Genomic DNA, 283,954 nt, shown 5'->3' with positions numbered 1-283,954 from the left:
TCTGGAGTTCACATCTTCATCCCATCCATGGCTCCGCTCACCACACAAACATTCCATGCAGTGCCATGCATCTTGCTTATACTCTCTGCATCTGTTTTCATTCTGGAGAAGCTGACTCACAACAGCAGGGAGAGGCCCCACACCGGGAGTGGACTGGCCCACGTTAGGCCCCTCACTCACTTTGAGAAGCGCGCCATCGTGCTGTCTAGTGAGGATGCGGACCGTGCCAGAGGTGATGGTGAAGTCGGCCGCGAACACCCAAGTGAGGATCCTGCACCACATCATTCCTCTCTCAATGCAACTGTCAGTGCTCTCTATCCAGCTTTTGAATCTTTTGTCATGCACTAATTATCTCTACTTTGGTTCACAGGGATCTCTACCAAGTGACCAACGCCCTCAGCCAGCCAGTCCCTCAGCTCCATCCATGTCCCCACCTCCAACCAAGAGGACACCTCCTCCATTGAAGAGCTGGAAATAAGCAGCCTGGAAGACCTGTCACAGCGCTTATCCACACCCCCACAAGCACAGAGACACACACTTTGATGAGGCCTAGATCTAGAGCAGGCTTAGGTTCACAATTGACACGCATCTGCAATAGATGGAGGCAGGTACAGTCGAGCTCTCCAACACTCGGAGGACTGCTGGAGAAAAGGCATCTGTGAGGTCCGAGTCAGATGACAAGCCTCTGGATTCGGCCTTCCAACTCATCGTGGAGAGTCAACAGAAGGCGGGGGAAACATCATGCAGAATTGTTGGAAGCCCTCAACAGAGTGGGCACGCAAGTCAGAGGAATGCGCCTGCATGCTCTCTGATGAAGTGGTGCCCATATAGGCGCATATAGAAGTCTCCATGGGAAGGATGGTGGACGCCATGGAGACAGTGGTGGAGATATGCACAGACCTGCACTCCATTACGGTAGCCGTGGGTGAGTTCCTGAAGTGGCAACGCGAGGTGAAACAGAGCACATTGACATCCCTCCAGGTGCTCCTTCAGCTCAAGGCATCAGGTTGGGGCCCTCGGGCACCCTGAAGGGAGGAGGAGCGGCAACTGGACACCCCTGTGTCATCCGCTCAGGAACCTCAGAGGCTGTACTCTACCTCCAAGTCCTCTTTGCCTGTGACCCCCTCAACGTTGTTCTCTGTCACCGCAGAGGGAGCTGCTGGCCCACAGGAGGGCAGATAAAGCAAGCTGGAGCCCCCATTGTTTTGGCTTTCCAGAGGATACATGCCAAAGTCATCAGAGGCAACAGGGCCAACCATTGCACAGGCGGTATCCACCCCTGCTGTGGATGTCAGGGCAGTACCTAGAAGATGTGGTAGACCTGGAAAAGATAAGAAATTCTGATCATAAGTGGCTGCATAGGTGAACACATTTTGTCACTTTATAATCTGAAAATATATTCACTTTCACTGAATAATGTGTAATGCTGTCTTTCAGCTTCATTGACAGGCTTTGCGATTCCTCCCCTGCACCCGCCCCCAGCTACCACTTGCAGCTTGCAGCTGGACCACGAGTGATTCTGGAGGGAGAAGTGTGTGTGTGGCAGGGATTTTCAGAGCCTCGTGCAAGCACTCTTCCACGCATGTGGATCCTTCATCCGTCACATTCATCTCACTGTCCCGAGCATTTTCAATGCTGCCTGCTAGTATTTTCTTTCAGTTGTCTGTTTGAGTTGACTTGCATCTCCACCCACCCACTGATCACACTCCCATGCAGCACCTGTGCTCATCGAACACAAGGCTCCGCTCACTTTCGATTTCGACAACCATGGTCGAAGTCAAATACATTGTCAGCTCCCTCATCCTTTCCCCTCCCCCAGTCACCCGTGTCTTTTCCCCCATCATTGTCGACTCTCCTGGCTTCAACTTTCACCTTCCCACCATCATCTACCAACCTGAACCCTTGCCTTTCCAGGACATCCAGGTGCATGTGCATGTTCCTGACCTTCCTGAACATCCTAACCCCATCCACATTGACCTCCCCGAACTCCTCCTTCCCACTCCCAGGGTCCGTGTCTGCCTCTGAGTCCCCACCAACCACCCTCGCCGCCCCTTCTACTATTACTGAAGCACCCTAGCCCTCCCACCCTACCGGCTTCCCCTGCCCCCTCTCACACTTGCCATTCCACCTACCATGCCCACCCGCAGTTCATTCCCCAGGAGGCAGTCATTGACTCTACAGACCCCTCCCTTGCACATTCACTGGACATTCTCCCCTTCTCCTTACTCCCTCTTCCACCCTTACTCCCCCCTCCCTCAGTACACCTTCCCCTCTCCAAACTCCCTCTGCACCCTGTGCACTATCATCCCTCCAAACTCCCTCCTCCCTCCGGACACTTTCCTCCCCTTGCACTCCCTCCTCCCCCATACTCCCTCCTCCCTCCAGACACTCTCCTTCCCCCTCCCAACTTCACCCCCTGCCCCCAGTATACCTTCCTCTCCCACTTACACCTAGACCTTCTTCTCCCTCTCTCCGCCCCCTCCTCCTGATCCACCTTCCTTTCCCGCTTGCACCTAGACCTTCCTCTCCCCCCCTTCGCTGATCACCTGTTGCGGCTCATGGCCAAGGCAGTGATGTTCCAAAGCAGGCCCGAAGCATCATTGGAGACCTCTCACCTTCCAAGAGCTGTTTCACGGAGCCATGAGCATGCAGAACCACCCATCATGTGATGCAGGTGTTCTTCCAGCGTCTGGTAGCAGTAGGGCTCCAACACTTCTTTCCCTTGAATGTCCACAATCTGACAGAGTAGATGTGGGTAGGATGTTTCCCCTATCTGATGAGTTTAGAACCAGGGGACACAGTCTCAGAATAAGGGGCAGGCCATTTAAGAATGAGACGAGGAGGAATTGCTTCACTGAGTAGGTGGTGAATCTTTGGAATTCTCTGTCCCAGAGGGCTGTGGAAACTCAATCACTGAGCATGATAGATAGAATTGATAGATTTCTGGATACTAATGACATCAAGGGGTATCAGTATGGTGGGGGAAAATGGCGTAGAGGTAGATGATCAGCCATGATCTGCTTGAATAGCAGAGCAGGCTCAATGGACCAAATGGCTTACTCCTGCTCCTTTGAGGCTATGTTCCATTAGACAGTGGAAGAACGGTGTTGAAGCAGGATGATGTAATTATTGTGTCAAAGGCTGCAAAAAGTAAAGAAGACAAGGAGAGATATAATCACACTGAATGTTGTTTGTCTCTTTGTTTAGGACTATTTCAATGTTGTGGAAGGGGTGACAAGTTGATTGGAGGGATTCAGATAAATGCAGAAAGGAGCAGACTTGGATCTTTTGGGTGACAAAATGTTTAAATACATTGTAAAAAATTGGAGGTTTGAGGTGAGGTGGAAGTTAGAAAGGAAAGAAGGATCAAGGATATTCTTTTTTGAGAAAGGGATGATAGTACTTTTGAAAGGGATGGGAACAGTGGCCTATAAGTGGGAACCATTTACAGGGTCAGCTAATATAGGGGCCCAGATATTGGATGCTGTATTGTTTGGGATCATAGGTTTCTGTGGAAGGATCAGCTAGATGGGTTGAATGGTCCACCTCATCTGAGCTTATCTTTGTAATAAACTTAGAACTTTGTTGGTCCCCTAGCTGGGGTTACTCACTGGATAAGTTCAGAATTATTCAGAGTCTTCCATTTCTCATTGATAAATAAACATGGTTTCGTATGTACATCTGCTATTTCATTTTAATTTTTCTCCTTCTTTCCTGTTAATTAAGCAGCTGAATCATGTTGGAGTACAGTTTCACAAGCACAAGCTAACAGTTGCTTCATTCATTCCGGTTAAGATAGGCTGGAATAGTGCAGTATGCCTATCCAATTGTTATGTCATTCGATACCTCCTTATAATAAACAGTGGGGCCAGGAGGCAAAATAGCTATTGACATCTACTACTAAACAGTGGTGCATCTGGTCAGAAGGTAATTAGGCCAAGGAGGGCCAGCCCCTTGGAGTTAGTTTCATAAAGCTTCAAAAATGCAAGTGTGCACTTTAGGATCACATGTACAAGCACCAGGGGTTTGATTAAGTTTATAATTATTGGGCATTGGAACATTCAGCCATGTTATGTGCTCTGGCCTCCAGGGTTCAGAGCTGATCAGGGCTAAAGTACCAAGTTCAGACAAAAGAATTGCAGAACCATATTAAAGAAAGAAATTGTATTTATTATATAGTATCTCATATTCTCAGGGCATCCCAAAATGCTTCACAGCCAATTTATTAAATTTGAAATTTAATCATCATTGTTTTGTAGGCATGTACAAAAACCAATCTGCACACAAGTTCCTGTAAACAGCAGAGAGAGGAGTGACCAGCTGATCTGCTTTGATGGTTTTGATTGAGGGATGAATGTTGGCCATTACGCTAGGAAAACTCCCTACTCTTTGCAAAAAAGAATCCCATGAGATTTTTACTTTGGCCTGAAAAGACAGAATTGGTTTAACATGTCATCCAACAGATTGCCTTTCCAACAGTGCAGCACTCCTCAGTGCTTGCATTGAACCATCACCTTACGTTATGTACTCAAATCAAGGATTGGGATTTGAACCCATCTGATTCAGACATAAGAAAGTGTTATTACCAGTGACCTAACTTGTAGGTTCAAGCCCCAGTACTGCCCCACCTTAAAGGGCACTGGTGATTTTAAACTTACTGTGTGTGTATAAAATATTTCTTCTTTGGGCTATTAATAATTTTGAGACAGATCTGATTGAAAAAGATCACTGAGTCAATTTAGGATTTTTTGACCATTTTTCCATGGGATTTGAGGGGAAAATGTTGCCTTCTAATTGTTAAAGCAAAGTGCATTTGCATAGGTTTACAAAGGAAGATTGCAAGCATTAATGTGTTACAGCCTTGAACAGATTCAATGACAGCTTCCACTGCTCTCTGAGGAAGAGAATTCCTCAGATGGACAACCCACGAAGGAAAAATATCCTCCTCATCTCAATCTTAAATTGGAGACCCCTTATTTTTAACTGTACACCCCCACTAGTGGAAATCATCAAAAAAAGATAGTTTTTGGTCAGTAGGATATAAAATATTTATATCATATGAAACCCACATCCAAGTTCCCTCAAACCTTCTATTTTAATGGAGGAGGAATGGGGACACGGGCAACCACCGACTCCCAGAAATTGGGTGGCTCATTTAAATATTTTAATAAGGCTGTGTGCCACAGACTTCATCTCTTGTAAGCTTAACTCTGGCCAGTAGGGAGGTGAGGACTGAAGTGTGGAAGAGGTAAATCTATTTCCAGCACTATTTTCCTCTCAGCTCCCCAAGCTAACCTGCTTCCCTCCCTATGATCAGATGTTATTACCAATCACCATCTTTGCCCTGATCAGTCTCCAGCTCCTCCCCCCCACCCCAATTACCCCTGACCACACAAACTATAATATAGCTTCATACCCCTCGCAATCTCTACCCCAGAAGCAGGATACCTATCTACCTTCTCCTAATCTGCAGCCTCTTCTGCAGCATTTCCTGACTGACAGGTAGCCAAGCCTGTCAATCAACAATATCAACAAATTGTATTTATATGCCTTCTTTAGTGTAATAAAACATGCCAAGGCACTTCACATGAACATTAAAAAACATAACACCGACCACATAAGGAGATATTAGGGCAGATGACCAATAGATTGGTCAAACAGGTAGGTTTTAAGCAGCGTCTTAAAGAAAATGAGGTGGAGAGGTTTAAGGATAGAATCCAGAGTATAAAGCTGAGACAGCTGAAGGTACGGCCACTAATGGTGGAGCGATTAAGGTCCAGGACACTCACAAAACCAGAATTAGAAGAAGCAAAAGTATCTTGGAGCTGGAGAAAATTACAGAGGTAGGGAGGGAGTGAGCCCAGGGGGGGATTTGAAAACAAATCTGAGAATTTTAAACTCAGCTTTACTGGGAGTCAGTGTAAATACGCGAGCACAGGGGTGATGGGTGAAGAGGAATTGGTGCGAGCTAGGATGGGCAGCAGACCTCAAATTTATGGAGGATAGAACATGGGAGGCCAGGAGTGCATTCGGATAATCAAAGCAAGGATGAGGATTTCATGAGCAGATAAGCTGAGGCAGAGGCGGACTCGGATGATGTTCCAAAGGTCAAAATAGGCAGTCCTAGTGATGTCACAGGCATATGGTCAGAAAGTCATCTCATGGTCAAATACAACACCAAGGTTTCCAACTGTCTGGTTCAACTTGAGATCATTGCCAGAGATAACAATAAAATCTAACATAAAAACAAAAAACTGCGGATGCTGGAAATCCAAAACAAAAACAAAAATACCTGGAAAAACTCAGCAGGTCTGGCAGCATCTGCAGAGAGAAGCACAGTTAATGTTTCAAGTCCGAATGACCCTTCAACAGAACTAAGTAAAAATAGAAGAGAGGTGAAATATAAGCTGGTTTAAGGGGAGGGTGGGACAAGTAGAGCTGGATAGAGGGTCAGTGATAGGTAGAGATAACCAAAAGATGTCGCAGGTAAAAGGACAAAGAGGTGTTGAAGGTGGTGATATTATCTAAAGAATGTGCTAATTGAGAGTAGAAAGCAGGACAAGCATGTACAGATAGCCCTAGTGGGGGTGGGGGGGTGAAGGAATCGAAAAAGGCTAAAAGGTAGAGATAAAACAATGGATGGAAATACATTTAAAAATAATGGAAATAGATGGGAAAAGAAAAATCTATATAAATTATTGGAGAAAAAAAAGGGGGGGATCAGAAAGGGGGTGGGTCTGGGTAGCGGTTCCTCTACATTGGAGAGATCAAACGCAGACTGGGTGACCACTTTGCAGAACACCTTCGGTCTGTCTGCAAGCATTACCCAGACCTCCTTGTCGCTGGCCATTTCAATACTCCACCCTGCTCTCTTGCCCACATGTCCGTCCTTGGCCTGCTGCATTGTTCCATTGAAGCTCAACGCAAACTGGAGGAACAGCACCTCATCTTCCAACTAGGCACTTTACAGCCTTCCGGACTGCATATTGAGTTCAACAATTTTAGATAATGAACGCTCTCCTCCATCTCCATCCCCTTTCTGATCCCCCCCCCCCTTTTTCCAATAATTTATATAGATTTTTCTTTTCCCACCTATTTCCATTATTTTTAAATGTATTTCCATCCATTGTTTTATCTCTACCTTTTGTTTTAGAACAATAAAGTCGGTGGCTAGGGAACAGAGTTTGTGCCTAGGACCAAAGGCAATAGCTTTGGCTTTCCCAATTTTTAACTGGAGGAAATTTCTGCTGATCCAGTCTTGAGTTTTGAATAAGCTGTCAGACAATTAAGAGACATTGGAGGGATCAAGCAAGGTGGTGTTGTGGCAGAGCTATAGAGCATACATATTGAAAACTGACATTGTGCTTTTGGATGACCAAAGGCCAACATCTAGGTGATAAATAAGAAAGGACCGAGAAAAGATCCTTGTATGACTCTAGAGGTAATGGTGTGGGAAGAGAAGCCATTGCAGTGGTGTGACTCTTATCACCAAAACACACCTTGGTCTGCACTCATTACTGCTTTGGCACTTTCTCCTCTTCTGAGCATCTTACCTTTTCCACCCACTCACCTGTCCTTTATAATCCTTGTTCTCTACTGTCCACCCAAGTACCATGACATTATGACCAAGGTAACTGCACTGCTCCTCCCTCTGCATCCTTGGTGACTTCATCTCAATCTCAAATCATTATCCTCTTATGAGTTCACTATCCACTTAACCTCCCTTAATCTTACCCTCCATATAAACTCCCCAAATTATATTCATACCACTCCCTTGACTTTGCTATCTCATGTGGTCTTACTACACCCATCATTGCAATCACAGTTAAGGCCATCTCTGATCCGTTCCATGATTCGATCACCAGTCACATTCCCCCATTCCCCTTCCAACTCTACTTCCTCTTGTGTCTGCCCCTGTAGAAAACTCATTCCCAATTCGCTTGCAACTGAACTTTCAAACTTCCAACTGCTTAGCCTTTGGCCCTTCATGAGTTCTGCAGCTAGGCTTTTTTTTTGAGTAGACGGGTGATGTTGGTAGATTTGAAGGAAAAGAGAACAGAAGCTGACAAGACAGAACAGTTAACAATATCAGCTAACATGGGAGCCGGGAAGGCAAGTTGGGTGGCCAGTAGTTGAGTGGGAATAGGCTCAAAAGAGCAGGTGGTGGGTCTCATGGACATTTAGCTCAGAGAGGGAATAAGGGGAGATAGGAGAGAAACTAGAGGAAGAAACAAGCTAAGGACAAGGAATCCTGAATGAAATTTAACTCGGTGGACTAGGGTAAGGAAAAAAAGTGGCAGAGGCAGTATAATGGATGGTCTCAATCTTGGCAACAAATATATGAGCTCCTTGCACTTGTTGCAGGTAAGTGTGGAGAAGATAGGGAAAGGAGCTTAAAAAGTAAAGGTAGTAGTTTAAACAGTAGAGAAAAGTAGAGGAGACAAATTCAGGCTAGCTTCCAGTAAAAACCCTGTTGAAAAAAAACATGTAAGCAGTGGCGTTAAAACTCCACAGTGCTTAGCTTGGAAATCCTGCCCGAGATCAAGGCCATTGCTTTAGGTCACTAACCATTCTTCAGAACAGGCAAAGTTAGAGATGCAACATGGTTAAAACAATTACTGAGTCAGGGAAGGGGGGCAGTGGAGAATATAGTGGAAGGCAGGAGTGATAATGCCTTCCAACCCAGCACAGATCTTTTCTTCTTTATTCCTCCCCTTCATTCCCTGCCTTTGCATACACTTAAAACCTGTTAAATCTTTAATTTTTGCCAGTTCTGACATGAGGCCAGTGAAATGAAATGTTAACTATGTTTCTTTCTCCACAGACGCTGCCTGACTTGCTGAGTATTTCCAGCATTTTCTGTTTTTATTTCAGATTTCCCACTTCTGTAAAATTTTGCTTTTGCTTTTGTGGTTGGTATTTAAGGATCTTTAAAGTCAGATTTTATTGTCAATTTAAAAACCCACTTTTTGGGTGATGTTTTTCAGTTTTTATTTTTCACATTAAAAAATGGGAGCAAGTGCTTCAAACATTAAAGCTTTAGGGAACAGGCAAACTAAATAGGCAGATCTGGATTGGCAACTTGCAGAAACAGCAGAGCCTCAGCACAAGTGGGTCATAGTGGAAGACCAGTGTAATCACCATATGTCATTGCCATAAATTTTTTTTTTCTTTTCACCTATAAGAAGTTCAAAGTGAGATAACTGGCATGTATAAAACTGGATATTCAAAGATAATTACTTGAGACATAGAGCCATAGAGTCATAATGGCACAGAAGGAGGCCATTCAACCCATCAAGTCCATGCCAGCTTTCTGTAGAGCAATCAAGTCAGTCCCAATCTCCCTTTCTATCCCCATAGCCCTGAAAATTTATTTCCCACAAATCCCCATCCAATTTTCTTTTGATGTTATTGATCGTCACCACATCCACCACCTTTGGAGTCAGAGAGCTCCAGGTCATTACCGCTCATTGTGTAAAAGGTTTTCCTCACATCCCCTCTACCTCTCTTGCCCAAATGCTTCATTCTATGTTCCCTAATCTATGTGTCATCAGCTCAGGGGAACAGCTCATCTTTGTCTATCTTATCTAAACCTGTCATTAACTTATATGCCTATCAAATGTCCCCTCACTCACCTTTACTCCAAAGACAATAACCCAAACTTCTTCAATGTAGCTAAAATCTCTCATCCCTGGAACTATTCTGGTAAATCTCTTCTATAGCATCTCAAGTTCCCTTGCATCCTTACTGAAGTATGGTGACCACAATATTCTAATTGTGGCTTAACCAGAAATTTATCAGGTTAATTTTTGGGTAAATTTCATTCCACTTATAGGGCAGAATTTAATGCCACCCCACCCAGGAGTGGTTGACAAGCAGCGTGGTGTATAATCAGATGGGAGGACACAGGGCTGAGAATCCATTGCCTTCCCAATTAAGTGAGGGGCAGGGAGGATTCAGGATGTTCTTCCTGCCCCTAGACCAATTGGGGCGTTTAAGTGGCCAATTAAGGGCTAGTTAAGGGCTCAGGGGTGGCAGGGCCATTTCACATGGGCAAGCTGCTGGCTATAACCTGTAGCCTGCCCAAGGGTCTGGGGTGGGAGACCCTCCTAATCAAGCACCCCATGGAGGGCCCAGACAGCAGAAAGGACCACCCCCACTGAAAGCCCACCCTCCTATCCTCCACACCCCCAACCCTTGCTGGGGCTTGCCTGACTAAAGTTGTTGAGCTTTCCACACTCACCTTTCTTCTAGGTTTCCATCAATGCTCCCAGTCGGGAGCCTGCTGCAATCCCAGCAGTGTCACAACTTTGTGTTATGCTGCTGGGACAGAAGAACTGCCAGTCCTCTGATTGGCTGTTGGGTCTTGGAGGCGGGATCCACACAGTGGGATGGGGCCACCCATGGCTTTTAAATTCAGCCCATTGTGTTTGATTCTCTAGCTTTTGTTAAATACTTACATGGGATGTGGACATTGCTGGCAAGGCCAGAATTTATTGTTGATCCATAATTGCCTTTGAGTAGGTGCTGCAGAGCACTTTGTAGATGTTACGTACTGTTGCCATGGTGGAAGGAGTGAATGTTTTAATGTGGTACATGGGGCACTAATTAAACTGCCTTGTTCTGGATGGTGTTGAGCTTCTGGTGTATCATTAGGACTGCACTCCAGACAAGTGGAAAGTATTCCGTCAAATTCCTGACTTGTGCCTTGTAGATGGTGGAAAGGCTTTCTGGAGTTACCCACTGCGGAATTCACAGGTTCTGACTTGCTCTTGTAGGTGCAGTATTTATTTGGCTGGTCCAATTAAGTCTCTGGTCAGTTGTGACTCAGAATGTTGACGGTGGGGATGAATGTTATTTGTCACTTGTCAGCCCAAGCATTAGTGCTGACCTGGTCTTCCTGCATGCAGGAATGCACAGGTTCATTCTCTGAGAACTTGCAAATGGTGCTGAACATTGTACAATCATTAGCGAGCATTCTCACTTCAGGCCTTATGATGGAGGGAAGATTATTGATGAAGCAGCTGAAGATGATAGAGCCTAGGACACTACCCTGAGGACCTCCTACAGTGATGTCCTGGCACTAAGATGATTGGCCTCCAACAACCAGAACCATCATCCTTTTGCTAGGTATGACTCCAACTCCAACTAGTGGAGAGTTTTCAACCGATTCCCATTGACTTCAGTTTTACTAGGGCTTCTATGTGCTACACTTGGTCAAATACCTCCTTGATGTCAAGAGCAGTCACTATCATCTCACCTCTGGAATTCAGTATTTTTGTCCATGTTTGGAATGAAGCCATAAGGAGGTCACGAGCCAAGTGCCCCTAGCAGACCCAAATTGAGTATCAATGAGCAGGTTATTGCTGAATAAGTGCTGCTGGTCAATGCCACCTTCCATTACTTTGCTGGTGATTGAGAATGGACTGATGCAACAGTAATTGGCCAGATTTGATTTCTTATGCTTTTTGTGGACACAATGTACCTGTTATTTGGAAAGGAAAATGCAGGTGATTTTTAGTTCCCCAATTTTTAGTCTTCGAATGGATGTGGTCATCACATGGCAAGATTAGTATTTGTTGGCCATCCTTGGACTGTGGCTTATTAGGCTATTTTAGAGGGCATTTAAGAGTCAACCACATTGCTGTGATTCTGGAATCACATATAGGCCAGACCAAGTAAGCAAAATTTCCTTCTCTAAAGGACATGAATGAACCAGATGGGTTTATACAACAATTGCCAATGCTTTCATAGTCACCAATACTGAGGCTAACTTTTTAATTCCAGATTATTAATTGAATTTGAATTCTACCAGCTGCCATGGTGGAATTTGAACCCTTGGGTGGGATCTTCGATTCTGAGTATACATTTGGTGGCAGGTGCGGAACTGAGAGTGATTTCCACTGGAGGTGGGATGGCTGACCACACCACAATAACCTTGTTCAGCTTATTACATACGCATCCGTGAGGAGCATGGTGAATCTCATGGTGGGGTAGGCAGGAAGTTGCTGTTTCCACCATTACCTTGTGAAGTTGAAGGTCCTGGCACCATATTTAAAGAGCACCCAGACAGTAATTCACTCACTGCAGGCCAGGAGCTCCAGATTTTGCATCAGCCAGAATATGACAGAGCAGACAATATGAGGCCCTAGGCATAGTGAAGCCTCCCTGCAGGTTCTCCTCCAAGCCATCCAGGAAAGGAGGGAGGTGCTGTTTCCCAGGGATGGCAGCTAGATGCCCTCCCATCTGACAATGGTGACCTGGGCGGAGGTGGCAGTGGAGGTTAGTGCCTTTGGATTTCACAGGACAGCAGCCTAGCAATGTAGGAAAAGGATGAATGATCTTCTGTGCCTTGCCAGTGTCTACTCACTGCAAACTGACACTCATAAGAGCATCAGACAGTGTAAGTGTGCGAGTGCACAGGGATGTCAGACAGGAGTTCAGGCTGCAGGACTGGGACATGTGTACTGAAGGTGTGGCCGCCACTTCATGCTCTCACTGTTCCATCAGTTGCAGAACATACTGCTTGTTAATCACTTACTGGGGATGGCTCAGGAGCTGACATAAGCATGCATGCTCCTTAACTGCTCATGCACCCATTGGGATGAAAATCAATCCTGCTGTCTGTCTGCAGGACAAGATCTCACAAAAAAGGAAGGAGTGGACCAAAACTGGTATTGGCATGTCAGATATTCGAATCCTCAACCCATTCAAGGAGGAGGCCACTGAATTAGTTGGGGATCAACAGGGCCATGCTGTGCTGAAGGTGAAACAGGACTTTCCCTGGAAGCCAGTGAGGATGCTTCCAGTCTGCAGTTGTCAGATGCACCCACAGAGTGAGACATTGTTTTAATAAGGGATCCTCCTTAGGCATCCACTAAATCTTTACTTTCTCTATTCCAGCTACCAGCAAGAAAATGGAGAAGCCAAGAAGGGAGCCACAGAACCAGCCCCAGCTCTGTAGTTTATACGGGGTTAATGTGGGACTGAGTACAGTACATATAAGAAGGCACATGACCCAGACCTAGATCAGGATTTTCCATTCATCGGGCAGGCTCGGCAGGACTGGGCAGGGGCAGTCATGGAACTGACTGCCGCCTGCGATCAGTTCCGCATCGCGATTTCACACGGGTGGGCCAATTAAGGCCCGCCCTGTGTGGATTGCGAGCGGTAGCACTCAGCATTACCTGTGCAGGTGGGGGGAGGAGGTAGAGTCGGGTGCAGCGAGAGTGCTTCAATCTCCCCGAAGCACGGAGCTGCTACCACCCCTACCTGTTCCTACCAAGCCCGCCCAACGAATGGAAAATCCTGGTCCATGTTTGGGTCATGTGCCTTCTTACATCTCTGTGGGCAGTACTGTACTCAGTTCCACATTAACCCCGTATATACTACAGAGCTGCATCAGGGAGAAGAAAGCGCTTGTTGAAAAAAAATTACACTAAAAATTTAATGAAACATGTCCCCTCATATGAGATGGGACATGTTTTTATTTTTCAAAGAAAGTTTTTATTTAATTTGTAAAAGCTTTAGGAAACCTCATCCTGCTCATGGATGAGGTTTCCTAAAAAACGTAAAGGCTGCTTGGCCTTTTTGTCTGCCTGCCAATCGTAAGGCCTTAGTAGGCCTAGCAATTATTGGCGGACACACAGCTGACTCTGGATATTTCTCTTTCATCCTACAGGAGGAATACATCAGGATCATGGAGCCTGGTGAACTAACTCTATGTCTTGTGGCATACAGAGAGTGAAGATGACGGAGAGAGCAGCTGAGGCGCCTGGCTGTGCAGAGGGAGAAGAAGCACCCTTAGGAAGAAGGGGAGGCTGGAGCTTCCACACACACCACCGAAGAGCCACAGCAAGCTGTCGCTGGTCGGCGCTTAGCAACAACCAGTTGCCGCTTTTCATTCCTGCTGATGACCGAGAACCAGTGTTGCTGAAGACTGCCTAAGGAACTGGTCGGTCACATCTGCCACCTGCTGCAGGATTTGATGACATGGGACATGGAAGACATCCACTGCCAATGGCTATGAAAGTGACAGCGGTGCTCAATTTCTATGCCAGTGAATTCTTTCAGGGCTCCACAGGCGACCTCTGTGGGATATCACATGCCTCCACCCACAAATGCATCCCTGAGGTAATAGATGCCATCTTCATGAGGGCACACAACTTTGCGCATTTTGCGCGGGCCCAGGGCAGCCACGATGCAAAAGTGATTGGATTTTCCCAGATCTTGGGTTTCTCACAGGTGCTGGGTGCCATCAACTGCACTCAAGTGGCGCTCAGATCTCCATCACAACATGCGGTCAACTACATCAACCACAAGGGCTTCTATTCACTGAATGTGCAGCTGGTGTACGACCACCACAAACGCATCCTGCAGGTCTGTGCACAGTTTCCAAGGAGTGTACATGACTCCTCCATTCTCATTGGTCACAGATCCCTGACATGCCCAAGCTGCAGGATGGCTCCTCAGGCACAAGGGTGCAGAGGATGTGACTAATGACACCTCTGTGGTGGCCTCAGCAGGATGAAGGTATAATGAGGCTGCAACTCGCAATTTAGTGAAGCAGACCATCAGGATGTTGAAAATCAGGTTCTGGTGGAGCCCTACAATATAGTCCACACCGAGTGTCACCCATCGTTGTTGCCTGCTGCACCCTTTACAACCTGGCACTGCAACAAGGAGAGGAGCTGGCTGTGGAGGAGCTGGAAGTTTCCAATGAGGAGGATGTCGATGAGGGTTAGGAGGCCCTCGAAGGCAGCAATGATGGAGGTGAGGCCCTTGCACTGGCCAGATAAGGCAGACATGCTCAGGAGGCCCTCGTAGCTGCTAGATTTGTGGAGGATGATGATAACATATAGTGAGGAGATACCATAGATCCTCATATTGCATCTGTGAATGTTTGATTCCAGTCTGGCTTATGGCAGGTGCATACCCTCTGTGATAATGCTCCTGTCATGGAGACACAGTAGAGGCCCTAATAGTCGCTCAGCTGCAGGAGGATGATGACGACGTGCAGTGAGGACACTCCATTGATCTTCACACAGCCTCTGAGAATGTCTGACTCTTGTTTGGCTGAGGGCAGCTCACTTATGCTCTGTGATCAGGGTCATACCATAGAGACACAGCCATGAATCTTTAAAAGCATCTGATCCTTTGTCTGCCTTCAGCACCTGAACCCTTCAGGAGCACAGTGTCACTGGTCATAGATGCTGAAGAGATGGGGACCAGCCCTGCCTTAAAGGTGCTGAGTGCGCTCAGAGAGAATGATGGAACTCTGTGAAGCCTGCCCATTACATTCTGGCAGCAATGACAAGAATTGTTGAGGTTTAGGCATTAGTAATGTGTCTAGGGGGTGTGAGGCCGGACCATCACTTTGGTCTGAGAGCTGCACAGAGCGCAGAGAAGAGGCCCTGGTCTGAGACACCTGTCTTTATCTTGTGCAGAAAGGTTTCACATCTGAATGACACAAACACTGCTCATCAGAACAAGGAACCATAGGCAAGGAAACATTCTTGTGAGTTTATTGACATTAGTAAACAGTATGTACAAGTGATTAACGCCCATCCCCAGGCTGTGCAACTACACCTTCTTAACTTTCCTAACCCTGCCGCTACATTTTGGGGCTCCCTGGACATCCACAGTGGAGTTGGAAGCAGCCTGCTGACTGCTACGCCCTGTTTGTGATGACCTTGGCAGCTGTCCTCTGGAGCGCCGAGACCTGCAGGGCCCTGGCCTGCTATTGAGGTCCTGCTGTGTGGCAGTAGCGCCCTCCTTGGCCTGTGGAACTGGAGCTGCTGAGGTCACAGGAAGAGGGGATTCAGATGGGCTGGACACTCCTGGCTTCACTTGGATGGATAGGCCCGGAGTGTGCACCTGCCGATCCCCCTCCCTATGGGTGACCAAGGGCCCCAGGTTGTCTTCTTGAGGAGAAGCGGTAGCTTGAGTGAGATCTGGCTGCCCTGTACCCTCTCACCTACAAACAATAGCATCAGCGATGGAGTTGAGCCTGCATAGCAGTGCAAGAGCGACATCCAGGACCAAGGTTTCCATCCTACCAGTGTTAATCTTGGTGAGTTGGCATGTCGGCGCTATCGCCTCAGCTTGAAGACAGACGCACTCCTCCATCATTGCTTGCAATCTGAGGAGTGCAGCGGAGATCTCTTCCTCATGTTCCTGAGCTTGTCTTTAAAGCTGCGGCAACTGTGACATGATCGAGCCTCCAGAGGCTCGTCATCTGACTTGGACTCACCAAATTTCTGGCCTCTAGCAGTCCTCTGAGTGCCGGATACTGGAAAGTCCCGGCAGCCACCTTCTGTGGATCAGACAGTGTGATGTGCTCACCAGATTGTCATCCCGAGGCTATGCTAAAGCTAGGTCTCACCAAGGTGTGTGTCTCTGCGCTGGTGGAGGGTATGGGTGAGCGCTGTGATGGGACTCCAAGGAGGGTGCCTTCAGATTTCTCTTCAGAGGTTTCTTCGGGGCTTGATTGGAGGCCCTGGGTCATGGACTCTGTCGGCTGTTTGGCAGATGTGCCTGCAGAAACAAGGAGGAATTAGTGCATGGCAGTGGCCTGTGAAACAGGACACATCACTCACAGAATGGTTGTTTGATGGATGTTGCACTGCTGGACCCTTACTTGGTAGAACACCGCCGAACTCACTGTCAGAACAGGACTGGTCCTGATCCTCGCTGGCCAGCTGAATGGCTCTGTTTTCAAAGTCCGTGAGGACCTTGATTTCAGGTATTCCTCCACCAGTCTGCAACCTCTCCTTATTGATGTGTGCCAGCTTGTCCTGCATGGATAAAGATGGAGAGAGTGTAAGCAGCATGTCTGCCAGGCCAGATGATAAGTATGCCTGGCATGTGTGGCGTTTTACCCGCCCGCTACCACACTTGGTGCAAGTCTGGGATGATTCTGCCCCAGGTCTCGGTAAGAAATCAGAAGTCCAGATTAATACTTTTTTATCTTTATTTGGTGAACTTGCTGATGACGTTACCCTAATGCAGTACGTTGATGAAGCCTCAACGAGCTTCAATGAAATATTAACAGCCTTTGATGAATGCTTTAATCTTCAATTGGAGGAGCGTGCAGAGCTTAAAAAGGGACTCAGAAAACCCGCAGCAAATGATGAAAAGGCAAAAGACAACACCTGAACAAACTACATGAGGGCACCAGAAAGGCATGCCACATCTGGAAGCCCCAGTAATATATCTTTATGGGAAGCCCGAGACAGAAGGCGCAAATTATTTCTTTTGAAGACCTAGACACATTTCCAGAACTGCACCAGCAGCTGATAGTGAACAACAAGGAAAAAGCCCTGTGGCAGGCAAATCAAGAAAAAGCAAATATATAATCAAAGAATGTTCAACTCAAAGCTGAGTTGGAAGAACTGAACCTGAAGTACAGCCAGGCATGACAGGCAGGCAAGAAAGGCGTTCCTGGAAGTCATTGTCTTTAAACACTTTTTGAAGAACCTATACATGCCCCTGGAAAAACACGAAGAGTTGGAAAAGATGTTGAATGATACTTCAGAAAAAGCTGAGTTGGAGCTCTCAGTAATGACAAAACTATATGCTGATATGCAGAGTGAGAACACAAGAGCTGAACAAGAAAATAAACTCTTGTAAGAACAGGCAATTTCCCTTCACGAACAGATTCAAAAACAATATATTACCCTTCAAAAACATGATGGAATAAAGAATATCTTGAACAGCAGAATGGCAGAACAGCAGATAAACTCAATGAAACCCTGGTAAATTACAAGAAAACTCAAGATGAAGTACTTGAGGTTTGCAACAGAAAAGAAAACCTGGTGAAGGACCATCACACACTACAAAGACCCCTCAGGTCTGAGTTTGTCCCTCGGGAACATTACAAAGTGAGTCAAAATGAAATTAATGCCAATCTGAAAGAACTGATGAACCAGTTTTCAGAGAAGATTCAGGAATGTTCACTATTCCGGGAGGAAGTAGAGAGGTGCAAGAAAGAGACTGCAGTGCTAAAGGAAACAGTTGCACATTTGGAAGGAACTTTGGAAAAACATCACATTCCAAAGAGGTACATAAAGAGATGAAAATCAAAAACATAAGATGGTAAGCAAAGGTAGAAATTTTTGCTACAGTGCGAGATCTTTCAAAAACAATTGAAAGAAGTGCAAGTCAAGAATATGAGCTTGAAAGGTAGCACAGAGGAACTATACAGTGCCAAGGAAAAAATAATCAGTGGAGAGAATACAACATGGGGCAGCAAAAAGATGTTTGAGCTGACGTACGTCATCCATAACCAGCCTTTTTCTCTCCTGAGCAGGGATGCCCGACTCACCCTGGATCTATTCCAGATGGCGGAGGATTTCAAGACATCAGCCAGCCAGAACAGCATGAATCTGAGTACTCAAACACTAAAGACTATTCAGACTTGGATTTCACCTTCAATCTCGCTTCTTTCTTTACTGAACAGGTTTGTGCATTATCATTCCAGGTCCCGGAAAGTCCCAGTGCTCATGCCAACCTACCACCCATGAAATTACCATCACACCTCCGATGGAAGTGGTGCCAGAGAATGGTCAGCAGTCTGAGAAGCCTCTACCTCTAATTATGACAATGGTACAGCTGGTCAACACAGCAACCACTGTGTACACATTGCAACTTCCAGTCAGCAAGTCACAACCACAAGAGATGCTGGAACTTGGTACCAGTCTCTCACCATTGACAACAAAACGCAGAGGTGAGCATACCACTAAACATTCTTCTTGCCACAGGAACTGTCATTCTCAGCCTCAGAGGGCTTTGCGATGTCCCACACAGAGAAAGGTGAAGAAAAAGCAGCGCCAAGGAGATGAATACCATTTTCGTTCATCCGCAAGAAACCATTGAGAGTAACAGCAACCATGGATCAAGCAACAGACAAACTGACCAGACTTGTGTCAACATAATGCAATGGAAGAAGAGAATAAATAGATACCCAAATGTCAGTCCAACCTCCAAGCCAACAACAAGAACCAGAACCAACAGAACCTGCCACTCTTCTGACAGAATGGCAAACAAGAAGTAAAAAGGCTATGGCCTCCAGGCTGCCTGAACCTCTAACTTCAAGGACTTGGAGGGGGGAAATTGGGTACTGAGAATGTTGGTAAAGCTAATACTGTAATAGCAATAATGTTGGAATACCATTAAGGTTGTAACAATAAGTTAAATGCATAAGACTTATAACAATGTAAGACTTGAAGTAAACTAATGTAACTCTATATCCATGGGAGAAAGACTTGTTGGGGGTTGGGGGGAAGGCGTAGTATAGGGGTCTGGTATATACAAGGTTAACGTGAGATTGAGTACAGTACCGCCCACACAGTGATATAGGAAGGCACATGACCCAGAGCTACAAATAGTTAATAAATATCTGCTGTTAACATGCTGAAGACTATTAAGATTTCCTTAACAGACACATTCTGTGACCAACACCTTTATAACAAGCTCCGCCTCTGAGGATAACGCTTCAGAGGATGCACTGTCATGACATTCACCTGCATCCGCCACCCGTGCAGATATATTCACATCAGTGGGTGCATGTTCTGGAATAGAATTGGGGTTACAATCTGTTAGGAACAACACACACACACACAAGGGTCCACAGCTGGCAGAGAAAGTGACAGCCGAGGTCTCTGACATTCAGAGGATTGCTGAAGACCAGACCCCTACTCAACCCCATGCTGATGATGAGCTTCTGGACTCAGCCATAAGAGACCTGATGGAGATGCAGAGACAGGGAGGGGGACATCAAGCAGAGATGCTAGAGGTCATGCGCAGATTGCACCAAAGGCTGGAGGAGTCCATCCACATTCAGTCTGCTTTCTTGGCTCCGTGTTGCGAGCACTTGGCTAGCTCCATGGAAAGGGCAGAGGCAGCCTTGGATCCCAGGTCCAGCAGAAAGCACAGTGGCTGCCAGATATGCACTCGGACCTGCACCTCATCACTCTAGCCATGAATGCACTGCAGCAGTGGCTAGGCGAGAGGGAGATGGGGCACCTCACCTCCCTCCAAGTTTCTGCTTAAGGAATCAGGGAGGTGCCTCCGGGCATCCACAGGGAGGCAGAGCACCAAGCAAGGAACCTGGGGGCTTCATCCCAGGATGCTCCAAGGGTGCCCTGTTGCTCAACGTCCCCATCATCTATGCCAATGAGGCCATCACCTCCAGCAGGTCAGGCTGAGGAGGGTGCACTTGCACCGGAGCAGGAGACCATTCGCAGGCCGGGGCCGTCAAGGCTTCGGGCCACCAGAGGATGCTCACCAAAGTCATCACAGTCAACAGGGCATAGCAGTCAGCAGGCTGCCTCCACCCTGCTGTGGATGTCAGTGCTGCATCTGGATGTAGTAATAGGAACAGAAAGATAAAGGAGTCTTGAAGGCACACAGATGGTAGTGGTGTACAACCTTTGGCACTTGTAAATACTTGCACTGTCTGGAAGTATCCTCAATTCTCATCTTGTTGCTAGTTGCTTCAATGGTTGCGGGCACTTAAGGGTCTGGAATTTAGTCGCCCATAGGTTCTGATAATGATCTCCCAAAGATTCACTTCTCTCACATTATCAATAAAGTGATTACTATATAATCCCATATGTGCATGCTTAAGCACTGCATTAGTTGTGAGTGTGCAGCCTGGACACGCATCATGCAATCTATTACGTGCAACTCACCATGTTCTGAGCTCTGAAAATGATGTCTGCACAGCATTCAGCAAGGTCACTGCATCTCTTGCTGTATTTGCCCTGATATGAGATGTGGATGGATACAGTTTCAGGGTTGAATCTGTGTTCTTAACAATAGAAAACCAGAGGCTTTCCTACATGTTAGGAGAATGCTGTGGTGGGCACGTCCAATCATTACTAAGCGTGCTTGATGATTCATAATTTTGAGCTAACATGCAGGTGAAGACTGCAAGTAAGAAGGCAACCAGCAAGTTAGCCTTGACGGCAAGAGGGGTTTAAATATAGGATTAAAGAGTTGTGTGTGCAGTTGACTGAAGCCTTTGTCAGAATTCACATGGAGATTTATTTTGCCTGCTTGTCTCCTTATCAAGGGTTGCAATAGACCTTGCATAAAGGGATTGCAAAGAGCACCGGACCTCAGAGAAGGGCTGGGATATTATTCTATAAGGTGAGAGAGAGAGAGTAGAATGAGCCTGTGTGCTGGACCATGCTAGGGACTGTGAGGATATCCATGTGAAGCATCAACAGCTCTTATACAGCCCTGCAGGGTCCATGCAGGAAAGATCTTTAACTTAGCTGAAGTGTCCAGAATGACGGATCACAGTCTCACAGTAATATTGAGGCCATCTAGGACTGAGACTTGTAGGAGTTTCTGTGATTGGAGGTCCAGAGTGATTGCTACTCAGCAACCCATAGTGCAGATGAAGCACTATCATTGAGTGGACTCCAAAGTAACTGCAAAACTTTTTGGGATGATAAAGATGTCAAGGGACATGAATTTACTGTGGGTGAGTGGCAGGAGTAGGAACACAATTTTCCCTGATCAATCTGCATGGTAGAGTGATCTTTAGGTGTTCTCATGCTGCTCTTCCCTGTACACCCATACATCAGGTTCCACCTGAAAGCTTTCAGCAAGGCCTGCCCCCCCACTGGCAGCAGGTGTGTGGGTGACTTGAGTGCATCCATCCCAAGGTAAAATTTCATGTTGCTTTCAAGGTGTCATGCATATGGATGTTGTGAGGGCATGAGAAATATCTCATTTCTACTTACAGGTGCCTGAAGTTGCGGGAGAACAGAATGCTGTGCAGTTTCTAATGTCTGCATTAGGCGCCAGGGCTCTTTATATTAGCAGAGTTTGGTGCACACAAGGAATCAAATTATCAGTAGGGCACATGTTAAGCAGTGCAATTTAATCCAGCTATCATAAATCAAAGTACATGAAAGCAAAATATAATGTCTGTTAACCAAAAAGGAGTTGCCATCTGCCAGCCAGCAGAGGATAAAAAACCAAATAGTAAAGGAAATGTATTGGCAGCTTACTCTACCTGAAATCTGTTAGCTATCAGATTGTCATGGGCCGTCTGCCATGCTGTACTCTCTGCATGTGCCTCTGTGACGTTCTGGCACTCATCAGCACCATCCCCTTCACCATCCTCATCATCAGAGGAGGTATCTTGCTCCTCCTATCTCAGCCAAGACATCCCCTTTAGTAGTGTGAAGTTGTGTAGGGCACTAGAGACAACGAAGATCTGGGGCACTATGGAGAGTATTGGGGTGTCCCGCATGAGTGGTCCAAACATCTGAACTTCATCTTTAGGAGGTCTATCATCTGCTCAATTGAGGCCCTTGTGGAGGCATGTGTGGCATTGTAGCTCTCCTGGTAGCTAATTGCAGACAAAGAAATGATGCCATCAGCTAGGTCTTCTGGGGGTATCCCTTGTCCACAGGGAGCCTGCCCTGCAATTGCCGAGGTCCTTCAAAAACTTTTGGCACCTGGGAGTGAATCAGAATGTAGGCATTGTGTGAACTCCCTGGGAACAGTGCACAAACATACAGGATTTGTCTTGTATGATCGCATATCAACTGCGTGTTTAAAGAGTGGAAACCTTTCCTGTTGAGGAATGTGACTGGGAGGGCTAAGGAGCTCTCAAGGCCACAAGTCAATAGCCCCTTGCACTTTTGGGAAACCAGCGATTGCTGCAAAACCCAATGCTCTGGCAACCTGACTTTTGGGATCCAGGCGGAATTTGACAAATTGGTGCACTCTCCTGAAGAGAGCATCTGTCACCCCCCCCGGATGCACTTGTGTGTCGCTGACTGGGAGATGGCATACAAGTCCCCACAGGAGGCATGGAAGGAGCTACTGGCAAAGAAATTTAGGGTGGTAGTGACATTTATTGCCAGCAGCATGGGATTGCCTCCAGGTTCTTATAGCTGCAGATTGTCATGAAGAAGTTGGCAGCTATGAGCAACCACATTCTGGGACATCCTAAGGTGCCTACGGCATTGCTTTTTGCTCATCTGTAGATAGCTGCCCACCTGCGGTATATCCATGGTTGGGCCAGTGCTCACCATCGTACTCGACTCTGGTCATCAGCATCCTGACCTTCTTGAGGCCCTGCTGCCTCTTGCTGCTCAGGCCATTGCTCCTCCTGGCCCTGGGTTAACATGTGGCAGTTCCTCTTTATTCAGACAAGAGCCAGGAGAAAGACAGGGTTGCCTGTAGGCTGCATCATCCAGGCCTCAGTGAATCTGTGAACGAGTTGCAGTAATCCATCCAGTGAGTATATGGCCTCCATCTCTGAGTCATAAAGCCAGTGCTAGGCCCTGTACCTGGCTTCTGTTTAGACATGGCACCTGACTCCACCCTTTCCAGGTGAAGCACATCCTTGAGGATCACATCCTTGAAATGAGTGTTACACCCATTCATACATGACCATGCATGGAGACATTGTGCATTGACCATGGTGATGTCAGCCATGTGTGAGAACCCTCCCTCAGACACTATTCAACTTGCCTCCATTACCCTCGAGACTCTATAGAGAGACCATTGCCTTGGCATCATAGAAAGACTTACCACATGAGCCCTTGTCAGACATGACCATTTACCGGGGAGGATGGAGGGTTAGAGTCTGGGGTTTGCTGCCATCCCTGTGCCCCAAGGAGGCATTCACCCCCTCCCTCCCTTCATCCCTGCCTTTGACACCAGCAGATGGGAAATCATACAGGATAAATGGCAGCTGGAACGTGACCCATCAGTTATGGAGCAATGCTGGTTTATTAGGCCATAGCAGAACTCAGCTGAGCCTGGTTTTCCATGGAGTGAGCTAATAGTTAATAGGGTGCCCCTTCACTCAGCCCAAAAAATGAAAGCATTAACTCCTCCCACCTGTTGTGAGACCCCTCCCATATTGAATGCTTGAGAGGTCATATGAACTGAGCCTTGAAAACTTCAGCATGGTCTGTGTAAAGTTTACCAACACATCAAGCACCTTCTCCCCTTCCCCGTTACCCACCAAGTTCCTGCATCCTCTTCTACAATCAACGTCCATCTCATTCCTCTCCCTCCTGTAACCATACAGGCTCCCCCGTTACCCTGAACCCAATTATCATTTATGTTGATATTCCTGCTCTCCCCCCGTGCCCATTCCCCTCCTGACCCTGACTCCTCCCATTCTTGAGGCCAGTTTTACCCTGACTTAATGCAACCCCACTCCCATGAGACCATCCCCCACCCACCCAAGTATCTAGCGCTTCCACCCTACCTGATTGAACATCTTCCTCGGACTCTGACTGTACCCTCTGCCTCCCTATACTGTCCTTCAAACCCCTAGATCAAATTCAAGAACTCATGGCCCACATCCATTAGACGCTCTTTATGACACTCAAGAAAGGCCATCCACTGTCCTACAATGAGACCAAGAGATGCTTGACATGCTTACTCTTCTAAGCACACCCTGGACAGTCTGGCTTCCTTCCCCGGGCACCCTTCTAATATGCCTGGGTCGAACTGTCTTCCTTCCCAGCACAGCCTCTCACCCTTCCCTGCTGGTCCTCCCTCACCTGTGAGCCTCCACTCTCTCTTCCCCCACTTAGCCTCCCTCTCCGTCCAGCCTCCACTACACCCTTCCCCACTTAGCCTCCCTCGCCTGTCCAGACTCCACTACACCCTTCCCCACTTAACCTCCGCCGCCTGTCCAGCCTGTACTACATCCTTCCCCCCTTAGCCTCCCTCACTTGTCCAGCCACGGCTCCACCCTTTCCCCTAGCCTGCCTCGCCTATCTAGCCTCCGCTTCACCCTTCCGCCCCTTAGTATCCCTCCCTGGCCAGCCTTCGCTCCACCCTTTCTATCTGGTCCTGCTTCCTGTGTCCAAAGTTCACGTAGTTTGGCCAATCAGCACCCGATCTCAATGAAGAGGTTGGTATTTCTGAGTGATCCCCAAGAAGGCCAAAGCAGCGGCTACTCACTTCAAAGACATGGAACATGTCAACTTTGCCGGGTGCAAGCCACTTATATAAAGTCATAGATATTAACGTTCTAATTTCTGACTGGCAGGGAATTTAATTGGGAGGGGGAACTTAATTCTGACGAGTTGTTCTTTTAATGAGCACGTATGACATGCTAATGCATGCAAAAGGGCTTCCCGACATTGCTTGTTGGGAAGCTTGATCCACCTTTAAAGTCCTGAGAACATAATTGCAAGAGTTCATCCTGCCGTCGGGAAACTAATTTTTGGACTCATGCCAAATTAAGTTCCCGCGCTCGCCAAGCTTCCAGGTGCAGCCGGGCCTGGAAGATTCCAGCCCCGTCCCCAGATCATTAGCCTGGGCCTCTGACATTATTACTAATCCACTGACGTTACCCACTATGCCACCACCTGCTGTCCTTCTAGGGGGTAGAAGTCAGAGATTTGGAAGGTGCTGTCGAAGGAGATTTGGCAAGTTGCTGCGGTGCACCTTATAAATGATACACATTGCTGCCCCTGTGTGCCGGTGGTGGATGGAGTCAATGTCTAAAGTAGTGGTTGGGGTTCTGATCTATCATCCTAGATGGTGTTGAACGTCTTCAGTGTTGTTGGAGCTACACTCTTCCAGGCAAGTGGGGAGTATTCCATCACACTCCTGTGCCTGTGAACAGGCTTTGTGGAGTCAGGTGGTGAGTTATCATCTCCAGAATTCCCAGCCTCTGATCTGCTTTTTTAGCCACAGTATTTATTTGGTTGGTCCAATTAAGTTTCTGGTCAATGGTAACCCCCCTGGAGGTTGATAGTGGGGAATTCAGTGATTATAATGCTTGAAAGTCAAGAGGAAATGGTTAGATCCTCTCTTATATAAAATAAAAACAGAAAATGCTGGAAAACTCAGCAGGTCTGGCAGCATCTGTAAAGAGAGGAACAGAGGGCAGGATTTTCCTGTTGGTGAGCAGGGGGGTGGGGCCCGCTCGCTGATGTATAGAATGACACGCGGTGATGTTTGGCGGAACCCCAGATGTCACTGCACCCAATTTACATTTTCAGGTAGGCGGAGGCACAGCAAAATCAGCTGTGCGCCCGCCGACCTGTCAAAGGCCAATTGAGGCCATTGACAGAGTCATTAAACTCTTGGCAGGCTTCAGCAAAACCATGAAACCTCATCCATGGGCAGGATGAGATTTCATGTAGGTTTTAAAAAAGTTAATTAAAGTTTTTAAAAAAGTTATGGACATGTCCCAACTCATGTGACAGTGTCACATGAGGGGTCATGTCGTTGAATTTTTTTCTTCTATTTTTAATATTTTTGACAGTAGAGCCCATCTCCCTGAGGCAGCACTTAGCCTCAGGGAGATGAGTGCGCTCTTTCGTGCGCATGCGCAAAAAAGTGCACTCTCGGGTTTAGGGATTCCTCCCCGCTCGCACAGGGAGCACATCGCGCTTCCGTGTGGATGTCATGCTGGCGGGCCTTAATTGGCCCACCCACATAAAATGGCGGTGATCAGAGGCGTGCATTCGCGCACCCGCACTTCAACTTCCCCCCGCAACGGGGTGGGGGGGCGTGGGGGGGAATCCTGCCCAGAGTTAACATTTCAAGTCCATATGCCTTCTTCAGAGCTAAAGAGAATTGGAGATCCTCTCTTGTTGGATATGGTCATTGCCTGGCACTTCAGGGATGTGAATGTTACTTGCCACTTATAAATCAAAGCCTGAATGTTGTCCAGTACTTGATGCATGTGGGTACTGCTTCAGTATCTGAGGTGTCACAAATCGTATTTAGCGACTGTGCTATCATCAGAGAACATCCCCACTATTGATTGAGGGAAGGCTATTGATGAAGCAGCTGAACCTTGTTGAGCCTAGGACACTACCCTGAGGAACTCCCGCAGCGATGTCCTGGGGCTGAGAAGATTGACCTCCAACAACCACAACCATCTTCCTTTGTGTTAGGTATGACTCCAATCAGCGGAGATTCTCCCCCTTGATTCCCTTTGAATCCAGTTTTGGCAGGGCTCCTTGATGCCACAATCGGTCAAATGCTGCCTTGATGTCAAGGGCAGTCAGTCTCACCTTACCTCTCTAATTCAGCTCTTTTGTCCAAATTTGGAACTGGGCTGCAATTAAGTCTGGACCTGAGAGTCCCTGGCGGAACCCAACTGAACATTGGTGAGCAGGTTATTGCTGAGTAAGTGCTGCTTGATAACAATTTCAATGACACCTTCCATCGCTTTGCTGATGATCAAGAGTAGACTGAAGGAGCATTATTTGGCCAGATGGGCAATTTTCCACATTATTCGGTGGATGCCAGTGTAATTGCACTGGAACAGCTTGGCTGCTGGTGTACTCAGTTTTGGAGAACAAGTCTTCAGCATTGCAGCTGGGATGTTATCGGGACTGTAGTCTTTGCTGTAGCCTTTGCAGTCTGATCAGCCGTTTTTTGATGTCACGTGGAGTGAATCAAATTGGCTGAAGGTTGACTTCTTTGATGCATGTGTCCTCCGGCAAAGGCTGAAATGAATCATCTACTCAGCCCTTCTGACTGACAATTATTTGAAATGTTTCAGCCTTGTCTTTTGCACTCACATCCTGGGCTTCTCGATTCATCGGGATGGGGATGTTTGTGGAGATTCCTCCTTCAGTTAGTTGTTTAATTAATTAATCCACCACCATTCAAGGCTGGATGTGGCAAGATTTCAGAGCTTTGATCTAATCCATTGGTTGTAGGAATGCTTTGTTCTGCCTATAGCATATGCTGCTTCATTTGTCTGGCACGAATGTAGTGGGAAAGGGAGGCTGCCCAGGAGTGCATTAGAATAGTCAAGTTTGGAGATAACAAAGGCATGGATGAGGGCTTCAACAGCAGAAGAGCTGAGGCTGTGGTGGATACAGATGTTTCGGAGGTGGAAAGTCAGTCATAGCTTTGGAGCAGATATGTTGAACACTCATCTCGGAGTGACATATGATACTGAGGTTGCAAACAGTCTGGTTCAGCTTCAGATAATTATAAGGACACATTGTATAGACTAGGTTTGTATTTGCTAGAGTATAGAAGATGAAGAAGTGATGTTATTTGAGGTGTTTAAGATGATTATGGGATATGATAAGGTAGATAGAAATAAATTATTTTTCCTGCTGGGACAGTTCAGAACAAGGGACATACCCTTAAGATTAGAGTTAGGCCATTCAGGGGTGATGTCAGGTCGCATATCTTCACAAAAAGGGAATGGAAAACTAGAACCCTTTCCTCCAAAAAGCTGTTGAGCTTAGGTCAATTGAAAAATTCAAAACTGAAACTGATAACTTTTAGTTAGGCAAGATTGTTAAGGTTATGGAGCCAAGGTGAATAAATGGCATTAAGATTCAGATCAGCCTTGATCTATTTGAATGGTGGAAGGTGGGGTTGAATGACCTACTCCTGTTCCTATGTTTCTGTCAGCCACAGGAATGTAAATAGTGGAAAGTTTGCCAAAATTAGCTCTGAGAGATCGGATGATAGCTGAATCCTACATAAATGTCATCACCAATTCATTTTGGTTGTTCAAAAGAAAGTCATCAAAGACCCTATCTGGCAGAGATTTTGCATGGCAATATAACCTCTAATACGGTGTCAATTTACTTGACTGCCAAACAAAGTATGCTATTCACTCCTATGTCTTGTTCATGAATGCAGGAGAAATTGATACAGATAATTATTTCGTATGTGCTTGCCAAAAGAGAAAATGCATTTGAGGAAATTCCTTCCTTTTCAAAACACAAGCCAAGTGTCACAGAATCATCCAGACAGCTGTTAGTCACACATGAGCTAAAATAAAAGGAATACAGATTATGCCGCTGCATGCAAATTCAGCATCAAGTTGTCTGGCAGTGATCTATCGTGTTTAGTAATATTTCACCTTTAGTGTCTTCAGCACACATTGAAGCCAGAATTTTATGCTCCCCAGAGGTGGGATGGCAGACGGGTGTGTTATGAAATTGAGCACCATACTATTGGCGCCATGCTCATCATCTGCCTGTCCACCCCGCGCCTGTCAGTATTTTACCCATGCTGGAAGAGACTTCGGGTAGCCCACTCGTCCATGGGCCAATTGAGGCCCTTAAGTAGCCAATTAATTCCCCTCTTGACCTATCGCACCCCCCGACCCCAACACCTGACACACACATACACACACACATCCGCCCCCCACCCCCCCCCGCCCCACATCACCCCAACCCCGCACACGAAGGGCTTGCTGATAAGCTCAACATCCAGTGTGGAATCCTGGGTCTGCTATAGGCACCATATCAAACTTCCGGAATGCTTCCATAAAAGATACCTGAGGTCCATCAGGAGAACTTGATCGGACAAAATTACAGGCAAAGAGGTCCTTCATTGTGCTGGACTCAAAAGCATGGAGACCACCCTGCAGAAAATTCAACTGAGAAGGGCAAGCCATATCATCCATATAGATGACTACAGGATCCCCAAGAAGATCTCCAATAGGAACTGACTCGGGATGAATGCCATCAAGTGGATCAGTACAACTAATACAAGGACACTTTAAAAAAGAGCCTTACAATCTTCTGCATTGTAGACCACCTCCCTTGGGAAAACACTACATTTGGCTGGTCCAGGTGGAGGCAAGCACTGAAATTTGGTTCAGCATGCTTTGAGCACCATTTACACCAAATTAGCGACATCCAACATGCCCAGAAACAGGCCAGAGCTACAGAACCTCCCCCAAGCACCAACAATGACAACGTGAACTGCCGGTTCTGTGGATGTCCATGACAATTTTGCATTGGGCTCCTCAGTCATGAGTGAACTCACAGAAGATGATGAAGTCACTTATAACTTGGACATACTCAAATAAAGAACAGTCTACCACCATCCTGAGGAACTCCTGAAGTGATGTCCTGGGGCTTAGATAATTGGCCTCCAACAACCACAACTATCTTTGTTTGTATTAGGATAATTCCAGCTGGTGGAGAATGTTCCCCTTATTTCCCACTGGATTCAATTTTGATAGCACACCTCGATGCCTACCCTCGGTCAAATTCTGCCTTGATGTCAAGGGCAACCACTCTCACTTCATGTCTGGAATTCAACTCTTTTGTCCATGTTTGGACCAATGCTGTAATTAGGTCTGGAGCTGAGTGCCCATGGCAGAACCCAACTGAGTAACTGTGAGCAGGTTATTGCTGAGTAGGTGCCTGATAGGGAGGTAGTTGGCTGGATTGGATTTGTTCTGCTTTTTGCGGACAGGATGTATGTGGGCAATTTTCTACTTTGATGAATAAATGCCAGTTTTTCGGCTGAACTGCAACAACTAGGCTAGGGGCGTGGCTAGTTTTGGAGCACGTCTTCAATAATACAGCTGGGATGTTGTCAGGGCCCACAGCCTTTGCTCTATCCAGTGCCTTCAGCCATTTTTTGATATCACGTGGAGTGATTCAAATTAAATGAAATGGAACATAGAACCAGTGTTGCACCTGACATAATCAATTTTATGGGTAGTATAGGATAAGATTGGCCCCTTTATGAATAAGGTGTCACACATTTTATAGAAGTAAAGTTGAGCTTTGCAGAATTTTATTTCTCACATAGTACAAACAACAATTTTCTTAACAGCATGGAGAGTCCAGATTGATATTCTGCTCTGGCTAAATTGTTCTGGTAGACAGAAACTTTGCTGTGTTTTTGTGTGTGCTGGTGCGGTTCTTTAGGAAAACAGCATGAGCTGCAACTTCAAACCTACCCAAGGGCCACTTTGGAGGTGTGCTTTTTAGAAATTATTTTTATGAAGTTCCTCCTGGCCACTGCCTGCCCATTTTAGTTCCCCACCATGAAACCATGAAAACCAGTGCTATTTGCCAATTAGGCCTGTGCAGAAGTTGGATGATTTTTATGAGCACCCATTTAACCCCTGTAGCTTATTTATAAAATTTAAATGAGGCCCAAACCTGAAAATGGTGCCTAATCCTGACCTTGCTCGGTGTGGCTGATAACACACCCATTTTGACCCTAAGTAACCAAGACCCTATCTTGCGGAGAAAAGCTGAAGATTTCCATTGTTATGGTACTTTATCATGACTCTTGGAAATTTCCCAAAGTGTTCCATACATCAAACATTATTTATGGATTGGCACAACTGTTGGTATGTGGGGAAGTATGGCAGCCAATGCATATCCAGCAGATCCCACAAATAAGAATTGAATGAATGATTTGAGGGTATTTTGGTGGTGATGTTGATTGGGTCAGAAATATTGGCCTGGGCACTTGGACAATCCACCTGCTCTTCTTTGAATTTGCCATGGGACCCTTACAACAGGAATCGTAGAAACAGAAAAACATCTCTATTAGTTATATCACTGCTTTTTTGTTCCACAATTGATTCTGCATACTTCATTCCCACTGAAATACCTCCAGGAGTGTACCCTCTGGTACTGTACTTTCAAATAGTTTCTGAACTTGCTTGCCCTCCATACCATTCTTTGAACTTGGGCATCATTGCTTCAAGATGATTCCATTTTAATGGTGCTAATTTTATCCACTACTAGACTTCTAACTTTAATTATGAACTCTCTCACATTGTCTTCTCTCTATTCCCTGTGTAACACCAGGACATAGCTTGCTATGTAACCACACCTATGTAGGTTGAGATTCCCCATGTATATTCACGTGCGCAATTTGACAGTGGGTCCTAAGCCCAGACTTCTGTTTCCTCTTCTTTCTTTCACTTATTTTATTTTCTCTTTACTCCATCTGGACCCCTCTCTTCAGTCATAATTTCTGCCTTCCTGGATGCTCTGCCCTCCCAGATTCTTACCCAAATCTCTCAACAATCTTTGACCTTCCTAACTCTCCTGCCTTCCTTCCAGGTTTAACACTGTCTTAAATAAGCCTGCTGCATCTCTCTTTGCCTGTTTGCATCCCCTAAAGGGACCATTGAGGAACTAATTTTCTGTCTCCTTAGTACAGAAACCCCAACTGCTCCATCCTACTCTCCTCTCCATGGCCTTCTCTTGTAGTATGCTCACTAGGGGCTAATGTTGCCAATCTCTTTTTCATTCCTGTCACCCCTTCCAGTAGTGATCTTATGGACAACCCAAGGTGGTTAAACAAACACCGCTCCTCCCTGCAGCTTCATCCAGAATGTCCATTCACTTGTGAACAAGGCCCACCCAGGAGTTTATTATGGAAGATTGCATCAACGTCATAGGCTTGGTGGAAACTGTGGCTCATCAGTCCAGTGCCCTGCTGGAGAGCAAGTGTATCTCCTGGATGTCACTCACAAACTTGAGTTGGGGACAAGATGTTATTATGAGCTCCATGGTTTGGTCAGTATTTCTGCAGTCAGGGCCAGGTGAGGTTTTGAGGCACCACTTGTACAACAGATGGCCCCATCGGCCATATCCAGTCTGCATTCCACTGATTGAAGTCTGGTGGTTGAGATGTTAGATAAGAGATAATTGCTGGAGTTCCTCCCTCCCACCAATAGTTCTGTGGTGCAGGAAGCTGAATGTCCCCCGCCAAATAGCAGGGCGGGCCATTATGCGCAATTGTGTGCTCCCCGCCTAATTAATTATGCATGTGCGCGGTTCGTGATGCATGCCGTGGCAGGCAGGCAGGAAGTCGCGCTCCCCACTATCATGGCTGGGTGCCATATTTAAAAGGCACCTGGACAGCCAGTGATTCAGTGTGCTAGAAATTCAGGACTCCGAGATGGCTTCAAGAATGCAGCAAGCACCGGCCCCACCATTCAACGATGCCTCCCTGGAGATCCAGGCCATGGAGAATAGGAGAGACATCCTCTTACCCGGGGATGGGTGCGGGAGGCCCACCTGACTCACCACATTGGCCTGGATGGAGGTTGCCAGGGTGGTCACTGCCAAAGGGGTACAGAGGAGGAGCAGGAGAACCCTGCAGTGCAGGAAACACATTAATGATTTAATCTGTGCTGCCAAGATGAGTGAATCTTCTATTCTCTAAACTCACCTCACCATTTTTCTGAATCTGGCGTGGGACATGGGCTTCAATGGCAAGGCCAGTGTCTGTGTTGCCCATCCCTAAATACCCTTGAGAAAGCACGGGTTTGCTGCCTCATTGCCGCACTAAAGTCCATGTGGTCTGCTGATAGGGAGGCAATTGTGGTTTGCTGACCCAGCCACACTGAAGGCACAGCCATTGTAGAGGGGGGTCTGGGGGGGTGGGGTGTGGTGAGGAGGTTGGTGCGGTTGTGGGGGTAGGGATTTTGGAGTAGAGGACAACTTGCAAATGTTTATGCCTCTGCTGCCCTTGTCTTTCTAGCTGCTTTAGCTTGTGGGTTGGGAGGGGGCTGCCGAAGTAGCCTTGGGATCTAGCTGTAGTGCATCTTTGACATAGCACACACAGCTGCCACTATGGGTCAGTGGTGGAAGGACTGAATGTTGAGGGTGCTGGATGGGGTGTCAATCAAGCAGCCTGCTCCGTCCTGGATGGTGTCCAGCTTCCTGAGTGCTGTTGGAGCTACACTTATTACAGCAAGTGAACAGCATTTGTTCAAAATCCTCACTTGTGCCTTGTGCCTGGTGGACAGGCTTTGGGAGGTCAGGAGGTCACTTATAAGCTACTGAATTAGCAGCATGCAACCTACTCCTGCATCAGAGGTGCTCACAATCCATCCTCTATCTTTATGTAGAAGACAGCATACAACAGGAGAGAGAGTGAGAAGATGGGAGGGGACATGCCCGCGATCCAGCCCCTCATACAATTTGAATAGCAGGCTTCCGAGCTAGCAGCAGAGGTTCGTGACTGTGTCTGTGCCGAGGGCAAGGTTGGGTTGCCCCAAGCATCTGGTGAGGAAGCATATTTAGGGCAGAATTTTACATCCCTCGGTCAAGTGCATGCCTAACCCAATCCGGCGTAAAATTGCATGAAAAGACATCAGTAAAGCGTCCCGATGTCATTGTGCACTCGGGTGATATTTCGCTCAGCAGGCACATGCAAAAGTCTGCAGCGCATCTGCTGATAATTAAGAGGACAATTAAGCCCATTAACGGCGCAATTGTCTCCAATTTTCCGTGGCCCGTTCAACCTTATGGTTGGCAGACGGGCCAATTGGCCAGGCGGCCTTTACGTTTTTCAGCAAACCTCAACCAAGGGCGGGATGCTATTTCCGGGATGCAATAAAATAAAAATCAATATCTGTGGGTTGCATTTTTATCAGTTATATTTTCAGGTGATTGATTATGATGCATGGACATTTTTTTCCGCTTTCAAAACCTTTAGTTTCGTTGTTCCAGGTCTCTAGCTCCCTGAGGCAGCTCTCTGCTTGCAGAGAGTTTTCTCACAGCTGTCACCTGTGCCCATGGAAACGTCATCATCCACCCTCTTCCCGCTCCCACCCCGGCAGCACTGAGCATTTCAACGCGTATTTCGTTTACCGACCGCTCCTGGGCCTGCTGATCTGGTGTGCCCACCAAAGGTTAAATTCAGGCCTTGGAGGCAGTTCACAGGAGGTTTACTAGATTGATACCTGGAATGAGTGAGTTGTCTTATGAGGAAAGGTTGGACAGATTGGGCTTGTTTCTACTGGAGTTTAGAAGAGTGAGGGGTGATTTGATTTTATAGATCCCAAACGGCCTTTACAAGGAAGACGTCGAAAGGATGTTTCCTCTTGTGGCTGAAACCAGAACTAGGAGCACTGTTTTAAAATTAGGGGTTGCCCTTTTAGGTCAGAGATGAGGAGAATTTTTTTCTCTCAGAGGGTTGTGCGACTTTGGAATTCTCTGCCTCAGAAGGTGGTGGAAGTTGGGTCATTGAATATTTTTAAGGCAGAGGTAGTTAGATTCTTGTTAGGCAAGGGAATCAAAGGTTATTGGGGTTAGATGGGAATGTGGAAATTGAAACACAAGAGGATCAGCCATGATCTCATTGAATGGCAGAGCAGGCTTGAGGGGCCGACAGGTCTATTCCTATTCCTATTTCTTATGTTCTTATATTCTTAATCTCTGAAGATCAGAACCTGAGGGTGATGCTGTGTTCAATGTAGGAGCCAGCATAGGCTGTCACTCATTCTCTATTCTCTCCATTCCAGATGCCAGTAGGAAGAGGGGGAGGCCAACACTCACTCCAGAAGTAAGCCCCAGCCCCCAGGACTCCTTCAATGATGACGAGCACTTCTTCACACCTGTAGAGCTGTCATAGTGTTCACCTGTGCCCTCCACCAGACCAGAGACACACACCTTGGTGAGTGATTGATCTAGGTTAAGATTGGGCTCACACTCGGGTGGTCGCTTCACTGACACATGTCTACAGCAGGCGGAGGCAGTGAGAGCCTCTGGCGTATGGAGGACTGCTGCAGAAGAGGCCCCTGCTAAGTCAGATGAAGAGCCTCTGGAAGTGGCTATGGAAAAAATGCTGGAGTATCAAATAGACACAGGGGTACATCAGGCAGAGGGGTTAGAGGCCCTCATGAGAGACGGAGGAAAGTGTCTGCTTGCTCTCTGATGTTGTGGCTCCAGCATGTGAGTGCATGGAGGTCTCCATGGGGAGGATAGCAGACACTTTGGAGACCCTGGTCCAGCAGAATGAGAGTTTCTGCCGGTTGTGTGCACAGACCTGCACACCATGGGTAAGCTTGTTAAGTGGGTAGACAAGAGGGGCTTGGGGCACCTTGACCTCTCTCCAGGTGCCTCTTCTCCTCAAAGGATCAGGGAAAGGCCTTCAGGCACCCAAAGAGAGGAGGAGCATCAGATGGACACCCCTGGGACTTCCACCCAGGACGCCGCAAGGGTATCTATGCGTTCCAAGTCCCACCTGGCTGTGACCCCATCAGTTCCAGCCTCTGAAAATGCTGAGGGTGGACCAGCCCCAGAGCAGGAGACTGAGAGAAGACTGAGGCCCTCCAGGCGCAGCCCTCCTGAGAACGCCCACCAAAATCATCACAGACAAGAGGGCATAGTAGTCAGCAGGCAGGCTGTCTCCATCTCTGCTGTGGATGGCAGGGAAGCATCTAGATGTACTAGTAGGGTAAGGAAAATTAAGAAGTATTAAGTTAACACAGGTGGCACGGGTGTGCAATCATTGTATATACTGATTACACCTTTGTAAATATATGAATCATTTTGCTTCATGGAGTCGCCTGGGTTTTTTTCCTGCTGCTTGTATTGTTGGTTGTACAGACTCCCCCACCCCTTTTCCCCACCCCCCAGTTCTGGGCGGGACCAAGGCCATGTCCCCTTGAATGATGCCTGCACACGGAGCCATCACTTTTTGCCAAGGATCATGCAAGCCATGTGCAAGAAGCCTCCCACTCACACCATCCCCTTCCCTTCACTGCCCTCTAGACCCTATAGGGAGATCTTTGCTTTCAGGATAGATTATCAGGATTCTCTTTCAGTTACAGTCACAGTCCCCTCCTACCACCAGTACCCTCGGTTTGCCCGCGAAGATTCCAGCATTGACAGCACTGATCCTTCCCTCTGAACAATTCCCCGTGCTACCCCCCATCATACCCTGCACACGCCCCTCACCCCTTCAATCCTTCCTGGTCACCATTGCTCCCCCCCCCACCCACCATGGCATGTACATGACAAGAGAGTTGAGCACTTAGCAGAAAAGACATGGCCTGGGTATCAGAGGACCTCACGACACCAGGTATGCTGTGTGCCGAGGAGATGATGGGGGGTGGGGACACGGTTGCAGGGTGCGTATTGGTGGGAGGGTGTTTTCTGTGCTAGTTTTCCTCCAGGTTTCATCAGTGTTGTGGAGTTGGAGATGTTCGAGTCTTGTCCAGAGGGGTTTCGTACAGCCATGTGGCAAGTTGGAGGGTCTTGAAGGTCTTCGTGTGTGGGGAGGTCTAAGTTGCTGGTGATATGAGTTATTTCTCTGTGTGTTACTGCGTCTTGTCAAAATGGACGAAGGGGTGATATCTGAGTAACCAATGAACTGGAGTTGATCTGAGTTCCAGGGATTATCCACATTACTGAGGACCTCTGTATCTCTTACAATCTTCTGAGATCTCTGTGCTACTCCAATATTGGTCTCTTGCACATGCTGACTTTAATATACCCTACCACTGGCAGCCATGCCTTCAGCTACCTAGACCCTATGCTCAGGAATTTGCTCCATAAACCCCTCTGCTTCCCACTTCCTTGATGACTCTTTAAAACCTACCTCTTTATCAAGCCTTTGGTCATCCGTCCAACTAGAGCTGGGTACCAAATTTTCTGTGATAACAATCCTGTGAGGCACCTTGGGATATTTCACTATGTAATAGGTACCATATAAATGCAAGCTGTTGTTGTTTTGTTGTATACTAAGACAGCTTTCCATGTTCTTCTCATCCCCGGCCCTCCCTTCCCTTCTCCCCATTCCACCCAACAAGTAGTTTGATTGAATAAAATCACAAGTTATGTTGCCTGGTTACCATCATAATTTTTGTATTTAATTTTACTAAAAAAATGTTTACTTTACATATCCTTAATTATGAGTTACTTTTATTATTAAAGAAAAACTTGCATTTACATAGTGCCTATTGTGACCACAAGACATCTCCAAAGCACTTTACAGCTAACAAAGTACTTTTGAAGTGCAGTCACTGTTGTAGTGTTGGAAATTCAATGTTGATTCATGGGATGTAGGCATCACTGTCAAGGCAAGTACTTATTACCCATCTCTAATTCCCCTTGAGAAAGTGGTGCTGAGCCACCTTCCTGAACGGCTGCAGTCCGTGCAGTACTCCCACTGTGCTCTTTGGGAGGGAGTTCCAGGGTTTTAATCCAGCAATGATTAAGGAACAGCAATATATTTCCTAGTCACTGTGGTGAGTAACTTGGAGGGGAACTTGCAGGGACACTGTTTCTGTGACCTGCTTTCCTTGACCTTTAAGGGAGTAGGGGTTGTGGGTTTGGGAGGTGTTGTCAAAGAAACCTATCTGGATTGCTGCAGTGCATCTTGTGGATGGTACACACAGTTGACACCGTGTATTGGTAGTAGAAGGATTAAATGTTTAAGATGGTGAATGAGATGCCAATCAAGTGGGTTGTGTTGTCCTGAATGTTGCTGAACTTCTTGAATGTTGTTGGAGTTGCACTCATTCAGGCAGGTGGGGAGTATTACAACATGCTATGGCTTGTGCCTCAGCAACTCAACCTCTAACCTGCTCTTGTAGCCACAGTATTTATGTGGCTGGTTCGGTTAAGTTTCTGGTTAATGGTGCCCCTAGGATGTTGATAATGGGGGGTCCAATGCAATTGAATGTCAAGGGAAGGTGGTTGAATTTTAAATAAATGGTCAGTGTCTGGTGTGGCATGAATGTTACTTGCCACTTATCTGGATGTCATCCAGGTCTTGCTGGGCATGGACTTCTTCATTATCTGAGGAGTCACAAACAGAATTGAACATTGTGCAATCATCAGCAAACATCCCTACTTCTGACCTTATGATGGAGAGAAGATCATTCATGAAGCAATTGAAGATGGTTGGGCCTCGTGCACTACCATGAGAAACTCCTGTGGTGATATCCTGGGACTGAGACGACTGGCCTCCAACAAGCATACTTTGTGTTAAGTATGATCCAAGCCATATATGCTCTTGCTACAATAATTTGATTCTTTTAATATACCCATATGTATTAAAATGCATATTCTGATATTTTAGCAGGTAAATTAAAATCTGGTTGATACATCTCAGGCACTTGGAGAGGTTTGAGTTAATTAAGGAGAGCTTGGATAAATTTATAACAGGTATATAGGCAGGAATTTTCCATCCCTGTTGGCATCATTTAGGGTATGAGCGGACAATATGGCGAGAAGGCCAAAAATCAGTTTTATGCCGTCATGAAACCAGTTTCTGATTGTCTACTCCCCCTGTCAATAGCGGGTCGCCATTCCCGCTGCCGCACACTGGGAACCTAATTTCAATACTTTAGCATCTTATTATAAGCCTTGCTCACCATAATCGTCCCCCCACGCTGGATCATCCGGGCACGCCGACATGTTTCACAACTCTACATAAGCAACATGCACCTGGCGAGCTGCACTTCACTCAGGATTTCGAGGTTTGTTACTTCAGGCATGACTTGTGGTCATTAGCACCAGGCTTCACAGGCAGCAACACATCACTATTAAGGGGGCTCACAGGCAGGTCTCTATCTAACAGATCAGCCGTAAGGCGGGGGTGGCTTTTCAATGACTGCAGGGTTAGGGCTTGCTTGGGGAAGGGAGAGAAGTGGCCTAAAGCAAAGAAAGACGCTGCAGGGCAAGGGCTGTACTTGGGAAGAGGAGTATCCCAGGGTGTGTGTAGGGCACATGTTAATCTGTGCAAGTGGCCTCAATATGGCGAGGGCTGAGGAGGCATTCTCCAGAGGAGATGAGGCCAGATGGTGATGATGAGGGCGTGTTTGAGAGAGTGAGTAGTGATGTCCCTTGAGCTGCAGTGAGTGAGATGCCAGTGAATGTATGATGGCCTTGTGAGTGTGTGAGTTTAGAGTGATGTGATGGTTGCCTTACCTTGGCAACACTGATGAGATCATTCATCTACTTTCTATGCTGGATGGCCGACCTCTTCCGTGCAGCATTGGCACTGACTACCTTTGCACTGCTTCCTAAGCTGGAGTGGTGAGACTGATGGGCCTCATGCAGCCAAAGTGGGGGTAAAGGACATCGCAGTGAGCCTTCACAGTGTCCAAAAGACGTCCCAGGGATGCATCACTGAACTGGAGGGCTGCACTTTACTTGGCTTTTGGGGCCAAGACTTCACTGGTGCCCTCCTGGGCTGCAACTATTGAGAAGTGTGCACACAGCTACAATTTAAATATGGTGCCCTGCATGAGGAAGCAGCAAGATAATGGCATGGTGGGAAAATCAGAAGCTGCCCGCCAGCGAGACGGCATGTTTCTTGTGGCTGCATAATTAATGAGGCGTGAATGGGATGATACGGTGTGAAAAGCCGCCATTGCTGCCAGTGGGTAAAAGATTCTTTATCCCGCCTGCTACCACACTTAGTGCAAATCTGGGACAATTCTGTCCATAGTGTTCGAGTAATCTTATTGAATTTTTTTGAAGTAACAGAAGATTGAAGGGAATACAGTGAATGTTGTCTATCTGGATTTTGAGGAAGTGCTTGACAAAGTACTACATCAAAGGCTGGTGAATAAATTGAGGCTCATGGAATGGGAGGGTCAATGTCAGCGTGGGAAATGGCTGTTTTTCAGACTGGATGAAGGTAGTGGTGTTAGCCATGGGTCAGTGCTAGGACCACTGCTTTTTTGATCCATATAATATTGGATATTGGAATAGAGAGTAAAATTTCAAAATTTGCCAAAGATACCAAACTTGGAGGTGTGGTAAACAGTGAGGATGATACGGATCGCCTGCAACAGGACATAGTTAGGCTAGCAGAATGGACAGATCAGTGGTAGATTGCATTTGATAGAGAGATTGTGAGGTGGTACATTTTCGCAGAAGGGATAGGGAGAGGCAATAGAGACTTAATGGCATAATTCTAAAGAGTATGCATGGACAGAAGGATCTGAAGGTCCATGTGCATTGATCTTTGAAGGTGGCAGGTCATGTTGAGAGAGTAGTCAGCAAAGCATATGTGATCTTGGGCTTAAATAGCAGTATTGAGTACAAAAGGAGGCAAGTTATGGCGAAACTTTATAAAGCTTTGGTTAGGCCACAACTAGAATATTGCATCCAGTTCTGGTCACCACACTTTAGGAAGGCTGTGAAGGTCCCTGAGCAGATGCAGAGGACTTTGGTTTCACAATGGTTGGGTTGAGGGAATTTAGCTACAAGGCTAGGTTGGAGAAGCTAGGTTGCAAGGAGACCTGGTTGCGCTGTACAAGATTATGACTGGCTTAGATTAGACAAAAAGAAACTGCTCCCATTAGCTGCTGGAACAAAGGCTAGAGGACACAGATTTAAGGTTTTGGGCAAGGGATACGGGGGAGGGGGGTTCATGAGGAATAACTATTTTTGCACAGCCAGTGGTAATGAACTGGAACTCACTGTCTATGAGAGTGGTGGAAGCAGAAATGGTTGATGATTTCAAAAGGAAATTGGATAGGCACTTGTAGGAAATAAACTTGCAGAGCTTTGGGGAATGAGCAGGGGAATGAGACTACTAGATTGTTCTACAAATGGCATAGACTCAATGGGCCTCAAGGTCTCCTTCTATTGCCGTAATGACTCTATGACTTAATGTAGAGGACATCCACTATTGTGCCATTGGCATGTTGAAGCAGAGCTTGCAGACTAGAACATCCACTATATCTCATATGAATCAATGATTTTTGACATTATTAGAATTAAGAAGTCAGGCATGAACATGGATTCAGCAAAATGTTTTTAAATAAAGAACTGTATTAACATTTCAGTAAAAGAGAATAATACTCTATAGATAACTGATTTAGTGTAATCAGACGTGAGATATAATTATTGCATGCTTATTTGCATATAGGCATATGATTCATTTTAATGTTTTTTTTATAAGCTGACTTGAAATAATGTAAAAAAGGACACATATTACATTCTTAAATAACAATTACATATTGTTAACTTCGTTTCAAACTATATAACTGTAGGAGTAAAATTATCAAACTGTTTACATTGCATTCCACCACCCACCACCTGAAAACTCCCCCCACCCCCACCTTGAGAATAATCACTGTCTAAAAGTTGCATAGAGCTTAGATATTCTCTTTGTTGTAGTGAAACTGAACGCCTTGGGGATCAGCAGATGAATAAATATTACACATTGTATGAAGAGCACTCGAAAGGTCCTTGGGTCCACAAAAGAAGACACCAATGTTGGCCCTGTAGAAAATGCAAAGTTAGTGACAATTTAGAATCATGTACTTGCCAGACTCTTGGCTAATTTTTATGTTCAAACCATTGAAGGTCGGCTGTTGAAACATTGGCACAAAATTGCAAAAAACAGCCAAGTAGATAATTGCACCCAGCTGCCATCAGAATGCAGTCATTTGTTTGATACAAAATTGCACCACTTATCATTCAGGTTTCTATAGTCGAGAAAATGAACATTATCTGTTTTTTTCTTTGCTACATTAAACCTGGGAACATAGTTCCTGCTGAGTGAAATTCAGTTGCACCACAGGAAACACACTGTGAATGAATGATGTGACTGAATGCATCACATTCTATTTATGTTTCTGATGACTCGTGTTAGCACTGCTGATGATACGTATCAGTTGCAGATGGAGTGTATGACTGTTAATAGTAGGTTATTGTTACCAGAGAAGAAAAAAAGCAAACTGTATCGTATTACATAAGCTACTTATTGTGCAATTAGCAATAAATTTGGATTTTTTTGGACAAAAGTTTGATGTAACAATCATTTCTTTTTTGCTATACCTGAATTGGCTGAGTTACAGCGAGTGTACAGCAGAGAAAACAGACTATTTGACCTGATGTATGGTGGTGTTATGCCCCACACAAGCCTCCTCCCACCCTACTTCATCCAACGCTATCAGCATAGCCTTCTATTCCTTTCACTCTCAAGTGCTTATCTAGCTTTCCCTTAAATGCATCTAAATGCCTCAACTACTCCATGTGGTAGCATAAAGTAGAATACTGTGGATTTTGGCAATTCAAAAGAAAATCAGAAATACTCAGCAGGCCAGGCAACATCTGTGGAGAGAGTTACAGAATTAATGTTTCAGGTCAATGACCTTTCATCAGAAACCATGTGGTAACATGTTCTACATTCTTAACACTTGTTTGGGTAAAGATGTTTCTCCTGAATATTGGATTTATTAGTGATTATCCCATAATTAAGACCTTTAGTTTTGAACTCCCTCAAAAGTGGAAACATCGTATCTTATCAATCCGATCAAACACTTTGACTATCTTAAAGTTTTGCCCACTGCTTAATACAAGCTAGCGTGTAGAAAAAGAAACACAATTTACAACAGATTAACAACTAGATACAAGTAATATAGGGGGAGATGATGGCGTAGTGGTAATGTCACTGGACTAGTAATCCAGAGACAAGGCCCAATGCTCTGGGAACATTAGGAATGGCGACCGTGAAACTATCAATGATTGTTATAAAAACCCTTCTGGTTTACTAATGTCCTTTAGGGAAGGAAATCTGTTGCCCTTACCCAGTCTGGCCCACTTGTGACTCCAGACCCACAGCAATGTGGTTGACTCTTAACTGTGCTCAGAAAGGGCAAGTAGGGATGGGCAATAAATGCTAGCTTGCCAGCGACACCCACATCCCATGAAAAAGAAAAAAAATATTAACAATTTACACTAATATTATAATAATATATAGCAGAGCAGGTTATGTTCTAGACTGCAGTATGTGGAATTTTATGAGATTTGTGAAATCAGCATTAGACGTCTCTGTCTTGAACATTACCAGCTCAAAGTCATTGAGCTGGAGTGTGAGTTGGAGACAGTCTAACAAGTTAAGGAGTGGGAATAATACCTGGACAGTTTATTCTATACGTCAGTCATATCTCATTGAGAGGTACAGGTTCCAAATGGGATTGGTGTGACCAATCGTGCACAGTTAGGAAAACCCAGGTGAGATATAGAATGAGGAACCACAGGAACTGATCTTATCCAACAGGTACTTGCCATCCATGGGGGTAAGGGGAAAGATTGTCAGAAGGACAAGCAGAATGCAGAGCATGGCATCTTGCAGCAGGAAACAGTCCAAAGGGAGGAGGCAGAGGAGGAAGGGAAGCTTAATGTGGTAGTTGTATGGGATTCAATCATTAGCGAGACTTTGTAAGCAGAATCAAGAGTCCTAGATGATTTGTTACTTATCCGGTGTCAGGGTGAGCGATATTTTAAACTGGCTTAGAAGGACATTGGAAAGGATGGTCAACCCATTGTGGTCCATAATGGAACCAGCTACAGGAAAGAGTAAACAAGAGCTCCTTTTGGAGATTAACAGGAACCACGAGCTAAAATAAAGAATAGAACCTCAAGGGTTATTATCTCTGCATTATTAACTGTGCCATGTGCAAATTTGTACAGGCATGACAGGAGGTGAACATGTGGCTGAAGGAGTGGTGTGGCAGACAGGAGTTCCATTCCATGGGACACCGGACCCAGGACTAGGACAGAAATGAATTGTGTGTAGCTCAAATAAGCTTTCATATACAAATGCACAAAGTAAAAATCACTTCAATGATGAGAAGCTTTAATAAGGGGTAAACAGGCAGTGAAGACTCTGAGCAGAATTAAAGAATAGAAAAGGAACTAAGACAGTAGTGTGAATTTTTTATAGGCTCCCTGGTAATGGCCTTGAAATGGTAGCTTGTATAAATTCTGAAATTAGACAAGCATGTAATGAAGGCAGGCTGGTTACTGGGCAAATCTGTTAATGGGTAAAATGATCGAAGACCTGCTGGAGTTATTCAAAAAATAATTTATCATGATACAGAGCCAATTTATACCCTTAAAGGCCAAGAATTCTACTTACCAAAAAAGACAGCCACAGACAACTAAAGGAATAAGAGACAACCCAAAACTAAAAGAAAAAGCATTTAAAAATGAGAAGAATAGCACGGATCCTGGCAAATTAGAAAATTACAAAGGGCAGCAAAGGATGACAAAACAGATTGTAAGAGCTACAAGAGCTAAAAGAGAGTAATGAAAAGAAAGTTGCAAGGGATATCAAAATCAACAACAAAAGTGTTTACAATTACAATAGGAAAAAGAAGGCAATCAGAAGCCCCTTGAAAATTGATAATAGTTATGTTGTCAATGAAAATAAGGAATGGGCGAACCTCTGAATAATTCTGTTGTGTCAGTATTTACAGAAGAAGAAGAGGTCAGTGTGCCAGACATCACAAGGAAACTATTATTGAATCAGGGACAAGGTTTCAACAAAACTACTGTAAGCAAGTTAATACTAATGGAGAAATTAATGGAACTGAAGTTACAAGTTCCCAAAACTAGATAGTTTCAATTGCAGGTGTTAAAACGAAGTGGATGAGAACATTGCAGATGCTCTAATTATAATCTCCCAAAGTTCTTTCGATTTGGGAACGATTCCTTTAGATTGGGAAAATATGCATGTCACTCCACAACAAGGGGATTAAAGACCAGTTAGCCAAACATCTGTTGTTAGGAAATTGCTACAGTTATAATTAAGGGTAGGGTACTGAACACTTTAAAAACTTTCAACTGATCAGACAGAGTCAGCAAGGATTTGTAAAGGGTGGATCATGCTTGATGAATCTGAACGTTTTGAAGAGGTGACTGATGTATGATTATCATTTATATGGACTTCCAGAGACATTTGATAAGGTTCCTCAGAAGAGCTAAAGTTGAAACTCATGGAATTGAAGGCAAATTCTAGACTTGTTTAGGAATTTGGATAACTGGGAGGAGACAGAGACTAGGGATAATGGACAGATAAATGAATTGGCAGAATGTGTCAAGTTGTTGGGGCCTCTACCTATCTCTTTTTCATTAGCAACATAGATAGTGAGATAGAAAGCCACATATCCAAATTTGCCGACACACATAGGGCTAAACGTGGGAGGGCGGAGCGGAAGCGGGCACGGGCCTGATCGCTGCTCGCGATTGGGTCTGCACCGCTATTTTACATGGGTGGGCCAATTAAAGCCTGCCCAGCGTACTTCACGACTCCCATGCATAGCAGGAATGGGTGGGCAGTGGAGGGCACGCTCAGCCTGCCGGGTCCAATGGTGACCCGCTGGCCTGTATAAAAGAAGGCCCTGGCAGCCTCGGAAAGACTGCTCACAATGGCTGAGCGAAGGACTATGCAGAGGGGCAATGAAATTCATGCAAGTCCAGAGGGTAGGCCATCGGGGCAGGCCAGGCCAGAGGGTAGCCCTTCGGGGCAGGCCAGGCTGGAGGGTAGGGTGGGGGGCCAGTGTGCCCCTCATTTTTTGGATGACTGCCTTGCTGCCCTCCTAGAGGAGGTGGCAGCATGGCGGGAGGTGCTGGTTCCCCAGGATGGGAGGAGGAGGCCCCCCCACATAACAAAACATGCCTGGGAGGAGGTGGTGAGCTCCCGTGACGTAGTGCGGCGCACCTGGATCCAGTGTCGCAAGTGCTTCAACAACTTGTTGCACTATGGCAGGGTGAATACCGTGTTGGCATTGGTCATTTAACCAGCAGGTCAGCTTACGCCCCTGCTGTCCACCCCCCTCCCAAGTCTGAGTGTAGTGACTGCATTGAATCATTGATGGCATGTGTCCTTTGCTGGGTGGGTCAGCAGATATTAACCAGTCAGAGGTCAGCCTGAGAGGGTGATGAAGAGATATGTTTTGCCTCTGCAGCATGTGTTACACTGAGTCCCACATGACTAGTTTAGGGCAACCTGGAGGAGCTACACCTAGGGGCTGTGCTTGAACTGCAGGACATGTCCAAGTCAGGGTGATGACACACTGGGAGGGGAGCTTCAAGATGGCGTGGCAACAAACCATCTGCTGCGCTCTGTGCTCCACATGCTTGTGCCTCCTTGCTATGGAGGAATATACCGTGTGGTGCCTAATGTGATGTAGGCAGCATGTGTCCAAGGGGGCAGGGTGGAGGAGTGGAGAACAGGCCTAGCATCTTTGTGTGAGTATTCGGCAGCACTGGGGTGAGGAGACACTGGAGCCCTGATATGTCCCACTCTGGGTGGGGTGGGCTGTGCGCAAAGCAAGTCCACGTGCAATTAACACTAATCAATGCTCGTCTCTCATTTTCAGAAGAATGCTCATAACGCGGCAGATCACCATTCTTAGCCAGTTCGAGTAGGAGGCCCTGGATTTGGAGAGGCTGGGGTGCCACAGGCAGGCATATATGCCCAGCAGTGAGGTCACCATTGTTCTCCCAACAGCCATGGCAGTGCTGAAAGTTCAGTGATTGAAATTTGCAACATGGCTTGACCGCTGCTTATGGAAGGATGAGCGCATAATGATCCGGGGGATAGGGATGCACATTGGCATTGTCTCCACATTAACTGATCCAATGTCCTTGTTCTTCCTTTCAGCATCAGTGGAGCAGGGCCGGGAGGAGGAGCAGCAGAAGACACCTCTCACACCTGAGGGCCCTGAAGTCTCACCAGCATCACATCATCCCTGCGAGGCAGGCACCAGCGCAGATACTAGCACCTAGAACATCGGCTAGTGTTCCAAGGCACAGTGGTGAGGGCACTTCACAGTCGCTGGAGGAGCTGGCAGAGACAGAGGGTGCCCATGGCTCCAGCAGTTGGAGGACTACAGGGGACCAGTCGGTGCCTGATGATGTGCCCCTGGAGTTGTCCGCAATGCAGCAGAGGCAAGAAATGCGGCTGGGTGTGCGGGAGCATCTGGGGGAGATACAAGAGGCTGTGCTTGGCTTAGTCTCCGTGGTGGAGGAGTCTATGCGGACGATCGCTGAAGCAATGAGCCACATGTCCGGGCGCCATGTGTCCTCCATGGACAGAGTGGTGACTCTCGTGGAGAGGCTCCTCCAGGAGACCCATCAGGGCTTCCTGAGGATGAGCTCTGACCAGCGAGCCCTCACATTGGCATTGACCTCAGCTGGTCATTGCTAGTGTGAGAGATGGTCTGGGAATCAAGTTTCCCAGCTTGGGGCCCATCCATCCACGGTGAGCAGTGAGGTCCAAAGCGACCTCACGTCGGCGCAGCAGCTGCCTGTCATCTCTGCGGGCACCTCTCAGGGCGCTCTGGATGAGGACGGCAGCTCCTCTGCCCGTGACCCAGTGACTGTAGCATCCGGTGATGCTGTGACAACTGGGGAGATGCCAGCTGTGGAACTGGCAGCTCCCTCCCAGGCGGGGGGCAGCACAGGCTCCACGGGCCAGAGGACAACCGTTAAGGTCACCAAGGCCAATAGGACAGCAGAGTCAGCAGGCTGTCTCAGATGCCACTCCGAGCGATGGGGCAGCACCAAGACGCAGCACCTGGAAACGAAAACATAAGGCATTTTAGGCACACAGCAGGTTTTTCACTGGTGCTTTTGTGTTGGCCTTATGATTTGTTCTGATTTGTAACACTATTGTCTTTTTTTTTGCATAAGTTTGTTTGCTTAACATATTAAATTCAGATATATCGCCATGGCTGAGGGTGCCTCTTTTCTTCTGCATTTGGATGGTTTGCAAAAATGTAAAGAGTGCTTATTTAGACGTTCAGCTTTATTATCATGGCCCTTAGTTACTATTCCTAACCTGGAAGATTTGGCACTTAGGTGTTGAGGATGGAACCCACAGCCCAGGCTTGTCCTGGAGGCCCATATGTGGTGTGTTAGCTGAAGGCTCGTTGGATTAAAGCCTCCCGGGTGTCCCTGCTTCCCTGCAGTATGACTGAATCAGTGTCTACCCCCTCAGCATTTTCCTGTGCATGCTCATCCTTGGACTCACTGCAGCTGCAGCCAATGCATCGTCGTCTTCATCGTCCACTGCATTCCCCCTTTCCAGCGCAAGATTGTGGAGAGCGCAACATGCAACCACTATCAGTGACACACGATCTGGGGGGTACTGGAGTGCGCCCCCTGAGCGGTCCAGGCATCGGAAGCGCATCTTGAGAAGACCGATGGCTCTCTCCACCACAGCCCTTGTGAAGGCGTGGCTCCTAATGTACCGCTGCTCAGCTTCTGTTCTTGGATGGCGGAGAGGCATCATGAGCCACCTTCTGAGGGGATACCCCTTGTCACCCAGTAGCCATCCATCCAGCCAGGCTGGAGCACTGAAGAGCCACGGCACCTGGGAGTGTCTGAGGATGTACGTGTTATGGGAGCTGCCTGGTTACCTTGCACAGACTTGTAGAATCAGCATCCTGTGATCACACACTATCTGCATGTTCATGGAGTGGAAGCCCTTCATGTTGACGAAGGCACCGGGCTCACCTGCTGGTGCCTTGATGGCCACATGTGTACAGTCTATTGCACCTTGGACGCTTGGAAGCCAGCAATGGCCGCGAAGCCTCTGACTTGCAGTGTCTGGCTTGCCTGGTCCCAATGGAAGTGGATGAAGGTCAATACACGGCTGAACAGAGCGTCTGTAACCTTGTTGACGCAAGTAAAGACAGCTGATTGGGAGACACCGCAAAGACCACCCACCGAGCCCTGGAAGGAGCCAGAGGCATAGAAGTTGAGGGCAGCTGTGACCTTCAGAGCCATTGGCATAGGGTGTCTACCCACACAGTTAGTGGAAATCTCAGGCCCAATCATCTGACAGATATAGTTGACTGTCTCCCTTGAGAGATGGGGTCTCCTTTGGCACTGCACCTCAGACATATTGAGGTAGCTGCTTCACTGCCTGTATACCTTGGCAACAGGATAGTGGTGTCTTCTGCGGCCCCTTCCGCCTTTGTCCACCTCTTGGCTCTGCACCCCTTGTGCCTGTGCCTGTTCTCCCAAAGGTGGCTCCCTTGGAGGCTGAATGAGCACACCTGGCCTCCTCCCCCTTCTAGCCCTACCTTCCTTCTCAGAGGAGCTGCCTCCAGTGGACAGTTCAGGTCCCATTCCCAGGGTAAGGGAAGGCTTCCTGAAACCTGCAGGCCTGAAGGTTGAGTCCAGACAAAGCAGCTGGTATGTGTTTTGAAGCACTGCAGATCACACAGGGAAGTTTCAATAACTTTGAAAAATAAATACTTGACAGTGCACACTCATGACCCCAGTGAGCCTTATTCCGCCCCTGCAAGAGGTTTATACAAATGTGTCCTACCCGCCTGCCCTTTGCGCCCATGCGCGGACACAAAGATTGCACGGGCACCAAAAAATTGGCATCGATTGGTGAGTCAAGGGGCTTAAGTGGCCCGTTAATTAATGGCAGGCACACATAGGACATCATCACACACTCACCCAACGAAATAACGCGATGACGCGCAGCGACGTCGGGACACTCGCCTGACGTCACCGCACAGACGTGTGGGGCCTGCTCCCGCACGACAATGGGAAAATTCTGCCCATAGATAGGCAGCATTGTAAACTGTGTAAAGGGAAGTGTAAAATTACAGAGATATTGATAAATTGAGTGAATGGGCAAAACTGTGGCAATAGATTTCAATGTGGCAAATGTGGACTCATCCCACTTTTAACATAAACAGGGTACTTTCTAAACTAAAATCAGTGGAGTTTGGGGGGTCCAGTTGCATTTTAAAATAATATGTATAGGTACGCAAAATAATCAAAAAGGCTGATAGAATGCTGACCTTTATATCTAGAGGACTAGAATACAGGGGAGTAGAAATCATGCTTCAGTTATACAAAGCCCCGTTCAGGCCACAACTGAAATATTGTGAGCAGTTCTGAGCACGACACCTTAGAAAGGATATATTGGCCTTGAAGGGAGTGCAACGTGGATTTATCAGAATGGACTCTATGTTTTCAATTACGAGGTTGAATTGCACGAAGTTGAGTTGTATTTGCTGCAATTTAGAAAGTTAAAAGGTGATTTGATCAAAGTTTTCAAGATATTAAAGGGAACAGATAGGGTTGATAGAGAGAAACTATTTTCACTGGTTGGGGAGACTTGGACATGGGGACGCAGTCTAAAAATTAGAGCCAAACCTTTCAGCAGTGAAAATAGGAAACATTTATACACAAAGGATGATGGAAGTTTGGAACTCTCTTCCACAAACAGCAATTGATGCTAGATCAATTGTTAATTTTAAATTTGAGATGGATAGATTTCTGTTAGCCAAAGGTATTAAAGGTATGGGGCAAAGGTGGATATATGGAGTTAGGTTGTAGATCAGCCATGTTCTTATTGAATGGTGTAAAACAGGTTCGAAGGGTTACATGGCCTACTCCTGTCTCTATTTTCCTATGTTCTGGTTTTCTGAAGAGAATATTTCACAGTTGTAAATATTGTTCAGCAGTAAACAGATGATTCACTCTGGGAAACAGATCGCATTCTATAACATGATTTTTCCCCTCCCACAATACTAAAACAATCTCTCTGGGCAACCCTGTGTCACGTGCCATGCCTTAATGAAGAGGGGAGATGGTTGAGCACATCTTGGAGTGACTCATCTCCCATTTACCCCACCAGGTTTCCTTGTTTGGCAATGAAACACACTATTCAGGGGCTCAAATTTGTGCTGAGTGAGCAGGCATGTGCCTGGCGGGCTCAAGCATAAAATGATGTGCAAATTTCAGTCGGCAGGTGTGCGCGGGAATTGGCAGCATGCCCACTGACAATTAACAGGCCCATAAAGGCCATTAAAGTATTAATTGAATGAAATTTTTCCCTGCCCATCCAATCTTACGGTTGGCGGACAGGCGAAAAGGCTGGCCCCAGCAGTGACTCTCTCTTTTCTCCACAGGCCCTGGCAGTGACTCTCTCTCCCCCACTGGCTTTGGCAGTGACTCTCTCCCCCATGGACCCCAACAATGACTCTCTCTCCCAAGGGCCCCAACAGCATCTTTCTCTCCCTACAGGCCCCAATAGAGACTCTTTTTTCCCAACCGGCCCCGGTAGTGACTTTCTCCCTCCACAGGCCCCCCAATCTCTGTGTCCCAGTCCCAGTCCCGCAGACTCTCTAAATCTCTCCCCCTTCTGAAATCCTCTCCTTTTCCCTCTACATACTCACAGGCACTGACGTTCGCTGCTCCTCCAATCACAGGCCATTCCTCTCCCGTGTTTGTTGCTGGCAAGTGAGCCTATCAGCAGCAAATGCAGAAAAGCAACAGCCTGTGATTGGAGGAGCCTCTTCTTGCAGGATCTTCAACTTCACTTACCTGTCTTACCGGCATTTTGTACAGTGACTCCGGGGGCCACATGGAATGGCTTTGGGGGCTACAATCCGGCCGCCAGTTGGGCAAGCCTGATCTACTCTATCCCAATGTCACGACTTAATCACCTAACTCAGAAAATCACCTTAATGCACGAGTACCCCAAAGACCCATGGTCTTTGTCACTGAGCTTATTAATTTATGGGGTTATCTTTTGCCAAATGACCTGCACCCATGAGGAACAGGTTTCAGAATGTTGTGCTAGTTTCTCAGGACCCTAATAATGAGTAGAGGGAAGATTATCAGCCCATCAATAAGCCCAGTGCACTGGCATTTTTTATCTGAAATCTGCTTGAGTACTTTTTGTAATTCAAAAATTAGTTGTTGCTTGAACTGAGAAATGGTGCATTTCAGTTGCAATCCCTTTGCGTGAGCTTTATTCCAACCCTTGATAAGGAGATAGGCAGGCCAAACAATTCTTCATGTGAGGTCTCACAAAGGTATCAGTAAACTGAACTCACAACTCTTTAATCCTACATTTAATCCCTCTTGCAGTCAAGGCTAACTTTCCAATTTCCTCCATACTTGCAGCCCTCACCTGCATTGTTAGCTCAAAATTGCACTGCACCAAGGATGACCAGTAATGATTGGACGTACCCACCACAATATTCTCCTAACATGTAGGGAAGCCTCTGATTTTCTATTGTTAAGAACACAGTGTAGACATTCACTCTTTCAACCCTGAAACTGCATCTACAGTGTTTCCTACCACTCACATCGCCTGTTTAACTCCCCTTGAGTACTCTGCATCCATCCACATCTCAGGCAACAGCAGCAGGAGATGCAATGACCTCGCTGCATGCTCTGTGTAGGTATAATTTTCAGAGCTCAGAACAAGGTGTGCTGCAAGTAATGGATTGTATGATGCGAGCCCAACCACACACTCACAAATGATGGCCAGTGCTTAGGCATGTACATGTGGGGTTACTGAGTAATCACTATGTTGATAGTGTGAGTGAAGTGACTCTATAGGTGGACATTATCAGATTCTGATGGGGGACCAAATCCCACACCCTTAAATGCTTGTGACCATTGAAGCAACTAGCAGCAAGATGAAAATCCAGGTCACTAACAAACAGTGCAAGTGAACATATATTTACAAATCCAAAGAGTATATACAATGGTTGCACATCCATGCCATCTGTATGCCTTCAGAACTTCCTTATCTTTTTCCTATATGTAGCCCCAACATCCACAGCTGAGGTGGAGGCAGCCTGCTGACTGCTATGCACTGTTAACTGTGATAACGTTGGCAGGTGTCATCTGGTGGCCTGATGCTTTGAGCACCATGATCTGTTAAGGGTCTCCTGTTCAGTTGCAGGTGCACCCTCCTTGGCCTGACCTTCTGGAGGTGATGGGGCCACTGGCAGATGGGAGGTTGAGCGGCAGGACACCACTGGATTGTACTGGGATGAGGCCCTTGGGGTACCTGGCTGGTGCTCCTCCTCCCTGTGGGTGCCCAATGGTACCTTCCTGACTCCTTAAGGCGAAGGGCTATCTGGAAGGATGTCGAGGTGCCCTGGCCTCTCTCACTTAGCCACTGTTGCCCTGCACCCATGGCTAGAGCAACGAAGTGCAGATTCAAGCACATATCCAGCAGCCACTGTGCTTTCTGCTGGACTTTGGTCTCCAAGGTGGCCACCACCCTTTCCATGGAGGTAGCCAAGTGCTCCCATGCCGGGGCCATGACAGCAGACAGAACATTGACAAATTACTCCAGCCTTTGGTGCAGTCGCACATGGGCTCTGCCATTTCTGCCTGCCTGTCCCTGCATCTCCATCAGGTCCTTTATGGCTGAGTCCAGAAGCTCATCATCAGCATGGGGCTGAGCAGGGGCCTGGTCTCCAGCAGTTCTCCGAATGTCAGAGACCTCTGCCAGCTGCGGACCCGTGTCTATGATGTGCTCACCAGATTGTGACACCAAACCTATTCTAGAACGTGCACCCATTGTGGTGTATGTCTCTGCACTGATGAAGGGTGCAGGTGAATACCATGACAGTGTATCATCTGAGGCTCCTGAGGCATCCTCCTCAGAGGTGAAGTTGGGGCTGGTTCTGTGGCTGGTCTCCCTTCTTTCCCTCGCCCTTTTCTGCTGGTACTGAAATGGAGAAAAGAAAGATTTAGTGGATGCCTAAGCAGGGTCCCTTTTTGAAACAATGTCTCAGTCAGTGGGCACATCTGACAACTGAAGACTGGAGGCATCCTCACTGACTTCCTGGGAAAGTCCTAACTCATCTTCTGTGCATGCACGGTCCTGTTCTTCCCTGGCTAGTCGGCGGCCTCCTCCTTGAAGCTGCTTAGCAGTCTAATATCAGGCATGCCGTCACTGGTCTTGGCCTGCTCCCTCTGGTTGTGCATGTTCTTGTCCTGCAGAAAGACAGAAGGATTGACTGTCATCCCAATGGGCGCAAGAGCAGTTTAGGAGCATGCATGCCTATGCCAGTTCTTGAGCCATCCCCAGGAAGTGATTAACAAGCAGGATATTCTGCAACTGATAGAACATTGAGAGCATGAAGTGGCTGCCACACCTTCAGTACACATGTCCCAGCCCTGCAACCCAAACTCCTATCTGACATCCCTGTGCACTCGCACGCTTACACTGTCTGATGCCCTGATGAGTGTCAGTTTGCAGTGAGTAGATGGTGTCACCTACCCTGGCAGAGCACAGCAGATCGTTCATTCTTTATATTCTCCCGTGGGCCCCATGGCCTTTAACCTCCGCTGCGACCTCTGCCCAGGCTGCTGTGGTCAGACAGGAGGGCCTCCTGCTGCCATCCCTGGGAAACAGCACCTCCTGCCTTCCCTGAACGGCCTGGAGGAGAACCTGCAGGGAGGCTTCGCTAAGCCACAGGGCCTCATATTGTCTGCTCTGTCACATTCTGGTTGATGCAGAATCTGGAGCTCCTGGCCTGCAGTGAGTGAATGGCTGCCCTTGTACACTTTAAATATGGCGCCAGGACTTTTGATAACCCTGAGGTAATGACGGAAATAGTGACTTACTGCCTGCCCTGCCACAAGTTTTGCTGTGCTCCTTGCGGATGCATATGTAATGAGCTGAACAGCGCGAGATTGGTGTGGCCAGCTGTCCCGCCCCACAGAGGTAATCTCTCTCACTTCCGCTCCTGCCACTAAACTTATACTCCAGAACGGAAGATTCTGCCGATGGCCAACCTGATCCCAGTCAACAACCAAGCCTACCTTCAGTTGCAGGGTGTTGCAGCATTATAGCTCAAACATGGTACACTTTCTATTTCATCCTTCGCCTTGTGGATATGCAGTCTCCACTTAGCACTGCTTCAGACAGTTTGGCTAACACTGGGATCTCACAGGAGTTAGCAGGGGTATATGTTTCTTATCACTCTACTAGTGACAGTGCAGATTAGTTTATAACTTACACCAATTTGTTTGAGACGCAAACTCTCTGAAATGTTGTTTGTTTATTATAAGGCGGATTGTGGACTGTGGTCCAAACCTTTTATAAAAATACATCAATGACTGATGACTCAATCACTAATTAAAGCATCAAAGGTCTTACCCAGGGTGATCAACAGCTATGTGTTTGAACTCCTTGTTCCAATTTGGCCTGCCATAGAAAGTCTTCTGTTTCAGTCCAGTGATAACATCTTTGTTTTCTTCATCATGCAAGGCAATGTGAGCAGCCTGCAGAAAAACAAGTGCCAGTCTATCATCAGAGCAATTGGTTACAGGTCTTTAGTGTTGCAAATTATGTTTAAAACTTTTTCTTAACTCTTTCATTGGCAAAAAACATCTGAGATAGCACAAAGCAATACAATCCACTGTTATGTAATAGGTAGTGAATTAATATACACTCAGTTTTGACAGTAGTATTTTTATATATTCGTTCCTGGGCTGCGAATGTTGCTGGCAAGGCTAGCATTTGCTGCCCACCCTAATTACTCTTGAGAAGGTGATGGGGAGCCACCTTCTTGAATTGCTGTGGTCCATCTGGTGTAGGTATCATCAGGGTGTTTGGAAGGAAGCTCCAATGTCAATCTTCTTGAGTGTTGTTGGAGCTGCACTCAACCAGGCAAGTGGAGAGTATTCCAGCACACTCCTGATTTGTGTCTTGTACATGGTGGATAGGCTTTGGGGAGTCAGAAGATAAGTTACTTGCTGCAGATTTCCCAGCCTCTGACTTTCTGATATAGCCATGGTATTTATATGGCTGGTGCAGTTCAGTTTCTGGTCAATGATAACCCCCAGGATGTTGATGGTGGGGGATCCAGTGATAGTAATGCCATTGAATGTTAAGGGCAAATGTTTAGATTCTCTCTTGTTGGAGATAGTCATTGCCTGGCACTTGTGTGGTGTGAATTTTACTTGCCAATTATCAGCCCAAGCCTGAATATTGTCCAGGACTTGCTCGATGATGGCCAGCCTCTCTATAGCTGAGGAATCACAAATTGTCATGAACACTATGCAATCATCAGTGAAAATCCCCATTTCTGACTTTATGGTTATTGATGAAGCAGCTGAAGATGTTTGGGCTAGGACACTGGGGCTGAAATTATTGGCTTTCAACAACCACAACCATCTTTCTTTGGGCTAGGTATGACTCCATTCAGAGGAGAGTTTTTGCCCTGATTCCATTTGACTCAATTTTTCCAGGGCTCCTTGATGCCACACTTGGTCCAATGTTGCCTTGTTGTAAAGGACTTTCGTTCTTACCTCACTTCTGGATTTCAGTTCTTTTGTCCATCTTTGGATCATAGCTGTAATGAGGTCAGGTGCTGGCAGAGTCCAACTGGCATCAATGAGCAAGCTGTTGCTGGGCAAATGATGCTTGATAGCACTGTTAATGACACCTTCTATCATTGAGAATAGACTGGATTAGCTGGATTGGATTTGTCCTGCTTTTTAAAATTTTGTTTGGCTAGACCAGTGATGCCCACACCCCTAACTTCCCTTGTTTAGAAGGCATTTAAGAATCAACCACATTGCTGTGGGTCTGGAGTCACATGTAAGCCTAAAGGACATTAGTGAACCAGATGGGTTTTTACAACAATCAGCAATGGTTTCATGGTCATTCCAGATTATTTAAATTGCTGGCAACCTGCCATGGTGGGATTTGAACCTAGGTCTCCAGAGCCTTACCCTGGAGTACTAGTCAGTGGCAATACACCATGCCACCTCCTCCTCAGAGCCAACTATTGCATAGGCTGTCTTCACTCCTGCTGCAGATGTCAGGGCAGCACCTAAAAGTGTTTGGTTTAGAAAAGTTAAGAAATTCTGATCACAAGTGGTTGCATGGATGAATCTTATAATCTGAAAATATATCCTCTTTCACTGAATAACGTGTAATGGTGTCTTTCAGCTTCATTGACAGGCTTCGCGAGTCCTCCTACTGCATCGCCCCCCGACTAGCAGTTCAGCCTCATGCAGCCGGCCCAGGAATGATTTTGGAGGGCGAAGTGTGTGTGTGGCAGGGCCTTTCAGAGCCTTGTGCACTCTCCCATGCACTCGGATGCTTCCTCCATCAAACTCACCTGGACATGTTCACCAGGACATCTCCGAAAGAAAAGGGTTGTGGCTGATAGGTGATGGTGGAGAGGTGGAAGGTGATGCCGGGGGTTGACAATGATGGGTGAAAGGACATGGGTGACTGGGAGAGGAGAAAAGATGGGGGGAGCTGAAGACAAATGTTGCACAAACCATGCTTCTAAAACCGCAAATGAAAGGTGACTCATGTTGGGCAGGAACAGGTGCTGCATGGGAGTTGACGGAGATGCAGGTCAGCTCAGATGGACAACTGAAAGAGAAGCCCAGCAGGCAGCATTGAAAATACACAGGACATTGAGATGAGTGTGATGGAGGAAGCATCCAAGTATGTGGGAGAGTGCTTGCACGAGGCTCCGAAAGGCCCTGCCACACACACACACTTCGCCCTTCAGAATCATTTGTAGGCCAGCTGCACGAGGCTGAACTGCTAGACGGGGGGGTGGGGGGGGGGGGGGGGGGGGGGGGGTGGGGTGGGGGGGGGGGGGGGGGGGTGGGGGTGGGGGTGATGCAGTAGGAGGACTCGCAAAGCTTGTCAATGAAGCTGAAAGACACCAGTACGCATTGTTCAATGAAAGAGAATACATTTTCAGATTATAAGATTCATCCATGCAACCACCTGTGATCAGAAGTTCTTAACTTTTCTAGGCTTAACACTTTTAGGCGCTGCCCTGACATCCGCAGCAGGGGTGAAGGCAGCCTGTGCAACGGTTGGCCCTGTTTTCTCTGATGACTTCGGTATGGGTCCTCTGGATAGCTAAGGCCTAGGGGGCCCCGGCTTGCTTTAGCTGTCCTCCTGTGGACCCTTTGTAGTGATAGAGGACAAAGTTGAAGGGCCACAGGTAAAGGGGACTTGAAGGGAGAGAACAGTTTCTGAGATTCCTCAGTGGGCGACCCAGTGGTGTCCAGCTGCTACTCCTCCTCCCTTCGGGTGCCCGAGGACCCCGGCCTGACTCCTTGAGGGGAAGAAGTATGTGGAGGGATGTCGAGGTGCCCCATTTTCCTTTCACGTTGCCACTGCAGGAGCTGACCATGGCTACCGCGTTGGAGTGCAGGTCTGCATGATCTCCACAGTCTACAGGCCCAGGGTTTCCATGGCATCCGCCATCCTTCCCATGGAGATTTTTATCCATGCACATGTGGGCACCAATTCATCAGAGAGCAGGTGGATGCACTCCTCGGACTCGCGTGTCACTCTGTTGAGGACTTCCAACAGCTCTGCGTGATATTTCCCCCACCTTCTGCTGACTCTCCAGGATGAGTTGAATGGCTGAATCCAGAGGCTCGTCATCTGGCTTGGATCTCACAGCTGCCTCTTCCCCAGCAGCCCACTGTGTGCCGGGGGTCTTGGCTGAGCCTGCCTCCTCCTTCTGCGGACACATGTTCATGTGGTGACTACCAGATTGTGAACCCAAGCCTTCTCTAGATCTAGGTCCCACCAAGGTGTGTGTCTCTGCGTTGGTGGAGGGTGTGGGTAAGTGCTGTGATGGATCTTCCAGGCTGCTTATTTCCAGCTCTTCAATGCAGGAGGTGTTCTCTTGGCTGGAGGTGAGGACCTGGGTGGAGCTGAGGGACTGGTTGGCTGAGGGTGTCAGTCACTTGGCAGAGCTCCCTGTGAACAAAAGTAGAGATAATTAGTGCATGGCAGCAGAGTCGAAAGCAGGAGAGACAGCACTCATATTTGCGTTGAGAGAGGGATGATGTGGTGCAGGATCCTCACGTGGGTATTTGTTGCTGACGTCACCATTGCCGCAGGCATGGTTCATGTCTTTACCAGTCAACGTGAAGATGAAATCTTGGGAGAAGATGATGGTGATGAAGCCAATGAAGAAACAGAAGTAACTCATCAAATTATAATGAAGAAATTAAGCAAGTTATGCAGTCTATCATTAACAATATGGATCCCATGGTAAATTGCAGCACCAATGTTTGCCATGACTTAGATAATTCCATTCAATGTTACAGAGTGATCTACAGGGAAAGCAGGGAGGGAGGTGGAAAGTTGAATATAACTAGATATTCTGACATCCTATGTAAAGGTAAAGGGAAATTATTGAAATTATTTGCATAACTATGGTCAGTTTAATTTTTAGCATAAGCAAACTTTAATCTTTAAAGCGGAACACAAGAGTCAAAGTGCAGCAATAAATTCTCACTCACCTGGTATTCATCCCAGCCAGTGAGGAAGATGTGATAGCTCAGAAAGTGGCTCTTTCCTCTCTCCATCAATTGTATTTCCAGGGAATGCAAGAGATTAGCAAACCACTCAAAATAATGGGTGTCCCGGCAGATCCAATAGAAATAAACCTTTATTTGCAAAAGAAAATGTGTTAGAAATTTCACCATATTCAGGAAAATCTAGAAAACGGAGAGAAATTAAAATGGGAATAGAACAAAATAAAGTAAGCCAATAATATCATATTTCTGGCAATTAAAAGAAACCAAAAAGCTCACATTAATTGTTTAGTACATGAGAAACAAATACCATTGTGATTTTTCAAACTTAATTTGTCTTCTGCATTTTGCCATTTTTTTCTTCCACAGGTTCACCACCCCCACCCCAAGCCATGCATCATCTCCTAATCAAAAGGTAGTGTAAATGCACTAAGTTTCCCTTTTTTGATTTATGCATCTAATCCCCTGGTCTAACACTGCAACATGTTTTACAACAGGTGAAGCCCACACAAAAACGCTCATGGTGCTTACAAAACATTCATTGTGTACTATGCTTACACAGGAATTAACCCATTTAGTTTTTAAGAAAAAAATTGTTCATGGGATGTGAGCATCTGTGGCAAAACCAGCATTTATTGCCCACCCCTGACTACTTTTGAGAAGGTGGTGCTGTAAGTACACCCACAGTGCTGTTAGTTAGAGAATTTCAGGATTTTGATCCTGCAATGATTAAGGAACAATTATACTTACAAGTCAGGAATGTGTGTGACTTGGAGGAGAAGCTGGAGGTGGTGATATTCCCATGTAACTACTCCCCTTGTCCTTCATGATGATTGAGGTTTCAGATATGGGAGGTACTGCTTTGGAAGAAGCGAGTTCCTGCAGTGCATCTTGTAGATAGTATACGCGGTAGCCATGGTGCACTGATGATGAAGGGAGTGAATGTTTAAGGTGGTGGTTGGGGTATGAAACAAATGGACTACTTTGTACTGGATGGAGCTGAGATTCTTGAGCGTTGTTGGATCTGCACTGACCCAGGCAAACGAAGAATACTCCATCACGTTCCTGACTTGTGCCTTGTGGATGACAGAAAGCTATTGGGGAGTCATGAGGTGAGTCACTTGCTACAGAAAACTCAACCTTTGACATGCTATTGTAGCCGCTGGTCCAGTTATGTTTCTGTAAATGGTGACCACCAGGATGTTGACAGTAGGAGAGTCATTGATGGTAATGCTATTGAATGCCAAGGGCAGGTGGTTAGATGGTTAATGCTTGCCAGTTCTATGGTACGACTGTTGCTTGTCACTTAACATACTGAGCCTGAATGTTGTCAAGGTCTTGTTACATGCAGGCAGGGACTAGTTCATTATCTGAAGAGCTACAGGCTTGCTGTGTAATCAACTTCGAGCATCCTCAATTCTGACCTTATGATGGTTGGAAGGTCATTGATGAAGCAGCTTGAGATAGTTGAGCTGAGGACAATGCCTTGAAGAACTCTTGCAGCAATGTCCTGTGCCTGAAGCGATTGGCTTCCAACAACCACAACCATCTTAGTTTGTGCTCAGTATGGCTCCAGAAAGTCAAAATATTTCCTCCTAATTCCCATTAACTTCAATCTTACTAGGGATCCTTTATGCCACACTCTGTCAAATGCTGCCTTTATGTCAAGAACCATCACATTCATTTCATCTCTGACATTCAGTTCTTTTGCCCATGATTGGACCAAGACTGTAATGAGGTCTGGAGCTGAGTGGTCTTAGCAGTATCCAGAGTGAGCATCAGTAGACAGAGTGAGTAAGTGTTACCTGATAGAATTGTTTGAAAACAACTTTCATTACCTTACTGATGATTGAGAGTGAACTGATATGATGGTAATAGGCCAGATTAAAAGGAGAGACTAGATGCTACCAGACAGAGTGGGGAAGCACAAAATTATTCAGAGAACAGGGTGCTTCAGGAACTGAGAGCTATGTTGGGATTTAAGTGAAAGTGGGATCTCTGGTAAGTATTCTCAAGCTGTAATTTAAATTAACAGTCAGGTTCTGACTTAGAATATTAAAACTGCATAAGAAACTGCAAGCTGCAAAGAAACTATCTCCTCTTGAGGTCCCCAGCATCACAGACGTATGATATCAAGAAATAGCTGAAGGTACTGGATACTACAATAGCCATGAGCCCTGACAACATTCCAGAAATAGTACTGAAGACATGCTCCAGAACCAGCTGTGCCACTAGCCAAGCTTCTCCAGTCCAGCTACATCATTGGCATTTACCCAGCTGTGTGGAAAATTGCCCAGGTATATCCAGTCCACAAGAAAAAGCAGAACAAATCCAACTCACCAATTACCATCCCATCAGTCTACTTTCAATCATCTGCAAAGTGATGGAAGGGGTCGTCGACAGTGTTATCAAACGGCACTTACTCAGCAATAAGCTGCTTACTGATGCTCAGTTTGGGTTCCATGAGGTCCACTCAGCTCCTGACTTCATTACAGCCTTGGTCCAAACATGGACAAAAGAGCTAAACTCCATAGGTGAGGTGAGAGTGACTGCCCTTGAATTTAAGGCAGCATTTCACTGAGTATGGCATCAAGGAGACCTGGAAAAACTGAAGTCAATGGGAATACATAGCACAAAGCAAGATGGTTGTGATAGTTGGAGGTCAATCATCCCAATCCCAGCTCACTGCTGCAGGAGTTCCTCAGGGTAGTGTCCTATGCCCAATCATTTTCAGTTGCTTCAGCAATGACCTTCCCTCCATTATAAAGCCAGAAGTGAGGATGTTCGGTGATGATTGCACAATGTTCAGCGTTGTCAAGACTCCTCAGATACTGAAGCAATCCATGCCCATATGCAGCAAAACCTGGACAACATTCAGGCTCAGGGTGATAAGTGGCAAGTAACATTCGCACCACACTATATCCAGGCAATGAACATTTACAACGAGAGATCCTTAGTATCTCCCTTTGAGATTCAATGGCATTACCATTGCTGAATGACCAACTATCAACATCCTGGGAATTACCATTGACCAGAAACTGAACTGGACTAGCCATGTAAATACTATTTGGAAGCAAGAATATAAAGCAATATACTATTTAAATGGAAAGAGATTGCAGATCCCAGTGGTACAGAGGGATCTGGGTGTCCTGGTTCATGAATTATTAAAAGTTGGTCTGCAGCTACAATAAGTGATTAGGAAAACAAATGGAATGTCGGTGTTTATCGTAAGGGGAATGAAATATAAAAGTAGGGAAGTTTTACTGCAGCTGTATAGGGCCTTGATGAGACCACATCTGGAGTACTGTGTAGAGTTTTGGTCTCCTTATTTAAAAAAGGATATAACTATGTTAGAAGCAGTACAGAGAAGATTTGCTTGACTTATTCCTGGAATGAAAGGTTTATCTTATGAAGAAAGTTGAAATGTATTTCAAAAAGATCGATAATATAGGAAACTAAGAAAAGGTAGTGGGGTAGCTCTGTTAATTAAGGATGTCATTAGTAGAGTAGTGAGATATGACCTAGCTCAAAAAAGCAAGATGCAGAATCAGTTTGGTTATAGCTAAGAAATAGGAAAGGTAAGAGGTCACTTGTGGGAGTAGTTTATAGGCCCCCTAACAGTAGTCATACTGTAGGACAGAGTATACAGGAGACATAAATGGGGCATGTAAGAAAGGTACTGCAATAATCATCGGTGACTTTAATATACATGTAGATTGGACGAGTCAGATTGGCAATAGTAGCATGGACCATGAGTTCATAGAATGTCTGCAAGACAATTTCTTGGAATATTATATTCTAGAGTCAACCAGGGAGCAGGCTATTCTAGATCTGGAAATGAACAATGAAACAGGATTAATCAGTAGCCTCATGGTAAAGGAGACTTTAGGTGACAGCGATCATTACATGATAGAATTTCATGTTCAGTTTGAAGGGGTGAAGTGTGAGTCTAAGACTAGTGTTTTAAACCTGAATAAAGGTAATTATAAGGGCATGAAAGCAGAGATAACTAAAGTGAACTGAGAAACTAGGTTAAAAGGTAGGATAGTAGAGATGCAGTGGCAGACTTTTAAAGCGATATTTAATAACTCTCAGCAAAGATTTATCCCAGTTAGAAAGAAAGATTCTTTGAGAAGGATGCATTATTCATGGCTAAATAAAGAAATTAAGCATTGTATCAAATTTAAACAAACATTATACAAATCTGTAAATATCTGTGGCAGGTCAGAAGATTGGTCAGATTTGAAGAACCAGCAAAGAATTACTAAAAAATAATGAAGAGGGAGAAAGTTGAGTTTGAGAGAAAACTAACTAGTCATATAAAAACAGGTAGTAAGAGTTTCTACAAGTATGTAAATAGGAAAAGAGTAACTAAACCTAATGTTGGCTTCTAGAGAATGAGTCTCATGAATTGATAATGGAAAACAAGGAAACAGCAGAGACGTCGATCAGCAATTTTGTGTCTGTCTTTACTGTAGAAGACTTGTAAAACTTCCCAAAACTACTTGAAAATCAAAAGGCGAACAGGAGGGAGGAACTTAAAACAATCACCATCACTAGAGAAAAGGCATTGGGAAAATTATTAGGCCGAAAAGCTGACAAGTCCCCAGGACCAGATGGCCTGCATCCTATGGTCTTAAAAGAAGTGGCTGCAGAGATAGTAGATGCATTAATTATAATCTTCCAAAATTCCTTAGATTGTGGAAGGGCCACAAAGATTGGAAAAAATGTAACACCTTTATTCATGAAAGGAGGGACTTAGAAAGCAAGAAACTACAGAACAATTGTCATAGGGAAATGGCTAGAATCCATTATTAATGAGGTTATAGCAGGATGCTTAGAAAATTGGAATGTGATCAGGCAGAGCAACATAGCTTTGTGAAAGGGAATCATGTTTAACTAATTTATTGGAGTTTTTTGAGGAAGTAACAAGCAAGGAGGATAAAGGGGAACCTGTAGATGTGGTGTACTTGGATTTCTAAAAGGCATTTCATAAGCTGCCATATAAAACAGGAATTCACCAAGGCTCCCTCGACAGCACCTTCCAAACCCATGACCACTACCATCTAGAAGGACAAGGGCAGCGGATAGATGGGAACTCCACCACCTGGAAGTTCCCCTCCAAGTCACCCACCATCCTGACTTGGAAATACATGTCCGTTCCTTCACTGTCTCTGGGTCAAAATCCTGGAACTCCCTCCCTAACAGCACTGTGGGTATACCTACACCACATGGACGCAGCGGTTCAAGAAGGCAGCTCACCAATACATTCTCAAGTGAAATTAGGGATGGGCCATAAATGCTGGCCTAGCCAGCAACTCCCACATCTCATGAATGAATTTTATAAAGCTAGTTAAGTTACCCAACTGTTATGTTTTAACATAAACTGCGGGCTTAATTTTGCCAATTGTGCAGATCACCCAACATTGGCCAGAAAAATTGGTTTCCAACATGCATTTTATGGACAGCGGCCAATTAAATGGCTGCAAATGGGGTTTCCATCCCTACTCCAAGAAATGCTGGCTCAATCAGAGGGCCAGCAGCTCCGAGACCTCAGCTGCAAGGCCAGCGACGGTGGCCAATGCTAAGATAGGCTGGAGACCTGCTGAATTCAGCAAGATAAGGAAGAAAAATGCAAAGGTAAAATACTGCAGATGTTGGAAATCTGAAACAAATCAGCAGGTCTGACAGCGTCTGTGGAGAGAAAGACAGAGTTAACGCTTCGAGTCCGTATGACTCTTCTTTAGAAAAATGTAAAACTTTTCAGAGCCCCACTATTGAAGGAGAAACCCCTCCAAGGAAATAGCTAGGTTCACATTGGGCTGCCTTCCCTGCCTTTGGCCCTGTAGGTAGTTTGGGGGTGATTAAAATTAGTTTCACTTTAGTTAGCTAAAGGAGTCAGCTTGATTTTATATCAATACCTTAAGTGATCAGTCATATTACTCTATTAATTAATCCTAAATCTTTGAGCAATGCATGTTCTGACTATGTAGTGTTAAAGATGTAAAATTTTAAAGAATCAGTTTTTGCAATTCATTGTAATAACTTCAGTAGCAAGTTTAAGCTGCACATTTCATAACAAAGGAGATGTGAACTCTGGTAACCTTACACACCATGGAACCAGAGAGCTGGGTGATGCTAATTCAAAACAGTTTTACCAGTTAAATGAATAGAGGTCTTCCCACTTCTCCATAAGTCACTTCAAAGCCCCAATTCAACCGGAACAGACCTTCACATGCAGTGTCTATGCCAGCCAGCAGGCCAGAGTGGCTCTGAACGTGAGGTGGTATGACCTTCTGAAAGGGTTAAAAAGCTAGAGTCCACAGAGCCTGGTAGTGCAGAAAGGAAAATAAAAGAGTCCCAGAGATGGGAACCGCAGGCTAGGTAAACAGTAAAGCTTCAGTATGTGGCATAGCAAAACAAAGAAACCATCAAAGCTGAGAAAGAATCCTGAGAGGAGCCAAGTGCATCAAACGGCACCAAAAATTCAGACAGTGAGTAAAGGCTAGATGAGTGATTAATTTACTGCCTTGATTTGTTAAGTATAACACTTGTTTCCTAATAAATGGTCCTGATTTGCTAGATCAAAATTTTTCCTTTTGCCCGATTGATTTTAGTCTTGTTGAACTAAATCTTAAGTGAGTCAAAAACTCATTGCTCCCTCTATGATTAGAAAAACAATCCCCCCACACCGGCTGCTGCTGGGGAGGGCAGCCTCCATTTAGCTGGCGAGCTCCCTAAGTGGCGGGTGTTTGATCCGCTATTGGTAAAATACTGACAGCCTAGTAAAATCACCCTTATTAGGGCCATTGCATATCCAAATTGGCTGCCTGCCTGCCCGATCCCATTCATGCATTGGTAATATTCCCCAATGATGGGACATGGTCGGAGAGCCAATGCAACGTGGCTTCACCACCCCCACTTCCCTTTCTGCCTCCTGGGGGCCAGTAAAATTCTCCCTTGCATGGGAGTAGTGGTTAATTATCAATCAACTGAAAATTATTTCCTGAATAAGTGTTGATTATTATAGCAAGAAGCTGACTTAGTAGTTTTACCTTTTGTGTGAGTCATAAGCTCTCTTTAAAGTAAATACACAGAGTAGAGAAACACAGAGTGATCTAAGACCAGGGTGCTTCATGAATTGAGTGTTATATCTGGAGTTTGGTGCAAGTGGGAATTTGGTGCAGAAGAGGAAGGAGTTGCCGCCTTTCATTCTTTTTGTTTTACCTCCAGTAGCTGGTAAGTATTCTTCTTTTGACTCCAAACTAAGAGAGTGTGACTTGCTACTCCTTGAACTAACTGAATTAGTAACTAATTAACTAATGAAATAAATAAATAAGGTTGGACACACAAGACAGGGCTGGTGGTATGCTATAAGTGCAACATGTGGGATTTTGTAGAATGCATTGCAGTTCTGGATAACCATAAAAGTGGAAAGTGTCTGCGGTTTGAGCAATTTCGGCTCAGAGTGGCTGAGTTGGAATCTGAGTTGTAGGCATTGTGGGGCATCGTGTAGCGGGATAGTTACCTGGACACCTTGTTCCGGGAGGTAATCACACTCCTTAGATTAAGTAGAACTTTACTGTTGATCAATGGTCAGGGCCAGGAGGGTGTGACTGTGAGTCAGGCAGGTATGGGAATCCACCATGTAGTGGTGGAGGAGACTCAGCCCTTGACTTTGACTAACAGGTACAAGGTGCTTACTACCTAAGTGGATGAGAACAAAGACTGCAGGGTGGATGAGCAAACTGACTATGGCACCAAGATGCAGGATGCCATTTCAGTGGGAATGAAAAGGAATGTAGTAGTGATAGGGGACAGTACAGTACAATCAGGCGGATAGCTACTGTTCTCTGCAGCTGCGTCTGGGAGTTCCAAAACTTGTGTTGCCTGCCTGGTGCCAGGGTTAAGGACATCTCCTTGCAGCTGTTGACGAACTTGGAGTTGGCGTGGGGAGGATCCATTGGTAATATTCCACATAGGAATCAAGGTCATAAGTAGAAGCAGGAATGATGTTCGGCTAAGAGAGTTTGAGGAGTTAGGATTCAAATTAAAATGCAGAACCTCGCTTAAACCAGGCTGGGATGGGGCCTTAAACAAACAGGTGTGGGGATTTTCAAGTGCAGGGAGATTTAGAAATCTAAAGAGAATAGCTGAGACAATAAAATAGTATGGTGATGTGTATGAAGACAAGTTAAGTGGGACAGGAAGGGACAGAGAGTTTAATGCTTATACTACATCAGTGAATAAGGTGCATGCAAAGAATAGCAGTAAAAAAAAACAAAAGGCTTTATATCTGAATGAGTGAAGCATCCACATTAAGATACATGAACTAGTGGCACAAATGGAGATAAATTATTTAGATTTATTCGCCATTAATGAGATATGTGGCAGAATTTTGCCCTTGGCATGTGGAATCAGTGGGGGCATGTAGGAGTGGTCGAGAAGCCGATTGCCGCCTGCGATCAGCAGTAATTTTATATGAGCAGGCCAATTAAGGCCCGCCCAGTGTGATACATGAGTGGCAGCACTGAGCACTGCCTGTGCGGGCGGGGGGAGAAGGGCAAGCAGGCCTAGCACACACTTTGTGCATGCGCGTGACAGAGCGCTGAAAAATCTCCCTGAGGCATGAAGCTGCCTCAGGGAGATGAAAAATATATTGAAAACATTATTAAACAACAGAAAAAAAGAATAAAACATGTCCCTGCTCATGTGACATATGTTTTTAATTAAAAATTAATGTTTTTATTTCATTTTTATTTGCTTTTGGAAACATTACCCGCCTGTGGATGAGGTTTCCAAAAAAATGGAAAGGCCTCCTGGCCATTTCACCTGACCAACTGTTAGGTTGAACAGGCAGTGAAAAATTCAGGACAATTGATTATTTAATGGCCTTAATAAGTTTTTTAATTTTCGGTGGGTGTGCTGCCAGCTCCGGTGCACGGTCACTGATCGAACTATTGCGCTACTACGGGTTGCCGTCAGTATGCTCAGCCAACATCAACACGCATCATTTCATGCTGATTTGGGTTGGGCGCTTGCATCCCCGCCTAGCTAAAGATTCTGCCCATGGTTACAAGGTGAATAAGATTGGGAAATAAATAATCTCGGATACACAACATTTTGAAAGGACAGATGAATGGAAAAGGAGGAGGAGTAGCCCTACTAGTAAAAGATGACATAAGGACAATTGTTAGAAAGGATCTTGACTCATATTGTTAGGAAGTAGAATTAGTATGGGTGCAACTTAGGAATAGCAAGGAAAGAAATCACAGCCGAGAGTAGTTTACACGCCCCCTAGCTGTAAGTATATCATTGGACAGAACATCAGACAAGAAATTATTGGAGCTTGTAACAAAGACAATGTAATAATTGTGGAGGACATTCATCTTCATATAGAGTCGATCAATCAAATTGGCAAAGGTCTTCAGGAAGATGAGTTTGTAGAATACTTTTGTGACAGTTTTTGGGAGCAGTATGTTGTGGAACCAACTAGGGATAAAATTATTAGGTCTAGTATTGTGCAATGAGGCAGGGTTAATTTGTAATCTCATAGTAAAAGACTGCTGAGAAATAGTGATCATAACAGAACTGAATTCCATATTAAGTTTAAAAGTGACATGTTCCAATCATAAGCAAGAATCTCAAAATTAAACAAAGCCAGTCACACAGGTTTGAAGGAGAACTGGCTAAGGTTGTTTGGGTTAATAGACAAAGGGTATGGCAGTAAATAAATAGTGGGAAACATTTAAAGAAACAATTCAGGGCACTCAATGAAAATACATTCCATTAAAACAAAACCTCAGCAAAAAAAAATCCATCCTTTGCTTACTAAGGAATTTAAGGATAGTATTAGATTAAGAGAAGAGGCTTATAATGTTGCAAAGAGCAGTAGTGAGCCTGAAGATTGAGAGTGTTTTAGAAATCAGCAAAAAAACACCAAAGAGTTTATCAAAATAAAAATAAAATAATATATTCCAGGCTAGAGAAAACTAGCCAGGAATATAAAAACAGATTGTAAGAGCTTTTATAAGTACATAAAATGGAGGAGAGTGGCTAAAGTAAACTTTAATCCCTTAGATCCAGAGGAGTGAGAAATTATCATGGGGAATGAGGAAATGGAAGAAATATTGAACAAATATTTTGTGTCTGTCTTCACAGTAGAAGACACAAGTTCCATACCAGAAACAGGGGGTAACCTAAGGGCTAAAAAGAATGAGGAAATTAAGATAATTGATATCAGGAGAAAATTAAGAGACTAAAATCTGACAAATCCCCAGGACCTGATGGCCTACATCCTGGGGTTCTAAAAGCAATAGCTGTAGAATAGTGGATGCACTGGTTATGATTAACCCCTATTCTACCATCCCGTCCGATCATCTGACTATCCCACTGACCACCTGCCTACCACCTCCCCAGATCAGACCCGACTACCTCCCAATCACTTGACTACCCCCGACCAGCCGACTAGCCCCTGGCAAGACCCAATTACCTCCCCGACATCCCAACTACCCACTGACCACCCGACTACCCCTGACCTGAACCAACAACCCCCCCCAACCACCTGACTACACCCTGATCACCCAACTATGCTCCTGACCCACTTATCCACCTACCCATGACCTCTACTCACCCACTCACCTATCTACCCACTTCGCCCACCTATCTACCTTGCCCACCCATTCACTCACTCACCCACTTGCCTATTCACTCATTCATCCAAGCAATGAGGGAAGACAGTGGCATGATGACTTGTTACTGGACTAGTAACCTCATCTTTGGGAGGCTGATTGTCTGCTCAATGGTGGCCCTTGTGGAGGTGTGTGTGGCCTGTGGGGAGACAGTGGCATAGTGGTAAAATTCATTGGACTAGTAATCCAGAGGGCCAGGCTAATCCTATGGGGACATGGGTTCAGATTCCACCATGGCAGCTGGTGGAATAAAAATTCAATTAATAAATCTGGAATTAAAAGCCAGTCTCAGTTATAGTGACCATAATACCATTTCTGATTGTTGTAAAAACCCATCTGGTTCACTAATGACCTTTAGGGAAGGAAATTAGCTGTCCTTACCTGGCCTGGCCTACATGTGACTCCACAGCACATGATTGATTCTGAAATGGTCTAGCAAACCACTTAACTGTATCAAACCACTATGAAGCCTTAAAAAAATAAGCAATGAAACCGTACAGATCGACCAAGGCATCAGAAACGACAAAAGCACAACCAGCCCTGCCAACACTCTGGGGGGCTTTTGCTAAAATTGGGAGAGTAGTCCCACAGGCTAGTCAAGAAACAGCCTGACATAGTCATACTCTTGGGGCAGAATTTTCCCCCCATCTGGGGGGGTTGTGCGGGAGCAGGCATGAACCGATTGGGTCTGTGCTGCCATTTTACGTGGGCGGGCCAATTAAGGCCTGCCCAGCATGATGCGCACTGGGAAACACAGCACTCCCTCTGCAGGTCGGGTGGGGAATTCCCTGAGTCGTGGCCTGCATTCTTTCGTACGTGTGCGCGAAAGACCACAGAAATCTCCCTGAGGCACAGAGGTGCCTCAGGGTGATTAGTTAAGTTTTAAACATCTAAATAAAGAAATCAAAAACTTTTAAAACATGTCCCCTCATGTCAGTGTCACATGAGCTGGGACATGTCAATGAATTTAAAAAACATTTTTTATTGAATTTTTAAACACTTCACGAAACCTCATCCCACCCGTGGATGAGATTCCATGAAAAATGCAAAGGCTGCCTGGGCTCTTTGCCTGCCCGCCCACCTTAAGGTTGGACGTGCAGTTCATTTTAATAACTTAATTAGTTTTTAACAGACCTTAATAGGCCTATGACAGTTCTGCAGGCACACAGCCAAGTCGGCTGCACGCCTGCCAAACTGAAAATCTAAATGACGCGCGGTGACATCGGGACGCCCGCCTGACGTCATCGCGCGTCATTTTATGCATCAGTGAGTGGGCCCTACCCCCGCTCATTAACCTGAAAATTCTTCCCATGGAATTATACCTTACAGACAATGGCTTGGATTTTGCTCTCATCAGGCGGGCTCGATGGGGGCAGACCGCTACCTGCGATCGGGGCCGGACGCTATTTCATGTTGGTGGGCCAATTAAGGCCCGGCCAGCATGAAATGCATGCTGCAACACTCAGTGCTGCCTGTGTTGGGGGGTCGGCTGAGCAACAGGGAACTTCGCGCATGCGTGAAAGTGCACACAGGAAAAGTTCCGAGGCACAGAGCTGCCTCAGGGAGCTGAAGATATAAAAAATCAAAAATAAAGATTTTAAGAATGTTACAAAACATATCCCATCGTGTGACTGAGTCAGGGCCATGTTATTAATGAAATGTTAAAATTTTTACTTTATTTTTAATTGCTGTTGGAAACCTCATCCAGCCCATCAACGAGGTTTCCTAACAAATGCAAAGGCGCTTGGCCTTTTTGCCTGCTCACCAACCATAAGGTTGGACAGGCAGTGAAAAATTACATTTAATTGGTACTTTAACGGCCTTAATAGGCCAGTTAATTGTTGGCAGGTGCGATGCCGACTCTCGCACAGGCCCGCCGACTGAAATATCGCATGAGTGCGTGATGATGTCGGGACGCTCACCTGACATCATCATGTGTCATTTTATGCTTGTTTGGGTCGGGTGTGCACTCGTCCGATGAGGTAAAAATTCTGGCCAACATTTCAGACACCACCATCACCATCCTTGGATATGTCCTGACCCACTGATAGGACATACCTACCAGAGTTGGCTGCACAGTAGTATACAGTCAAGTGGGAGTTTCCCTGGGAGTTGTCAACATTGACTCTGAGCCTCATGAAGTCTCATGACATCAGGTCAAACATGGGCAAGGAAATCTCCCACCACCTCCCTTAGCTGATGAATCAATGCTCCTCCATGTTGAACATCACTTGGAAGAAGCACTGAGGGTGGCTTGGCAGAGATGTATTCTGAGTGGGGGATTTCATTGTCTATCACCAAGAATGGCTCGGTAGCACTATTACTGATCGAGTTGGTCGAGTCCTAAAGGACGCAGCTGCTATGCTGGGTCTGTGGCAGATGGTGTGGGAACCAACAAGAGAGAAAAACCTACTTGACCTCATCTTCATCAATCTACCTGTCACAAATCCATCTGTCCACGACAGGTGTAATGACCACACAGTCCTTGTGGAGGTGGAGTCCTGTCTTCACATTGAGGATACCCTCCGTCGCATTGTCTGGCACTACCACCATGCTCATTGGGATAGATTTTGAACAGGGGAACATATGAATAGGAGAAGGCCATTCAGCCCCTTGAGTCTGCTCCGCCATTCAGTACGATCATAGGTGATTGAACACTTCAATGCCTTTTACCACACTATCCCCATAACCCTTTACGTTATTGTTAATCAGAAATCTATCAATCTCTACCTTAAATGTACTCAATAACTGAGCTTCCACGGCCCTCTGGGATATGAATTCCGAAGATTCACAACTCTCCGAGTAAAGAAATTTCTCCTCATCTCAGTCCTAAGTGGCTTCCCCCTTATTTTGAAATTGTGTTCCCTGGGGCAGGATTTTTAGTTCGGCGGGTGGCCGCAATCAGCGGGCCCAGGAGCAGCCGGGGAACGGACCCCCGACAACGATTGGCCTCCAACTGTGATTTCACGCTGGCTGGCCAATTAATGGTCAGCCAGCGCTGCTGGGGTGGGGGCAGGAGGAGGGCGAGTGCTGAAGTCAGCGTGGGTGTGGGGGAGCACGGAATGAAAGTTCCCTGAGAGTGGAGAGCTGCCTCAGGGAGCTAAAGAATTTAAATGCAAAAAATAAAGATTTTAAAAACTGGAAAAAATGCCCATGCATCAGAATCAGTCACCGGAACATATGGAGGATGAAAATTCTGTACAAATGTTTTTATTTTTAAAAAATTAATATCAGAAACCACAACCTGCCGTGGATGAGGTTTCCTGAAAAATGCAAAGGCCGCCTGGCCGATTTGCCCATCCGTCAGCCGTAACGTTGGATGGGCAACAAAAAATTTCAGTTAATTACTACTTCAATGGCCTGAATAGGCCTCTTAATTGTCGGCATGTGCACTTCTGACTTTTGCGCGCGCCCGCCAACCGAAATATCGCGCGAGTGCGTGATGACATTGGGATGCTCGCCTGACGTCATCATGCACTTTTTCACGCTCAAGAAGGTTGGGCACGCGCCCGCACGCCGAGTGAAAAATTCTGCCCTTGGTTCTAGACTCCCCAACCAGGGGAAGCATCTTACCTGCACCTACCCTGTCTATTCCTTTCAGTATTTTGTAGGTTTCAATGAGAACACCTCTCATTCTCCAAAACTCGAGAATACAGGCCCAGTTTCCCCAATCTCTCCTTATAAGATAGCCCTGCCATCCCTGGAACAAGTCTGATGAACCTTTGTTGCACTCAGTCTATGGCAATAATATATTTTCTGAGGTAAGGGGACCAAAACTGCACACACTGCTCCAGGTGCAGTCTAACCAAACTTCTATACAATTGAAGCAAGACTTCACTACTCCTGTACTCAAATCCTCTTGTGATAAAGGCTAACATTCCATCAGCCTTCCTAATTGCCTGGAGCACCTGCATGTTAACTTTCAGTGACTTATGGACAAGGACACCCAGGTCCCTTTGTACATCTACACTTTCTAATCTCTTACCGTTTAGGAAATACTCTGTACAGCTATCCCTTCTACCAAAGTGGATAACCTCACATTTTTCCACATTACATTCCATCTGCCATGTTCTTGCCCACTCACTAAGTCTGTCCAAATCCTCCTGTAGCCACTTTACATCTTCTTCACAACACACGTTCCCGCCTAGCTTTGTACCATCTACGAACTTGGAAGTATTACATTTGGTCTCCACATCCAAATTATTGATATATATTGTGAATAGCTGGGGCTGTTCACAATTGTACCACAAGTACTGATCCTTGTGGTACCCCACTAGTCACGGCCTGCCCAACACAAGAATGACCCATTTATTCCTACTCTGTTTTCTGCCTGTTAGCCAATCCTTAATCCATTACAATATATTGCCCCCTATTCGAGGCGCTTTTATTTTGCTAATCAACCTCCTGTGGGGGACTTTATCAAAAGCCTTCTGAAAATCCAAGTATACTACTTCTATCGACTCTCCTTTATCAAATTTGTTAGTAACATCCTCAAAAAACTCCAAAAAGTTTGTCAAACATGGGGCAGAATTTTACGCGTCAGCAAGCAGGGGCGGGGCCCGCACGCTGATGCGTAAAATGATGCATGATGACATCGGGCGGAACTCCTGATGTCACCATGCCCCATTTAAATTTTCAGGTAGGCAGGAGCGCAGCAAAATCAGATGCGTGCCCGCCGACCTGTCAATGGCCAAGGGGCTCCGGCACAAACTAGAAAAAGCATGAAACCTCATCCACGGGTGGGATGAGGTTTCATGTAGGTTTTTAAAAATTTTAATAAAGTTTTTGTAAAAATTATGGACATGTCCCCAACTCATATGACAGTGTCACATGAGGGGACATGTTAGGGAAATTTTATTTTTCTATTTTTAGCTTTTTGACATTTAGAGCCAATCTCCCTGAGGCTGCACTTAGCTTCAGGGAGGTGAGTGCGCTCTTTCGCGCAAGTGCACGCAAGAGCACATTCTCGATTTTGGGATTTCCCCCCCTGCCTGCACAAGGAGCACATAGTGCTCCTGTGCAGACGTTACACTGGGCGGGCCTTAATTGGCCCGCCCACGTAAAATGGCACCACACCTCCGATTGGGGGCGCCGATTGGAAATGCGCCTGTGCGCACCTGCCCTTCAACTTCGCCCCCAACGTTGGGGGGGGGGCGGAAATCGTGCCCATGATTTCCCATTTGCAAATCCATGATAACTATGCCCAATTAGATCATGATTATCCAACTATTCATTTATCACATCCTTTATAATAGATTCTAGCATTTTCCCTACTACTAATGTAAGGCTAGCAGGTCTGTCGTTCCCTGTTTTCTCTCTCCCTCCCTTCTTAAATAGTGGGGTGACATTTGCTACTTTCCAATCTTCAGGAACCATTCCAGAATCTGTAGAATTTTGGAAAATGATCACCAGTGCATCCACTATCTCTATAGCAGCCTCTTTCAACACTCTGGGATGCAGAATAAGAGGTCCCAAGGGCTTTTCAACTTTCCAGTCCCATTAATTTCTCCAATACAATCTTCCTACTTATACTAATTTCCTTCAACTCCTTATTCTCCATAGTCATGGACCTCTAAATCTGGGAGATTTCCTGTGTCTTTCTCAGTGAAAACAGATACAAAGTAATCATTTAGCTCCTCTGCCATTTCTGTATTCCCTATAATGAATTCTCCTGACACTACCTGTAATGGACCCAGATTTGTCTTAGCCAAACGCTTCCTTTGTACATACCTATCGAAGCTTTTACAGTACATTTTTATGTTTTTTGCTAGATTGCATTCATATTCTATTCTCCCTTTACCAGTTTCTTGGCCTTCCTTTGCTGTATTCTAGAAACCTCCCAATCTTCAGGTTTACTACTACTTCTGCCAACTTTATAAGCTTTTTCTTTTAATCTTATACAATCCTTAACTTCCTTTGTCAGCCACGGTTGGCTTACTTTTTGGGGGTTTTTGCACGTTGAAGGAATGAATAGATGCTGTAAGCAATGTAATAGTTCTTTGAAGACTATCCATTGCCTATGTGCAGTCATACCTTTTAATGTATTTTTCCAATCCACTTCAGCCAATTTGTCCCTCATGCCTTCATAATTTCCTTTATTCAACACCCTTGCTTCAGTGAACTACCTCACTTTCAAACATAAAGTAAAATTCTATCATATTGTGGTCACTCATCCCGAAAGGTTCTTTTATGACAAGTTTATTAATTAGCCCTTTTTCATTACATAATACTAGATCTAAAATAGTCTGTACTCTAGTTGGCTCCTCAACATAGGGCTCTAGAAAACCATTCCTAACACACTCCAGAAACTCGTCTTCCACAGAATTAGTGCTCAATTGGTTTACCCAGTCTAAATGCAGATTGAAGTCACCCATGGTTATTGCCCATGCCCATGCTACATGCTTCTCTCATCTGCTGATTAATACCATGCCCCACATTACCACTACTGTTTGTTGTCCTTTGCTGTTTTTTAGCTCCGCCCAAACAGATTCTACATATTGTTCTTCCAATCTAAGATCCTCCCTTACTGATGCACTGATCCCATTCCTTATTATCAGCGCAACTCCACCTTCTTTCCCTTCCTGTCTGGCCTTCCCCAACATATCCTTGAATATTCAGTTCCCAGTCTTGATCAGCATGCAGCCATGTTTCAATATTGGCAATTATATCCTACCCATTTACCTCTATTTGCGCCTTTAGATCATCTACCTATTTGCGAATGCTGCGCACATGCAGGTAGAGTGTCCTTAACTTTGTCTTTTTGACATAATTCCACATTCAAAGCACACTCAATGCTCTGCTTTGTTTCTCCAGCCTTCTAGTCTCACTACTTTTTCCAGTTACCAACTTTACTTCCTTCCACAACAAAAACAAAAATACCTGGAAAAACTCAGCAGGGCTGGCAGCATCTGCAGAGAGGAGCACAGTTAATGTTTCGAGTCCGTATGACTCTTCAACAGAACTAAGGAAAAATAGAAAAGAGGTGAAATGTAAGTTGGTTTAAGGGGAGGGTGGGGGGCGGTGGGACAGAGAGAGCTGGATAGAGGGCCAGTGATAGGTGGAGATAACCAAAAGGTGCCTTAGACAAAAGGACAAAGAGGTGTTGAAGGTGGTGATATTATCTAAGGAATGTGATAATAGGTGACATTAAGGGTAGAAAGCAGGACGAGCAAGGTACAGATAGCCTTAGTGGGGGTGGGGAGGGGGGAAGGGATCGAAATAGGCTAAAAGGTAGAGATAAAACAATGGATGGAAATACATTTAAAAATAATGGAAATAGGTGGGAAAAGAAAAAACTGTATAAATTATTGGAAAAAAGGGGGATCGGAAAGGGGGTGGGGATGGAGGAAAGGGTTCATGATCTAAAATTGTTGAACTCAATATTCAGTCCGGAAGGCTGTAAAGTGCCTAGTTGGAAGATGAGGTGTTCCTCCAGTTCCTCCAGTTTGCATTGAGCTTCACTGGAACAATGCAGCAGCCCAAGGACAGACACGTGGGCATGAGAGCAGGGTGGAGTGTTGAAATGGCAAGTGACAGGAAGGTGTAAAGACTCCATCCCATTCTCCCAGTTCCTTCACCTCTGTCGCATCTGTTCTGATGATGCCAATTTCAAAAACAGTTTCTCTGACATGTCTTCCTTCTTCCTTAACCGAGGTTTTCCACCCACAGTGGTTGACAGGTCCCTCAACCGCGTGTGGCACATCTCCCACACATCCACCCTCACACCTTCCTCTCCCTCCCAGAACCATGATAGGGTCCCGCTTGACCTCACTTATCACCATACATTCCTCCGCATTCAAAGAATCATCCTCCACCATTTCCCCCAAATCCAGCATGATGCCACCACCAAACACATCTTCCCTTCATCCCTGCCCGATAGCATTCCACAGGGATCGTTCCCTCTGGGACACCCTAGTCCACTCCTCCCTCACCCCCTACACCTCAACCCCCTCCCACGACACCTTCCCATGCAACCGCAGATGGTGCAACACCTGCCCCTTCACTTCCCCTCTCCTCACCGTCCAAGGGCCCAAACACTCCTTTCAAGTGAAGCAGCAAATCACTTGCACTTCCCTCAATTTATTCTACTGCATTTGCTGCTCCCAATGTGGTTTCCTCTACATTGGAGAGACCAAACGCAGACTGGGTGACCACTTTGCGGAACACCTTCGGTCTGTCCGCAAGCATACCATGTCTGTCCTGTCGCTTGCCATTTCAACACTCCAACCTGCTCTCATGCCCACATGTCCATCCTTGGCCTGCTGCAATGTTCCAGTGAAGCTCAATGCAAACTGGAGGAACAGCACCTCATCTTCCGACTAGGCACTTTACAGCCTTCTGGACTGAATATTGAGTTCAACAATTTTAGATCATGAACTCTTTCCTCCATTCCCACCCCTTTTCCAATCCTCCTTTTTTCCAATAATTTATATAGATTTTTCTTTTCCCACCTATTTCCATTATTTTTAAATGTATTTCCATCCATTGTTTTATCTCTACCTTTTAGCCTATTTCGGTCCCTTCCCCCTACCCCACCCCCATTAGGGCTATCCGTACCTTGCTCGTCCTGCTTTCTACCCTTAATGTCATCTATTATCACATTCCTTAGATAATATTACCACTTTCAACACCTCTTTGTCCTTTTGTCTATGGAATTTTTTGGTTATCTCCACCTACCACTGGCCCTCTATCCAGCTCTACCTGTACCCGCCGCCCCCCCCCCGCCCCCGCCCCACCCCCCCCACCAACCAAACCAGCATATATTTCACCTCTTTTCTATTTTTCCTTAGTTCTGTTGAAGAGTCATACGGACTCGAAACATTAACTGTGTTCCTCTCCGCACATGCTGTCAAACCTGCTGAGTGTTTCCAGGTAATTTTGTTTTTGTTTTGGATTTCCAGCATCCGCAGTTTTTTGCTTTTATCTTACTTCCTTCCAATTTGGGCCACTCCTCAGGGTCCCACCCCACTGACAAGCTAGTTTAAACCCACCCCAATAGCACTAGCAAATCTCCTTGCTAGTATATCAGTCACAGTCCTGTTAAATTGTAACCTGTCCAGCTTGTACAGGTCCCAGTTGCCCAATAACTCGTCCCAATGCCTCAGAAATCTGATGCCCTCCCTCCTACACCAGTTCTCCAGCCACGAATTTAAACGATCAATCTTCTTATTCCTATGCTCACTGGTGCATGTCACTGGAAGTAATCCTGAGATTACTGTTCTTGAGGTCATGCTTTTTAATTTTTTTCAGAACTCCCTGAAATCTGCTTTCAGGACCTCATCCTTCTTCCTACCTATGTTGTTGGTGCCATTGTGGACCATAACCTGGCTGATCTCCCTGACCCGAAGGATGTCCTGTAATTGTTCCGTGACATCCTTGACCATGGCACCAGAGAGGCAACACACCATCCTGGAGTCATGCTTACTGCTGCAGAAATGCCTGTCTGAGCCTCTGACTATGGAATCCCTTATCACTATTGCTCTTCCATTCTTCTTCCTCCCTCCCTCCGACCCCGTACAGCTGAGCCACCCGTGGAGCCACAGGCTTGGCTCTGGCTGCTCTCCCCTGAGGAACCATCAGCATCCAAAATGGACAACCGATTAGCAAGCAAGATAGACTCAGGGGACTCCTGCACTACCTGCCTGGTTCTCTTGGGCTGCCTGGTGGTTACCCATTCCCTCTCTGGCTGTACACTTCTGGCCTGTGGTGTGACCATCTCCATAAACGTGCTATCCATGTAGTCCTCTGCCTCGCGGATGCACAACAGTGACTCCAACTGCCGTGCAAGTTCCAAAACCTGGAGCTTGTGCAGCTGGTGACTTCACACATACCGCAGGATATACACTCCACTTGGCTGAGCTGGCCAGTAACTCCAAAAACTATTTATTACGCTTAGAGTAAGTAGAATGAGTAGAATAAATTATTTGTAACTTAACTTTACCACACTTACGCTAACTTTATCTTAATTTGGTTTACTTTATTACTTTATTACTTTATTTCACTTCAACTTGATTTAGCTTTACTTCCCTTTTGCTAGTGTCCCTTACTGAAATGCAAGTAGCTACTTCTTTTTAAATGATACATTTCTCTACTTTTAAGCTATTTAAACACACTCCCTAACAGCAGCTTCTCACCAACCAATAAACTTACAGTTTTCCTGTGATGCCACTCCTGGATTTTTTTTCAAACTCAGCCCACTGCCTGGGTAGAGGTGTCCCTTGCAGGTCTGGTTGTGTATGCTCCTGGAAGGTGAGTGATAATAGATCTAGCAACTTAAAACTAGGCAACCATGAGGTGCTGTGGGCCATCAGCAGCAGCAGCAGAATTGTACTCTACAACAATTTGTAACCTCATGACCCAGCATATCCCCCACTCTACCATTACCACCAAGCTGGGAGATCAACCCTGGTTCAACGAAGAGTGCAGGAGGGCATGCCAGGAGCAGCACCAGGCAGACCTAAAAATGAGATGTCAACCTCGTGAAGCAACAACGCAGGACTACTTGTGTGCCAAGCAGCATAAGCAGCAAGTGATAGACAGAACTAAGCGATTCCACAACCAACGGATCAGATTTAAACTCTGCAGTCCTGCCACATCCAGCTGTGAATGGTGGTGGGCAGTTAAACAACAAACTGGAGGAGGAGACTCCACAAATATTCCCATCCTCAATAATGGGGGAGCCCAGTGCATCAGTACAAAAAATAAGGCTGAATCATTTGCAAACATCTTCAGCCAAAGTACCATCTTGGCCGCCTCTGGAGGTCCCCAGCATCACAGAAGCCAGTCTTCAGCTAACTCGATTCACACCACGTGGTATCAAAAATGGCTGAGGGCACTGGATACTGCAAATGCTATGAGTTCTGACAACATTCCGCCAATAATACTTGTGCTCTGGAACTAGCTGTGCCCTTAGCCAAGGTTTCCAGTACAGCTACAAAACTGGCTTCAACCTGGCAATGTGGAAAGTTGCCCAGGTATGTCCTGTCCACAAAAAGCAGGGCAAATTCAACTCGGTGAATTACTGCCCTGTCAATCTACTCTCGACCATCAGCAAAGTATTGCAAAGTGTCACTTACTCAGTAATAATTTTTTCACTGATGCTCAGTTTGGATTCCGCCAGGACCAATCAGCTCATGGCCAAACATGGACAAAAGAGCTGAACTCCAAAGTTGAGGTGAGAATGACTGCCCTTCACATCAAGGCAGCATCTACTGAGTGTGGCATTAAGGAGCTCTAGCAAAACTGGAGTCAATGGGAATCAGGGGAAAATTTTTCACTGGTTGGAGTCATATCCAGCACAAAGGATGATGGTTCTGGTTCCTGGAGGTCAATCATGACCCATGAACTAAAATAAAAAAAAACCCATTCAGTCACCCACATACTAATCCACACTCATTCTTTAAATGAATTGAGACCTTTAAAAACTTTCCTCAAAATGGCATCTTCTGTTATTAAAAGGGACATGCCCTCTCCTTCACCTCAACTCTCCTACACTTGCGGGATTTACCTTGGAGTACCTGCACTGGCCCATTTCTGCTTTAGCCAGGGTCAGAATATATGGCTGAAAATGGGCAGTTCCTTCGAGTCAGAAAAAACTTTGCAGGCAGCAGCAATGCACCCAGCATTACTGCTGACTGGAAGATCTAGGCCAAGGCCATGTAATTGGGAATAATATATTAGCATGGAAGAAGATTGGTTAACAGACAGGAAGCAAAGAGTAGGGAGCAAAGACCCTTCCCAATCACTCCAACTGACTACCCCCAACCCAACTACCCACCGCGACAACCAAACCTGACTACCCCCTTGACAACCAGACCTGACTACACCCCTGACCAGTGACCATCCCACCAATCATACCCAACTACTCCAACCCCCTACCAGATGTGACTACACCCCTGATTAGGTGACTACCTCCCACCTGACTACCCCAGACCCCCTGACTATGCCTAACCACCCCATTACCCCCAACCAGACCTGACTATCCCCTGACCACCCGACTAACCTCTGCCCAACTACTGCCCCAACTGCCTGCCACCCCCCCAACCTGACTAACCTCTCAACTACCTCACTGACCAATCGACTTCCACCCCCGACCCTCCAACCAGATCTGACTATATTCCCAACAACATGACTACACCCAACCACCTGACTATGCCCCGATCACCCAATTCGACTACTCACTCACCTATCTATCCACCTACCCACCTCATCTACCCACCCACGTATCTACCTCACCCACCCCCTATTCAATCACCTACATACCATCCCACGTTCATTCTTTAAAACATTTGAGGCCTTTATAAACTTACCGTAATATGGAAGCTTTTGTTGTCAGTCACCCACATACTAATCCACACTCATTCTTTAAATGAATTGAGACCTTTAAAAACTTTCCTCAAAATGGCATCTTCTGTTATTAAAAGGGACATGTCCACTCCCTCACCCCAACTCTCCTACACTTGCTGGACTTGCCCTGGAGTACCTGCACTGGCTCATTTCTGCTTCAGCCGGGATTGGAAGATATAGCTGAAAATGGGCAGTTCCTTCGAGTCAGAGAAAACTTCACAGGCAGCAGCAATGTGCCCAGCATTGCTGCTGACTGGAAGATCTAGGCCAAGGTCATGGAATTTGGAGTAATATATTAACATGCATTATGGACATGAATCAAAGAGTAGGGATAAATAGAGCAGTTTCAAGTTTTCAGGCTGTAACTAGTGGAGTGCTGCAAGGATCAGTGCAGGGCCTCAGCTATTTACAATCTAAATTAATAACTTAGATGAAAAGTCTGAGAGTATTGTATCAAAGTTTTCTGACAATACAAAGTGAGTTGGGAATTTGAGCTGTGAGAAGGTTATGAAGAGGCTGCAAACAGGTACAGACAGTGTGCAGTAAAGTGGCAGATGAGAGCATAATGTGAAGAACTGTGAGGTAATTCACTTTGGTATTAAGAATAATGTTGGAGGGTGGCCGAGTTGTACTATTAATGATAGAGTTGATCTACAGTACTTCTTGGGTGGAAACATTAAGTTTTGGTACAATATACTCAGCAACAACTACATGTGTGCTTTCAACTCCAACTCTAATTCCACAGACTGCTGAGGTAGTCCATGCTACTCTCTTATTAGTTACTACGGATCATGTGATCTTCCTTGACAAGTATTATTCTTAAAGGTACATTACACACTAAATAAAATCATAATCAATACATTCCTCCCCCTTTAACTCGGCTATACATATTATACTTACAAGTACATATTTTTCAAGAAAACTTAATATTTACAACTGGGTAAGGAATTTACAAGTTCAGTCTTTCAGGTGGTTTACTAGTACATGTGGTACATCGCAGCTCCACAACTTCAGGTTCTTTGTCAGGATCCTCCTTTTCCAGAGTTGGCTGAACATCAGGGGCTTCAGTGGGTACCTGCAGTTCTATATCCTCACCTCTTTTTGGAACATCAGACATGTCAGTCCTGGGTTGAGTATCCTCAACAGGAAACACAGACCCGGTTATGGTTACTGGTGGAACCATATCCTGATGATTTGTCTCTCTCTTCCTTAAATGGTCCACATGTTTATGGATGATCCGGCCTTCCGCCTCTACATGGTAAGGTAGAGGTCCAGTCACCCACCTGGTAACCACTTTGGTCCTTCTCTGAAGTTTTTCAACTTCAGATCTCCCATTGTAAATTTCCTCTCACAACTATGCCAGTCATGTCTAGTTTTCTGGCTTCCCTGACTCCTTTCCACCTGCCCCTCTAATTTTTTTTTCATTCATTCTTGGGATGTGGGCTTCGCTGGCTGGGCCAGCATTTATTGCTCATCCCTAATTGCCCTTGAGAAGGTGGTGGTGAGCTGCCTTCTTGAACTGCTGCAGTCCATTTGGTGTAGGTACAGTGCTGTTAGGAAGGGAGTTCCATGATTTTGACCCAGTGACAGTGAAGGAATGGCGATATATTTCCAAGTAAGGATGGTGACTGACTTGGAGGGGAACTTCCTTAAATGGTGGTGTTCCCAACTATCTGCTATCCTTGTCCTTCTAGATTGTAGTGGTCGTGGGTTTGGAATGTGCTGTCTAAGGAGCCTTGGTGAATTCCTGCAGTGCATCTTGTAGATGGTACACACTGCTGCTACTGTGCGACAGTGGCAGAGGGAGTGAATGGTTGTGGATGTGGTGCCAATCAAGTGAGCTGCTTTGTCCTGGATGGTGTCAAACTTCTTGAGCGTTTTGGGAGCTGCACTTGTCCAGGCAAGTGGGGAGTATTCCATCACACTCTTGACTTGATGGTGGACAGGCTTTGGGGAGTCAGGAGGTGAGGTTAATTGTCGCACGATTCCTAACCTCTGACCTGCTCTTGTAGCCACAGTATTTATATGGCTAGTCCAGTTCAGTTCTGGTCAATGGTAACTCCCAGGATGTTGATAGTGGGGGATTCAGTGATGGTAATGCCATTGAACATCAAGGGGCGATGGCTGGATTCTTTCTTGTTGGAGATGGTCATTGCCTGACACTTGTGTGGCACAAATGTTACTTGCCACTTGTCAACCCAAGCCTGGATATTGTCCAGGGCTTGCTGCATTTGGACATGGACTGCTTCAGTACCTGAGGAGTCGCGAATAGTGCCGAACACCGTGTAATCATCAATGAACATCCCCACTTCTGACATTATGATGGAAGGAATGTCATTGATGAAGCAACTAAAGATGGTTGGGCCGAGGACACTAACCTGATGAACTCCTGTCGTGATTCCCGGAGCTGAGATGACTGAGCCACCAACAACCACAACCATCTTCCTTTGGGCTAGGTCTGACTCTAAGCAGCGGAAAATTTTTACCCCTGGTTCCCATTGACTCCAGTTTTGCTAGGGCTCCTCGATGCCACAGTCTGTCAAATGCCGCCTTGATGTCAAGGGAAATCACTCTCATCTCACGAGTTCAGCTCTTTTGTCCATGTTTGAACCAAGGCTGCAATGAGGTCAGGAGCTGAGTGGCTCTGGCGGGACCCAAACTGGGCGTTAGTGAGCAGGTTATTGCTAAGCAAGTACCACTTGAAAGCACAGTTGATAACCCCTTCCATTCCTTTACTGATGATGGAGAGTAGACTGATGGGGCAGTAATTGGCCAGGTTGGATTTGTCCTGCTTTTTGTGTAAAGGACATGCCTGAGCAATGTTCCACATAGACGGGTAGATGCCAGTGTTGTAGCTGTACTGGAACAGCTTGGCTAGGGGTCAGCAAGTTCTGGAGCACATGTTTTCAGTATTACTGCTAGAATATTGTCAGGCCCAAAGCCGTTGCAGTATCCAGTGTCTTCAGCTATTTCTTGATATTATGTGGAGTGAATTGAATTGGCTGAACACTGGCATCTGTGATGCTGGAGACCTCTGAAGGAAGCCGAGCTGGAACACCCAGTCGGCACTTTTGGCTGAAGATTGTAGCAAATGCTTCAGCCTTATTTTTTGCACTGATGTGCTGGGCTCCTCCATCATTGAGGATGGAGATATTTGTGGAGCCTCCTCCTCCAGTGAGTTGTTTAATTTTCCACCATCATTCAAGACTGGATGTGGCAGGACTGCAGAGTTTAGATCTGTTCCATTGGTTGTGGGATCACTTAGCCCTGTCTATCATTTGCTGCCTATGCTGTTTGGCATGCAAGTAGTCCTGTGTTATAGCTTCATCAGGTTGACATCTCATTTTTAGGTATGCCTGGTGCTGCTCCTGGCATGCCCTCTTCATTAAACCAAGGTTGATCCCCTGGCTTGATGGTAATGGTAGAGGGGGGGATATGCCAGGCCATGAGGTTACAGATTGTGTTTGAGTACAATTCTGCTGCTGCTGATGGCCTACATGGACGCCCAATCTTGAGTTGCGAGATCTGTTCGAAATCTATGCCACTTAGCACGGTGGTAGTGCCATACAACAGAATGAAGGGTATCCTCAATGTGAAGGTGGGACTTCGTCTCCACAACGACTGTGCAATGGTCACTCCTACTGATACTGTCATGGACAGGTGTATCTGCAGCAGACAGGTTGGTGAGGATGAGGTCAAGTATGTTTTTCCCTCACCATCTGCCACAGACCTAGTGTAGCAGCTATGTCATTTAGGACTCGGCCAGCAGTTGGTGCTACTGGGCCACTCTTAGTGATGGACACTGAAGTCTCCCACCCAGACTACATTCTGCACCCTTGCCACCCTCAGTGCTTCCTCCAAGTGGTGTTCAACATGGAAGACCACTAATTCATCAGCTGAGGGAGGGCAGTATGTGGTGATCAGCAGGTTTCCTTGCCCATGTTTGCCCTGATGCCATGAGACTTTATGGGGTCCAGAGTCAATGTTGAGGACTCCCAGGGCAACTCCCTAATGACTGTATACCACTATGCCACCACCTCCTGCTGGTCGGACAGTGCATACCCAGGGATGGTGATGGTAATGTCTGGGACATTATCTGTAAGGTATGATTCCGTGAGGATGACTATGTCAGGCTACTGCTTGACCAGTCTGTGAGACAGCTCTCCCCATTTTGGCACCAGATGTTAGTAAGGAGGACTTTGCAGGGTCGACAGGGATGAGTTCGCCATTCTCGTTTCCAGTGCCTTGTTCGATGCCAGGTCATTCCTTTTTTGTGACTTTGTAGCAGCTTGTTATAATGGCTAGGCCATTTCAGAGGGAATTTTAGGAGTCAACCACATTGCTGTGGGTCTGGGGTCACGTGTAGGCCAGACCAGGTAAGGGCAACAGACTTGCTTCCCTAAAGGATGGGTTTTTACAACAATCGTTTCATCATCATCAGACTTTTAATTCCAGATTTTTATTGAATGCAAATTACACCATCTGCAGCGACGGGATTCAAACCTGGGTGCCCAGAGCATCACCTTGGGTCCCTGGATTACTAGTCCAGCGACAATACCACTAATGCCATCACCCCCCCATAAATTCGGCATTATTAAGCTCATTGTCGTCCTGAGATGGCATTTCAACAATAACTCCGCAGGTGTGACAGCTGTTGTTGTGTGAGGGGTAGTCCTGTAATGAAAAGGTGTGCTAGCTTGGTTGTCAAGGAATCACCAGTTAGCTTTTTCATGCCTGTCTTGAATGTTTGAGCCGTTCATTCAGCCAGTCCGTTTGAGGAAGGGTGGTATGGTGCAGTTTTCACATAAGTGACATTGTTGAGGCTGATAAATCGTTGAAGCTCAGTACTCGTAAATGCTGTGCCGTTATCGGAAATTACTACTTCTGGTAGTCCGTGAATGGCAAAACTCTGAACTAGTTTCTCAATTGTAGAACCCGATGTTGGTAACTTCACCTCATATACACCCAACCATTTTGGATGGGCATCGACAATGAGCAGAGACATTGTTTCCAGGAAAGGTCCAATGTAGTCAACGTGTAACCACGCCCAGGGTCTATCTGGCCACTCCCATGGGTGTAATGGAGCTGTCACTGGCAACTTTTGCAGTTGCTGACATTGAACACAGTGCTTTCCTAAACTCTCTATTTCACCATCAATCCCTGGCCACCATAGATAGCTGTGTGCTATGGTCTTCATTTGGGAAATTCCTGGATGATCACTGTAGTTCAATTAAAAGTGGTTCCCTTCCCTTTGGAGGAACTATCACTCGTGCACCCCACAATAGGATGTCATCCTGGCTGGTTATTTCATGTTAGATAAAAGCAAAAAACTGCAGATGCTGGAAATCCAAAACAAAAACAAAAATACCTGGAAAAACTCAGCAGGTCTGACAGCATCTGCAGAGAAGAACACAGTTAACTGTTGAAGAATCATATGAACTCGAAACGTTAACTGTGTTCCTCTCTGCAGATGCTGTCAGACCTGCTGAGTTTTTCCAGGTATTTTTGTTTTTGTTTTGGTTATTTCATGTCTTCTGTTGAAGTACAGTTTCATTTTGTCAGATGCAGGTTCCCTGAGACCAATCATGTAGTTCTTGTTCTCGTACTTGAAGTAGGACTGGGTCCTGACTTGTCCAGTCTCTGATCTGTCGAGCACATACGGCGAGGAATCTAAGAAATTTAACAGTAAAACAAGTTCCTGTGGAACCGGGACATGCTCATCATTATCTTGTAAAGGCAAATGACTAAAGGTGTCAGTGTTTGTGATTTAATTGCCAGGCCTATGTACAAAAGTGTATTCATTTGTTGCCAGAATCAAGGCCTATCATTGTATTCTTGCTGAGGTTATGTGTGGTATAGCCCTTTCCTCACTCAATAAACCTAACAGTGGTTTGTGGTCTGAAAATATTGTAAAATGGCGGCTGCGTACATACTGGTAAAATTTCTTGACACCAAAGATGATGGACAGGCCTTTTTCTATCTCTGTGTATCCCTTTTCTGTTGTGGTGAGTGTCCTTGATACATGACCTATTGGCTGTTCCCTGCCATCATCCATCCGATGAGATAGCGCTGCCCCCACTCCGTAGGGAGATGTGTCACACGTCAGCACCAATTTTTTCGTCTGGTCGTATTACACCAATAGATTGAACGAGTGCAACAATTGCTTCAAATTTATGAAAGCTTCTTTCTGGGACGCCTCCTAAGACCAATCTTAGGAATGATTTGAGCTTTGAGGCGTTCTTCGGCGCAGGTGTCTTTCTTATGGCTCTCACTTTCTCCTCAAGTGGCTCGAGGTCCTGTGAATCTACCTATGACCTAAATAGATTACATCCCTTGCTTGGAATGTGCACTTTTCCTTTTTTAGATGCACACCAGCTTGCAAGAAAAGTTTTAAGACTTCTAAGTTTTCCAAATTCTCTTTTTCAGTGAATCCTGTCACCAATGCATCATGTAAATAGACTACAACCTGGGGCAGAACCTGCAGTAACCTTTCCATTGTTCTCTGAAAGATGGCACAAGCTGAGGAAACATCGAAAGGCAGTCATGTATATTGGTACAACCCTTTGTGGGTATTAATTGTGAAAATTCCCGGGAGGCATTATCCAATTCTAGTTGTTGATAAGCATGACTCATGTCAAGCTTTGTGTACATTGTCCCTTCTGCTAGCTTGGCATACAGGTCTTCAATTTCTGAAATGGGGTATCTGTCCAGTTTGTTAACCGTCTGTTTGTAGTTCCCACAAATTGGGATGCTTTGGTCAGGTTTAAGGACGTGGGCTATGGTGCTGCCCATTCTGAGAACTGAACAGCTTGTATGACACCCAGTTTCTCTAGCCTGTTCAGCTCAGCACCGACTTTTTCTCTCAGGACAAATGGCACCATCTCGCCTTCATGAAGCGAGGGGTTGCTTCCGGATCCATATAATTGGCCTGCAGGCCCTGGACTTTTCCCAGTTTATCCTGGAAGATGGTGACATACTTTTTTAGTAGTTCTGGTAGCCCACTTGCACTCAACTGAAAGGTTTCAGACTATTCTAACTTAGTCTCCTTAAACCAATTTTGCCACAGGAGGATTGGCCCATCACCTGCCACCAGCACATGTAGCTGTGCCAATTGGCTTCCATAATGGACAGTTACTCTGCTTATGCCTTTTACTTGAATGCCTTCATCCGTATATGTTTTTAGTTTGGCAGATGTTTGTTCTAAATTTAATTGATGCTCACCATTATTCAAACATCTGAAAGTGTTCCCCAATTACTGTAGTGGAAGCTCCTGTGTCTACTTCCATTTTAACAGGTTTACCATTTACTTTCACTGTGACATATATTGGTTCTGTCTTTCTAACTTTCAGATTAAACAACGATTAAATACCAGAATTTGTTGTTTTAGACTCTTCTACACTGTAGATTTCATTGGGCTTCTTCTTTTGTTTACAAGCCTGCTTGAAACTTTCCTTGCACTGCCTCATTATATGTCCATTTCTGTGACAAGAGCAGCATTCAATTTCTTTAAACTGCCAATCGCTAAAAGTTAGATTGTTTTCACCTCTGTTAAAATTATTCTTTGATTTCGCTGCTATGTTATTTTTCTTTATTCTTTGGCTAGCGGGGGCTGTCTCCTGCTTCTCAGCAGAGTCTTGCTTTCTCGCGCCAATTTTGGCTGAGATTTCCTGCTAGATGTGGAGGATGCTGCCATTTTACGCACCCTGTATTGCTTTTGAGTTTTTTACAGCGCATTCCATGGCCAGCGCTATCTCTAGCGCCTTCTTGAAATCCAGATTCACTTTGGACAATAATCTTTTCTAAATAGTGTCCTGTTTCACACCTCACACTAAACGATCTCTGAGCATGTCGTTCAGAGTTGTACTGAACCCACGGCATTCCGTTAGCTGCTTCAAATTTGCCAAGTAGCATGCAATTGTCTCACCCAGGGCTCTATTTCATGAATTAAATCTGAATCTCTGCACTGTGACTGAGGGCTTGGGTTGAAAGTGACCTTTCACAGGGTCAACCAATTCATCAAAATTTTTGAATCTGGGGCACTGGGTGCCATCAAAATTCAAATCAGACTGTAGGTTTTGCTCCCACAAGTACTCAAGAGGATTGCTTGCCTCTTCTCTTCCCCCATAATCTCACTCATTTGAAAAAGAACGTGAGGCACTCTATGTATTGAGACTATTCATCTGTGACTGGTTCAAAAGGATCAATTCTCCCAAATTGTGGAATTTTGAGAGAGGATAACTTCTTCAATTCTAGCAGAGCTTGCTATTTACAATCACTGGGCGAGGTAAAGTGCCGAAGTCTTTCTAACTTAATTTCTTCTGTTCAATCCTGTTATATCCTCATTGCCAGTTTGTTGTAGGGTAGCCAAGATATACTATTAGTGATAGAGTTGATCTGCAGATACTTCTTGGGTGGAAACATTAAGTGTTTTTTTACAATATATTCAGGAGCAACTACACGTCTACTTTCACCTCCAACTCTAACTCTACACTGACCACTGAGGTTGTCTCTGCTACTCTCGTATTGGTTACTATAGATCATGTGATCTTTCTTAACAAGTATTATACTACTAAATAAAACCATAATTATAAATAGACAAGTATATTATCTTTAACGAGGCATGAAACTTGTAAATGTTGCTGTTCAAAGGGACTTGGGTATACTCATATAAGGAACACAGAAAGATGGCATGCAGGTACAACAAGGAAGGCAAATGGTATACTGGCCTTTATCGCAAGGGTATTGGAGTACCAGAATAAGGAAGTCTTGCTACAGATGAATAGTGCGTTGGTGAGACTATGCCTGGAATACTGCGCACAGTTTTGGCCTCCATATTTAAGGAGGGATACAACTGCAGTGGAGGTGTTATGGCAAAGTTTCACTAGGTGGTTGCTCTCTGGGATGAGAGGGCTATCCTATGATAAGAGGCTGAGTAAATTGGGTCTATATTCTCTGGAATTTAGAAGAATGAGAGGTGATCTCACTGAAATATACAAGATTCTGAAGGGGCTTGATAGGGTAGACACTGAGAGACTGTTTCCCCAGGCTGGGGAATCTGGAACAGTCTAAGTTTAAGGAACTTATCATTTAGGACTGACATGAGCAGAAATTTCTTCAAAGGGTTGTGAATCTTAGAAATTTTCTGTCTCAGAGGGTTGTACATGCTCCATTGTTGAATGTATTTAAGACTGGGATAAATTTTTTGTCTCTAGGGAATCAAGGGATATGGAAAATGAGTGAGGAAAGGGGAGATGGATCCGAACATTAGCCATGATTGCATTGAATGGCAGAGCAGCCTCGCGGGGCCGTATAGTCTACTTGTGCTCCTATTTCTTATGTTCTTATTTGATTGGTCCTGCATTTTGTACATAGGACATACGTGGGCAATTTTCCATATTATTGTGTAGATACTAGTATTATAACTTTAATGGAACAGCTTGGCTAGAGACATGGGTAGTTCTGGACCACAGTCCTCAGCACTACAGCCTTTTTGTACTCAGTGCTCTCAACAATTTCTTGATATAACATGGAGTGAATCAAAATGACTGAAGACTGGCGTCTTCAATGCTTGGGACCTCAGGAGCAGGCCAAGATGGATCATCACTGCTGGTTGAAGATTAGTGTGACTCAAAATGGTACAGAAAGTTTTGTAGTCCAAGCACATTAAGCATTTGTGAGTACTGAGCATTGAAATGTAAGTCTCATGTGTAATATGATGCATAACTTGTGACTGACTGCTATCCAGTTCACTCATGTAAGTTGTGTTCAATCAGCTGACTCCCTGTTTAAAGTCTTATCACGGGGCCTTTGCATGCTTTCAGGATAAAACAATACTAGAATATAAATTACTTACCCGTTCTACTTTCATTGTCATTGTTGGTTGACTGCACTTGTACCAAATGGATTTCAATACAGAAGCAAAGGGGGTCACTCCAATTCCTGTAGCAATCAACACACTAACTTTGTAATAGAATACATCTATACAGGCAGTTCCAAAAGGACCATCGACTGCAACTCTGCAACACAAAGAAAAATATACACAGCAGTTTGATACATAAGTACGTAAGGTACCCATTATTCATCATTACTATCAGCATCACTTTTCAGTTACTTGCAGTTTTCAGTTGCTTCAAAGTAACTGAAGTTTATAGGATATATCACTAAGTATTCCAAATATTTTCAGACAATGTATTATTTTATATTATATTTATATTAATAGAGGCAGACTTGATATTCCAACATGGAATAATTCTGAACCTCAATCTTTCCTTTAGTCTAACTATATTGAAATATGACTGTGTACCTCTAGGTGCTAATGTATAGCAACAAGACATGTTTGCAGGGAGGGGTGTTTAGCTTTTGCCAGTTTTTGTCTTTCTTCGGGTAGCATTGACATGGTTTCACCTTTGCTCAAAATTTCATCCTTTGGCTGGGATTTTCCAATCCCGTCGTGGCGGAACCTGTTGTGGGAGATTCAGTGACCCAGCCAGAAGTCCATTAACTTTCGGTGTGACCGGGCGATCCTGGCAGTGGGTGGAGTTGGAAAATCCCGTGCTTAATATTTTGGGTTACACAATGAGTGTCAGCAAGCTATTTCTCCACGGAGAGCAACACAGTTCAACCTAAATCTTTATACACCTGACATCAAGTCACATGTACTTTCAGTAAAAATTAACAGATGGCAATTTGGAGGAGGAATTCTCCTCTCTAGTCCAGGGACATTGAGACCAATTGTAACCTCCAACTGTTGTCACAGCTGAGATTAGCACACTCAGCATAAATCAGCAACCACATCAGGTACTTCATGACAAGCCATGGTGCTACACTAGGTAGTAGGGAAGCTGAGGGAGTGTTTTATATGGGTTATTTATCAAGGACCAACAGGCAACATGTACCATATCATCGAGTGATATAAAATCTTGCTGGACTGGGCCACAAATTGGAGTATTGGACACAGAGATAGGCCATCCAATTCATGACACGGCTAATTTTCCAGTGATTAAAATTAAAATGAATCACTGGAAATTTGGAAGCACTGTGAATTGGGCATGCTACGTTCTACTACACAGTACGTTCAGAGGAAGGGGAAAAAGAAGTTATTTCAGTTATATTTTGTACACCTATCATGGTTGCATATTTAAATATTCTATTGTTATATATCTATATGTTAAATTAACAGAAACAGCCAAAGTACTTGTACTTTCACTATTTACCATTTAATGTCACAAAACTAGCAAGATAGGTAGACAAAAATGTCAAATAGTAAACCTTGGCATCTTCCATGCTTCCTGAAATCCTCTTAAATTAGCTCCACAGGCCTCATACAGAGCACTTGTCCAGTCTCCCAGCGCTCTCATGTGGATACTAAAGTGGTCTTCTTCAGAGGCAGAGGTTAATGTGAATGGATGCCATTCAAAGCGTGATACTGAAGGACAATGCAGGAAGATATACTGACCGGGTTTCATTTTAAAGCCATGCTTTTTCATCTGAAGCTCAAGAACTCTGGAAGGATGTACTATCACCTGTCCATCAAAAGAATGAGTAATAGGAGTGATGTTCTTAACATGAATAGTCATGGAAGATATTGTGTATATTTCTTACATTTACAGCAAAGTCAAAGGATTCATCAGTTCTTAGAGATGTTACTGCTGAATCCCAGTTTAGGAAAACTAGAACAATAAATGTCACTTTTAATATGGTTATAAATTTATAATATACGAATATTCAAACGTACAAATTAGAAGCAGGATTGGCTACTCGGTCCTTCGAGCCTGCTCCGCCATTCAATAAGATCACGGCTGGTCTGATTTCAATCTCAACTCCGCAGTCCCACCTATCTCTGAAAACATTTCACCTCCTTGCTTATCAAGAATCTACCTACCTCTGCTCTCTGCCTTTTGAGGAAGAGAGTTTCAAAGACCCATGACCCTCTGAGAGAAAAAAATTCTCTTCACCTCTGTCCTAAATGGGTGACCCCTTATTTCTAAACAGTGGCCCCTAGTACTAGATTCTCCCACAAGAGGAAACATCCCCTCCACATCAACCCTGTCAAGATTCCTCAGGATCTTAGATGTTTCAAACAAGTCACCTCTTACTCTTCTAAACTCCAGCAGCTACAAGCCTAGCCTGCCAACCTTTCCTCATAAGACAGCCTGCCCATTCCAGGTATTATTTTAGTAATAATGTGTCTTTAAAACCCAAGCTTGGTATCAGCTAATCACTACTTCCTGATTTAGCAAATCTTCATTTTTAGTCTTCAGTCTTGATAGTGACTTGCACTATGGAGTCTGCCTTACCATCTATATTATCCATATAAAACGATTTTGTTTATTGTGCTAACTATACTATAGCCTTTGTTTATTCATCAGGGTAAAGGAAAAGCCAACTAACCAAACATGTCAATATCAATGACTTCTTTGTAAAATTTGGTACAGCAAGTTCAGTGATTAGAGAATCCAGAGGTCACACATATCAGTTATGGGACTACCTGATACCCCAAATGTCAGCATCAGTTGCAAAGTGGTTTATCACTTCTTAGTCTGGCTGTCGGGTCAAGTAAATTAAAAGAAAATATTGGTCCACCACAAAGGAGGGGAAATAATAATCTGTCAGATGAGATGATTTCTGAGCACACAACACAAATGTAGGTATGTAAACAAGTGCTCCAGAAAATAGCGTAAGATGTTACCAAGCAGTTTTTACCTTCGTAATCACAACTTTCTGCAGAGATCTGCAAAACCGAATGAATCTTTCACAAATGTACAGAAAGATAGGGCCCAAAACCCATTTCCAGGTCTGAAAAGTAAGTACAGAAGAATTTCTCAAACAAGCTCAATAAAAACCTTTTGCATTATCACTAGAGAGAATGCCTCACTTTTGGGCAATTCACTGAGGACCCTTCTGAGCTTTATTAATTTTTGTAATTTTAATGAAATGGAATATAATGAATATTAAATGGCAGCAACATTATGCAATTTACAATAGAGATATTTGGCCAGAAATTGCTGCAAATGGCAGGTTTGGGGGCTAGTAATGCTAATTAAACTTCTTAGCTCAACATTGACATCACTGGGACTTTCCTTGCCTCATGCCTGGGTCTGATGTACTTGAGCCACAAAATACTGGAATGTTGAGATGATAATATCATTGTGATGTCAATGTCACGTCTGGGATCCCATGAGCAACATGCCCTTTTGTCCATTTTCATAACCAATAAAAAAAGGAAAGAGTAAGAAACAGGGTGAGCGTTAGAGAAGAAAATAGGTTGAATTAGAGACCAAGTTTGAAACAGAAAGAGAAATTAAGAAAGGGAAAGAAATAGTAAGTTAGGGAGAAAAAAGAAACAGAAGGGATAATTAACAAAAATAAAGACCAAACAGAAGAAGAGAACAAATTGTGTTTGGAAATTGTTGTATTTGTCCTTGAGAATTTATTGAGTGAACGGCAGGGCAGGTGTTGAAATATACAAACATTCTTCACTCATGAAGTATAGACCCAACGGCCCAATCCATTATGGTCAAGAATAATGCAACACCTAGTAGATATGCCATTGTGCAGCTTTCATAGGAATATCTGAATTGTTAGATGAAAAAAGACCGCAATCAATCTAGTTAGTCTTCAAACATCCTGGTAATCAGATGATAAAATTATAATGGATTTGTTGACTAATCATTGCAATCAGTCTCGATCAATTAGTCTACATCAGACCCAGGCATGAGGCAAGGAAAGTCCCAGTGGTGGAGAGCTTTGGAAACCATAGAACCATAGGTCCAAAGTCAACCTCATTTACTATGTGATAATCAAATTTTTCAGATGCTGTATCACAAAATGTTATCCTCAAAAATAAATCTATTTTAATTTACATTTCCAAGTGTTGAAATGACTTTACATCCTTAAAATGATTGCCTTCTGACACCAACAGGAGTGTTAATGGCAAGACTGGCACAAAATCATTGCCAAAACAGATCAAAAGGACTTTAAAAATTTCTAGAAATAATTTGCTATCTGCTGGAATGAGACTCCACAGCTTCCTGGGCCTCCCAGGTTGCATCTGAACCATAAATTAAATAGTTACTAGGTTGATCTATGACATTAATTACCAGCCCTAAATGGCTGCAGCAGGAAAGTTTCTTATTACGGCATGAACCCAGCAATTTCAAGCTCAGCATTAAGTTCAATGGAAAACTCACCGCAAGAAAGAATTTGAATCAGCCTTGGGAATGCTAAAGGAGGTGAATTCACAGAGAATTAGAAACCATGGGCCAGAATGTTCCCTTTAGTGTGCGGAGGCAGGCCTTGCATGCCTGTGAGCGTCTTGACGTCACCATGCGCCATTGCGATATTTGGGAAGGCGGGTGTGCTATAAGGTCAGATGCACGCCCGCCCTCAATTAACGGGCTTGTTAAGGTCCTTGCGGCAGCAATTGATCTCAATTTTCTGCAGCCCGTGCGATCTTCAGGACGTCGCATGGGCGCAATGGGCAGAGGGGTAGGAGACATTTGTATAAACCTCATCCACGGGTGGGATAAGAAGGGTGAGTAGAGTTGTGAATGTGATGTTTAAGGTAGTTACGTGTGAAAGTAACTTATACTTGCCTGAGTGAGCAGGAAGACTTCAAAACTCATACTCTAAAGGTCACACCTGTCCTCAACTTCTATGTCTCCGGCTCTTTCCAGGGGTCGGTGGGTGATCTCTGCGGAGTCTCCCAATCAGCTGTCAACACTTGTGTGAAGCAAGTGACAGACACTCTATAGATAAAAAAAAACTGCGGATGCTGGAAATCCAAAACAAAAACAGAATTACCTGGAAAAACGCAGCAGGTCTGGCAGCATCGGTGGAGAAGAAAAGAGTTGACGTTTTGAGTCCTCATGAGCCTTCAACAGAACTGATCTTTCTTTACAAGGAGAGGGAAATATAAACTAGTTTAAGGTGGTGGGGGGGGAGAAGAGGAGGGGGGGGGGGCGGTGTTAGGATAGGAGCAGATCATCAAAAGATGTCACAGACAAAAGAACAAAAGAACACAGAGGTGTTGAAGTTGGTGATATTATCTAAACGAATGTACTAATTAAGAATGGATGGTAGGGCACTCAAGGTATAGCTCTAGTGGGGGTGGGGGAGCATAAAGGATTTAAAAATAATGGAAATAGGTGGGAAAAGAAAAATCACAAAAGGAAGGGGGAAGAAACAGAAAGGGGATGGGGATGGAGGAGGGAGCTCAAGACCTGAAGTTGTTGAATTCAATATTCAGTCCGGAAGGTTGTAAAGTGCCTAGTCGGAAGATGAGGTACTGTTCCTCCAGTTTGCGTTGAGCTTCACTGGAACAATGCAGCAGGCCAAGGACAGACATGTGGGCAAGAGAGCAGGGTGGAGTGTTAAAATGGCAAGCGACAGGGAGGTTTGGGTCATTCTTGCAGACAGACCGCAGGTGTTCTGCAAAGCGGTCGCCCAGTTTACATTTGGTCTCTCCAATGTAGAGGATACCGCATTGGGAGCAACGAATACAGTAGACTAAGTTGGGGGAAATGCAAGTGAAATGCTGCTTCACTTGAAAGAAGTGTTTGGGCTCCTTGGACGGTGAGGAGAGAGGAAGTGAAGGGGCAGGTGTTACATCTTTTGCGTGGGCATGGGGAGGTGCCATAGGTGGGGGTTGACGAGGAGGGGGTGATGGAGGAGTGGACCAGGGTGTCCCAGAGGGAACGATCCCTACGGAATGTCGACAGGGGGGTGAAGGGAAGATGTGTTTGGTGGTGGCATCATGCTGGAGTTGGCGGAGGATGATCCTTTGAATGCGGAGGCTGGTGGGGTGATAAGTGAGGACAAGGGGGACCCTATCATGTTTCTGGGAGGGAGGAGAAGGCGTGAGGGCAGATGCGCTGGAGATGGGCCGGACATGGTTGAGGGCCCTGTCAACGACCGTGGGTGGAAAACCTCGGTTAAGGAAGGAGGAGGACATGTCAGAGGAACTGTTTTTGAAGGTAGCATCATTGGAACTGATGCGACGGAGGCGAAGGAACTGAGAGAATGGGATGGAGTCCTTACAGGATACGGGGTGTGAGGAGCTGTAGTCAAGGTAGCTGTGGGAGTCGGTAGGCTTGTAATGGATATTGGTCGACAGTCTATCACCAGAGATTGAGACAGAGAGGTCAAGGAAGGAAGGGAAGTGTCAGAGATGGTCCACGTAAAAATGATGGAGGGGTCGACTTTGGAAGCAAAATTAATAAATTTTTCCAAGTCCCGACGAGAGCATGAAGCAGCACTGAAGTAATCATCAATGTACCGGAGAAAGAGTTGTGGAAGGGGGCCGGAGTAGGACTGGAACAAGGAATGTTCCACATACCCCATAAAGAGACAGGCATAGCTGGGGCCCATGCAGGGACCCGTAGCCACACCTTTTATTTGGAGGAAGTGAGAGGAGTTGAAGGAGAAATTGTTCAGTGTGAGAACAAGTTCAACCAGACGGAGGAGAGTAGTGGTGGATGGGGATTGTTCGGGCCTCTGTTCAAGGAAGAAGCTAAGGGCCCTCCGACCATCCTGGTGGGGGATGGAGGTGTAGAGGGATTGGACGTCCATGGTGAAGACGAAGCAGTTGGGGCCAGGGAACTGGAAATTGTTGATGTGTCGTAAGGTGTCAGAGGAATCATGGATCTAGGTGGGAAGGGACTGGACAAGGGGAGAGAGAAGGGAGTCAAGATGACGAGAAATGAGTTCCGTGGGGCAGGAGAAGCAAGTTTCGAACCCACCCAGGATTACAGGTATCTCCGGGACATAAAACGTTTCTCGGACTGCTGTTCCCGTCACATTCTGAGATCCACACTCAGTGCTATGCGCCGCCATATGAACACACTCGACCTCTCCCTCCAGCAGCACCGCTGTACCCTTTTTCAAAGCTGCGCATTCCCCCAGTTTCATTTTATTCTTCGTCTCATCCGACACCTCAACAAGAAACTTTTTCTCCTTCTCTCAAGTGCTAAGGAGCGCAAGCTCCAGGAACTCATCGACACCAACACCCATCTAGGACCCTACACCCCTGCCTGTCCCTCCGTCCCCACCCCGTCTTCCAATCCCAGCCCCAGCCGTGTATTCACTATACCCCCTGACGTTCTCCTCTCCGACGCTGAACGTTCAGTGCTTAGCAAAGGACTTAGTTTCATACCCTTACGCCCTCATCTCAATGAATGTTGGGCTCGGCACGATGCTGAACTCTTCTTCCGCCGTCTTCGTCTCCGGGTTCACTTCTTTGGGCAGGAGTCCTCTCACCGTTCAATGGATCCTTTTACCCACCTCCAATATTCTCCCTCCACCTGGACCCCTCCCTCTGGATTCTTACCTTCTCTTGATCTTTTCATTGAAAACTGTCGGCGCGACATTAGTCATCTCAATTTCTCAGCTCCTCTCACCCATTCTAATCTCTCTCTCTCTGAACTTACTGCACTCCGTTGTCTCAGGTCCAACCCCAACATTGTCATCAAACGCACTGACAAGGGTGGTGCTGTTGTTGTCTGGCGCACTGACCTCTACCTCGCGGAGGCTGAGCGTCAACTCGCAGACACTTCCTCCTACCTCTCCCTGGACCATGACCCCACCACTGAACATCAAGCCATTGTTTCCAGGACTGTCACTGACCTCATCTCCTCTGGGGATTTTCCTCCCACAACTTCCAACCTGATAGTCGCCCAACCTCGGACGGCCCGCTTCTACCTCCTACACAAAATCCACAAACAGAACTGTCCTGGTAGACATATCGTGTCAGCTTGCTTCTGCCCCACGGAACTCATTTGTCATCATCTTGACTCCCTTCTCTCTCCCCTTGTCCAGTCCCTTCCCACCTAGATCCATGATTCCTCTGACACCTTACGTCACATCAACAATTTCCAGTTCCCTGGCCCCAACCGCTTCCTCTTCACCATGGACGTCCAATTCTTCTACACCTCCATCCTCCACCAGGATGGTCTGAGGGCCCTTAGCTTCTTCTTCGAACAGAGGCCCGAACAATCCCCATCCACCACTACTCTCCTCCGTCTGGTTGAAATTGTTCTCACACTGAACAATTTCTCCTTCAACTCCTCTCACTTCCTCCAAATAAAAGGTGTGGCTATGGGTACCCGCATGGGCCCCAGCTATGTCTGTCTCTTGATGGGGTATGTGGAACATTCCTTGTTCCAGTCCTACTCCGGCCCCCTTCCACAACTCTTTCTCCGGTACATCGATGACGACTTCGGTGCTGCTTCATGCTCTCGTCGGGACTTGGAAAAATTTATTAATTTTGCTTCCAATCTCCACCCCTCCATCATTTTCACGTGGACCATCTCTGACACTTCCCTTCCTTCCTTGACCTCTCTGTCTCAATCTCTGGTGATAGACTGTCGACCAATATCCATTACAAGCCTACCGACTCCCACAGCTACCTCGACTACAGCTCCTCACACCCCGCATCCTGTAAGGACTCCATCCCATTCTCTCAGTTCCTTCGCCTCCGTCGCATCTATTCCGGTAATGCTACCTTCAAAACCAGTTCCTCTAACATGTCCTCCTTCTTCCTTAACCGAGGTTTTCCACCCACGGTCGTTGACAGGGCCCTCAACCGTGTCCAGCCCATCTCCGGTGCATCTGCCCTCATGCCTTCTCCTCCCTCCCAGAAACATGATAGGGTCCCCCTTGTCCTCACTTATCACCCCACCAGCCTCCGCATTCAAATGATCATCGTCCGCCATTTCCGCCAACTCTAGCATGATGCCACCACCAAACACATCTTCCCTTCACCCCCCCTGTCGACATTCCGTAGGGATCGTTCCCTCCGGGACACCCTGGTCCACTCCTCCATCACCCCCTACTCTGCAACCCCCACCTATGGCACCTCCCCATGCCCACGCAAAAGATGTAACACCTGCCCCTTCACTTCCTCTCTCCTCATCGTCCAAGGAGCCCAAACACTTCTTTCAAGTGAAGCAGCATTTCACTTGCATTTCCCCCAACTTAGTCTACTGTATTCGTTGCTCCCAATGCGGTCTCCTCTACATTGGAGAGACCAAACGTAAACTGGGCGACCGCTTTGCAGAACACCTGCGGTCTGTCTGCAAGAATGACCCCAACCCCCCTGTTGCTTGCCATTTTAACACTCCACCCTGCTCTCTTGCCCACATGTCTGTCCTTGGCCTGCTGCATTGTTCCAGTGAAGCTCAACGCAAACTGGAGGAACAGTACCTCATCTTCCAACTAGGCACTTTACAGCCTTCCAGACTGAATATTGAATTCAACAACTTTAGGTCTTGAGCTCCCTCCTCCATCCCCACCCCCTTTCTGTTTCTTCCCCCTTCCTTTTGTGATTTTTCTTTTCCCACCTATTTCCATTATTTTTAAATCTTTTATGCTCCCCCACCCCCACTAGAGCTATACCTTGAGTGCCCTACCATCCACTCTTAATTAGCACATTCGTTTAGATAATATCACCAACTTCAACACCTCTGTGTTCTTTTGTCTGTGATATCTTTTGATGATCTGCTCCTATCCTAACAGCCCCCCCCCTCCACTTCTCCCGCACGCCCCCCCCCCACCCCCCAACCTTAAACCAGCTTATATTTCCCTCTCCTTGTAAAAAAAGATGAGTTCTGTTGAAGGGTCATGAGGACTCGAAACGTCAACTCTTTTCTTCTCCGCCGATGCTGCCAGACCTGCTGAGTTTTTCCAGGTAATTCTGTTTTTGTTTTGTTGACAGACACTCTATTCAGGTGTGCATTGACTTTCATTCACTACAGCTGGGACGATGCCAGTCAGACAAAGCAAGCCAGAGGTTTCACAGGGATTGGTGGCTTCCCCCGCGTCCAGGGTGCAATAGACTGCACACATGTGGCCATCAAGGCGCCAGCAGATGAGCCCGGTGCCTTCAACTACAGGAAGGGCTTCCACTCCATGAACGTACAGATAGTGTGTGATCACAGGATGCTGATTCTACAAGTCTGTGCAAGGTACCCAGGCAGCTCCCATGGCGCCTACATCCTTAGGCACTCCCAGGTGCCGGGGCTCTTCAGTACTCTAGCCCAGCTGGATGGTGACCAGGGCTATCCCCTGGCTCATGACGCTTCTCCGCCATCCAAGAACAGAGGCTGAGCAGTGATACAACAGGAGCCATGATTCCACAAGGGCTGTAGTGGAGAGAAGCCTGGACCGCTCAGGAGGCACACTACAATACCCCCCAGATCGTGTGTCGCTGATAGTGGTTACATGCTGTGCCCTCCACAATCTGGCGCTGGGAAGGGGCGACGCAGTAGATGAGGAAGACGCGGATACAGTTGCTCGGGATGCACATGATGAGTCCAGCAGTGAGTCCGAGGATGAACATGCACAGGAGAATGCTGAGAGGCTAGACACTGACCCGGGCATACTCCAGGGAGGCAGGGACACCCAGGAGGAGGCTTTAATCCAAAAAATCTTCAGCTAGCCCACCACAGATGAACCTTCAACACACACCAGGGCTGCAGGCTCCACACTCGATAACTGAGTGCTAAATCAGCCAGATAATAATATTAACTAAGGCCCTTGACAATAAAGCTCAATGTCAAACAACTCACTTATTACATCATGGCTTCCCGTACACATGCAGAAGTAAGGAATCACTCTGAGGCATAGCAACACGTTAAAATTTATTGAGTAAACAAAGTAAATTCATAAAGCAAAACAAAAATGGTATTGGTCATCACACCAAGTCTTCGATGAAGTACTATGGGCCGACATAAAAGCACCAGTGAGAAAGCCGTGGTGTGCCTAAGGTGCCTTAAATTTATGCTTAAGGGTACTACGTCTAGGTGCTGTCCCCTCGCTGGCATTGGCATCTGAGACGGCCTGCACACTGTGCTGTCCTGTTGGCCTTGGTGACCTTGGTGGATGTCCTCTGGCCCGCTGAGCATTTGATGGCCCCGCCTGGGAGGGAGCAGCCCGTTCCACAGCTGGCTTCTCCCCAGTCGCTGCAGCCTCATTGGATGCCATGGTTACTGTCAGAGGGGTGAAGGAGCTGTTGCCCTCATCTGCAGCGCCCTGAGAGGAGCCCGCAGAGATGACAGGCAGCTGCTGCGCCGACGTGAGGTCACTTTGGACCTCCCTGCTCACTATAGATGGATGGGCACTGAGCTGGGATACTTGGTGCCTAGACCATCCCCCACACTGGCACTAAGCAGCTGTGGCCAATGCTGCTGTGAGGGCTTGCAGGCTCAAGCACAACCCCAGGAGGACCTGATTGTTCTCCTGGAGGTGCCTTTCCATGAGCGTCACCACTCTCTCCATGGTGGAAGCATGGTGCTCAGCCAAGAGGCTCATTGCATTGGTGATGCTCCCCGTGGACTCCTCCAGCATGGGGACCATGCCACGCATAGTCTCATGTATCTCCGCCAGATCGTCCCACATACCCTTCCGCTGCACTTCCAGTGTTCACTGCCTCATGAACGACTCCAGAGGCACATCATCAGCCACTGACTGAGCAAGTACCTAGTCCCCAGCAGTCCTCTGACTGTCAGCACCCTGGGCACTCTTTGACCCTGCCCACACCTCAAGCGAGGGTGAAGTGCCCTCACCATCGTGCCCCGGGACACGAGCCGAAGATTGAATTCCCACCAAGGTGCTAGTGCCTGCCTGGCTGAGGTGGTGTGATGCTGGTGAGTGCATTTGCTTGGGGGCTTCAGAGGTGAGAGGTGGGCCCTCTGTCTCCTCCTCCTGGCCCTGTTCCAGTGATGCTGAAAGGAAGAAAAAGGACATTTGATTAGTTACAGTGCAGACAATGTCAACTTGCATGCCGCTTGCCCAGATCATTATGCGCCCATCCTTCCATAATCAAGGGTAAATCCATGTTGCTAACTTCAATCACAGAGCATTCAGCAGTGCCATGGCTTCTGTGACACACATGGTGACCTGACTGCTCGCCAAACATACCACCCCGTTGCACCCCAGCCTCACCGCCACAAATGGACCTGGGGGCATGGCACCTCTCAAGGTCCATGGCCTGCTGCTCAAAAGCCATTAGGGTGGCCAACTGGGCCTGCCCTCTGCCAGTCTACATTCTTGGCAACTAACCTTTGATAAAAGAGATAAAAATTAAGAGAAGGAAGAAAAAGTATGTTTATGACTGATGTCAAGTAGAAAATACAATTGAGAAGCAGGCTGGATATAAAAGTTCAGTGGGGAGGTGTGCGCAGTTTTATCCTGAAAAGGAAAGAGGAGCATTGATTAGTCCAGCCAGGGTGGGACATTGCAGGACTACATTTCTTCGTCACCCTACAGCTCCCGCAAACTCACCCAAACAAGCCAGGGCTGACCACACCCACTATTGCCCAAATGCTGCCCCCTTCACATGTGGCACCACTTTGCTAAGCAAGGAGGCACAAGCACATGGAGTGCAAACACCAGAAGATGGATTGGTGCCCCGCCAACTGGAAGCTCCCCTCCTAGCATTTTAGCACCCTGACTTTGACATGCTTCCAGTACTCTGCCTAGGTGCAGACCTTTGACTTTCAACCCCATTCTATACTCTGGGTGTTAGTGTCATACATGCTGCGGATGCAGAACACGTTCTAGCTCAACCCTCTCAGAGTGAACTGGGCATGGGCAATCTCTGCTGTCACACTCAGCGAGGGATCCATGCTGTGAGGGATTCAATGACATTACTGTACTCAGAGTTGGTGGGGGTGTTTTGGGAGGGGGGTGTGGTTTGGGGGAAAGTGTGATGGTTGCATTAAGTGACTGAGGCAACATGGTACCCTTCCCGAGCTCAGGAGATCATTGAACCTTTTGCAGCACTGGAGCCATGTGCGCCACACCACATCATGGGAGCTAACACTCTCGGCTGCCTCCTCCCATGCACGTTTGGTCAAGTGGGGGGGGCCTCCACCTCCCGTCCCTCAGAAGAAGGACCTCCTGACATGCTGCCACCTCCTCCAGGAGGGCAGCTAGGTACACGTCTAAAAAATGAGGGGCACACTGTCCTGCTGGCCTACCCTCCAGTCTGGCCTGCTTCGATGGCCTACCCTCCAGACTTGCGTCACCAACATTGCCCCTCTGCAGAGCCCTTCGCCCAGCCATTGCGATCAGTCTTTCCAAGGCTGCCAGGCCTTCATTTATACAGGCCGCTAGGTCGCCATTGGACCCGACGGTCTGAGCACGCCCACCGATGCCCGCCCACTCCGGCTATGCATGGGAGTTGTGAACTCTGCTGGGTGGGCCTTAATTGGCCCGCCTGCGTAAAATGGCGGCGTGGACCTGATCGTGGGGACAATCGGGTCCGCACCCACTTCCAACTGGCCCACCCGACATGGAGAAAATTCTCCCCATGAATTTATTTCTCCTCCAACTTTCTCGATATTTTTAATGAATTATTGCTGGCAAATGCCATTAGTATGTCAGTATAATCTAAGAAATTTGAAACAAAAGTGTGACTGAAAGTTATGACAAGATTATACATTTCAAGTGTAGGAAATAAGTTTTTATGTATAGATTAAATATGCGAACCAGTATAAGTGTGAGGTGATGCACTTGGGCAGGACAAGCAAGGCACGGGAATACATGGTGACTGGTAGGACCCTGGGAACTACCGAGGATCAGAGGGACCTTGGTGTGCATGCCCACCGGTCCAGGAAGGTAGCAGGACAGATACATAAGGTGGTTAAGAAGGCATATGGGATAGTTGCCTTTATTAGCCGAGGCATAGAGTTTAAGAGCAGGGAGGTTATGCTTGAACCATATAAAACGCCGGTTAGGCCACAGCTAGAGTATTGTGGGCAGTTCTGGAATCTGCATTATAGGAAGGATGTGATTGCACTAGAGAGAGTGCAGAGGAGATTTACCAGGACGTTGCCTGGGCTGGAGAGTTTTAGTTATGAGGAGAGAAGAGATTGGATGGACCGGGGTTATTTTCCCTGAAGCAGAGGAGATTGAGGCGGGACATGATTGAGGTGTATAAAATTGAGGAGCATAGATAGGTTATACAGGAAGGAACTTTTCCCCTTGGTGGAGGGATCAATAACCAGGGGGCATAGATTTAAGGTAAGGGGTAGGAGTTTAGAGTGGATGTGAGGAAGAACTTTTTCACCCAGAGGGTGGTGGGAATTTGGAACTCTCTGCCTGAAAGGGTGGTAGAGGCAGATACCCTCATAACATTTAAGTACTTGGATGTGCACTTGCGATACCATGGCATAAAAGGCTATGGGCCTAGTGCTGGAAAATAGGATTAGAATAGTTAGGTACTTATTTGACTGGCGCAGACGTGATGGGCCGAAGGACCTTTTTCTGTGCTGTAGACCTCTATGACTTAATGACTCTAAAAGTAAGGCACATTCTAAAGATTTTTAAATTGATATCACTTGTAGTTTCATAATTAATCAATTCCAAACATTATTCAACAGCTGAAAAGGAAACCAAACAAGCAACGGGGAGTTCCAAAACATTAAATCTGCCATAAGATTCTAGGAGTAATTTTAACCAAAACAAATGGGCAGGTTTGTGTTGGGAGAATGTGGGTTGGGTGGGGTTTTAAGTCTAAAAAAAAGTTCCTGACCTAAACCCATGTCCAACTCACCATGTTAGGCTTTAAATGAGCTAATATGGTGGACAGGAGACCAATTTGCTTTGAGGAGGAATGTTAGTACTTTAAATATGGTTATTAACCTGCGAGCCTCATCATCATTAGGCTTTTTGAATTTTCTTGTTGTCAATTGGGCTCCCCCCCGCCTGATTGACCCGCTCCCAATATAGAATCAAAACCTCTCCATCTGGATTGTTCTCCCTCTCCCCCGTTTTGAAAGCACCCCCTTATTCCTAGCATGGATCTACTTGGTCCGAGAACCTTCATTGACTGGCCTCTCTTCAGTTGTGAAGAAGAGTTGTATTGAACTAGAAACGTTAACTCTGTTTCTCTCTCCACAAATGCTGCCAGACCTGCTGAGTTTTTCCAATACTTTTTTTTTATTCCACCAACTGGCTCTCTGCCCAAATGAAAGCCCAGCCTGGCTTCTGGGCATGGAACAGATTGGAACTGAGTTAAAACTCCACAACATACAAGGAAATGCTGACTTCAAGGTTCCCCATGCCTTCCTGACCCACCTGTTCCATGTGAGGGGTAAAATAGCTATTTCTCAACAGTCTTTATTTAAATAGCATGGCATCAGAGGTCACATGAATATGGGCAAGCCACAGTGAACAAAGATATTTATTTAGACATCGCCCTTCACATGATAAAGAAAAAAAAATGCTTGTTACTCCGAATACATAGTCCATAAAGAAAATTATCACAATTAACAAAAAGCTGTTTGTTCTGTCTAGTCTGTTCCAATTTTGTCTAACCCTACACATGTATCGCTCAAATAATATTTAAAGCGTTCCGACGTTTTTATGGTATGTGTGTTAGTTGTGGGTGACTGTTCATCTGGTGTCTGCTGGTTCCTGAGGTGATGTTGCTTCTCTGGGGAAACTTTGTTGCCATGGCAAATGTTGCTGCTGTGGTAATTGTTGCTGCTGATTTTTTGCATTTGTTGCAGAACAGGTGACCTCTGGACCTCTGGGACTAACAGTTGTTCAGTTCCATGCTCAGTTGGTGAAGTCACATCTGCCTCATCAGCTGTCTGCTTTCAAGGTGCTGCTTCTCCAACTGCATGTAGATGATAGGTCTGGTTGTTCACTTTCACTTTGTACGATTGAGATGGCAACTTCTCTACATAAGTCCCAAATTGCAAATTGGGTTGACTTTTGTTGATTGCATTGAATGTTTGCACTCTGACCAGCTCTCCAACTTTCAACTCTGGCTTCGATTTGGCAGCTTTATCAAAGTGAAATTTGGCTTTTTGTCATTTTGTATTGATCTTGCCACTCACTCCTGTTACTACTGGCCCCAGTAGCTTTTTATAGCTGTTGGAAGAGTAGCCTAGGTGCATAATGAAATTCATTGCTGGCCTGGACTACTTTCCAAGGTGTGTTTCTCCATTCTATGTTTGCCCAGTACACATCTGTGCTGGATCGAGTTGATTTTTTGATGATTCCTTTGCCAATTTTTACTGCTGCTTTAGCCTTTCCATCTGATTGGGGATAGTGCGGAGATGATGTGCAGTGCTCAATTTCTCAATCATCCATGGAGTGTCTGGATTCTGGATTTTCCTCTCATGAATTAAGAACCATTGTTATTCATCAGAGTCAGGAATGCCATGATGACTGAAGTACGCTTTCAGTTATTCTCCGATCCCACTGGTAGTCATTGGTGTCAGCTGGTCTAACTGCCCAATAGTCTGAATAGTAATGACTGTGACAAGGTAATCATTTCCAATGAGAGTGAAGAGGTCTACACCAAGCTTCAGCCATGGTCTGTCTGGGAGGTCATGAGTCATGAGGGGCTCTTTAGCTTGCTTAGCTTGATGATCATTACAAGCACTGCTGAGGTGATCCTTAATCTTGTTACTCATGTTAGCCAGTAGAGCACTTCTCTTGCATCCCTCAAACTTGACTCGATTCCTTGATAACTTGCAAAGATGCACTTTAGTATTGTTTTTCTCATTCTTCAGGGATAATGACCCTAGTCACTTTGTACAAGATGCCATCCCGGGCAATCACTTTACCTTTATATGCCCAATACTCTCTTACAGCAACGGATATGTCATTGGTGGTTTCAGCTCATCCTTTCATTGCTACTTCTTGTAGCACTGGGAGGGTTAGTTTGCTTGATCTGAACAAGATGCTTGTTTGCCAGATTCAATAGGTGAAATCGTCCCAGATTTGGTCTAAGTGTGATAGTGGGCAGGTAAAAAGACATTTTACCTGCCGGCTGTGATGGCAGCTTTTCATGTTGCATTGTCCCAAACCCGCCACATTAATTATGCAATCCCAGGAAACACACTGTTTCCATGGTGGGCTGGCTCTGATTCACCTGCCACACCATCACTTCGTCACTTCATCATGCCAGGCACCACATTTGAAGTACAGCTGTGCTCAGTGCTTCCAGCCCAGGACTGCAGCAAAGAAGGACATGGCCCCAAAAGACAAGAAGACCGCAGCCCTTGAGCTCCTTTTGGATGCCGTGGAGACCCGCTGTGATGTCCTTTACCCCCACTCTGGCCGCAGGAGGGGCAGCAACATTACCACTATGACTTGGTAGGCGATGGCAGTGGTCATCAGTGCCAATGCTGCACAGAAGGGCTTGGCCATCCAGTGCAGATAGAGGATGAATGATCTCATCTGTGCAGCCAGGATATGGCAACCATTTCAGCACTCTAAACTCACACACTCAAGCCTTTCACACATTCACTGGCATCTCACTCATTGCCAGCTCAAGGGACATCACCACCCATTCTCACACATATACCCTCACATGTCCAGCTGGACTCATCTCTTCTGGAGATTGCCTCCTCAGGCATCACCATCTTGAGGCTACTTGCACAGGTCTGTGAGTGCTGATCGAAGCAAGGTAGGCAAACAAACCTTGATGTCCCAAGTGAAGTGCAGCTCGCCAAGTGCACATCGCTTATGTGCTGCTGTGAAACATGTCGGCATGTTTTCTCACTGACATGGGAGGATGATCCAGTTGTGGGGCTGGGGGTGAAGGCAGAGGAACGATTCAGCAGGCTGGCCTAATAATGATACGCTGATGTATCACAATGAGGTTCCCAACATCCAATGGCTGAGCGGACAACCACAAAATGGTTTTACATCGTCATGAAACTGATCATGCCATATTGTCCACTCATGCCATCAAACATGCCTGACACTAACAGGCATGGAAATTCCCGGCCAATGTCTCTGCTGGATTGGTGACTTCCAGAGCATATCGGGCTGTTGTTTCTTGTTGAATCTGGAAGATTTCACACTCAGTACTAGCATAATCAACTTCCTTCAAAGGGATTGCCATTCTTAACAGCATGTTGGTGATGTACATATTCCTCCCTTGCTTGCATTTCACTTCTAAGTGATATCCCTGCAAATTAAGTAACATCATTTGCAAACACTTTGGAGCAGATAGAAATGGCTTGAGAAAGATGCTTCGCCTTGTGAAGTGTCTTGTGTTCTGACGCTACCATCACTTTCTTTCTCCCAAACAGGTACTGGTTGAAATTCTCACAAGCAAAGACAATAGATAGGCACTCGTCAATTTGTGTTTATGATCCAGATGCAAAGGCAACTGGTTATCTTTGCTGCATGAGGTATGCTCCAAGTTCTGTTTTGCTGGCAGCTCACTGTGAAATGACTTAGTCATTGACACCATTGTATCTTTGTACTGGTATTGGTATCACTAGTTGTTTGATGTGAATGAAAACTGCTTTTGTTCTGAGCCCCAATACCACTGAACATCCCTGGCAGTGGGCTTGTGTAGAGGTTCACACTCTGAGACAAAATGGGCAAGAACTTGGTTAGATGGTTCACAAATCTACAGATCAGTGAACTGTCTTGACATTTGTTGGTTGCTGCGTCCTTTCTACAGCTTGCACCTCAGTAGAGCCAGGGCAAAGTCCCTTAGTTGTCCGTACATGAGCTATGCACTTGACTTCAGTCATCCTAAATTGCAGTTTTTCTTGTTCAGTTTCAGGTTCATCTAGCAAGCTCTCTCTAGCAGTCTCATTAGATTCTGATCATTGTCCATGATGGTTTCATCCAGTGTATTTCCACATCTATTTAGACTAGCAGATCTTCTACGATCGCTTCCATTCCTGGTAGAGCATTGACGATCTCATATTGTCTGCGTTGGTACTCTTCTGGGACAGTAGAAATGCCAAGCGGCATGTGTACCTCTGTACCTCATCTGCACCTCGCAAATGGTGTCCAGAATGTAATCATAAAATGGCTGTTTTCATCCAATGTCACTTGCCGGTATCCATCCTCAGCATCTTAAAGTAATAAAGACCTTTGCCTTGGCAAGTTGAGACAGAATTTCTTCAATGGTTGACAGTGAGGGGAGTGAGGGGCAGTGAGTTGTCCTTTGGATCTATACATTCTCTCAGTTTTCCATGTTTTCTCATTGCTACCATGCTGCTAATCTAGTCCGTAGGAATTGTTATAGTCCGAGTTGTTACCAGCCAAGATGAAAGGATTTTGCTTAGTGTCCACTATGTGGAACTGAGGATCTTCTTTCTTCCTCTTGTATTGGACTATCCATTTCAATTGTCCTCTTGGGACGAGCATCTTTCCTTCACAGAGCCTTTGATTACTTCATTTTCGGGTTACCATCTTGAGAAACCTACACGTCTGCCAGGATCATGATCTTGTTTATCTGACACTTCACATTAACCTGATGCTCATCTCCAGCAGTCATTATTCCAATGGTCACAAACCACTTTCTACCTTGAGATTTCATGGCATCAACCTGTTCTAGAGGGTAGAGTGATTCACCAGGATCATTATCTGTCATCTCTCCATGTTTATAAGATTGCTTTATTTCTTTCTAGCAAAACACTTGCATGTAATGTGTTTCAGCTTCTTGCAGTTAGAGCACTGGGTTTCCCACGGTAGACCTTCTTCCTTTTCCTTCTTGTGGTATCCTCCACAGTATTTACATCCAGTGCTCTGGCCTTGATCTTTCTGCTGGCTCTTTTGCATGTTGTCCTTTATCTTCATCATTGACTTGTGCTTGGAATGCTTGGACTGCCTCTCAACATAGCACAAAGTCTTGTTGGTTCTTCCATCAATACTCTTCAGCTGATGATTAGTTACCTCCAAACTTCTGCACATGTCAATGGCTTTCTTGAGAAGAAGTTTCTCTTTTCTCAGCAAACATGTTCTTATAGCAGGATCTCTTGTATCTAAGACAATCCTATCTCAGATGAAATCATCCTTCAATTGCCCAAACTCCCAAGATTTGGTAGGCATCTCAGTACAGTCCCGCATGAATCAATATTCTCCCTCTCTTCCTGAGCCCTAGTGATAGACACATAGGACCAGATTTTCGCCACAACAGAGAGCTCCCAACCATGGTACTTCCCATTTTCGCAGGTTCGTGAATGGGACCAGGGGTGCATTAGGCACATGCGCATTACATGGAGGTAGCTGGTCATTTAAATCATCAGCTGCTTCCACTCTAGTCTGATTTTGGTGGCCTAGGGGTGTGCATCCTGAAGTGTACGCAGTAGACCTGGTAAGAGCAGATCTGAGCTTGGCATATTTCGTTGGCTAGCCAGGGACCCCTTTGAAAGGTACCCCTGTGGAATTTGCCTTAAAATTTTATTCACAGCCCCAGAAGTGGCACAAAATAAATTCCAAGGGAATAGGAGGGCAGGGCACCTGGTCTCACAGAGCAATTATTTTTGCCCCAAAAGACTTATGCACCCAGATGTCGGGAGGACCTTTGTGCCGGAGAAGGGCTCATAGCACTGCATGAGAAGGAACATAGAAAATGGGCATGGTACCCTTGTACACAGAGGACATAGAAGCTAGTCACGATGAGCATCCAGAGTCCAGAGGGAGGGCAGAAGGTCAGGAAGAAGAGGCTGCTACCCACACACCAGGAAAGAGGAGGAAGAGAGGGGACAGAACCAGGTACTACCCTGTGAGCAGGGTGTACATACTTAGGACATCCTAACTCAACATGATGGAGAACCAGTGCTGAAGGTGACTGAGGCTAAGCCGTGAGGTGGTGACAGTAGGGGTGTAGTGCTGCCAGAGTGCACCGGAGCATCACTCCAGCATTTTCTATTTAAAGCCTTTAATATTCACCACTGAATGGTAAACTCTCCTTTTCTAATTGGCCATCTGCTATCCGCCCCGCTTAATTTTTCTTTCCACTGATCTCAGTGGAATCCACTCCATTAGTTGTCTGACTGGATTTTAATCCTCACTGCCTCCAATATTGAAGCTACTTGTTTCAAGGAGTAACACATGCAGGGGGATTTGGCTCACTGATAGCGACAAAAAGAACTGGAGGGAAATTCTCTCACAACCACGTGGGACTGCATGATGTGTGATGCAGAGGCAGTGTTATGTGGGTCACGAGGGCAAGTTTGGCCATGAGTTCCTGGAGTTTGAGTTCAGGCTGGACGGTAAGAGTTGGCTGGAATGTCTGGAGCTCACGGTATGGCTGTGAATCTGGAGTCTGGGGAGGTTAAGAGGTGGCAGAGGGAAGGCTGGGATCAGGGTCCCAGGCCTCACACTGCTGTTGCTAAGTTAATGTGCAGCAGCATCACCAGCAGTAACCTCTCTATACAGCCCCCGACTGTAAAAAAAATACAGACCTTACAACTCCGTGCACACAAAGCTTTCTCATAAATAGGTATTTCAGGGTCTTTGAAGCTCAAGGTTCCTGGGATCTAAAGCAGCATCATATCCCCAAATGCCCTGCTGCGTTTGCCTACTGAACATTAATCCCTTGGCTGTGATGGCCTGAGGAAATGCAATATAGTGTATTCCCTGCTGGCAGCTTTACATGGAATTTAAGCACAGAAACAGGCAATTTGGCCCACTTCATCTATGTCGGTGTTTATGTTCCACACAAGCCTCCTCCCACCTTTCCTGGTCACATTATCAGGGTAACCTTCAGTTTCTTTCTTCTTCATATGTTTATCAAGTTCCTTGAATGTATCTATACTAGAATCATAGAATGGTTGCAGAACAGAAGGAGGCCATTCAGCACATTGTCTCTGTGCCAGTCCTCTGCAACAGCAACTCAGCTAGTATCACTCCCCCAGCTCTTCCCTGCAGCCCTGTAAAATCTTTTGTCTTCAGATAATTATCCAGTTCCCTTTTGAAAACCGCAATTAAATCCACCTCCACTACATGCCCAGGCAGTGCATTCCTGATCCAAACCACGTGTTGCACTAAGAAGTTTTTCCTCATGTCACCTCTGGTTTTTTTATTAATCCTCTTAGGGTTCTTGACCTTCTGCCGATGAGAACAGTTTCTCCCCATTTATTCTATCTAGGCCCCTCATGATTTTGAACAGGTCTAATGGATCTCCTCTCAACCATCTCTTCTCCAAGGAGAACAGCCCCAGCTTCGCCAATCTATCCACATAACTGAAGTCTCTCATCCTCGGAACCATTTTTGTAAATCTTTTCTGCACACTTTCTAAAACCTTCACATCCTTCCTGTTGAGGCGGAACCAATGTTTTATGAAGATTCATAACTTACTTGCTTTTTTACTCTGCGCCCCTACTTATAAAACCCAGGATTCAGTATCATTTATTAAATGCTTTCTCAAACTGACACCTTCAATGATTTGTGCACACATTCACACAAGTCCCTCTCTGCTCCTGCGTTTCCTTTAGAATTGTATGCTTTATTTTATGTCATCTCTCCTCTTTCTTCCTGTCAAAATGTGTAACTTCACATTTCATCTGCCATGAGTCTGCCCATTCCACTAGCCTGACTATATCCTCTTGAAGTTTATCACTATCCTCCTCGCAGTTCGCAATAATTCGAAGTCTTGCATCATCTTCAAATTTTGAAATTGTGTCCCATACATCCAGGTCTAGGCTATAAATATAAATCAAGAAAAGAAGTGCCTCTCTATATACCATGCCCCCCCATCAGAAGTAAGTAAAGTTTTCTGTAATTCATATTTTTAATAGGCTTGCATTAAATAATTAAACTGTTGCATAATGAAATTCTAGCTATGCTAAAGACTAATGATTCAAAATACTACATGATTCAAAATAAACTGTCAACTATTCACTAAAAAGCATGGTTTTACTGACAATTGGTGACTCAAATGATCAATATATAGGAAAACAACGTAATAGTAGACTTAGAAATGATATGACCTACACATTTTCTTAGAGCTCTGGCATCTCAAAATCTGGCACTGCATCCCTGGGTGACAGACATATATTGCACGGTCCAGCAGCAACTTGAGCCACAATCCATCAATCCTCATGCCCTGCCAGTAGCTGTGAAGGTAACTGTCGCTATCAACTTCTATGCCTCAAGATCTTTCCAGGGGTCATCAAGAGACCTGTCTGGTTTATCCCAATCAGCAGCACACCATTGCATTAAGGCTGTAAATAATTTCCTGTTTGCTTGTGTGGGGGATCACTTTAAGTTCCCTTTCGATTTGGCATCTCAGATCCAGAGGGCCATGGGCTTTTGCTCAATTCGCAGGCTTCCCTCAGGTACCTTGTGTTATTGATTGCACCCATGTTGCCTTAAAGGGCCCAATGCAACACGGGGCCACCTTTGTTAACCGGAAGTTCTTCCATTCAATCAATGTACAGGTGGTTTGTCTGATATTATCATTGTGGGTCTTAGGTGTGGTAGTTGTGAGTCTGGACAGATAATGTTGGAGGCTAGGCTGTTGGTAAACTTTAGGCTGTTGGTAAACTCTGCCTTTTATTGAACATTATACTAACAATGTACAATACAAACTTAGCATGAAGATCTACAGAGAACTATCTCTCTCCATGCTCTGTTGTGGTGTCACTGATAATGTAGACTATATATTTTCATATTTAACATTAAACATTAAACTACAGATTGTGACCACAAGGTCTTCTTTCAAGTGTGTGTAAGGTTCCCTGGGAGCTGCCACGACTCCTTCATACAAGTAGTTCCCAACTCTTTCAGCTATTTCAGCCACCAATGTAGATCAGTGGTTGGCTTCTAATGGACAAGGGCTACTCCTTAAGAACTTTGAACCCTTTAAGGAACTCACAAATGGAGGCAGAGCACAACCACAACAGCAACGTCATCACTAAGAGTACCATCAAGCAGGCAATTGGCATTTTAAAGATGCACTCAGGTGCCTCGGTCACTCAGGTTGATCTCTGCAATATGGTCCAGCAAGGGTATTAGGAATAGTTGTGCTGTGCTGCATTCTGCACAACATTGTGCAGTGGAGGAGCATACAATCAATGATGATGATGCCATGGGCAGAGCTCCAACCTCTGAGAAGGAGGATGATGAGGAGTAGGAAGAAGCACCTGTTCATTTAGAAGATTCCGAAATGGATGAGGGTGAGAAGCCGCCAATGGCAGAACAGCTGGGAGGCATGGCCAAGTAGCCAGAGCTGAATCTGTGCAGGAGGTGATCACTGGTAGATGGGTCCCTATGCAAAATAGATTTTCATAAGGTTTCTCTGATATCACAATTGCCATCAGCCAGTCCCTGGAGACATACTTCCACTTAAAGAACATTGTACATTGACTCCACAATTACTCAAGTGACTTCCAATCCCCCACAAGGGAGATAATAAACATCAATGAGTTGGACTCAGTCACATTCATATGGCTTAAACCCCCCATCATAACCATAGGCCTCATCATATTGCAAACAAACATGGTAATAAGTCAAAACAAAAACAAAAACAGAATTACCTGGAAAAACTCAGCAGGTCTGGCAGCATCAGCGGAGAAGAAAAGAGTTGACGTTTCGAGTCCTCATGACCCTTCGACAGAACTTGAGTTCGAGTCCAAGGGTCATGAGGACTGCTTGGACTCGAACTCAAGTTCTGTCGAAGGGTCATGAGGACTCGAAACGTCAACTCTTTTCTTTTCCGCCGATGCTGCCAGACCAGCTGAGTTTTTCCAGGTAATTCTGTTTTTGTTTTTGTTTTGGATTTCCAGCATCCGCAGTTTTTTTGTTTTTATATATATGGTAATAAGTCAGTCTGACAGCATCTGCGGAGAGGGATATAGTTGACGTTTCGAGTCCGTGTGACCCTTCATCAGAACTAAGACATATAGAAATGAGATGAAATATAAGCTGGTAGAAGTGGGTGGGACAGGAGGGCTTGATAGGGTAGGAGTGAAAGGGGCCCAGACACTCTTTTCAAGTGAAGCAGCACTTCACTTGCACTTCCCTCAATTTAGTCTACTGCATTCGTTGCTCCCAATGCGGTCTTCTCTACATTGGAGAGACCAAATGCAGACTGGGTGACTGCTTTGTGGAACACCTTTGGTCTGTCCACAAGCATAACCCAGACCTCCCTGTTGCTTGCCATTTTAACACTCCACCCTGCTCTCTTACCCACATGTCTGTCCTTGGCTTGCTGCATTGTTCCAGTGAAGCTCAATGCAAACTGGAGGAACAGCACCTCATCTTCTGACTATGCACTTTACAGCCTTCCGGACTGAATATTGAGTTCGACAACTTTAGATTTTGAACTCCCTCCTCCATCCCCACCCCCTTTCCATTTCTTCCCCCTCCTTTTTGTTTTTTCCAATAATTTATATAGATTTTGCTTTTCCCATCTATTTCCATTATTTTTAAATGTATTCCATCCATGGTTTATTTCACCCCACCTCCACTGGAGCTACCTTGCTCGTCCTGCTCTCCAATCTTAACTAGCACATTCTTTTAGATAATATCACCACCTTCAACACCTCTTTGTTCTTTTGTCTGTGACATCTTTTGGTTATCTGCTCCTATCACTGCTTGCTTGTCCCAACAACACCCCCCCACTTCTTCCCCCTAACCCCGGCCCGTAAATCAGCTTATATTTCACCCCTTTCCTATTTCTACTTAGTTCTGTTGAAGGGTCATGAGGACTCAAGACATCAACTTTGTTCTTCTCCGCCGATGCTGCCAGACCTGCTGCGTTTTTCCAGGTATTTCTGTTTTTGTTTTGGATTTTCAGCATCCGCAGTTTTTTGTTTTTAGCTTGCTTCCCTTAATGTCTCCATTAGCACATCCTTTGGATAATATCACCACCATTAACGCCCCTTTATCCTTTTGTCTATGACATCTTTGGCAGTCTCTTCCTGGCCTCCACCTATCATTGGCCCCCTATTGAGCTCTCCTGTCCCATCCACTTCTACCAGCTTATATTTAATCTCATTTCTATATGTCTTAGTTCTGATAAAGGGTCATATGGACTCGAAACGCCACCTGTATCCCTCTCCGCAGATGCTGTCAGACTTGCTGAGTTTTTCCAGGTATTTGTGTTTTTGTTCTAGATTTCCATCATTTTGCTTTTATATTATGGTAATAAGTCATTCGCAACCTGGCCCCCTCACATGAACGCCAGTGATTGTAAATGAGGTGCCCATGTTGCAAAAATGTCCATGATCAAACAATATCCACAGTGCTGAGAGTGACATGATATCAGAATTCAAACCCTATATATGCTGACAGGATTTTATGTTGTCGCATACATGCAGATGAGGAATTTCGTACATGAGGATCCCACAACTGTGCAACAATAGCTTTTTGAAAGAACTTGCGTACCATTCATTCTGGCCAATAGCCCAGTTTCTGACATTGGCGCCACATGCAACATTCCTAGTTTCCATATAACTTTGCTGACTGCACAAAGCACATCCTGTGACATCTGGAATGCAAATGCAGTCAATGTAGTGGGCACAACGGATGACCAATATTACCTCCACAATACATGGCTTCTTGAGCTGTGATGCCTACACCTATGCGTAACACTGCAGTGCAGATTAGTGCCGTGCACTCTCATGCTTGAGATGCACCTGCTGGCCAGCATCTGTTCATGGAGTCTGATCATTGAGCCTCCCTTAAAGTCAAGCTTAAATGGGCAAGGAAAGATACAAGGAGCATCTCAGTGCTTGAGTCTTTGAACTTTGGAATTTTATGTGATACAGCAGAGAAGAAAGAAGCCCTTCAAATCATTACAGGTCCAGCTGACAGCCTTGATCTTGTTGATAGTATGTAGAGATGGACCTCAGCTTGCCACCCTCATTATTATTGGTAAGAACCGCCCTCATAATTTACCATTCTTTATGAGTTCTCTAGTGTACAAACATTCACCAAATTATGTACAAGTGTATGCAAAAAGATTAAAGAAGTGTTCAACTGTGCTATATACAATGTGAAATGTGTAACCACGGTGAACCCATTAGTGCTCTCAGCGAGACGGCACCCTTCGCTCTTGCACAGTCCTACAATGTGCCCCAATGTTGCCTTGGAGGAGGTGGAGGCAGGCTGCTCACTTCTCTGTCTAAGTGACAATGAGAAGCGTGGTGGCCAGCCTTGTCGTGCAGGCACCCTTCGGGGACCTCCTTCAGACTGCGGTCTCTTCATCGCTTCATGGGCAGCCATGGTCACTGGCATATGCACAGCAGATGAGGGCTGATGAGGGGCTTGGGAGGTGGAGGAAAATGAGGGTGCTGAAGAGATCTTGGTACCTTCACCCTCCTCAGTGACCTGCACAGCCCTGGGTTGGCCTTCAGGTGGGGTTGTTGGGGCTGGCTGCCAATGCACAGTAACTGTTCATTCCTGAAACTGCTGTGCCAACAGTGCAACCACCCTGTTAAGGGTACACAGCTCCTCAAATATCCCATGGATGTCAGCGCTCATACTCTGAGTAGACTGATCCAGGCTACTGAGGGAGCCTTGCACCCTTTCCTGGCCGAGACGCTGCTCTTGCAGCCACTGCTACTGCATGTGTCTCTCTATGGGATTGGCCAATCTCTCCCCCGGGACAATGTGGAGCTCATGACTGTGGTAGACTTGTCCATTCATGGTCCTAAAGCTCCCACTGCCTCAGGGAACTCTGCCAGATGTCCATATACCTGATTACCTAAATACTGTTCCTCAAAAGGTAACTCCTCAGGCTCCATGTTCCTGCCTACTGCAGCACCATGGTGACTTTCGTCTCTCCTCCAAGAGGGACTGTGCACAGATGCCTCTAGCACCTCCTCCTGCACTCCGGTGCAGTGAATTTCACCCTCTGCTACCGACTCTACATATGCACTAAGTCCGTCCGAAATGTTTGAATTTGTTGACTGAGTGTGGGCTAGTGTGATGTAACCAAGCCCCCTCAGTCCTCTTCTTGATGACTGAGTGATGATCTGGCCCGTTGGGGTGAGGGAGCAGAACTGGGACCTGTATGAGACACAAAAAGAGTTATTTAGCCCATCTCATTGTAAAAGCACACTCTGATGCACGCTATTGCCTTAATGATGCTTGTGTTGCCCTTATGACATAACCCCATCCTTACACTCCGTCTCATGCGAATGTCTCATTGTGCTGAATGAAATTACATCATTTCATCCACCATTACCACCATGTGCCAAGATGATTTCAACTGGTCAGCTGTTCAGGCACCCTAGCAATCTCCATGGCCATTTGTTACATTGGGCAGATGCATCTCAACCAGGCTGCCCCACCTCCCCAGTCCAGGCCAGCTTCATGTTCTTCACTCTTTTTGACTGCAATGGCAACATGATTTTATTTTAGTCTGATATATAGTGCATGGAAGGATATTGCTCTTCGCTGCGCCTGTGCATCATAATGCTCATTCACATGTGTTCTGTGTGCACTTAGATGAGCTGCGGGCCATGTCTCACACCTTTGCTGCAGCATGCAGATATGACCCTTCACTTGGACCTGTGTGTGGATGAGACAAGCTACTAACCTTGCCAGAACGCACCAAGTCACTGGATGTTTCCCTGCACTAAATCCATGAGTGCTGATGGTTTCCTGCTGTGCTTACTGTAGCTGCCATTTGAATCCAGGCCTTCTTGGTTGCTGCAGGGGCATTTTGGTGACCAGCTGGATAGAGGACTGATCTCCTCTTCTGGACCTCTTCCAGCAACATGAAAACGTGAAAGTCCTGGTCAGAAAAACATGGGGCAGCTGGACCCAACCCTTCCCCTTTGTCTCCTCTATGTGACATTCTATGAATAAAAACGTAAGGCAAAAAAGGCCGTGAGCCATTTAGATTACAATGCTCTCATTCACTTTTGTGTGCTTACACGCACGAACCTTTTTCACCACATCATCACTGATTACTGTTTAGGTGTGGTGGAGAAACTGCCACTGCATTAATGCTTGGTGCCATGTAAGTTGCAGCAGTGACTCCAAGATGATACTCATACATTAACTCAGAGCAGAAAGCCAGTGAGTATTTGGGCAGTTCACAGAAGGTACATCTACGTTTGATGTGGTGGTAAGTGCTCTCAAAAATACTTCTGGCCAAAGAAAAGTGTAATGATTGAATGGTAAATGTTTCCCCAGCGATGCCCATAATGGTCAGATACCCTGAAAGATGTGCCCAAATTGTGGAGATACCCATCGGTTCCCAACACCATGTCCAGCTCGAGGGAAAAAGTATAACTCAGTCTTATAGCGGAATCACTTTGTAAAGATGTGCAGGTTGTTGGAGAAGTGGACCTCATCAGTTCAACACTTGGGAGAGTCTCTTCCTGAGAGTGAGGTACAGCATGTGTATACCATCAAGGATGGTAAAGCACCACGTCATTTTAAGGATTGCTCAATCAAGATTGTGGGCATCTCAGTGTTGCTCCTCATCAATGTTGGCGTGAAAGTGTCTATATATAGTGACAAACTCTACGATCAGTATTTTTCGCAACTTTCTCTCTTTAGGCACTCTTCAAGCTTACGATGACTTAATTATTTCAGTTTTGGGAATGATCACAGATCCAGTGCACTACAAAAATATCAAACTTGACAAGTGCATGCTCTCTGTATCCAAAGGCAGAAGCCTTTAGGGGATAAAATTATTCATTAAGCTTGGCTTCAAACTTGAAGAGTCCACCAGAGCACACATTAACATGATCAAAGCCTGACTATACTTGACAGTATCCTCCCTTATTTACTAGATTTGGGGAGGTTAAGGGATACTGTCATGCTCCTTGCGTCGACACATCAAATCTGCCAGTTTCACAAAATTTTCACAATCCATGCCAAAGTGTCACAGGAGTCGAAACAACTTGAAACAGATTTTATCTTTGAGTGAATTGACTCATTGCCATGGATATCGAACCTAGTCATTGCATGATCCAAAAATGGAGAACTTAGACCATGCGTCGACTTCAAAGCACCCAACAAAGCAATCATTCCACATAAGTATACACTCCCTGTGATCCAAGAACTATCGGCATAATTTCATGACTCCACAGTGTTCATGAAGCTCAACATGTGATGGAGTTATTTTCAGATACCACTAATGAACAAAGGTGACATCTTACAGATTTTGTTACCCATGAAGTTGTGTTTCAGTACCACAGAATGTCCACTGGACTAAGATCAACACCTAGCACATTCTAGAAGATAATTTCTTCAGTCTTGTCAAATGTTGAGGAGACACTTAAACTACTTGATGTCATTGTCTATGGAAGGGACAAATCAGAAAATGATCAGTGGTGTTTACTAGACTCACACAACACAATCTGATGCTCAACAAGGTCAAATGCATACTTGTGGAATTCAAGATTGACTTTCTTGCATACAGAGTGATAGCAGTTGGATTAAAGCCTACGCTCAACAATGTCAAAGCCATTTATGTGTTTCTGACACCTTTTAATGTGAAACAGTTGGCATTGTTTCTCAGTATTACTAACTTTTATCACAAATTCATTCCTAAGTACACAGAGATCGTGCAGCCTCTTCAGAAGCTACAGTGCAAAAATGCATAATGGGAATGGACATTTGCAAGGCTAACAGTGTTTGACATCTTAAAGTTGAAGGTAGCATCTCCGTCAGTCCTTGCACATTTCAACCACATGTGAAAACATATGTCACAACAGATGAGTCAGTAATGCAATTGGAACTGTACTCTCACTGTACATTGAAGGAAGCATATGACCAATTGCATATGTGTCATGCCCGTTGTCGGAAACTGAACGCAAATACTATACTGGAGAACGGGAATCACTAGCCTGTATCTATGCTTGTGAACATTGGCACATGTATCTCTATGGTAGAAGATCTCTCTCTGCACTGATCAGCAAGTGATGACTACATTGTTAGCCACGTCAGGATCTGGTTATCGAGCCCTAGGCATCTACAGATAGTCCAATTGTCTTCGTCACTACATCTTCAAGGTTGAGTATCTCACAGGTTCATATGGCCAAGTAGCTGACATGCTTAGCTGTAGTACTATTGAAGACAGTGGGCAGGATTTTATGCGCCTTGCTGGGCACGTAAAATAGGGTGGGTGCCTAGCCCACCCCCTTCCCATTCACCCTCGAGCTCACTCCCATGACACGGTACGTGGGCAGGCGCCAAAATCGGCTGCCCACCCACCATATGTAAATAAATTATTAAGGATCAATTGAGCTTGTTAACAAGGTAATTGGCCCCGATATTATGCTGCTTATGCCATAATATGGTTGGCATGGGCAGGCAGGTGGAAGTGGGCAGCTCATTTTAAGAAAAGTTTGTAAAGGGGTGGGAAAGAAGACGGGGCACTCTCTTTGCGGGTGTCACTTATGTATCAGTGGCAGCCCCAAAGATAGTATCCCCGCTTTCCTTTCTACCTGCCTGTTCTCCACAAACCCCCCACCCCCCGCCCCTGACCCTGACGCCTCCTCCATAAGCTGACCAAACCCCCTCTTCCCAATACATGGACTTATCTCACTCCAGGATCCATTGGGTCTTCTTCCTGGGACTGGTTGCAGTCCCAGCAGCTCCCACTTTGAGCTCTTGGCGCTGCCGGGGCTCCTGTGTGTGGGGAAGAAGTCCTACTATTAGACAATTTAGGCCACCCGCAGAGTATTATGGCTGCAGGGTGGGATTGCACACAATGAGTCAGCTTCCAGCCCAGTGCTGATGATAGCAAAGTTACTTGTAACACTGATGACTATGTGATTGCATTGATTTCATATGTGACTCCAAATCTTGTTACGTAAGGGAAGTTGAAGGCAGAATCGGTGACGGACAGTGTACTGCAGAAAGTAAGCCAGTACCTAAAAATCAAGTGGCCTCATGAAATAGTGGTAGAACTGGTCCCATACTACAGAGTACACAATGAGCTCGCATTGTTTGATAACTGTCGCATGCAGAACTTGAGCGGTTATCCCAAGAGTTTCGGCAGCGTGTGTTGCATCTTGCCTATGAAGGACGTTTGAGTTGTTGGAGGCCAATTATCTCAGCCCTAGAAAGTCACTAGAGGAGTTCTTCAGGGTAGGGTTCCAGACCAAACCATCTTTAACTGCTTCAATGACCTTCTCTCCCTCATAAGATCAGAAATGGGGATGTTTGCTGATGATTGTACAATGTTCAGTACCATTCACAACTCCTCAGATAGTGAAGCATATGCAGCAAGGACTGGACAACATTTAGGCCTGGGATGATAAGTGGTAAATTATATTAATGCCACACAAGTGCGAGGCAATAATCATCTCCAACAAGAGGGAATCTAACCAACTCATCCTGATATTCAACTGCATTACCATTGTTGAATCCCCCACCATCAACATTCTGGGGGTTACCATTGGCCAGAAATTTAACTGGACCAGCTATATAAATACTGTGGCTACTAAAGCAGGTCAGAGGCTGGGAATTCTGTGGTGAATAGCTCATTTCATGACTCCACAAAACCTGTCCACCATCTATAAGGCACAAATCAGGACGGTGATGGATTATCCTCCACTTGCCTGGATAAGTGCAGCTTCAACAACACTGAAGAAGCTTGACACTATTGAGGACAAAGCAGTCGGCTTGAATGGCACCCCATCTACCACCTTAAACATTCACTCACTCCACCATGAGGCACAGAATGTACTATATACAAAATGCACTGCAGCAACTTGCTAAGACTCCTTTGACAGCACCTTCCAAACCCATGACCTCTGCAACAGATTCCTTGGGATCTGCCATGAGGAACCCCACCAATGAGGCATAAAAGCACTAAATTGACAATGATGTGGTCATCAGGTGTGTCATGGAACAAACCATCATAATGTTGAAGATAAGCTTCAAGTGGTCTTGAGGTGCCCTTCAGTGTTCGCCAGCATGTGTCTCCAGAATAATAGTAGTGTGCAATGTACTACACAACATCTAGCTTTCTGCTTCTCAATGATAGTCCCTGGAGTTTAGTATTTGTGTCCAGCTGAGCAGAGTTTTGAAAGAATTACATCCCTTGGAGTCAATTTTCCAAAGGTGTTCCTGCCAAGAGCATCTTCTTGTCCTCACTTGTGAATTGTGGATCACCAGGTGATAACTAAACTGTTTAAGTGAACCCACTGCAGTGCAAATATTTGCACTGGTGTCTATTCGTAAACGTGTGAAAGGGCAGAAGGAATGGCCGGCACTGAGGAATCATCCTCATGCATGTCCTGTGACATTTGTTGTATGCATCAAGACCTAGAAGGCAAAGGGAAAGAGTACGATTTAGATATGGCAAAGTCACAATCTTGTCAACCACTGTACTCTGTTTTCTCAATTTTCAGATATTGATGAAATAAACTCAGCATAAGTGCATCGAAAATATTTATAATTCTGCACCTTTTTCTATAATGTAAAAGGAAGAGTCTAGTGAATGCAAACATGGGCTCCTTTTAGGTAAAGATGAGAAATCATAATGGGGAATAAGGAAATGGCAGAGGTACTTCACAAGTATTACAGGCAGAAATTTATCAAAAAGGTTGGAGCCCTAACAGAGACCGGAAATGCATGTTGACTTGATTTTACGGGTGGCAACTCATGAATAAGCGGTCGCCTGGTTTTCTGTCCTGTGCAGGATGGCTGTCTGCCCCTAGAGCAGCCTCCCCAATCAGGGGAGCCCAACAGCCCTGATTTTACTGCCTTCCTCCTCCAATCTCCAGAAGATAGGAATAAACAGGTCATCTTCAGGTTGGCAGGTCGTAATTAGTCCAGTGCTGCATGCATCAGGAATTTGCAATCTACACCAATGATTTAGATGAGGGAACTGAGTGTAATCCATCCATGTTTGCTGAAGGCACAAATTTAGATGGTAAGTAAGTTGTGTGCAGTATACAAAGAGGCTAAAAGGGGATATGGACTGGTTAAGTGTTTGGGCAGGAAGATGACAGATGAAATAAAGGGTGGCAATTAATGGAGCGAAGGGGGTTCTGCCCACTGGCTGGAGAGCTGGCAAGAGCTCCATGTTGTTTTCTTTTGGGAGGGCCCATCAAATTAAGTGCCACTCAGGGGATCAAGGATCCTTGGGGCATAAAATCCTGCCCCTGAGAGCTGCCAGTCAATTAGAAGCTGGCAGCTGTGCATTGCTTGGCAGCGCCACAGGGGGAGTGGTGGCTGCTGCCAGCAATCCACCCACACATGGTCCAGGATCAGCAAGCACCCCAGACCACAGGTCAGTGGGATGGGGGTCATAGGGTGGGGTTTGCAGGGGAGGGAGGGAAAGGGGTTGGCAGTAAGGGCAGGGGGCTGGCTCTCAGCAGGCCCCTCCTTCCAGATGCTGCCTACATCGATCAGGCACTGAATGCCTTTGAACAAGAGACCCCACAAGAAGTCTGCAAACAACCCCAATGGGTTTGCATTTTGGTTCCTCACCTGCTAGTTGGACAGCTTCAATAGCATCTCTCTTTTTTCATCAATATTTGGGTTGGAATAAGGAGATTTTGCTGCAGCTATATGTGGTTTTGGTGAGACCACAGCTGGAGTACTGTTTACAGCTTTGGTCTTCTTACTTAAGGAAGAATATACTTGCCTTAGAGGAGGTGCAACAGATGTTCACAAGATTAATTTCTGAGGGATTGTCTTCTGAGCAGACATTGGGCGGAATCATTCCAGGTTTGCACTGTGTGGTAGCAGATGAAAAAAAGGAATTTTACTTGCCAGCCGCAATGGTGGCTTTTCACGCTGTATCGTCCCAGGCTCGCTTCTTTAATTATGTATTCCGGGGAAACATGCCATTTTGATGGTGGCCACACTCTCGATCGCCCGCCACGCCATCACCTCACTGCTTTGTCAGGTCGAGTCGCATATTTAAAGTGTAGCTGTGTGCATATCTCTCAGTGCTTTCAGCCCATGACTGCTGTAAAGAAGACATGGCCCCGGAAGACAAGAAGACTGCGGTGCCCCAGTTTAATGATGCATCCCTCGAGGTGATCTTGTGGATGCCATGGAGGCCCGTTGTGATGTCCTCCACCCCGGCTCTGGCCACAAGATGGGCAGCAACATCACTAATCCAGCATGGGAGCTGGTGGTAGCAGTGGCCCAACAAAAGAAGACTTTTGATGAATGATCTCCTCCATTCTGCCAGGGTAAGTCACTCTTCTCATCGCTCTCAACTCACACACTCACAAGCCCATCACACATCTACAGGGATCTCACTCGCTGTCAGTTCAAGGGACATCACAATTCACTCTCTCATACACACCTTCATTGTCCTCAGCCCATCTTTTGGACCACTCACCACCACACATGCCAGGCATACTAATCAGCTGGCCTGGCAGGCATCCTGCTTACACTCTTTACATCTGTATTTATGCAGGACAAGCTGGCACACAACAAGATGGAGAGGTCGCAGACTGTTGGGAGAATGCCTGAAATCAAGGTCCTCACAGATTTTGAAAATAGAGCCATCCAACTGGCTGGCAAGGATCTGGACTTTAACTGATGGTGAGGTCGGCAGTGCTCTACCAAGTGAGGACCCAGCAGTGCCAGATCCATCAGATAACCATGCTGTTAGTGCAGTCCCTTGCCATGCACTAATTATCTCTCCTTGTTTTTACAGGCAAATCTGGGAAACAACCAAGGGAGTCCACAGCTCAGGGCCTCCAATCAAGCCCCAAAGAAACCTCTGAAAAGGAATCTGAAGGCACCTTCATTGAAGACCCATCACAGCATTCACCCACATTCTCCACCAGGGCAGAAACACACACCTCGGTGGGGCCTAGCTTCAGAGTAGCTTCGGGATCACAATCTGGTAAGCACATCGCACTGTCGGATCCACATCAGGCGGCAGCAGAGACTTCCCAGGTCACTGGCACTCAGAGGACTGCTGGAGGCCAGAAATCAGCTGATTCCGAGTCATATGACGAGCCTCCGGACTCGGTTGTGCCTCAGTTGCTGGAGCTGCAAAGGCAAGCCTGGGAACTCCTCAGACTGTAAGGCATGATGGAGGAGTCCATCTGCCTTCAGGCTGAAGTGATAGTGCCAGCATGCCAACGCACCTAGGTCAACACTAGTAGGATTACGGTTGCCATGGAGACCTTGGTCCAGGACATTGTTCCTGCACTGCTGCGCGGCTGAACTCCATCGATGGTGCCAGAGTTGGCCTCCAACAGTGTGTATGCGAGACAGGTGTGGGACAGCTCGATTTCACGCCAGCTACCCCTTATCCTCAAGAAGTCAGCCAGGGGCCCTCGGGCACCCATAGGAAGGAGAATCAACAGGTGCACACCCCGGGGCCATCCACCTGGGTGACACCGGGAGTGTCTGTCACATCCGAATCCCCTCTTGCTATGACCGCAGCAGCTCCAGCTCCACAGTCTGAGGAGGATGCCACTGCCACACAGTAGGACCCCGAAAGCAGGCCAGGTCCCTCCAGGTCTCAGCCCTCCAGAGGACGCCTACCAAGGTCATCACAAACAGGGCATAGCAGTCAGCAGGCTGCCTCCATCTCCGGTGTGGATGTCTGAGGAGCATCAAGACGTAGCAGCAGGGTTAGGAAGGTTAAGAAGACGTAGTTGCACAGCCTGGGCATGGGTTAATCACTTGTACATAATCTTCACTATTGTAAATAAACTCGCAAGAATGTCTCCCTGCCGATGGCTCCTTGTTCTGATGAGCAGTGTTTGTGTCACTAAAACTTGGTTCCTGCACAAGTTAAAGGAAAGTGTCTCAGTTCAGGGCATCTTCCCTGTGCAGTGTGTGACTTTCAGACCAAAGTGATGGTCTGGCCTTACACTCCCTGCATATATTATGGTGAGAAATGCGGGCTGCTATTGATGGGTGGAGTGGACAATTGCAAACTGGTTTCATGACGTTGTGAAACCGATTTTCCGCCTTCCAGCCATATTGTCCACTCATACCCGCCATGACGCCTGATGCTAGAGGCATGGAAAATTCCACCCTATGAGACACATCAAATTGCATAAGGATTGGGGTGGAAGGCAACAGTGGATGAATAAATGCAGAGGTGACCAAGTGCATAGAAAATGAAGGCTGAGTGCTGCTGAATGTTGAGTGGGTGTGAGGAATGATGTGATGGTGTACGCTTGGCAAGAGCATGTGGTCGGGCAGGGCTTAATATACAATTGTACTCACTTTCCCTGATCCTTTAGGTCATTAAACCATGGCTTACATTGCAGCCAAAAACCTGGGCACAATGGTCCTGCTGCTCACATATTCAACTACTTCCAAACACGCCATCTTAGTAAGAGTTGTAGGTTTCTTCCTCTCATTGCTAGGGAAAAGCATGTCTTTCCTATTCTTGACTGCATGTAGGAGTAAATCCATTGATGCATTGAATCTGGGTGCTGGCCTCACTCAATGTGTGCTGTCCGTCATGAACATCTCTAATTTAAACTTGCGTACTGTCCCTTTAAAAAGAACTGAAACTGCATCATCAGGGCACGCATCCCGCCCACAGCTCAGGAGTCTGCAAGTCAAAATGAATTTCTTCAATTCAGCACCAATCACAGATTATGACCCCCTGAGTTAACTTCCAGGTTTCGTCCATGAAATTCCACTCACATACTCGGAGACCATCTTCAGATTAACATTGGTGCTCAAGTGTCCATTGGCACCTTACCAAAGGGGTCATGCATAAGCTTTGATAGGAATTTGCAGCAGGCTTTTTATATATGGGTGTAGCAAGGTGGGGAGGTGGTGTCATGGTGTGGGGGCTATTTATTTTCTTTCATGGGATGTGGGCATCACTGGCTAGGCCAGCATTTGTTTTCCATCCCTAATTGTCCTTGAGAAGTTTGCAATGAGCCGCCTTCTTGAACCAATGCAGTCCATCTGGTTTGGGTACACCATGTTGTTGTTAGGAAAGGAATTCCCAAACTTAAACCCAGCAACAGTGAAGGCACGACGGTATAGTTCCAAGTCAGGATGATGTGTGGCTAATGTGCTGTTGAAGAGACCTTGGTGAGTTGCTGCAGTCCATTTTGTGGTGGAGGGAGTCAATGTTTCAGTTGACGGATGGCCGGGGGTGGTGGCAATCAAGTGAACTGCTTTGTCCTGGATGGTGTCGAGCTTCTGGAGTGTTGTTGAAGCTGCACTCATCCAGGCAAATGGAGAGTATTCCATCACAATCCTGACTTAGGCCTTGTAGATGGCAGACAGACTTTGAGAAGTCAGGAGGTCAGTTACTTGCCTCAGAATTCCCAGAATCTGATCTGCTGTTGTAGCCACAGTATTTGTATGGCTGGTCCAGTTCAGTTTCTGGTCAATGATAACCCCTAGGATGTTGATAATGCAATTGAATGTCAATTGGAGTTGGTTAGATTCTCTCATGTTGAAAATGATCATCTCTGGCACTTGTGTTGTATGACTGTTATTTACCAATTAACAGCCCAGGCCTGTATGTTGCCCAGGTCTTGCTGCATATGGACGCAGACTGCTTCAGTATCTGAGGAGTTGTGAATAGTGCTGACCATTGTGCAATCATCATTGTGGTGACATCATAGTTGACTCTGATCCTATTCTCATCCAGAAAATTTCCAGAAGACGTGATAAGCCTTGCTGAGATTCCTGTCCCTCCACATTCCTGTAACCCTTTGTGTGAAGAAATGTTTCTTCGACTCTGACACAGTTTTAGTGTCACAATTATTGCCCTGGTAGCAGTTATCTAACTTAGAACAGACTATGGATCAAATCTGCAATCATACTGACTTGTGTAGCTCAGTAAGGTAAGTTATGGTAGTATACCAGTTCTGATAGTTAACTAGTAATATGGAAATTATGAATTGAAGTACTGCCATGTTGTGAAATTGAATTTGTAATAATCTTGTAACTTGTGGCTACTACTAGCAAAAAGTGATTGTGAAATCTTTTGGATTGTTGTAAAAATCCAACTGTTTCACAAATGCCCTTCTGGGGAAAGGAAAACTACCTGATCCATATTCAATCCTAGTCCTTGCGACATGGTTGATTTTTAATGTCCTTTGAAGTGATCTAGCAAGCCATTCACAGGTTTTTCAGGCAAACAATTCAGCTTGACGAATCATACAAATTTATGGTGTCATTACCAACAAGACCTCAATACAGCTCCATAAAAAAAGGCAGTTGATATATTTGTAAAGATGTTTGAGTTAGCTTGAAGACTGACTTACTACTGGTTCATTTCCAGCAAATTGTGGTAAAGGGCATTCTGGGATGTCTCCCCATTCTTGATAATGATCTTTGCAATATGTAACATTGTGGTCCTGAAGACTCTGAGGTGTTTGTCCTCGAACAATGCGCCTGCAATACAGGAAAGATCACTTAATTAATTAGTTTTTCCAGGTAATTCTGTTTTTGTTCTGGATTTCCAGCATCCGCAGTTTTTTTGTTTTTACCTGCTGAGTTTTTCCAGGTAATTCTGTTTTTGTTTTGGATTTCCAGCATCCGCAGTTTTTTTTGTTTTTATCACTTAATTAATTGTTTACTGCCTGCATTTCATGAAGGATTTTGGAATTCAGAAAAGAATAATGCAAGTTTTTAAAATACTGTTAATGGTTCTATAATTTTAAAAGCAATGCTTTTGAAAATAAATCTGTTGCATTATTTCTACCACAGAAAACTTCATAATTTTTCTTTAAAACTCTTTGTCATTATTGATTTTAATTAAAAATATATAAAAATTATTTCAACAGTTTTTAATATAGCTTATTTATCAGGTGAAAGTGTTTGGAAAGAAAACACATTGATTACAACCTTGCTAATATCACCGATATTACAGAAGTGTAATTTCCTGTTGGCTAATGATGGAGCAGCCAAAAAGATATCCATTGCACAGCTCACTTTTTTATGATAACTTTGCTCTCCCCTCCCTCAAAGGAAAAAAAAAGTGAACTCATTGAATTATATTTTCATCATTCATATTAAAACAGAGAACTCGCCCAAGTAGGATACTGCTGGTTTGGGTGGCCCAATAATTTTAACATCACTTAAAATGGAAAGCCCTTCATATCAAAATTGTTCCCATGTACAGATTGTTTTACTGGTAAAAATACTTTAACTAGAATTAGTTAAGCCAAAATATTTTCAATTACAAACCAACTGACTCTAGTGCCTGGCTGCCTTTATATACCAAGAAGCATTGGTGCTGCCTATTCGAAATTCCAAATTCCAGTGAGTAACCATAGAATTAAAGAAGGCCCACAGTGACTGTGCCAGCTCTTTGAGATAGCCATTCAATTAATCCTATTCCCCTTCTCTTTTCTCATAGCCCTGAACCCAACCTTTCTCAAATTCGCCCTTTTTGGTGTCAGTCAAGGTGAGTAATCAACCCATTTCCAGGAGTTGGGTAATTTATTTAAATATTTTACTGAGGCTGCATGCCTCAGATTTTATATGTCTTCTCAGTTTAACCCTTGCTGGCACTGTTTCCTTGATCCCCAGTAGCTCAGCAGCTAAAAAGAGATGAGGACTGCAGTGTGGCAGAATTAAGTAACTTAAGTAAAAAGCTCATCGACTGAGGAGCAGGAATATTATTCCCAGCCACGCAAATTAACTTGCTGCACCACCCCACACCACCTCCGCCCCACAACAATGATTGGACACCTTGCTCCACTGCGATCAGATCCCCCATAGGATATCACCGCTCCCTCCCTTCTTCTCCAGGAGCACCAGCTTTCCTTGATCTCTGACCTGACCACCTCTACCCTTGATCTATCCTTGTACCTTGTACCTTGTACCTGCCTTGTGATCTCTACCCCAGGCACAGGGTGCCTATTTACTCCTGGGTTGTGGCCTCTTCTGCTGTGTTGCCCACCCCATAGGGAACCAAACCCAGGCTGGCTTGCAGGCAGGGATCCTGTTGAACAAAAATACATACACTGTGGAGAGTGTTCTCAGAACTCCTCCCTCCTCTAAGTTGGAAATGTCACTCATTAAAGATCAGAGGCAGGATTCTTCACTGAGCGGGCGGGCATGTGCCCAACCTGCTCGAGTGTGAAATAGCATGCAATGACGTCGGGTGAGCATCCTGACATCATCACACACTTGTGTGATATTTCAGTCAGCGGGCGCGCACTAAACTTGGAAGCATGCCCGTCAATAATTAAGAGGGCAATTAAGCCCATTAACAGCACAATTAACAGAGATTTTTCACTGCCCGTCCAAAGTTATGGGATGAGGTTTCTGTGATCAATTTAAATAAAAATAAATTTCTGTGGACAGCATTTTCACTACTTATATTTTCAGGTGACTGATTATTAAGCTTGGACACTTTTTTCCGTTTTCTGTGACCTTTACTTTAGGTTGTTCAGGTCTTCAGTTCCCTGAGGCAGCTCTCTGCCTTCAGGGAGCTTTCTGTAAAGGCTCACCCATGCCTGCGCTGACTTCAGCGCTCGCCCTCCAGCCGCCCCGGCAGTGCTGAGCCTTTCAGCACATGCTTCACACTGGTTGGCCATTAACTGGTTAACAGTGTTGCTAGTGTTGCTGAAGACTGCACTTGTCTCGGGAACTGATTGGTCACATTTGTCAGCTACTGCAGGATTTGGTGCCAAGGAGACATGGAGGGCATCCACTACTAGTGGCCGTGAAAGTGACAGCGGCACCCAATTTCTATGTCAATGGCTCCTTTCAGGGCTCCACAGGTGATCTCTGTGGGATATCACAAGCCTCCGCTCACAAAAGCATCCGTGAGGTCATGGGTACCATCTTTGCGAGGGCACACAACTTTGTACATTTCGCCTGGGACCAGGAGAGCCAGGATGCAAGAGCGCTGGGATTTGCCCAGATCTCAGATTTCCCACAGGTGCAGGGTGCAGTCGACTCCATTCACATGGCACTCAGATCTCTGTCCCAACATGTGGTCAACTATGTCAACTGCATGGGATTCCATTTGCTGAATGTGCAGCTGGTGTGCGACCACCACAAATGCATCCTTCAGGTCTGTTCACGGTTTCCAGGGAGTGTGCACAACTCCTGCATTCTTATATAAAAACAAAAAACTGCGGATGCTGGAAATCCAAAACAAAAACAGAATTACCTGGAAAAATTCAGCAGATCTGGCAGCATCGGCGGAGAAGAAAAGAGTTGACTTTTCGAGTCCTCATGAGGACTCGAAACGTCAGCTCTTTTCTTCTCCGCCGATGCTGCCAGATCTGCTGAGTTTTTCCAGGTAATTCTGTTTTTGTCCTGCATTCTTAGTTGGTCACAGATCCCTGAAGACTTTCAGGGTCTACAGACACTGCAGGGACAACTCTTTGGGGACAAGGGCTACTTGCAAAAGACATGGCTGATGACACCCTTGCAGCAGCCTTAGACTGCAGCAGAGCAAAGGTAAGATGAGGTTCATGCTACAGTTCGCAGCTCTATAAAAATTATTCATTCACAGGATGTGGGCTTCGCTGGCTGTGCCAGCATTTAATGCCCATCCCTAGTTGCCCTTGCGAAGGTGGTGGTGAGCTGCCTTTTTGAACCACGGCAGTCTGTGGTGTAGGCACACCCACAGTGCTGTTAGGGAGGGAGTTCCAGGATTTTGACCCAGCGACAGTGAAGGAACGGCCATGTATTTCCAAGTCAGGATGGTGGGTGACTTGGAGGGGAACTTCCAGGTGGTGGAGTTCCCATCTATCTGCTGCCCTTGTCCTTCTAGATGGTAGTGGTTGTGGGTTTGGAAGGTGCTGTCGAAGGAGCCTTGGTGAATTCCTGCTGCTGCTACTGTGCGTCGGTGGTGGAGGGAGCGAATGTTTGTGGATGTGGTGCCAATCAAGCAGACTGCTTTGTCCTGGATGGTGTCAAGCTTCTTGAGTATTGTGGGAGCTGCACTCATCCAGGCAAGTGGGGATTATTCCATCATACTCCTGACTTGTGTCTTGTAGATAGTGGACAGGCTTTGGGGAGTCAGGAGGTGAGTTACTTGCCACAGGATTCCTAGTCTCTGACCTGCTATTGTAGCCACAGTATTTATATGGCTAGCCCAGTTCAGATTATGGTCAATGGTAACCCCGAGATGTTGATAGTGGGAGATTCAGTGATGGTAATGCCACTGAACATCAAGGGGTGATGGTTGGACTCTGTTTTGTTGGAGATGGTCATTGCCTGACACTTGATGAAGCAATTGAAGATGGTTGGTCCGAAGACATTTGGTAAAGCAGACCATCGGGATGCTGAAAATGAGGTTCCAGTGCCTGGACCGGTCTGGTGGAGCCCTACAATATAGTCCACAGTGGGTGTCATGCATTGTTGTCCTTTGCTGTGCCCTTTACAACCTGGTGCCACAACGGGGAGAGGAGCTGGGGGAGGAGGAGTTGGAGGTCTCCTCTGATGAGGAGGACGCCAATGGGGATGAGGGTGAGGAGATCCTCGAAGGCGATGATAATGGAGATGAAGCCCTTGAACTGGTCAGATGAGGCAGACGTGCTCAGGAGGCCCTCATAGCTGCTGGAAGAGTGGAGAATCATAATGACATGCAGCGAGGAGACACAAGATCCTCATATTGCATCTCTGTACGTTTGACTTCAATCTGCCTTTTGGCAGCGCACATAATGCTCCTGTCATAGAGATGCAGTGGAGGCCCTAATAATCACTCAATTGCAGGAGGATGATGATGGCATGCAGTGAGGACACTCCATAGATCTTCACATTGTCTCTGAGAATGTCTGACTCCTGTCTGGCTGAGGGCAGCTCACTTGCGCTCTGTGATCAGGGTCATATCATAGAGAGGCAGCCATGAAACTTTAAAAGCATCTTATCCTTTGTCCGCCTTCAGCACCTGACTCTTCCGGTGCACAGTGTCACTGGTCACAGGTGCTACAGGGATGGAGGCCAGCCCCACCTTAAAGGGGCTGAGAGCACACGGAGAGAATGACGGTACTCTGTGATGCCTACCCATGACATTCTGACAGCAATGACAAACAGCGTCAAGGTGCAGGCATCACGTCAATAATATGTCTAAGGAGTGTGAGGCCGGACCATCATTTTGGTCTGAAGGCTGTACAAAACACAGGGAAGAGGTCCTAGGTTGAGACACCTGCCTTTATCTTGTGCAGATAGGTTTCACATCTCAGTGACACAAACACTGCTCTTCAGAACAAGGAGCCATAGGCAGGGGGACATTCTTGGAAGTTCATTGACAATAGTGAAGAGTATGTACAAGTGATTAACGCCTGTGCCCAGGCTGTGCAACTACACCTTCTTAGTTGGGGTGTTTTGTTGACCCCTTTAATCACATTTTAATTTAAAGTTTGTAAGTTTCCTTTAAACTTTGTTCTTGGTTTTACAGCTGACCTGAATTAGGGGCTGTGCCTGATTTATCCCAATTTTGTTAATTTAGTCTAATTGTTTTAACTCGAAAAGAGTTACACCTTCTTAGATTTCCTAACCCTACCGCTATGTCTTTTGGTATTCCCTGGTCATCCACAGTGGAGGTGGAGACAGCCTGCTGACGATGTCTGTGATGACCTTGGTGGGCATCTTTTGGAGGGCTGAGACCTGGAGGGCTCCAGCCTCTCAGGGTCTTGCTGTATGGTAGTTGTGCCCTCCTCGGCCTGTGGAACTGAAGCTGCTGGGGTCACAGGAAGAGGGGATTTGGAGAGGGCAGACACTCCTGGAGTCACCTGGATGGATGGCTCTGGGTGGAGGCACACTTGCTGATCCTACGCCCTATGAGTGACCAAGGCCCCTGGCTGACTCCTTGAGAAAAAGGGGAAGTTGGAGTGAGATCGATCTGCCCCGCACCCGTCTTGTGCACAGACTGTTAGAGACCAACTCTGGTGTCAGCAATGGAGTTCAGCCCACAGAGCAGTGCAGGAGTGATGTCCTGGACCAAGGTCTCGATGGTGGCTGCTGTCCTACCAGTGTTGACCTCAGTGCATTGCCATACTGGTGCTATCACCTCAGCCTGAAGGCAGATGGACTCCTCCATCATCCCTTGCAATCTGAGAAGTGCAGCAGACATCCCTTCCTGATGTACCCTAGCTTGCCTTTGTAGGTCCAGCAACTGTGACATGACTGAGTCCAGAGGCTCATCATCTGACTCAGGCTCAGCAGGTTTCTGGCCTCCAGCAGTCCTCTGAGTGCCAGACACCTAGGAAGTCCCTGCTGTTGCCTGCTGTGGATCAGACAGTGCGATGTGCTCACCAGATTGTACTCCCGAGGCTATGCTAAAGCTAGGTCTCACCAAAGTGGGTGTATCTGTGCTGGTGGAGGGTGTGGATGAGCATTGTGACGAAACATCAAGAAGGGTGCCTTCAGATTTCAGGCAAGGTTTCTTCGGAGCTTGATTGGGGTCCCTGGGTTGTTGACTCCATCGGCTGTTTGGCAGATGTGCCTGCGAAAGCAGTGAGAGATAATTAGTGCATGGCAGTGGTCTATGAAAGAGCACACATCATTCACAGCATGGTTGTCTGATGGGTGTTGCACTGCTGGATGCTCACTTGGTAGAGCAGCACCAACCTCACCTTCAGCACAGGTAGGGTCCAGATCCTCACTGGCCAGATGGATAGCTCTGTTTTCAAAGCTTATGAGACTTTGATTTCAGGCGTTCCTCCACCAATCTGTGATCTCTTCATCTTGTTGTGTGCCAGTTTGTCCTGCATGAATAGAATTGGGGTGTAAGCAGGACACCTGCCAGCCCAGATGATAAGATGCCTAGCATGTGTGGATGGTGATGGTCCCATGGACGGGATGAGAGCAATGAAAGTGTATGTGAGAAAGTGAATGGTGATGGCCCTCGAGCTGGCAGTGAGTGAGATCCCTGTGAATGTGTGATGGGTTTGTGATTGTGAGTTGAGAGTGATGAGAAGAGTGACTTACCCTGGTCGAATGGAGAAGCTCATTCATCCTCTTGTAGCACTGGATGCCTGTCCTCTTTTGCAGGGCATTGAAACTGACCACTGCTGCCATGGCCAAGCTGGATTAGTGATGTTGCTGCCCATCCTGCAGCTAGAACGGGGGGAGATGATATCATGGCGGGCCTCCACTGCGTCCAAAAGGTGCTCAAGGAACACGTCATTGAACCAGGAGGCTGCAGTCTTTATACCTTCCAGGACCATGTCTTTTTTGCAGCAGTTGTAGGCTGGAAACACTGAGAAGGTGCATGCAGCTGCATTTTAAATATGGAGTCTGGCGTGATGAAGCAGTGAGGTGATGGTGTGGTGTGCAAATGAGAACCTGCCCACCATGGAAACGATGTGTTTCCCGGGAATACGTAATTAGTATGGCGTGATGTCTTACCCACTCGCTACTGCACTTAGTGCAAATCTGGGACGATTCTGCCCTTAGTCATAAGTGGCTCCTGTGCTCAGCTGCTCTCTGTTGTGTTGCTGGCATCCCCTGTGTACTGCAGGGATCCGAGTAGCATTGTGAAGAAACCACATGTGCCAGGCAGCCTTCCCTTTTTAATGTTGTGGTCTCTACAACAGGGAAGTTACAGCAATCAATTGCAGGCTACTAGATAGTCACATTGGAGCAGTGAGAAACAAGGTGGGTGCCTCACCAGGCATGGGAAAGGGTTTCCCAATTTAATAATGTTGTCCTAGACTGGTAAGACAGGTAGGAGCCAGGAGCAGCCATGTTTCTTCTAGTGTGATATATCCCTCAAGATGGAGCCTTCTCAGGGGATGGCAGTACATGGCAAGAGAGGCCCAGAATGTGGTACCCAGAAGATGGCAGCAGTGCTGAAAGAAATTTAATGACCTCACTCAGATGGCACAAGTGAGTGAATGTGGCTGTATATCACATCTCAGACCCATCGCACCGCCCACCTCTCATGCTGCTCAATCCACTCACCCCTCATCTTTCACCCAACAGCGCAACCTGTTATGTGTCCACGTCTTTTCAAAATCCTATGCCTCACCCTCACATGTTTTCCAATCTTGCCACCCACAGATACATCTCTATACAAGTCAGCAAACCTACAGCTAATCAGCTATGTCAGGCATGTCACCCAAGCACACTGACACACAATCATTGACATTCTGTATTCTTTTTTGCAGGAGGAGGTAGCCCACAACAGGAGGCAGACCTCCAGGACCAACGGACGACCAGTACATCTTCATCTGCTTGATGCCTTGGAGGAGATGTGAATAGAATTATTTCGATCAATGTCAAAAAGCCAGTGGCAACTGGTGCTGCTGAGGTCATCATGGAGGAGGGTAAGTTGCTGCCTTATGCTCTTTCTTCATTCACTCATCACTCTCATCCTGAAAGGTTCCATGATTTAAAAGCTGCAGATGGACCTCCAAGCCCTCCCCTTAATCTTTTGTGCTTACAGAAAGTCAAGAATTGCTATCTGTCAGCCACTGCAACCTCATGAGGAAGGTCAATAGCAGCAACAGACCTCTGAGGAAAAAGCACCATCATTTGACCTTACACTCTCAGCCACCTATTTAGATACTAGCACAACTTAGAAGCTACTATAGATTCAGGATCTGCATGTGGTGAGTCACCGGCACGATTGGGCTGCAGTCAGATTGGTGGGAAAAGGTCAGCGCTTATGCCAGTGGGCGCTGCCAGGAGAGTGGGCATTCACCAAGTAGAATTTCCTGCTGTGGTCAGACACCAACAGCACATTGACTGAGTGGTAGCCGTTGCAGTTGTTGTATCAGTTCCCATTGATGTGAGGTCTTGCAGAATCACAGGCAAGTGGTCAGTGGTGCCCTGCACCATCAGGAAGCCTGCTATCCTGGTAAGTCCACATGTCTTTTCATCTCTCTGTCCCCTCTTCAGGGAGAAGAGGATGAAGTCCCCTTTCTTTCTGTACAGTGTTTCTGTGACCTCACTAATGCTTATCCACATGATGAACTGAGATACATTCCTCGTGCCACCTGCTCCCACCTGTGGCATAGGTTGTAAGGGCAACAGTAACCTTCACAGTTACTGTTAGGTCTGTCCTCGCCCTGGTTTGAGGCTCCAGGTCATCATGAAGGAGGCCACACAACTTTGTGAAGTCTAGCCTCCTCAGGCACTGCTCCTGGTTTATCCCAAAAAGGACTGTTTTGCTCAGAAGACCCTTTGTGGGCTTTGTTCTCTCTAAGCTGCATGGATGATGCCTGTGCAGCAATCTGAAATGTATCACGCACAAAACAATGGGCCACATACAATCAGTGTTCCCTTTAAGATGTGCACACATGTGACCACGCGATAGTCCTAAAGGGACTGCACTGTGCAGCAAACAGGCCACACGCAGTAAAGAGAAATTCGAGAGAACAGTGTTTGTGGATAGAAACTTCTATGGAGAGCTTCCTTCTCCTCCCTCCTCACAGAGTTTCTCTCTTTGCCTGCTCCTCTGAATATCTTGCTCATGTTGCAGAGCATGTGGCACTGCACCTCCTGCCTCCACTTAAAAAGGCAGTTACTTTCTGCCTTCCTTGTGGTCAGCAAAGCTCCAAATTCCTTCAGCAATTCACCACAATGCTCCCACAAACTTTGCCTCAGAACAGATAAGTTAAAGTGCCTCATCTGTAACTTGTTGAATGACTCTTTAAGTAACCCCAAAACAGGGCTTACTTTGCTTCATAATTTTTTTTGTTTCAGGAGTGAGTAACAAAGTCTCTGCCTGCGCATTGTTGACAAATTTTGATATCCTGGCATTCGGCCTTTTTGCGTCATTGATGCCATGATCTCGCACTTTCAATGTCTTTGGGTGCATGCAGGGGATACACCTGCATTTGCACTTCACTAATGCAATGTGGGCAGTGGCCAAAGGTGCTTTGCACGCAAGAAAACATCAGGTATATTTTCATGGTGTCACCAAATTAATTTATAGTCAATGTTTATGATGTAACTCCACATAACAACCAAAGCAATTCTTCACCTGCTGTCCATTGCAGCCATGGTTTGGACCCATTTGCAAATATTGCAAAACATTTATCTCTAACTGTCAAATTAGGAATCTGTCCATTTATGTTTTATATATTTTTTAACTACTATAAAATGTGACGTTTAAGTTGACCTGGCATATTTCAGGCCCGTAAATTTATAATTTTGCATATATTCGGCTTATAGGTCATCCCGCCTTTTCAGCCATGAAATGCTATACTCAGCCTCAATTTTGCACCTCGCTGATGCACATTTTACAAACAGGTACCTTAGAACTGAGGTCTTGTGACGTAATGGGTAGCATCCCTGCCTCTAAGCCAGAAGCTCTGGGTTTGAGTCCCAACCCAAGAATTGATGGTCAGGGAAGGTGTGTTTGTAATGCAGCCAAACAGGCTGAGTATCGACCTGAAATCCTTCCAATGCAAGCCAATGGCAGGTAGTAAAGTGGGAGAGCTTCCTGGTCAGCCATGTGATGGAAAGAATGTTGGAGCATCTACCAACATTGCTGTGCATAGCTCCAGGCTGCAACATGCATGTAAGAAGTACAAGCTGTTACAGCAACTTTGACTTCCTGAGTGAATTATAACACACCACCACCTTATAACTGTGCACAAAGCATCAAGCAGGCAATAAGGGCTGTGTTGCGAAGATGTATAGGAGTTTAAGATACATCCACTCTTTGCATTGGATGCACATGACATTTCAAAATGGCATCCACCCATGCCTGTGGTTCACTCATACTTGGAATATAAGTCAAGCCCTGTTTTTGGAGGGGATTTTTTTGAGACTTCAAAGGTCGACTTATATGCCAACACCAAAGGAAGTCTGACATTCAGATACTGAATGCAATACTACATACTGAGCTTCTCTCCAAGTTAACTACACTGAAGGAGAAGATCATCTTTGTGCACTATTAATAGCAAGATTATAATTATGTTTGTAAAAGAATGTGTTTAGAATTTAGAATGTGGTGAACAGATTAAGTTTTTTTATTTTACATTCAGAATGAAATTTCGTTAATATTGAACTCAGATCTCTGGTTCCACGCAAATAATTTTCACATATTACCTCCCTTCACTCTATTACTTCACAACTTAAAAAATTTTGATCAGATTTTTGTTATGTTCTCTTATGTCTTATAATATCCTTTAGATATTCTTCAAATGTCAGAAATAAGGATTTGGAACTTAAATTTACAGCATGTATTTTGTTGTTAAAGATTAATTCATCAAAATGAGATTCCAAGCAAAATAAATACTTTCAATTTTTTCTAATTATAAACTTTTCATTTGAATTGCTTAATTGTATAATTAGAATACTTCATGACTATATTATCCTTCGTATTTTCTCTTTTAGGATTGTAAATAGGACTCATACTTTTCTCATTTTCTTATTTATAAATATGTTAATAATGCTGATGGCACCTGTTTTGACTGTTAGACAAGGTGAAAACTCATTGCCAGGAATGCTTTCTTTCGTCATTTCAATATTGCATTAATGTTATACTCTAACAGACAAAAACATGCTTACCCTGAACCATGAATGATGAGACCAATAAAGAATATAATGAAAAGATGGTGAGTGAACCAAAACACCTCATAAAATGACTTCATAATAACCCGTGTAGATGAAGTCACCATCAGAACGAAAGCTACGGTAATAATGATGCCAGTCACTCCTGCTGTGCTACTTAATAGCTCTTTCATTGGGTTCTAGAAATACAGATAACATCACATAAATAAAGACAGAATCACCTGTTATAAATAAGTCTTTTATCTAATTCAGAAACAAATCATGTTGAACATCTCGAGTGCAAATATATATTTTAAATCCCATAAATATCGCTTTGTGGATGTTAATTTAGAAGGAACGCTTCTTTAAAACATAATTGAACAGACTGTAGATCCACCTCATAAATCTTGCATTTATTCCATACTTAATTCAAAAAAGAAACAAGGAACAAATAAGATATTGCTCTACATTTTAATTAAAGGTCACATTTTAAAGGTCAGCATTAATGCTGCTTTAATTATAGAACATGTCAAACTTTGAATCACTTTGATTTCAATATTGATAAACATGTGCAGCTTCCACACAGTGAAAGTAACTCCCAGTGTCCTTGCCACTCAAACAGATAGGATCTTTGCTTCTGGTTGAACTCTTAACATTGGGAAAAATATTTGAAAATTGAGATAGCAGCTGCTAAAACCATGAGTTTTGTAGTATCCCTTTCTAAAGCTAAAAAATTGATAATTTATAGACATGTTATTGAAATAGTTCAAACGACATTCAGTATCCTAATCTGAAGAAGATAACAATTCCGTTCATTAACTGATTGGGGAGAATTTTACCGGTTGGGAGCGGGTGCGGGCGGGCACAGAGCTGATCGTCACCCGCAATCGGCTGCACGCCACATTTTACGCGGGTGGGCCAATTAAGATCCACCCATCGTGATGCGCACCTGGTAGCATTCAGTGCTACCTGTGCAGGTGGGGGGAGGAGGGAGAGAGGGGGCCTGTGCTCCTTTGCGCATGTGCGCAAAAGAACGCAGAAATCTCCTTGAGGCACAGAGCTGCCTCAGGGAGATTAAGTTCAGATTGAAAGTTTGAAAGAAAGAAAAATTAAAATTATTCAGACATGTCCCCTCATGTGACAGTGTCATATGAGCTGGGACATGTTTATAAATTGACATAAAATGTTTTATTTCATTAATAAAACCTTTATGAAACCTCATCCCGCCCATGGATGACGTTTCATGCAAAACGCGAAAGCTGCTTGGGCTCTTTGTCTGCCCGCCAATCTTAAGGTTGGATGGGCAGCCCTGTCAAATTGTTTAATTGGTTTGTTAAGGGCCTTAACAGGCCTTTGACAGTTCGAGGGGCATGCAGCTGACTCCGGTGCGCGCCCACCAAACGGAAGATCGGAATGACGCACGTTGACGTCGGGACGCATGCCCAATGTCACCGCGCATCATTTTATGCATCGTTGTGGGGGTCCCAACCCCCGTGCACCGAACAGAAAATTCTGCCCATTATCTTCATTCCTCAGTTTAATCAGTGGAGAATCCAGTATTTGTTAAGAAAACTAAACAGTAGTAACTCTAACTAAAGCTAATAATACAAAACAGAAAATAATAATCATAAGTCATTTGAAACATTTGGAAGATTTGATTTAACAATTGTGTGCACTTAAATATTGCATTGAAAGCTTCAATTCTACAATCTGCATCTTATGAGTAATACCTAATGCTCAAAACTGTAAAGTGAAATCAATGAATCTGTCAGTAACTTTAGTGAGTTTTAAAGCTGCAGCCATTTGTCATTTCTCTCCTCTGTTACAGTTGGATTCAAAGTCAACATACCGTATCATACGTTCTGATGGGGTTGAGGTAACTTTCACTAGAGTTCTCCCCAATGCTGGAAAGTCTGATCAGTAAGTCTTTGGCAGCAGGTGAATAACTTGCGTGGTATCGCTCAATATTGAACAAATGTGCAGTTACATGGATAACTAAATGTTAACAAACAAATATTTTATTTTCTATATTTTTGGTAATTTTATTTAATAAATTGAACATTTACAATGAATTGCAAACAAGAGCCTTGGGGACATGCTGGGAGGCAGGAAGGCTGGCAAAATGGCATGCGGAGGCAGCAGATGGCGTGTCTGTTGTCTTCCTAATGCTATGCCAACTTCCCAGTGGTAGGAATGCTTGCAGATGGGCCGCACACCTGGAGCCCAACTGAGCCACATAAGTGGCCATTTAAAAGATCGTTTCCCACCTCCACTGCCATTTTACTAGCACTTGGGGGATCCTCCACCTTATGAGAGATCAGATGGTAAATCCTGGCAGCCTCCCGGTGGACTCCTGGGGCACCCTCCTTTTCAGTTAATCCTTAGAACGTGGTGGCTCCCCTGGCAGCATTGGGTGCTGTAATGGCAATGCTGTCACTTGCCCTCAGTGACCACCTCCCACTTTGCCTTAGCCTGCCTGCCTTGCCCCAGCACTGGAAAAAATATAGAGATCAGGTGATGTCACTAATGGTGATGTCTACCATGAAAAAAAATATTCTGCCAAAGTTCACGGTCAAAGGACAGACACGTAGGTGAAAGTAATGCATACTTTATGTACACAAAGTAGAACTTTAGCATGAGTCAGCACTTACAGAAGAGGGGAGAAATTGGAGAAAATAAATAAACAAACTGAACCTACAGCATTTCCAAAACTTACCCCAGACCTTGTCAAACCTAGCAGCTGAAAAGAAGTGAGAACAAATGCAGTCAACAGATAAATGCCTTCTCAGCACTGCTTGTGGGTCAGGAGAAACATGAATATCATTGTGGGTTCAGAGATATTCAAAATCATGAGGAGTCTGGACAGAATAGAGGGAGAAACACATCAGAGGTAAAGAAAATATTGGGGTTTCTGTCACAGTGGGGTTTGGAGCAAAGTGCAGGCACGTTATTGTGTGGGGGAGGGGTGTTGTGTCAGTCACTCACAAGGTTTGTCATGGGAACAATAACAGATTTGCTTTGATGGGGCTTCAGCCCCTCCAATGTCTCCAACTCACTGATGTCTTTCCTGCCTCCATGTCTCCGACCATCCATCCAATATGTCTCCTGATATCTTCAGCCTCCCCACACTGTGTATCTGGCTGCTACAATGTGTCTCCCTTCCCTCTTAAGTTACTCCAGCCCCCTTGATGTGTCTCAGGTCCCTCTGAAGTGTCCCCAACTGCCCACGATGTGTCTCCAAACCCCGATGTGTCTACTGCCCCCCTCAATGTGTCTCTGGCTGCTCTAAAGTGTCTCCGGTCTCCCCGATATCTTTGGCCATTCCAAATGACTCATGACTCCCAACTGATGTCTCCCTTCTCTTCACTTCCTGGCTATGGCCTAGGATTGCAGGCCTTCCCATCCCCACGCTGTAGTCGGAAAACAGAGTTCCAAAGCTTAAATTGCATTCTGCTGTGAAGTTCGGCAGGTCCTCCATATTTCCAGGTTTCTTGGCTACTACACCTTCTCCTCTATCCTCACTCCCTATGTACACCTGTACAGGGCCATTAAGTCAATGCCATTGTTACTTTTACAACATTTAATTGACTAGATTCAGAAACATATGGCAGCTATTGCATTAAGAAATAAATAGCTGCCTACAAGAGCAATTTGATGTGAAGAGGAAAATTGTGAAAGTGTGGGGAGAGATGGATACAGATAAACAGGTAAATGCAATTAGACAAACCTGTGCAGAAGGAAGTTTAAGAAAACAAAGGAATCAATACTGGAAAGTCTTTATAATGTATATTTTTAATAATTAAAATTAAACTTTGCACACTTACAAATTAATTATTTGGAAATTCATCAGCAAATATCTAACCTGTGTGTAGGATTATCATGTAGGCGACCATCTGATGAAATCTGATGTTTTTATCCAGTTGCCTTCTGATATTGCTTCGGCGACACTGATTAAAAAAGTATGCAAACACACTAATTAACTTAGTGGCAGATATGTCTTACATCTATTAGGCAAAGGAGAAAGCAAAAGTCATTTATGGTTGAAGTGAGATCATGAATCAAGTGATAGAAGTTCAATTTGTTCTTGACGTTTAGAATGTCTAAATAAGTGCATTGAATTTCTGCATCTAGTGGACAGAATTCTATAAAAGTGTGAAATAGGATAAGTGGGTGAAGTTGTGTCTGAAGCTTCATCATTGATACTCTGTTCAGATGTTTTGGGTTTGAACAGAATCCCGCAATGTAGTTGCACTGAGGCTTTTAACAAAAGCATGAAATTATTACTGCACATCTCATTTCTGAAAACCTGATAGTACAGGCCCATATTGCTGATGTTGTAGAGGATGGTCTCTAATACAATGTGTACATATATTTTTGGTTCACTGGAGCAAGGGATGGGGACTCTTTGTCTACTAATTATTACTAATAAAATTGGCACTATGAAAGGGGTTTTATTGTTGGAGAGGTGGAGTTTAAAGAAGCTGGTGATACAATGAGAATTTACATTCAATGAACTGTGCTAGGTATAACAGACAGCAGTTTTGTGTGTGCAGGGCAGAGGCAATGTAAGATCAAAGCAGCTGTAAGTTTACAACTGTCTCCACAAGAGCCAAAGTGAAAGTAACCTCATTTTGAATTTGTAAGATGAAAATGCTTTGCCTGGTAAAACTCAACAGGTCTGGCAGCATCGGCAGAGAAGAGTTGATGTTTCGAGTCTTCATGACCCTTCAATGGAACTGTTGAAGGGTTGTGAGGACTCAAAACGTCAACTCTTTTCTTCTCTGCCGATGCTGCCAGACCTGCTGAGCTTTTCCAGGTAATTCTGTTTTTGTTTTGGATTTCCAGCATCCGCAATTTTTTGTTTTTATGCTTTGCCTGGTGTCTGGTTAAGTCTATGGGTGTTGTTGCCTTAATGGAGATTGGTTTGGGAATTTGTTAAAAATTATTATAGTAGTAATTTGTAGCCATGTGTATATATTTAACTTGTATAAATTAATAAAATGTTTCAGTTAGTTTAATATAAACCCTCTCTAGAACTGGTGGTCTGATTCCTAAATTGAGAGTTGCATTTAAAAATATAGGATATGACAATTGTTTCAAGTTTCTCTCTGGGATTTTTAAATAACTCAGCTTTACCAACCTATTATCATAACAATTAGGGGCTCCTGTCAGGAAAAAAAAATCTAATTCCTTGATTGGTTTGTAATTGATGAATCTTAAGATTATGAGTACGAGAAGCACTTTCAATTCAGGAGCTGGTGAGGTATTTTAGAAGTGGTGAGACTGCAAGATGGCTTTGGCAATTGCTAAGACCTCTCTGGAAGTAGAAGAGATAACTCTGAATGGGTTGGAGAAAATAACCAAAAGTAACTTAACAGAGTTGGCAGATAAGTTAAATTTGGGGTTACCTGTAGGAGCTAGGAAATCAGATGGAGTTAAAAGTATAGCACAGCATTTACAGTTGGAAGTGAAACCTGACACTAGTGAGTCATAAAACAAAAACAGAATTACCTGGAAAAACTCAGCAGGTCTGGCAGCATCGGCGGAGAAGAAAAGAGTTGAAGTTTCGAGTCCTCTTGACCCTTCGACAGACTAGTGAGTCATAGCTGGAGGTAGTGAGAATTCAGAAGCAAATGAGAAAGCTTGAATTGGAAGTAAAGGACAGAGAAATGACTTTTAAAAGGGAATTAGAAATTGTGAGGATAGAAAAGGAGGAAAGCGAAAGAGAGAGAGAGAGAATTCCAACTGAAAATGTTGATAGTTAAAAAATAGATGGCAGAAGGTGAGGCAGGATTTATCTCTAGTGTAGAACCCAGTGGGCAGATGTTTAAATCTGTACAAGCTCTTCCCAAGTTTCAGGAAAAAGATATTGAAGCATTCTTTATTTCATTTGAGAAGCTAGCTAAACAGATGAACTGGTTATAGGAAAACTGGACGTTATTAATATAGTCTAAGTAGTTAAGTAGGGGGCATGAGGTATATGCTTTGCTATCAGAAGAAATGTCGGTGAATTATGATGTGATGGAAAAAGCTATTTTGAGTGCGGATGAGTTGGTTCCTGAAGCACACAGGCAAGAGTTTAGGAATATGAGAAAACAGCCTGGGCAAACTTATATTGAATTTGAAAGATTAAAACAAAGTAATTTTGACTGGTGGATACGGGCATTAAAAATAGAAACAACCTATGCAGCTCTTAGAGAAGTAATTATTTTGGAAGAATTTAAAGATTCAATCTCTTCAGTAGTGAGAACTCATGTGGAGGAAAGAGGGTTGACTCTGTAAGACAAGTGGCAGAGATAGTTACCTCTCTGTCTCAATCTCTGGTGAAAGACTGTCCACCAATATCCATTACAAGCCTACCGACTCCCACAGCTACCTTGACTACAGCTCCTCACACTCTGCTTCCTGTAAGGACTCCATCCCATTCTCTCAGTTCCTTCGCCTCCGTCGCATCTGCTCTGATGATGCTACCTTCAAAAACAGTTCCTTTGACATGTCCTCCTTCTTCCTGAACTGAAGTTTTCCACCCACAGTCGTTGACAGGGCCCTCAACCGTGTCCGGCCTTTCTACCGTGCATCCACCCTCACGCCTTCTCCTCCCTCCCAGAAACATGATAGGGTCCCCTTTGTCCTCACTTATCACCCCACCAGCCTCCGCATTCAAAGGCTCATCCTCCACCATTTCCGCCAACTCCAGCATGATGCCACCACCAAGCACATCTTCCCTTCACCCCCCCTGGTTGCATTCCATAGGGATCGATCCCTCCGGGATACCCTGGTCCACTCCTCCATCACCCCCTACTCCTCAACCCCCACCTATGGCACTTCCCCATGCCCACACAAAAGATGCAACACCTGCTCCTTCACTTCCTCTCTCCTCACCGTCCAAGGGCCCAAACACTCCTTTCAAGTGAAGCAGCATTTTACTTGCATTTCCCTCAACTTAGTCTACCGCATTCGTTGCTCCCAATGCAGTCTCCTCTACATTGGAGAGACCAAATGTAAACTGGGCGACTGCTTTGCAGAACACCTGCAGTCTGTCCACAAGAATGACCCAAACCTCCCTGTTGCTTGCCATTTTAACACTCCACCCTGCTCTCTTGCCCACACGTCTGTCCTTGGCTTGCTGCATTGTTCCAGTAAAGCCCAACGCAAACTGGAGGAACAGCACCTCATCTTCCGACTAGGCACTTTATAGCCTTCTGGACTGAATATTGAATTCAACAACTTTAGATCTTGAACTCCCTCCTCCATCCCCACCCCCTTTCTGTTTCATCCCCCTTCCTTTTGTTTTTTCCAATAATTTATATAGATTTTTCTTTTCTCACCTATTTCTATTATTTTTAAATTTTTTATGCCCTGCTAGTCTTTCCACCCCACCCCCACTAGAGCTGTACCTTGAGTGCCCTACCATCCATTCTTAATTAGCACATTCGTTGAGATATCACCACCTTCAACATCTCTGTGTTCTTTTGTTCGTTTGTCTATGACATCTTTTGATTATCTGCTCCTATCACTGCTTGCTTGTCCCTACAACCACCCCACACCCCCCACTTCTCTCCCCCCAGCCCACCCCCCCCACCTTAAACCAGCTTATATTTCACCCCTCTCCTTATATTCACTCAGTTATGTTGAAGGGTCATGAGGACTCGAAACATTAACTCTTTTCTTCTCTGCTGATGCTGCCAGACGTGCTGAGTTTTTCCAGGTGATTCTGTTTTTGTTGTGGCAGAGATAGTTGATGATTATGAGTTAGCTCATAGAGCTAAACCTTTTTATGTCACCCGTTCAAATTGGAAAAGGATAAAAAGTGGGAAGGCGAAAGGAGGGCAGGTAATCAGGGAAGAGTAGTAGTTGGAAGTTCCCAGGAAGCTTTTTCTCATTATAAAAAGGAAGGTGCTGAAGGTAGAAGTGACATTTGAAAATTGAGGTGTTTTCAATGTAATAAAGTGTGGCACATGTGTGTCAACATGTTGGAGATTGCAGGAAAAATCTGTTGGAATTGTTGGGGTACAGAAACGATCTGGAAGAAAGTACTGTGGGTTCTGAGGTTCAGGCATAGGAGAAACCAGTGGTTGGTGTACAGATGAATCAGGGAAAATCAATGAAAGGTAAAGAAGTGGAAATGTATTCATAGCTTACTCAAGAGAATTCTGCGGAGCAGGTTGCAGAAATGTTTAAAGATTTTGTATGTGAAGGGAAAATCTTTCCATGTGCACAGGGTGGAGTAAGTAAAGATGTTAACATTTTAAGAGACACAGGGGCTAGACAATCCTTAATGTTGTGGGATAGTGATGTTTGTTGTTCAAAGGGACTATTGCAGGAGCAAGTAGTAATAAGTGGGATTCATGGAGATGCTAAATCTATTCCGCTGTGCAAGATAAATTTAAAGAGCAAATGGAAGGCAAGTGAGGTTACAGTTGGAGTGGTGGAAAAATTGCCCATTGCAGGGGTTCAATTTATTCTCGGTAATGATATAGCTGGACTGTAAATGTGGATGATGTCTATGGTAGTTGTGCAGCCTGTAGAAGTGTTTTCAACAGAGGTGTTACAGAAGAAACATCCTGGATTGTTTCCTGATTGTGCTGTAACGATATCAAAGGCTCACAGGGAAAATCAAGACAAACAAGATTAGCAGGCAGTTCAAAGGCAAGAAGGTGGTGTCGAAATCCAATTAGCTGGCACTGTATTTGATAACATTGTTCAGGAGGAAGGAATATAATACTGTTCTGTCGAAGGGTCATGAGGACTCGAAACGTCAACTCTTTTCTTCTCCGCCGATGCTGCCAAACCTGCTGAGTTTTTCCAGGTAATTCTGTTTTTGTTTAGGAATATAATACAGTTTAGCTGAAATGTTTAACTCAGAGAGGTTAGTGGAGCTACAGAAAAATGATTTGCAATTAAAACAGTTGTATTAGAAAGCTTATTCAGAAGAAGTAGCAAAATGTATTCCAGTTTGTTATTATCTTTGGGAAGGTATTTTAATGAGAAAATGGTGGTCGGATTATGTCTCAGCGAATGAAAGCTGGAGGGAGGTCCATCAGACTGTTATCCCATTAGGGTATAGAAATGAGATTCTGAGGATTGCTCATGAAATTCCAATGGGGTGACATTTATGAATTAGGAAAACACAGGAAAAGATACAGAGGCCAACACTTTCCTCTCATTGGGGGGCAAAAGTGGGAGCCGGCGCCAGCAGGAGGGTCTCCGATCAATGTCCCCGGTTGGGAGTGCACAGACATTTTAAGTGGATGGACCAATTAAGGCCTGCCCAGCGTGACATGCACCAGAAAGCGCTTTGCGCTCCCTGTGCGGATGGTGGTGGGTGGGGGGGGGGGGTGGATTCCTTAGTCTGGAGTGTGCTTTTCGTGCATGCACGCAAAAGAGTACACAAATCTCCCTGAGGCAAAGTGCTGCCTCAGGGAGATCATCTCCGATGTAAGACTTGAAATAAAGAGGATTGAAAAATTTCCCTGCCATGTCCCCTCATGTGACACTGTTATCCATGTCAAATAACAGGAAAACCACAAGCAGTAATTGAGCAGGCACCTTTAATCCCTATACCAGCATTTGAAGAATCTTTTACCAGTGTCCTGATTGATTGTGTAGGACCCCACCCAAGACTAAAAGTGGAATTCAGTATTTATTGATAATATATGTGTCTACCAGGTTTCCTGAACCAATACCTTTAACAAATATTACAACTAAGAAGATTGTGGAGGAGTGAATTAAATTTTTACAAGATATGGTTTACCTAAGGAAATACAATCAGATCAGGGATCAAATTTCATGTCACAGATGTTTAAGAAAGTAATGAACAGTTTGGGGATAAAACAGTTTAAATCAACAACTTATCCTCCGGAGTCACAGGAGCTTTGGAAAGATGGCATCAAACTTTAAAATCTATGATAAGAGCATACTGTCAGTATTATGCACAGGATTGGAATACAGGAATTCCATTTTTGTTATTTGCCATTAGAGACGTTCCTAATCCATCAACTGGTTTTAGCCCTTTTGAACTAGTTTATGGTCATGAGATAAACGGACCACTGAAATTGATTCATGAGAAATTGGTGGGTCAAAATTCAGAAAGTATTCTCCTGGATTACATATCAAATTTCAGGGAAAGATTGATCAGGGCATGTGAGTTGGCTAAGGAACATTTAAAGACATCACAGCAAATGATGAAAGCGAAAGCAGATAAGAAAGCTAAAACAGTTTTGCTTCTGGGGAGAAAGTACTAGTTTTGTTACCAGCATTAGGTGATTCATTAAATGCAAGATTTACTGGACCTTACAGGATTGAAAAGAAGTGAGTGAAGTAAATTATTTAATAAATACCCCAGATAGAAGAAAGAAGCAGAGGGTGTGTCATGTAAATATGCTAATAAAGTACTTTGACAGGGAAGAGCAACAAAAGAGGCATTAGTAATGATAGATGATGAGAAAGAGGTAGAAGTGCAGGACTCTGAAACTCATTTTCCTCTAATCAAATTTAATGAGGGGGTGCTTGAAAATTTATATGAACTATTGAGTTACCTTCCATGCAAGCGACAAAGTGATTTGGAAAAGCCATTGCAGTCACACAAACTTATTTGTGGAGATAAGCTGGGAAAGACACATTTAGCTTTATATGATGTACGTATAGAAATATAATCTTCAATAGGGCAACAACTTAATAGATTAAATCCAGCAAAGTTATCGCAAGCATAAAAAGAAATTGATTTCATGCTTCAAAATGATATAATTGAGTTTGGTTGCAGTAACTGGCGTTTGCCTAATGTGCTGGTACCGAAACTTGATGGGATATAAAGACTGCGTGTGGACTTTCGAAAGGTGAATGCAGTGACAAAAGTGGATTCATATCCAATACCATGGTTGGAAGATTGCATTGAGAAAGTGGGACAATCGAAATTTATCACAAAGATTGACCTGCTAAAAGTATATTGGCAGGTACTGTTGTCAGAGAGAGCAAAGGAGATATCAGCTTTTGCAACACCAAGTGGACTATATGAGTTTAAGGTCATGCCATTTGATGTGAAGAATGCACCTGTGACATTTCAAAGACTGATATACAAAGTAATTGCAGGTCTAAGCAATTGTATTTATATTAATGATCTAATCATTTGCAGTCAGACATGGGAGGAGCATTTGCTGCTTCTGGAAGAATTATTGATTCGACTACAAGAAGCTAATCTGGTGATGAACTTGGCTAAAAGCGAATTTTCAAAAGTGCAAGTTACGTATTTAGGCCATACCGTTGGGCATGGTAAGGTGGCTCCAAGAGATGCAAAAGTCAAGACCATTGTGGATTTTCCAGTGCCTCCAATAATGCAGGAAGTTTTGAGATTTCTGGGCATGAGTGGGTTTTACTGGAAATTTGTACCAAATTTTAGCCAAGTGGTTGCTCTACTGAGAGAACTAGAAGTTTCTATGGACACTGGAGTGTCAGAAGCCATTTGATAGTATGGAAACTGTATTAACGACACCCGTTTTGGCAGTACCCAATTATGCCAAGCAATTCAAGTTGGCCATTGGTGTAAGTGATGTAGACATTGAGGCTGTACTGTTACAAGATGACACTAGAATTGAAAAATCGATGGGGTATTTTTCACGGAAGCTGAATGTACAACAGAGAAGATATTCAACGATTGAAAAAGAGACTTTGGGTTTGGTGTTAGCATTGCAGCATTTTGAAATTTATGTTGCAAACAATTCATCAGAAAGAATTATTTATACAGACCATAATCCTTTGAAGCTTTTAGACAAATTTCTAGACAAAAGTGAAAGGCTTTTCAGATGGAGCCTATTATTACAACCATTTAATTTACAGGTTATACATATTACTGGAAGGGAAAACTTAGCTGTGTTTTAGAGTTATGACGGTTCATTTTTCGATTGAGAGGGGAATGTCATGAAGCTATTAATTAATTAATATTATTGGAAAATATTTTTCTTTTAAACTAGAGGTTTAGTCTGTGGGTGTGTATTAATTGTATTAAAGCCAGCTAGTCTGGGTGCTTTGATGTGTACGAGTTTTGAGATGTAAGAAAGGTAGAGTGCATTTACATTTTTTGAATGGAGCATTCAAGAAGTGGAGTGAAATCTGGCACCTAGTTGGCACAGACTAAACAATATGTTTATATTACTAATAAAATTGGTACTATGAAATGGGTTTTATTGTTAGAGGAGGTGGAGTTCAAAGAGGCTGGTGATACAATGGAGATTAGTTTGGGAATTTGTTAAAAATTATGATAGTAGTAATTTGTAGCCATGTGTATATATTTAACTTGTGTAAATTAATAAAATGTTTCATTTAGTTTAATATAAAACCTCTTGAGTACTGGTGGTCTGATTCCTGAATTGAGAGTTGCATCTCAAACATATCACTTAAAAATATAGGTTATGACAGGTATTTAATGTTTCCCTCTGGGATTTTTAAATAACTCAGCTTTATCAACTGCATTGTCATAAAGCCTTCTTAAATGGTGGAGTGATATTAGCAGTTTTCTAATCCAAGGAGACAATTTCTGAATTGAGAGAGCTTTGGGAAATCATGAGTATAGCATCTACAATTTCCTCACTTACTTCTTGTAATACCTTGTTGTGGAAGTCATCAGTTCCTGGAGATCTTATGTCAATATTTAGTCTCATTCTTTGCTCTCTTACCATTTTTAACATGTATTAAACTTAGTAAATGCCTTTACTTAAGTTTTGCTTTTCTTCATATCTCTTGTACTTTATCCTCATTCTCTATTCTGGAAACCAATACAAAGTAAGTATTTTTCTGCTTTTTTCTGATATTCAATAACATATTGGCCCATTTTACTCTCAGTCAACCTTATTCTCTTAAAATATTAAAATATCCTTGACATTGCTTGCAAAGTTTTTGTGTGTTCCTTTTTTTAGCTTTACTGTTTTTTTGACAGTCTTGTGGCACATTAGTGTACCTGCCTCAAAGCCAGAAGACCCATTCCGGGGAGCAGGGTCTTCCTCTGTGGAGTATAAGTTGGGTGGCTGGAGTGAAAATGGGAATGACTTTCGTTTGGAGGCAGGACAGCTGGCCATGTGCTGTTCACCTCATTACTTACGCATGTCAGAAGAGCACGGCGAATCTCGTGGCAGGGATGGGAAGGAAGTCGCTGTCCCCGCCCTTACTTCAGTAGGGATGAAGGTCCTGGCACAATACTTGAACGGCACTCAGATAGCTATTCACTCACTGCAAGCCAGGAGATCTGGATTGTGAACCCCCTGTGATGTTCCAGAGCAGACAATGTGTGGCCTCACAATTCAGTGATGCCTTCCTGCACATTACTCTCCAGGCTATCCGAGAAAGTTGGGAGGTCCTGGTTCCCAGAGATGGCAGCAGGAGGCCCTCCTATCTGACCATGGAAGCCTAGACAGAAGTCGCAGCAGAGGTTAGCGCCCGTGGGGTTCACAAGAGAAATGCCCAGCAGTGTTGAAAAAGGATGAACAATCTGCTTTGCTCCGCCAGGGTAAGTGGGAGTTTATTCACTGCAAATTGACACTCATAAGGGCATCAGACCGTGTAAGTGTGCAGTGACACATTGATGTCAGACAGAAGTTTGGGTTGCAGGACTCAGCAGCAAATGGGATATGCGTACTGAAGGTGTGGCAGCCACTTCATGTTTCCAGTGTTCTATCAATTGAAGGACATCACTTACTGGGGAGGATTTAGGAGCTGGCATAGCTCATGTTATGCTAAACTGCTTGTGCACCCATTGGGATGACACTCAATCCTTCTGTCTGCTTGCACACAAGAATGTACATAACTGAAAGGAGCAGGCCAAGACCAGCAGTGACATTTCGGATATTTGAGTCCCAACCACCTCTGAAGAGGAGGCCACAGAAATATCTGAGGATGAGCAGGACCATGCCTTCACTGAATGCAAGACAATACTCCCCCAACAAGCCAGTGAGAATGCTTCCAGTCTTGGGGCAGAATTTTCCTGTTGGCTTGCGGGGCCGGGCTCTGCACTTCCACGCGTAAAATGACACGCGGTGACGTCGGGCGAGTGTCCCGATGTCATTGCGTGCCATCGTGATATTTCATTGGAAGGGCGCGCGATGATATCTGCTGCGCGCCCGCCATTAATTAATGGGCCACTTAAGGCCCTTGATTCACCAATCAACGCCTATTTTTCGGCGCCCATGCAATCTTTGGGTTGGCGCATGGGCGCAATGGACAGACAGGAAGGACGCATTTGTATAAACTCCATCCATGGGCGAGATAAGAGGGCTCACTGGGGTCATGAGTGCGCTCTCTCAAGTATTGATTTTTCAAAGTCTTTGAAACTTGCCTGTGTGATCTGCAATACTTCAAAACACATGCCAGCTGCTTTGCCTGGTCTCTTAACCCTCAGGTCAGCACCCTGCAGTGAGGAATCTTTTTTGGGCCTGCAGGTTTCTGGAAACCTTCCCATAGCCTGGGAATGGGAGTTGAACTCTCCACTGGAGGCACCTCTTCTGAGGAAGAAGGGAGGGCTAGAAGGGGGAGGAGGACAGGAGTGCATATTCAGCCTCTAGGGGAGCCACCTTTGGGAGGACAGGCGGAGGCATGAGGGGCGCAGGGCCAAGAGGTAGACCAAGGCAGAAGGGGCCGCAGAAGACAACACTATCCTGTTGCCAGGATATACTGGCAGCGAAGCAGCTACCTCAATATGTCAGAGGTGCAGTACCGAAGGAGGCGCCATCTCTCAAGGGAGACAGTCAACTATATCTGCCAGATGAACTGTGTGAGTGGGCACCCCATGCCAGTGGCTCTGAAGGTCATAGCTGCCCTCAACTTCTATGCCTCTGGCTCCTTCCAGGGGTCGGTGGGTGATCTTTGTGGTGTCTCCAATCAGCTGTCCACATCTGTGTCAAGCAGGTTACAGACACTCTGTTTAGGTGTGTATTGACCTTCATCCACTTCCATTGGGACCAAGCAAGCCAGACACAGTGAGCCAGAGGCTTTGCAGTGATTGCTGGCTTTCCCTGCGTCCAGGATGCAATAGACTGCACACATGTGGCCATCAAAGTGCCAGCAGGTGAGCCCGGTGCCTTAGTCAGCAGGCACGGCTTCCACTTCATGAATGTGCAGATAGTGTGTGATCACAGGATGCTGATTCTACAAGTCTGTGCAAGGTACCCAGGCAGCTCCCATGCCTACATCCTCAGACACTCCCAGGTGCCGGGGCTCTTCAGTGCTCCAGCCCGGCTTGATGGATGGCTGCTGGGTGACAAGGGCTATCCCCTCAGAAGGTGGCTCATGACGCCTCTGAGCCACCTAAGAACAGAAGCTGAGTAGCGGTACAATAGGAGCCACGCCTCCAAAAGGATTGTGGTGGAGAGAACCATCGGTCTTCTCAAGATGCGCTTCTGATGCCTGGACCGCTCAGGGGGCGCACTCCAGTACCCCCCAGATTATGTGTCGGTGATAGTGGTTGCATGCTGCGCTCTCCACAATCTCGCACTGGAAAGGGGGGGATGCAGTGGACAATGAAGATGTCAACGCAGTGGCTGCGACTGCACACGATGAGTCCAGCAGTGAGTCCAAGGATGAGCATGTACAGAGAAATGCTGAGGGGGTAGACGCTGACCCGGGCATACTGCAGGGAGGCAGGGACAACCGGGAGGCTTTAAACCAATGAACCTTAAGCTAGCAAACCACAGATGGACCTCCAGGACAAGCCTGGGCTGTAGGCTCCATACGCGATACCTAAGTGACAAATCTTCCAAGTTAGGAACAGTAACTAAGGGCCTTGTTAATGAAGCTGAATGTCCCACAAAGCACTCCTAACATTTTTGGAAACCATACACATGCAGAGGAAAAGAGGCACCCTCAGCCATGGTCACATGTCTGAATTTAATATCACAGGCAAAGAAACTTAATGAAACAAAATGACAAGAATGTTCCAATTCAAAGCAAATCATAAAGACCTCATCTCAGGCCAACACAAAAGGACAAAAGACCCGTGGTGTGCCACGGTCACTGGGAGAGGGGCGGAGGAGCTGCCGCCCTCATCTGGAGCACCCTGAAAGGTGCCTGCAGAGACGACAAGCAGCTGCTGCACCGACGTGAGGTCGCTTCGGACCTCCCTGCTCACCATGAATGGATGGGCACCGAGCTGGGAAACTTGGTGTCCACACCATCTCCCACACTGGCACTGACCAGCAGAGGTTAATGCCGACGTGAAGGCTTGCTGGTCAGAGTGCATCCCCAGGCAGCCCTGATGGGTCTCCTGGAGGAGGCTCTCCACAAGGCTCACCACTCTTCCTTGGAGGACGCATGGCGCTCGGACATGTGGCTTGTTGCTTCGGCGATGGTTAATGTAGACTCCTCTACCAGTGAGACCAAGCCAAGCGTAGCCTCATGTCTCTCCCTTAGATGCTCCCGCACACCCAGCCACATTTCATGCCCCTGCTGAGTCGCGGACGACCCCAGAGGCACATCATCAGGCACCGACTAAGCATTTGCCTAGTCCCCTGCAGTCCTCTGATTGCTGGCACCATGGGCACTATCTGTCTCCGCCAGCTCCTCCAGTGACTGTGAAGTGCCCTCACCGCTGTGCCCCAGGACACAAGCCAATGTTCTAACTCCCACTGAAGTGCTAGTATCTGCGCTGGTGCCTGCCTGGTGGAGATGGTGTGACACTGGTGAGACTTCAATGCCCTCAGGTGTGAGAGGGGGCCTCTGCTGCTCCTCCTCCTGGCCCTACTCCACTGGAAGAACAAGGACATTGGTTCAGTTAACGTGGAGGCAATGACATAGTGCATCCCTGTCCCCCAGATCATTATGCGCTCATCCTTCCATAAGCAATGGTCAAGCCATGTTGTAAAATTAAATCACTTAACATTCAGCACTGCTATGGCTGTTGGGAGAACAATGCTGACCTCACTGCTGAGCATAAATACCTGGCTGTGGCACCCCAGCCTCACCAACACCAACTGACCTAGGCGCATGGCACCTCTCCAAATCCAGGGCCTCCTGCTCAAACCGGCTAACTGCGTCTGGCCGCCAGCAGTCCTCACACGCTCTGTTGCATTATGAGCATTCTTTTCCTGAAACTGAGAGAAGAGCATTGATTTGTGCAAATTGTACATGGACTCCCTTCGTGCATGGCCCACCCCGACCAGCATGGGACATATCAGGGCTCCAGTGTCTCCTCACTCCGCATCTGTCGAACACTCACACAATGATGCTAGGCCTGTTCCCCACCCACCCAGCCGCCCCTTGGCCACATGCTGCCTACATCACATTAGGCACCGCACGGTATATCCTTCCATAGCAAGGATGGTGGAGAGGGGGGCAGTAGGGGGGAAAGCCATCCTGCTGGGTTAAATGACCAATGCTAACATTGTCCTTACCCTTCTAGAGTGCAGCAAGTCATTGAAGCGCTTGTAACACTGGATCCCGGTGTGCCGCACCATGTCACGGGAGCTCACCATCTCATCCCAGGCACATTTCATCATGTAGGGGGACATCTTCCTCCCGTCCTGGGGAACCAGCACCTCCCGCCATGCTGACACCTCCTTGAGGAGGGCAGCAAAGCAGTCAGCAGAAAAACGAGAGGCACACTGGCCCCCTGCCCTACCCTCCAGACTGGCCTGCCCCGATGGCCTACCCTCTGGACTTGCATAACCTCCATTATCCCTCTGCAGAGCCCTTTGCCCAGCCATTGCCAGCAGCCTTTTCAAGGCTGCCAAGCTTTCCTTTATCCAGGCCACCAGATCGCCATTGGACCCGGCAGGCTAAACGCGCCCGCCACCACCCGCCCACTCTCACTATGCACAGGAGTCGTGAAGTACACTGGGTGGGCCTTAATTGGCCTGCCCGCGTAAAATGGCAGCGCGGACCCGATCATGAGTGGTGATCGGGTCCACGCCCACCCGCACCTGCTCTTGCTCTGCCCCCCCCCCGCCATCCAGAAAATTCTGCCCTTGCAGTTGTCAGATGCACCAACAGAGAGAAACATTGTTTAGATAAGGGAGCCTGTTTAGGCATCCACTAAATCTTTTTCTTCTCTATTCCAGACAGCAGAAAGAAAAGGGAAGGAAAAGGAGACCACCCACAGCTCCATTTCCAACCCTTCCTCTGAGGATGCCGAAGGCTCAGGGTCACAATCTAGTTGGCAGATCACAGACATGGGTCCACGGCTGACAGAGGTAGTGACAGCCGAGTTCTCTTACACTCGGAGGACTGCTGGGGCCAGGCCCCTGCTGAGCCCCATGCTGATGATGAGACTTGGCTATAAGAGACGTGATAGAGATGCAGAGACAGGTAGGGGAACATCAGGCAGAGTTGGCAGAGACCATGCGCAGACTGCATCAAAGGCTGGAGGGATCCGTCCATGTTGTCTACAGTTATGGCTCTGGCATGCCAGTGCTTAGCTGCCTCCATGGAAAGGGTGGCAGCCGCCTTGGAGATCCAGATCCAGCAGAAGGCAAAGTGGCTGCCGGATATGCACTTGGACCTGCAATCTGTCGCTCTAGCCATGGTGCAGTGCAATAGTGACTAGGTAAGAAGGGCACAGGGTACCTCAACCTCCCTCAAGGTGCCACATCTCCCCAAGGAGCCAGGGAGGTGCCATCGCACACCAACAGGGAGGAGGATTGCCAGCCTGGCACCCCATGGGCTTCAGCCTAGCACACTCTAATGGAGCCCTGCCGCTTAACCTCTCCTTTGCCAGTGACTCCATCACCTGTAGCAGGTCAGGCTCAGAAGGATACACCTGCACCTGTGCAAGACACCCTTAGCAGGTCGGGGTTCATTAGGCCTTGGGCCACCAAAGGACACCCTTCAAAGTTATCACAGTCCATAGGCCATAGCAGTCAGCAGGCTTCTCCACCTCAGCTGTGGATGCTGGGGCTGCACCTAGGCGTAGGTGTAGGAAAAGAAAGATTAAAAAGAAAGAACATTTGGAAGGCTCTTAAGTGGCACGGGTGTATAACCATTGTATATACTTTTGGCACTCGTAAATATATGTCCACTTGCACTGTTTGGGAGTGTCCTGGATTCTCATCCTGCTGCTAGTTGCTTCAATGGTTGCGGGCATTTAAGGGCATTGAACTTGGTCCCCCATCAGAGTCCGATAATGTTCACCTATAGAGTCACTTCTCTCAAATCATCAACTTTGCGAATACTAGAATATTCTGATATGAGGATGCTTAAGCACTGGCCATCATTTGTCAGTGTGCAGCCTGGGCACGCATACAGCTCACTAGGTTTTGAGTTCCAAGAATGATGTCTGAGCAGAGTGTGCAGTGAAGTCATTAAATCTCCTGCTGCTGTTGCCCTGATGTGAGATATGGATGGATGCAAAGAGTCCTCAAGGGGAGTTAAATAGGCAATGTGAGTGGCAAGGAACACTGTAGATGCAGGTTGAAGGTTAAAAGAATAAAGCTGTACTTCTGAACAATAGAAAACCAGAGGCTTCCCTAGGTGTTAGGAGAATGATGGGGTTTGAATGTCCCATCATTCGTAGCTGTCCTTGTTCAATTGTAATATTGAACTAACATGCCGCTGAAGGCTGCAAGTAAAGAGTGTTGCCAAGTAAGGAGGCACCGGGCAAGTTGGCCTCAACTGCAAGAGGGATTGAGTGTGGGATTAAAGAAGTGTGTAGTTGACTGCAGCCTTTGTGAAGCCTCACATGAAGAACTGTTTGGCCTGTTCGGCTTATCAAAGGTAGGGATAGGCTTCACAACCAAAGTGCACTGGACTCTCATTAAAGGACTGGGGTGTTATTCCATTAGGTGAGAGTGAGCAGAATGAATTGTATGCTGGACCATGCAGAGAACTGAGAGGCTATCCAGGTGAAACATCAAGAACTCCTCAGGGTCCATGCAGGTAAGATGTTTAACTTGTCTAGGGTGTTTAGAATGATGAATCACAGTCTGGCAGTAATACAAAGGGTATCTGGACTGAGAGTTGTAGGGAGTTGGTGAGTGGTTGGTCCTCAACACTCCAAAGTGCAGTTGAGGTACTGTCATTGAGTGGACTCCAAAGTTACTTTTATACTTCATGTGATGATAAAGATCTCAAGGGATATGGGTTTACTGTAGGCGAGTGGTGATCAGGGACCAGTTACAAGAAATTCGCTGATCATGTTGCATGAGTGAGCAATCTCGAGGAGCCAAATGGTCTACTCATGCTGTTCTTCCATGTGCATCCATGTTTCTGAATCTGCCTGAATGTGTTCTCTGCATTGGGAGCAAGTAAGAAGGTAGCATGAATGCATCCCTGGTGAGGTAAGATTTCATGTTGCTTTCAATGTGCCTTGCATACGAACTTTGTGAGGGTATGGGAAACATTTCATTTCTACTTTCAGGTGCCCGAAGTTGCAGCAAAATGGAGTGCTGTCCAGGTTCTAATGCATGCATTTGGCACAAGGGGTTTGTATATCAGCACAGTTTGGCTCATGCAAAGGATCACACCTTTGGCAGGGCAGATCTTAAATACTGCAATTTAACTCAGCTATCATAAATCAAGGCATATGAGAGAAAAGTATAATGTGGGTTACAAAAAAGGAGCCACGGACTGCCAGCAAATAGGGGATAGAAAACCAAATAGTAAAGATAAGTATTGGCAACTTACTCTTCCTGGAGTCTGTTAGTTATTAGATTGTCACGGACGTGTCTGCCACGTCGTACCCTTGCAAGGGCCTGTGCGTGTGCCTCTGTGACATCTCTGGCCCTCGTCATCACCATCCCCTTTCCTGTGCTCATCGCTGAAGGAGACATCTCGGTCCTCCATGTCTCCCTCAGCCAAGACATTCCCCCTTTGATGCACGAGGTTGCACAGGTGCAGCAGACAATGATGATCTGGGTCACTCTCTGTGGGGAGTATTGGAGTGCCCTGCCTGAGTGGTCCAAACATCTATTTAGGAGGCTTATCGTCTGCTCAATGGTGGCCCTTGTGGAGGCATGTGTGGCCTGTGGGGAGATAGTGACATCATGATAATGTCACTGGACTAGTATTCCAGAGGCCCAGGCTAATGCTCTTGGACATGGATTCAAATCCCATGATGGCAGCTGGTGGAATTAAGATTCAATAAGTTTGAAATATAAAGCTAGTCTCAGTGATGGTAAGCATGAAACTATAGTTGATAGTTGTAAAAACCCATCTGGTTCACTAATAATGCTCTTTTGAGACTACACGTGACTCAACATCCAAAGATTTGTGGTTGATTCTTAATTGCTTTCTGAAATGGTCTAGCAAGACACTTAGTTCAAGGGCAATTAGGGATGGACAATAAATTATGGCAGTGATGCCTGCACCCATGAAAGAATAAAAAAAAGCACCTTCTCCCCTCCCCCTGTTACCTGCCAAGGTCCTGCCCCCCACCCATCCTCCTACACAATTGCTGCCTTGTAATTCCTCTCCCTTCTGTAACCATTCAGCTGTTCCCCAACCCCAGCCACACTGTTACTCTGGATGCAATTATCATTCATGTGGGCATTCCTGCTCTCCCCCATTCCCTTAACCGTGGATTTGCCCTTGCCACTCCTGACCCTGATTTCTCCCATTCTCAAGGCCAGCTGTACCTTGATTTTCTACAACCCCAACTCCACCATGAGACCATCCACTATACCCCCCCACCCCCCAAGGGCCTAGCATTTACACCCTCGTTGATCCAACTCCCTTCTCTAACTGTGACTATACCCTCTGCCTCCCTGCACCCTCATTCAAGCCCTTAGGACCAAATTCTTTAGCTCACATATCACGCCCTTTAGACACTTCTCTCTATGACACTCACTGCCCTGAAAGGCCACCACTGTCCTACAACACGACCAAGGAATGTGTGATATGCTTACCCTCCTAAACAAGACCCGTTGGCTTTCATCCCCGGACACCCTCCTAACATGTCCTGGTACAAACACAAAATCACAGAATTTTAATGGCACAGAAGGAGGCCATTTGGCACTTTGTGTCCACACCAGCTCTCCAAATGAGCATTATAAAGCTAGTGCCATTGCCTGCATTTTCCCCGTACCCCTGCACATTGTTTCTATTCAAATAATCATCTAATGCCCTCTTGAACGCCTCAATTGAACCTGCCTCCACCACATTTCTAGGCAGTGCATTCCAGACCTGAACCACTTGTGTGAAAAAGTATTTTCTCAAGTCACATTTGCTTCTTTTGCAAATCACTTTAAATCTGTGCCCTCTTGTTCTTCCTTTTACAAGCGGGAACAGCTTCTCCCCATCTACTTTGTGCAGCTACCTCATGATTTTGAACATCCCTATCAAATCTCCTCTTCGCCTTCTTCTCTCCACGGAGAAGAGTCCCAATGTCTCCAATCTTTCTTCATTTCTGAAGTTTCTCATCCCTGGAACAATTCTTGCAAATCTCTTCTGCAGTCTCTCCAATGTGTTCACATCCTTCCCATAATGTGACACTGAGAAGTGTACACAATACTCCAGCTGAGGTCTAAGGAGTGTCACATATGAATTTATCATAACCTCCTTGCTCTTGTACTCCATGCCCCTATTAATAAAGCCCAGGATACTATATGCTTTATTAACTGCTGTCTCTACCTGTCCTGCCACCTTCAATGATCTATGCACATATACACCCAAGTCTTTCTGCTTCTGCACCCCCTTCAAAATTTCACCCTTTATTTTGTACTGTCTGCCCATGTTCTTCCTAACAGAATGCATTACTTCACACTTCTCTGCATTGAACTTCATCTGCTATCTATCTGCCCACTCCACCAACTTGTCTATGTCCTTTTGAAGTTCTACACTGCCCTCCTTGCAGTTTACGACATTCCCAAGCTTTGTATCATCCACAAATTTTGAAATTGTCCCCTGCACACCAAGATCTAGATCATTAATGTATATCAGGAAAAGCAAGGGTCCTAATATCGACCCCTGGGGAACTCTACTACAAACCTTCCTCCAGCCTGAAAAGTGTCCATTGACCATTATTCTCTGCTTCCTATTTTTCAGCCAATTTTGTTTCCACGTTGCTACTGTCCCTTTTATTCCACGAGCAATAACTTTTCTCACAAGTCTGTTGTGTGGCACTGTATCAAATGCCTTTTGAAAGTCCATGTACACCACATCAGCAGCATTACCCTCATTGACCTTTTCTGTTACCATTTCAAAAAACTTCAGCAAGTTAGTTAAACATGATTTCTGCTTTTGGAATCCATGCTGGCTCTTCCTTATCAACCCATATTTTTCCATGTGACTACTAATTCCATTCCAAATAATTGTTTCTAGAATCTTGCCCACCACTGAAGTTGAACTGACTGATCTGTAATTGCTAGTCTTATCCTTACAACCTTTTTTGAACAAGGGCATAATGTTTGCAATTCTCCAGTCCTCTGAGTCTAAGGAAGACAGAAAAATTATGGCCAGTGCCCCTGCAATTTCTACTCTCACTTCCTTCAATATCCTTGGGTGCACCTCGTCCAGTCCCAATGCCTTGTCAACTTTAAGTACCGACAGTCTATTCAACACTTCCTCCTTATCAATTTGGAACCCATCCAGTGACAAAGTTTCCTCATCTGGCCAGGGTAGCATCTACCTCCTTGGTAAAGACAGATGCGAAGTATTCATTTAATACCTCAGCCATGGCTCCTATGTCCATGTGTAAATTCCCTTTTAGGTCCCTAACTGGCCCTACTCCTTTTACCACCGTTTTACTAGTTGTATGCCAATGGAAGACTTTGGGATTCCCCTTTATGTTGGCTGCCAGCCTTTTCTCATAGCCCCTCTTCGCTTCTCTAATATGCTTTTTCACCTCCCCTCTGAACCTTCTATATTCTTCTTGGTTCTCAATTGTACTTTCTACCTGATACCTGTCATAAGTGCCCTTTTTTCTTCTTTATCTTAATTTCTATCTCCTTTTTCATCCAGGGAGCTCTGGATTTGTTTGCCCTACCTTTCCATTTTGATGGAATATACCTTGATTGTGCCCGAACCAATTCCTTTTTGAAGGTAGCCCATTGTTCAACTACAGTTTTTGCCACCAATCTTTCATTCTAGTCTATCTGGCCCACTTCCGTTCTTGTCCCCTCAAAGTCAGCTTTTGTTCAGTTAATTATTCTTAATCTGGATTGCCTATCTTTCTTTTCTATCATCATCCTAAAACATACAATACAATGATCACTGTCTCCTAAATGTTCCCTCACTGACACTTGATTAACTTGGCCCACCTCATTTCCAAAAACCAGGTCCAACAGTGAGTCTTTTCTTGTTGAACTGGACACATACTGCTGTAGAAAATTCTCCTGAACACAATCTAGGAAATTTTGTCCCTCTCCACCCTTTACACTACCACTGTCCCAGCTTCCATTCGGATAGTTAAAGTCACCCACTATAACTACTCTATAATGCTTGCATCTCTCTGCACTTTTCCTGCAGATTTGTTCTTCTACGTCCTTCTCACTCGTTGGCGATCTATGGATTACACCGAGCAATGTAATTGCACCCTTTTTGTTCCTTAGCACTAGCCAAATTGATTCCTTCCTTGAACCCTCTAGGACATCATCTTTCTCCAGCACTGCAATGCTCTTCTGAACCAATACCATCACCCCTCCTCCTTCCCTTCCTTTCCTATCTTTTCTGAATACCTCATACCCAGTAATATTTAGCACCCAGTTCGGCTCTTCCTTGAGCCAGGTCTCTGTTATCGCCACAGCATAATATTTCCACATGGCAATCTGCGCCTGTAACTCCCCAATCTTATTTACTATATCTCATGCATTCATGTACATGCATAGTAAGTCTGATTTAGATTTTGTTACTTTCTCCCTCAACTCAACTTCACCTATGAACTTACTATTCTCTATGCTGGTGCTATCTGTCCCTCCCAGTGATTTGTGCACCCTGGTATTCTTTACTATTTTCTCTTGGTCTCACATCCCTGACAAGTTAGTTTAAAGCCCTCCCAACAGCACTAGCAAAACCCCCCGCTCTATTCAGGTGCAACCTGTCTGGCTTGTACAGGTGCCATCTCCCCCAGAGCAAGTCCCAGTCCCCAGGAATCTAAAGCCCTCCCTCCTGCACCATCTTTCCAGCCAAGCATTCATATGCCTTATCCTCCTGTTTCTGTACTCATTGGCACATGGCACTGGGAGTAATCTGGAGATTACTACATTTGAGGTCCTGCTTACTACCTAGCTCCCTAAATTCTGATTGCAGGACCACATCCCCCTTCCTACCTAAGTCACTGGTACCAATGTGGACCATGACCTCTAGGTGTTCCCCCTCCCTCAGAAAAATGTCCTGCAGCCGCTCTGTGGCATCCTTGACCCTGGCACCAGGGAGGCAACAAACCATCCTGGACTCACGTCTACAGCCACAGAAATGTCTGTCTGTTCCCCTAACCAATGAATCCCCTATCACACTCTCCTCTAGGTGCTGCTGACTGCTTGGCTCGGGGTCCTCCTTTCAAACTCTCCTCTAGATTCTGGCTTTGGATCTGGCTTCCTTTCCCACCCTCCTAACATGCCCCGGTACAGTCTGGCTTCCTTCCCACACACCCTCCTAACATGCTTCAGACAGTCTGGCCTGGACAGCCTGGACAACCCTCCCACCCTTGCCTGTTGATCCTGCCTTGCCTACCCACCCTTCCCCGCTTAGCTTGCCTCCCCCGTCCAGCCTTCACGCAGCTTAGCCTGCTGGCATTGGATCTCAATCAAAAGGCTGATATTTCTAAGTGGTCCCAAGAAAGCCAAAGCAGTGGCTACTCACTTCAAAGTCCGGGAGGAAGTCTGCCTCATCACTTATATGCAATTGGAGAACTTAATTTGGAGGAAGCTTTTCACTCTGGTGAGTTAGCATTTTGATTAGCTTGCATGGCATGCAAATGCATGCAATAGGGCTTCCTGACACTGATCATGGGGAAGCTGGACCATTAAAATCCCAAGAACTTAGGCTGGAATTATCTGTCCCCATTGGCGTTGGCGTCATGGCGGGCATGAGAGAACAATATGGCAAGAATACCAAAAATCAGTTTTAAGCCATTATTGAAACCAGTTTGTGATCGTCTACTCCATCTGTCAATGGCAGGCTACCTTTCCCACCATTCAACATCAGGAACCTAATTCCAATGCATTTGCATCTCATCATTTTGCCTGCTTGCTGTGTGAAATTTACCGCCCATGTTGGCGTGAAAACATGCCAACCCAGAACATGTCTGAATGAGTGTGACGCGCAAAAATCAAAACTAACTTTTTTGGTCTCACTCACACCGTGGACATTGCAGGAGCAGGAGATGCTGGGGCACTACAGCTACCGGACCCTGGAGGAACATGTGCATTGCATGCTGGGTGGATTCTCATGGGCATGGCTCTGCCATGAAGCAGCTTACGAAAGGTGGGAGGTTTCCGTTGATGTCTGGGGTCTGCTTTGGGACATCGTAGTCTTGGCCATGGGCTGCTACGGATGATTGGCGATGTGGGGGGTACAAAGGTCCAGCTCTGAGTGGGAGAGGAAAGTGTACTGGGGGAGGGGTGGGGGGGGGGGCAGAGTGGGAGGGCAGGGGGTTGGAGGGAGAGGAAAGTCTAGGTTTGACTAGGAGAAGGTGGTGTACTGGGGGGGTAAGGTTTGGATGGTGGGAACAAAGATGTGGGGGATGAGGTTGGAAGGGGGGGGTAATCGAAGGTATGGGAGGTAAGCTATGGGGGAAGGGAGTATGGGGGTAGGAGCGTGTAATGGGGGAGAATGGGGGAGATAGGTGTAAGGCAGGGAGGAAGGTGAAAGGGGAAGACTTTGGAAGGGGGATGAGTCCAGGGGGAGGAAGGAGTCTGGGGGTGGGGGGGAAGGTGTTTGGAGGGGGGAAGGAGCCCAGGGTGAGGAAGGAGTCTGGGGTGAGGAAGGAATTCGGAAGGGGAAAGGATTTTGGAGGGGAGAAGGAGTCTACAGGGAGGGAGTCTGGGGGGGGGCAGAGGAGGGAGTAAGGGTAGAGGAGGGAGTAAGGGTGGAGGAGGGGGTAAGGGTGGGAGAAGTCCAGGTGACTATGCAAGGGAGGGGTCTGTGGAATCAACAACTGCCTCCTGGAGAGCGAATTGATGGTGTGCATGGTCGGAGGGAATGGTGAGTAAGAATGGGGTCAGGCTGAGCTGGAAGGGTGGGGAGGCTTAAGGAGCAACGGTAGCAGTAGAAGGGACAGTGATGGTGTTTGGTGGGGACTAGGAGTCAGACATAGACCCTGAGGGTGGGAAGGAGGAGGTCAAGGAGGTCAATGTGGATGGGGGTGGGATTCTCAGGAAGGTAGGGAATGTGCATGTTCACCTGGACATTCTGGAAAGAAAAGGGTTCTGGTTGGTAGGTGACAGTGGGGAGGTTGAAGGTGATGCCAGGGGGTTCAACCGTGAAGGGAGAAAGGACATGGGTGATTGGGAAAGCAGAAAGGACGGGGAGCTGAGTAGAAACTTAACAACTACCGGGGCTGTTGAAATCGAAAGTGAGCAGAGCCTCATGCTGGACGGGCACTGGTGCTGCATGGGAGTGTGATCAGTGGTTGGGTGGAGATGCAGGTCAGCTCAGATGGACAACTGAAAAAGAACCCCAGCAGGCAGCATTGAAAATAGTCAGGACATTGAGATGAGTGTGATGGAGAAAGGATCTGCATGCATGGGAGAGTGCTCCTATAGGCCCTGCTACACACACTCGTCTCCCTCCAGAATCATTCATGGTCTGGCTGTGTGCAGCTGAGCTGCAAGTGGGCAGGGTGGGGGGAGGAATGCAGGGGCAGGAGTTGTGAAGCCTGTAAATGAAGCTGAAAGACATCATTATGCATTATTCAGTGAAAGTGAATATATTTTCAGATTATAAAGTGAAAAAATATGTTCACCCATGCAACCACTTATGATCAGAAATTCTTAACTTTTCTAGGCCTACCACTTCTCGGTGCTGCTCTGACATCCGCAGGAGGGATGGAGACAGCCTACGCAATGCTTGGCCCTGTTGCCTTGATGACTTCAACGTATGTCCTCTGGAGAGCCAAGACCTTGAGGGTCCTGGCTTGCTTTGGCTGTCCTCCTATGGACCAGCTGCTCCCTCTGCCGAGACAAGGGATGAGGTTGAGGGGGTCACAGGCAAAGAGGATTTGGAGGGAGGGGACAGCCTCTGAGATTCATGGGTGGATGACCCAGGGATGTCAAGCTGCTGCTCCTCCTCCTTTCGGGTGCCTGAGGGCCCCGGCCTGATTCCTTGAGGGGAAGGAGCACCTGGAGGGATGTTGAGGTGCCCTGTTTCTCTCTTGCATTGCCACTGCAGGAACTCACCCATGGCTACAGTGATGGAGTGCAGGCCTGCGTGCATCTTCACATTCTGCTGGTCAAGGGTCTCCATGGTGTCCACCATCGTTCCCATGGACAGCTCCATATCTCCATATGCGCACATATGTGACCCACTTCATCAGAGAGCAGGCGGGCGCACACTGACTCATGTGCCACTCTGTTGAGGACTTCTGACAGCTCTGCGTGATGTTCCCCCGCCTTCTGCTGACTCTCCAGGATGAGTTGGAAGGCCGAATCCAGAGGCTTATCATCTGACTTGGACCTCACAGATGCCTCATACCCAGCAGTCCTCTGAGTGCCAGGGAACTCGGCTGAACCTGCCTCCTCCTGCTGCGGTCACATGTCCGTGCGGTGACCACCAGATTGTGAATCCAAGGCTGCTCTTGATCTATATCCCACTGAGGTGTGTGTCTCTGTGCTGGAGGGTGCGGGTAAGCACTGTGATGGGTTTTCCAGGCTGTTTATTTCCAGCTCTTCAATGGAGAAGGTGTCCTCTTGGCTGGAGGTGAGGACGTGGATGGAGCTGAGGGGACTGGCTGGATGAGGGTGTCAGTCACTTGGCAGAGTTCTCTGTGAACCAAAGTAGTTAGTGCTTGTCAGCAGAGCCAAAAGCAGGAGAGAGAGAGCACTCATAGATAAGTTGAGAGAGGGATGATGTGGTGCAGGACCCTTATGTGGGTGTTCACTGCTGACCTCACCATTGCACAGGCACGGTACACGTCCTCACCAGTCAGCGTGATGGCACGCTCCTCAAAGTGAGTGAGGGACTAATCTGAGCCACACCAACCCTGATCTGGGACCTCTCCTGCTGTTGTGAGCCAGCTTCTCCTGCATGAATACAGATGGGGAGAATGTGAGCAGGACACATGGCATTGCATGAAACGTTTGTGTGGCGGGCGGAGTCATGGACGGATTAGGATGTGAGCTTTAAAGCATATGAGTCTGATGGAGATGTGAGGGTGTGTGAGAGTTAGTGGTGTTGTCCTTTGAGATGTGAGATCTCTGTGGATGTGCGATAGATTTGAGATTGAGTGTGAGTCGAGATTGATGAGGTGGTTGACTTACACTGGGGGAATGGATAAGAGCATTCATCATCTTCTTACATTGGATGGCTGACCTCCTCTGTGCTCCCATCTCACTGCATACTGCTGCCACCGCCTCCCAGGCTGGATTGGTGACTCTGGTGGACCCCCTGCGGCCAGAGCAGGGGTAGAGGACATTGCGCAGCCTTCCACTGCATCTATCAGGCGTCCCAGAGAGGCATCACTAAATTTGGAGGCTGCCAGCTTCTTTGCTTTTAGGGTCATCTGTTGCCTGGAGCAGTCCTGGCCTGTAGACAGGAAGTAGGCTATGCTCTGGTGCACTTTAAATATGGCGTCTGGAGCGAGGAAGTGTTGAGGTCATGGAGTGGCAGGTAAATCCAAACCCGCCCACCCGCCAGCGAGCTGGTGTGTTCCCTGTGAATGCTTAATTAATAAGGCAGGATGTCCCAGGAATGGGATAATACAGCACAAAAAGCCGCAATGCGGCCAGCGGGAAAAACATCCTATTTCCCGCCCGCTAATACACTTTGTGCAAATCTGGGATGATTCCTCCAAAAATTCATCCTGCTGGGAAACTGATTTTTGGCCTGCTGCTAAATTACGCCCCCCCACCCACCAGGCTTCCCACTGTAGCCGGGCCTGGAAGATTCCATCCTAGGACTTGATGGCCAAGGAATGTGTCAATAATTTGACCCAACAAGTTGAGTACCAACCTGCAAATCCTTCCAACGCATGCCAGTGGCAGATGGGGAGACGGTGGCTTAGTAGTATTGCCACTGGACTAGTATTACAGAGACCCAGGGCAATGTTCTGGGGACCTGGGTTTGAATCCCACCACAGCAGATAGTGCAATTTGAATCAATAAAAATCTGGAATTAACAGTCTGCTGAAGACCACAAAACCATCGCTCATTGTCATAAAAACTCATCTGGTTCACTAATGTCCTTAAGGGAAGGAAATCTGCCATCCTTACCTGGTTTGGCCTACATGTGATTCTGGACCCAAAGCAATGTGGTTGACTCTTAAATGCCCTCTGAACAAGAGCAATTACAGATGGACAATAAATGCTGGTCTAGCTAGTGACATCTAGGCACAAGTAAAAAAAAACATTAAGGGGGTGGGGGGGAGATCCCTGGTCAGCCGTGTGATGGAAAAATGTTGGAGTCTCCACCATCACTACTGACTACAAGTGTATTCAGACTACAACATATATCTAAAAAGTGCATTTTGCCATAGCAACTCGGACTCTCTGAGTGAACTGTAATACACCACCAGTGCAGTTTTCTTTGTATTGTTTTGCTGTTCTTTATGTCTATCCAAGTCCATGGGGTACCTACTCTTCTTTGCATTCATATAACATTTTTTTTTGTTTTATTCTATCTCTCATTTCCCTTAAAAGATCAAAGTTGTTCAATTACACAAGTAGAGCTCTTGCCCTTTAGGAGAACATAATACTTTCTGGAGGTTTTGTGGTGCAATGGGTAGTGCTCATGCCTTGAAGCCAGAAGATCAGGTTTCAAGCCCCATTCCAATGATGTTTTGATGGCTAAAGAAGGTGTGTTCATAACATGACAAAACAGATTGAGTATCAACCTGCAAATCTTTCCAACACATACCAATGGCAAGCAGTAAGAGTGGGAGAGATTCCTGGTCAGCCATGTGATGGAAAGAATGATGGAACCTTTACCATTACTATCCATAGATCCAGTCTACAACATGCCTGTGTGAACTGCAACACACAACTGCCACCACAGACCAAATACTTCTTTGAACCCCTCCCACTTTTATTTGTTGTTTTATCCATTAATGGTCCCACTGGATCTACTAGGGGCATAGGAACATAAGATTAGGAGTAGGCCATTTAGCCCCTCAAGCTGTTCCAACATTCAATGAGATAGTGGTTGATCTCAATCCTAAATCCATATGTCCACCTTTGCCCTATATTTCTTAATACTTCTGGTTAACAAAAATCTATCAATCTTAGTTTTAAAATTAACAATTTTAAAATGAACAATCTTGCATCAATTGCCAGTTGTGGAAGAGAGTTCCAAACTTCTACTATCCTTTGTGTGTAGAATTGTTTCTTAATTTCACTTCTGAAAGGACTGGCTGTAATTTTCAGACTATGTTCCTAGTCCTCAGCCAGCAAAAATAGTTTCTCCCAATCTACTCCATCTGTCCTGCTTAATATCTTAAAAACTTTGATCATATCCCTCTTCACCTTCCAAATTTCAAGAAAACACCCTGGTTTGTTTACTGTCTCCTTGTAGCTTATCCCTTGGGGTCCAGGGTTCTAGATTCTAGTAAATTATGCTGCAGTCTATATGAGGCCAGTTCATCCTTCCTAAGGTGTGGTGTTCAGATTTTCTTACAGTACTCCAGGTGCAGTCTAACCAGGGCTTTTTATAGCTAAAAGTTGACTTCTACCTCCTTGTAATCTAGATATAAAGGCCAGTATTCCCTTGCTTATTTTGATTATTTTCTGTACCTGTTCATAATATTTTAATGATCTGTATACTCACCAAGTCTCTTTGGACCTCCACTGCTTCCAGCTTTTCACCATTTATAAAGTACCAATTTCTTTTCTTTTTACGTCCAAAGTGGATGATCTCACATTTAACATTGAACTTCATTAAACAAAGAGATAAAAACAAAAAACTGCAGATGCTGGAAATCCAAAACAAAAACAGAATTACCTGGAAAAACTCAGCAGGTCTGGCAGCATCAGCGGAGAAGAAAAGAGTTGACGTTTCGAGTCCTCATGATCCTTCAGCAGAACTGGTTGAATCCAAGGAGAGGGGTGAAATATAAGCTTGTTTAAGGTGGGGGGGGGAGAGAGAACACCCAACAACAACCCCCCCCACCCCCCACCTTAAACCAGCTTATATTTCACCCCTCTCCTTGGATTCAACCAGTTCTGCTGAAGGGTCATGAGGACTTGAAACGTCAACTCTTTTCTTCTCTGCCGATGCTGCCAGACCTGCTGAGTTTTTCCAGGTAATTCTATTTTTGTATTGAACTTCATTCACCAGTTTTTCCCTTTCACTTAATCTATCAATATCTCTTTGTAATTTTACACTTCCATCTACATTGCCTATCTTTGTGTCAAGGACAAATTTGGATGTGTGGCTTTCCATCCCATCTTCTAAGTCATGAATTAATGCAATGAATAATTGAGGTCCCAACATAGATCCTTTTGGGACACCATCAGTCACATTTTGCCAATTTGAGTATCTGGCCAATATCCCTACTCCTACTCCCTGTCTTCCATTCAGCCAATTTTCTAACCAGGTCAATGATTTTCTTCCATTCTATGAGCTTCAACTTTAACAAAAAATCTCTTATGATGGACTTCATCAAATGCTTTATGGAAGTCCTAAAAATAACATCCATAGACATTCCCCTGTACATCACTTTAGTTACCTCTTCAAAAAATACAATCAAATTTGTCAGGCTTGACCTGCCTTTTACAAAGCTACTCAAATAAAAGCAAAATACTATGGATGCTGGAGGTCTGAAATAAAAACAGAAGGTGCTGGAAAAATTCAGCAGGTCTGGCAGCATCTGTGGAGAGGGAAACAAAGTGAATGTTTCAAGTTCAGTAGGACTTCTGCAGAACTATTCTTCTTGAAGTTTAGTTCACAGAAGAGTCATATTGGACTCAAAACATTAACTCTGTTTCTCTCTCCACAACTGCTGCCAGACCTGCTGAGTTTTTCCAGCACTTTCACAGAATCAAGAATCACACAGTGCCGAAGAGGCCCTTCGGCCCATCAAGTCTGCACTGACACGTGAGAAACACCTGACCTACCTACCTAATCCCATTTACCAGCACTTGGCCCATAGCCTTGTATGTTATGACATGCCAAGTGCTCATCCAGGTACTTTTTAAAGGATGTGAGGCACACCGCCTCCACCACCCTCCCAGGCAGCGCATTCCAGACCGTCACCACCCTCTGGGTAAAAAAGTTTTTCCTCACATCCCCCCTAAACCTCCTGCCCCCTCACCTTGAACTTACCTCCCCTTGTGACTGACCCTTCAACTAAGGGGAACAGCTGCTCCCTATCCACCCTGTCCATGCCCCTCAATCTTGTACACCTCGATCAGGTCGCCCTTCAGTCTTCTCTGCTCCAACGAAAACAACCCAAGTCTATCCAACCTCTCTTCATAACTTAAATGTTTCATCCCTGGCAACATCCTGGTGAATCTCCTCTGCACTCCCTCCAGTGCATTATCCTTCCTATAACGTGGTGACCAGAACTGCACACAGTACTCCAGCTGTGGCCTCACTAAGGTTCTATATAACTTCAACATGACCTCCCTACTTTTGTAATCTATGCCTCGATTGATAAAGGCAAGTGTCCCATATGCCTTTTTCACCACCCCACTGCCTTCAAAGATCTATGGACACACATGCCAAGGTCCCTTTGCTCCTCAGAACCTCCTAGTATCATGCCGTTCATTGAATACTTCCTTGTCAAATTACTCCTTCCAAAGTGTATCATCTCACACTTTTCAGGGTTAAATTCCATCTGTCACTTATCTGCCATTTTTAGCATCCTGTCTATATCTTCCTGTAGCCCAAGACACTCAACCTCACTATTAACCACCCGGCCAATCTTTGTGTCATGCGCAAACTTACTAATCCTACCCCCCACATAGTCATCTATGTCGTTTATATAAATGACAAATAATAGGGGATCGAGCACAGATCCCTGTGGTATGCCACTGACACTGACTTCCAGTCACTAAAGCATCCTTCTGTCATCACCCTCTGTCTCCTACAAAGAAACCAATTTTGAATCCACCTTATCAAATTATCCTGTATCCCGTGTGCATTTGCCTTCTTTATAAGTCTCCCATGTGGGACCTTGTCAAGGGCTTTGCTGAAATCCATATAGACTACATCAATTGCACTACCCTTATCTATACACCTGGTCACTGCCTCAAAAAATTCAATCAAATTTGTTAGGCATGACCTCCCTTTGACAAAGCCATGCTGACTATCCCTGATAGGTTCTCTCCTTCAGAATTTTCTCCAATAGTTTCCCTACCACTGATGTGAGACTCACTGGCCTGTAGTTCCCTGACTTAGCACTACAACCCTTCTTAAATAGCGGAATCACATTAGCTGTTCTCCAGTCCTCTGGCACCTCCCCTGTGGCCAGAGAGGAATTAAAAATTTGGGTCAGAGCTCCTGCGATCTTCTCCCTTGCCTCCCTCAGCAGTCTGGGACACAAACCATTTGGACCTGGAGATTTGTCTACTTTTAAGCCTGCCAACATCTCCAATACCTTGTCACTCCCTATATCAATTTGCTTAAGAACCTCACAGTCTATCTCCCCGAGTTTGATACCTTCATCCTCAGTCCTGTTCTACTACTACGTCTAATTTCTGTTTTTATTTCACAAATCCATGCTGGCTCTCTCTGATCAGCTGTGAATTTTTAGGGTGTTCAGTCACCCAATCCTTAACTATAAATTCTAATATTTTCCTGACAACAGATGTTAGGCTAACTGGTCTATAATTCCCTGCTTTCCCTTTCTCACCTTTATTAATTGGTGGAGTGGCATGCACAATTTTCCAATCCATGGGAATGGTTCCTGAATCAAAAGAACTTTGGATGGTTATAGTGAGGGCATCTACAGTACAATGTTCTTACCTATTTCAATTTCTGCCTCACCCCTTCAAAGTCTGCCTGACTGTACACAATGTTCTATACAGTTGTAGCAAGACTTCCCTACTTTTATACTCTATTCCCCTTGCAATAAAGGCCAACATTCCATTTCCCTACTGAATTGCTTGTTGTACCAGATGCTGACTTTTTGTGATTATGCAGTCTCCACTTAAATAATATTCTGTTTCTCTATTCTTCCTGCCAAAGTGGAAACCTGACATTTTCCTACATTATACTCCATCTGTCAAATTTTTCCCACTCACTTAATCCATCTTCCTTTGCAAATGTTTTGTTTCCTCCTCACAACTTGCTTTCCTGTCTATCTTTGTGTCATCAACAAATTTGATTACAATACACATTGTCCCTTCATTCAAGTCATTAATATAGATTGTAAATAGTTGAGGCCACAGCACTAATCCCTGTGGCACTCCACCAGTTACAGTTTGCTAACCAGGAAATAGGTCATTTATCCTGAATCTCTGGGCTGGATTTTACAGCTCCCTTGCTGGTGTATTTGATGGCTGAGTGCTCATAAAATAAAGTGGGGGGCCTTCCCATTGCCTTCCCGCCACTCCTCCCCACCCCCCACTCATATTAGTGGGGGGAAAGGTGTCAGACAATCCATCTGCCCTTAGGTCTATTGAGGCCCTTAAGTGGCCAATCAATGTCCATTTGAGGGCCTCATACAACCTCTGCTGCTATTATATATGCGGCTGGAGAAGGCGGAGGAAAGGCAGGTAGCGTGGGCTGCTGCAAGGAGGGTACCTGAGCACTGAAGAAGAGTCATACGGACTCGAACCATTAACTCTGTTTCTCTCTGCATAGATGCTGCCAGAACTGCTGAGATTTTCCAATGTTTTATATTTTTATTATAGGAGGGTACCTGTGTCTCCAAGCCATCAAAGGCAACCCCCCACTAGATCATACTTCCTCTTTAACCCTCCCCTCTGGCTTCACAAACCTTGCCCCCCCCCACCCCCCCCCAACTACCTCCTCCCTTTGCTGGGGCCTGCTAGTGAGGCCCATCCAAAATCCCACACTTACCTTTATGTCTGGGCTCCATCAGTCTTCTTCCTCAGGGACTGTCTGTACTCCCAGCAGTGGCCAGAACTCTCCCAGGCTACCTTTGCCAATGTGATTTGTCCAATCTTTATGAAGATTAATATTCCCCCTGATTATTGCAATATCTGTCTTAAAAGCCCCCATTATTTCTTGTTATTATTTCTTGACCATAGTTTCTTGTCTTACAGTGTAGCTACTGTCAGGGGGCCTATAAACTCCTCCCACCAATTACTTCTTCCTTTTAGTATTTCTTATCTCCACCCTAACAGATTCTACATCTTGGTTCTCTGAACCAAGATCATTTCTCACTACTGTATTGATCTCATCCTTTATTGACAGAGCTATCCACCTCCTTTCCCTTTCTTCCTGTCCTCCTGAAATGGCAAACGCCCTGGAATATTCAGATCCTAATGGTGTTTACTTTGCAATCATGTCTCTACATAACGGCTATAATATCACTCTCATTTATGTCTATTTGTGCTAGCAATTCATCCTTTTTTTATGAATGCTGAGCCTTTAATTCTTTTTACCATTTTCCCCTACTCTGTCCTTATTTGCTGTGCACTCTTATGTTTGTGCGCTCCATCCCTTCCTGTCTGGTTATCATTTCCCATGTTGTTACCCTGTGGTATTACTTTGTCCTTCCTCTTCAACTTTTCAGATCTCCTCTCTTATGAACCCTCCCTCTCTGCCAATATTTAGTTTAAACCCTACTTATTCGATTTGCCAATACATTGATCCCAGCACAGTTCACATGAAGGCCATCCCAAGGATACAGCTCCCTCTTTCCCTGGTACAGGTGGCTCATAAATCAAAATCCATTTCTTCCAAATCAATCTTTGAGCCACGCATTCAACTCTCTGATCTTATTTTCCCTGTGCCAATTTGCTCATGACTCAGGTAGTTACCTGGACATTATTACATTTGTGGTTCTGGTCTTTAAGTTGGCCCTTAGCCCTAGGTCATCGGTACCCGCATAGATTACAACAACTGGGTCCTTCCTCTCCCACTCCAAATTCCTCTCCAGCCCCAAGGAGATGTCCTTAACCCTGGCACTGGGCAGGCAACACAGCCTGGTCAGTTTTCTCATCTTCTCTCTATTCCCTTCTCTCATCTACATAAACTGCAAGAACCTCGAACCTGTTGGACAATTGCAAGGGCCTGCATTGCTACCTTCTGGGTCCGCATACCTGCCTCACTTGCAGTGACACCCTCCTGTCCCTGAGTACAGACCAAATCTGAAGAAATGTGACTGTCTCCTGGAATAAAGTGTCCAGGTAACTTTCCTGATGCTCAGATTCCAGCTGATCAACTCTGAGCTGAAGTTCCTGAAATTGCAGACACTTACTGTGGATGTGGTTGCCATGGATCACACTGCTGTCCAACAGCTCCCACACACTACAGCTACAACACATCACATCAAATCAATGTTACATGCTGATTGATGTCAGGGTCTGTATACTCTGCATACATCTGGTGGATGCCTCCTGTATACGTGTTAGCGCCCTCATCGAATTGATACCTGGTACAGCCTTTTCCAGAAATTTATGCTTGTACACTAGATGCTATTTGAAGGCAAAACAACACTCATTGCGCAAAAAAATACTGCCACTATGGTGCTGAATTTCATGGGCTATGGGTGGAAGCATCTGGTCCCATTGGTGGCGGGCATCCTGGCGGGCATGAGCGGACAATATGGTGAGAAGGCCAAAAAGCGGAATTACACCATCATAAAACTGCTCCACCCGTCAATGGCGGGCTGTGTTTCCTGCCACCTCAGGTGGGGAACCTACTTTAGTATCTCATTATAAGCCTTGCTTGCCGGAATCATCTCCCCATGCTGGATCATCTGAGCACGTTGGCGTGATTGCATGCCGATGTGTTTCACAAGTGATGTGCAACTGGCAAGTTGCACTTTGATTGGATCTTTGAAGTTTGTTTGCCTAGCTTTATTCAGACAGCACTCACAGTCATCAGCACTAGGCTTTGCAGGCAGCATCACATCATTTTTAGGTGGGCACACATGCAGGTCTTTACCTACAGACCCGCCGTAAGGCAGGGATGGCTTTTCAATGGCTGCAGGGCTAGGGTTTGTTTGGGGAAGTTGGAAAAGTGGCCTTAGGCAAGAGAAGAGGCTGCAGGATGAGGGTTGTACTGAGGAAGGGGGCTATCCCAAGGCATCCTCTCATAACCTTACCGCCAGGGATCCCAGTCCCTCCGAAACCAAGAACCCAGGCTTAATCTGACTGTCATGGATCTTCTTCTTGGGACTGCTTGTAGTCCCAGTAATGGCTACTATTGAGCTCTGGCGCTGTGGGACATTTGTTGGTCAATTAGAATAGCCGGCAGCTCTTGAGGGCGGCACTTCCTTTCTCACAATTATATTATTAATGTGGGGCATCCTTTTTTAAAGTGGGTCAGTTTGTGACTGAAGTTTCTACTGAGAGGGTGGGAATAAGGGGAGCAATATGCCCCTGTAAAATCCAGCCCTTGGTTTATCAAAATCTAATAGAATTATGAACATTTGTACAATCGCGGTCAGCTTGACTCACTCTTGTTTCTCAAGACTGAAGGTTGTTAATTCAAGCACTACCCTGGGTATTTGAGCACATAATCCAAGATGATCCTTCAGTGTAGTACTGGGTGGGTGGCGGGGGAGGGGGGGGGGTGGGGTTGGTTGGGGTGGGGGGCGGTGGAGGGGGCATCCTGTATTGTGGATGCGATCACTTGTAAATGAGATGTTACATAAAAACTCTGCTTGTTTAGGTACATAAACACAAGAGAACATGAGAGATAGGTGCAGGAGTAAATCATACAGCCTGCTGAGCCTGCTGCACCATTCAATACAATCATGGCTGATTCTGGAGTTCAACTCCACTTTCCTACTTGTTCCTCATACTTCTTGATTCCCTGAGAGACCAAAAATTTGTCTATCTCAGTCTTAAATATAGTTAACAATGGAGCATCCATAATCCTCTAGGATAGAGAATTCCAAAGATTCAAGTTAGATAGAAAAAATCGCTAATCAGAAAAAGCAGCAAGGTTCTCCTGGAGTCCTGGCCAGCATTTATCCCTCAGCAAAGAACATGGGGAAAGTTTTGACTTTGGGTGATAGTTGCCACGCTTCCCCACATAAAGCAGTTTGGATTTCACATTACTATCATTACAATTAAACCTAAATCTCAATTGAACATTTGAACATAACATTTGCTGACCTTTCTTTCATGTGGAAAATCATATATAAATGTACCAAGTTGTGTAAACCTTAGAGTACCTTGAAGAAATAGTACATACACTGCATGATCCTCTCAAAAGTGAAATCAGATTCCGACTGATGGGCAGCAGGATCAGGAGACAGTTTAAGTTGAGACACATCGCAGATGCTCTTGACCAAGCCAGCGCTGACTGATAGGAAAAATCAGACACACGTCTCTAGCTTATACCAAGAGCAGATTAATAGTGTAAAAATATGCTTAAATGACAATAATAAAGCACTTACTCCAAGCAGTGCACGAGTATAAACATATGCTTCCTCTTGTTCATATAGGAAGAAAGTATGGCCGAAAAGAAAAGTATTCATTCCCAACCACAACAACTGTAACATAAAAAGCTATTATTTCACAAACTAGAAAATAATGACATTTCATTGTTTTAAATGGTTTACTGGGTGTAGCAAATGTTTAGAATAAGATAAACTTTTAAAATCAATTATGCATAACATTTCAGCTTCAAACTGAAATGAGTAAACTGATACAAATTAAAAATTAACTGTATGCCTAATGTACATGATGTGGAACCTGTAGCTTTTATTTTTCAATAATTTATCAAATATCTCAACAAATGCAGTTAGTTCTGTTTCTTTGTAAACTATAAAAAATATATTTTCCTAAACAGGTCTGAACCTGGAAAAATAATTAACATTCAAAGTTGTGCACAATAATTAAAGCTTATTATTCATAATAGCGGATTTAAACATTGAATGACATAACATTAACTTTGTACTAAGAGAACATTTGACAAGTTAACAATTTAAATATAAGACTTACTATTATGATGAGCTTTGGAGCATCATTCACAAACCAGTTTGCCATTGATCATGTAGAGCTGTAGCTTTAATCTGTTTTCTGCTCCTTTACAGATGGTGTTCTGTTTTCTACCAACCCAGCACTGTCGACTATTGCTGAGGTGTAGCATTACTGAGGGTGTGCTCTGGAAATCATAGTTCAGTCTTTGCCTGTTTAGCATTCAAATATTTGTTAAGCTGTAGTTCTAAAATTTCCAACAATCCCATAGGGTAGGCAGTTTAAAAAGGAACATATCTGGGCACTAGATCCCAGTGAGTTAGCTGATCATTTTTCTTTCTCTTGAAAGGTAAGAAGCCTACATAAAATGAGATTAAACATTCTCAACATAGTTCCTATTGGGTTCAGCCCCATAAAAAAAATGCTGTTAAATATCATTCAGACAGCCCACATGAATGGATGAATACACTGGTGCAGTATGGTTTACTTCTCTGAAGTTGGAGTCAAGATATGTGTCAGGAATACTGTGCTACCCTTGCTAAGTCGATTTGTTCTCATCTTTGAGTTCAAAGATTATTGGTATGAGCCCCTCAACATCAACTTGTATTTATAAAGCACCTGTAATGTAGTAAAACATCCCAAGATGCATTATAGGAGCATTATAAAGCAAAATTTCACATCATGTTGCATAAGGCAGTATTAGAATAGCCAAAACCTTGGTCAAAGAGGTAGATTTTAAGGAGCTTCTTCATGGAGGAATGAGAGTTAGGGAGACAGAGAAGTGTAGGGAGGAAATCCCAGAGCTTAGGGCCTTAGCAGTTGAAGACACAGTCAACAGGGATGGAACAGTTAAAATAAGGGTCACTTAAGAGTCCAGAATTAGAAGAGCATTGCTGTTTTGGAGGGTTTTACAGCTAGAAGAGATTACAGAGGGAAGGGGGGAGAGGTCATAGAGTGATTTGAAAACAAGGATAAGAATTTTAAAACAGAGACATAGTTTGGTTGTAGGACAATGTAGGTCATCCAGAACAGGGGTACTAGGATAATGGGACTTGGTGCATGCAAGGGCACGAGCAGTAGAATTTTGAATGGCCTTATACCAGGGAATGAATCGATATTCTAGGCTGATACTCCAGTTCAGTACTGAGACAATGATGCATTTTTGCAAACTGGTTTGTGAACAAAGTTCATCATAACAAGGCCTTGTTTGCTGCATGGTTGATTGTTAAATATGAGATAAAATTAATCCCTTTAAGCTGTTCCAATGCTATTATGATTGTGCAGCCCTTTCTAGTAGGCATACGGAGACCAACACGGAAGGAGCAGGAAGAGGATGCAGGAGGAAGAGACCCTTTTTCACTGAATGGGCTGTCCATAGATGCCTGTTTAGTCTTCAATTCCCTTAGGATGTTATCCCAGCAGCACAATGCTTCACAATACCCTACCTCATAATCCATCTGCTATATCCGATCACAGCATCCTCTTGGATAAAACCCTGCAATAAATGCCATCAACAAAAAAACCTTTCCATGATAGCTTCAACCAACAACACATCCAGTGAAGATGAGATAACTTAAATATTCACCCTTGTACATCCTTAGTGCCTGTTTTACAGGTGCCTATGCTTGTCCTAGTGCTCCTAAACAGTGCTATTCAGTTGCTGCAGTAGGGATGGTGGAAGGCTGCTAACCTTTGCTTGGGGAGACTGCAAATGACTTTGCAGGGATGACCTTAAGCATCTCTGAGCCTTGAGGGTACTGCATCGGACTGCACCATCTCGGCATGAGCAGTGGCAGGACTAACAGAGAGGCAACAACAAGGGCACTGACAGAGCAGCAATGGTGGGAGCAGGAATTCTGTCCTCTTGAGAAAGGACAGCAAATTCGTGCTCCATGGAGCCAGTGACACCCCTTACCAAATCTAGTATGTGTCGGAGGACAGATTGCTGGACTGCCACGAAAGCCTGCATGCACATTTGAACATTGAGATCTACAGCCATGATGACAGCAGTCTGATTCTGTAACACAACACACATGGACCTCATAACCTGCAGCATTGAGATTCTGAATGGCTTCTGCCTGTGCTGCAATGGAAGCTGAGGCAGTGTCCACCAGACACTGCATCGCACTGGGTCTGCAAGTGCAATCATGGAGCTGGTCGCCATTTCCGTGCAGGAAAGGGTGGGTTCTAAGCCCTGTGTAAAATCCTGTGCCACAGTGGAGCTGAACTGCTCTATGCTTCTTGACAGTGACAGGAGGCTGTCTGGCAGGCATACTAGAGCACAAAGCATATTGGTGTGCGTGTTCATCTGCATTCTCCTGTAGGCTGCTTCATCAAAATCCTCATCCAAGTCCCCTGCAGTGAACTTGTTTGTGATCTCACCTTCCAGGGAGCTGGTGCACGAATTGACTTATTCTCCTGAACAGGCTGCCAACTAATGCCTGGTGATTCACCACCTAGAAATCCCGACTATACAACCATCTCATATCCTAGCTCATGAATAGTCCATTAACATACGGAAATGTTATTGATGGGCAAGATCTTGGTTATCATATCCTGCTGGTTTCACTCCAATTAAAGGGCTGAATTTTGCCGTTGGCGACCAGGGGGCAGGGCCAGCTCGCTGACGCGTAAAATGATGCAGGATGGCATCAGGGGGAACCCCCGACATCATTCTGCCTCATTTAAATCTTCAGGAAGGCGGGGGCACAGCAAAATCAGCTGCAGGCCCGCCGACCTGTCTATGGCCAATTGAGGCCATTGACAGGGTCATTAAAACAATTAAAGGACCTGTCCGACCACCCTTAAGGTTGGCGGGCAGGCCAAGAGCCCGGGTGGGGAATAGAAAAAACATGAAACCTCATCCATTGGCTGGATGAGGTTTCATGTAGGGATTTAAAAAGTTTAATAAAGTTTTAATGTAAATCATGAACATGCCCCATCTCATGTGACATTGTCACATGAGGGGGACACGTTAAGGGTTTTTTTTTCTATTTTTAATGTTTTTAGAACTGCCAGCGATCTCCCTGAGGCAGCACTTAGCCTCAGGGAGATGTGCGCTCTTTCGTGCGCATGCGCAAAAGAGCACACTCTCGCTTTTGGGGAATCTCCCCACCGCCCGCACAGGAAGCACATAGCACTTCCCGGCGGACGTCACGCTGGGCGGGCCTGCCCACGTAAAAAGGCGGTGGGGTACGCTTCTCCGGTGGGGATCGGCTCCTCGCCCGCCGGAGATTGGGTCGGGCCTGCCTGCCTGGAAGGCAGAAAATTCTGCCCAAAGAGTTCTTTGTATTAGCATATCCAAGGAATGTGGGGGCACATTCAAACACAGTGGTCTGGATTTTCATCCTCGAGGTGGGTAGGGAAAGTCAGGAAAATTCCTGACTTGGCCTGTCTGCCTTGGGAGAAAGTGCCTGCCAAGGCAGGATCTTCATTGCTGGGGGCTGGGTGTGAGCTGCAGTTGGGCCAGCCAATGCGGGAGCAAGTGTGGACAGCCATAGGGGCTGCCAGGTGCCGAGGTGGCTGGGACTTTGTCACAGTGGAAAAAAATAACACAAAGGCCCTCCAGCCCTCATCCTTCACACTCCCATCACCCTCCAAACACTCCCCATGCCCCATTCATGCCACAACATGCCCCCCACCCACCCCCTCAATATGGATGCTTGGCTGAGAGCCCAGACATCTATTAAAATAACAGAACACCTGCTCCCTAGTGTAACATTGTTTGATTGACAGATCAGGCTCTCTGATCTCTGTGGTCAATTTCACAAAGTTTACTGACACAAGTTAAGTGGATTCAAGTCTTATGGTTTGTTGGTTTTTGAAACTTCAAAGGGCCTGGATGATTGATACTTTTATTAGATTTCAGTCCAGGCTTTCTTTTTCATTGGAGAAATTTATCAATGGAGTGCATTTTTTCAAAGCTTTGTTTTACACATCCCACTCTACACTGTAAGGTTCAAGGTGTACAGTGGGTCAATGGGAATGGAAATGTCATAGCTTGGCATAGGGGGCATGAAGGGACATAGGGTGTGGGTGGAAGGGCAGAGCCTGGCATAGGAGGCATGAGGGGACATAAGTGGTCGGTCGAAGGGCAAAGCCTGGCATGGGGCCTGTGGGGCATAGGGAGTGGGTGGAAGGGCAGAGCCTGTCATAGGGGCCATGAGGGGACATAGGAGTTGGGTGGGGTGTGGAACTTGGCATAGGTGGCATGAGGGGACCTTTTGAAGTTACCTTTTAAAAAGTCCCTTCATGCATACTAGGATTCATGACTCCTCTAAGGGGCTGTGAATCATGACTCTTTAAAAACCTGGCCTGGAAACTCTCGTAACATTTAAGTAGTATTTAGATATTCATTTGCATTGCCATAGCTGCCAGGGCAATGGGCCAAGTGCTGGAAAATGGAATTAATGTAGTCAGATCTTTGTTGATTGGCGTGGACACAATGAGCCGAATGGCCTCCTTCTGTGCTGCAAACGTCTATGAGGCTTCACGAAAATTGAAGAGAATTGGAGATACCTATCTCTGGAATGGAGCCAGCCAGGTTGGGAATGCCATATGCGGACTTCTGACAGGAAGCTGCCTGCACCCTTTAAAGGCAGTCTCTAAAATTGGACAACTCAGGAATGGGATTGGGAATCCCAGAATCAGGATCTGTCTGCCATTTTAAAAGGGCTCCTGAGTCAATTGAACTTGATGAGAATCCAGACCAGTGGCTCTATAAAGCTTGTGGTTCTATAAAGCTTGTTCGCCTGTCGCTATTATTTAGTTTTATAATTTTGGCCACAGGAATTCAGTGATTGAGACAAATCATTTAACTGGATAGACGCATACCCATGTGTGTCTGATAGATTTGTTAGCTGCTCCTCTAGACTAGTATATTGAAAAAGGCAACCACTGTGGCTATGTCAGGTTTGCAATGAACTGTAGAATGCTGGGAGGAAGAGTTTGGCCAATTTCTGAAAATTGTCCATCTCAAACAGCCTTTTTGCAGTCCCTTTTTTGGGCTTTTAAATGTTGAATCTTTTAAGTTGAATGTGTTCTTGCTGAAGGAATGGCTACAGGACTTGACCCCAGAGTTCAACTCCTCACATCATCTGTCACTTTTAAACCACTTATCCTGTTTCTTGCTGAGCCAAGCCTCATCATTAATTCGTCAGCTTTAAAAGTAGAATGCGTTCTTGCTGAAAGACTGGCTACAGGTGGCAGCTCTTTTGTATCTGAAAACAGAAAATCAAAAGTGGAGAATTGGGGTTTGCGAAAGGGGGTGTGGTGGAAAGCATGAATCCCAAGGTCACACCATCTGTAGCTTGCGCTTCATGCCAGATAGCAGGATGAGGGTGAGGTGGGATTTAAGAATAAGACATGATAATATCCTTATCCTGGGGGGTGGCATGGTGTGATTACATATTATCATCACGTTGAGTAGGCATGGATGTAATGGTAATATCACTGGACTAGTACTCCAGGGGCCCAGGCTAATGTCCTGGGGGCAAGGGTTCAAATCCCACTATGGCAGCTGGTGGAATTTAAATACAATTAATTTTTAAAAATTAGAATTGAAAGCTAGTCTCAGTAAGGCTAGCCATGAAACTATCATCATTTGTCATGTAGACCCATCTGATTCACTAAAAGAAGCAAAAGTGATATGAGGAAAAAAACCACCTCATGCAGTGAGTGCACTGCCTGAGAGTGAGGTGGAGGCAGATTCAATTGAAACCTTCAAAAAGGAATTGGACAGTTATCTGAAAAGGAATATTGTGCAGGGTGATGAGGAGAAGGTGGGAGAATGGCACTAAGGGAATTGATCATTTGGAGGGCCAGTGCAGACCCAATGGTCGAATGGCCTTCTTCTGCCCTGGAACAATCCTGTGATCCTGAATGTCCTTGGCAGTGCCAGATGTAATAATCTCCGTGAGCAATGTAAGACATTAATGTAGTGGGTATATGCCACGTGAAGATGCATTTACTGCTGTTGACTACCTGTGTGAGGTAATTGAACTTCGTCTGCAACTGTTGACAGACTCTGGGACTTAACGTCAACATTCACCTTGTCTCAGTCCCTTCTGAGGATGTTCCTTGAGGACCCTAGCAGAAACATGGCCTACCTCCTCCTGACTGGCTGTGCGGTATTTATGGGTTGCAATCCCCATGTCCAAGAACAGGAGCAATACAAATTTTAGCTCTTCTTGTTTAAATCCTTCATTGCCTTGTTCCTTCCTACCTCTGTAACTTGCGCCAATCTTATAACCTTCCACACCCCAGAATTCTCTTTTTTTTGACCCTGTTCTCTTAGCATACCTCCCTCCCTTCACTCCAAAATTGTGGCTGTGCCTTCAGCCATCTAGGTCCCACTACTCTTCTCTGCTCTTCCTTCCATTAAGATCCTTCTTACAGCACAATTTTTTGATATAGATTCTTGTCATCTCTCCTTCTTTGGCTTGGCATTGATTTTCTTTGTTAATGACAGCTCTGTGAAATGCCTTGGGAATTTTTAAAGGTGACATCTAAAGGCAATTGTTGTTTTTATACATTAGCAGTACAGGTCATGGAGGAGTAGATGCAGTTTAATGTAACAAAGTCATTTTTCAAAATTATGTGCGTAATTTTTCAAAGATTTGGAATTGTTGCAAGAACTCATTGTAGGGATGAAGGAGGATTAACTGATAATACATGACATTGCAGTTGTGAAAGGTATTGGTGCCCTCTCCTGGTATAGTGTTGTATGGAGACATCATATTAGTCTAAGTGATTTTGATACATGGCCGACCTGCTATGTTGGGAATGGTAGCTTATTTGTTGTGTTACTAAACTAGTAACTTGCCTTCTTCAACTGCTGCAGTCCATATGGTGAAGGTACACCCACTTACCCAATATCCCTTGATTCCCTAAAAGATCAGAAATCTGTCTATTCCAGCCTTAAATGCATTCAATGATGGAACATCCACAGCATTTTGTGTTAGGTAACAAAGAAGCCCACATTATTGGCACCCCAGCCACCACCTGAAACATTTACTCTCTCCACCACTGATGCACAGGGTGGAATTTTCCGGTCCCACCAGCAGCATGCATCATGGTGGGCATGACTGGAAAATTGGAAGAGCCAGAAGTCAGTTTCCCGATGGCATAAAAATGGATTGTAATTTTCTGCTCCCACCTCTCATGGAGGGGACTGGGTTACTTGCCATGCCATACTGGGAACTGCATTTACATGCCTTTGCAACTCATGAATGCTCATTAAAAACCCAGCTAGCTGGAATCACACCCTCACTCCAAATCAAATGGCCACGCCGATGGCTAATTAGACTGGCATGAATCACGCCGGATATAACTGACATGCACCTGGCTAACTGCACTTCATTCGCAACTTCCAGGTTTGTGCGTGCAGCACTCACCTACCTTTCACTGCACTGTTCTGTCTCCGTGCCAAAGCTGCTCTGGCAAAACCAGCGGGAAGGCAAGGGTGGGGAGTTTTGTAAGGCACATGCTTGACTCTGCAGGAAAGGGCAGGAGGGCGGGTGAGACAAGGAAAGGGGCTGGAAAGCACACACTTGATTGTGAGGGATCGGGGCTGGGGGTTTGATTGGAGCTTGGGGAAGAGAAGTGGACAGAGACATATGACTGGAGGGATGGGATGACTGGCTTGAAACACATAAGGTAAAGGGTGGACAGACTCATATAACTGGGAGGGGTGGGTGAATAGAGCATAGAAGGGAAGGGTGGACCGAGGCACATGACTGGGAGTGGGAGGAAAGCAGAGACAGACCTGGGACTGTGCACACTATTTCTTGGGTCCAGAAAGCGGAGACAGTTCTGGGGCTGTGCACACCATGTTACAAGGCTGTGCCTGGCATGCATGTGCTGGTCGTAGTCCAGCGAGAGGATAGGCCTGTCCGTCAAGTTTTAGTCATGCACAGTATGGTGTGCAGGGTGTGATCAGTCCCTCATGCATCTCAGTCCTGGGGGTTGGTTGCTTGGTATTGGGCTGCAGATGGCACAGTTACAGTCAGGGGAGGCATCTGCAGTCTGCAGCTGGGGAACTGTAACTAAGATGGGGGTGCTCGATGTCTCATGGTGGGGTGGGTGGAGGGCTTCTCAGTAGGTCACTGTGCATAGGGCCTCAAGATGGGGAGGGGTCAGGTCGACATGCAGCATTGGGACATCAACAGAAAATGATTTGGTGGGAGGACAGGGATATCCACAAGAGTCACAATGGGCTTCAGGATTTGAGGGGGAGGCAGGAGAGTGATCAGAGGGAGGGAAACTTCCACATGATGCTCTTTGGGATGATAGGAGGGACTTGGATGGTCACGGGGGCATTGGAAGCTGGCCTCATAATAGAACCAGAGCAGCACCATTTTGACAGCTGATGGAATGATGCAGTTGAAAAATAACCTTGGTTAAAAAAAACATCACCAGGGGATGGGTCTGAGGGCTTGTTGGAGGAGTCAAATACTGCACTTTTGAGCCAATTGATGGGGCACCCTAATAATTTCCACTTCAGGACATGGAGACCAATGCTCAGCTGAGACATGTTAGTAAACTCAAATGCCAATTGAAGGATTTGGGCACCTTAACTCATGGTACGCATTATTGCAAGAATTAAAAGTGGCTTGGGGCCAAATGTTGATTGGGTTTGAATGACCATTCGTCCCTCTCAAAGAAAAGTGCAAATGCCACAAGGATCCAACTGCAAAGGGACAAAGGCTAAAGTGCATTTGCAAAAAGCTCCAAAGATGTCTACACATCGCAGCTGAGAGGTTCAGGCTTTACACGCCTAACCAATTACAGTCATTTCATTAGTGCAAGCTTGGGCTCTAGCCTACTCCAAAGGAGCCAGCCTGAGAGAACCCTGACCGAGTCTCATAGTGACTGGTGTAATTCATCCTGATTCAACTATGTCACGCCAGTGGCATCAGGCGGTGGTTGGCGGGGGCGGGGTGCTTTCAGCTTCCAGTGATCCTTAAGACTGAGCGACAGCTGCAAGGGATGATCTGGAAATGGAATGCCTAGAATGAGGGCATCCCAAGGGCTTCAAAATGACTCGCTAGCTTGACGACGGAGGATGATCATTGCAGGGTTATGTTCAATCGTATCTCTGTTCACTTTTCTCACAAAGACAAGGAGGAATGCACAATGGAGGCAGCAGGCAAGGCTGCCTATTTCGTGGCTCTCATAGAATTAAGGAGAAGAAGCTGCCAGGCAGGGCAAAGGGAAGAGCCTTGTCCTGAAAAATATGAGCTAGCAGAGCTTCATGAAGACCCAGAAGCTGCGACAGACAGACCAATTCCACGGAGGAATTTGGCACAACCCAGAGTGTACCAAAGATGCCTGTCATGCTTGCAGATCAGTGAGAGACAGTACAGTAGATGCCTTCGCTTGTCAAGGGATGTGGTGGCTCACATCTGCTACATTCTTTGGGACGATCTGATGCCGAATGGCCTGTGAGGCCATCCATTGCCAGTGGCTTTAAAGCTGACTGCCACACTCAACTTTTTTGCAAGTGGCTTATTCCAAGGCTCCAGTGGGGGCCTCTGCAGAATATCATAATCCTCCATTCACAAATACATCTGAGGGGTTACTGATGTGCTATTCAGTAAGGCATACAATTACGCCCATTCTTTCTGGGTGAAGTCAGGATGAAGCTGCCAGAGTGGGATTTGCAGCGATCTTCGGCATCCCACAGGAGCAGGATGTCATCGATTGCACACATGTGGTCTTAAGAGCTTCCTGGCATCAATAGGAAAAGCTTCCATTCTCTCAATGTCCAGCTGATCTATGACCACCAAAAGCAGATTATGCAGGTCTATGCGAGATACCCTGGGAGCTCACATTACTCTTACATCTTGTATCACTTGCAGGTGCCACAGATCTTTGAGGGCCCTCAGTGCATTCAGCGTTGGGCTCATTGCTGACAAAGGCTACCCCCCAAAAGATGTGGTTAATGACGCCCATTCAGCAGCACAGAATGCTTCAGAGGAGAGATACCATGTGGCTCATTCTGCAACACACTCCTTGATTAAACAGACCATTGGCATCCTGAAGATATGTTTCAGACGTCTGGATGGTTGGGCAGTGCTCTCCAGTACTCTGCCCAGAGAGTGTCATGCCTCATGGTTTGTTGCATTCTACACAACCTGGCGTTCCAAGGTGGGGGCATGATGCGAGAAGGGAGACATGGAGGGGCTGCATGTCTACTTCAATGATGAGGACGTCAAGAGGGATGGGTTTGATGAGGGTGAGAATGTTGAGGCCTCAGAAGAAGAGGCCATAGCATGGGCCAGATGCATCAGACATGCCCGTGATATCCTTATAGTCACAAGCTTTCAGGATGATGAAAATGATTAGCTCATATGAGCTTCTTTTACCTGTGTCCTTCCTTCAGGCTTGACATTAACACCTTCTTTGCTGACCTCAGCATCTCAATGAAGGACAGCAATTTCAGAATGATGAGTCACAATCATGCGTGATGAAGAACTCCTCCTTGGAAGGCTAGGCAGCCTCTGGAGTTATGGCCATTCTGTTACGGGATAAGAACTCCATCAGTGCGCGCTGTGAAGATATGGTTCAGTCTTTTCAAGCATTCTGCCAAGACTTCACTGCTTATGGCACCCTTCAAGTGGCTGAAACAGCACTGTACTGAGTGCACTCATGGCAGTATGCCTGGAGCGTTGTTAGGCACCTCAAAGAGGACAATCATCTATCACTGTTTCTGGCCTGAATGGCTGAGGTTTGATCTGAATCCAGACAGCGACTTCTCTCCACAGGCCATCCCTTGTGCAATAGTAATGTTCTGGCCTCATCATCATCCTGAATCCCCAGCGTGAGATCATTCTTTAGGACGCAATGATCTGTCACTCTCAGTCATGGATGCAAGGCTGTGAGTCAGGTCAACTTTGTGTGCACAGAGAGAGCTTCAGCAGCACCACCGTCTGCCATTAGACAAGCACTCTTGAACCAGTCTTCGTATAGAGCTTCCCAAGTTCCTGACAGCATTGCAGTGGCATCTGTGGCCCATAAAATGTCAACAATGCATTTAGGCATTACTTAGTAACTTCACTGATAATAAAAAGCACACATCAGGTTTAGTGGAACTTCACTCTGATCCTATCTGAGGCCTCCACACTTTCATCCCAGCAGTTTCAGATAGATACAAGGAAATCTGGCACACTGATGGCATTATGATGATCAGATAACCATGCCAATTGTCCACTGGAGAGCTGGCTCATGATTATGTCAAGCAATGCTAGGCAGACCTTCAGGTCCAGAGCAGCTTACTGCCATTTAATAGTCCAGCCTCAAGAGCCAAGGCACATATCTCTGATCTCACATAATCATGGACATCTGTCAGACATCACAGGAGTCACCAAGGACTAGCCTAGGTCCATCGCTCTGCATCATGCAGGTGAAGAATGGGAATTACTAGAGGGTTGATGTCTAGCTGTATAAACAGTCACAATGCAATGATACAGGCTGCCATGTTGTGCCTAAGAACCCTGACTATTGTTTGAAATGTAACCCATGCTCAAGCCTGACAGAGTTACATGGAGGCCTTTGAAAGATACACTGAATTAGATTGACTGCAATGTGGGTTACCATTAAAACCTGAGATCCACATTGAACAGTTATCAGTGCAGCAGTATCAGGAGATGTTACCAAACTGCAAAATCTAAACTCATGAGGCTGCATGATATGATCCTCTGACATAAGTCTAACATACTCATTGCCCAACCACCATGGTGATAGAGCAGGATGCTTTGCCCATGTTGCTGCTGTGGAGAGGAAAGTGACTCACTGTACTAAGATTGGGTGAGAAACCATAGGCATGAGGCACAGAATGGGAGATTAGTTAGGAGGGGGAAACACCTGTTACACTTGTATGACCTCAAAGTGTTGCATCAGGTAGAAGAACCATTTACTAGATGAGAATTTCAGAGAAGCAAAATATATTGATAGATATGCAAAGTACGTACAGTGAGTGAACACCTGTGCCACCTTTGTGCTCTCAAAATGTCTTAATTTTTCTTACCTTACCGCTGCATCTAGGTGCTTCTCTGACATCTGCAACAGAGGTGGAAGCAGACTGCTCACTACTTTGCTCTGTAATCTGTGATGACCTTGGCAGGCATCCTCTGGAGTAGCGAAGCCTGGAGGACATCGGCCTACTTTCGGTTTCCTGCAGTGGGGCAGGTACACCCTCCTCGGCCTGAGCAGCTGGATTTGCTGGGGTCACAGGCAGGGGGGAATTGGAGTGGATGGACAGCCCAGGAGACTCCTGGGCGGATTGGCCTGGGGTATCCAGTTGACGCTTCTCCTCCCTGTGGGTGCCTGGGGACCTCCTTGAGGAGAAGGGGCTCCTGGGGGTATATCGAGGTACCCTGTCCCCCTCTCGTATAACTACTGATACATCCCACTCATGGCTATAGCAATGGTGTGTAAATCTGCGCAGAAAGTGAGTGCTCTGCCAGACCAAGATCTCCATAGCAGACGCCACCATTCCAATGGTGATCTCGATGCGCTGACATGTCGGTGTCAGAACATCAGACAGAATGTGGATGGACTCCTCCATCCTCCGTTCTAATCTGGTGGCAGTCTCTGACAGCCCTGCCTGCTGTGCCCCTGCCTGTCTTTGGAGCACCAACATCTGAGGGATGATTCCAGAGGCTTGTCATCAGACTCAGACTGGTCTCCATCAATCCTCTGAGTGTCACTGACCTTGGTTGTCACTGCCTCCACCTGCTGTGGATCCAAATCTGTGTTGCACTGATCAGATGCTGCTCTAAAACTAGGTCCTACTGAGGTATGTGTAGGTGGGTGCATTGATGGCTTGACATCTAGTGGATCCTCAAGGTCCTCTTCCAAGGTGGCTTGTGGGCTGGGGCTGATGGGCTGGCTGGGGGTGTGTCTCCTCCTTTTCTTGCCAGTGGCTGTAATAGAAAAGAGATAATTAGTAACTGGCTAGATAGTCACCTATATTAAAGAACACTCTCAGAATCGGAGGGTGGGTGAAGACTAGTGAATGGGGCCTCAGTGGCTTGTTGGGAGATGCTGATCTCACCTTCAGTGCAGGAATGGTCCCTGTCCTCATCAGCCAGCTCTGCTGTCTGCTCTTCAAAGGAGGTGAGTGACCTGAACTCTGACATCCCCCCATCCTGTCTGGGGTTTCTCCCTATTGTTGTGAGTGATCTTTTCCTACATAAAGACAGATGAACAGACTGTGAGCAGCTCGGATGCAAAAATAGACAATAAGCATGCCTGCCTTCTATGTATGCTGAGTAGCCCTATGCAAGGGCTGAAGATGCCACTTGTACAGGATGTGACAAGAGATGAGGATGTAAAAGTGTGTGTGAGAGAATCAGTGATGATGTCCCTTATGCTGGTAGCGTTTGAGATCTCTGTGGACTGTAACCCTGCAAATGTCTGATAGCTTTATGAGAATGTGAGTTGAGATTGAGGAGAAGGCTAACTTACTGTGGAGGGTGGATGAGATCATTTTTCCTCTTTCTGCTCTGGAGAACAGTCCTCTTCTGAGGAGCACTGACCACCCTGATGACCTGCTCCCAAATCTTAGTTGTGAGGTTGGTGGACCTCTGGCTCCTATCATTGGTGGTAAAGGATCTCCTATCAGCCCTCAGTTGTCTGGAGGAGTGCCACTAATGAAGGAAAAACAATAAAGTTCCAAGTCAAGGTGAGGTGTGGCTTGGAGGGGTTCTTACAATTGGTGGCTTTCCTATGCGTCTGCTTCCCTTCTCCATCTAGTTGGTAGAGTTCACGGAGCTGAACTTGGGAGCACAACGCTTGTCCCTTCTTGGGGCCATCACTCATCGCAACAAGTCCTAGACTGCAGAGAGCAGAATGTGTGTGAGTCCTGTTTCAATATGGCACCTGGAAATAGGAGCCAATGATGTAACGGCAAAGCGGACGAATCCCAGCCCACCCTGCCATGAGATATGACATGCTTCTCATTTATTCATACATAATGAGGTGAAAAGCAGATGATTTGGCATGGAAACTCGCCATGCCTGCCAGCGGTTATGTGGGCCCTTCCCATCCGCCATGACACTTAGTCTCCGGAGGTGAAAAATCCACCCACTGTGGCAGCAGTGTTTACCATCTACAAAATGCACCACAGTAACTCACTAAGACTCCTTCGGCAGCACCTTCCAAATCTGTGACCTCTAGCAACTAGATAGACAAGGGCAGCAGATGCATGGGAACACCATCACTGTAGATACCCCTCCAAGCCACATCTCATGTTGGCTTGGAACTATATCACTGTTCCTTCACTGTTGCTGGGTCAAAAGCCTGGAACTCCCTTCAAAACAGCATTCTGAGTGTACCTAAAGCACATGAACTGCTGCGTTCAAGAAGGCAAATCACCTCTACCTTCTCAAAGGCACTTAGGGATGGCACCAGATGCTGATCTTTCCAGTGATAATTACATCCCACGAAGGAACAAAAAAAAAAAACATGCAGTCAATGGCATCCTGTAACATGGGGAAACCAGCAATGTGTGCAAAACCTCATGCTCTCTACTGCTTGTTTCTGGCAAGGGAGAAGAAGATGTCAGTGTTTTTCATGATACAAGGAGTCTTGATGGCTTCCTTTATACAATAGTGAACTGCAAATTGTGAGATATTACTTCTACCTCATGTTGCAGCTTGAAGTGAGCCAGTGCCATAAAAATTTAAAGCAACAGTGACAGCCACAGGTAGTGCTGTCCTTGCCCTGCTCTGAGGCTGCAGTTGCAGCTGCAGCAGTTGACTTTTTTTTCTTATTCTTTCATGGAATGGGAACATTGCTGGCTACACCAGTTGATTTCCCTTGAGAAGGTGCTGGTGAGCCACCATCTTGAACTGCTGCAGTCCATGTGGTGCAGGCACACACACAGTGTTGTTAGGAAGGGAGGAATGGTGATTTAATTCCAAATCAGGAATTTGGAGGAACTTTCAAGGGGCGGTGTTCCCTTGCATCTGCTGCCCTTATCCTTGTAAGTGGTAGAGGCCACAAATTGGAAGGTGTTGTGGAAGGACCCTTGGTGAAATGCTGCAATGCATCTTGTGGATGGTACACACTGCCAGTATAACTGCTTTGCCTTTATTACATGCATCTCTAATCTCTGTAGCTATGTATCCAGATACTGCTTCAGTGCTATCACGCAGTCTGTAGATAACTTCCACGAGTCTTGCATCCTTTGCAATGAGTCTTATAACATTATGACATCCTGTGCTGACACTTCCAGCCAGCCACACAGAAAACATATAGCCAGAATTGGCAACTCTATAGATGTATGACAGAAAATAGTTTAAAACATTAAAATACATTAGGAGGACAAAGGAGTTAAAATTAGCAAATGCAAACTTGAGGCTGATATCTGAAGTGTTTTACACATACAATGCTCAGAATTAATTTCCAGTTAGGCTCCTGATGGCAAAATGTCTGGAATGGTTTAAGTTACAGCTGGGTGCTGTTGTGGAGGTTTTTTTCTGGTTGGGTGAGCTTAATTGGCCCAAATGGTCTTTCCTTTCCTGATCCTTCTGCCAAACATATACAACTGCACAGATTTCAAAGATAAGCTGTGAATTATTGGACTCAAAATCAATAGAGACTTTTACTAGGGTGTTCTATCTACAGATGTTCATTTAAAATCATATTTGTTAGATTTTACGTTCCACAATATTTCTTGCCCCACTCCCCGCTCCCATTGAAAAGTTGATTGTCAGCCCACCCACCCAAAAGCTGGCTGCTCTGCAGCCATTTTATGCCTTTCAGTGTCCTCTTAAAGTCTGCTACTATCATCCTCACAGTTTACTACACTTCCAAGTTTTGTGTCATCTGCGAATTTCAAATTGTGTCCTGTATCCCAGGTCCAGGTCACTAATGAATATGAAAAACAGCAGTACTCCTGGTACAGAATCTTGGGGACCTCCTCTGTATACCTCTCCCTAGTCTCAAAAGCAGCCATTCACCACAACTGCCTGATTTCTATACATTAGCCAATTTTATATCCCTGCTGTTGCTGCCTCTTTTTATCCCAGGGCTTCAATTTTCCTAATGCGCCTAATATGTGGTATTTTATTAATCATCAACGACACTGCCCTCATCTACTGTCTCTGATACCTCATCAAAAAACTCAACCAAATTGGTCAATCACAATTTTCATTTAACTGTGCTAGCTCTCCTTTATTTATGCTTGTCCAGGTGGTGGATTAGTGTTCCTAAAAATTCTGCAAACAGCAACAGGCCTGTAATTTCCAGATTTATCTTTTTCGCCTTGTACAAGAGTGTGACATTTACAACCCTCCAGCCCTGTGGCACAACCTGCATCGTAAGAAAATTGGAAGATTGTGCCAGTATCTTCATAATTTCTACCCATACCTTCCTTAGCAATCTAGGATTTCTCCCATCCTGATTAGGTGACTTCTCCACCGAATAGAGCCAGCCTTTCTAGCACCTCCTCTTCATCTATTTTTATCTCATCCAGTATCCCAGCAATCTCCTTATCACAGAATCACAGAATGGTTACAGTGCAGAAGGAAGCCATTAGGCCCTTCATGTCTGCACCAGCTCTTTCAATGAGCAATTCACTTAGTGTCATTCTCCTGCCTTCTTGTAATCTTGAACGTGTTCTTCTCTACCACCATCTTAAAGTATATTATGTTATTGTCACTACTGTGTTTCCCTACTTTTACTTCTCTTAACTGCATGGTTCATTCTCCATTACTAGATCCAACAATGAATCTTCCCGTGTTGTGCTTTGTACATGCTGGGTTAGAAAGGAATCCAATACACATTGCGGGAAATCTATTTCTGTATCTCCTTTACCAACGTCTTCTGTCCAATTAATATCAGGGTAGTTGAAATGCCCCATGATTTTTATTCTATTTTTTACTTAATTCCCTAATTTGTCTGTACGTTCCTTCCTCCACCTCCCTTCCAATATTAGGTGATCTATAGGCTACACCTATTAGTGTGATTGATCCTTTGGGGAGAATTTTCTCCCTGTTGGGCGGCCAGTCGGGAGCGAGCACGGAGCTGATTGCCACCTGGAATCAGCTGCACGCCGCCATTTTACGTGGGCGGGCCAATTAAGGCCTGCCCAGCGTGACGCATATCCAGAAGCGCACAGTGAAAAAAATTATTCAGACACATCCCCTCGTGACAGTCACATGAGCTGGGACATGTTTATGAATTTCAATAAAAATTTATCTTTAAGTTATAAACCCTTCATGAAAATTCATCCCGCCGTGGATGAGGTTCCATGAAAAATATGAAGGCTGCCTGGGCTCTTCATCTGCCCGCCAACCTTAAGGTTGGATGGGCAGCCCTGACAACTACTTTAATTGGATTATTAATGGCCTTAACAGGCCTTTGACAGTTCGGTGGGCGCACGCCAAAGGGAAGATCAGAATGATGTGCGGTGACGTCACGATGCACGCCCGATGTCACTGTACGTCATTTTATGTGTTGGCGTGCGGGGCCCACCCCCGCATGCCAAGCAGAAGATTCTGGCCTTTATTATCTTTTATCTCTCTCCTGCAGCGGTTTAAGAAGGCAGCTCATCGCCACCTTCTCAAGGGCAATTAGAGATGGGCAAAAGATGCTGGCCTAGCCAGCGATGCCCACATCCCATAAGTGAATAAAAAAAATATGGATTCTGTTTTTCTCTTGCTGATAGCTGTGGCCCTTTTTCTACTGTTATGTTATCCTGAATAAGTAGAACTACTCTACTCCACCTTTATACCACTCTAATCTTTCCAAATATGTTATTCCTTGCAATGTTTAATTCCCAGTCCTAATTTTTCTATAGCCCTGTCTCCAATGAGAAAAAAAAAATTCCAAAGGGAGGGCCCACCATCCGTGGTTAACTGAAAAAGTTAAAGACAGCATCAAACTTAAAGAAAAAGCATATAATTACGCAAAGATGTGTGGCAGGTCAAAAGATTGGAAAGAATATAAAGAACAGCAAAGAATGACAAAAAGACTAATAAGGAGGGAAATATTAGAGTATGAGGGAAACCTAGCTAGTAACATAAAGGCAAATAGTAAGAGTTTCTATCGATTTTTAAATAAAAAAAAGCTAACAAAGTGGGCATTGGTCCTATAGAAAGTGCGTCTGGGGAATTGATAATGGAAAGTAGGGAGATGGCAGATGAATTAAACAGGTACTTTGCTTCAGTCTTCACTATAGAGGACACACGTAACACCCCAGAAATAGTTGCAAATCAGGAAATGGGAGGGAAGGAGGAACTTGTGAAAATTAAAATCACCAGAGAGGTCGTTTTGAGCAAATTGTTGGGGCTGTGTGTGGACAAATCTCCAGGTCCGGATGTACTTCACCCTAAGGCCTTGAAAAAAGTGAGATAGTTGATGCATTGGTTTTAATTTTCCAAAATTCCCTAGATTTGAGAAAGGTTCCATTAGATTCGAAAATAGCAAGTATAACTCCTCTACTCTAAAAGGGAGAGAGACAGAAAGCAGGAAACTATAGGCCAGTTAGCCTAACATCTGTCATAGGGAAAATGTTAGAAGCTATCATTAAAAATGTTATAGCAGGGCACTGAGAAAAACTCAAAGCAATCAGGCAGAGTCAACATGGTTTTGTAAAAGGGAAATCATGTTTAATCAATTTTTTGGAGTTCTTTGAAGGAGTTATATGTGCTGTGAATAAAGGGGAATCAATGGATGTACTGTACTTAGATTTCCAGAAGACATCTGATAAAGTGCCACATCAAAGATTGTTGCAGAAAATAAAAGCTCATGGTGTAGGGGGTAACATATTGGCATGGACTGAAGATTGGTTAGCTAACAGGAAGCAGAGAGTTGGTATAAATGGGTCCTATTCTGGTTGGCAAGATGTGGCGAGTGGTGTGCCATAGGGATCAGTGTCTGGGCGTCAACTTTTTACAATTTATATAAATGACTTGGATGAAGGAATGGTTGCTAAATTTGCTGACGACACAAAGATAGGTGGGAAAGTAAATTGCAAAGAGGACATAAGAAGGCTACAAAGTGACATAGTTAGGTTAAGTGAGTGGGCAAAGATCTGGAAAATGGAGTATATAATGTGGGCAAATGTGAAATTGCTCATTTTGGCAGGAAGAATAAAAAAGATGGTGAGAGAATGCAGAGCTCTGAGATTCAGAGGGATCTGGGTGTCCTAGTGCATGAATCACAAAAGGTTAGCATGCAGGTACAGCAGGTAATTAGGAAAGCTAATAGAATGTTATCATTTATTGTGAGGGGAATTAATTACAGAAGTAGGGAGGTTATGCTTCAGTTGTACAGGGTATTGGTGAGACCACATCTGGAGTATTGTGTACAGTACTGGTTTCCTTATTTAAAGAAAGATGTAAATGTGTTAGAAGCAGTTCAGAGAAGGCTAATACCAGGAATGGGCAGGTTGTCCTATGAGGAAGGGCTGGACAGGTTAGGCTTGTATCCCCTGGAATTTAGAAGAGTAAGAGATGACTTAATTGAAACCTTTAAGATCCTGAGGGATGTGGAGAGGGTGTTTCCTCTTGTGGGAGAATCTATAACTAGGGGCCACTGTTTAAAAGTAAGGGGTCACTCATTTAAGACAGAGGTGAGGAGAATTTTTTTCTCTCAGAGGGTTGTGAATCTTTGGATCTCTCTTCCTCAAAAGGCAGTGGAAGCAGAGTCTTTGAATATTTTTAAGCAGAGCTAGATAGATTCTTGATTAACAAAAGATTATTGGGAATAGGCTTGAATGTAGGGTTGAGGTTACATTCAGATCAGGCATGATCTTATTGAATGACGGAACAGCTTCAAGGGGCCGAGTGGCCTATGTCTGCTCCTAATTTGTGTGTTTGTCTCAGTAATTCCTGCTATGTCCAGTTCCTCACAATGGGTGGAATCGTACCAGGTTTGCACTAAGTACGGTAGCGAGCACGTAAGACAACATTTTACCTGCCGGCTGCAATGGTGGCTTCTCATACTGTATCATCCAAAACCTGCCACATTAATTATGCATTCCTGGGAAACATGCCGTTTCCATGGCGAGCGGGCTCTCATTTGCCTGCCACACCATCTCCTCGCCGCTTCATCACGCCAGCTGCCATAATTAAAGTGCAGCAGCGTGCACACCTCTCAATGCTTCCAGCCCACAGCTGCTGCAAAGAAGACATGGCCCCAAAAGCCAAGAAGACTACAGCCCCCAGGTTCAATGATGTGCCCCTTGAGCCACGATGTCCCCTACCCCCGCTGATGTGCCTGTGAAAGACTTTCAGCTCCTCCATCTCCATCTCAGCAAGCTCCTCTCCCCATTGCACCACCAGATTGTAAAGCACACTGCTGGCGATGCCGATGCATGACACCCTCTGTGGACTATATTGCAGGGCTCCACCAGACTGGTCCAGGCATTGGAACCTCCACCAAATTGCGAGTTGCAGCATGAACCGCGTTATACCTTCGCTCTGCTGCAGTCTGAGGCTGCCACACATGTGTCATCAGCCACGTCCTCTGTGGGTAGCCCTTGTCCCCTAGGAACAAACACCGCAGCCTCTGTGAACCCTGGAAGACATCAGGGATCAGTGACCAACTGAGAACGTATGAGTCGTGGACACTCCCTGGAAGCCGTATGCAGACCTGCACCTGTGTTTGTGGTGGTCGCACACCAGCTTCACATTCAGTGAATAGAAGCCTTTGTGGTTGACATCGCTGATTCCTTGTTGCAACGGAGATCTGAGCGCCACATGAGTGCAATCGATCACACCCCGCACCTGTGGGAAACTCGAGGTCTGGGCAGATCCAAACCCTCTATCATCCTTGCTCTCCTGGTCCCGGGCAAAATGCACAAAGTTGTGTATCCCCAAGGAGGTGGCATCCGTGACTTTATGGATGCATTTGTGGTTACAGCTTGTGATATCCCACAGAGGCATCTGTGGAGCCCTGAAAGGAGCCACTGTCATAAAAATTGAGGGCCGCGGTCACTTTCATGGCCACTGGCAATGGATGCCCTCCATGTCTCCATGGCACCAAATCCTGCAGTAGCTGGCAGGTGTGACCGACCAGTTCTCTACACATGCTCAGTCTTCAGTGACAATGGTTGTCGGTCATCTGCAGGAATGAAAGGTGGTGTCTATAGACTCTGGATTTAGTAGGCTCCAGCCAAGGACGGCTCGCTGTGGCTTTTCAGCAATGTGTGTGGGAGCCCCAACCGCTCCTTCTTCCTGAGGTTGCTGCTCCTCCCTCTGTGCAGTCTGGTGCCTTTGTCGCTCTCTTCTCCATGGTCTCCATTCTCTGTACGACACGAGCATACAGCTGGTTCACCAGGCTCCATGCTCCTGATGAACTCCTCCTGCACAATGAAAGAGAGAGACATGTGGGTTAGTTTGGGTATACAAAGAACCTCTCTTGGTTACGTCTAAAGGATTCTTAACGCATCCCGGAGAGTACTGGCCACCACTTGGATAGCCAGAGTTTAGTGATCTGCAAGGCTTTGTGAAACCCCAACCACCTCTGCCCCACTCCAAAGCAGCAGCTTTGCCAATTGGACTGCTTGCTGTGTTCTTAGCTTAGGCACAGGCATTCTTCTAACCCACACTGCAAGGCTGCTCTGTTAGCCTGAACCATGGGGGAGACTGATCCGAACTGGGATAATGACATTGCAAGGAGCTGTGAGCACCTCCACATGTGACTGCTCCACAGCCAGCTTTAGCAAGGAAATTGTTCAACATGCCCAGTCATCCAACTGTTCTGCAGTCCACTAAAAAGCTCATAAGTTTACAGTCTGTGCCCAAGGGGTGAAAAGCTCTGGGGCGCTTGGTGGCATTTGCATGCCTCTGCATTGCTTGAGTAGACAGATAAGCTTGCGGCCTGACTCCATGCATGTCAATGTGGCTGCATCTGAACTGACTCAGCTGCAGAGGAATGGTCACTTTATACAAGGTTTCTCTAATGCGTGGCCGCTTCCCTCTCCCCTCCAACCCCACATGTGCTTGTGCACTACCTTCAACCACAGGGCAGCCCTTGCCCCCGCTCCCAAGTTGCCTCAACCACAGCACAGTCCTTGCCCCCACACTTCCAAAGCGCCTCAACCTTTAAGTCCAACAGGCGACCCGGGTGGGCGCTGCGCAATGTTACTGTGTACTCACCTCCGAGTTCCCCTCAAAGTGCAGCCTGCCAAGTGCATGCCTTATATATGGTGTTGTAAAACACATCGGCGTGATTAGGCAGATGATCAAGCTGGGTGGTCGGGGGGTCGGGGGGGTGGTACAATGATTCCAGTGGACTGGTCTTATAATGAAATGCAGATGTATTACAATTAGGTTTCCGGCATCTGATAGTGGGAAACGTGGCCCACCATAGAAGGGCTGAACGGACGATCGCAAACTGGTTTCACGACGTTGTGAAACCAATTTTTGGCCTTTTATCCATATTGTCTGCTCACGCGGTAAAGCATGTCCAATGTCAGCAGGCACGGACGATTCCGCCCAATGCCTGATTGACTCCAGCTTTCCTGTTTCATTACAGACACTTTGTGCATTGCCGTACAGACAATTTAACTCATTTTTAACAGTCAACATGACTGAGGGTTGTATGATATTATGCTCTTTGATATTTTATTCTATCACCAGAGAGCTGAAAATAACCATCCCTCTATCTTTAAAGGACAGGCTGGCGGAGAGTCCACTGATCTCCAGCATTTTTGCTTTGAATTTGTGAGTTTTGAGATCCATGAAGGGCCTTATCCAGTTCCCTGCCTTTCCATGGTTTTCCATGTTTCCTTCCCCTGCAAGAGAAAGAACAGAGCTGTGAGTGAGTGCATTTGGTAAGGAAGACGCATTAAACTGCATTAGGGTGTGGATGAATGGGAATAGTAGATTGTCATGTAGAGATGTCTATAATGTTATTGGAATTTTTTTTATAATGGAGTTGTAGTGGGGTCTGTATCTATGAGTTTGACTGTGTATGTCTTAACTGGATTAAAGCCAGCTAGGCTGGGTGCTTTGTACAGTAGTTTGAGATGTTAATTGGGTAGCTAGTAAGGTAGTTAAAACGTAAAATGTACATTTGCATTTGTTGAATAAAGCATTCAAGAGTGGGAGTAAAATCTTACACCCAGCTCGGAGACGCCAAGCAACGTGTTTATATTACTAATAAAATTGGTGGGATGAAAATGTTATTGCTAGAATATGTGAAGTTAAAAGCCTAGTAATACCATGGAAAATTCACATTCAAAGGGGAAGCTAGGTATAAAGAGAGAAAGGAGATTGTGTGTAAGGTAGAGGCATTTAAGATTGAACCAGCCTGTAAGCCTCCAACATTGTCTGCCAAGGAACCAAATTGCAAGGAACCTCACTTTGAATTTGTAAGGTTAAATGTGCTTTGCCTGGTATATGTTTGAAGTCTATGGGTTACTGTTGTCGGTGGAGATTTACCTGGGAATGAGTAATTTGGGGATTTGTTTAAAAGTTATTATGGTAGTAATTTGTAGACATGTGTATGTATTTAATTTGTTATACATTAATGTTTAATTTAGTTTTATATAAAAAACCTCTTGAGGCTCAGTGGTCTTATTCCTGAACTCAGAGCTACATCTCAAACATACCAATTGAAAATATAGGTTATGATAGTTGTTTCAAGTTTCCCCCTGGGATTTAAACAACTCAGCCTTTACCAACTGTTGTGTCATAACAATATGGTCAGATGGGAAAGTGAGAAAGTGCAAACTGAAAGAGATACAGGCACCTGCAGGGTGAGCTGGTATGAGGAAAAAGATGCTGGAGTAGGCTTGAGAAGGCAGAGTGAGGGACCTGACTGATCTGCGCATCAAGATGTAGGTGAGTGTGCAACTGTAGTCATCTTTCCTTATTGTCTTTGGCCAGTAAGCCACTTCCTCATCTGCCTCCAGGAGTGTGGCAAAATGCTCATCCGTCACCTTCAGTAAGGTCCTCTTGATTTCTGGAGCAGGTTTTCTCTTGCCATAACTGGGAAATAGTATGTTTCTCCTACTCCTCACAACCCATAGCTGCACAGTAAGAACCTAAGAAAGGATTTGTGCCTTTCATGACCACAACATATCCCAAAACATATTACAATCAATGAATGAGTGTGTTCAGGAGAATTTTTCAAATGAATATATTTCCAGTCCAACTGAGGAAGGAGGAGGCATTGCTGGATTTGGCTCTGGGAAATGAAGTGGGTCAAGTGAATCAAATAGGGGACCATTTAGGAGACAGTGATCATAGTATCATAAGATTTAGGACAAGGAGCAATCCAAAATAAAAATAATTACTTGGAGGAAGGCCAACTTCAACAAGATGAGAACAGGTTTGGCCCAGGTAAATTGGAATCAAAGATTGGTTGGTAAAACTGTAATTGAACAATTGGCTGCATTTAAAGAGGAGATAGTTTGGGTACAGTCAGGGTACTTTGCCATGAGGGAAAAAGGTAAGGCAAACAAAACCAGAGCTCCCTGAATGATGAAGGAGATAGAGAGTAAGATGAAGCACAAAAAGGTTGCATATGACAGATGTCACATGAATAATACCTTGAGAACCAGACTGAATATAGAAGGCTCAGATGGGGAATGAAAAAACAAATCAGAAAAGCAAAGACAGATTATGAGAAAGACTGTCAGCTAAATAGGCAAAAGTCTTCTACAGACATATGAATAGTTAAAGGGTGGTAAAATGGGGAAGTGGGGCTGATTAGGGACCTAAAAGGGAATTTACTTGTGGAGAAAGGTGGCTGAGGTATGAAATGAGTACTTTGCATTTGTGTTTATTAAGGAAGAAGATGCTGCTCAAGTCATAGTGAAAGAGGAGGTGCTTGAGTTTACCTGCTTGGGCTCAAAATTGATTAAGAGGAGTTATTTTATATGCTGGCTGTACTTAAATTTGATAAATAAGAAGGTCCAGGTGAGATGTGTCCAAGGATACTGAGAGAAATAAGGAAGAAAATTGCAGGGGGTGCTGGCCATAATCTTCCAGTCCTCCTTAAATACAGGGTGGTGCCAGAGGACTGGAGAACTGTAAATATTACACCTTTGTTTAGAAGAGGGCGTAAAGATAAGCCCAGCAACTACAGACCACTCAGCTGAACTTCAGAGTGCGAATCTTTTAGAAAAGATAACTTGGGACAAAATTAACAATCACTTGGACAAATGTGGATTAATTAAAGAAAGCTAATGTGAATTTGTTAAGAGCAAATCATGTTTAACTAACTTGGTTGAGTTTTTTGATAAGATAACAGAAAGGGTTGATGAGGATAATGTGGTTGATGTGGTGCACATGGGACTTCCAAAAAGCATTTTGAAGTGCCACATAAAAGGTTTGTCAGCAAAGATAGAGCCCATGGAATAAAAGGGACAGTAGCAGCGTGGATACAAAATCAGAAACAGAGAGTAATGGTGAATTATTGTTTTTTTGGACTGGAGAAAGCTATATAATGGAGTTTCCCAGGGGTCAGTGTTTGGGCCCTTGATTTTTTGTATATATTTTAATGGCCTAGACACCTACAGGGCATAAGTTCAGAATTTGTAGATGACACAAATCCTGGAAGCACGGTATTGTGAACTGTGAGGAGGATAGTGGTAAACTTAAAGGGCATAGAGACATGTTAGTGGAAGGCCAGGCAAGCTGCAGATGAAAGATAATGCAGAGAAGTGTGAGGTAATTCATTTTAGTCAGAAGAATGAGAAGAGGCAATATAAATAAAGGGTACAATTCTAAATGGAGTGCAGGAGCAGAGGGGCCTTGGGATATATGTGCACAAATTATTGAAGGTGGCAGAGCAGGTTGAGAAAGTGGTAAATAGAGCACATGGGATCCTGGGATTTATAAATCGAGCATAGTGTACAAAAGCAAATAACTTATGATAATACTGTATAAAACACTGGCCAAGCTTTAACTAGGGTATGGTGCTCAGTTCTGTGCACCACACTTCATGAAGGATGTGTAGACATTAGAGAGGGAGCAGGAAAGATTCACGAGAATAGTTCCATGGACGAGGAACTTCAATTATGTGAACAGACTGGAGAAGCAGGGACTGTTCTCCTTGGCGAAGGGATGATTAAGACGAAATTTGATAGAGGTGTTTAAAATCATTAGGGGTTTGAAGAGAAGGGAGAAATAGTTCCCATTGGCAGAAGGATCGAAAAATTCACAGGAGACCAATTTAAGGTGACTGGAAAAAGATGCAATGATGACATGAGGGAAAACGTTTACACCCAGTGAGTGCTTAGCAATCTGGAATGAACTACCTGAGAATGTGGCAGAGGCAGATACAATCAAGGCCTTCAAAAGAGAATTAGATGATTATCTGTATCACAAATACAGGGAAAAGGCGGGGCAGCAGGAGCAGGTGAGTTGCTCTTGTGGAGAGTCGGCACGGACATGACAAGCCAAATGATGCCTTTCTAGGCTGTAACCATTCTGTGATTCAATGATGAGTAATTTGAAGTGTAGTCACTTTTTTAATGTAGGAAATGCGGCAGCCAATTGGCATACAATGAATTCCCATGAACTGCAATGTGACAATGACCAGATAATCTGTGATGTTGATTAAGGGATAACTATTGGCCAGGACATCAACGATAACTCCTGTGTTCCTCTTCAAAATAATGGCATAGGATCTTTTATGTACCCCTGAGATGGCAGGGAGCCTCTGTTTAATGTCTTGTCCGAAAGACTGTACCTTCAGCAGAGCAGCACTCCTGCCAAACTACACTGATGTGTTAGCCTTGAGGGTTTTATTCAAATCCTGGAGTGGGACTTGAAGATACAACCATATCAAAGGTGAAAGAGCTACAAACTGAGCCATGACTGATAAAGACATCATTGAAGTGAAATGCACATCTCCCTTTATTTTTTCTCCTCCTTCCTTTCCTTCCCAGAGCTCCAAACATCTCCAAATTGTTTGTATTTTCTGTGGAAATATTGGAGTGGAGATCACATCATGTGTGTTGTGATCATGTCCACTGCCGCAAGGAAACCCGGAAGTAAAATACTAATGAGTTGGCTGTTAAACAGCTACTGACAGACATGCTTAACATACTAAAACAGAATTACCTGGAAAAACTCAGCAGGTCTGGCAACATCAGCAGAGAAGAAGTGTTGACGTTTCGAGTCCTCATGACCCTTCAACAGAAGTTCTGTTGAAGGGTCATGAGGACTCGAAACGTCAACTCTTTTCTTCTCCATTGATGCTGCCAGACCTGCTGAGTTTTTCCAGGTAATTCTGTTTTTCTTTTGGATTTCCAGCATCCACAGTTTTTTGTTTTTATGCTTAACATATTCCAGGTTTCCATTGCCAAATAAAAACCAACACCTTCCCGTATGTCAGGAAGTTCATGCTGAAGCTACTGTGGTACAAAAGCACAGGTATAGTTGGGAACCTGTACAGGTTCTCTTGATGAAGTTGTGTGGCAGAGTGACCACTGCCTGATTCTTCAGCCCCACAACCCTCCAAGATATTTGCACGCCTCTAACTGTGGTCTCTTTAGCATGTCTGATTTTAATCGCATCCATTAGCGACCATGCCCTCTGCTGCCAAGACCGTGTTCTCTGCAATTCCTTCTCCAAACCTCTACATCTCTCTACCTTTCTTTTCTCCATTAAGATGCTCCTTAAAACCCACCACTTTGACCAATCTTTTGGTCTGCCCTAATATCTCCTTGTGTAGCTCAATGTCACTATTGCTTTATTAAACTCCCCTGACATGCCTTGGGATGTTCCATTAAAGTCACTAGATAAATACAAGTTGTTGCTGTTGAAGACAGGCTGGACTTTTCCAGGCCCTTTGGGAATGGGCTGGAAGGCAGGAAGGCTGGCAGACACTGTGGAATATAGTACTGGGAAGGGAAAAAGAGAAGCAAAACTGTTGGGAGCAGTGAAACATTTCGAATTGGTTCCAAGAGAAATGGATGTCTACTTAAGAGAATGAAAAACAAAAAAACTGGGGTTTTCGGTAGTCAGTGAAAGTAGAAAGGAGCGAATTCTGTTGAGTTGCTTAAAGTATAAGTTGCATATGAGAAGAAAACAGTGTTTCATTAATAGTGTTTTTGCATTTGTCACAATAAGGGCAGAATATTGAGCTTGGCAGGCGGGCGGCGCCTGACCCAGCTGAGTGTAAATTGATGCGCGATGACGTTGGGTGAGTGCCCCGACATCATCATGGAGTCCCGTTATATTTCGTTTGGCGGGTGTGCGCCAGAGTCGGCAGTGCACCCGCTGACAAATAGAAAGTCTATTAAGGCCATTAAAAAGATCACTACTTTTAAATTCATGCTGCCCATCCAACCTTACGGTTGGCAGGCAGGCGAAAACGCCAAGCGGCCTTTGCACTTTTTAGGAAACCTTATCCACGGGCGGGTTAAGGTTTCCTAAAGCAAATAAAAATAAAAATTCCATACTTGAATTAAAATCATGTCCCTGCTCCTGTGACAGTCACATGAGGGGAAATGTTTTATGACATTTTTATTCTCTTCATTTTTTAAAAAATGGCGCTTCATCTCCGATTAAAGTGCTCTATCCCTTGTATGCACAAAGTTTGCACTAGACCCGTTCGCCTTCCTCCCCCTGCCCGCACAGGCAGCACTGGGCAGGCCTTAATTGGCCCGTCTGCGTATAATAACGATGTGGTGCCGAACGCCCCCAGCCGCCCCAGCCGAGCACCCCCGCCAAGGGCAAAATTCTGCCCTAAAAGTTTAAAATGTGAAAACTTGTTGTGTGTCGTTTCAGCTAATAACTGGAAATTCAAATTCCTCTTTAAAAGTTATGTCTCTATGGAGATCGTTCTTGAATCCAGAGGCTGACATGGGTAAGATTTGCTAAAGTTTAAACAGACAAGAGTAACATTTGTCATGGCCACGGATCCTATCCTGAACTACTTATAGACATATTGGACTTTTAAGTAAGACATGTATGTTTTAAAAAAGGGTCTACAAGCAAAAACTTTAGCGGTTGGCACAGCAGTTAAAGTGGCCAGTCCAACACTGGTCCTTATTACTGTAAAGTAAACCTTCAGGGAAAGCTCACGAATTTTACTCCCTCCTGCCTTAGGAAGGTGTCACTCACTTGGAGGCAGCAAAAAGGGCTATTTTGAGTGCGTACCAGCTGCTAGAGGCTTAATATCAGAAATCCCACACCCTCAGGAAATGGCCTGACCAGATGTATTTGGAATTTGAAAGGCTTAAGCAACTTGCTTTTGACCAGTGGGTGTAGACACTTAAAACAGAAGTCACTTATGAAAATCTCTGTGAAATAATTCTCCTTGAGGAGTTTAAAAACTCCATACCCTTCCCAATAAGAACACACCTACAGGAACAGAGGGTAACAGGGGCCAGGCAGGCAGCCACATTGGCTGATGATTATGAGCTGATCCACAAACCCTTCTTCTAGAAGGGACCCTCCCCTAGTCACCCCCAACCAATTGGAAAGGATAGAGGTGGAGAGAGTGATAGGAAACTGAGCACCCATGAGAGAAAGGGAAATGTTGGGGGTCCTCCTCGGGACAGAAAGGGTGATGCCAAGATGAAAAGCAAGGCCAAGAAGCCTATGTGTTTTAACTGCTGCAAGGTAGGGCACCTCCAGGCCAACCGCTGGAGGTTCGGGAAAAACCAGTGAGATTTATCAGGGCACATATTTGTGCAGAGAATGGGAGGCAGTCAGAGAGCATAGCAGACCAGATTATGGCTCGGACTGCAGATGCGAATCCCTGTAGAGGCACGCCTGAGAGTGCAGATGAGGTTAAACAAATCCCTGAGAGCTTCAAGGATTTTATATCCGCAGGAAGGGTGGCAAAATTTCCCCACGGTGAGGCGAGTAAGCCTGTAATAATACTGAGGGACACAGGGGCCAGCCAAACTCTACTGCTGAGAAAAGGCATGGCCTTCCCATCAGAGAGTGCAGTAAGGTGTTGCTAAAGGGGATTGAAGGAGGGTATATGCCCATCCCCTTTTACCAGGTGCATCCGGAGTGCGACCTTGTGTCAGGACCAGTGACCATGGAATTTGTCCGCAGTTTGTCTGTGGATGGGGTTGACCTGCTCCTCGGCAATGACCTGATGCGATTAAAGGTAATAGCATCCCCAGTGGTCTCAGAGAAGCCTACTGTGGTCAGGGACAGGTAACAGTTGTAGGAGAAGGTGCCTGGCATTTTCCCTGACTATGTGGTAACGTGGTCTATGGCTAGACAAGTTCTGTCAGTGGAGGCTGAAGTGGCACTGCAGACAGAAGACCCTACAACCTGGTATTCTGAAACCTTTTTCGGGAGTCTAGAAGACCCTAAGGAGGTAAGAAAAGATCTTCCTTGGAAGTGGCCCAGCAAGCTGACTGAAGTTGAGGCAGAAGCAGTCCCTGAATGCTACTACATTAAAAATTAGGTGCTGATGAGGAAATGTGGACCCCCTCACACACCTGCAAATGAGGAGTGACATTGATTTACCAGGTAGTGGTGCCATCAAGGTACTGTAGGTATTGTGGCCAGCTAATGAAATTCGAATGGCTGGTCATGTCGATATATGCAAAACCCAAGCCTGCATCAGCAAGTATTTTTACTGGCCCCACCTCCATCGGGATGTAGTAAGGTTTTGCAGAACCTTCCACACTTGCCAGTTTGTGGGAAACCCCAAACTGCAATAAGACCTGCACCTGTGATTCCCACGTTGACTTTTGGGGAACCATTCAGCAAGGTGTTGGTGGACAGTGTGGAGCCCCTGCCCAAAACAAAAGGAGGCCACCAGTATATCCTTACTATCATGGATGTGGCTACCTCTTTCCCAGAAGCTGTTCCCCTGAGAACCATATATGCCAAAACAGTGGTGAGGGAATTGACCCAATTCTTTACCAGATATGGTCTGCCCACTGAGATCTAGTCAGATCAGGGCTCAGAATTCATGTCCAAAGTATTCCAAAAAGTCATGGGTAACTTGGACGTGAACCCACTGAAGTCTTCAGCATATCACCCGCAGCTGCAGGGGGCGCTAGAATGGCACCAGCAGACTCTAAAAACAATGATCAGGGCATACTGCCACATGTAACCCCTTGACTGGTAAAAAGGACTAGGTTTTCTTCTGTTCACCACTAGGGACTCACCAAGTGAGTCCACCAGTTTTACTCTGTTTGAATAAGTTTATGGGCACCAAGTGCGAGAGCCTCTGAAACTAATCAAGGAGAGGCTTTTAAAACAGAAGAAGACACCGTGTTAGACTATGTAACAGTGTTCCAGGAGCGACTCATGGGAGCCTGTGATGTGGCCCGAGAACATTGAAAATTTCCCAGGCAGCTATGAGAAAACAGGCAAACATGCCAGGGTCCTAACCTTTCAGCCAGGAGACTGTGTTAGTGCTCCTACCAATACCTTAACAACTTAAAAGCCTGGTTCAGTAGCCCATACAGAGTAGCAAAGAAACTCAGTGAAGTAAACTATCTAATTGAGACTCCAGATCAGGGGAAAAAGCAAAGGCTGTGTCATTGTCAACATGATAAAGCAATATCACAGCCGAGAGAGGAACAAGCAGGTAATGATCTATCCCATTGCCACAGACCTAGAGCATGAAGGTAGCAGTGGGAATGGCTATTACCTAGCTAACCAACACCGAGACACTAGTGAAGTTAGACTCCCTATTCACTCACCTAAGTGCAGAACAACGAGCAGACTTGACGAGGCTGCTCACTGCATTTAAAGGCTTATGCTGGGACAAGCCAGGCTGCACCACACAGCTCTACATGATGTGGATGTGGGAAAGGCCGCTCCCAAAAGGCAACATTCCTATTTTCTAGGCCCAAAACAGCTGGCTCAGGTTCCGGAGCAGATTTACTACATGCTGGAGCACTAACTAATGGAGCCTAGCAGCAGTAGCTGGAGCTTCCCAGCTGTGCTCGTACCCAAGCCAGACGGCTCCATAAGGTTCTGCATTGAATACTGAAAAGTTAATGCAGTGACCTGAGCCAACTCCTACCCAATACCCAGCTGGAAGACTGCACAGATCGGGTAGGTAAAGCAGCCTATATTGCAAAGATAGATTTACGCAAAGGGTACTGGCAGGGTCCCTTGACTACCCGAGCGAAGGAAATCTCCGCCTCCATAACTCCAGATGGGTTATACCAGTGTTGAGTTATGCCATTTGGACCCCGAAATGCCCTGGCCACTTTTCAAAGGCTGATGGGCCAGGTAGTGGCAGGCTTATCCAATCACATGGTGTACCTAGATGACCTCCTAATGTACAGCGATACCTGGGAAACTCACTTAGAGCAATTGGAACCCCTCTTCCAGAAACTGACCTAGTGGTCAATCTCGCAAAGAGTGAGTTCACTAAGGCTCAAATGACCTATCTAGGACACATAGTGGGCCAAGGACAAGAACTGCCCAGGGCTGCAAAGGTACAAGCAGTAGCACAGTTTCCCAGTCCCACAACAAAACGGGAGGTTCTTGGGTATATGTGGATTCTACTGCAAGTTCATCCCAAATTCAGTACAGTAGCCATCCTACTGACAGACCTACTACAGAAAAAAGCAAAGGTAGCATGGACTGAGAAATGCCAGAGAGCTTTCGAAAGGCTGAAGGCCATTTTAATAGGTGAGCCTGTGCTTGCAGCTCCGAACTTTAACCAAGCATTTAAAGTAGCCATCAATGCGAGTGACAACAGGGTAGGGGCTGTCCACCACTAGGAAGGTGAATCAGGGATAGAGAGACCAATCGGGTAATTCTCCAAAAAACTAAACAAGTATCAGAAACGGTACTCCACAATAGAGAAGGAAACCCTCAGTTTGTTACTGGCTCTCAAACACTTTGAGATATATGTCCGAAATGGATACAGAGACCACAGTCTATACTGAACACAGCCCATTAACCTTTGAGGAAAAGTTTAAGACACAGGATGCCAGGTTATTCCATCGGAATTTGCTTCTCCAACTGTACCATCTAAAAATGACTCACCTTGTTGGGAAACAAATGTGATTGCAGACGTCCTCTCCGGAACTTAGAAGCCGGGTTAGAATTGAAAATAAAATATTGACAAAGGCCAGAAGAATGATTGTGTGTGTGAGTGTGTTTGTTGTTTTATATTTCATTTTTTCTCCTTTTGTAATGAAATGTGAATGAATTTCATTTCATTCATTGTGTGGGAGATTGACATGACCATGGATCCTATTGCCGAATTATTTATAGACATATTGAACTTTTAGTGAAGACATGTAGTTCTTTTATAAAAAAAGGACCTACAAGCAAAAGCTGGCTGAGATTGTAAAGCAACCACTTTCTGGAAAATTCCTATGTGGATTACTTGACCAACTAGTCCAGGGAACGGAATGTCACACCTAAAATTGTGTGACAAGGCCTACTTCAGACAAAGGCACTTCAAAGGAAAAGATACAATGCAAACTGATCTTCTGTGGTTGCGTAGATAATGGAAAATGATTACCATCTCAGCTGAAAACGCCTCCTGTTGAGTTATATTCAAGGCTGTGAACATGAATTGAGTTGAACAGAAAACAGATCTGGGCAAAAGACATGTTTGCTTTTTCCCTTCAAGGAATACACAAGGAAAGGGATTTTAAAAATCCAACTGCAATCCTAGTTCTGTATGCTAGGCTGGTGTTCTGTTCTGGTGTGTGTGCTATGAAGGCCATAGCTGAAGAACGCCAATTGGGCATCCTTGCGCTTGCAGGTAAAAAAAAATCTCTCTTTCACACAAGTCAGTAAAGCCAAAGTCTTTTCAGCTAACCTGAAGAACCAAGAATCTCCAAACCAACTGCTCAACTGCCAAAGTGCTGCTGGAATCACCCCAACTTAATGGCTACAACATTTCATCATTTACTCCTCACGAACACGCCGAAGGATTTATTCATATATCTTCTTTAACTTTTATCTTTGGGCTCACTATCTCGTTCCTAAACTCTGTGTATGTGTGTTACATTTTTATTTTTTTCCCTTGCATATTCCTTTTAGGAATCAATTCCCACCTGGAACATTGTAAAGTTTCTAATATAAAGGAAGCAGCTATTTCGGCTGATAGCTATGACTTAACCCACAGTTAAGATGGCAGCAAGTTTTTGTCTGTAAACCCACACAGGAGCTGGGGAGAGAAGTGAAGTGAAATTGAACAGGATACTAATTAAGATGATGGGGATGCAGAACTGAAAAGGTTGGGAAATAAATATTCCAGGGTACTCAAAATTTTGGGAAGACAGACAAAATGGCAAAGGAGGAGGAGTAGCCCTGATATTAAAGGATGACATAAGGACTTTAGAGAGAAGGGATCTGGCCTCTGAAGATTATGAACTAGAATCAGTATAGGTAGGAATTAGAAATGGTGAGAGTCAGAAAACACTGCTGGAAATAGTTTATAGGCCCCGTAACAGTAGTTATACTATTGGATGGAACATTAAACAAGAAATCATTGGACATTATAACAAAGGCAATTGAATAATTGAGGGCGATCTTTAAACTTGATATAGACTGGGACAATGAAGTTGGCAAGATTGGACTAGAAGGTGAGTTTGTAGAATGTTTGTGACAATATCTTGGACCAATACGTTTTGGAACCAACCAGGGATGAAGCTATCTTAGATCTAGTATTGTGTAATGAAGCAGGGTTAATTAGTAATGTCGTAGTAAAAGATCCACTGAGAAATAGTGATCATTATACCATTGAATTCCAGGTTACATTTGAAATTGACATATTCCAGTCACAAACAAGAATGTTAAACTTAAACAAAGCCAATTATATAGGTATAAGAGGAGAACCAGCTAAGGTAGATTGGATAAAAGCAAAATACTGCAGATGCTGGAAACCTGAAACAAAAACAAAAATAGCTGGAAAAACTTAGCAGGTCTGACAGCATCTGTGGAGAGGAAGACAGTTAACTTTTTGAGTCTGTATGACTCTTCATCAGAACTAAAGAGAAATAGAAATGTGGTGAAATATAAGCTGTTTAAGGGGAGGTGGGACTGGTGGAGCTGGATAGAGGGCCAATGATAGGTGGAGGCAAAGGAGAGATTGCCAAAGATGTCATAAACAAAAGGTCAAAGGGGTGTTGATGGTAGTGATATTAGCTAAAGGGTGTGCTAATGGTGACATTAGGGGCAGAAAGCAGGATGAGCAAGTGACAGATGGCCCTAGTGGGGGTGGGGTGGGGGGAAGGGATCAAAATAGGCTAAAAGGTGGAGATAAAACAATGAATGGAAATAAATTTTAAAAATAATAATAGAAATATGTGGGAAAAGAAAAATATACATATAAAAATATATAATAATTATTAGAAAAAAGAGGATCAAAAATGGGGTGAGGGTGGATGAGAGAGTTCATGATCTGAAGTTGTTGAACTCAATGTTAAGTCCGAAAGGCTGTAAAGTATCTAATCGGTAGATGAGGTGCTGTTCCTCCAGTTTGCGTTGAGCTTCACTGGAACATTGCAGCAGGCCAAGGACAGACATGTAGGCATGAGAGCAGGGTGATGTGTTGAAATGGCAAGTGACAGGAAGATCTGGGTCATGCTTGCAGACAGACCGAAGGTCACCCAGTCTGCGTTTGGTCTCTCCAATATAGAGGAGACCACATTGGGACCAGCGAATGCAGTAGACTAAATTGAGGGAAGTGCAAGTGAAGTACTGCTTCACTTGAGAGGAGTGTTGGTAGATTGGATAACTAGACTTAAAGGTATGGTTGTAAATAAACAGTGGGAAACATTTAAAAAAACAATTCAAAATGTCCAGCAAAAATACATTCCAAAGAAAAATAAAAGCTCAGCAGGAAAGACCCATCCATGGTTCACTCAGGAAGTTAGGGATAGTATTAGATTAAAAGAAGAGATTTACAATACTGCAAACATCAGTAGCAAGTCTGAAGATTGGGAGCATTTTAGAAACCAGAAAAGGGCAACAGAAAAGTTGATAAAAAGGCAAAAAAAAGAGTCAACTGGCCAGTAAAATAAAATTGTAAGAGCTTTTATAAGTATATAAAAAGGAAGAGAGTATCTAGACACTATCCAGGGCAAAGCAGCACGCTTGATTGGCATCACATCCACAAACATTCACTCCCTCCGCCACTGATGCACAGTAGCAGTAGTGTGTACCATCTACAAGATGCACTGCAGGAATTTACCAAGGCTCCTTTGACAGCAACTTCCAAATCCACAACCACTACCATCTAGAAGGATAAGGTCAGCAGATAGATGGGAACACCACCACCTGGAAGTTCCCCTCCAAGTCACTCACCATCCTGACTTGGAAATATATCGCCATTCCTTCCCTGTCGCTGGGTCAAAATCCTGGAACTCCCTTCCTAACACCACTTCAGGTGTAGTGTCTATAGGTGTCTATACCACATGGACTGCAGCGGTTCAAGAAGGCAGCTCACTACCACCTTCTCAAGGGCAACTAGGGATGGGTAATAAATGCTGGCCCAGCCAGTGAAGCCCACATCGCATGAATGAATAAAAAAAAGTTAATATTGGTCTATTAGAATCAGAGACAAGAGAAATTATCATGGGGAACGAGGAAATGGCAAATTCATTGAACAAATATTTTGTGTCTGTCTTCACAGTAGAAAACACAGGTTCATTCCAGAAATAGATGGTAAACTAGGGACTAAAAATGTAAGGAAATTAGGGAAATTAATGTCAACAGAGAAAATGTATTAGAGAAACTTAGGGACTAAAATGCAACAAATCCTCGGGGCCCGATGGCCTACACCCCAGGGTTCTGAAGGAGATAGCTGAAGAAATGGTAGATGTGCTGGCTGTGATTTTTCTAGTACTCATTAGTTCAGCAATGGTCCCATCAGATTGGAAGTTGGCAAATGCTACTTTGCCTTTCAAGAAAGGAGGGAGAGAGAAAACAAGGAACTACAGGCCAGCTAGCCGAACATTAGTTGTTGAGAAAACGCTGGAATCTATTATTAAGGAAGTGTTAACGATGCACTATGGCTTTACTAATGGGAAATCCTAATTAACAAATTTATTAGAATTTTTGAGGATGTAACTAATAAGGTGGATAAAGGCAGATAAATAGATGTTGTATACTTGGATTTCCAAAAGGCTTTCAATAAAACATATAAAGACTGTGGCAACAAGAGCAGGTCAGAGGCTAGGAATCCTGTAACGAGTAACTCACCTACTGAATCCCAAAGCCTGTTCGTCATCTTCAAGGCACAAGTCAGGAATGTGATGGAATACTCTCCACTTGCCTGGATGAGTACAGCTCCAACAAAGAAGCTTGACACCATCCAGGACAAAACAACCAACTTGATTGGCATCCCTTTCACAAACATTCACTTCCTCCACCACAAATGAACAGTGGCAGCAGTGTGTACAATCTACAAGATGTACTTCAGAAACTCACCAAGGCTCTCCTTAAGCAGCACCTTCCAAACTCACGACCACTACTATCTAGAAGAACAAGAGCAGCAGATACATGGGAACACCACTACCTGGAAGATCCCCCAAAGCCACTCACCATCCTGACTTGGAAATATATTGCCGTTCCTTCACTGTCGCTGGGTCAAAATCATGGAACACTCTCCCTAACAGCACTGAGAGTGTACTTACATCATAAGGACTGTAGCGGTTCAAGAAGGCAGCTCACCGCCACCTTCTCAAGGGTAATTAGAGATGGGCAATAAAAGCTGGCCAAGCCAGCAATGCCCACATCCTGTAAATTAATAACAAAATACGTGCCACACAAAAGGTTAGTAGGCAAGATAGGTGTAGTTGGAGGTAATGTATTCTCATGAATAGAGGATTGGTTAACAGATAGGAAGAAGAGGGTGGGTATAAATGAGTCTGTTCCAAGCTGACAGGTAGTGAATAGTGGAGTACCGCATGAATCAGTGCTGGAGCCTCAGCTATTTACAATCTATATTAGTGACTTAGATGAAGAGACAGAGTAAAATATCTAAGCTTGCTGATGATACAATGCTAGGTTGAAGGGTAGGCTGTGGGGAGGACACAGTGAGGCTGCAAAGTGATATAGACAAGTTAAATAAGTGGGCAACAAGATGGCAGATGGATTATAACGTAGGGAAGTGTGTGAAGTTAGTCACTTTGGTTGAAAGAATAGATGAGCTGAATATTTTTTAAAAGGTGAGAAACTTGTAAGTGTTGACGTTCAAAGAGACTTGGGTGTGCTCATACAAGGAACGCAAAAATGTTAACAATCAGTACATGGGGCAATTAGGAAGGCAAAAGGCATGTTAGCCTTTATTGCAAGGCAAATGGAGTACAGGAATAAAGAAGTCTTGCTCGAGTTGTACAGGGTTTTGATGAGACCATATCTGGAGTATTGTGTGCAGTTTTGGTCTCCACATTTAAGAAAAGATATATTTGCATTGGAGGTGGTACAGTGAAAGTTCGCTAAATTGATCCTTGGAATGAGGTGTTTGTCCTATAGTGAGAGGCTGAGCAAATTGCGTCTATTTTCTCTGGAGTGTAGAAGAATGAAAGACAATCTCATTGAAACATACAAGATTCTGAAGGAGCTTGATAGGGTAGATGCTGATTGTTTCTGCTGGTTGGGGAATCTAAAACATGGAGGCACAGTCTCAGAAGGGGACGATCATTTAGGACCGAGATGAGGGGAAACTACTTCACTCAAAAGGTTGTGAATCTTTGGAATTCTCTGCCACAGAGGGTTGTGGATGCTCCATCATTAAATAAATTTAAGGCTGAGATAGACAGACTTTTAGTCTGTCAGGGAATCCAGAGATATGGGGAACATGCAGGGAAGTAGAGTTCTAGCTGAAGATCAGCCAAGATTGTACTGAATGGTGAAGCAGGCTCGATGGGCCATATGGTCTATTCCTGCTCCTATTTCTTGTGTTATTGCAACTTAGCCCGTACTCTGATTTGTATCTTTTTATCTATCCTTTTGATCTTTGCTTTCCCTGCTGAAAGGGAAGGAGTATATCTCTACACTTAATCAGACAAGAAATTATTCAACTATTAAGACTGAAAGCCAAGACAAAAGTGAAGCATGTCCTGATCAATGAACTTCGGTATGCTGGCGGTGCTGTACTAGTTTTCCAGACAGAATGTTCTCACCATCGGTTTCAAGAAAACTGTAGTTATGGGACAGGTGTGTCTCCATCTGTGATTAGGCTCAACAACACATCACTGGAAGCAATTAGCAAATTCTGCTACCTTGGATCTATAATGACAACCTATCTCTTGATGTAGAGCTCAGCACACACATTGGAAAGGCAGCCATGAACTTTTGCCAACTAACAAAATGGGCATTTAAAATCAACAAACTGACTGGCAGGACAAATATGCTTTTCTACAAGGCCTGTATCCTTAGTACATTGTTGTATGGCAGCAAACCTGGACAATTTACAACTACCAAGAAAAAAGATTTAATAACATCGATCTCTAGTATATATGAGGCATCCTTGGCATCACATGGAAAGACAAAGTCATTGATGAAGTAGTCCTTGCTATGGTAAAAATGCGAGGCATGCTAGGTGCTAGTTAAACAGAGAAGGCTTTACTGAATTGGCAAAGTGTGCAGGATGGAAGATGGCCACATGCACAAGGAGTTGCTTTATTGGGAGGTAGTCTATGCCAAGAAACCAGCAGGGCACCCAAAGCTTTGATTCAAGGTTGCTGTTAAAAGACACATGAAAGCCTTCAACACCAATCGCGACAAATAGGAAACTCTAGCTGATGATCGATACAAATGGCGACATAAGCTGTGGGCAGGTATTCACTACCACAATGATATGTGGTTTCAGAAGCTTCAAAGTAGATGGCAGCCTTGCAAACTAGCTGTCAGCAGAGATCATCCCACACCACTGGCGATGGACAAGTTCATGTGTGGCACTTATAACGGAGTTTGCCTTTCCAGAATTGGCTTATTAAGTGCAGCAGATGATCTCATCAGAATCAGCAAAGTTCTGAGGCTGCTTTTCCATCATCTCTCGCAGATGGAAGGATGCCAAACTAATCAATAGTTGAGGGAAAGTGTCATCAACTAGGCCACACTGACAAATTGGGTTGGTCTGTGAGGACTTTGTAAAAATGTTGATAGCATGGATATCATGGATCAATCAGCAGCACTGGAAAGATTGTTTAATCTATATTGATACACATACAGACATAAGATAAACAGACAAAGAAAACATTTCCAAATTTGCAGATGATAGAATCAAATAATATCATCACTGTTCTTAGCTGAAAGAACAGGAATGTTGCAACCAGATTCAAATAGGTTTTATAAATCATATCTTTCACTATAATGAGAAAACTACAATTACATCAACTGTGAGAAAAATACAGTACTTGTTTTCAATTATAAATACAAAACTCTCTAAAACAGTCATGTTTTAAAATGTTTAATTTAAGGCAAAACAGAATGTTCTGAATGGGAAATGGAGGTCATATTAATTATGCCCAGAGACTGGTCCATATGATTTGGTTGTCCTGGGGCAGAGGCCTTGGTCAAAATCTATTGAAAGTCAAGTGATAGGTTTCACACCTCGAGACAAAAGAGGGGCAGCTGGTCTTTCTGGATGAAGACAGACAGACCCAGAGAGATCTGCTGAGGGACACAGAAGTAGCTGCTGCTGTGAGAGGCAGAGGAAGACTGTTGTGTTAGCCCAAGGAGAATGCTGGGGAATGGTTCTCTGTTCAAAAAGGGTAGACTTGTGGATATTTAAGGACCAAGGAAACACCAGAAGGTGCCTTGTTGCTGGAATGATACTCAGGAGGCTGAGTGAAGGGACTTTCAAAGGTCACTGGAAGACTTGCCCTGACATAACAGGAAAAAGGGAGCCTGCTGAAACACCAGGCAGGTGTTGGGGGGTGGGCGGGGGGGGATTTGCACTTGAATCCACAAGGCTACATTTCTGCTTAGAGCATGGTGTAAAGTATCTTGATTGTGTTAATTAGTTAATGGGCCTATACCTTTTCTGTAGTTTGGTGTATTAGTTGCCTATTAAGTAATGTTTAGTCTAAGTTGATTTTGGTGTGTTTCTTACAGTAAAAGTTTTAAAATGTGAAATCTTGTCACATGATGCTTTTCGTCAGTTGCTGGGGAATTCATATCTCTTTTTAAAAGTTATCGGTCTCTACAGAGATCATAATGTACTACTTTTGTAAGTTTTGTATTAATATTAGTGCTGGGAAATGTAACACTTTGGGCAGGATTTTTATCTCGTCGGGTAGGCGCAGGCTGGTCTGGGGGCGGTTGCAAAGCCAACCGTCGCCTGCAATCGGACCCCGACTGCGGGGTATGTGCACTGATAGCTTCCTGAAGGCACAGAGCTGCCTCATGGTGCTGAAGAGTTTGAAAAACACAAATAAAGAATTTAAAAATGTTAAAAACATGTCCCTTCATGTGGCATGTTATAAATGAGATTCAAACATTTTTATTGTATTTTTAATTCCTGTTGGAAATATCATACACCACCACCCCCACCCCCCGCCCCCCACGCCATGGAAGAGGTTTCATAAAAAATCCAAAGGGGGTAGTGAAAATTTCTATTTAATTATTAATTTAATGGCCTTAATAGGCCTGTTAATTGTCAGCGGGTGTGCTACCGACTCCTGTGTGCGCCCATTGACTGAAATATCATGTGAGTGCGCGTCATTTTACGCTCAGCTAAAAATTCTGCCCGTTATGTCAAGCACCCAATTTCAACAACAAGAACTGCCAGACCAATCATACTGCACTTTGAAACAAGGTAAAACTCCCCATTCTGCCACAAAAATATATCTCCCCCTTAGACTTGGAGGTTTATTTCCTCCTGTACCAGTGACAGTTTCCATCTCATTCAGATCAGCAATGGTGCTGAGGTGCAGCCTTGAGTGTGGACCAGTGACCACATAAGAGAGACAGAAGTTGTCCTTTCTCAAGGTGGCAGCATGCTTTACATCCACCCAACCTCCGAACTAGTGTCCTTGTTGATGTCAAGCAGACAGTTGAGCCAGATGGCCAGGCACCACTTATATTCAGCCCTCTTATCCCAGAACTCTTTGAAATTGCTAACCACAGTCAATCCAGTTTCACTTAGTAGAGGTTCATCAGCTTTCACTCTTCTGAGATCATCATATAGGAACTACCTTTCAGAAACACTAGAATAGAGAATACGGGATAGATAGCAGGTCCCAGGGCCTTGGACAAAAGTGATTTTATGGTATCAGGAAATAAAGAACAACACTTCTTTGTGTTGCTAGTTTAATCTTCACACTGATGGTAAGGTGAGACTGAAGGTTTGCACTTCGAATGTGGTGGTGTAGGGATCTTGTTGAGATGGGAGCAGGGAATTCTGGTTCATGGGAGAGGGGAGGGTTTGTTTAGGTAAACTTCCCGATTAATTGCTGTCTGGCAAGTCTAGCAGTTGACACAATCAATAGCCCGTTCTTAACACCCTCTAGGCTCCTGAAGTTCTTCCATCACCGGTGGTTCCAAATTTGGCTTCTTTGGAGGACAAAACAGATGACCATGAAAGAGGAGACATGATCCAGGGTTTACTGCAGAACTCCTGGAAGATCGAGGCAGCAGAATCTCTGCTTCAGAAGGCCATAAGAGCAGGGTGGGGTGGGAGGGGGTGGCTGGTGACCATAATGGGGAGAGCGTGGGTTGGTCAGGGAGGGGCCATAGGTGAGAGGAGACTCCTAGGCTCAGTCTCCCACAGGCTGTCCTCGAAATAAGGGACAAATGATGGTTAAAATAAGGAATAATCCCTTAAAATAAGGGACTGTTGGTCACCACCTCACATAATGTGCAGACTAATTTCAAAAGGTGCATACATCTTCAAACCTGATTCTTGGCAAAAGAAAGAAATTTTGGAGTGTTTTGCCTAAACTGAGAGATCATTATAATTTTACCGATTGACAACTCAAAAAATAGGAACCCACTGCTGATTTTAATGGTCGCCATACATTAAGCAGGCTGAATAATACGCTCCAGAGCGGGGCATAGGTTCCGCAACTGGAAGTGGGCAGCCTTCCAACTTCCGGGACGGCGTTGAAATGCACCCGATAAAGCGCAAATTGGATCAATTCACTTCAGAAGATGCGTTTGAGGCCTTCATGAGGTCCAGTGTTGGAGGGCGGAATGACCGACCTCTGAGGTCATTGGCCATGACACGAAATGAGGTCACGGCCAGTAATTTTAGAGGTCTCCCGGAGGACAGTGTCAGAGGACCCAACAAATGTCGGGATTTGTCAGTATTATGAAGCTTATTGGGACTTCAGAGATTTGCAGGCTTTTAAGGTGAGTGCATTTTTTTGAGATCTGATGTGTCCAAACATTGCCACTGAGCAGAGGAGGCTTTATTTTTGAACCTGAACAAGTTTTCCACATCTTTGCATAGAGGAGTTGTCTAGTTGTTGCATGTTTCCCTCCAGAGTTGTCAGACCCATTGAAGTGAGGCAAGGGGGAGAAACCAAACCAGCCCCTTGCTTTAATGATGACTCCCTGAGAGCCCTCTTTCATGCAGTGTCAAACCAATGTGAGCAGCTCGTGCCATCCGGTGGGAAGAGGAGAAACCCAACCAAAGTACGTACAGCTTGGGAAGAGGTAGCTGTGGGGTCAACAGTGTTTGGCTGTTGAGGCGAACCTGGTTTCAATACCAGAAGAGGTTCAATGACCTCATGAGGCAAACAGGGTAAGTCCTCACTGTCGGTTATCTTGCTAATATGCTACAGGGTGCTGTCATGAATGCAGAAGATATGTGAGGTTGGCTGGAGCTCCAAGGCAGCATGATGCAACAAAGACATTGTTTCAGCTTTCATGTCAGTGTGCTCTTATAGCATTGGTCCAGTTGGAGAATGTGAGATTGGCAGACTGTGCAGATGAAGGATGTGCAGAGCATCTAGGCTGCCAAGCAGTTTGCTAGTAATCTGTCGGTGGCTTGCCATCAAATAAGCTGATAATGCTAGTGATTGCAACACATCTTTTCAGGAGAAGTGAGCCCGCAATACCCAAGAGCGAAGGTGTGCCAAAGCTCGTGACCTTGGCTTCATTTGAAGAGGAGGTGTTGATGCTCACTGAGACATCCAAGACCATTGGTCTGGAGGAAGGCATGAGTCTGGTGAGATGACAAATAGCTTAAACCAATAGAAAAGGGGGGAGGACAAGTGGGAGGTGGATGGAGGTTTGCCATGACACAATGAAACCCATAAATATTGTTCTGTGACTAAAACCCTGGGAAGCTTCATAATCGGAAGCTACAGATGTTGGTATAAGTGTATATCGTGTCTGCATAGTTTCATCTCTCATGTTGGACGTGAGTAATGTTGCAGAGCTTAGTGACTTTGCGCAGATGTGGGAAGTTCTGTGATGGCCGGCACTCCCCTTCAAGGAAGAGGAAGAACCCTCGGAGGATGCAACATCACATCCTCTCTCTGTCTCAAGCACCAGTGCAGATACTGGCACCGTGGCCAGGATTTGTGCAGTGGAACGGGGGCATGCACAATCTGGTGGGGCACTTCACAGTCGCAAGTGCAGCTGCTGGAGAGAGTGGTCGAATAGGCCCAGGGTGTCCAGGTGATCCAGAAACTGAAGCTGAGTCAGATGTTGAGCCTTTGGAGTTGTCCGTAAGGCGGCAGATGCTGGATGTCCAGCACGAGGTCTGTGAAAATTTGGTGGGTTGGGTTGTAATGCTCTGGCCTGGACTGCGGAGGCGTCCATCCAGGCCATGTTCCCTGCGATCACCCACTCTTCAATCACCCACTCTTCAGAGCGGCAAATTTCCTCCATGGACAGACTGGTGACTGTCCTGGAGGGGCAAACCAAGCGTACTGCAGATGTAATCATTGGTATGCACTCTGACCTGCACACTATCACCCTGGCTTGGCTCTGAGCTCAGGGGTCCAGAGCCAGGACTACAGGGGGACTGGGAGCATGGGCACAGACCCAGTTCCTGGAGACTCACCTGGGGCAGAGAGGACCAAACGGCAGAGAATGAATAGCAGCTGTCACCATCTGGAAACATCTCTCAGGACACTTCTGATGGGGCAGCATCTCCTCCGTTCTCATACAATGCCATGGCATCAAAAGATCCCCCTGCCTCTCAGCAGGAGTCTTTTAACAGGCCAATCAAGGCCTCAGCCACATAGAGGATGCCTGTCAAAGCCATCCAGTAAAGGGAGGTGACAGATCAGCAGCCTCGCTTACGTGTAGCAGCATCCAAAGGGGGAGCAATGTGCAGAAGCACTCATAAACGCAACAGTAGTCACCAAGAGGGACACATGGGTGAGAAACATATGCCTGTGAATGTTACTAAGTGCCCTTGTCCAATACGTATAAGGCTCTTGCTCCCAGTGTGGACGAGGGCATAGACTGTAGAGAGGATGAGCGAACTGACCACAGCACTGTGGTACAGAGTGCCATTCAAGTGGGGGGAGAAAAGAGAAATGTAGTCACAATAGGGATAGCATAGGGGAATAGATACTGTTCTTGGCAGTGAAAACAGACAGTCGCAAAGACTGTGTTGCCTATCTGGTGCCAAGGTTAAGGACATCTCTTCTGGGTTGGAGAGAAACTTGAAGTAGGAGGGGAAGGATCCAGTTGTCATGGTCCACGTAGGTACCAACGACATAGGTAGGACGAAGAAAGAGGTTCTGCTGAGGGGCTACGAGCAGCTCGGGACTAAATTAAAAAGCAGAACCACAAAGGTAATAATCTCCAGATTACTACCTGAGCCATGTGCAAATTGGTTTAGGGTGAATAAGATTAGAGAAGTAAATGCATGGCTCAAATATTGGCTTGGGAGAAATGGGTTCCGATTCATGGGGCACTGGCATCAGTAATGGGGAAGGAGAGAGCTGTTCCACTGGGACAGGCTTCATTTGGAACCATGTTGGGATCAGTGTCCTGGTGAATTGTATAACTAGGGTTGTAGATAGAGCTTTAAATTAATTAGTGAGGGGGAGGGTTCAATTGAAGGGAAGCTTAGAAAATCAAAAATAAACGAGAGAGCTGAGGTGCAAGGTAGTGAAAAGGCAAATGATAATCAAAATGTGACAGGAAGAGACAGAAAATATAAGCAGAACTGTGCAGTAGAAATTAGAACCAGAATGAGTAATAATGGTAAAAAGTCAAAGCTTAAGGCTCTTTATCTGAATGCAGGCAGCATTTGTAACAAGATAAACAACAGGTACGAGGTACTTGCTCCCTGTGTGGATGAGGAAGATGGCTGTAGGGAGGATGAGCCAGCTGACCACGGCACTGTGGCACAGGAGGCCATTCAAGAGGGAGGAGCAAAAAGACAAGTGGTAGTTGTAGCGGATTCTATAATTAGGGGAATTGATAGCTTCCTTTGTAAGCAGGATTGAGAGTCCTGCATGGTATGTTGCCTGCCTGGTGCCAGGGTGAGGGACATATCTGACTGGCTTGAAAGGATATTGGAGAGGGAGGGGGAGGATCCAGTTGTTGTGGTCCACGGCGGGACAAATAACATAGGTAAGACTAGGAAAGAGGACCTGTTTGGGGATTATCAGGAACTAGGAACGAAATTAAAGAACAGGCCCTCAAGGGTTGTAATCTCCAGATTACTACCCGAGCCACATGCAAATTGGCATAGGGATGCGAGAATAAGGGAAGTAAATACATGGCTAAAGGAGTGGTGCGGGAAAGAGGGGTTCCATTTCGTGGGGCACTGGCATCAGTATTGGAACAGGACGGATGTGTACTGTTGAGATGGTCTCCACCTGAACCGATCTGGGACCAATGTTCTAGCGAAAAGGGTAAATAGGGCGGTCAACAGGACTTTAAACTAGAAAGTGGGGGAAGAGGGAAGGGTAAAACTCCAAGAAATATGACTAATCGGAAACAAAGCAGCAGGTTAGCGTGTGGTGGTGGTGGTGGGGTGGGGGGGTGGGAGGGGGTGCGGGGGGGGGGGCGGGTGGATTCAATTTCATGGAAAATTATGAATAAACTGAAAAGAGAGCCCAGGAGAGGCTATTAAAGTCTCCAGAACATAAAATAGGACAGAGTGTTTGGAAAGCTAGGAATCTAACTTCAAGCACATCAGATAAAGGGACGACAATGAGAAAGGGGACGGAAAATACATGACTGAAGGTGTTGTATCTGAATGCACGCAGTATACGAAATAAGGTAAATGAGCTTGTGGCGCAGATTGAAATTGGCAGGTATGATGTGGTGGGCATTACGGAGACATGGCTGCAAGGGGATCAGGACTGGGAGCTAAATATCCAAGGATATACATCCTATCGAAAAGATAGGCAGGTTGGCAGAGGGGGTGGGGTTGCTTTGTTAGTAAGAAATTAAATTAAATCGATAGCAAGAAATGATGTAGGGTCAGATGATGTAGAATCTGTGTGGGTAGAGTTGAGGAACCGCAAAGGTAAAAAAAAACATAATGGGAGTTATGTACAGGCCTCCGAACAGTAGTCACGATGTGCGCCACAAGATATACTAGGAGATAGAAAAGGTGTGTAAGAAAGGCGAGGTTACAGTGATCATGGGGGATTTCAATATGCAGGTAGACTGGGAAAATTGGGTTGGTAGTGGATCCCAAGAAAAGGAATTTGTGGAATGTCTACGAGATGGCTTTTTGGAGCAGCTTGTGGTGGAGCCCACTAGGAAACAGGCAATTCTAGATTTAGTGATGTGTAATGAGGCAGATTTGATAAGGGAGCTTAAGGTGAAGGAACCCTTAGGAGGAAATGACCATAATATGATAGAATTTACCCTGCAATTTGAGAGGAAAAAGCTGGAATCAGATGTAATGGTATTACAGTTGAATAAAAGCAACTACAGAGGCATGAGGGAGGAGCTGGCCAGAATTGACTGGGAGATGAGCCTAGCAGGAAAGACAGTGGAACTGCAATGGCAGGAGTTTCTGGGAGTAATTTGGGAGACACAGCAAAAATTCATCCCTAGGAATAAGAAGCATACTAAAGGGAGGACGAGGCAACCATGGCTGACAAGTCAGGGACAGCATTAAAGCTAAAGAGAAAGCATACAATGCGGTGAAGAGCAATGGGAAACCAGAGGATTGGGAAGCCTACAAAGACCAACAGAGGACAAGTAAAAAAGAAATAAGGAGGGAGAAGATTAAATATGAGGGTAAACTAGCCAGTAATATAAAAGAAGATTGCAAGCGTTTTTTTTAGATCTATAAAGGGTAAGAGAGAGGCAAAAGTGGACATTGGGCTGCTGGAAAATGATGCTGGAGATGTAGTAGTGGGGAACAAAGAAATGGCAGAGGAACTGAATAGCTACTTTGCGTCAGTCTTCAGAGTGGAAGACATGAGTGACATCCCCAAAGTTCAAGAGAGTTGGGGGCCAGAGGTGAGTATGGTGACCATTACCAAAGAGAAGGTGCTAGGAAAACTGAAAGGTCTGAAGGTAGATAAATCAGCTGGACCAGAGGGATTACACCCCAGAGTTCTGAAGGAGATAGCTGAAGAGATAGTGGAGGCATTAGTGGCGATCTTTCAGGAGTCACTGGAGTCAGGGAGGGTCCCAGAGGACTGGAAAATCGCTAATGTAAACCTCCTGTTTAAGAAGGGAGTGAGGCAAAAGACGGGAAATTACAGGCCGATTAGCCTGACCTCGGTCGGTAAGATTTTAGAGTCCATTATTAAGGATGAGATTTCAGAATACTTGGAAGTGCATGGTAAAATTGGGCAAAGTCAGCATGATTTCATCAAGGGGAGGTCATACCTGACAAATCTGTTAGAATTCTTTGAGGAGATAATGTGTTGGTTAGACAAAGGAAAGCCAATGGATGTTATCTACTTGGACTTCCAGAAGGCCTTTGACAAGGTGCCGCACTGGAGGCTGCTCAGTAAGATAAGAGCCCATGGTGTTAGAAGCAAGGTACAAGCATGGATAGAAGATTGGCTGTCTGGCAGGAGGCAGAGAGTGGGGATAAGGGGGTCCTTCTCAGGATGGTGGCTGGTGACTTGTGGAGTTCCGCAGGGGTCAGTGTTGGGACCACAACTTTTCACTTTATACATTAATGATCTAGATGAAGGAACTGAGGGCATCCTGGCTAAGTTTACAGATGATACAAAGATAGGTGGAGGGACAAGTAGTATTGAGGAGGTGGGGAGGCTGCAGAAGGATTTGGACCGGTTAGGAGAATGGGCAAAGAAGTGGCAGATGGAATACAACATGGGGAAGTGTGAGGTCATGCACTTTGGTAGGAAGAATAGAGGTATAGACTATTTTCTAAATGGAGAGAGAATTCAGAAATCTGGAGTGCAAAGGGACTTGGGAGTCCTAGTCCAGGATTCTCTTAAAGTTAACTTGCAGGTTGAGTCGGTAGTTAGGAAGGCAAGTGCAATGATGGCATTTTTTTTCGAGAGGACTAGAATATAAAAGCCAGGATGTGCTGCTGAGGCTTTATAAGGCTCTGGTCAGACCACATTTAGAATATTGTGAGCAATTTTGGGCCCCGTATCTCAGGAAGGATGTGCTGGCCCTGGAGAGGGTCCAGAGGATGTTCACAAGAATGATCCCAGGAATGAAAGGCTTAACATGTGAGGAACATTTGAGGACTCTGGATCTATACTCGATGGAGTTTAGGAAGATGTTTCCATTAGTAGGAGAGACTAGGACCCGAGGGCACAGCCTCAGAGTAAAGGGAAGACCTTTTAGAACAAAGATGAGGAGAAACCTCTTTAGCCAGAGAGTGGTGAATCTATGGAATTCATTGCCACAGAAGGCTGTGGAGGCCAGGTCATTGAGTGTATTTAAGACCGGGATAGATAAGTTCTTGATTGGTAAGGGGATCAAAGGTTATCGGGAGAAGGGGGAGAATGGGGTTGAGAAACTCATCAGCCATGATTGAATGGCGGAGCAGACACGATGGGCAAAATGGCCTAATTTCTGCTCCTATGCCTTATGGTCTAAGTTGACAGCACAAATAGAAATAAATGGATATGACTTGATATCTATTAGAGAGACATGGTTGCAAGGTGACCAAGACTGGGAACTCAATATTCGAGGGGTTTCGATGTTCTGGAAAAATAGGCAAAAAGGGAAAGGAGGTGGGATAGTTTTATTAATAAAGAAATGTATCAGTGTGGTGGTGAGTTGTGATATAGGTGCAATAGATCGTGATGTGGAAGCAGTTCAGGTGGAAATAAGGAATAGCAAGGGGAAGAAGTCATGGGTGGGAGACATCTATAGGCCCCCGAAGAGTTGACTCACTTTAGGACAAAGTATAAATCGGAAAATAACGGAGGCATGTAAGAAGGTCGCTACAATTGTCATGGATGATTTTAATCCGCATATTGGCTGGACAAATCAGGTTGGCAGGGGTAACACGGAATATGAATATCTAGTGTGCATCAGGGATTGTTTCTTAGAACAATACATTGCAGAACCTACTCGGGAACAGACTATTTTAGATTTACTAATGTGCAATGAGGTAGGATTAATAAGAGATCTCATAGTTAAGGATCCTCTATGGGGTAGCAATCACAACATGGTAGAATTTCAAATTCAGTTTGAGGGCAAGCAATTCGCTTCTCAAACCAGTGTTCTCAACTTAAATAAGGGCAATTACAGAGGTATGAAGAAAGAGTTGTCTAAAATGGGCTGGGAAAATAGACTAAGGGAAAGGTCAGTGGATGAGAAGTGGCAGACATTTAAGCAGATATATCATCACGCTTAGCAAAAATTTATCCTGGTCAAAAAGAAGGACTCGATGAGAAGGATGAACCACCGTGGTTATCAAAGGCGGTCAAGGAGAGTCTCCAATCAAAAACTAAGGCAAACAAATCGGCAAAAACTAGTGGTAGGCCAAAGAAGTGGGACTAAAAAGCTAACAAAGAGGGAGAAAATTGATAATGAAAGTAAGTTGGCAAGAAATATAAAAACAAACAGCAAGAGCTTCTATGGGTATATAAAAAGAAAGAGAGTAGTTAAAGTGAGCGTGGGACCCTTGGAGGATGCGACTGGAGAATTGATAATGGGGAACAGGGAAATATGAAATAACGTAAACCAATATTTTGCATCGGTAGGGGACACTATAAGCATTCCAAAGATATTAGATAAGCAAGGAGTTAATGGGAGGAAAGATCTTGTAACAGACTCTATCACGAGGGACAAAGTATTTGAGAGACTAATGGGACTAAAGGCAGACAAGTCACCAGGACCTAATGGCCTGCATCCAATGATTTTAAAGGAAGTGGCCGCAGAGATAGTGGAGGCATTTGTCAAAATATTCCAGAACTCACTGGATTTTGGGAAGGTCCCAGCAGATTGGAAAACCACTAATATGACGTCCCTGTTCAAGAAGGGAGGGAGACAAAAGGCAGAAAACCAGAGACCAGTCGGCCTAACATCTGTTGTTGGGAAAATGCTAGGGTCCATTATTAAAGGAAGAAAGAGCAGGACATTTAGAAAAGCTTAATGCAATCAAATAGAGTCAACATGGTTTTGTGAAAGGGAAACCATGTTTGGCAAATTTCCTAGAGCTCTTTGAAAATATAACAAGCAGAGTTGATAAAGGGGAACTGGTAGATCTAGTGTATTTGGATTTTCAGAAGGCATTCAGTAAGGTGCCATATTAAAGGTTATTGCATAAGATCTCGGTATTGGGGGTAATATATTAGCATGGATTGAGGATTGGTTAACACACAGAAGACAGAGAGTTAGGATTAATGGGTCTTTTTCAGGTTGGAAACACGTAACTAGTGGAGTGCCACAAGGAGCACAATTATTTGAGGACACCTCACCATCCTGACTTGGTATATGACATTTTACGACAATAGTTTCACGGTCATCATTAGACTTTTAATTCCATTTTTTTAAATTGAATTCAAATATCACCATCTGCCGTGTTGCGATTTGAACCCAGGTCCCCAGAGCATTAACCGGGTATCTGGAATACTAGTCCAGCACCACCACGGCACCACCTTCCCTTGAGAAGGTGGTGGTGAGTTGTCTTCTTGAACCGCTGCAGACCATATGATGTCGGTACACCTACAGTGCTGATCGGGAGGAAGTTCCAGGATTTTGATCCAGCAACAGTGAAGGAATGGCGAAATACCAAGTCAGGATGGTGAGTGGTTTGGAGGGGAACTTCCAGGTGGTGGTGTTCCCATGTGTCTGCTGCCCTTGTCCTTCCATATGGTAGTGGTTGTAGGTTTGCAAGGTGCTGTCTAAGGAGGCTTTGTGAGTTCCTGCAGTGCATCTTGTAGATGGTACACACTGCTGCTACTGTGCATCGGTGATGGAGGGAGTGAATGTTTGTGGATGGGGTGCCAATCAAGCAGATTGCTTTGTCCTGGATGGTGATGACCTTCTTGACTGTTGTTGGAGCTGCACTCATCCAAGCAAGTGGAGAGTACATACAAACATATGAATTAGGAGCAGGAGCAGGCCACTCGAGCCGGCTCTGCCATTCAATAAGATCATGGCTGATCTGAATATAACCTCAAGCCCACACTCCTGCCTATCCAGAATATTCCACCACGGTCCTGACTTGTGCCTTGTAGATGATGGACAGGCTTTGGAGAGTCAGGAGGCGAATTATTTGCTGCAGGATTACTAGCCTCTGACCTGCTCTTGTATCCACAGTATTTAAATGGCTAGTTCAGTTCAGTTTCTGGTCAATGGAAAACCCTAGGATGTTGATAGTGGGGATTCAGCGATGAATGTCAAGGGGCGATGTTTAGATTCTCTCTTGTTGGAGATGGTCATTCCTGGCTTTTGTGTGGTGTGAATGTTACTTGCCACTTATCAGCCCAAACCTGGAATTGGAATTACAGGTACTGGCTTAATCACTACTTGAGGTTTCTCTATCACCTGACGTGTGACATATTCTACAGAATTTGAGTACATCTCTACGCAATCCAGGCCAACAAAAATGTTTTTGTATATTCGCCCATGACTTTCTAATTCCTAATTGTCCCCCATTGGAATTTCATGAGCTATTCTCAGTATCTCATTTCCGTATCCAAATGATATAATAATCTGATGTACTTCTATCCATTTTTCATCTGCTGAAACCTGATACAGTCATCACTTTCCCATTAACACATTATCCTTAAGGTAATAACATTCTGGAATACACTCTGCCCCAGTTTCTGAGTTAGCTGTCTGATATAACTGTTTACTTGTGGATCTATTTCCTGTAACTCTACCAACTGCCTTGAGCTAAACACTTTAGCTACATTCTCTTCCATTCTTTATTCCTGAACAATTTTATCAAAGACAGTGTCAGTTGATTGAACTTCAACACCCTTTCCTTGCCTTTTGACTTCTTCTTCTTCCTGTTTCAACCCAAGAGCTTGTGATCTCATTACCACACAATCTGAAGACAATCCAGGCTGCTCTTTCTGCAACACTTCTGTTGAAAGCACCTCTACAGACTGCTCAACTACCGTAGGCATCACCCACATCTGTGACCCAGCTATATCATTACCTAAAATAAATTGAACCCCTGCAATGGGCAATTTTTCCACTACTCCAACAATCACCTCACCTGTTTTCCACTTACTTTTTAAATTTACCTTCCACAACGGAATAGGTTTAGCATCTCCATGAACCCCACTTATTATTACCTGCTCCTGCAATACTCCCTCTGAACAACAAATATCATTATTAAGGATTGACTAGCCCCTGTGTCTCTTAAAATTTTAATATCCTTACCTGCTCTACCCTGTACATATGGAAAGACTTCCCCTTCACATACAAAATCTTTAAACATTTCTGCAACCTGCCTCTCAGAACTCCCTTAAGTAAATTGTGAACACATTCCCATTTCTTTACCTATCATTGATTCTTCCTGCTTTACGTATATACAAACCACTGGTTTTTCCTGTGCATGAACCTCAGAACCCACAGTACTTTTACTTCCAGAACTTTTCTGCATCCCAATAATTGCAACAGATTTTCCCAGTAATTTCCAGCACATTGACTTTATGTACCCAACTTTATTACAATGAAAACACCTCAATTTTTGAGTGTCACTTCGCCCTCAGCACCTTCCTTTTTAGTCTGAGAAAAAACTTTCTGGGAATTTCCACTTACTCCTTCTTTTCCCTGATAACCTACCTGCCTTTCACCTTCCCACTTTCTATCCATCTCTGATTTAAAAGAGTGATGAGGTAAAGGTTTAGATCTATGAACTAACTCATAATCATCACTATCTCTGCAACTTGTCTTACTGTTTTAACTCTCTGCTCCTCCACATGAGTTCTCACTACTAAAGGAATTGAATATTTGATTTCTTCCAAAATAATTACTTATCCAAGAGCTGCATATGTTGTCTCTACCTTTAATGCCCATATCCACCGGTCAAAATGACTTTGTTTTACTCTCTCAAACTCAATGTAAGTTTGCCTAGGCTGTTTCCTTACATTCCTACATTTCTGCCTGTGTGTCTCAGGAACCAAGTCATATGCACTCAAAATAGCCTTTTTAACCACTTCATAATCCACCAACAGTTCTTCTGACTTCAGAACTTTCCTCAGCGTCAGAGGTCTCTTTTTTAAAGCCCAGTTTTTTAAGTTGGTACTCTATCTATTTCCTTCTCCCTCTCCTCCATTGCTAACTTTTCCCACTGGAGGTCAAGTTTTCACATTTCCATTTCTTTTTCAAATACTCTATTTTTCCCTTTCTTTTCCTGCTGCCTCTAGTTCGAATTTTTTCATTCCCGTTGCTTGTTCAAATTTAAGCTTCTTCATTTGTAACTGAAGTCTCACTACCTCTAGCTGTGACTCACCAGCGTCAGGTATCGCTTCCAACTTCAAATGTTGTACTATCACTTCAACTGTGTCTGCTTTCTTTGTCCCTACTGGTAACCTCAACTGCAACTTATCCAGCAACTCTGTGTAATCCAATTTACATATGAAATATGACATATTTCACAGATGAAATGGTCTAAGTCAATCAGAGTTATATCTTCTACTTCTAAAAAGGTTTTAGCCATGGATACAGCCATTTTTACAGTATCACCATTTTAAAATCCCTCACACCAACTCCTGAGATCAAAGTGCTTCTCATACTTGTAACCTTAAGATTCACCAACTCCAAACCACTCAAGGAATTTCAAATATCCCGCAAAGTGCCCCCAATTTGTTATGATGTGTGCCCGGCGGATCAAATCCACAAGAAAAACTTGATAGTGCTATTACAATGGTTTTGCAATTTGTACTTATTTTGAGATGCGTGCACTGAATCCAGAAGTAATAATACTGCCAAGATTAAAAAAAACTAAGTTATAATATTTATTAACAAAAGTAAAGATTTCAAGCACATACATTGGGCTACAAACTACTACTATAATAACTCCTAAAATTCCTAATTAACCTTACTTCCAGTTACACCCCCGATTAAGGTAATGGTCCAAAAATAGATCTTTAGATTTTAAACAGATCCAGAAAATTAACACAATACCCTGGACAGTGGAATCCCAAATGACTTTTCACCAGCTCCAGTTTCTGTAGACAGCAGGCTTATGCACAAATACTGGAGGCTTCATTAAGGCTATTTCCCACACTTATATTAGATCTCACAATGACTTCTTCTGACACATAGCCTCATTCTCCTATAAATATGTTTTCCCCCCTTTACTATGTAAATTCCATTGTTTCCAAATGTCTTCAGAACATTTCTTAAAATATAAATCTATTCAGGTTGCCAATATTCGCATTAACCTCTTTTAAATTCAAACCTCCCTTCATCCATCTAAAAATGCAAATTCCTGTCACATCTTACATGCTAAGACCCCAACCATGTTTATCTACTTAGCAGTTCAAAAACACTTCTACACCTTACTCCTTTTGATAACTTCAACTTGCAGTCTGCTTGGCTACAAAATGTAATTAAATCACACACACAGAAAAACACAACCCCCCCAATAAACCAACTTTACAATAAACCAGAAAAATATTATGAAAATTATTATACTTTCATAACAATGTCCTAGAACTGAGATGATTGGCCTTCAACAATCACAACCATCTTCCTTTGCGCTAGGTATGACTCCAACCAGTGGAGAGCTTACACCCCTGATTCCCATTGACTCCAATTTTGCTAGGGCTCTTTGATGCCACACTCGGTCAAATGCTGCCTTGATGTCAAAGGCAGTCACTCTCACCTCACCTCGGGAGTTCAGCTCTTTTGTCCATGTTTGAACCAAGGCTGTAATGAGGTCAGAAGCGGAGTGGCCCTGGCGGAACCCAAACTGAGCGTCAGCGATCAAGTTATTGCTAGGCAAATGCTGCTTAATAGCACAGTTGATGACCCTGTCCATTGCTTTACTGATGATCGAGAGTTGACTGGTGGGCGGTAATTAGCTGGGTTAGATTTGTCCTGCCTTTTGTGTATAGGATATACCTGACCAATTTTCCACATTGCTGGGTACATGCCAGTGTTGCTGCTATACTGGAACAGCTTGGTTAGGGGCACAGCAAGTTCTGGAGCACAAGTTTTCAGTACTATTGCCAGAATGTTGTCCGGGCCCATAGCTTTTGCAGTATTCGGTGCCTTAACCATTGCTTAATATCACATGGAGTGGATTGAATAGGCTGAAGACTGATGTCTGTGTTGCTGGGGACCTTGGGAGGAGGTCAAGATGGATCATCCACTTGGTACTTCTGCCTGAAAATTGTTGCGAATGCTTCAGCCTTATCTTTTGCACTGATATGCTGGGCTCCATCATTGAGGATGGGGATATTTTTGGAGCCTCCTCCTCCAGTGAGTTGTTTAATTGCCCACCACCATTCACAGCTGGATGTGGCAGGACTGCAGAGCTTAGAACTGATTCTTTAGTTGTGGAATTGCTTAGCCCTGTCTATCACTTGCTGCTTATGCTGTTTGGCATGCAAGTAGTCCTGTATTGTAGCTTCACCAGGTTGACACCCCCATTTTTTGATATCCCCTCCTGATCTGTCAAGGCATGCTGTCCCTGGCATGCCCTCCTGCACTCTTCATTGAACCAGGTTTGATTCCCTAGCTTTGTGATGATGGTAGAGTGGGAGATATGCCGGACCATGAGACTACAGATTACGGTTGAGTACAATTCTGCTGCTATTGATGGCCCACAGCGCCTCATAGTTGATGGTAACATGAGTTACACATTGCACATCAAAAAAGGTTTGGACACATGATGTGCCTGCATCTGAGGCCAGGACTTTTGAAACCATTGAAACCTCTGCCTTAAGGCATACCTGGTGTCATGGCCATCCATGCGATCACGGCCAGGGACGTCAACCTGAATGTCGCCGTGTTCCCTCATCTCAGCCTCGCCTTCATCCTCTGATGAGTGGCCCCTATTTGCCATGCCCTCATCCTCCAGGACATCACCTATTTGGATAGCAAGGTTATGCAGGGTGTAGCACACCATGACCATCAAGGATACACGTGAGGGAGTATATTGCAATTCCTCTCCTGATCTGTTAAGGCATCTGACCCTCATTTTCAAGAGGCCGATGGTCTGCTCGAAGATGGCTCTGGTGTTTCTGTAGATGTCATTGTACCCGTTCTCCGTTTGTCTTCTGGGCACCTTCACAGACGTCATTCGCCATCTTTTCGTGGGTACCCCTTGTCACCTATGAGCCATCCATCCAGGGTTTCAGAGCCACCGAATAAGTCTGGCGCCTGTGAGTTTTGAAGAATGAAGGGGTCGTGACTAAAACCATTCTTTGCTGGTTCTTAACATTTGACCAATCTTCTGACCTATCACTAATCTTTGCAGATTTGTACAGTGTTTCTTTTAATTTGATGCAATCCTTAACCTACTTATTCAGCCATGGATGATGCATCCTTCACAAAGTCTTTCTTTCTAAATGGGATGAATATTTGCTGAGAGTTATTAAATATCTCCCTAAAAGTCTGACACTGAAACTCTACTGTCCTACCTCTTAACCTAACTTCCCAATTCACTTTTGCTAGATCTGCTTTCATACTCTTATAAATTACCTTTAGTCAGGTTTAAAATACTAGTCTTAGACTCACACTTCTCCCCTTCAAACTGAACATGAAATTCTATCATAATATATGATCACAGTCGCCTAAATGCTCCTTTACTATGAAGTTATTGATTAATCCTGTCTCATTACTTATTACCAGGTCAAGAATATCCTGCTCCCTGGTTGGCTCTTAGAATGTACTGCTCTAAGAAATTGTCCCGAATACAGACCAAGAACTCATGTTCCAGGCTACCTCTGCCAATATGACAAACGCAATCTACATGTAGATTAAAGTCAACCATGATTATTGCTGAACCTTTCTTACACACCCCATTTATTTCTTCCTGTATACCCTTTCCTACTGTGTAACCAATGTTAGGGGGCCTAATAGACTACTCCCACAAGTGACCTCTTTACTGTACTATTTCTTATCTCTATCCAAACTGATTCTACATCTTGCTCTTTTTAGCCAAGGTCATCTCTCACTACGGTACTAAGGACATCATTAATTAACAGACCTACCCCACCACCTTTTCCTTGCTTCCTGTCTTTTTGAAATGTCAAATACCCTTCAATATTTTGGTTCCACTCTTGATCACCCTGCAACCATGTCTCTGTAATGGCTATTAGGTCATAAATACTTATTTCGATCTGTGCTAACAATTCATTTTGTTATGAATGCTCTGTGCATTCAGCTACAGAGCCTTTAACTCTGTCTTTTACTATTTTTGCACTCTCTGACCTTATCTGCTAGTGCACTCAAGTTTGTGCTCTCTGTCCCTCTGCTATTCCCAAATCGTTACTCTACTCTATTACCTCATTCTTTTCCTTTGATTTACTACATCTCCTCTCAAGTGATCCCTTCCCCCACTATTTAGTTTAAAGCTTGCTCTATCACCCAAGTTATACAACTTGCCAGAACACTGCTCCCAGCACAGTTCAGATGAAAACCATCCAAACAGTGCAGCTCCCACTTTCCCCAGTACCGGTGCCAGTGCCTCAAGAATTGAAACCCATTCTCCTACACCAGACTTTGAGCCACATATTCATCTCTATAATCATATTTACTTTGTGCCAATTTGCTCGTGGCTCAAGTAATATTCCAGATATTATTACCTTCGACGTTCTGCTCTTTAATTTGGCCCCTAGCTGCTCAGAATCCCTAAGTAGAACCTCTTTCCTAATCCTATCTATGTCACTGTTACCAATGTAGACCACAACAACTGATTCCTCCCCCTCATGCTCTCAGCTGCAGACCCATTTATGTCAACTCTCTGGTTTCTGTCAGCTAGTCAATCTTCTACCCATGCCAATATGTTACCAACTATACCATAAGCTTTTATTTTCTGCAATAATCTTTGATGTGGCACTTTATCAAATGCCTTCTGGAAATCTAAGTACAGGTACATCCACTGGTTTGCCTTTATCCACAGCACATGTGACTCCTTCAAAGAACTCCAATAAGCTGGTTAAACATGATTTCCTTTTCACACAATCATGTTGACTCTGCCTGATTGCCTTGAATTTTTCTAAGTGTCCTGCTATAACATCTTTAATAATAGCTTCTAATATTTTCCCTATGATAGATGTTAGACTAAATGGCCTGTAGTTTCCTGCATTCTGTCTCCCTCTCTTTTGAATAAAGGAGTTTATCTTCCCCGAACCTAGGTAGTTTTGGAAAATTAAAACCAATGCATCAACTATCTCACTAGCCACTTCTTTCAAGACCTCAGGGTGAAGTCCATCTGGACCTGGGGATTTGTCAACCCCCAGCCCCAACAATTTGCACACTACCACTTATTTCCCTGGTGATTGTAATTTTCCTGAGTTCCTCTCTTCCTTCTATTTCCTGATTTATAGCTATTTCTGGCATGTTACTTGTGTCCTCTGAGGTGAAGACAGAAACAAAATGTCTGTTTAATTCATCCACCATCTCCCTACTTTCCATTATCAATATCCCAGACACACTTCCTATAGGACGAAAGCTCACTTTGTTAATTATTTTCTTATTTAAATATCTATAGAAACGATTACTATCTGCCTTTATATTATGAGCTAGCTTTCTCTCTTCTGACTTTGCATAATAGTGTGCTTTTTCTTTAAGTTTGATGCTGTCTTTAGTTAACCATGGATGGTGGGCCCTCCCCTTGGAATTTTTCTTTGTCATTGGAATATTCTGTGTATTCTGAAATATCCCTTTAAATGTCTGCCACTGAACCACCATTGACCTATCTCTTAACCTCATTTGCCAGTTCACGTTAGCTAGCTCTTCTTTCATGCCGTCATAATTGCCCTTATTTAAGTTTAAAATACTAGTCTTGGACACACTCGTTTCTCCCTCAAAATAAATGTATAAGTCAATCATATAATGATCGCTGTTACCTAGGGTACCTTCACTCTGAGGTTACCAATTCATCCTGTCTTGTTGCTCAATACTAGGTCTAGTGTAGCTTGCTCTCTGGTTGGCTCCAGAACATGCTGTTTTAAGAAACTATCTGAAAAACATTCTATGAACTCCTCATCGGGGCTAGCTTTGCCCATCTGATTTTTCCAGTTTATATGTAGATTAAAATCCCCCATGATTATTGCTGTACCTTTCTGACAAGCTCCCATTATCGCTTCCCTTATACTCTGTCTTACCGTATATTTACAATTAGGGGCCTGTACACCACTCCCACAAGTGACTTCATGCCTTTATCATTTCTCATCTCAACCCAAACTGCTTCCACATCCAGGTTCCCTGAACTTAGATTATCCCTCTCTAATGTGCTAATACCATCATGAATTAACAGAGACACCTGTTTACCTTTTCCTATCTTCCTGTCCTTCCTAAATGTCACATACCCTTCAATATACAGGTCCCAATCTATGTCATCCTGTATTTCTCATAACGGCTATCAGATTGTACGTATTTATTTCTATTTGCGCTATCAGTTCATCTGTTTTGTTTTAAATACAATGCGCGTTTAGATACAAAGCCCTTAGTTTTTTCCTTTTATTATTTTTGTAGCGTCTAGCCTTATCTTTTGATTTACTCTTAGATTTGTACTCTTTCTCCCTTCCTGTCATGGTCTGGTTATCATTTCCCAATACCTTTCTCTTTTCCCTTGTCTTTTCTACTCTTTGGTTTATCACATCTTCCCAAATTTGATCCCTTGCACCCACTATTCAGTTTAAAACTCTCTCTACTTCCCTAGTTATGCAGTTTGTGAGGACACAAGCCCCAGCGTGGTTCAGGTGTAGACCATCCCAATGATACAGACTCCACTTTCTGCAATACTGGTGCCAGTGCCCCACAAACTGTAACCCAATTTTCCCAAAACAGTCTTTGAGTCACACATTCATTTCTCTAATCTTATTTCTTGTATGCCAATTTGCATGTGGCTCAGGTAATAATCCATAAATTATTACCTTTGAGGTTCTGCTTCTTAATTTAGTGCCTAGCTCCTCATACTGACTATCTAGAGCCCCCTTCCTCATCCTGCCTATGTCATTGATACCTATATGGACCATGACCACTGGATCCTCCCCCTTCCACTGCAAGTTCCTTTCCAGCCCTGAGCAGATGTCCCAAACTCTGGCACCGGCAGGGGACACAGCCGTGTGGACTGTTGCTCTTTGCTACAGAGAACAATGTCAATCCCTCTCACTATACTGTCTCCTACGACCACTATGTTCCATTTTGCTCCTCCCACTTGAATAGCTTCCTGTACCACAGTGCCATGGTCAGTTAGCTCTGTTGGATAGTCGCAAGGGCTGAGGATCCTCCACTTCTATCTTCTGGGTCGCCATACCTGCCTCACTCACAGTTACACCTTCCTGACCCTGACCACTGAACAAATCAGAATGCCCAATCAGAAGGGGTGTGACTACCTCCTGGAACAAAGTGTCCAGATAGCCTTCCCCCTGCCTGATGCTTTGCAGCATCTACAGCTTGGCCTCCAACTCGACTCTGAGCCAAAGCTCCTCAGACTGCTGATACTTGCTGCAGCCATGTTTGCTCTGGATCATACTGGCATCTAGGAGTACCCACTATCTACAGTCACAACACATTACCTGCCCTGCCATCTTTATGATGTATTTTTCTCAATCAATCTATAATTAATACAAACTGCAACTCCCAATTAGCTTTATTACTGTTAGAAATTTTACTAATACCAATAAAACCTTACAATTACTAAAAGATTATCCGAGTTTTTAAAATAAATCAGCAAAATACTCACCAGACAATAATTTACCTGTTTCTCTGTGACGTCACTGATTTTTTTTCACAATCCAGTTAATTCTTTATGAATTTCCCGCCACTCAGTATTTTCAGGACCGATGTGTTGAAATAATTTTCGCCTTATAATTCTTTTTAGCATACGGGCCTTTAAAAAAAACTTTAACACGTGAAAAATACAAACATTCAGAAGAGCCACATATAAATCGCATCGGGGGCCAAGGTGTGGTTACCATGGAAATGAGACCGGCAGGTTTTATTCATCCTTCAAAACGATGACATCACAATCGTGGGCAGCTGGCACTTTGGACGTCACCAACAGCCGCCATCGTTCAAACCGGCAGGGCCAGTCAGTGAGGAGTTGTCCAGTCGGATTATTCTTATTCGGACGGGTGAAGGGAGATTTTGGATTCCTTCCTTCCTTCTTCGTGGAAAAATCCCCGAGTTTGAAATAATTCAGCAGCGAAGGCTGCAAGTCTTTTTGGCATTTATTCCGATGGAGGGTCCCTCACAGAATGATAGTAAAAACGATCAAATTAAATCGGCACATTCGATTTATCTGTTACGTCAAGCCATGAAACGACAGAGCCTGGGAAAGGCCCAGCAGGGCAATGCAGTCAGCAGGTTTCGCCCTGGGCTCCGCACCGGATCTGCCGCCTTCCATGGTAGCATGGCGACAAAGCACACAGGTTATTTGAAAGCAATTCCCACCAAAGACTTTGCTATCCACCCTTACAGCACGTTTAGGTAAGAGTCTAAGACGGGTCGCAATGCTCATCTTAAGGCTGAAAAATTCTAATACTAAGAATGGACAACCAGGATAGATCATTATTTTACGAAACGAAACCAAAAATAGCTGGAAAAACTCAGCAGGTCTGAGAGCATTTGCGGAGATGAATAGTTAACGATTCGAGTCCATATGACTTTTCATCCGAACCCGAGTTCTGCTGAAGACTCACATGGAGTCGAAACGTTAACTATTCCTCTCCGCAGATGCTCTCAGACCTGCTGAGTTTTTCCAGCTATTTTTGGTTTTGTTTCAGATTTCCGGCATCCGCGGTATTTTGCTTTTATCTCATTATTTTACGAATGTGGACAAGGACATGAGGCTACTTTGGCCCTCTTCACGAGTTCCGAAGAAGAGTCATATTCGATTTGAAACTTTAAGTCTGTTTCTCTCTCCACATATGCTGCCAGATCTGAGTTTTTACAGCACTTTCTGTTTTTATTTCAGATTTCTAGCATCTGCAGTATTTTGCTTTTATTTTGGCCCTTCTTATCCTGTCCTGCTGCAACTATTGAAGACGCTAATCCAGAACCTCACTCTACCTTCCATTTGTTGATTGAGCAACAGGAAGCCCATGTGGCACATGAACTCCATATGCTGGGCCAAATGGCCTGATTCCATTCTGTACATTTCACTTACTCTGACCCTCGGACTCAGTTTCCTGGGAGAGGAAGAAAAATCTTTAACCAATTTTGGCAAAAATGTTCTGGGAATTCCTATTTTATCCTTAAAGGAAACAAATTCAGTAAGGTGCATTTCTTCATCCCCACCCCATTCCTTCTGTAGGTGGCTGAATTGGGCACCCTCGAGGTGGGGTGTGGTGCTCTTCCAGCTCCCTTTTGAACGTCAATAGTGAATCTACATTTACTGCAGATACCTGTGATTTGTCCAATAAGTTAATGATTCGCTGAAAAGAAATAGCTCCTGACAATCAAACCCATTTCTATGCTTGTGTAACCTAATGTAATTTCCCTTGGTTCTCTTCAACTCAATTAACTCAACTAATGTATCTTCAGATAACATGGAGAGACTGCTGAGATGGGTGCAGCTGTAATGATATTCAAGAAACACTATCATCCAGGACTCTTATCTGTTTTTATTTGGGAAACCACATCACATTTTGTCAATCAGAAAACATTCCCTTTATCCCTTCCTCTTCTCTACATGCCTACCACATTACTGACTTATGTCACATGGTTGCCTCCAATTCCATGTGCTTATGTATTCTGAATAATCTCTTGTGCAGAATCCTTTCAATTGCCTTCTAGAAATCCATATATTCAACAACCATAGACGGTGCCCTATCCTCCATGGCTGTGACCTCAAAATGTTTCAACTAGATTAGTCAGGTATTGTCTTCCTGAAATCCATGGTCAAATGTGCAAGAAGCTTCAGCCAAAGTAGCTCAAGGTCTGGGTTGAAAGTTTTGTGGATAACACATTTCTGGATCTGTTCACCCAGCAGCTTAAGGATGTGCAGGCAAAGAGGAATGGGTGACCCCCAGGCAGTTAGTGCAAGAATTCCCTCATTTTGTCTCGCTCTCCAACTGATATTCATTTCTGAATACTGGAGAGAGTGATGATTCCTCAGAGGAGCGCAGTCAGAGACAAGTGCATGGCACAACGGCTGGCTCAGCTGCACATAGAGGGCAGCAGGAAGATTGGGAAAGCAATGGTGACAGGGGATGGGGCTGAGGGCACTGGATATACAGCAAAGACTATTGGCCCTGACAGCATCCTGGCTGTGGCACTGAAGACATGCTCCAGAACTAGCTGCAGCACTAGCCAATCTGTTCCAGTACAGCCAAGAGACTGGCATATGCCTGACAATGTGGAAAATTGCCAAGATGTGTTCTGTCCACAAAAACTGGGCAAGTCCGATCTGACCAATTACTGTCCTATCAGTCTAATCTCGATCATCAGCAAAATTATAGAAAGTGTCATCAACAGTCCTATCGAATGGCACTTGCCCAGCATCAACCTACCTACCAGTGCTCAGTTTGAGTTCCACTATGGTCACTTAGCTCCTGATCTCATTACAGCGCTGTTCCAAATATGGACAAAGCTGAACTCGAGGTAGGTGAGAGTTACTGCCCTTGATATCAAGCCAACATTTGACCAAGTATGACATCAAAGAGCACTAGCAAAACTGAAGTCAGTTGAAATCAGGAGAAAACTCTCTACAGGTTGGAGTCATACCTAGCACAAAGGAATATGGTTATGATTGTTGGAGGCCAATCATCTAAGCTCCAGGACATCCCTGCAGGAGCTCCTTCTTGTAGTATCCTTGGCCCAGCCATCTTCAGCTGCTTCATTAATGATCTTCCTTCCATCATAAGGATAGAAGTGGGGATGTTCACTGATGGTTGCACAGTGTTCAGTACAATTTGTGACTCCTCAGACTGAAGCAGTCTGTTTCCATATGCAGTAAGACATGGACAACATTCAGGTTGGACTAATAAGCGGAAAGTAACATTCATGCATCATAGTGCCAGGCAATTACCATCTCCTAACAAGAGAGAATCTTCCCAACTCCCCTTTACGCTCAACAGCATTATCACTGAATCCACCACCACCAACATCCTGGGTTTACCATTGACCAGAAACTTAACTGGACCAGCCGTATAAATATGGTAGTTACAAAAAAAAACTCATCTCATGACTCCCCAAAGCCTATTCACCAACTATGAGGCACAATTCAGGAGTGTGATGGATTCCTGGATGAGTGCAGCTTCAATAATATTCCAAGAAGCTGGATACCACCTAAGTCAAATCAGCTCGCTTGATTGGTACCCTATCCACCACCTTAAACATTCACTCCCTCCACTACCAGTGCACAGTGGCAGCCTTATGTCTCACATATAACACTGCAGCAACACTCCAAGATTCCTTCAACAGTATCTTCCAAACCTGCCTGGAAGGACAAGGGCAGCAGTTGCATGGGAACACCACCACCTGCAAGTTCCCCCCCAAACCATCCCGACTTGGAACTATACTGCTGTTCCTTCACCGTTGCTGGGTCAAAGTCTGGAGCACTCTTCCTACTAGCACCGTGGATGCATTGACACCAGATAGACTGTAGCGGTTCAGGAAGGCAGCTCAGCACTACCTCAATGGTAATTAGGGATGAGCAACACATGCTGACCTTGTCAGTGATGCTAACATTCCATGAAGGAATAAATAAATAGAAAATATGTGAATTCAGGCTGCAGATTACTTTGAGGAGGGAGGAGGAACAGCCTGCAATGTCGCCCATATCGGTAGCAATGGCATAGTTAGAAAGAGGGATGAGGCCCTGCAGTCAAATTTTAGGGAGCTTGGGGAAAAAAGTCAGCAAGACTTCAAAGATAATAACCTCTGGATTCCTCCTTGTGCCATGTGCTAGTGAGTAAAGAAATTGGAAGATAAAGCAGATGAATGTTTATGTGGAGAGGTGGTACAGGAGGGAAGGCTTTAGATTCCCAGGATATTTAGATTGGCTCTGCTGACGCAGCACCCGTACAGGCAGGACCTGATTAAGCTAGGACAAATATCCTTTCGGGAGCGATGGGGGTTTGAGAGGGAATTTGCATATACTATTGAGGAGGATTTAATCCCAAGGCAGAGGGATGTGAACAAAGAGGTAACACAGGAAAAGCAAGACACACAAATAATTGGGGAGAAACATAGCACTAGGGTGAGAATTAAAGTATTATGTGGGGTCATAGTAAGATGAAATGCAATAAGGTCTAAATCGAGTTTACTGTGCATGTATGTAAATGCACAGAGTAGTAAATAAAGTTGGTGAGCTGCGAGCACACATAATCACATGAGAAGATGATTGGCAGACTAAACTGTAATTGAATGGGTTTTCTTTAAAGAGGAGATAGTTTGGGTACAGTCGAGGTACATTCCTAAAAGGGGGAAAGGTTGGATAAACAAGGCCAGAGCTCCCTGGATGATGAAAGAGATAGAGGAAGATGAAGCAGTAAAAGGATTTGTACCATAGACATCAAGTTAGTAATACCAGTGAGAAACAGGTAGAATATATTACATTCAGAGGGGAAGTGTAAAATGAAATAAGAGCAGCAAAGAGAGAGTATGAGAAGAGACTGACGGCCAATATAATAGGAAATCAAAAAGTCTTCTATTGGTATATAAAGTGTGAAGGCTTGGTTAAAGAGAGGAAAAGAGCTGATCAGGGACCAAAATTGGGAATTATCATAGAGGCAAAGGGCATGACTGAGGTACTAAATGAGCACTTTGCATCTGTCGGTACCAAGGAAAAAGATGTTGCCAAAGTCTTGGTTGAGACTCTGGATGGGCTAAATATTGATAGAGGCGATATTATAAAGGCTAACTGCACTTAAAGTTGAAAAGTCGCCAGAGCCAGATCAAATGCAACTGAAGATACCAAGGGAAGTAAGAATGGTAATTGTGCAGGGCACTGGTCATTAACTTCCAATCTTCCTTAGATACAAGGGTGATGCCAGAGGACTGAAGAATTGGAAATCTATATCCTTGTTCAAAAAAGCATGTTAGGACAAGACCAGCAATTACATTCCAGTGAGTTTAACCTCAATAGTGGGAGGCTTCTGGAGAAATTCGTTACGGAATAAGACGCTCAAAGATCTTAAAGCACACAGAAGGTAGTGAAATCAGCTGGTCGCCATCGTGAGATCTTTTTGAGGTTTTGGAATGGCAAGGATTTTTGCCAAATGCTACACCTTCGGGAGTGAGTTTGAGCAGATGATTCTTTTGTAGAACTGTATCAGCCAGGTACTAGCATGGGGGCCAAGATGTTTCAGAAATTAAGAAGAATATGCTTAACGTCGACTAAGCTGATTTCTTTAAGGGATGCAGCACATATGATCAAGTTCTGGCACTCACTACCTACATCAAAATGGCTTCCAAAAGAACCTGAAGACAGGCATATTGCTACTGGACCTCACATCTGCTTATGACACACTGGTGCACACTGGCCTGCTGCTAAAGCTGTTCAGAATGCTTCCAACCTGGGTTGGGACAGCTGTTGAAACACTCCTTCACAACAGATGATTCAGAGTCCACCTTGGGCAAGTGAGAAGTACATGTGGAAGACGGGCCAATGGACTCACGGGGCTCAGTGCTAGCCCCAATCCTGTTCAACATATATACAAATTACCTGCCAACAACCACATCCTGCAAGTTCATCTATGCTGATGACATCTGTTGTGCCACCCAAGTTGCATCCTTCTGTACCCTGTACCAGATCCTAAACAAAGACATTACAAAGTTGACAGGTGACTGAAGCACATGATGTCCCACGTTAAATTCATCTAAAAGCATATTCACTGTATTCCACCTCCATAGTGTGAGTGCCAAAAAAGAATTGCATGTCTACATGGATGGCCAGAGACTAAAGAATTATCCCGAACCAAAGTACTTGGGAGTTTCGCTAGATACCTTCCGGAAACACTTGGAGAAAACAGCAGCAAAGGTGAAAATCAGAAACAACCTACTAACCAAATTTGCTGAATTTATGTTGGGTGCTACTGCCACATCAATCCAGACCTCAGCACTGGTCCTACTATACTCTTCAGCCGAGTACTGTGCACCTGCCTGGCAAAGGTCATTACACCACATTTTATTGACGCTCAGTTGAATGCAACAATGTGCATCATAATGTGTTTTAAGGGAGAAAATCTGCTGTTGTTACTTGGTCTGGCCTACATGTGACTCCAAACCCACAGCAATGTGGTTGACTCTTAAATGCTCCCTGAAACGCTCTAGTAAGCCACTTAGTTGCATCAAAACCACGACGAAGTCTACAAAAAGGAATGAAACCGGACAAATCAGCTCGCATCGACCTAGGCACTGGAAGCGACAACTGCAACCCAGCCCTGTTGACCCTGCAAGGTCCTCCTTACTAACAACTGGGGGCTTTGTGCCAAAATTGGGAGAACTGTCCCACAGACTAGTCAACAATTGCCTTACATCATCATAGTCATGGAATCACATCTGACAGACAATGTGCCAGACACCACCTTCCCATTTTGGGTATGTTGTGTTCCCACAGAAAGGAGTGGCGTGGCGTGGCGGTACAATTGTATCTGTATATATGTATCGGGAGGGAGTTGCCTTGAGAGTTCTCAACATCGACTCTGGACGCCATGAAATTTCATGGCACCAGATCAAACATGGACAATGAAACCTCCTGCTGCTTACCATTTATCGTCTCTGCACCCCACCACCAACTCCCCGCCCAGCCCAGCTGATGAAGCAGTACTCTTGTTGAACACCACTTGAAGCACTGAGGGCGGTAAGGGCACAGAGTGTACCCTGGGTAAAGGACTTCAGTGTACATCACCAAGAGTGGCTTGGTAGCACCACTACAGACCGAGCTGGCCGAGTCCTACCTGTCACAGATGCATCTGTCCATGACAGTATTGGTAGGAGTGACCACCTCATAGTCCTTGTGGATACCCTCCATTGTGTTGTGTGGCACTACCGCTGTGCTAAATGAGATAGATTTCAAACAGATCTAACAACTCAAAACTGGGCATCCATGAGGTGCTATGGACCATCAGTAGCAGCAGAATTGTATATAACCACAATTCATAACTTCATGGCCTGCCATATTCCCCACTCTACCATTACCATCAAACTGAGAGATCCACCCCGGTTCAATGAAGATTGCAGGAAGGCATGCCAGGAGCAGTACCAGGCATACCTAAAACGGAAGTCAATCTAGTGAAGTTACAACACAGGACTACTTGCATGCCAAACAGCAAAAGCAGCATGCAATAGATCAATCTAAGCGATCCCACAACCAAGGGATCAGATCTAAACTTTGCAGTTCTGCCACATCCATTCATGAATGGTGGTAAACAATTAAATAAATAGCTGAAGGAAAAGGCTGCACAAGTATCCCCATCCTCAATGATGGGGGAGCCCAGCACATCAGTGCAAAAGAAAAGGCTGCAGCATTTGCAACAATCTTCAGCCAGAGGTGCTGAGCAGATGATCCATCTCAGTCTCCTTCTGAAGTCCAGCATCACAAATGCCAGTCATCAGTTAATTCAATTAACTCCACATGATATCAAGAAATAGCTGAAGGCACGGGATACTGCAAAGGCTATGGGGCCTGACAACATTTCGGTAATAGTACTGAAGACTTTTGCCCCAGAACTGGCTGCGCTCTTAGCCAAGCTGTTCCAGTACAGTTATAACATTGGCATCTACCTGGCCAGGTATGTCCTGTCCACCAAAAGCAGGACAAGTCCAACCCGGCTAATTACCGCCCTATCAGTCTATTCTCGATCATCAGCAAAGTGATGGAAATTGTCGTCAACAGTGCTACCAAGCGGCACTTAGCAATAATAATGATGCTCAGTTTGGATTCCACCAGGACCACTCATCTCATTACAACCTTGGTTCAAACATGGACAAAAGAGCTGAACTCCAGAGGTGAGGTGAGAGTGACTGTCTCTGACATCAAGGCAGCAAGGAGCCCTAGAAAAACTGGAGTCAATAGGAAACAAGGAAACTCTCCACTGGTTTGTGTCATACATAGCACAAAGGAAGATGGTTGTGGTTGTTAGAGGTCGATTATCTTAGTCCCAGGATATCACTAGGAGTTCCTCACTGTAGTATTCTAGGCCCAACCATCTTCAGCTGCTTCATCAATGATCTTCCCTCCCTCATAAGGTCAAAAGTGGGGATGCTCGCTGATGATTGCACAATGTTCAGCACCATTTCTGACTCCTCAGATACTGAAGCAGTCTATGCCCATATCCAGCAAAACCTGGACAACATTCAGGCTTGGGCTGATAAGTGGCAAGTAACATTCATACCACATAAGTGCCAGGCAATGACCATCTCCAACAAGAGAGAATACAACCATCTCCCCTTGATATTCAGTGGCATTGCCATGGCTGAATCCCCCACTATTCAACATCCTGGGGATTACCATTGACCAGAAACTGAACTGGACAAGCCATTTAAATATTGTGGCTACATGAGCAGCTCAGAGGCTGGGAATTCTACAGAGAGTAACTCACCTCCTGACTCCCCAAAGCCCACCCATCATCTACAAGGGGCAAGTCAGCAGTATGATGGAATACTCTCCACTTATGTGGATGAATGCAGCTTCAACAACATTTAAGAAGCTTGACACCATCTACAGCAGCAACTCACCAAGGGTCCTTCGACAGCACCTTCCAAATCCACAACTTCCACCATCTAGAAGGACAAGGGCAGCAGATGCATGGGAACATCATCACCTGCAAGTTCCCCTCCAAGCCACACACCATCCTGACTTGGAACTATATTACTTTGCTTCACTGTTGCTGGGTCAAAATCTGGAACCCCACCCCACCGCCCTGCCAACAGCACTGTGGGTATACCTATGCCACATGGGCTGTAGCAGTTTAAGAAGGCAGCTCACCATCACCTTCCCATGGGCAGTTAAGGATGGGAAATAAATGCTTGCCTAGCCAGTGACACCCATGTTCCGTGAAAGAATTAAAAAAAACTGGAACTCTTTGCTAAACACCCCTCCCCTAGCTTCCTGTCCTTGCAAACGTCACTCTGCGACACATCCGTTAACTGATGAAAACTCACAAGCTGGCTGAAACTGTTCATGCTGCACCTCACTTAACACTCCATGAATACCTATTCAACCCACCTAATGCCCACCTTCCATCTCGGTGCCCCATATGGAGCACCCATCCTGAGCAAGATCTACCAGTAGGCATCCTCTGACTCAAGGAATGGAAAACATGGGAAGTCACTAACAAGTCCCTGTGACAAATCTCATTTGTCGAATGGCAGGCTTTGAACTGCCACGGTGAGAGTGGTCCTTGCTAAATAGGTTCAGGACAGACCACGGCCCCTACGCAGCTTACCTCCACCACTGGGCCCTCAGTACAAATTCCTTATGCACGTATGGAAAGACAAAAACAGTGCTGCACATTACTAAGGAGTGTCCCCTCTACAGATTAAGTGGTGGACTAATCATCTTAAACTCAGCAAATGAGGAGGCTATCCCTTGGCTTTGGGGGTTTGTATTCACTAAATAAATAAAGTGGGAAGCTTTTATAAATGATAATCTGGGTCAAAATTGACATTTACTTGGAATAATGTGGATTATTTAAAGAACGCCAGCAATTATTTGTTAAGAGCAAATTTTGTTTAACTACAGCGCGAGAACAGTGCAAGAGGAGAGCTAGTCGGGAGATTGAAAACAGCGCGAGAGGAGAGGTGATTGGGAGATTGAAAACAGCGCGAGAGGAGAGTCAGTCAGGAGATTGAAAACAGTGCGAGAGGAGAGTCAGTCAGGAGATTGAAAACAGCGCGAGAGGAGAGTCAGTCGGGAGATTGAAAACAGCGCGAGAGGAGAGGTGATTGGGAGATTGAAAACAGCGCGAGAGGAGAGTCAGTCAGGAGATTGAAAACAGCGCAAGAGGAGAGTCAGTCGGGAGATTGAAAACAGCGCGAGAGGAGAGTCAGCCGGGAGATTGAAAACAGCGCGAGAGGACAGGTGATTGGGAGATTAAAAACAGCGCGAGAGGAGAGTCAGTCGGGAGATTGAAAACAGTGCGAGAAGAGAGTCAGTCGGGAGATTGAAAACAGCGCGAGAGGAGAGTCAGCCGGGAGATTGAAAACAGCGCAACAGGAGAGGTGATTGGGAGATTGAAAACAGCGCGAGAGGAGAGTCAGCTGGGAGATTGAAAACAGCGCGAGAGGAGAGGTGATTGGGAGATTGAAAACAGCGCGAGAGGAGAGTCAGCCGGGAGATTGAAAACAGCACGCGAGGAGAGGTGATTGGGAGATTGAAAACAGCGCGAGAGGAGAGTCAGTCGGGAGATTGAAAACAACGCGAGAGGAGAGGTGATTGGGAGATTGAAAATAAAAGGAGGGGAAGCTGAAGAGGAGCGGCCAGCGTGTGAGCAGCCCAGTGAAGGAGTGGAGCTTTGAGGCTTTGGCTCGAGTAGCTTCGTAGAGCAGAGGCTGAGGACGAGCTTGCTCCCAGTGAGGTAAGGCCGGGTAAGTTACTTTAATTAAATTATGAGTAGGTAATGGAGGCAGCAGTTAGGGCAGTCGAGTGCTCCGAATGCAGCACGTGGGAAGTCTGGGACAGCACAATTGTCCCTGATGACTACACCTGCAAAAGATGCATCCAGCTGCAGCTCCTGACAAACCAAACTGGAGCTGGAGCTGGATGAACTTTGGATCAATCGGGAGGCAGAGGCAGTAATAGACAGGAGTTTCAGGGAGACAGTCACCCCTAAAAGTCAGGAGGCAGGAAGCTGGGTGACTGTCAGGAGAGGGAAGGGGAATAGACAGAAAGAGCAGAGCACCCCTGTGGCCGTTCCAACCAACAATAGGCATACTGTTTTGGATAATGTTGGTGGGAACGACCTACCAGGGACAAGTGGTAGTGGTCGCGTCTCTGGCACCGAGATTGGACCCTCAGCTTAGAAAGGAAGGAGGGAAAAGAGGAGAGCAGTAGTGATAGGGGATTCGATAGTTAGGGGGACAGATAAGAAGTTCTGTGGGAGAGATCGAGAATCCCGGGTGGTTTCTTGCCTCCCTGGTGCCAGGGTCCACGATATCTCGGATCGGGTTCTCAGTATTCTCAGGAGGGAGGGTGAGCAGCCAGATGTCGTGGTCCATGTAGGGACCAATAATGTGGATAGGAAGGAGAAGGAGGTCCTGCAAAGAGAGTTTAGGGAGTTAGGCGCAAAGTTGAAGGACAGGACCTCCAGGGTTGTGATCTCAGGAGTGCTACCCGTGCCACGTGCTCGTGAGGCTAGAAATAGGAAGATAATGTAGCTAAATACGTGGCTAAGGAGATGGTGTAGGAGGGAGGGCTTCATGTTTCTGGGCTCTGTTCCAGGGAAGGTGGGACCTGTTCTGACAGGACGGTTTGCACCTGAACTGGAGGGGGACTAACATCCTTGCGGGTAGGTTTGCTAGTGCTGCTCCGGGGGGTTTAAACTAGATTTGCAGGGGGAGGGGAACCAGAGTGTTAGAGCAGATAGTGAGGTGGAGGAGGATAAAGGTCAAGGGAGGAATGCATGTATAGACAGAAATCAAAGGTTTGTACACGATAGAAATGTTCTCAGGTGCATCTATTTCAATGCAAGGAGTATTGTCAGTAAGGCAGATGAGCTTAGGGCGTGGATTGGCACGTGGGATTATGACATTATTGCTATTAGTGAGACTTGGAGGGGCAGGAGGGGCAGGACTGGCAGCTCAATGTTCCGGGGTTCCATTGTTTCAGAACTGATAGAGGGGGAGGGATGAAAGGGGGAGGAGTGACATTACTAGTCAGGGAAAATATCACAGCTGTGCGTAGACAGGACAGCCCGGAGTGCTCATCTACAGGGGCCAGATGGGTGGAGCTGAAGAACGGCAAAGGTGTGATCACACTAATAGGGTTGTATTATAGACTGCCCAATAGTCAGAGAGAATTGGAGGAGCAAATCTGTAGAGAGATAGCAGACCGATGTAAGAAACAGAAAGTTGTGATAGTAGGAGATTTTAACTTTCCACAATTGACTGGGACTCCCATACTGTAAAAGGGCTGGAGTTTGTCAAATGTGTTCAGGAAAGTTTTCTAAATCAATATATAGAGGTACCAACGAGAGAGGATGCAATACTTGATCTCCTATTAGGGAACCAGACAGGTCAGGTGACAGAAGTATGTGTAGGCGAACATTTTGGGTTCAGTGACCGCAATGTCATTAGTTTTAAGTTAATTATGGATAAGGATAGGTCTGGTCCTCGAGTTGATATTTTAAGTTGGAGAAAAGTCAATTTTGTGGAAATGAGAAAGGATCTAGGAAGAGTGGATTGGGATAAGTTGTTTTCTGGCTGTGTTCAGTAAGTGGAAGGCATTCAAAAGCGAAATTTTAAGAGTGCAGAGTTTGCATGTTCCTGTCAGGATTAAAGGCAAAGTTAACAGGCATAGGGAACCTTGGTTTTCAAGGGATATTGGCGATCTGGTTAAGAAGAAGAGAGAAGTGTATAGCAGGTATAGGCAACAAGGAGCAAATGAGGTACTTGTAGAGTGCAGAAAATGTAAGAAAATACCAACGAAGGAAATCAGGAAGACAAAAAGAAGACATGAGGTTGCTTTGGCAGATAATGTGAAGGTAAACCCGAAGGGTTTCTACAAGTATATTAAGAGTAAAAGGATAGAAAGAGACACAATTGGTCCCCTTGAAGATCAGAGTGGTATGTGTGGAGCCTCATGAGATGGGGGAGATCTTAAACAGTTTTTTTGCATCAGTATTTACTTAGGAACTGGCAAAGTGTATAAGGAAGGAAGGGAAACAAGCAGTAGTGTCATGGAACATATAGAGATTAAAGAGGAGGAGGTGCTTGCTGCCTTACAGCGAATAAAGGTAGATAAATCCCCCGGGCCTGACATGATATTCCCTTGGACCTTGAGGGAGACTAGTGTAGAAATTGCAGGGGCCCTGACAGAAATATTTAAAATGTCCTTAGCCACGGGTAAGGTGCCGGAGGATTTCAGGGTAGCTCATGTTGTTCCCTTGTTTAAAAAAGGCTCCAAAAGTAAACCAGGTAATTACAGGCCAGTGAGCCTGACGTCAGTAGTAGGTAAATTATTGGAAGGTGTTCTGAGAGATCGGATATACAATTATTTGGACAGCCAAGGGCTGATTAAGGATAGTCAGCGTGGCTTTGTGTGTGGTAGGTCGTGTTTAATGAACCTTGTAGAGTTTTTCGAGGAGGTTACCAAGAAAGTAGATGAAGGAAAGGCTGTGGATGTTGTCTACATGGACTTCAGTAAGGCCTTTGACAAGGTCCCACATGGGAGGTTAGTTCAGAAGGTTCAGACACTTGGTATCCACGGAGAGGTTGTAAACTGGATTCGAAATTGGCTGTGTGGGAGAAGACAGAGTGGTAGTGGATGATTGCTTCTCAGACTGGAGGCCTGTGACTAGTGATGTGCCTCAGGGATCTGTGCTGGGACCATTGTTGTTTGTTGTCTATATCAATGATCTGGATGATAATGTGGTAAATTGGATCAGCAAGTTTGCTGATGACACTAAGATTGGAGGTGTTGTGGACAGCGAGGAAGGCTTTCAAAGCTTGCAGAGGGATTTGGACCAACTAGAAAAATGGGCCAGAAAATGGCAGATGGAATTTAATGCAGAAAAGTGTGAGGTGTTGCATTTTGGAAGGACAAACCAAGGTAGGACATACACAGTAAATGGTAGGGCACTGAGGAGTGCGGAGGAACAAAGGGATCTGGGAGTTCAGATACATAATTCCCTGAACAGAGGTCCGAACAATCCCCATCCACCACTACTCTCCTCCATCTGGCTGAACTTGTTCTCACACTGAACAATTTCTCCTTAAACTCCTCTCACTACCTCCAAATAAAAGGTGTGGCTATGGATACCCGCATGGGCCCCAGCTACGCCTGTCTCTTTATGGGTTATGTGGAACATTCCTAGTTGCAGTCCTACTCCGGCCCCCTCCCATAACTTTTTCTCCGGTACATCGATGATTACTTCGGGGCTGCTTCATGCTCTCGACTGGACCTGGAAATATTTATTAATTTTGCTTCTAATTTCCACCCCTCCATTTTCACATGGTCCATCTCTGACACTTCCCTTCCCTTCCTTATCCTCTCTGTCTCAATTTCTGGTGATAGACTGTCCACCAATATCCATCACAAGCCTACCGACTCCCACAGCTCGACTACAGGTTCTCACACCCCGCTTCCTGTAAGGACTCCATCCCATTCTCTCAGTTCCTTCGCCTCCGTCGCATCTGTTCTGATGTTGCCACTTTCAAAAACAGTTCCTCTGACATGTCCTCCTTCTTCCTTAACCGAGGTTTTCCACCCACAGCGGTTGACAGGACCCTCAACCGTATCTGGCCAATCACCCACGCATCCGCCCTCACACCTTCTTCTCCCTCCCAGAAAAATGATAGGATCCCCTTTTCCTCACTTGTCACCCCACCAGCCTCCACATTCAAAGGATCATCCTCCGCCAACTCCAGCATGATACCACCACCAAACACATCTTCCCTTCAGCCCCCCCCCGGCGGTATTCCATAGGGATCGTTCCCTCCGTGACGCCCTGGTCCTCTCCTCCATCACCCCCTACACCTCAACCCCTCCCACGACACCTTCCCATGCAACTGCAGAAGATGCAACACCTGCCCCTTCACTTCCCCTCTCCTCCCTGTCTTAGGGCTCAAACACTCATTTCAAGTGAAGCAGCATTTTACTTGCACTTCCCTCAACTTACTCTACTGCATTCGTTGCTCCCAATGCGGTGTCCTCTACATTGGAGAGACCAGACGCAGACTGGGTGCCCGCTTTGCAGAACACCTTCGGTCTGTCTGCAAGCTTTACCCAGACCTCCCTGTGGCTTGCCATTTCAACACTCCACCCTGCTCTCCTGCCCACATATCCATCCTTGGCTTGCTGCATTGTTCCAGTGAAGCTGAACGCAAACTGGAGGAACAGTACCTCATCTTCCGACTAGGCACTTTACAACCTTCCGGACTGAATATTGAGTTCAACAATTTTAGATCATGAACTGTCCTCCATCCCCACCCCTTTCCGATTTTCCTCCTCCTTTTTGTTTCTTCCAATAACTTATATCGATTTTTCTATTCCAACCTATTTCCATTATTTTTAAATATATTTCCATCCATTGTTTTATCTCTACCTTTTAGCCTTTTTCGATTCCTTCCCCCCACCCCACTAGGGCTTTCTGTACCTTGCTCGCCCTGCTTTCTACCCTTAATTAGCACATTTCTTTAGATAATATCACTACCTTCAACACCTCTTTGTCCTTTTGCCTGTGACATATTTTGGTTATCTAAACCTATCACTGGCCCTCTATCTAGCTCTTCTTGTCCCAGCCCCCCCTTAAACCAGCTTATATTTCACCCCTTTTCTATTTTTCCTTAGTTCTGTTGAAGAGTCATGCGGACTCGAAACATTAACCTCGCTCCTCTCCACAGATGCTGCCAGACCTGCTGAGTTTTTCCAGGTATTTTTGTTTTTGTAAAGGAAAGCATTCCATATGCTTTATTTACCACATTATCCACCTATCCTGCCACCTTCAGGGACTTGTGGACATGCACTCTAAGTCTCTCACTTCCTCTACTGCTCCCAACATCTTCCCATTTATTGTGCATTCCCTAGCTTTGCCATCCTCAAATGCATTACCTCACACTTGTCTGAATTGAATTCCATCTGCCACTTTTCCATCCACTCAACCAAGCCGTTGGTATAACTCTGGAGACAACAGGTATCCTTTTCACTATCAGTTACATGGCTAATTTTTGCGTCATCTGTAAATTTCCTAATGATGCCACATACATTTAAATCCAAATCATTAATATGTACAACAAACAGCAAGGGACCCAACACTAAGCCCTGTAGAACGCCACTGGAATCCATTTTCTGTTCCCAAAAACATCCATCACCATTACCCTGCAAGTTTTTCTTTCCTTAAACATGGAGACCAAAACTGTGTACTTTAATCTAGCTGTCGTCTTGCGAGAGCCCTGTGCAATTGTAGGAAGGACTTGTACTCCAGTCCCCTTGCAATAAAAGCCAATTTGCCATTTGCCTTAATTGTTTGCTGTAGATACATGTTAACTTCTAGTGTTCCTTGTATAAGTATACCCAAGTCCCTCTGAACGTTAACAAGCCATTTAAAAAATATTCTGCTTTTCTATCCTCATTAACCAAAGTGAATGCATTCGCAATTCCCTACATTATAGTCCATCTGCCACCATGTTGCCCACTCACTTGACCTGTCTATATATCTTTTGCCAGGTGAAATAAAATAAGACCCCAAAGATCTTTTACCAGTACATTAAGGACAAGAAAATAACTAAGGAAAGGTTAGGGCCTATCAGAGATGTACATGGTAACTTGTGTGCTGATGCTGTAGCTGTGGGCAGGGTTCTTTGTCTCTGTCTTCACTAAGGAGAGGGATGATGCAGATATTCTAGTTAAAGAGGAGGAGTGTGAAATATTAGATACAACAAGCATAGTGAGAGAGGATGTACTGGAGAAACTGACATCCTTGAAGGTGGATAAATCACTAGGGCCGGAGGGATGGTATCCCAGGCTGTTAAAGGAAGCCTAGGAGGAAATAATGGATGCTCTGATGATCGTTTTTTAACCCTCACTAGATGCAGGCAAGATACCAGAGGATTGGAGGTCTGGGAACATTATCCCATTATTTAAAAAGGGTGTGAGGGAATAGGCCAAATAATTATAGACTGGTCAGTCTGACTTTGGTGGTGGGAAAATTATTAGAATCAATTCTGAGAGACAGGATAAACTGTCACTTTGAAAGGAACTGATTAATCTGTGATAGCATGGTTTGTTAGGGGAACGTCGTGTCTTGCTAGATTAATCAAATTTTTTGAGGAGGTAACAAGGAGAATTAATGAGGGTAGTGCAGTTGATGTTGTCTGCATAGATTTAGTAAGACATTTGACAAGGTTTCACATGGCAGACTGGTTAAAAAACTAAAAGCCCATGAAATACAGGGTAATGCGGTGGTGGAGGCAGAAATCCTCAACTCATTTCAAAGGCATCTGGATCTACACATAAAGTGCTGTGGTCTGCAAGGCTACAGAAGGTGGGATTAGATTGGGCAGCTAGTTTTTTTATTTTTTATTTTTGGCAGGCTGAGACACGATGGGCTGAATGGCCTGTTTCTGTGCCATAACTTTTCTATGATTCTATGGTTTAATTTGATTGAGGATTTTGATGAGGTAACATATAGGGTAAGGCAGTTGATGCCATGTACATGAACTTCCAAAAGGCTTGATAAAATGCCACTTGACAGGCTTGTCAGCAAGGTTGAAGCCCATGGGTAAAAAGGAACAGTGGCAGCACGGATACGAAGTTGCATGAGTATCAAGAAACAGAGTAGTGATGGACAGTTGATTTTCAGACTGGATGCTGATATAAATTGGGGTTCCCCAGGGGTTGGTATTAAGACCACTGCTTTTCTTGAATAATATTAATGACCTAGACTTGGGAATAGAGGGCAAAATTTCAAAACTTGCAGATGACATAAAACTGGGAAGTATGATGACTGTGAGGAAGATAATGATAGATTTCAAGAGGGCATAGGCAGCCTGATGGAATGGGTGGTCAAGTGGCAGATGAAATTTAATGTTGAGAAATGTGAAGTGATACATTTTGTTAGAAAGAATGAAGAGAGGCAATATAAAATAAAGGATACAATTCTGAAGGGGTGTAGGAGCAGAAGGGTACTCCAGGGCCACATATGCGCAAATTGTTGAAGGTGACTAGGCAGGTTGAAAGAGCAGTTAATATGGTATACTGGATCTTGGGTTTTATAAATAGAAGCAAGGAATACGTAAGCAAGGAGGTTATGGTGAATTTTTATAAAAGATTGGTTCAGCATCAACTGGAGTATTGCATCCAATTCTGACTACCACTCTGTGGGATTGTTCTAAAGGCATTGGAAAGAGTGCAGAAGAGATTTACGAGAATGGTTCCAAGGATGACAGACTTCAATTACCTAGATAGATTGGCGAGCTGGGACGGTTGCTAGAGAAGAGAAAGTTGAGAGGAAATTTGACAGAGATGTTTAAAATCTTAAGGGGCCTAGACAGAGTAGATTGTGGGAAACTTCCATTGGCAGAAGGGCCAAAAACCAGAGGACATTGGCAAGTGGACACTGATTGATAGAGGCATTGCCAGGAGAATGCATCAGTTAACAGTGACTGACAGTTAACTGCCAAGCATTGTTTGAAATTTTAAAACAGGCAGCTTGACTCTGATTGGTCAAGGCAATCCCTGAGGAATGAACCGACGAATGGCTATCACTTGTTTCTTTTTGCTGAAACAGGCATAATGTGTGTACATGTTCTTTCTGTCTGCAAAGAACAGGGCCCTGTGTATTATTATATGTAGCTTCCAGCAAATACACCACACTGTGAGCCAGACTAACAATCTTAAATTGTCAGCGTAATTTTTAGCACAGTGCTAAATAATCATTTAGCAAATGTTGTCCAATCACGCAATCACATGTAATGTTGGACACAGTGTTCTGAGTTTTGCAAGCACGTAGAGTACAGTTGTACCTTACCTGTTGCGAACAGCAGCTAGAACATGTTGTTCGATACAATCTGCCAACTTTTGGGATGTATGGCCTATATACCTTGCATCACACTGGCACTGAAATTCACATACCACATTACTCATTTGTTTGATAGGCAGAACTTTTTTTGGCTTGATGGCAGCATTCTGTTAGTGGCGAATACCACTCATGTTGCTACTGCATAGTTGCTCAGATTTCTGAGATATCTTACCCTTCCAAGGTAACTCGAGGTAGACAGGCACTTTTCAGGGCCAAAAATGATGGCCTTAAGCCCGTTCATGAGTTTGCGTGATATACAGCGCAAAATTATCTGACCAGGATAGCCATTATCCCACAGGATGTCTTTGGGAAGAAATTTTCGCCTGGCTGGTGGGTGCGCACCTGACCCGCTCAAGTGTGAAATGACGCGCGTTGACGTCGGTCGAGTGTGCCGATGTCAACGCGCAGTTACAAATTAGTTCGGTCGGCGGGCGCGCGCCATAGTCGGCAGCTTGCCTGCCAGCAATAGAAATTAATGTAATCAATTAACGTAAATTTTTTGCTGCCCATCCAACCAAACGTTTGGTGGGCAGGCGAAAAGGCCATGTGGCCTTCACATTTTTTTGGAGACATCATCCGCCAGCGGGATGAGGTTTCCAAAAGCAAATAAAAATAAACTAAAAACTTTAATTTTTCATTAATAACATGTCCCTGCTCATGTGACAGAGTCACATGAGGGGGCATGTTTTATTACATTTATATTTTCTTCAAATTTTTTTTATATCTCTTCAAACGCTGACGCAGCTCTGTGCCTCAGGGAGTTTATGCAGCGCTCACTCATGCGCATGCACAAAGTTGGTGCTCAGCCCACTTGCAGTCCCCTGCCTCCCCACACAGGCAACACTCAGCTCTGCTGCTAGCGTTTCATGCTGAGCGGGCCTTAATTAGCCCCCCAATATGAAATTGCAGAGTGGTGCCAATCGCAGGTGGTGGTTGGCCTGCCCCTGCTGAGCCCTCCCGCCAAGGGCAAAATTCTGCCCTTTGAGTTGTTGCTTCAGCTGATATTGGTACTCTTGCGATACTGCTGATGAGTGCAATACGAAAAGTTTTGACAAAATACTTTTTTCAGCAATACTCTAGTTCATGTTTTGTGCAAGCCTGATATGTTTTGAAGTTGAGGTGTCATTTGGTCTGAAGTGAAGGTCTTGAGGTTGTAGAGTTGTCTCTGCAGCTGTGATGGCTTCCACTGTCGAATTACCAGAGGTTGCTTTCGCAGGTAGCTTAGTAAGTTGAATCAGGTAATGGCTAGAAAGGAGATTGTTTATTTCTCATTCAAAAGAACTGCGATATGGCCCTTTCTTTGCCACGTTGATTCCAACAGTTCGACGGCTGTGCTTGTTGGTCCCTCTCTCCCTGTATTGAAACTCTTGTCTGCTTCTCTGAAGAAGTTGCTTTGTGTATGTTTCTCTGTGGATCTGCCTTTTTCCTGCCCCCTTCAATGGTTTTTGCAGGTAAGGCCAGATGGCCATCATTATCATGTGACCTATGCCAGAATGCTGAGTCACTTTCCATATAAAACAAGTGGTAATTCCATTACAGTTATCCAAAGTTGCCTAACTCCCTCCAGTGATCAAAAGGTTCAAGGTTGTTCACATCTTACAGTGGTTGGTGACAGTAGTTTATAGACTCCCAACTAGTAGTTATACTGTTTGAGCAGTAAACAAAGATAGTCTCTTGGTAGTACAGAACTTGAATATTGCTGAAAAAAGAGACACGCTGTTGAAGCTTTTCATCTTGCACTCATTGGGACATACGCAAGAAATGTGCAAAGTGTAAGAGGTTAGGAGTCATTCCATTGAATATGCGTTTCTTGTGGAAGCTGACGAAAATGTTAGTGCGAGCTGGCCCTGGGGGGAATCCATGGCAACACCATCTATTTGGGCATGCATAATGTCATTAAAGCTGAATTCAACTGCGCGAGTTGTTAACTTTATAAGTTCAATGAATACAGATTCAGGATATGGTGGCGCAACTCTCTATGGCCTCCTTGAGCAACATATTAGTGAATAGGTTTACAATGTCAAATAAGCACATAGACATAGCCAATATGCAAGTTGCATATAGTCTTTGTGAAAGTGAAGGAGTTTTTCACCGTTTATGTGGAAAACTCACTCAGAATTTTTTGTAGCAACTTATTCAATCATTCAGCTAATTCTTCCTCCTACCCCTTGAATATTTCCTATACGTTGATGATGTGTTTGCTATATTTGAAACTGCAGCTGCATTTAAGAATTTCGTTACACACCTTAATATGCTCCATCCCAAGCTCAAATTCATCTTTGGAGTTGAGCTCCCTTTCCTCGATGTGCTAGTTGAGAAATTCGTTAATGGGTTTTCTATTACTGCCTATCGCAAGCCTACCTTCACTGGTCAATATATGTATTGGGATTTCTACAACTCCATGCGCTAAAAGATTGGCCTTATCAGCAGTCTTGTAAAAAAAAAGGCCAAAGCTATTTGCTCACTGTGCACACCTGACACCGAAATAAGATGCATCAAAGCTATCCTGTGGAATAATCAATCAGATCATTGCTTACCATGTATCGAGCATACTCACGAAAGGACTGAGGTCACCATTTTCATACCTGAAAAGTACCCAGACTACCCCAAATTACCCTGGAAGGATAAATTATCTCAAAAACTTGAGCAACAGGTGAAGCTAGCCATTTCATGCTGTTAGTATGCAGCGGCAACACAAGTGGTGTTCTCCACTAACAGGATGCTGCCATCAAAGATGTTCTGCCCACTGCACAAATGACTAATATGGTATTTGAATTTCAGTGCTGGTATGATGCCAGTATGTTCCAATGACTGGTGGATCACATCAAACAACATGTCCCTTCAGCTGCGCGCAATGGACAAAGTATTGACCGTATACAACCAACACCATGCTTACAAAATCCAGAACATAATGCTTAACATTAGATGTGATTCCGCGATTGACAGCATTTGCTAAACAATCCCGAGTGTACACTAACAACTAATTTATATTCATTTGCAGGGACTCTGCAGGCACTAGGAATATGTCCAGACATTGCACCTTTTTTGACTAAACAGAAGCATGGGGGACAGCAGCTCACTGGGGATTCGCCATGGCAATGTCTCAACCAATCAAAGCCAACTTGCTAAATAATCAATACCCCTTTTCTCATGCAGTATAATTTGTTGTTTCCTTTAAGATTTGGAATTCTTGCATTTGTCCTGATGAATGCAAGATGAAAAGCTTCGACAGCATGCCTTTTTTTTAGCAAGAAATAATTGGAACTTGTAACACAGGCAATGTCGTAATTAATCATGGAGGACTTTAAATTTCAAATGACTGGATAAATGAATTTGACCGAGGTGGTTTGGAAGATAAGTTTGTAGAATGCATTTCTGATAGTTTCCTGGAACAATACATTGTGGAACCAATTCGGGATTATGCTATTTTAGATCTTGTGTAATAAGGCAGGTTTAATTGGTAATGTCATAGTAAAAGATTCTCTGGGAAAAAATGATCATAATCCAATTGAATTCTATATTAAATTTGAGAGTGACATAGTCCAGTCCCAAATGAGAATCTTAAACCAAGCCAATTACATTGCTCTGAGGGGGAGCTGGCTAAGGTTGATTGTTTAAATAGACTAAAAGGTATGGCAGTAAATAAACAGTGGGAATGTAGAAAGAAGCTATTCACAATGTTCAACAAAAAGACATTCTATTATTAGACCAAAGCTAAGTAAGGAAGATCAATCTGTGGTTTACGAGAGAAATTAAGGTATTAGATTAAAAGAAGAGGCTTATAATGTTGCAAAAATAGTAGTAAGCTTGAGGATTAGGAGTGTTTTAGAAACCAGCAAAGGGTGACTGAAAATGTTGATAAAAAGAGAAAAAAAATAGAATCTTAGAGTAAACTAGCCAGGAATACAAAAACAGATTGTAAGAATCTTTGCAAGTATATAAAAAGGAGAGTAACAAAAGTAAACATTGATCCCTTAGAGGCAGTGGCAGGAGAAATTATGGGTATGAGGAAATGGCAGAGATATTGAAAACTTATTTTGTGTCTGTCCTCACAGTAGAAGACACAAGTTGGATACCAGAAATACATAGTAAACAGGGGATTAATAAGAGTGAAGAACTTAATAGCAGCAGAGAAAAAAATACTTGAGAAATTTAAAGGACTAAAACCCAATGGCCTACGTCCTAGGATTTCTAAAAGAGAGAGCTGGAGAAATAGTGGATGCACTGGTTATGATTTTCCAAAATTTCCTAAATTCTGTAACGGTCCCTGTGGATTCGAAGTTAGCAAATGCAATGCCACATTGGTTGTCGGGAAAATGCTGTAATCAATTCTTAAGGAAGTCTTAACAATGCACTTAGAAAATCATAGTATGATCAGACAGAGTCAACATGATTTTAAGAAATGGAAATTGTGTTTGAAAAATTCATTAGTTTCTTGAGGATGTAACTAGTAGTGTGAATAACAGAGAGCCAGTACACGTAATATACTTGGATTTCTAAAAGAGATTGGATAAGGTGCCATCTGCAAGGTTAATAAGCAAGATAAGGGCTCACATGGAGTTGTGGGTTAGATGTTAATAGGTTCGAGATTGGTTAACAGACAGGAAACAGAAGAATAGCATTAAATGGGGCATTTTCAAATTGGCAGGCTGTGATTAGTGGAATGTTGCAAGAATAAGTGCAATTCTTTTCTTAATGACTTAGATGAAGAGACCGAGAGTAATGTATCTAAGTTTGCTAATGATATAGCATTAGGTGGTAATGCAAACTGTGAGAAAGGCACAAAGAAATATGGACATGTTAAGTGAGTGAGCAACGAGGTGGCAGATAGAGTATAATGTGAGGAATTGTGAGATTATTTACATTGGTCATAAGAATAGGAAAACAATAGCTTTTAAATGCATGAGACTTGTAAATGTTGATGTTCAGAGGGACTTGTGTACTCATACAAGGAACACAAAAGTTAGCTTTCAGATGCAGCAAGCAATTAGGAAGATAGATGGCATGTTGACCTTTATTGCATGGGGAAATCTTTCTACAATTGTACAGGCTTGAGATCCATATGGTCTACTCCTGCTCTTATTTCATTTGTTCTTATGTCCCATACTATTATTACATTCCTTTTCAGTCCCCACCAGTACCATAGTGCCATTGATAGTTTGATCATCCATCTTGCAGACTTTGCCCTCATTCATACAGGCAACAAGAATCCCATACCTGTTGGATAAGACAAAGGCCGAACCTCCTAGAACTGCAACTGAAGTCATCTTACCCTCTCCTCTCCCTGACAACGAACTAGACCTCTATCACTGCCTCACCTAAGGGTGTGAATACCTTCTGGATCCAAGTGTTAACCCTGGTAACTCTTCTGCTCTGACCCCGCCCTCACCTCAACCCTGATACCCTGCCATGTTTGCACCTTGGACTCCAATTCATTGACTCACAGAGTCTAGTGCTCTATTCACGGCCTCACCTTTTTCTGGTGCTTTGTTCTCAATCTCGCTGTATTCAGGTGCTTTGCTTTGCTCTCGGCCTCACCATTTTCTTCTGAACTCCACCCTCTGCCTCACCCTTCCCTATTGCTTCACTCTGTGCTCAGCCTCACTCTTTACTGATGCGTTGCTTTATCCTCAGCCTTTCCTTTTCCTAGTATTCTGTCCCACCCTTCCCTTCACCCTTTTCAAATGCTTTGCTCCATTCTCAATGTCTCTGTTTTCTGGGGCTCAACTTACAGGCTCACTCTTTTCTTTCACTGGGAAGTTCCACAGTTCCTGAATTTTCTTTCTGCCTCTCTTTAAATAATGAAGTGATATTTGTAAATTTACAATCTGAGGGCAGAATTCCAAAAGCTAGAGAGCTTTGGATAATTATGACTAATGTAACCATTTTCCTTACATTTAATTTAATACCCTTGGGTGGAAACTATGGGCAAAATTTTTTTTTGACCTGACCTGCTCGAGCATATAATGACAGGTGTTGATGTTGGGCAAGCGCCCCGATGTCAATGAGCAGTCGCTCAATATTTCGTTTAGTGGGCACACTGCCAGTTAAAAGGCTTGTTAAGGCCTTTAAAAAGATAAATTAAAAATTTTTTCGGGCAGGTGAAAAGTCAAGTGGCCTTTGTACACATCCACAGGCGGGATGAGGTTTCCTAAAGCAAATAAAAATAAGATAAAATTTAAATTTAAAATTTAATTAATAACATGTCCCTGCTCATGTGACAGAGTCACATGAGGGGACATGTTTTTTAATATTTTTCTAATCTTTATTTTTTTTAAAAAACTCTTCGATCAGGATATCGAGGTCGGCGAGTGAGGGGCAGGGCCCGCTCACCGATGCATAAACTGATGCAGGATGACATAGGGCGGAATTCCTGGTGTCATCCCGCATCATTTCAATTTTCAGATTGGCAGGGGTGCAGCCGAATCAGCTGTGTGCCCGCCGACCTGTCAACGGCCTATTGTGGTCATTTAAAAAGTAATTCAAACAATTAATGGACCTGCCCATCCAACCTTAAGGTGGGCGGGCAGGCCAGGAGCCCTGGCGGGCTTCAGAAAAAGCATGAAACCTCATCCACCAGAGGTTTCATGAGGGTTTTTAAAAGTTTGATTAGAAGTGATGGACATGTCCCAACTCATGTGACAATGTCAGGGAAATTTTATTATTGTTCACGTACCATTTTAAAATTTGGCGTTGATCTCCCTGAGGCAGCACTTAGCCTCAGGGAGATGAGTACATGCGCGAAAGAGTGCACTCTCGGCTGAGGGAATTCCCCCCCCCCCCCCGCATGTGTGCACCTGCATGCACGTGCGAAGCTTGTGCTTACCCCGCTCCCACTCCTCCCTCTGCCTGCACAGGCAACGCTGAGCTCTGCCGCTCGTGTTTCACACTGGGTGGGCCTTAATTGGCCCGCCAGTGTGAAATCACTTTCTGGCCTCGATCGTGGACGGCAGTCACCTTCCTGACCACCCCTGCCCGCTCCTGCCGAGCCCACCCGTCAATAGCTAAATTCTGCTCTATCAGATCTTGAGAATTTGTTTATGTCATGTCTCATTATTCTGTCCATTGGCATTTTAAACTTAAATCCAGTTAGCTTCAATGCTGGACTTATTTTAGGTTCCATCATATTGCTGGTATTTTGTCATCTTTCTCCAAGCCTTCAGTTAACTAGTTGGCCATTTCCATTTTGTCCTTTATATTCTCATTTGCATTTGATTTTCAAGTGCCAACATTACCCTTTACCACTCTCTTTCTTTTCAAATATTTATTTGAAAAAATACTGTGTATTTTGATATCCCATACACGTTTTTATCATAGACACTTTTGCACCTGTTGTGATTTTTCTAAAGCTGCCCCAGTCTGCTTGATTTCCACATTTTTTGCATTCATATAAACATTTTATTTTAGCTTGATACTGCCCCTTACCCTATTTGGTGACCATGGTTGTCAGACAAGACATTGGGCCTTTTACTTCTTTGAATACTTCCTACTATTTGTCTGTAGACTTATCCATTAATAGCTCAGGTCAGTTTACTTTGGTGAGTCTCATCTCTTCAACGTTTTCTGCACTTAAATGTATAATCCTAGTTGGTGGTTCTCCCTTCTCCCTCTCAAACCTAATACTAAATTCAGTCACAATATTTGCAAGTTGTTTCCTTACCACTGGGTGGTTGATTCTGATCATTACTTATCACTAAATCTAATATTCTTGTCACTTCTAAAACTTCTGTAAGAGTATCAAATACATTCTAGACTTCCATTTGCTTTACGACTTGAACTTTTCTTATCCCAGTTCCTGATAAATAATACCTCCCATTACACCTGCATTGTTTTTGTTGTCTGCTTTCTTGATCTCTGTATATCTCACACACCGGCTGGAATTTCCCTATCCTGCCTGTGGTGGGTTTCGTGGCGGGTGGGAGCAGAGAATCCAGCAGGAGGCAAAAAATCAGAAACCCACCATTGTAAAACCAGGTCACAATTCTCTTGACGGTGTTTTCATGGCGGTGGTTTCATTCCATTGACTAGTGGCGTGATCGCCATTTGTATTCATTAGCATTTCATGAATGCTCATTAAAACAGCTGCTCACCGGTACCTTGCCACGCCTTCCAATCTTCCATCACGCCAATGAGAAATTACGTCGGTGTCAGACCTGTTTGAAAAAGGGTGGCATGCTGAAGTCAGACCTCAGTTTGCCGGTAACTTTGAGGTGAGTGGAACACACCTGCCATAGTGCTGTGCCGGTCTTGTTGCGATACACACCACTCTGCTGGGGCTGTAGGGTTGGACTGCTCCTTCTCTTTGCTTTCATTGTCCTGAGGAACACCACTGTGTTGTGGTACTCATGCAGGTTTCCACTTTCAGAGATTAGCACCTCAACCGGGGTTGGGCTGTGAGGCGAGGGTCGGGCTGACAAACGCAATGGGGGCAACAGGAAGGAAATGCTGTGGAGTGGCTGTCAGGGGGAAGGATTAACATGAGGGGGGCAATGGGGAGGGGAGGCTGTGGAGTGGCAGTCAGGAGAAGAGTGAACACAAGGGGGGCAATGGGGAGGGAAACCTGCGGAATGGCACTCAGAAGGAAGGGCGAACACAAGGTGGGCAACGGGGTGGGAAGGCTGTGGAAAGGCAGTCGAGGAAGGGCGAACACGAAGGGGGCATTTCTGGGATGGCCCTCTAACATCTTACTGCCGCCAGAGTGAGCAGCAGTCTGCTTAGAAAGAAAGGAGGAAGACTCTTTTTGGAAAAATATACTTTATTCATAAGATATCTGAAAGAACATTACAAAACATTTCAAAATGGCCATCACAAGAAATGCAATCATATTCAAGTTTCCACAAAGATTATGAGGTGCTTCAATACAATCAGTAAACATTACAGACATTTCAACGTGGTCATTACAGACAGTCAGACATTGCAATGGTAATTAAGTTATCTACATAGATCATGTTGCACTCTGAGGTGCTTCAATATAAATGTGATACATGTAGTATTCACTGTATACATTCAATGTGAATGCCAGGCCATAATGTTTGCTTTGAATTTTCCTTCTGTGGGGCTCTGTGAGTGAGCTTACTTTGGGAACTGAGAGCCCACTTAGGAACAAGATTGATGTGAGAGAAGGCTTGAAGCCTTCACCGCCATCTAATGATGCCAAAACTGCTGCGACTAAGATGTGAACATGCCTAGGGATCTCCTCCTCCCGTGCAATGTCTTCTTCTGCCACTATCACTGAGGAGACACACATGATGCTAGATTATCAATGCTGATAATCAATGGTATTGATTATGGTATTCTTTGAGCGAGAAAGGTGAGAAACGCTTACATCACACACTTCCAATAACCATCTAAACACATCTCCCTGACATCACACAAGGGGTACAGATACTAGTTCAACTGAGGTTGACATCACAGGAATGTTAATCTCACAGTGGAGCAATATCACTGAGTGGGAGGAAGGATAAACCTTGAAATAAGAGGATTCCAAAGTACAAAATCACAATGACTTCAGTTGACAGGAACATTCACATAACCATCATATGTATTAACAAAAATGCAATTTAGTTACATGTGTAGCACACCCATGACCCAAAAGTGATATCAATTTTTCTTAACTTTCCTAACTCTAGCACTGCGCCTGTGTGCAGTCCCGACAACTGCAGCAGAGGTGTAGGCAGCCTGCTAACTGTTGCATCCTGATGTCTGTGATTTCCTTGGCGGATGTCCTCTGGTGGCCCGTGGCCTGGAGGGCCCCGGCCTGATAAACACCCCTGGTGGCCTGAGAAATTGGAGTGGATGGGATCAGAGGCAGAGGGCGCAGGGCAGAAGAGACACTCTTGGAGTGTCCTGAGAGGAGGCCCCAGGGATGTTCGGCTGACGCTCATCCTCCCTGTGGGTGCCTGAGAGCCCTGCCCTGATTCCTGCATTAGATGGTCCACCTGGGGAAAAGTCAAGATGCTTCATCCCCATGTCGCCTACATCATGATGGTGCCCACCAGGGTGAGTGGCCATGGAGTGCATGGCCGAGCATAAATCTGGCAAGACCTGCTGGACCAAGGTCTCCATTGTGGTCACCAGCCTTCCCATGGTGACCTTGAGGCGCTTGCATGCTAAAGCCACGACATAAAGACAGAACGTGGACAAACTCCTCCATCATTCACTCTAGTCTGCTGAGTGACTGCCGAATCTCTGCCTGATGTTCTGCTGTCTGTCATTGCATCTCCAGCATAGATTTGACAGCCGCTTCCAAAGGCTCACCATCTGACTTGGACCAATTGGGTGGCTGGTCTCCAGCAGCCCTCCGCGTGCCAGAGACTTAGGCTGTCCTTGCCTCCGACTGCTGTGGGGACGTGTCAGTGAGGTGTTCCCCAGATAATGAGCCCGAGCCTAATCTACATCTGTGCCCCACTGATGTGTGTGTGTTTGAGCTGTAGGATGGTGCATGTGAGTGCCGTGACGGTTCTTCTGGAGCTTCCTCCTAGGATGAGGTTCCTGGGCTCGCACTGGTGGTGCTGGAATGCCTTGGGGGCCTTGATATGCCTGTACCTAGAAAATAGAAAAGAGGGTTTCAGTTATTGAGCATGAGCTGGATAACACTACACTGTGAATATCAGGATTTGATGAGGTGATGGAGCTGTGATTCATACTAGATTGGGTTGGAGAGGCTGAAGACGGTACTCCCTCCAATCCAGCAACAACCACATAGGCCAGTTGAAGAGGAGAAATTACAATTCCTGATCACACAGCGACCACAGAGACTCAGGCTTCCTTTAACCAGTTTTACTTAAGCATATGCAAGGGAACCGCAATCATTCCTAAGAATGAAGACCCAGCTCCCAGATTGATTACATTTCATTACTTTTGTGCTTTTTCTTATCATTAATACATTTGAGTACATTTGAATGCATCCAATTGATAACCGACACACAGGTGTGTGTAACACTATCCTATTGAGTACATAAACATGTGATTTTGCTAACCAATTATTCTAAGGATGTATACATAATTATATGATCCAATCAAAATTAAAACAAGTACGCAAAGACCTTGGTTCTCACAGCTCAAGACTGTTTGTGTTTCATCAAAATCCCCTTTGTTCATTGTATGTCTTCCCATATCTAAGCTAAAACCATCTGCCCCTTCCCTATGTGGGAGGGGAGTACACCTAATCTAACTTATGTTCTTTCTTGTGTTTCTAGTCTGACTCTCAAGGCTGTGCAATGTTCATCTGGTAATCATCAGCTCTTAATATGCTTAGCAGCCATGTCTGCCTGGAGATTTTAAGTGTTCTTCAGTAAATTCTTACAGTGTTCTCTTTTAGCATTTTTAATTTTCCCCTAACAGAAGCCGATCTCCCCTTCCCCACAGGAGCGATCCCTTGTCACCCCAGCCAGCTCGGCTGCAGCCTCCTCAAACTTACTGAGGGCGATGATGTTGGCCATCCCTCCCCAGTTTGTGATCTCCCGTGCCTATTGTGCGCCAGCTTGGCCTGTATGAAGGAGAAAGAAAGGCATGTGATGAGAAGGGATGGAGCAAAGGTTGGGTGAGATGCATGCCCCCTGTGTGTGGTGAGCCCTCCCAGAAGGGCCAGAGTGCACGAAACATGATAGATGGTATGCTGGTGATGTGAACGCCTCAGTGAGAGAACGAGTATTGATATGTGTCCCCTGCTTATGGTTGTGTGAGACCCCTGAAGAAAGTAGCTATTTGAGTGAATGATGTCATGATGAGAGTTTGATATTAGAAGGTGTTGAAGGATGACTTACCCTCATTTATCCTCTTCCTGCACTGGGTGGCACTTTGGGCGTGGGTCTCAGCCACGCTGACCTGCTCCACTGTGATGTCCCAGGCCTGAGAGGTGAGGCTGATGTGCTTCCTGCAGCTATCCATTGGGCAGAACACATGCCGTTGTTCCTGCACCCCTCTGATAAGGCCTGGAGATCCTGGTAGGTGAAGCAGGCTACAGACCTCATGCTGAGGCTCTCAGCCTTTCTCTTATGGGTTGCGGACATCTCTGGTGGGCTGGAGAGAGTGAGATTTTGTGTTGGACTGACGTTCAAAAATGGTGCCCGGACTTTCGAACCTGCCAGCTGATACAAGGTGGATGAATCAGCTACTGACCCGTCAGGTAATTCGAAGCAAAATGCGTCTCTGCATAATTAATCAGGCTCCAAGCGCAGATTCGGGCGCGAGTTGCCGCCATTATGGACAGCGAGCTAGGTGCTGCCGAAACCGCCCGTCACTGCACTTAGTTTCATTTTGGGAGAATTTCACCCAATATTACCATTATCAGGTCTGCACACAATTCCCACTAGAGTACTTGATGTTTTTAGTTCTACTCAGTGTTTCTGTTGCCTGATCATCCTTTGTTTTTATTGCTGTAATTGTGCCCTATCAATGTTGCTACACTTGCTCCTTTTCCAACTTTCCTGTGTTATGATCTTGGTAGTGACCAGTAACAGTTTGGTTTTCAAAAAAGAAGAAATCTAAAATCACAGTTATTTGCTAAAAGAATGAAGTCCCAAGATTCCACGGTTTAAAGCAGAAGGATTTTTACCATACAAGAGCCAAACAAAGCAACCACCAAATACTATCTTAGATAATTTCCTATATGCTAATATCCAGAATCAACATGATTCTGGAATTAACAGTCAAATTGCACTAAATGATAAATTACATATTAAATGGCAGATAGAACTAAGACAGATCTATGAATTGGCTCAGCAGTACACACTAGGTCGTCAAACCCAGTCACAAAATCCTTCAAAATTCTGCCTTCCTCATGAAGAATTTCAGCTCCTCTCCTTCTAGGACGTAGCCTAATCCCCAGCTGACAGCAGTGAACAACCAACCCAAGCTCCACCGGTATGGTCTTCACCAAAAATAGCACAAGTCTGCCCAAACCCCTCAACTCAGTCTGGATGTCATAGATCCACCAATGTTATCTTCAAATAATAGAAACAGCTGCAGCAACTGTGTATTTCTTTATGCTCAGCATCTGGATCTAGCCTCTGTATTCTTCAGCTTGCCTATGCTGCACCACTGGACTCTACTTCAACTACTGAGCTTGGATGGCTCTGCGTGCCTTTAACCCAATGTCAGTCTGCCCAAAAGTTTTTGTTTTAGTTTTTGTTTCCTTAGGAACTTTGAGGATGTTTCCTCTTTCTGTTTCCTTTCTCTGTTTACTTTTTCTGTTTCCTTTCTCAGTTTCCCTTTTCATTTTCCCTTGTTAATTAGGGTCTGTCTCAAAAAAAAGTTTGAAACTATGGCTTCTATCACACCTACCATCTCTGAAGCCTTAACATTATGGAATATTTTGGCTCCCAATCATACCCAGCTTCTAGCCAAGTCTTTTTGATGGGCACAACATATTTTTTCATTGAATTTATCCTTTTAATTCAGTTTTTAATTTTTTGTTTTGTGCATTTGTAAACTCATTAGGAAACTTCCCACCCTGCCTCTTTCCCTTGTGGTATTTTTCTTACGCTGTTTGACTTACTCTATGTAGATTTCCCCTTCCTTCCCCTCTGACCGGTTCAAATCTTGTCCCCCTACCCTTTCCTCAAGGAATGTGTGCCCCTCTGATTTATGTCAAGGTCATCACATTTGTGCTGCATTTCCTGGCCCCAAGAGTGGTCCCAGTGTCCAAAAACCCTCCTCTCTACAGCTTGGACATGTGTTGACAATCATAATCTTTCTCTCCCTGTCTAGTTCAGCACACAACACTGGTGATGTACCATAGATTAATACACTTGAGGATCTACTCCTGAATCCACAATTCTATGAATTAAAATCTCCTTGACCTCTGGCTGCTTGCTCTGCCATTACAGAATGTTTTGAATTTGTGTTGTGATGTCTTGAAGTCTTGAATCATGCCAACTGAGAAGCAACATATCATTCATAGAATGATATGCGGATATAGTTTTATGATATACTTTGGGAGGAGGCTCGTGTGGAACATAAACACTGGCATGCACATAGGTGGCCCAAATGACCTATTTTTTGTATTGTAAATTCTATTTTTGTATTGTAAATTCTATTCTTCCATAGAAACAAGAGTAGACCATTGATCCCTCAATCCTGTTCCAACATTTAGTTAGATCATGGCTGATTTGTACCCTAACTCCATTTACTGGCTTGGATCTATAATCCCTACTACCGTTGCCTAACAAAAATATACCAATCTGAATTTTGGTATTTTCAAGCGACCTAGGCTCAACAGCTTTGTTTTAGTGAGAATTTCAGATTTTCATTACCATTTGGCATCATTTATGTCCCCTTGTTCTGCATTTTCTCACCAGAGGAAATAGTTTCTACCTAGCCTAGGAAATTCTTTAATCAACTTAAGTACCTCAATTTAGATCGCCCCTTAACCTTCCTTTTAGCCCTGGTATTGTCTGTACTGTAATCCTCCAAGATCAATTTTTCCTTCTTGAGGTGTAGTGCTCAGAATTGATCGCAGTTCTTCAGAAGCAACCTAACAATTGTAGCATAAATTTGTTTTCTAGCTCTCTTGAGATGAAAGCCAACATTCAATTATCCCATTTAATTACTTTGGACCCGATTTCTACTTTAATGTCTGTACATGGACCCCTAACTTTAGGATCATAGAATGGCTGCAGCACAATAGGAGCCTATTTGGCTGGTCATTTCCATTCCGCCTCCCTGCCTGCCTCACTCACCTGTCCTGCCCTCTGTCCATTTTTCTGGGGCCCTGCAAATTTTTTTCTCTTCAGGTGCTTATCTAATTTCCTGTTAAAACTGATAGTTTTTCCCACTTAATCAATGTCTGTTTGTAACTTTCTGTTTCCATGGGTATTATTTACTATGCTACCTAGCTAAATGGGCAGAATTTTTCATCCCATGGACGGGCGCATGCCCGACCCATACAGGAGTGAAATGGTGCTTGATAACATCGGCTGAGCATCCTGATGATATTTCGGTCGGCGGGTGCACACAAAAGGCGACAGCACACCCCCCACCGACAATTAAGAGGCCTATTAAGGCCTTAAGCAATTAATTAAGTTGCATTTTTGCTGTCCATTCAATCATTCGGTTGGCAGGCGGGTGAATAGGCCAGGTGGCCTTTGCATTTTTGAGGAAACCTCATCCTAGGGTGGGATGAGGTTTCCGATAGTATTTTTAAAAAAAGGAAAACGTTTGCACAGAATTTTTATGATCAGCATGTTCAGGTGAGTGAATCTTTTGTGTGGAAATTTTTTCCTGGGTTTGCAAATCTTTATTCTTTAGCTTTCTGTGTACGATCATCCACGCCAGTGCTGACTTCAGCGTTTGCACTCCTCCTGCCCCCCACTCCAGCAGCGCTGAGCATTTCAGCATGCCTTTCATGTTGGCTGGCCGTTAATTGGCCAGCCAGCATGAAATCGCAGTCGGAGCCCAATCATGGGCGGCAGTCAGTTTTTTGGCTGCTTCCGGGCCCGTAGGCCACATCCGCCCAACAAAGGGGAATTCCTGCCCAATGTTGTCAGAAAATTTAGATAATGGCTATCCTCTAAGTTATTTCTAAATGGTGAAAAGCTAAGATCCCAACACAGATTCCTTGAGGGCATTACTAGTCACATCCTGCTAATTTCAGTACATATTCATTATCCTTATTCGCTGTCCCTCATCTCCTAACCAATTCTCTATCCATGTCAAAGATTGCCTTCAACTGCACGCACTTTTCTATTGGTTTCATACTATCTCTCACCTCTTTTGTTGATCCCAATCTTGTTTCATTACTCAAGTACACCTTTTGTCCGGCAGGGGAATATTCAGGTCATGTATTGTGCTACATCCTTCTTTGCATACCCCCCAATGTTCATCTATATTTTCATCCATTAATAGTTTACTGCATCATTCCTTCAAATTTAGGCTTGCCTCAATTTAAAACCTTAGCTCGTGACTCATACTCCTCTCCCTCAAACATTAAATTGAATTCAAGAATCTAGATCTTGTCTACAAAGAAGTTATTCTACCCTGATTAGAGAATTCCCTACAATCACCACTCACCTCTTCTTACTATCTGTTCTGTTTCCTACAATGATAATCACTTTTTCCTCAGTGCTTTACATTTGTTAGTGCAAGCTTCAACTCCTGTACCAAGATGGTGTCTTGAGCTGAAGTGCCTGTTTAGCCTGTATTTAGGTTAAGACTTCATGTTGTGCACTTTGAAGGATTGCCTGAATCTGCTGCTCAAAATTGCTACCATAAATTCTTCAATGTTAAGATTTAAAATACATTTCTCAAATTTGGGAAACCACAGAATATTGGGGTTATGACAGCATGATGGATTATTTTACTACATGTAATTCATAAAGATAACGTAAATTTGCGAGAGAGTCTACATGAAGGCTGGGAAGGAACAACTTTTGCTCTGTGATTTGATGGATTAATTTTGGATTTGAAGCTTTGAATGAAACTTTCTTTTCAATACAGCAGATTTTTAACCTTTTGTTGCAGGCATGATTGGCTAATCATGATGATGGTTATGATGTTTGTGAATTTCATCATAATTCCACTTGGGGTCAGTTTCTTCACTGAACAAATTTATACAGGAGGCTTTTGGATCTCATACATTATATTAAGTGATGCTATAGCCATGGCTGATCTGGTGCTAAATTTCTACATTGGATACGTAGATGAAAAGGATGAGGTATGAATGAATTTATTTCTAAAATGTTCATAGAAAAACACAAGTATTGACAAATAGTGATGTCAAGAACTTTGAGTAACATTTTGTCTTTTTACTAGTATTATTGTCAAACTCAGTCATTGTCACCGTTTTGCCATACATGTATGGAAATGACTCTTGCCAATTAACTAATACACCTGCAAATTATAATTTAAATCTAACCTGCAGATTACTTCAGGGAACTTTAATTGGCAAACTCAGCAAATGGCGATGCAAGTTGAGGTGTAAGGAGTTTCATACCATCATATGAATGAAGTAATTGAAAGTCATAGGGCCATTTCAAAAGATACTGACAAAGACATGTTCCTCACAGCATACCTGTGGACGTAAATTAACTACTTGTACAATTATTTTCTGGTGTCAGAAAGGACAAATCTATGTATAGATCAGATGTTTGATGAGAGTGGCCCTGAATACCGAGAATGCAGACAATAATGGAAACTTAGACTGGTATTCTAGGGAGTTTCACTTCTAACACATATTACAACATATGTATGAAGTAGCTATTCTTGTTTCAACTAAAGTTGGAACAGTGTCAAAAGCAATGGTGTTTGAGCCATTATGGTGTTTTCTTATTCATTTTATGATCACAAGATAAGGTGAGTAAGATAATCGGCCAATTTTCATCAATCCAGGGAAATCCTATGGATACCACTAACACCACCCCCCCCACTTCACTTTAGCATCTAGTTGTTTCTTACATTACTCTATCTGGAAATTAATTTGATCTGCACATTCCTCTTACTTGCGTGAAGAAAGTTTTCCTAATACCAGTTCTAAAATTACTTTTCTTTAAAATTAGTTTCAACTTGTCCCCCAGTTCTATTGCTGGGAGGTTAAGTTAAAGTAATATTCTGGAATTAACATTTTCTATGCCTTCTAACAACCTTGTACAACCTTCTAAGGTCAGTGCTTAGACACTCTTTCCAGGCAGAAAAGCCTAATCCCATCCTCTCTTTTCTTAGACCTCTGATACTGGGGATCACTTTGTGGCTTTCTTTTGTACTGCCTTTCCGGGGAAAGCCTTGTTTATTTTTCTTATCAAGAAACTGCTGGTGATATTTTCAGTGTGGTCTGATCCAGGGCATTATATGTTTGACCATAACCTCTATATTCTCCTGACTAAACTATGTAGATGATTGCTGCTTTGCTTTGGTTGGACATTCTTAGTGTTGAATCTACTAAGGAGCTTAAATCTCTTTCAGTTGTATCAGTACCATTCATGCAGTGTCACCTATTTTTCTTTGTTGAGCACTTAACACTTAATTTGCATCAAATTTTATCTGCCATTGTTATACTTGCATATTTTGTTCAAGTCACTGTAATTTCTGAATTGCATTTATGTAGCACCATTAGCGACCACCGGATGTCCTAAAGCACTTTACAGCCAATGAAGTGGTTTTTAAATGTAGTCACTTTTGTAATGTAAAAATGCAGCAGCCAATTAGTGTACAGGTATCTCCCACAAACAGTAATGTTGATACTGATCTCATAATCTGTTTTTTAATGTTGATTGAGGGATAACTATTGGACAGGACAGCAGTGATAACTCCCCTGCAGCTCTTGAAAAGAATACTCGAACAGAAATACATTTAAGTTGGTGGCTTTGACCCAGAAGCAGTAACAGTAAGGAAAATTTGTAATTACTCCAAGATGTTTGGGAATCTGTAATTGTTTTTAAAAATGAAAAGGATGTTTAAGAATTTGTATCACTAGTAAAGGGATCAATTATAATTTTTGGATAGGTAAGAAATACTGGTCCATGTGACCTCACAACTTTTGACAGAAAGGAAGCTAAAATACGCAAGTTATGTGGCAGAGAAAAGAAGAAAGGAGAGAGCTCAGGAGTGGTCGGAAAGCAGTTTAGGACTGCTGCTGTTTCATTCACATTTGTGTAATTGAATGAGCAAAGTTGGCCATACTGTGCAAAGATAAAAATGGTTCTGGTAGATCAGGCTACCATGACCAATGGGAGCTGAGATTTGCGAAGGTTCCAAAAATAAGTTTTTTTTATTCATTCAAGGGATGTGGGCTTCACTGGGTAGGCCAGCATTTATTGCCTATCCCTAACCGCCCTTGAGAAGGTGGTGGTGAGCTGTCTTCTTGAACCGTAGCAGTCCATGTGGTGTAGGTTCACCACAGTGCTGTTAGGGAGGGAGTTCCAGGATTTTGACCCAGTTACAGTGAAGGAACAGTGATATATTCCTAAGTAAGGATGGTGAGTGGCTTGGAGGGGAACTTCCAAGTGGTGGTGTTCCCATGTACCTGCTACCCTTGTCCTTCTAGCTGGTCGTGCTCGAGGGTTTGGAAGGTGCTTTCTAAGGAGCCTTGGTGAATTTCTATAGTGCATCTTGTAGATGGTACACACTTCTGCTACTCCGTGTCGATGGTGGAGGGAATGAATGTTTGTGGATGTGGTGCCAATCAAGCAGTTTGCTTTGTCCTGGATGGTGTTGAGCTTCTTGTGTGTTGTTGGAGCTGCACTCATCCAGGCAAGTGGAGAGTATTCCATCACACTCTTGACTTGTGCCTTGTAGATTGTGGACATAAAGGGAAGATTGTACAGGCAGAACTATGTTTACACAGAAGCTTCTGCCTATGGAGAATAGATTAAGTCCTTGAAGGAAAGGGAAGGAATTCTGATTGGAAGAACTAAGCGGCTGAAACTGGAATCATTAAGGTGGAGTAAACTGCCTTCATACTGCATGAGATAGTCTCTGTTATGTCTACTATTCCATGTGTAATTTATAGTTCGTACCCACCGTGATTTGCCTGTTAATTTATGTTAATTTACATTAACTCTGACTTGTGTTAAAGTAAAAGTTTACAAAAAATTAAATCTTGTTTGGTAATTTCTTAATCTGGGAGTTGTTCAGTATATTTAGTTACTTTAGTTTACAGATCCTCATGGGGATTGTAACATCATTCATTGTTCTGGCAGCTCTCTAATTTCCCTGCAAATTTGCCTCTCCATATCTTTCCTATTAGCGGGTGGCCTATAGAATACATCCAATTGTGTAATGGCACCTCTATTGTTTCTTAATTGTAACCAGATGGATGTTTTTTCTTGATCCTTCCAGGATAAGCACTCTCTCCAGCACTGCAATATTCATCTTCATCAATCCACCCACTCCTTCTGTTATACAAATTTGTGAGTTATTATTATGTAATAACAAGACATTTTTCATTAGGATTTTTTAGCTATTTTGTTTACATGCAGATCAGCCTTACCATTATTGTATGCAGCTTTGGTGAAAAATATCCTTTAATTCCTGAAACAGTTCCTTTTAATTGGGAATCTAATTCTAAAGCAGTAGCAGCTTTAATTTGGTATAATTTGGTCAAAAGAATCTTGGTCTCCTGTTTCAACTTTTCCTCAATTTCTTTTGAAACTTTTTAACGATAATGAGATCACAATATACATAGATTTGGTTCCACTGACTGGGCTTTTTTTGGCATTCTTTCAAATGGTATTATGTACACTTCTTTTGTTCTACATTGCCAAGTAGGAGCTACATTATAAGATCAGGTCAATTAAATTGCAATTAAACCTTTAGGCCTCGTCGCACTCTGTCAAATGGACCCCTTCTAGTTAATATCAAATTGACTTCTAGTTAACAATAAATTGAGCCCCTCTAGTTATGCTTTCTAGCAATTTCCATAACTTTTCCAACTAGTTTTACACAACAAAATTATTCTCTAATTTACACCCTATTGTTCTACAGAAGCCATTGAAATTAGCTTGTATTTTGAACCAGCAAATGTGAATTTTTTAAATTCACATTTAAACAAGGGCTTCAAATTTCTACATCTACATCAGTGAA

At 44.9% G+C, this 283,954-nt stretch overlaps 1 protein-coding gene across 1 annotated transcript; it reads right to left on the bottom strand.

Moving 5' to 3' along the window:
• Window positions 1-41,611: 41,611 nt before the first annotated feature.
• On the bottom strand, window positions 41,612-196,287 carry LOC121288392 (NADPH oxidase 3-like). The gene is made up of 16 exons (XM_041206948.1): window positions 196,179-196,287; window positions 195,105-195,389; window positions 187,555-187,682; window positions 184,379-184,480; window positions 181,941-182,051; window positions 181,736-181,846; window positions 146,262-146,346; window positions 144,249-144,394; window positions 142,418-142,599; window positions 131,248-131,377; window positions 95,090-95,182; window positions 93,656-93,909; window positions 92,241-92,403; window positions 59,337-59,483; window positions 55,195-55,319; window positions 41,612-41,738 (listed from the first exon to the last, which is right to left on the bottom strand). The coding sequence occupies exons 1-16, from the start codon at window positions 196,285-196,287 to the stop codon at window positions 41,612-41,614; spliced, it is 2,298 nt and encodes a 765-aa protein (XP_041062882.1).
• Between the last annotated feature and the right edge of the window lie 87,667 nt (window positions 196,288-283,954).

This window comes from Carcharodon carcharias, chromosome 2 (genome assembly GCF_017639515.1).
Source record: "Carcharodon carcharias isolate sCarCar2 chromosome 2, sCarCar2.pri, whole genome shotgun sequence".
Taxonomy (NCBI): Eukaryota; Metazoa; Chordata; class Chondrichthyes; order Lamniformes; family Lamnidae; genus Carcharodon; species Carcharodon carcharias.
This window is presented reverse-complemented; position numbering and strand designations above follow the sequence as displayed.

Coding starts and splice junctions, on each gene's coding strand:
- LOC121288392 (XM_041206948.1), bottom strand. CDS start 196,287: ATGAGTGATGGCCCCAAGAAGGGACAAGCGTTGTGCTCCCAAGTTCAG. Junction 187,683..195,104: donor TCTGGAATCATCCCTCAGAT/GTTGGTGCTCCA, acceptor TTCTGTTTTCAG/ATACAAAAGAGCTGCCACCT. Junction 182,052..184,378: donor TCCGACACATACTAGATTTG/GTAAGGGGTGTC, acceptor GTGAAATAATAG/CTTTTTATGTTACAGTTGTT.